Genomic DNA, 258347 nt, shown 5'->3' with positions numbered 1-258347 from the left:
GCACAGAGCACAAAGCCTTGGCCAGCTGCCTGCCTTCTTGCTTACTGCCTTGTTCTGGGTCTCAGCATGCTCACAGGTACAGTGGCAGAAGCAAGACCAAGGGCTTAGGATTCTCTTTATTAGTGCAGTGTCGTCTTCCGTGGGCCTTTTCCAGGGTTTGCTCTGTTATCCTGAGGAAGGTAGGTCCCCTGATGCTGCCAGATGTTTTTTCAGACCTTCATTCCTTCTAGATGTTTCCTGCTATTACTGGCATGATGCCCTCTGCAGGATTTTACACTCAGACTTTAGACATCTCCAAGCAGAAAGCGACAGTTAATATCTGTGTGATTATTTCCAGCCGAGGTGGCTCCAATACTTAGGCTCTGTGTAACCAAGGTCTCTGGGGGTGTGTCCAGCTTTCCTGCCTGGCGCTCCTGGTGGGGTGGAGGTGAGGAGGCTGCTCTCCAGGAGAAGCTGGAGGCGGCCCACTGTGCCAGGCACTACCCAGGGCGTGGCTGAGCCGAATGACACACAGCACCGACCTCTCTTCCTGGATCCAAAGCGATGGGACAGAGCTCAGATCTCTGCAAGGACACTGTTAGCTACCCTCTAATGAGCACTTTGACAGCTTCCCACTGCCCTTAGGGTAACATCCAAACTCATTGATGTGGTGTCTTGGTTTGGGTTCTCTTAGAGAAAGCTCAAAGTGCAAATGGTTTGTTTGGGAGGCCATCCTGGGAGACAGAGCCAGCAGATGAGGAAGTGATTCGGAGGAATGAACAAGAGTTAGTAAAGGGTGTGTCATCTAGCTTGTTCCATCGTGAGTGAGTAGAACTCAGTCCCGCTGTGGGATTCTAGGAACAATGTAGAATGCACACTTCAGAAATATCCCCTCAACAGCATCCCAACTCCTGGCATCACTGAGGGGAGGCTGAGAACTGCTGAGGGGGGTGGCCAGGGGGTCTGAGTTCTCTGTCACTTCCAGCCGGTCACACGCATGAGGTCGAGTTGGAGAAAGCCCTAAGGCAGAGAGGTGTGAGTCCCTGCAGTGTGCCTGGAAATGGGGAGGGCCCAGGAGACCAGGCAGCTGGGAAGGCACCAACAGCACCTGCCCAGCTCGCTTGTACAGCTTCCCACACGAGCGGGCCTCTGGCTGCTTCTCCAGCCTCAACCCAGGAAGAGGGTGTACGTGAAGGGGATTTGTGTTTGGGGAGATGATGTTTCCCTCAGGAGGAGTTAGGCGTCGTTATGTGGAGAAGCTGATACGTGGTAAGCAGGAAGGTCACCATCGCGGCAGACCAAGGGTGTTCACGGGGACAGCTGGTTAGTCAGCAGATCTCTAGGACAATACCCATAGCTGCTGCTTGTGAGTGCTTAGTATGCACCGTGCGCCGCGCTAAAGGCTCTCCTGCATTCCTCAGTCCATCTTCACAATAGCCTCGTGAACTAGAATACATTATTCTCTTTCTGCAGGTAAGGAAATAATTTTTGGAGAAGTTAAGTGACTCGTCTGAGGCCACATGCCTGTAAATGGTAAAGACAAGATGTAAACCCTGCTTTTCTGACTTTGCAGCCTGGTCTTTTTTTTTTTTTTTTTAATTTTTTTTTGTGGGGATGTATTATATTTTAATCTCAAACAGTCCTCCTATTTTTTCCATGCCACTAATTTGTTGAAGAGATTGTGGAATCAGTTGTCCCATGGAATGTCTTGTGGATTTGGGGTCTGTCTGATTGGTTCCTCCTGATATCATTCACCTTGTTTCTTCAGCCACTGGATTTTCTGTAAATTGGGAGTGGGCCCAAAGGCTTCTTAGATGCAGATTTAATCATTTAGTAACACCCCTTCCAGCTGGCGCTGTATGCATCATGCCGTGTCACATGGGGAGGCTGAACTCGAAAATTGGTCAGTGGGGCAGGGGGTGACAGTCTATCCCTCCACTGTAAGGCTGCACCTTTCCCCCTTACAGTCAGCGAGTAAGCTGTAGGGTAATACTTCCAAAGCCTGTGCTCTTAACCATAATGCAACAGAACTATCTCAGCATCAGCGTTTCAAATTAGATGTGGGTCATACGAAATCCTACTCCTATCCAGGTGCCCAGCCCAAACTGAGAGGATCTCAGATTTCCGATAGCCTTTCTTTTACAAGGAAGTGAAAAAAAGACAGGCTGGGTGTGCCCCCTTCACGTTTCCCTAGACCTGGCCATGGTAGAGGCTTTATGACCTAATCTGTCAGGTTTCATGTGGAGATAACAATTAGGCTCTTGCTGGCTGCAGAGGTTGAGCAAGGAGGAGGCCGAGACAGGAGATGTTGGCATAGAGCTCATTACCTGAGGACACCAGCCCACGCCTCCCGCCTTCCTTCCTACCCAGTGGTAGGCACCGCCCCTCCTTTCCTGCACTTACCCAGATTCATTCCAGATGCCGCTGGGCTCCTCTTTGTCTCTCATGCCAGCTGCCACCGCAGGTCCCAAACAAGCAAAGAAACTGCCAGCTTCCACCTCCAATTATGTCAAATGGGCCTATTATGCAATCAGATCTGGTGGAGCCCCAAAATAGACCCCAAAGTACCAAGTGATTTAATGACATTCCCACGCACTCTGTTCTCATGAACCCTGTGCCTGGCCTGGTGAGCTGCTCTATGTCATCCAGGTGTGTCGTGGGGTCTGGAACTATGCAGGGACAGCCCAGGGCTAAATTGCTGTCGCTGCTCCCTGGGGAGCCCTAAGACAGGCTCCTCCAGCAGTGCCTATCATTGTCCCTGCACCATCACTACATGTCCTTGACATCTGGGGCTAGGGAAAAAGTGCATGGCCCCCCCATTCCCAAAAGGTCTCTCCCAAGATGAGACCAATAATAACAATTGTGGTTTGCCCTAAGGGCAAGTGCAGAGGATTGGAGCATATGAATGCTGGCTGGGCCAACCCACCTGGAAGAGACTTCTAACATCCCTCCCCTCCCATCCCCAAATCTTGCCAGGTCAGCAAGGGGCATATGGAAATACTTCTAAGGCAGAAAAGTAGTTGCTGAGACTTTTGGTCAAATTTCTGGTCTTATTTTGTTCCTAAAGGGCAGGCCAAGTTCTGCATAAATAAGACAAGTTGTAAAGAAATATTTTAAGGCCAAATGAGAGTGCAGTGTGAATAGTGAAAAACTGGCATAGGCTGCCCCGTGGTCAGGGTAGCAGGGAAGATCCAGGAAGACTGCGTTAGTATTTGGAGGGAAGCAAGACCATGAAGTCAGACGCTGAGCCAAGGGAGTGGCCAGCACAGGGAAATAGTGGGGTTAGGATGTGTGGCAATCTAGAGACAGGGCTGGAGTGACAGAAAGAGTAGTCCCTATTTTTGGAGAACATTTAGCTGTCAATTCTTTTCAAATGTTTTATAAAACTTCCAATATTACAGGGGGCCGAATTCCTTCAAAGTGTATCCCTATTCAAAAACCTAACGTTTACCTTTGTGAATATCCATGATTATAAGGATTATCATCTGCTTTTGGTTATTTACAATAATAATAACAAATAATATACCATAAGTTCCAACTACAGAACTTTAGAGTGCATAACTTTTGTTTAAATCCTTTAACAATGCAATGATGGCGTTTCCATCATTATCCCCATTTTAACAATAGGAAATAGAAGCCGAGAGAGATTAAGTTATTTGCCCAGAGTCACATGTATTCACTAGGATATGAATTCCAGCACTCTGACTAGTCAAGAACCTTCACTCCATCTGTGCCTTATTGTGTAGTATTAGTATGTCATAAGTTCCTAAAGGGTGGCGATTACACCCTACTCTTATCTGTATACCATTTCTCACCCCACCCGCCACATAATTAATGCAGCATCTTCCATATTGGGCCCTTGTAAATATTTATTGGAAGAATGGATGTCTCACTCTTGCTTCCCCTCTCTTCTGCCCTGTACTTGGGGAAAGAACTCTAGGAAGAATGACATACAGAAAAAAAAATCCTTAAATTCTCATTAAGCTCCTAATGAGTTTTATTATAGGAACAAATAAAGAGCAGACAAGCAGTGACCATTTTGGTCTTGCAGCTGTTGATCTATAATTGCCTTTATAGGCACGTACGTTGTAAAGACTCAAGTGAAACCTTTTGAGTCCTTCCCTTTGAAGAAAATCTTCTTGGAAGCAGAAGCTGCAAGTGAGCTGGAGTTATTGTACTATGTTTTTCTTCTTTCTTTTCTTTTATTCTCTTTCTCTTTCTTTTTCTTTCTCTCTTTTAACAAACTTCCCACTTCATGGAAAATTGTATCATGTTTTTGAACATCCATGATGAGTTGCCACAACAGAAGATGCATGACTCAATAGTGTTGCAACTATGAAATTGAGTGAAAAACCTCCACATAACCAGAAAGACTATTAAACTCTGATTCATGATCCCTTCGTGTAAAGCAATACCTGGCTTAGCCTGATTCCAGTAGAACAAAAGAGCTCAGGACATCCCTTGGGATGGGGTTTGGCCTATGGGCAGTGAGGTCCTTTGCTTGGGAAGCTCTCATTTTGAGTCATTTGGGCCCTGACTGCCTCTGCGGAGCCCACAGCTGTTTCTTTTTGTTATTTTTCCTTCTCCAGGATAGCTCCGAGCAAGGTGACCAACACAGCATGGGGTAAAGGAATGAACCTGGGCACCAAGAAGCCTGCATTCTGGTGCTAGCTCTTTCTCCACCTAGTAATAATAGTTCCTAATTTTTTCACCTCTTGCCAGATACGAGGCATTGTACCACATACTCCACATGACCTAAATTAGAGGCAGTAGACTGAGTGATTGAGAGCTTGGACTCGGGAGCCAACTGTCTATTTTGAATCGTGATTCTGTTACTTTCTAGCTCTGTAACTATGTGTCTCTATGTCTCAGTTTATGGATTGCAAAAGAGGAAATAAGTGTTCTTACTTCATAGGGTTGTTATGAGGATAAAGTGAGTTAGTATGTGTGAACCATTTAGAAGAGTGACTGGCATGATAGGTGTTTCTAAGTTCATTAATAACATGTAATAATAATAGTAGAAATAAAGCCTCACAACTCTATTAAGTAGGCAGCTTTCACTTCTATTTCAAGGATGAGAAAATAGTGGTTTGAAGCAGTTTCTAAGCTACTAAGATATGGATTCTGGATTCAAAACCATGATCTTACCCACAACACCTCCCTGGGCTGCAGTTTCCTCAGTTGTAAACTAAGGGGGACAAGGTGGGCTCTGGGGTCCCTTTCAAACCCTAATATCCTGCAAACTCACTGCCTTCTATCCCTGCCCTCTCCATAACATATGCAATTTATCTCTTTCCAAGGGCTTTTCCATTTCCAACTTCAGATGTACTCAGATCTCCTTCAGTCTAAAAATTCTTCATTGTCCTTTCTGTTTGTGCCAGCTTCAGTATTCCTCTTCTGTCTACAAAGCCCAAGTTATTGGTAAGAAGTCCACTCCCACTAACCTCCCATCCTCTCCCTCCACTACTCAGGGAGCAGTGTTTTTCTCACCTCCACTACTCAGCTAGTAGTCCCCTCCTGAAGGTCAGTGATGACTTCCTTCTACCCAAATCCATTTACCTTTTTTGAGTTTTTCTCTGACTCAGAAGAAGAACTCTGCAGTATGTAACATGTCAAAATGTAATGATCTATAATAACCTGCCAGGTCTCTCTCCTCCAGAACCCCTCTACAGTTGGCAGTTCTCTTTCTCTCTCCCTCTCAAAAGCATTCTTTTTGATGGCTATGCATTATTTCAGGATGGATACACAGAATTATTCCTCCCTATGGATGGACACTAAGGTTGTTTTCAATTCTTTGATTGCAAACAATGCAGCACTGAGCCTCCCCTAATACATTTCTTGTGCATAGGTATGAGTATTTTTCTAGGGTTAATAACCAAGATGGATTTTCATCTTTTAGCTCAGCCTCTCTCACATCAAGACTAAGGCATGCTCCTAGGTAGGGAAGCTATTAGGAGATCTTACTTTAGTTTATGATTCACCAGGAGCTAATTTTGCTGCTGTGGTGCCCCACTTCTGACCATGGTAACTCATTTGAGCACCTGCTTTTGATTGTTCCCTTTTCTGTCTCAGTGATTTACCCTGATTTTCCCCATGTCTGGGTCTCAGACCCTTGTATCCATACCTGTGAGGTACCCGATACCTACCTGTTGGAGACTCTGCCAATACTGCTCCTCTCTCCTCCCCCAGCACACTGACCTGGAGAGCCTCACCAGCTCTCGGCCCTTTGACTTGTGGGATGCTGATCCCACCTGTCCTTTTCCCTTATTCTAGTGTCCTGGTTCCATTAGAGTCCATGTCTCCCAGCTCCACCTGTGAGATTAGCTCCCTAAAATGACCCTCCTGCCCTATTGCAAAGTTCTGTCTGGATTCAGCCACTTCTTGGCCTGGTGGCTGCCTAAGCTCACACACTGTTACTGGGTTCCACACTGTCACACGGTACTGATTATCTTCCATGTCTAACTATATCTGGGTTTTTCCCTCATGAATAAAACTTCCTTTCTTTCTCTTTTCCCCATTCCTTGATGTTCTTGAAGGATGGGTCTTTGCCCTGCTGTTCTTCCTATGTTTTCCCTTCTCTGATATTCACCTACTCTTACTTACCTTAATAGATTCAAGTACAGTTTATTTCTGAATCTGCATATCCAGCTTTCACCCTTCCCTGCACTCCATTACTGCATTTCCAGTTCTCTCCATAACATCTCCCTTTGGATGTTTCCTATTCATTTCAATATGTCTAAACCCAACAGAACCATCTGCTATCATCCCACCCCATCTGTTCCCTTGCCAGCTTTCCCTATCTCTGCAAATGATGACACATTTTCCTAATAACCCAGACTAGGAATCTTGGAATTATATCTGATTTATTTCTTTCTTCACCTCTTATATATGATCCATCACTGAAGCCTGCTGACTTTTTCTCCTTTAAAAATAATATAGTGGGTGACTTCTGGTTGAAAAGTGGATTGCGTACATGCATTTATCTCTCCTCCTTTCTGAAACATAACTAAGGTGGTGGTAAAGGTGTGTTTTTAAAGGCAAAAATCTATGCAAGAAAGGGAGAGGAGAAAAGCACAAGTTGGAAAGTAGACGGATGGGCAATAATTGATTTAGCAAACCTGAAAAAGCTAAACTGTAAACTAAGAGCAAAAAGATCTTAGGAGCATCTCAATTTTTACATCTCTGAAGAACTCAGTGGCCCAGAAATTGGAGCCACTGGGCACATTAGAAGTGGGGGCAAAGGAAGAGCTAAAGAAAAGGATCATTTGAAAATCTTTTGTCAGCCACTTAGAACCCTAGGTGCCTTTCCCCAGTCCTCCCCACTCCAGAAAAAGACTAGAGGCTTATTCTCTGGAACAGAGGGTTTCTGACCTGGGATACCAGTAACTGTGGCCGGTGGGTGCTGTACTGAATATGAGGTGATGAATTAAAGTTTATGTAGTGCATGTGAGACCTTTGGTTCTCTTTCTCTGTTAACCCCCAGAGCTCAAGCTTCTCTGGGGCAGGAACTGGAGGATAGAAAATGTCTGGGAGCTCTGGCCAGCTCAAGAGAAAAGACCTAGCAATACTGATACCAGAGATTCCCCAGTGATATGGCCTGGCCACCTCATCTTCTAAGGAGGCCTGCAATCAACAAGCCCCATTCACTTTTAAATGTGGGCAGAGAAGGAGCACCAGACTTTTGAGGAAAGCTTTTGATATGAAAGACAGAAACTAAAGCAATAACTTGAAAGAAACAGAGACTATGTAGTTAGAAGGAAACTGAGAAAAAATCCCAACCTTCTATCAATATTCTCCTCAGAGATCTAGGAGAATGTTTTGCACCCATGAAACAAGAATACAGATACTATGCAAAAAAAAAAAAAAAATCAGAGAACAAAACAGCTTTTGGAAAGTAGGGATATAAAAGAGATTTGTAAAGACTCAATAGAAATTTTAGAAAATAAATTTCTGATAAAACAAAACAAAAGAAGATGGATAATGGGGAACAATAGACATTCCAGAGAGAGAGAGAGAGAGCGCACGCGCACGCACAGCAAAGACAGAGGGGAGGAAAGTTATCAAAGAAATAATTTGTGAAAATCTCCCAGAACTGAAGGACCTGAGTTGCCAGACTGAAGGGATCTGCTGAGTGCCATGATGGATTAAAATTACTCCAGTCCTTGTGAACTTTCAGAGCACATGGGACAAGGAGAAGATTTCTAAATCTTTCAGAGAGAAAACTCAAGTTTCAAACAAGGGCTAAGAATCAAGAGGAGACAGAACTTCTCTACAGACAATGGAGCAATGTATTAATATTAAATATTCTGAAGCCATATGATTTCTAATCTAAAATCTTATACCTACTCAAACTAGCATAAATTAGTATGACAGTTCAATGAAGACCTTTGCAGTCATGCTATATCTCAAAAAATCTACCTCATGCATACCCTTTTTAAAGAAGATAAGGGTAGATAAAGCCTACCAACATAAGAGAGTAAATGAAGAAGGGTGAAGAACTGGATCCCACATAAAGGCAATCCAACATAGGATATAGACAAAAGAAATCCTGAGGATAAAGGTGAAAGGAAAACCCAAGATAACAATTGTGCACCAAGCGTGGAGCAGTCAGTCCATACTGGAGCAAATCAGAAGGCTCAAGAAGAGAATTCTTCAAGATGAAGTTGGTAGCTACTTTTCTCCTCTTCTCTGTTCTCCTTTCCCTCTTTCTTTTCCTCCTCTTCTTGTACTATAGTGTGGTTCCTTAAAAATTTTTTGCCATGAACTATTTTCCCTTTATTTATTCCAAAAGCACTACCTGATCACTGTAGTAAATCAAACAAAATATTAATAATAGCTAACACCAATTATTTAGTGCTTGCTAAGTGTCAGACCCCCTTAAGTGCATCATGTGCCTTATCTCAGTCTTCATCCTAGTGCTGTGCTGTAGGAACTATTATGATCTCCATTCACAGGCGAGAGAATGGGGCATATGGAGGTTAAGCAACTGGCCTAGGGACACATATGAGAAGTGGTAGAGCTGGCATTGGAACCTAGTCTGACTCCAGAGCCCTGATCTTAACCACTGTGCTATGTATTAAAGGAAAAGTTAAATTCTCTCCATTGCCTCAAATCTACGAGTCACTCCTTGAAAACAGTTCAGTGTGCATCTTGCTGCATTTTTTATGTTCGTATGAATACATGAACATATATATGAGGTTCTTTTCCTTTTGTAAAGAAATTGAACCATATTAAGTTTTCATTTTACTTCAGCTAACGTTTATTGGAGATACATTTTTTGCTAGGCACTGTGCTGGAGATTGGGATGGAATAAAAGTTATGTAGCTCCTGATTATAAGGGTCTTCTGGATTAGTAAATTGAATATCCTGGTTTATTGATAGTTATTATCACAAAAACACTGTTTTTTCAAAGACTTAGAGTACAATAAATATATTCAATGTTAAATTACAGTAAAACTAAGCTTTCCTTTGATTCAAATACCACTTTACAGTCTTGAAATGCCTTTGCCTTTTTAGTATGAACGTCAGCTATCCTTGAATAATATAGCAAAAATTTCTGTTATTTGAATTTTCAGGTGTTTGGATTCTAGGGAAGAAAGTCTACACTATGCTTTTAATCTGCCTCTCTGCCAACCTCTTCTTTTAAATGCTATCCTCCCTCATGCTGTGCAATTTAATAACTACATGTTCTTGGTCCCAGGCCAGATACCATGTAAATTAAAAAAGAAAAACCCGAGATAATGTTGTCTAGATGACACATATGTTGGTGGTCTAACTCTTGGACTCATGACAAACTTTATGGTCTATTTAGCAGAGATTTTTGCTTCATCACTTCACCCCCGTAAGGATACAATGGCAATAACTCAAAAAGAAAGCCTGTTTAGTCAAAGACAAATTGTTGTCTCAAGATGGTGCTTGTTTGCTGGGTGTAGAAGTAAAGGAGAAAGTAGGGAGTTCTTGCAATTGATTTGTCTTGAGAACTGCTAAGTTTTTTCTCACCTGTTGGTCAAGCTCAGTTAGAGACAGAGCTTGAGTTGTAGCTATTTTTTTACTAGGATTTGGAAGTTGCTTCTGTGGAATTATTTGTATTGAAAGTAACTAGCCACCTGTAGATCTGAGTATATTTCCTCATTTGTAATCTTCACCTTTTATAGCTTTCCTATGGTTTCAATTTTTTTTTGATAACGGGAGAAAAATTATTGATGTGAAGCTGTATGAGAGAGTAAGACAACAGATCAGTCTCTAGTTCCTTATCTGTAGAATGCAGTATTCTGTTGCAGGTGGTAGTGGGCTATGTGAGGTCAGAGAATATATATCAAATTCCCCAAACAAGAGCTGAAATATGATCTCTTCAGCGTGACTGATGATCCGGGGTCTGGGAGCATTATTTCCTGGCTATGATCACATTCCAGAGGCTGCTGCTGAGCAACTGTGATTGCAGTCTGCAAATGATTTGTGAAGAGCAGTATCTGGGCAGGCTAGTGTTACAGCAATTTGTTCTACTTCTTTTTCTTTTCGGATCAACTTGATTGAGGTATAATTTATGAATAACAAAATGCATACATTTTAAGTGTACATTTCAACAAGTTTAGACAAATGTATATATTGTTGGTGAAACTGTAAAATAGTACAACGACTTTGGAAACCATTTGACAGTTTCTTGAAAAGTTAAACATACACTCAACAAATGACTCAGCAAGTATACTTTTAGGACGTCATAAAAAAACATATGGAGGATTCAGGACTTAGGTGCAGATATTCCGACCTTAAAGCCTGTGCTTTCTATACCATGTCACACTACATTTTTCCTAAATATTTGCCAACCATTCCTTCTGGGACTATTATTTTGCCTGGGAGTTTGTTTATAATTCTGCTGTGATGGAAATCTTTTTGTGGAAAGGTAGGAGGCAGAATATTTTACTGGAAAGTGCACTGGATTAAAACTCATGAGTCTTGAATTCAAGTCCTAGTTTGGCCACTAGATGGCTGTGTGACCCTGAGCCATCTTCTTAACCTCTCTGCCCTTAGATTCTGTTAAACAAGGGGTCAAACTGGATGTTTAGGCTGTTTTATAGTTCTCAAACTCTTAGGTAAATACCTTTCTATTAAGGAAAACCATGCAGGTGCCACTGAAAACCTTTCCGAAAAAAAAGCTCCAGTTCTGAGTGCTTGAATTTAATAAAGTCAAAGTTAGCCTCAGAATCCTGATCTGGCTGATCAAAACTTTGTGTCTCTGTTTCAGTCATCTAGTACCATCTAGTACTATGTAATCTAAAAGTAGTGGCTTATAGCTGAGTAATACTCTGTGGTATGCATATACCACATTTTATTATTAATCCACTCGTATTGATGGACACTTGGGTTGTTTCCACATCTTTGCTAGAAAATGTCAGAAAAACTCTTCTAGATATTGGCCTAGGCAAAGAATTTATGAAGAAAACCCCAAAGGCAATCATAGCAACAACAAAAAATTAACAAAAGAGAGTCTTCTTCATCAGCAACTTAAATGCACATGCACACTCAAGGCTGTACCTTTTCTGGATCATTAGAGAGTGTGTCATCTGGGAGCCACTATTTGGCTGTCATAGGTTTTTTTAATTTTGTATTTGGTTCTTCATAAAGGCTTGCATTCTCCAATTTTGCTATGGGCCCCAACAAACTGCTCTTTTACACCAAGCCTATCTCTTTTTCACTTCTTTCTGCTGTCTGCCTGGCCCCTGAGGGCATTTATGTTTGCATCCTTGACATAGTTCAATACTCCCAAATTATAGGTAAGGGAAACAAGGTCCAAAGAGGTGAGGTGATTGATTTTTCTAAACAAACAAACAAACAAACAAAATTTAAAAACAATACAATTACTGCTTTCTCATTTAGTATCCGTTTTTGTCCTTTCAACAGCCCAGTGGTAGAGTTTATAAATGAGAAAGTAAATATTTTGGGTGTTAAAAAACATCTAGCCTGGATCTCCTGGCTCCCCCCGCAGTACACATTTCGATGCAGCACATGGGGTTGGCTCGAAGTGTAAGGGAGCGAGCATTTGCTCTTTCTCATGTTAGGCCAGCATTTTCGTAGGATTCTGTGGTATCATCTTAACTCTCCCTAGACTTAGCCTTAGGTACAGAGCAGATTTCATTTCCTGTCCTTGAAAAGCCCTAAGCAAATAAGTTGTTTACAGAGCCCCACGAATCACTTAATTTGTTATCCTAATGCAAATAATAAAAGCCAATGTGAAGCTCAAGTGAACAGTATTCCTTTGTGAAAACACTGCAGGGTGGTCTTTCATCTTGCATTGGGACTTCTACAGAGCAAGAGCCAAGTCATTTATTTGCTCAGTATCTAGAACAAAAAGAAGAAAAGTAGCAGGTGCTCAATAAATAGTTGAAGGCATGAATGGATTTTTAGGGACACCATAAGTGAGCCTTCTTTACTTCCTCCATGAATTAGTAGTTAAATACTCGATATGCAGTCTGGCCTCCTCCTCTGCCTGGCTCTGTCATCTGATGCAAACCATTTTAACCTCCCTGAGCCTCACTTTTCTCATCTCTAAAATGAGAAATTTAGATAAGATAATCCCTTAAGCTTCGCCCCTGTCCTTTACTATAGTGAAGATATGAATTGCCCTCTCCTCTTCCTATCCATTCGGGGCCCCAGAGGACACAGAATGACTTATCACTCACAGTGAAGGTGAGACACAGGAAAGGCAGAACCTTGAATGGGGAAAAGGGTGTGAAAAAGGCCAAGGACCTGGAAGGTAGTGAGAGAGGTGGAGAGTGTGAGGACAAGGGAAGACAGGAATCTTCTGAGGGGAGGTTAGCTCACAGGTTCTCCTCAAGAAACTGGGGCCAAGGTCCTGTACCAAGTGGAGAGCTTGCAGACATACTGAATAGACTGGAGATGTCGTCCTGTGGACTTGACACAGTCAGGAATTTTTTACTGGATTAGAAGTAAAGACTGTCTGAACATGCTCTAGGATTGAGTGTGTGTGCTTAACTGACAGGAAGACTATTTTGTTTTAGGTTTAACCACTCCTCCCTTTACAATAAAGAACACAGTGGCAGGGTTACAGCTGAAAAAGAAATGTCATGTGTCAGAGTAAAACCAGCCACAGATCTGGAAGGGTCTACGTCCATCACACTGCTTCTGATATCACGGCCACTCGATGCTCTCTAGCTCCACCATCAATCACAACAAAGCAGATTTCACGACTATTTGCAACTAGCATTGAGCCATTCTTGGATTTATTAACTCACTGCACCTCCCAGCAGTGTTATGAATAATTTGTGCTGCACTTAGCACACAGAGGAAAGAATGCAACAGTTCATTTTCTATCAGCCAAACCGAAGAGCGACTTTTTGGCCAGTCAGCTATTATTTGATCAATTGATCCCTCAGTTAGCCATGCACATGGGTTAAAAGGTAGTTGATGGTGAAATCAAATTGGAATGCTTCATGAATCAAGGCATTCACATTGATGAAAAACATTCATTTTGCAAATTGTAAGACTTTTATAAATTACTGCTGTGCAAACGGGTACCTTAAAAATGATGCAATGGGTTCTTTCCTAATTCTTAACTTTTCTGTATTTTAATTTTGTAAGTAATGTGCCTTTTAAGGGAAATGGTGCTTTATTTACATTGCTGGGCATGAAACTTTCTTGGTTTATCTGTAATAGTAGAATCCTGTTCTAGTATTTTATCCATATAAGAAAAAAGACAGTGGAAGAACAATGATTAAAGGAAAAACAACCAATGATATCTGCTTATCAATTTGCCATTTTTTTATAGACACAGGTCTTGAAACTCAATGGCAAATATGATTCCCTAATTTGGGAAGAGAGAACAAATGCTATTACTTATCTCTGTCTTTTGTGAAAACTAAGGCTCTTCCCCAGGATGAGATGGAAAGTTAACTCTAGTGAAAAGAGCAGTGGATCAGGAATGAGCCTGGATTCAGGCTAGAAATTGACCATAAGCTAATGCACAATCTTGGGCACTCCTCTGGGTTTAGGTTTTCTCAGATATAAGGGGAGAGGCAGATTCAGACAAGGTCTAAGATCCTTTCCCACTCTGACATTTATAGTACCTTTTCAATGATGACACCAACCTTTCCCAACACTCAAAGCTGTGAGTCTGAGAGTAGACAGCTCGTGTGTGTGTGTGTGTGTGTGTGTGTGTGTGTGTGTGTGTGTGTGTAACCCACCCTGCCTTGACTGTGGGCCGTACTTACTGATTCACTTCTAACAAATAGAATGTAATGGCAATGGTGGGATATCTTTTCCGAGATCAGTTTACAAAAAGACTGTGGCTTCCATCTTGCTCACCCTCTCTTGCTCACTGGCTCTGAGAAAAGCCAACTAGCATGTTGTTAGGTGCCCTTGGAGAAACGCATGCATGTGACATGGAACTAATGTCTCTCTTCAATGGCCAGCAAGGACCTGAGGCCTGCCAACAATCACATGAGTGAACTTGGAGGCAGGTCCTCTGAGCTGCACCTCGATCCCTGCCCATAAAGTCTCTGATGTGATAAATGTATGTTGTTTTAAGCTGCAAGGTTTTGGAGTAATTTGTCATGCATCATTAGTTAACTAATATACTCATCAAAGGCTTTGCCTTCTAACATACAAGCTTGTTTCATTACCATGACTGAGATTTCGTTCTCCATCTGCAAATGGAGTTTGTTTGGAGGCTGGGGACAGTGTTAGAAAGGGAAAAATCATCTTTCTCCCCCGAAATTTTTAAAGAGAATAGTAATAGCTCACTTCTGTTGAGCACTTTCTATGTGTTAAGTACTATGTGCTAATACCCATGGCAATTCTTTGAGGATCAGTGTAATAACACTGATTATCCTCATTTTACAAATGTGGAAATTGAGACTTATGAAGAACTTTTTTCACACTGAGGGCATATGCTAGCTCATTACAGGGAGGAACTCTGATAATTACAGCTGAGAGTTCGAAATGGGTAGGCTACTGCAAACAGTCATGTTGCCCCTCTAGGGTGCTCAGGCAAAGACTTGATGGCTACTCCTCTGGGACAGTTTGGAGGAGATTTAAACATTGGGCAGGGCTGGAATCGGTGTTCACTGAGGACCTTTCCCACTGAGACTTTGTGATTCTGGACATTGATCTGAATACATTACTAGTAATACATTTTATTTAACCCAGTATATCCAAAACAGTCTCCTTTCCATATTTAATGAGTATGAAGCTAGTAATAAAATAGCTTACATTCTTTTTTTTCATATTAAGTCTTCAAAGGCAGGTGTGTTTGACCCGGCACATCTCAATTTGTACTAGTCACATTTCAGTAGCCACAGGTGGCCAGTGGCTAATGTCTAGGACAGTGTGGTTTTAGAGCCTCTGGACTCTCTGAATTTATTCCTCCAGGATAAAGCAATAAAGTTCACAATATTTTGAAAATTCTTTCAGGGTGTTCTTAGAACAGCACATGAAGCCCATCCCTGGAGCTCAGGTTGGGTGTATGCCTACATGACGAGTGCGTTGCGCACCCTCTGGGGAATGGTCATGCTTGAAGGTGCAGACCCGGGGAGGTGGGGGGGGAGGGGATGGAGGTATGACTACATGATGAGTGCCAGGCGCACTGTCTGGAGAATGAGAATGGACGCGCTTGGGACTCTGACTCGGGGGGATGGGCAGGACAAGGACAATGTATATGACCTGAACTTATGTACCCCCATGATGAGCTGAAACAAAAAAAAAAAAAAAAAGAATTCTTGCTCTTAAGATCCTTCAAGCTTTAAAAGGATATGGTGCTTCTGTCCTCAGCAAACAGTGATGAAGTAGCCTTTGCGTCTGTAGTATACACGTGGGGCATACTGGCCAATCAGAGCCCTGATGTGCAGGGCTTCTGCTCTTCCTGCCTCTGGGTTCTTGTCACCAGCATCCCCACACCATTACTCCCTGTACTTGCCCTGCTTTTACTTCACCTCCAGTTGCTACAGAGGTGGAGGAGAAAAGAAGAGAAAACATTAGAATTAATAGAGACTTCTTGTTTTAGGCTGCTAGATTAACTGGCATGGCCTGTACTAGGTGTTCTTTGTATTTGTGACAGGAGTTTACGGATAAGTAAGAAAGAGGATTTGTACTCAAATATCAGAAACATTCTAATGCTTTGCTGGTTATACTGTGCACACTTTTATCTCCTGCATTGTCCTTTTCCAAATCATTTGTCCTCTGGTGGATCTTGACAAGGCGCCTGCACAAAATTAACAGGCATGCAAAGCTTGGATGAGCAAAATTGATTTGTCTATAATCTGTGAAGAGATCAGGATGTGGTTGAAGTGATTTTAATTTCAGAGCCCAAGTCACTAGTCTGTCTTTTTGTCAGGCAATTAGTCCCGCTGACTGGGCAAGAATGCCGCGATGCGCCGTGCCAGGGGAAGCAGGCAAATGGAAACAGCAAATCCTTTTCTGCTTCCTTGGAGTGTTCCTCATGCCAGGCTTCTTTTGTCTCTCTAGTTTATTTTGGGTAAAATTCCCTGCTCGGCACCAGGCTCCATGACTTCCCTCGGGCACAGTGCTGTGACAACATGATATAGGCACATAGGTGGCCAAAAGGACAGGACTGGGGGCCAGATCTGTGTGTGGGAAGTTCTGGAAAAGGACCTGGAGGGAGGTGAACAGGAGAGGAACTCCTAACAGTAGTTACTGCTTCTGGACTATCTGGCAGTGTGTTAAGATCTTCACACATGATACTGCATTTTAATTTTCTCAACAATCCCAAATGATGATTATTAATACCCTCATTTTGCTGATGATGAAATTGAGAGGCAGAGAGAGGTTAGTAATTTGCCAAAGTCACATCTCTAAGAACCGCAGAGTCAGGGTTAAAACGTGATGCTCTTAGTCCATGAACTATGGGGCACTCAGCAGCCCACAAATGCCACTGCCCTGGACTCTGGGGAGGGACGAGGTGTGGATAAAAAGGCAGGGTAATTAGGAACCTTAACGAAGTGCTTCTACCCACTCAGCAGGGACTCTGTCTTGCTCTGGTAAGTATCCTCCACACCCAGCTGAATCTGGCTCACTGAAGGCACAACATAGGCGTGTAGACGGTTCTACTCTATTTGTTCAGTGACTGGAACTCATTACCACATCCGACTCTCACAATGACCATGAGAGGTAACAAGGAAAGGTATTATCATCTTTCTTTATAATTACTTTACCTGATTTAAAGGAACATCTCACATTCCCGAAGCTCATTTAAATAAGTTTCTACATTGTTTTAATCACCAGGGCAACAACTTATCTATAAAGATTGCAGGCTCCTGGAAGCAGGGACCACTTTTTATACATTTTTTATCCACCTCCCACAGCTCGGATAGACATTTCTACGATCACAGAAAGTTCTCTTGGACAGTGCAGCTCTACAGGCAAGCAGGGGTCAGCTGGTAACAATCTAACACAATACCCTACTTCAAAGCCAGAAGTGGAATTTAATGATTTTTGAATAAATAAGTGAATGAATACCACAATGGAAGTATTTTCTTAATGTAGACTGAGCTAATTATGGTGATCAGTCATAGGTTGAATTAGTGTTTTCCACAGCAGCTGACTCCATTTTTCAAAATGAATCATCAAAAAGAGCAAAATAATTCATTTCTTAAAGATGTCAAAATGCAATATTAAATGTCATGTTAAGTAATGGCAAGGTGCTGGAGTGAGCTAGTCAGTGATTAGTATTATCTAACAGTCATTTAAAAACAAAGCCAGTGCAGTGTTTATACCAATATGGCATTTAAATAGTCAAAACTAACTCTACTTAGATAATGAATTGATTCATATTTACTAATAACACATTTCATTTACTTTGTACCCATTTTCATGAAGCTTAAACTGTATTGTGGTTATTATTTTAGGTAATATCATGTCATCTATTTATGCCAAGAGACTGGCATTGCCTTTTAAATATGACAGAGAAGTCAAAGGCTCAACACATTAAGGTTTTTATTTACCATGATACCCAACCAGCAAGTAGAATCTTCTGAGTCCACTTTACTTGCCTTGTGCTGGTCTCACCTATAATTTTAGGGATGCTTGAATAAAAAAAGGAATAGTAAAACAGATGCCACACAAGCTTGGCTTCTTGTACTAAATTTCCCATAAAGTGCAGAGTATCTTAAATTGCTGGATGCCCCAACCAGTCAATTAGGGAAGGAGTATGTTTTGTTAGTTCAGCATTTTGGTATTTTATGGGAACATGGCAGAGGCTGTGGTACATTTAACTCTGTTCAGTCCTGACTTTAAGCAATCTCATCTATGAGAATGGCTGTCTTTAACTAAGACTGAGCTAACAGAGTTTGGGTAGGGGGTGCATATTGCCAGTGTAAAGCCACCGATTCATTCATTTATTGGCTGTCTACAAGTGCACTGGGAACACAGTGATGAATGCTACACAGCCCCTGCTTTCGCGGAGTTCATAGTCTATTGGAGGCTCAACAAGCAGACCCACAGTTCCCACTGAGGGTGATCTTTAATGGCACTGCTAACAGAGCCAGGTCATTCAGCCTAGGGAATAAGAAAAGACTTCCCAGGAATAAAGTAATAAATAATATCATGAAGCCTAGATAAATGTTATTCAGGTGACGAGAGAGGGAAAGAGAGTACAAGAAAGAGAGTAAAGCTTGTTTGGGACTATGGCAAGAAGTACAGTGTCACCAAAGCATAGAGATTCCAGGGGGCCACAGAAGGTAGTGTGGTAGAAGAAGTCTCTAGAGTTGTGCTGTCCAATATGATAGCTGATAGCCACATTTGGCTATTTAAAGTTAATTTTAAGTGAATTAAAATTAAATAAAATTAGAAATGTAGTCCCCTCAATTGCACTAGACATATTTAAAGTGCTCAATAGCCGCTTGTGGCTACTGTATCAGACAGTACAGATATGGAATATTTTCATCATCACAGAAAGTTCTATTGTACATTGCTGCTCTAGAGGCTGGCAGAGGCCAATTGGTGATGAGCTTTGAATGACATGCCAAGGTGTTTGGACCTTATTTTGAGGACAATGAGATGCCACTGAAGCATTTTATACAGGGGAGTAGAGTGATCAAATTTATAAGTAAATAAAGTCACTCTGTAGGGCACAAAAGAGGTTACAGAGAGACAAGGCTAGGAATTAGAGAGACCAGTAAAGAGAATATTGTGTTAATCAGGGCAAGAGCTGGTGGGGACCTGGACTAGGTAGTTTAGGAGTGTATAGATTCAAGAAATATTAAGAAATAGAATCAACAGGACATATTCAAAAATATGGACCAGTGTCTAAACAGATGTGGAGGGTAAGGAGACATTGAGGTTGATCCCTGGCTTGGGCAGCTAGTGAATGCAGGTACCAGTAACCTAGACAGGGAACAAAGGAGAGAAATATGTCTGGGTAGGAGTGGTGATAAATTCAACTTTGTTTTTGCTATATTTGAGGTGTACAAGGAGGCATCCATGTGAGCTGCGGAAGGCATTTGAATAGCCAGTTCTGAAGCACAAGAGACAAGTCTGGGCTAGAGATAAAGATTTTAAAGTCATCACCATGTGGATAATAGCTGAAGCCATGGGAGTGGATGAGCTCCCTGAGGGAGAAGGTGTGGAGTGAGATGCTAAGAAGGCTGAGGACTGAACCCAGAGAATACTGATGGTGATGAGACCAGCCTAGGAAGAGGAGCACAGGGAAGCAGCAGCTGGTGAGGAAGAAAGACAACCAGGAGACAGTAATAGGATCCAAGCAAAGAAACTATTTGGGGAAAAAGGAGTGGTCATCATGTCAAATGCTTCAGAGAGCACAATAAGGTAAGGCTTCAAAAGTGTCAATATGATTTTGCAACATGATTTTGTAAGGTCATTGGTGACTCTCGAGAAAACACCTCCAGGGGAATGATGGGGACAGAAAGTGCATTGCAGTGGGTTGAAGAGTGAATGGGAGTTGAAGAAGAAGTGATAGAAAAATTTAACAACTCTTTCAAGAAACTTGGTGGTGAAGGATTTTAGAGATGGCTGCTGTCTTCTTTCTATCCACTGAGACATTTTGAAATGTCTCCCTCACATTAGACATATTTGTAAGCTGTCTTATGCTCTGTGCTACTCTAAGCCCATCGAAAGTACAGATGGGTCTTCTATATCTTTACATCTTCACTGTTTCTGGTCTAGGTCTTGCATGTAGAAAATGCTCTGTGGATATTTATTTAATGAATTTCCAGCTTTTAAATGTTCAGGCTCTTGTTGGACTTAAACAAATATAAAGTGTATATTTTTTCACGTGTTTTCCCTCTTAGACAACTTTCTCTGGTTGAATGAAAAGATCTCAGTTCCACTTGAGAAAAGATGGTCTGTTCATGATTTAATAGAATCTCATATTTCCAGGAAATTTCTTGAGTTGGGGGGATTTAAAAAAACAGAAGAAATATAGGACAAATATGTTTTAATAAAAAAATTTTATTATGATTATTTACATCAACTCCTGGATAAGCATATAAATGTAAACTTTTATTGTTGGCATGATTCCACATATGATTTATCCAAATTCAGAGTTAATACTGTCATCTGAGTGTACAAGTAGTGAGAAAAGTTTGTTATATTCACAGAATATACATACGCGTGCATTCGACGTGTGTCCCTCTCTAGGCCAGTGGTATAGACACTGTCCCATTGGCTCTGCTTCTGCCTCGCAGGTGTGCACTGGCATCAGTCACGTCCTCCACATGCTCCTCACTCTTCTTTTCCTTGAGACTGTTGATGAATCTGAGGGTAATTTCATCCCACTCTTCAGGCAGCAGCATCAGCAGAAACCCAATGCAGATGATGATGGTAGCAGCCAGGCGGACCACGTTGAATATCACCTCCTGCTTCAGGAGATCCACAGCTAGGAAAGAAACAGCAAGTCAGTTGCAGCCTACAACTGTGTCTAAGTTTCTCTGGAAACAAGTGGCCAAAGTCATTGTTACTTCTAGAGATTCCCGAAAGTCTTCTTTATTCTTTCGAGCTGGTGTTTCCTTTGTCCATTCCACTGTCTATGCTTACTTTCCAAATTCCTTCTCTCTAAATCATATGTATCCTTCAAGGTTCAGTTCAAATCCCATGTCATGTGACTTAATTACCTCTCCAGTTTTCTCTCTTAATACTTTTCTTCTGCTTCCCTTTACCGTTCTCCAGTTTCCATTGCACCCCTGAAGATTTTTCAAATGAGCCAAACTTGTTCATGTCTATGTCTTTGTACAGTCTGTTCTTTTTAAAAGTTTAATAATATAAAATTAACCATTTTAAAGTGAATTTAGTGGCATTTAGTACATTCACAATATTGTGCAACTACCACCTCTCTCTGGTTCCAAAACATCTCCATCATTTCAAAATAAAATCCCCTGCCTATTAAGCAGTTATTCCCTAGCCCCTCACCCCTACTCCCCAGCCCTTGCCAGCCACCAATCTGCTTTATTTTTCTGGTATGGATTCACTTATTTCATATAAATGGAATATTTCACGTTCTGTATATTTCATATAAATGGAATCACACAATATGTGACCTTTTGTAACTGGCTTCTTTCACTTAGCATGATTTTTTTTTTTTTTTTTTTTTTTTTTTTTTTTTTTTTTTTTTGGAGACAGAGTGTCGCTTTGTTGCCCGGGCTAGAGTGAGTGCCGTGGCGTCAGCCTAGCTCACAGCAACCTCAGACTCCTGGGCTCAAGCGATCCTTCTGCCTCAGCCTCCCAAGTAGCTGGGACTACAGGTATGTGCCACCATGCCCGGGTAATTCTTTCTATATATATATTTTTAGTTGTCCAGATAATTTATGTCTATTTTTAGTAGAGACGGAGTCTCACTCAGGCTGGTCTTGAACTCCTGACCTTGAGCGATCCACCCACCTCGGCCTCCCAGAGGGCTAGGATTACAGGCGTGAGCCACTGCGCCTGGCCTAGCATGATGTTTTTGAGGTTCATTAATGTTGTAGCATATGTCAGCACTTTGTTCCTTTTCATGGCTGAATAATACTCCGTTGTATGTTTCACAATTTCTTTCTCCATTCATCTGCTGATAGACACTTGGGTGTTTCCACTTTTTGGCTATTGTAAGTGGTGCTGCTATGAACATTCATGTACAGGATATATTTGAATCCCTGTTTTTAATTTTTTTGAGTATACACACAAGAGTGGAATTGTTGGCCATATACATGCTGTTCTTTTTGCATGGGATTCCCTTCCCTCCTCATATTCCACTTTATCCAGCTAAACCCTCCCTTAGATATCTCTGTTTAGTCTTCTTGCAGGATGCCTCTTGGATGTCCCTCCCCTGTGTTCTCACAGCATTCAGTACATACCTCTATCAAAGCAATTCTCCCTCTACGTCGTAATTACTCAATCCCTTTTGTCTCCCTCTCTGTCCTACATGGTGCTGAGGGCAGGAATTGTGCCTTATTCAGGATCTATCACCAGTGTTAGCACAGTGCTAACTGCTCAGAAATCTTTGTTGAATGAATGAATCCATGGATGAATGAATGAACTCCTTGCCAACTCCACTCCTTTCTGATATTCCTTTCCTCTGAATATCTTATAGCCCCTGGAGTCTGTCTCACACAATTTGGCATTTAATAATAAATTGCTTTGTAGAGTTCCCAGTTGCTTCATGTAGGTTGGTCTTCTTTTCCAGATTCAGTTGTAACAACAATGTAATTTTTTTTCTTGTCTTTTTTATAGCCCTGATCACATAATACATACTCAATAAACATTTGCCAATTGTCCTGGAGGAAAGAAATGTGGCTACTCAAGACTTGAAATCATAGAATTTTAAAGTTAGGAGGACTGTACAGTTATCCAGATAACCCATTGTCTTTACTTGTTTCACCGGCAGGTTCCACTGGAAAAATTGTCCTGGAAAAATAGCTTCTCCTCTTGTCCCTGCAGTGAGTCAAATTGCTTTTTTCTCCGATCTGTTCCAGAGGGACATCTGCTCTGCCCCCAGAAGCAGCCTCTGAAACTCCCATGGATAGTCTGATGGGGAGCCAACACCCTGTTCATCTCCTACACTTTCATTAGTGACGTGTACTTGAAAGTCCTATGCCGGGATGCCTTTTGTTTCCATAGGACTTCCTCTAAAAATACCACGAAATTAGGTTGTCAGGGAGATTACATGAAACCCAAATGATACATTTGGTGTTTAATTCTAAAAGCACATCCAAGTAAAAACAGTGTTTCTGTAGCTGCAAATTTTAAATCTGCTGCATACTTATTCTGTTGTCTGCCACCTTCATGATATTTAAAAACATCTTTCCAGGCAAGGGACATAATTCACTATTGCTGGAAGGAGCAACTCAGGGCATCAAACAAACATGAGCGGGAGACCTATGGGGGTCAGAATCTGCAATGTCAAGTCACATCAGTACCTGCATTTCCAGGAACGCTGAGCACTGTCCCAATGGAGATTAGGATTGGGTATGTCAGCACCACACCGACGTTCACCAGGATGTTGAAGGCTGTAAAACAAAGGACCACATACAGGATGAAGGGGAATTGATACGCTGGGCTCTTTTCTTCTTACTGAGAATCAGTGTCTTTGCTAAACGTGACTTCTAAACTGTCTGCACCGTCGGTCAGTTAATCCTCTGAGTTTAGAGATGGAAGCATGTGTATCTTGCCTGAATCAGTCATATTCTTCGTTCTTCCCCTGCCACCCTGGTTGCCAATGGGCTGGCAAAGGTGTATGAATGCAAAGAGGTGAAATAATCAATTCACTACTCTGCTTATCAGCACTATAAAGGTTAGGGCCAGCCAGAGGTTAAAAGCTGGTGATGGACTGAAGTTTGGTGTTTTATCTCTTTATTCCTTTGTTATTTTATGCCATATTCCTGGACATTAAAAGGCTCTTAGTATTACTGCCTAAAGGAAGGTTTATTCAATGATGGCTTAGGCTGTTTTATCCCCTCTCTCTCAAGGTGAGCATCATATGGGCAATCAAGGCTGGGTTCAATGTAATTCACTGAATTCCAGGGACTATTTCCACATCCTGATTGCTGCACAGGGAACCAGAGGGCAGGGCCACAGAACCAACTGCAGGTGTGGCTTGACACTCTTTAATTAATCCTTTTGAACCTCTTTAGTTAAATATAAAGTTAGTTAAAATAATCATTTATCCTCTTCAAAAATTATCAAAAATACATGTTTTCAAAGAGGAAAAACATTTATAAAATTACAGAGCATTATTTTAATGGTGTTCAACAAAATGTTTCAGACATTAGAAAGATGAATATTAATAACTATAAAAGATCCTCAATTTAGAGAAGATCTCTATGAAAATGACTCAAATATTTTTCCCATATCTCTACAGAACCAAAGAAAGTTCTGGAACCATTCCAGTTAGGATGATATATATTCTTCCACTGTCTTAAATTGTTATAAATTGTCTTAAACATATATTCTTCCATTGTAATTAAACCCACCAGAGTAACTTGTACTTGGTAGTCAGAGACAATGGGTTTGACTTTCATAAGTCCTGGGCTACTTTATACTGTTCATAGAGTGATAATGGCCATCAAAGCACAGGACCTTCCTGAGTTAATAACTGCTCCTCCTTCTTGGCAAAGCTGAAGTATGAATGAATATTCCAGCACCTTGACTCTCTCTGCAGACTCAAGGAGTCAAGTGTGGCAAGTTCTAATAAATCAGGAATTTATTAAATACAGCACAGGCTCTGCTGGACTCCTCAGCTGTCATTTTATTGGTTGAACCAGATATTTTAGCAGCCTGAGTGAAAGTATTGGTATTTTGGGAGAGCTGAGCCCTTCTCACTCAACAAGAGCCAGGTAGCTTCACTGAAACGTGTTGTCTGTTCACCTTTAGTTCTTTAGCTGGAACACTTACATTCTCTTTTGACAACCTCTGGAAAGGAATATTATGATTCAATGTGTTATCCATACCAGGAGGCCCAGCCTGAGTTTAAGTGCAATTTGGACATGTCAGGTGAGTGGATGAGGCCAACCTGCATTTGGGTTAAGGGGCTGCCTGGGAGATAGGTCAACCTGAGAGAAGGAGTGAGGCAAGGTGAACCTAAGCAAATAGAAAGCCAAAGGTACAGGAGATGTGGGGTCTCAGAGCAAAGACTGGTGTATGTCTCCCAGTCCTGTCTCCCACTTCAACCCCAACTAGACCATATCTGATTCCTGAGGAGAAGAGATGAATGGAAATAAAAGCTTAGGAATGGGAGCACTGAAGGTTGTAAAATGCTGTGGTGTGTAACAGTCAGGAGAAAGGCTGTCTCCTTGATTTGTCATGGTACAGCATCAGCACAGTGAGCTCTGCAGGGCACTGGGGTGGGCCTGGCCAGGCGGCTGCAGTGCTGGTGGCGTGTGAAGACCACGCCGCTTGGTGGGGGACACCAGTGTCCAGCCTGCATGGGTGGCACCCAGCCTCAGCAGGCTTGCTTAGGAGCATGCGTTAGACATGCCGAGGAATAGACGCTGGCGGAGGGCTACCTTGCAGGAAGGTGGAAATCATGTGTGCGTGGGGGGACCAAGAGTCCGTGCAATTTTGGGTTATGCTTATTCCCAGTTAGGTTGTTTTTGGCCAGAAAATAATCTAAGAACTTTTTATGAGAATGTTTTGGTCTTATGGAAACACTGCTATTGATTTCTGCTAAACTTAGCAGAGGTTATGAGAGGTGATAACCATACATTTTGGCCTTGAAAAGTAGAACTCAAGGGACCAACAATTCGTGTCTAATCCTTCTCTTGAGTGTTTCCTGTCTGTTAAAGAAGATCTCCCTTTAAGGGTCTGGGCCAGAGTAGAAAAAGATGACCCAATCAATACCCTTGTGGGAATAAAAATAAAGACATCTTTCTCCCAGGAATTGCAGTGCTGCTACTATTTCAATTTATATCACCTTGGGAGAGAACATCACTTGGGTGTTGGCAGATGTCCTGCAGGTCGAGTGTGGTGGAAAAACGTGGAGCCAGCAGAAGGGGCTGACCTTAGCTATGTGGAAAGAGGAGCAGAGTGAAAATTATTTCATTCTGCGTAAACAGACACCAAATCATTGGGTTGTTTCTGTGTTTTGACTGCTTGGTGAGGGAAGAGCAGGCGTGTTATTTTTCAGGCTCCTCTTATATCAAGTGACAGCAGCAGCATAGCTTGAAAGCGAGAGCCTGGAGTTCAGGCGAAGCAGATGGCCTTGAAGTTACAGGGCGCTGGGAGGGAAGACATTCAAAGGACTCCAGGTGACTTTTTTCCTGGCACTGACTAGGCACAGTCTGCTTAGCCAGGACCACCAGGCCCAGTTCATGCTACCTTCTTTTTTCATCTACTGAGGGCTTCCTATCCCAAATCCACTGTGCATACTCAGCTAGAGTGAGCTGTCTAATAGGCATATATGAGCCTTAAAAATTATTAAGTGGATTTTAAATCCCAACACTTCAACATGGCTTTCCAGGCCCTTCATGATCTGCTTCCCTCTTAAAAATCATCTCCTTTCTTCCTTCCCTTTCTCTTGAACCCGTTGTTCCCACCATTGAGAACCATTCTGAGTTCCTTCAATGCACCATCCACTCTCTCGCCTCTGCCTGGCACACCATGGCACACATGGAACATAATAGCATCATACAGCACATCAGGAGGAACGGATGAGGCTGCTTGAAGGCCAGTGGGGACCTGAGCCTCCAGCTGCACACCTTAACCTGCCAGAGGCACCTAGTTGGACAGCTCTAATCTAATCAACCAATAGCCTGCAAAGAACCTGCTAAACATCGAATGACATTAACCAATGTAATTTTGGGAAATAGAGCACAGAGGTACCCAAGGGAATAATCCTACTATGATAATCTCAGTATCCAAAGTAAGGTCGAATGCCACAGGGAATGGAAGGAAGCATATGAGGCCACTTACCCAGCCACAGCCCTGCCATCCCACAGAGACAGCCCCACGGCAGAGCTGCAAAAGAAGACCAGTGCTCCACTTTGGTGAAATACAAGATGACTGGGGTGAAGGAGATGAAGATCAAATTGAAGAAGCCCAAGGTTGAGACAAAGTGTGCGGCTTCGCCAAAGTTGGCACTTCCAAGAAACATTTTAAACAAAACCTGGAATGAGAAAGAAACTCTTCAACCACACAGTCAGAGGCTCTGCTGGAGCAGAAAGGCGGATTCTGTTGATTTACACTGTGAACTAACCAGCTCAGGGTTTATTCTCCATTTCTTCCTGTTCTGACTCTTCATGGCACTGAATGGGCTGTTGATATAAGGAATTAAAATACCCTATAGCCTTCACATGAAATAGCAAATGCCATGAAATGAACTCCTTATGGTGTTGAAAACTGCTGGGGTATTGTACACTGTGGTAAGTGCCACCATCAGAGATGGGTATGGAGTGAATGATAAATAAGACTACAGACAAGCTCAGAAAAATCTTCCAGGATTGACATGCCATCAGTCCTTCCCTTCAAGCATGGGATTCATTTCATCCTTATTTTGACAGATACTGAAAACTAAATTGGACAGAGAGACCCTGTCATTATGTTGTTGAAAGAAATAATAATGATATCTTAGATTTATAAGCAATTTTCTTTCTGAGCTTAAAATGTCTTCACAAACATTGTATTTATTTCCTACATTTGAAAACAAATTTTTTCTGGATTATAAACCCATGTACAGAGGAAGATGGCAAGTAGAGGCAAGTGGCTAACCTAAAAACAGAACAGGTTGGGGATAAAGCCAGGTCTACAGTCCATATTTCTTAGCTCCTTAACCCCTCTTCTCCATATACGAATCCTTTAACAAACAATGTAGAATGGAGCAGATCTTTTCTGCCTGGAATTATGGTGCAGATATGATTTTGTGCATGTCAGCAAATATTACCACTGTCAGAATGAACACATTTTGTAACCTGGTTAGGAGAATTCTCTCTGTAAGAATTCTCTCTGTAGCCATAGTGGTCATATAGCAATCCCAGGTACTGCTTTTAATTTCAACTGAATTTAGTATTTTTTTCTCTTAAAAGACTTAAGAGAACTTGAGCATGAGCTAGTCTTTGGTCACATCAGACATCCTGGTGGAATCTCAGTTGGGGAGCAAGTTAGACACTAATGGCCATTGAGTGAACACTTGTCAAGCTTGTCACACAGAATCAGTGGGCCAAGAAATGTCAATGTGGAAATAGACTTCCTGCCCTCTGAGCCATAGTGTTAGTGAATAATCAGAATAGGCATCCAGGAGGGATGAAAAGGGTATTTCCTGTCTTTCAGAGAGTGTTTTCTCATTGAAACACCACGAGAGGTGAAATCAGAACAGTTATTTAATACATCCAGAAAGTTGGCTTTTAAAAGTAGAGCTTTGGGGAATAACCTTTTAGATCTGCTCTCTTAGTCCTTGCTTCTGAAGTTAGGTGCAATGACTCTGAATAGAATTTTCACTGATGACAGGGAACTCCAGTGGAGAAAGAATGGTGAGTATACACAGCAGACTCAGAGTATCCATCAGAGAGAAAAAGAGGTTCTTCATTTTGCTAGTAACACGAGCTCCTGTGGCATGGGGTTAATATGTAGCAAACAGCGAGCTCTCAAGTGACAGCCTGTTCATTATTTCTAACACCTCTTTGGAGTTAAAATCATGACCATAGATAGTTAAGTTAAAGAAACATAAAAGGAGGAGAAGCCTTTCTAACATTCCTGCTATAACTGCCTGGTAATTGGGGTCTGGGTCATAGCACATAGGTTTAGGAGTTGGCTACTCCACAGTTTAAATCTTGGCTCTCTCCCTTCCTGGCTGTATGACCTTGGGAGAGTTACTTAACCTTTCAAAGTCTCAGTTTCCTCATCTGGAAAGTGGGATTAAGTATTTATGTCTCATAAGGTTGTGTTAACATAGGCAAAATTTTCTGGCAGGTTCCTAGCACATAGCAAGTACTCAATAAATGGTACTTACTAATACATATATATTTTTTTATCTTCCAGTATTTTTTTTTTGAACCAAGGTTTTCATTGTACTTCCTTACTTTATTACTTAAGTTGAAGCTATAAGGGACAGTTGAGTAAAAGAAAGTGCATAACATACCTTATATAATGCAGATGTAGAGGCTGAGCCCACTGCAAATGCCACTCCTATGATCGAATCAGCGTGGAAATTATCTGCATACGCCATCATGACGATGCCAGTAATGGCCATTATTGCAGCAACTATCTGTCGAATGGAATGCAAAGAAATAGAAAAAAAATTGATGCTTCTGTATCTCAGAGCAAGCAATTCAAGACTTCATGAAAGTTGTTAAGTACCTCTTTAAACCTCATTACCCCTTGGACATTGCTGTACAAATGCAGGAAGGCTCCGTATTAGAAATGAATCAGTATGCTCATGAGACATACAGGCATAGAATATAAAAAAGCTGCTCACATTCTAACTAAGGGCCAGTGGTTTTATTTTTTACTGACTTTTTTAAGGCTAGTAATTTTGGTTTAATTTTTAACTGAATTTTCTAGAGTTTAACATCCATATTGGTGAAATAAATTTAATAGGAAGTCACTGCTAAGCATTTTCATTTGTTCTATATTCTTTTTCTCCAAACAATTGAACATACATTTTAATAAGGTCCTTGGATCAATGTATATTTTTGAAAATGTCCACATAACTGGAACTTGATTAAGGAGAAATAATATCAATACAGCTAAGAGGCAAAATTTAGGCCAAGGGGAAAAAGAAAGGGCATAACCTCTCACAGTGATTCACGCAAGAGCAAGCTAAGTCTATGCTGTCACTTGGAATGTCCAAGTGGAAGCCGGTTCTTCCTTTTGTTTACATGCAAATTAATTCCATTTTTTAAGGAAAACCACAAAATGATAATTTAATTATTCTAGAGCATTAACTGCATAAAGCAAAATTTTCATAATTCAGCTGAAGTTTTAATGGTTTACTGTAAATTGATATGATCCTTGGTATATTCAGAGCAGTAGTCCACTCTCAAATGAAATGCACATTTTCATCTGTTTCCTTAATTGTCTTGAACTGGTTCTACTGAAAAACATTTCAAAGCTGCAGCAAACAGTAAAATAACAACCTTGGAATAGGGAACAATATGTATATTATTTGCTTGTGAAACAGTCTCACTGATTTTAAAATCAAGATAAAAATTTGTGAGAAATTTAAACCCACATGGTGATTAATTTTGCTAAGCTTCAGTTCTGAGTATTCCTAAGTAAATAAATTCCTCTGTAGATAGCTTTTTCACATATGTGACTTTCTTGGACTTTTTGAACATTATCAGTAAATTATTTATCATAACAAAATGGAGATCTTTAACATGTAACTGTAGACTCGCTTGAGTCCAGTGCAAAATATGGTCCCAATGATACAGAATTCAGATGCTGCTTAAGTAAGTCTTTTGTTAATGACCACCAAAAGCAAGTGCCTGGCTGGTTTCAGAGTAGCTCCAGACTAAAGGGTCCTTTATGAAAAACAGCAGGAATACTTGAGAACAGACACCAACATGTCAGCAGTGAAAAACCATCTTCATAAAACGTTATCCAGGAAGCTGCTTGATGGGAGGTGTTTTTCTTGCTGGGTGAATATCATATTCTCTGAAGCTGCCGGGCATGTGTTCTAGTTAGACTCTACCTCAAACTATAGGGAATAGAATTTAATACACACACCATGAGATGTCAAGGAAATTTTTCTAAACAAGAAGTAATAGACTCATAAATAAACATGGTGAGGGGGTTATCTAGACCTGGAAATTCTGTAAGGGTTATCATTTTCCTTGATTTGGGGATTTATATTTCAGCTAGGAATTTGCAGAGATTCTTTGGGTGATCTGATTTCAGAGAAATAAAAAGGCATATTAGATGCTGGCATTTTCTGATTCGTTTTTGTGTTTAAATAATGTTCATGGGTTAAACTGTTCATGTACACAAATAGATTTCCCTCATAAGACTGAACTTGTAAAATAATAAATTTGAATTAACATTTGTTTTCTTTTGGCCAAACATCAGCTGTATTTTCTTGGTTAAATAAACAGGTGGTTACTTCAAGACAAGGTTAACAGAGCACAGTGTAAATCCTAATGAACTTTAAAACAATGTGCTGTTTCATACTTAAAGTTATGGAAAGTATTCTACAATATATAACATATGGGTTTAGGCAATTATGAAAACAAACAGCTCATTAAAGAACCCAGAAGCAAAAACCAAAAACATTGTCTGGAAAATGACGAACATTAAATACAATTATCCCCAGGATATGACCACAGGTGGGAACACTTCTGAGACAGCCATTAGTAAATATACATATGCATAAAATTTCTATGATAAATTTTCTCAAGATAGGCATTTGATATGGCTGAAGATTACATAATTTCACAGCAATTCAAAATTATAATCATAGTGAGCCTCTTAAAAGTCTCCATTACTTGTTATATTCAAGTGCTTGTGAAAATATTAGCCTGGCCCACTTAAATTGACATATCTATTACACCAGTGTCTCTTTCAATTGCCTTCCCATAGAGAAGCATTTTTCTCTTTAGGGGGCAGACAATACTGTTACGTTCTGAAGGCATGAAAATCTGAATATTTGAGATGCTAGAAAAATTCTTCTTCATGGTATGAGCAATGATTTATAGGTTATATAGTAGGTTCTTGGTGGGGGGATAAATAAGTTAAATTATTTGCCACATTTTTATTTAAATTTCTCAACTACCTGATAGAAAAAATTCTCTGTGGCCGTATTTTAAGAATTTTTCAATATATTTCTTATTTACACAGTTGGAACTAAAGGAAGGGATCTCAGTGAATTTCAAAAATCCAAGAAAATGTTAGGTGCAAGGCCTATGTACAGTGGCCCTTTGGATGATCCCAGAGTAGCTCTGCTGGGCAACATTGGCTTAACTTTAGAGGGTGCATACTCTTTAAATGTCCAGAGAACACACAACTCAAGCACAGATCTGAGTCATTTGCACCTTCAGAATTAATCGGTCGTCAGAGAAGGACTGATAGTCTGTCTCCTTCTTAATAGAAAAAACACTCTTTATGGGCTCAGCATCCTGGAAATGTGTCTGCAGGAAGCCAGAGCCTAAAATAATATGTCAAAAATGTTCATACGTGCTCATTCACAGGATGACAACCACAAAAATGCTTTTGGGCCACATTAGCATCCATATGAGGAACTCTTCTGCCGAAAATGCTCCATCTAGTGGTGCCAGCTTCTTGGCTTCTGGAAAATGTGGCTTTCCTGACAAAATGTATTCCAGTTCCAGCCTCTTCACCAAACCAGAAGTGTCTAAATAAAGTGGGAAAGCTAGCATTATCATTATCTGAATCTGGTTTGGGTGAGAATGTTAGTAACCACAGTGACCATAAAACTGCCAATACCTCCGTTTTTAACTTTCTAAACCTCTCTGTCCTCACATCATGTTGTGCCCACCTGGGGTGAGTACCTCCAGGGCTAGGATTTATTTAGCCCATTATCTCAGCAGGCCAGCTGGGTGGCATGGCCTCCGGAGCCAGCTGCCTTCCTCTGCGGGCTCAGGCCCCAAGAGGGCTCCCTGTATCCACTTTCGGGCCAGAGGAGGACTGTGAGGCCATTTGAGCCTGTTCCTCAAGCCCAAAGGGAGCTTGACAGGTAGATATTTGGTGATCTTGCTATGCAAAATACCACCTGTGACCCTACATGAAAGCTAGGTTTCTTTTACCTTTCAAAGAATTAGTTTGTAGAGATAAAGGCTAGAGGAGTATCTGGCTTTTGAATGTTTTTGTTTTCTTCTATCTTCACTTTTTCCTCTTTGGGCGCAGGCCCTTAAAATCACATGGGTTGGGTCCCTCTCTGCATCTCTATGAGGGTTTCCTAGCCTCATCCTATTCACTACGTTTCCCACTCACAGATGGTTTCCATGATTATTATTCACATAGCAATACTAGTTCTTTTAGAGTCCACGGCATTGAAATGAATTGTTAATTGCTTCTCTTCCTATAGTGTTCCCTGAAGATACTAAAGGTCTAAATGAGTGATCATAACCCAAACATGTTTCCTTACTTTGCCCTGAAGTTAATTCTGTATTTGAAGCTGAGCATGAAGCAGCCTCATTGGTTCACAATGGACCCTTGAATCTCAAACCTACAGCAGCCCCTAAAATGCAGGTCTCAAACTACACTGCTGGCAGTGACTATGCTCAAGTTGAAGACTAAAGATCACCAACTGAGTTTGGGACGTACATTAACAATTTGACCAATGAGAACTGCATTAACTCTTCTTCTCTCTATGAGTGGATTTATATAGGGTCCCTTTTCAAGGAACCATGGCTATACAAAATCTTTAAACTTTTGCACGTTATATATAAGGTTCTGTGAAGAACTGTCTCTGTGACTCAAATCCAATTAAATTGAACAAGAGCTGAAATGTCAGAAATAAAAGAGGGGTGGCAATCTATAACTGTCCAGATGGAGTGTGTGTGTGTGTGTGTGACAGTAGCAAACCCAAGGGGTGCTGGGTCTCTAACTCCCCTTCCCCTTATTCACATCTATTTTTATTGAATTAAATCCATTTGAAAATGATCTCAAAGGGAAACCTGGATGGGAAAGAGGGAAAGAAATTCCAGGAAGAAAGAGACAAGGATGTATGTGGAGCGCAGACACATGGACTGCACTTTGTTGAAGGGGTTATGGATTCCTTATAGGCAGAAAATCTGAGAGCTATCACAGCCCAGATCTCTCCTCTCTTGGCTCTATTCATAAGTCATTGTCCTGCCAAGAGGAGGATGAGAGGGATGAGTTCCACTGTCTGTCCTCCACTGCCTCCCCCAGGAAGCATGGAGGTTCTAGGTGGAGAATTCTGAGCTGCACATGAATGAACAGTACCCAAAGGCAAGATGGAAACAAAAGCTCGTCTTGAATCTTATCTTACTATGCAATGTCAGCACAAATCAGTAGTAGCTCGGCTCCAGTCTCCTGTTTCAGAGCACTCATGGGCCCAATTTGAATTCAAAGAAGTACAGGTTATCCAATGAAAGATTTAGTTTAACTGACACACTCCGGTCAGCCCTTGGTAAATCTCGGAAAGTCTCTGCAACAGCTGCAGTTTGGGAAGCTGATGGCAAGTGGACGCAGATATAGCAGGAAAATATGTGGCTGCCAAGCGGAAGGAACACAAATTCATTCCATAATCTGCTAAGAAAAGTGGGGTCTGCTGAACCATTCACCAACCACCAATTTTCTCCACATCGCCAAGGAAATTTAAACATGAAAGAAAAGTTTGAATAATACTACAAAAAGTAAGAGAGGGATAAGACATGAAAGAAAAATTTCTAATAATTGAATCTGGCATCTACTTTTCACTGGAGTGAAACAGACACCAACAATGGAGAAGAAAAGTCCCAGGAAGTGATGCATTTCCTTTGGGAAGAGCTTTCTTTTATTAAGGTGGTTTCTCTGGTTCCCATTACCTTAAGACCTCTATCTAAACATGAAAGGATCTCAAAGATGGGAAAACACCCATCTTCAAAGCTGCAAGAGCTAGATTATCACTTTCCAACATTTTTGTAATTAAAAGTATTATCTTTTAAAGAAGTTTGTTAATTTCCGTGGGATGATCATATATCAGCTGTAAGTAATTGCTCAAGAAAGGGCTTTTTTTTTTTTTTACAGTATTTTTCTTTTTTTTAATCATCCACCCCAAAATGTCAGGTGAAAGGGATTTTTAGCACACCAAAGATTACCAGTAAGTGGGTTGAAATGACTTCACACTAGAAAATTAAATGTATAAAAGATTACCTTTCCATCTATAACTCAGTATTCAAAGGAAACAAAATATTAACAAGTTATTCGTAATACATAATTCACTTTATGTGAGCATGACTAATTCTGGCCCTCTGGTGGTCCAGATAAACCCATATTTACTGATGTTATAACTTAAAGCGTCCTTCATTCTGTTCATGGTGTTATTTTGACATGAAAAAAGAGAAGTAGGGAAGGCCATAGCTTTTCATCTTAAATGTGATCCTTCCTGGGGCCAAGCAAATGAGAATTATAATCCAACAAACATCTGTTTCTAAGCTACTGAAACTTTAGCATGAGCCAGAAATATAAATGTTAATCTGATGACTGAAAGCTTCCCTTTAACTTTTATTTTTTAAAGAGTAGCCTAGTGGGGTGATATCAGGAGGGGCTGTGCCTTAGATTATTTACTGACGTAGGCAATAAGGGTCGTGTTTATGCTGTCAGTGCTCTGTTTGCCCTCCTCTAATTTCTCAAATGACCTAATTATACATGTTCTCAGTATGTCTCAGGAGGAAAAGAATTGCTGATGCTGTTAAAAGGCAAAATGCTGAATATGTTTTGGTGCGTCTCACATTCCAGGGCCTGACAATGGGCATCACTGAAATTACACTTTAACATTCTTCTGGAACATGGCGTTAACTGCTTCCTAACGTTCCACCGTCTGAAGCGAAACCCACTCTGTCGCTTATAAAGAAAAATGTCTGACTTTGACCAGCATGCTGGACGCTAATGCTTACTATTTTGCCATCTATGATGTCTTAAATTCTGTATATATTTATTAACAAGTACTTATTGGCCATTTAACATTCCTTCTACCAGGTCTTATTACTTACAGATGCTGTCCTTGTCTCCTGAGGCTGCTGCAACGAATTACCCCAAACCTGGTGACTCAGAACGACAGAAATATATTCTCTCACAGTTCTGGAGGCCAGAAGTTGAGAATCCAGCAGGGAATTGTGGCATCTCTAGGGGAGGATAGATGCCTTGCCTCTTCCAGCTTCTGGTGGCTGCCCTGGCATTCCTGGCTTGTAGCCGTATCTCTCCAATCTCTCTCTCTGTGGTCACACTGCCTCCTCCTCTTTCTTCTGTGTGTCTAGTCTGCGTGAGTCTCTCAGGAGGACACTTGTCGGTGGATTTAGAGCCCACCAGATAATCCAAGATGGTCTCCTCTGCTCAAGATCCTTAAGTTAATATCACCTGCAGAGACTCTTTTTATAAATAAGGTCACATTCACAGGTTTGGGGGATTAGGATGTGGGCAGATCTCTTTGGGAGCTACCATCCAACCCGCTGCAGCTGCCAAATTTAAAATGGCAATGGTTAGTAGCCTCTGGGCAGATTTTTTAAATTTGTGATTTAAATATAAGTTGCACAGCCGGGTTTTTTTTCCTCTAAAAGGCCTCAAATAAACATTGTATCTTTTTTAATGTAACCTCTTGCATCTGTGAGGTCCATGGTTAAATGCATTCAATTACTCTAATACAATTGTTTTCTCATAAATCTAATAGTGAAGGTATTGATTTACTTTTGGTATTCATATGCCACTGAAAGAACAAAAAAGCTCCTAAATCTCTTCTCTCTCCCTCTCAAGAGCCTCCAGGTCCTCATGGGTGGTCCATGGTGGTGAAAAATAATGGAGAAAAAGATCTCACAAGCATTAATTCATTTATTACATACTCAAATATCTATCAAGCCCCTACCTGGTGCCCTGAATTATTCTAGGCGTTGGAAATAGAGGCCGGGCTGGCTTCAGAGGGTATGACCTATGGATGTATAGGACCCATGCTTAGACTCACACTTGGTTTAATGCTCTGTTGTTGCCATCTTGACATTATTAATAATTTTTTAACAGATGCCCTGCATTTTCATTTTGCACTGGGCCCCACAAATTATGTAGCCCATCCTGAATGGAGCAGTGAACACTACGAAAAAGGTCCCTGCTCTCAAGGACTTGTCAGGGTTCCTGATGGTGGATAGCCAGTGACAGTGCTCCAGGTATAAACACATGATGCTGAGCCCTTTGGGGGCAAATCTGAGATTAGCCGGTGGAGAATGTGGTATCGCATTTGGTATATTTTAATGGTATCATGCACTAACTCACGCAGTTTCTGATCTTGTCTTTTATCAAAGCTTTCTACTTACTGTTCATATCAAGCTTCAGTTCTCAATTTCTGAGCAGCATTTCCCAAGATACAATCAGAATTTTCTAATTGGCTCTTTTTTTTTTTATAGAAAAGCTTTCAGGGTTAATGACCATCATAAACTCACTCTCTAATATAGACATTAATTTCAGCATTTTGGAGAGGGGCAAAGACCTTGGAATCATTGCCAATAGGAACAAAATTTTGATAGAAAAAATGTTTCAAACTCAATTGTGGACATAGCTTTCAGAGAAAAGTAAGTTGTGTAATGTTGCTATTAATACATTGGGAAAAGGCTATTCATTTGTACCTCCTTCTAAAGAATTATTGTCTCAATATTTTCATCACAGTGGAATGCCAGATCATATGAATGAGATCTGGTTCCTTAAATCGTCATGGCTTCCGAGCAATCTGTTTCTAACATAGAACAAGCACATTCATACAATTTTTTTTTAAATCCATGTTAATCCTGAAAGGAATAAACTCAGAACTGAAGTGGTTGGTGGAAGTTTAATGCAGTTCAATTAAGGATCTGTACCCAAAAGAACAAGTTGTTGCTTTTAGTTCCATTTCCAGATTAGTCACACTAGATATATAGCCACTTTTAACAGCATTGTGCCATTACCAGTGACTTTAATTACTGTTTGGTAATCCTATCTACTTACACCAAATATTAATTAAATCCATCTGGTGGGGGGCACGTGGGGGGTTGTCTCAACATATGTTGATTGAAAAAGGCAAATCATAATCTTTATTGTGGCTAATTTTCTCAAACCCTTCTTTCCTGAGGACAGAAGGAGTTGATCACACCATTAATTCTAAAAATTAATTCTAAAAAAAGAACTTATTTTCTCTGTCTGCTTTAATGCCTCTTGTTGGAATCAGCTCACTAACCAGGGGAAACAATCTCTTTATCCTTTCACGATGTTGTAACTGCCTGGGCTTCCTAATGCATCTTCAGATTTCAATTTGTACTCAGAACCAGTGGGAAAAGTTTTACAGAAACTCCATGAAACAAAGCAGCCCTCCTGACACCAAGGATTTATGATTAAGGGAGGCACCGTGCATTGAATCAAGTGTACCATTACCCTTACTCCCATGAACCTGTCTTTCAGCACAATCCACGACAGCAAGAAGACAAAGGCTTTGTTACAACAGAACAGAGCAGAGACATCCGTGGCCGTCAGCTTCTTTAAAGCCAGTAAATATAGATAATTAGTCAAAGTCCATAGAATAGAAAAGGGAGCAGTTCTTTTAAGAAAGAGCTTCAATGTCAGACCATCTTCACCAAAAATCCGACTACATTCCCTAGGAAAGAAAAAAGAAGTTAATATCCAGGTACTAATGGTGACACATCTTGTCTAACTCATCACAGCCATTTTTCAGGCAGGAGCACAAACTCTCAAGACCCACCATTCATCTGTGGAATATATTGAACTCAGTCCTGCCACCTACAGGCTTCAGGGAGTGCATGGAGTTCCTTGGAAATGAGCCCATATCTCCCCAGGCACAGAGCTAGGCCCTCTTCTACCTAGATATTCTCTTGAGATTGCAAGGGCAGCCATTCTGCTGTTCTGAACACTCTCAGAGGAGCCTGAAGAAATACGGAAATGGGTAATTGCTGAAATGAATAGCTATCAGAAGAGGGAGAAGATTCTTTCCCAATAGGCAAACGAAAGGTGGCTGCTACTGCATGAACAGACTACAGATAACTCACAGAATCTTATGGGACAGGTACCCTCTTATACCTGTGAAGCCACAACCATCTTGGGATTTTCTTATTTCTAGGACACTATTTCCTCTTTCTAATATATCTGCCCAATTGTCTAATTCCTTTTTGTGCTAGCATTTTGAAGGCAGAAGAATGAAGACCACCTCTGTGATAACCCCCAAATAGTAAAAACTAAATAGGAAACGCGAGTTGTATTTATATATAAACATTTGGCAATTTTGGAGGAATTATCTGAATTCGGTGTGTAAAAATGCTGACTTCAGTTAAATCTTTGATTTATTTGATTTCCAATTAAATTGATTTTAATAAAAATGTTCAAGCTAATGATAAGTACAGGCAATAGTGAAAGTGATACAATGACAGTGCCGGTATGACTGTGGCCTGAAAACAGACTCACCACTGGGATAATTTAACTTTCTTTTTTTCACTCAGTTGTGCATGAACATTCAAGCATTTACTGGGCAACTATCATGTGCTGGGCATTGTATTTTCAGAAGTAGTATAAATATTCTTGTTCAAAGCACCAAGTTATTAATATTTGCCCATGTTTATAATGTTTACAATGAATCTATTTACATGACTCTAAGTAGTATTAGTACTACTTTCTCTTCCAGTTTTTACTGGAGAGAAATCATTGTGCCTCAAAGTATTGCAAATCAAAGTAAATTCTAGTCAATGTCTGTCTCACACGTATGAAGTAACTTACCCCACAGAAGGCCCACATACAATAAGGAAGTGATAAAGGCTTTAGACACAGGGAGCATGGCCTTACATATCAGCTCCCATAGCAAATGTTGCCTTCCAATAGCTGTGAAAGCTGGGAGTTTTAGGTCAGTGACTCTAGGAAGGTTAAAGACAAGTATTGCACACATAGAAACTTGTACAGAGATTTGTTTACTTTCATGCAGGAGACAATCCAAAAGGAAGGCTTTTCATAAAATGAAAATGAGATTTCTCAAAAGTAAATTTTAGCTTGAAAGAGACAAAACTTCAATGAAGGGATTAAATAACCTAAAGCCTTCTGCAGAGTAAACAGAAATTACACTTGCTCACACACACACACACACACACACACACACACACGGGAAAATGAACAGTCTCTCTACAAGCCCCACAGCCGTCAGGATATTCTGAATCAGGGCCACACATAGACTGAGTGGCAGTTTTCAGCGTAGCCTGGGCACAGAGTTTGTGTTCTGTCCTTACAAAGGGATCTGCTTTGCGAGAAAGTTGCCACGTAGAGCTATAGTTTAGAGTTGTGGGTTTCAGCCTTTCATCTGCAACCACTGAATGCCTTTTAAAATATGTACACATTTATTAAGAACCACAACAAACCTCATTTCTCATTAAAGGATTTCTTTTTCTTATCTCTGGCCCTGGCCAGTGATGTTCTTCCTGCCGAGAGAGCCCACCATCAAGCTGGGTGAAGGCTCTCAAGCAAAGACTGTGGATGCAGGCAAGAGGACACTCCAGTCCCACAGGGAGGACCAGTGGATGCAGAGGGACAGGGAGCGTGAGACCGTTCTCACCTGGCTCGTCCTGTCCCCCAGGTGTCTGTGGCCTCCTTGTTCCTCTTTCTTTTCCCTTCTCCTCTCACTGCCAACTTTCTCCCCTTTGTCACTACTGTTCCAGGAATTAAAAATGCTCTCCATTCAAATGCCAGGTCGCCTGTGTAAAACCCTATGCTATTTAAGCATTAAGTGCTAAGAAATGTGAAAACTGAAAAAAAAAAAAGAATTTTTATGGAGAGGCAAATAATAGTGGGTTTCTCTTTCGGTTGATGAGATCAGAATTTCTGGACAAGAGGCATTAGCAGGTGGCAAAGCTTGAAATGAAGCTTAGAAGTTGAGGAACACTAATAATTAATTATGCTCGTCATTATAATAGCAGCTACTCATTACTGAAACATTTCTGTATGTCAAATAGCATCATAAGCACTTTCAAAGGTGCCTGACATAGGCAAATATATCTTTGGCTCTAATTTCATGCTTTCTAGAGATTTTTTTCCCCTAAAAATACACCCTTGTTAATACTATGGTATATAATTTTTTCTTCCTAAATTTCAAATTCACCTGAGGCCATTGAATTCTCCTGGTAGTATATAAATGGAATTTTTAAATCATCAAAAACTACTTTCAAACAGACAACCCTTACTATTTAGATTTGATACTTTGTTGAAAATTCTTTTGATGTTAGTGATAAGAGAAAAACTGAAAATGCTTTCATACCATTCAAGGGAAAATAGTCAGAGGCTCTGGCACTATGGGACAAATCCTGTTTCCTGTCTTATACACTACCTATTTTTCCCTTGTTCAGCCGTGAGAGCTTTGGGAGTAATGTCTTGGCAGATGGTGTTAATGAGTCTGCAGGGAAAAAAAAAGATCAAGGATCTAAGAATTTTCTGACAATTTTTACCTCTCACATGGAGAGGGCCACTGGAGAATATTCCCTTCAAAGATAGTGTTTTCTGCTTGACAATAAAACCTCTTTGATTCTATTTTAGAAATGGTCAACTTTACTCTGCCCACACTAATAGGTGGAGGTGTTCTGTCAAATCATAGATTTTGCAAAGTTCAGAGTTAGTCTGACATGAGAGATGTGGAAAAGGTGAAGCTTATTCCCAAAAGAACATTTCTGCTATCAGCAGCCTCTTATTATCAACCAGTTATCTTAAATCAAAATGATTTGTCTTGCTTTGAAGTATTCTTATACTAAATTTTATACTGTTTTTAATCAATATGTGTGTCTAAACTATGTAAGTATTCAAGTAGAACATACACACTATATGGGTCCATGCAGGTATTTTCAAACAGGGACAATTTTGGTCTGATAATCATGTTCCCCAGCAATCACTTATTAAATACTGTCATTTAAAAAAAAAACTTGTGCCCCAAGATCATGTCTATTTTGATGGGAATCGAATACAAAATATCTTTATCAATCACAAATAGATATAGGCCTTTCTCCTTTCCCCCAAACCAGAAAACATTTATTCTTTTGGCTCCTTTTTTGTTTCTTTAATTATCATGAGTTTTCATGGACATATATAGAAAATTAACGCATGGTCTGATGTTAATCTTCCCAACCACTTCCAAGTTGGTAATAGAAAATGGAAGTTGAAGATAAACCCTTCACAGTCTGTTAAGATTTTTAACAACAATCTTATAATGACCCAATTATAATAGTCATTCTTCTTTTCATTAGGTACAGGGGCAAGAAAGGAAGATTCTTTTGGCTCCTGCAAGACAAATTTATTCTGCTGAGGAGCAATAAGCTGGTGTGGGGAACTGTCGCTCTCTCATCTGCCCTCCTCTGAGGTCCCTCACTACTGCTTTTTCTTGGTGATCATAGCAGCTGTCCTGGAAGTCATTCCTTAGTGTTGGGCTTTTTCTTTTCGAGGAGCTGTTCACTAACAAAGGTACTTTGACCCCCATGCTGCGTTTGCCTTTCATGAGTGCTGTGCAAGGCTGTGTGACATTAGCCCACTTGGCTTCCTGAGCTCTCTAAGAGGGCACTGTAGAAGAGAGGTTTAGCACAGATCAGCCACTAGAACCGTGGGACTCCCAGGTAAGCCCAACCACCACTGTCCATAGCTAGTGAAGACACAATTAAGGTGTCATGTGCTTCTGGCCAGCAAACTTTCCCAGGGCCAAAGCTCCCATGGCATGAAATCAGGTCATTTCATCTGCTTAAGCAACAGGGTCAGGAATGTTGAACAAGTGTTTATATAACCATTATTCTGATTAATACAGCTTTTTTTCCCCCTGGGTCTGAGACACTAGAATGTTCTTTTGAAACATGACTTTCAGAAACAAATAGATCTGGATTTAAATCTGGGTTCCATTATTTATAAGTGTCTGACCTTGGATGGGTCATTTAATTTTTCTGAAACTCTGCTTGTGTTAAATTGGGGATAACACCTCCTTAAAAGGTGGATGTTGCCACCAAAGATGATGAAATAAGATCAGATATGCAAAAGCATCAGTACAGGGGAGACACAGTGTTTTTAAGGGAGAGCTGACTCTGCTTTTTAGTTTTTGTTACCTGCTTTTCCTTGCTCCCCCAAAGAACTCAACTTATTATATACCCAAGATATAAAAATATACATAGCTGCATAATACCTATTTTCAAACATCTCCTGTTGACCATTTAACATGAAACCTACCTGAATTTTTTCATTGGAGATTGCTTTTCTTGAGCAGTGGCCAGATGACCAGAGTAATAGACTGGGAAAAACATAATGTTCCAGTTTGTTGAAAACCAAGTCATGAAAAATGGGCAATAGAAGTTCTTATAAGTAATTTTTACAATCTGTGTGGTTCCAACCCAAGACGATGATACTGACAAGATGATTAAGAGTCCCCAGATGGCCTTCAGAACCATGGCCGTGCAGGACAGGCAGCGAGCCTTGATTCTGTTTTCTTGGCTGCTGTTCTCAGAATGAGTCTGTGTCCCATCGTCCGCTGAAAACAGGAAAGGAATACAAATGTGTGGAAATCAGGTTATAAAACAGCAATCAAATGTGTCAGCTCCTTAAAAAAGATAGATGAAACCAAAGAGGCGGACAGTAGAACCACCAGTGTTTTTCTTTTCTACCGTTATTTGAAGGATTGATAACTCCGGCTCGTTTTTCTCTCTGGCATCTCTGTTCTTCAAAGTACAGTGTGTATCTCATGAACTTGGTGGATGCTATGCTGTTCTCTAGTGTGCGCTATCCCCTTCCTCGTAAGAGCATTACACATCTCAGCTCCCAAAGACTTTGGCCTTGGCTGTGTGACCTGCTTTCTCCAATCAAACATGAACAGATGTCAGGTATGTCACCTCCCAGCAGAAGCTTTAAGAGGCATCCCACCGCCCCACCAGCTCTCTTGCTCTTCCCCCCATCACTAAAATGTAAAATCCCGAATAGAAGCTGTTCTCTCTGTCTGTGTAGCAGAATGGGCGGAACCTAGCCAAAGCTGTTCTGTATCCACCAACATGAAAAGTGAATGAGAAATAAGTATTTGTTTTTATATTCCACTGAGATTTTTTTTAAAAACTTGCAGCAAAGATGATTATTAAATTGAATAGCAATATGTCCCAAGAACAGAGCAAGTCCTGATTACACAAAGCCATTTTCTACTTCACAACAAATTACTATTTAATGTATCTCTGGGAGCACAGTAAGTTCTCCTTTGTACTTTTACATTTAATAAGAAGATTTAATAGCATTTTCTTTTCACATCAAAATAGCCAAAGCTCTCTGAAAGCAACATTCATAGAGGCCTTCTCCCCTGTTGGAAAAAATAAGTTTGACATAATGAATTCATGTACCTATTAGGAAGTTAAAGAGGGGTAGAGGTCACCCTGAGTCTCCAAACTGATCCCAGACAGTAGACTCCTTGGGGAAGGAGGCAGAGTTGGTTGCAAGATTCTCTTGTCTCTCCAGGCATCTCCCTTAAGCACAAGGTCTATTCTAGGGTTTAAGAAAGTGGTGAAGCCCACAGATTACAAATGGTAGTGGATGGGGCTTCTCACTGTACTTCTCTAGAACATTCTGGCCCTCCTGCTGAAATGTGTTCCTACTGCTTCATGGGCCAGGCATGACTGCCCCATTGCTAAAAACCTTTATCTAGTTAAGGCTTTCTGATGTAATCATTTGGGGGAAGGAGGAGCAGGCCTTGAAAGTAAATTCTTCACTAGGTAATATAAACCAAATAACTATGAACATAGCAATTACTATATGACTTGTAAGTCATAGAAACAATACGGAATTCTCAGGGCCTAGGGCTCTGGAAGATCAAAACTGGAATTCTTTTATTCATCTATTCAACAAACTCTTATGGAGACTCTACTGGGAGCTAGTTAGCTAGTTGGGTCTCAGGGGTTCAAAGATGAAAGATTGAGCTCATGATCTAGTGGAAAGCCAGCAAACACATTCAATACAGTGTGGGAAGGGCCAACTCCAACAGATGCAGGGCCATGTGAAGCAGAGAAGTACTTGTTAAGGGTTGGGGTGGGAAATGCTCAGAAGAAACTTCGGTGATGCAGTGACATTGAGATGAGTCTGGGAGTGTGACTGAGCCAGCTCCCTCCACTATGTACAGATGACACCTGCTCTTGATAACAGTTCGGCAAATTTCCTCTGTGCCATGTGCCTTACACAGAGAATAGCGGGGGGAAAATTAGGATAAATAAGAGGAGACAATGAGGGACTCCTGTGTTGAGAGGCTGGGAAAAGAACACAAGCTGTCCTATTAAGAGGTATTATCGTTCCTACTTCACAGATGAAAAAGTGAGACTCATGTTAAGGGTTGTCCAAGGTCGAACCCAACCCAAGTCAGTATGACCCCACCAGGGGTCCAAACTTTATTCTGAATACTCGTATGTCACAGCTTTCAGCCTTTAGCTCTCCATTCAAGCACTGGAAGTTTCAGAAATGGTTTGGAGAAAAAGTTTTCTTCTTGGCAGAAATGGTAGTCTTGTGTGAGAATTAAGTAGTGATACTTAAGAGAAAGGTATATTCTACTACATTTCAAATCGTATTATTTCCAAGGACTATCTCACAAATGAGGAAGAATTTTACAAAGATTTTAAGTATCCCCTTGAGGTGATATCTGCCTTTATTGTCACTTTCTTTGAAGATTACATCTATGTCACTATCATATCATGGACAGTGCTCTTGATGATATTAATACCAATAATCACCTAAATACCTTTATAGTATCATAGTATTGACCTCATTCTTTGTTAGCTTGGCTAATTTTGCTGATTTTTTAATTTTACAAAGCATAGAAAGATTGGATATCCAGAGCTCTTATTTTTCTGATCATTTTAAACATGATTTTCTATAGTCCTGCTTAGATTTATAGTTTTGTATATATAGATCATTTAAATTACGTTATCAGAAATTCCATCCATTTCTATGAAATTTTATTAGAGTTATGCAAATTCATGGTATAGGCCACTGAAGTTTGGAAACGTGAGTTTAAGTCCTAGCTCTGCCATTGTATGGCTCTGAGAACATGTTGTATTCCAGTCTTAGCTTCTTTTTCTATCAAACAATGATAATATCTATGTCATGGGATTCATTTTGAGATTAAGTACCATAATATCCATGAAAGCATAGTGATCTGCTTTTCAGATTTTTCTCCTGTTCTCTCTTCTCTTTGGTGCACTGGGATATCCCCAAGAGCTTCTAATAATCACAGAAAGAGTAAATCATGTTCCAACTGATCTTTAATGGTACGGTCTTTGAAATTTGTAATTTATATATGATAGGGCACATTTTTATTAACAAGCATATTTAATTAATTGGAATATTCTGTTTCACAAATGGGATAATATGAATATCACTGTAATTCATTAAAGCCAATTAAAAACTTTCTGAAGATTTATGAAGATTTTCCTCACTTTTTTTTAAAAAAAGAGTTTTAGCTTTGAGGTTCATATAGTTGCTAAGAGACCATGTCAAAATATTATTTTTGAAAAATACCTTTTCTTATATTAAAAAAATCTGTTCTAAAATTAGTAGGACACTAGACGAGGCTTTCACAACTCCTCTAACCCATTGTTTATCCCCTGCCGCTAATTGAATCCTCTGAGCTGCCATTTTCCTTCTTTTTTTTAAAGTCAGTTTTCTCAAAGTTCTGGGATTGGTTTGTTGTTGTGTTGTTTTATTACCTAGTGATTTTAAATGGCATATTTTGTTGTTTTTGTTGTTGTTACTGTTCTTAAGGATAAGAGAGATTTTATTATGTTGCCAGCCAAGCTGAAGGACAAAGGGTAAGGGAGATACTGAAAATACAGGCAGGAGAGATGCCGAGGAGGTGGTCATGGACACAGGTAGAGAAGCTAACACCTGAAGGTAGAAAGACACACAAGCCCAAAGCGACCCCACGATGATGGTACTTGGTAAACAAAAGTACAGAGAAATTCTGAGGGAGAGAGGAAAGTGTTTGTTAGCAAACAATTGTCTTGCTCTTTTTGGAAAGGTGTAAGTATGGTCACGTGATGAGAGGAGGTGAATATGAGTTGAGGCTGGAGAGTATTCTCTGGGGAAGGCAACACGATGTCCACCACCAATAAGTGAAAGTATTGGGCAGCAGCCCAGTGGACCCACCTGCAATTAAAAATGATAAATTTGCTGGGAAACTCATGGTCATAGTTGCGAGATTTATCAGTTTAGCAATTTCTGTAACCTAGGAGTTGGTGAGTGGTCACGTGGATGTGAGGAAAGGCTAAAGGTCTCGATTGATCAGAAAATGCTGCCGAGGGAGGCCAGTGCAGTCCCCTGCAAGAAGTGTGACACTGGGAAAACTAAAAGGGCTCCAGGAACTGGGAGTCCTGATGAGGACAAAAGCAGGCTCTGTGATGTTACTGGGGTTTCTCTTCTTTTCAGAATGGGCACAGTGTGCTGTGACTGAATCCCAGGGCTGAGATATTATAAAAGATGCTGGGTTTTGCATTTTGAAGATGAGAAAACTAGCTACCTTGTAAACTTCATTAGAAGTCATTGTCCAACCATGTGTTAAGTTCTTCAACAGGTTTTGGTGTTTGGTTTCTCTGCTACACTGTATACCACTATTATTATAGATTGTAGCTATACATTTCCGTTCTTCCTTCGCCTCCCACTTGATAAAACTTCCCCACATCCACGCATAAGAATCTATGCAATATCTCTGCATTCTGTGCCAATGGTGAGATCTTTCATGGCTGGTTAGAAGGTTACCAAAACATACTGAAGCTCCCACATACCTGATCTGTTCTGTCTCTCAACTCTATGTCCACAAACTCCTGAGGATCCTCGGCTCTGAAGTTCAAGAATAGGAGCAGAGGAATCTTCTGTGACAGACAGAGGGGACAGTTGTCTACTGATGCCACTGTGTGAACTGGGGCAGTTGGCTCCTGGTTTACATCGCGTGACTGATGATCTGGAGGTACCTGGAAGACAGAGTTCATACTGGTTTCAGAACTTCTTGGAGGACAAATTGGAAGCAGATTTTAAATGCCTTGGCAGTAAAATATATGGCAGCAACAATTGCAGTCCTGATGAGCTCATTACAAATTCTATAAAGGGGCTCCTAAAATGAAAATGCTATGTTGGCAAGGTCTGTGTCTCTGAGATAAAGAGTCTTTTTAGATAAAATCATTAACAAAGAAATGAACATTAGAAGACAGTATTTGGGTTGCTACTTGTGCCCTGAATCAAAATTGTTAACACAGCCAAATATTATAGTTTAAGGCAAGGAAAACAGTGTTATGTTATGCATGCTTCCACCCGTTTCTTTTCAAGGCTGACTGTCAAATTCCTAACTGGGAAGATTGCCAATAGTGTTTCCTATCAAATCGACTGTACACTTTTCCACCAGATTGATCACTAAAATCCAATTTTGTTATGTCTCCCCAATCACCACTAGCCTCTCTGCAGTGTTATAGATGAAAACCAAGCCTCCAGGACAAGGACCCCACAGACCAAGCCCCCTCCTATTCTGATTAACGGTCCATGAACCCCCAAGGCTTCGTGGGCCTGCAACCAGTGCCGTCCACAGGGCGCTGTGCTCAGAAGGGCCCGTTCCAGCACCCCCCATCCTTTGTCAACATTGAGAGATTAACATGGGTACATCACTATTAACTAAACTCCAAACCTCATTTGGATTTCACTGGTTTTATATGTGGTGTTCTTTTTCTATTTCAGGACTGCATTCAGGAGATCGCATTACATTCATTCATCATGCCTCCTCATCCACCGAGGGCCTGCGACAGTTTGTCAGTCTTTCCTTGTTTTTAATGACCTTGACATTTCTGAGGAGTGTGTTGAAGTATTTTGTATTCATGGGATTTCCCTCAATCCAGGGTTGCCAGATGTTTTCTCTCATGGCTATATTGGGCTCACGGGTTGGAAAGAACACCACAGAGAGGAAGTATCCTTATCATATACTGGCAGTCATTACATGCTACTAATAGGACTTATTACAGGTGACATTAACTACGACCACCTGACCAGGGTAGTGTTCGCCAGGTGTCTCCACTGTCTTTATTTTTCCCCTTCCCATACTCTATCTTTTGGTAGCCTGTCGCTAAGTCCAGTTCACACTCTGGAGTGAGGGATGAGGTGCTAAGCTTCAGCTTCTGAAAGGAGTGTCTACACATATTATTTGGAATTCTTCTGTAAAGAAAATCTGTCTCTTTTCCTTCCTTTGTTTATTCAACAATTTATTTATTTATTAATATATTTATGGACTCATGAATATTTATTTCACACTTTGGCTTAGGATCAAGCCTGCATTGTTTATTCTTTTGCTCAACTTATTCTAGCTTTGGCTATGGAGAGATCTTTCAGATTGGCTTCTGAGTTCCTTTAACATGTCCCTATTTTCTTTTGTTTTTGAGCTCTTCCTTATTTTCTGGCATTATAAAATGCTCTAGGCTCATCTTTTATTTTCCCTGCCCCATTCCTAGAATCAATCATTTCTCCAGGTATTCCTATTTCCTTAGAGAAGAGTATTTAGAAACTAATATCTGGCTGTGGGTAAGCTCACTGTTATTGGCCCTCTCAGTTGTCAGAGCTAGAAAATATGTGCATGTTAACTCATGTATATACGTATAGCCATAATTATTTGTATACATCCTACACTCTTTTTATGGTTTCTAAGAACAAGTAAAATGTTGTATACATAGTGTGACCTCAGACCATGTTTGTTGACTCTGATGTGGATTGACTGGGGTGATTATAGAGTACCAAAATCAACCTGGACATTATCTCCAAAACAGGTACGCTTCTTTGACCACTCAGAGCATTTGTGCTTTACTCTTCCTTGTGAGTTATGAGTTTCTTTATTCTCACTGATACACCGTGGAAAACAGAGGCTCTCATTCCCTCTGGGTCATGGAGGCTTTGTCTTGATGTGGTATTTCTGAGACGATAGAAAGGAGGTCGAAATGTCAAATGAAAACTAAAATCTTGGAATATCAATGGCATCCTGGCTTTAATTTAACATTGAATCCATCATGTTATGTACTAGGTGAGTAATCACTTGAGGCAATCAAATCAGAACCTCGAAAAACAGTGGTGTCCAGTAAAAAAGAAAACTTTAGTTCCTGAACCATTAAGAACCAACATGAACCAAGAATCTCCAGCAAGAACCAAGCAGAACAGTGCAACCTTAGGTGAAAGGGTTAGTTCCATAGTCAAGGCTTCTCCATCCATGACAAGAGCTTGTCTTATTTGTATTTAGTTTTTTCTTCTTAATCTTGGAAAAATAAGTAGAGGCATATAAAAATATATTTATCTGTACCATCTACTATTAAGTGTCTTAAATTGAGCTAATTAAAACTTATTATTTAATCTTGAATTTAAAAAATGTACAGCTACTCAAGAAGTCAACAGAAGCATCACGTACTGATTACTATGCTTAAATTAATGCTATGTTAATATTATTATTATAAAAGTGTCAAAATACATAAAGTTCTTATTTTACATATTCAGAATGTTTACTGTACTTTGCACAACTATGTTTCTAATTGAATCGTTCAAGTTCAGTAAAAAGAGGCTATCTGAAATTCAGTGAGCTCCCGATTATTCATGCTCTTCAAAAGGGGCTGATGTTCAGATACTCCAGGAATCTTTTTAAATTTATCTTTCAAATGTTTTTTAAAATTTATTTTTACATAGATGTGCCTCCTCATCTTTTCTTAGGTTAATGTCAGGGTTCATTTAGTGATCACTCGGCAAGTGTAGGAGCAAAGGAGGAAGTCTAGAAATAGGTTGGGTAGCAAGTGGAGACGGGATCACGATAAAATATTGTCCATAGTTCCCTAAATAGTTGGTAACTTGTGTGTAGTAAGCAAATGTTGAATTTGCAAACCGCACCAGTGATTTATCTTGCTTCCTCATTCTCGCTGAAATATTATGTCCTGGCTTCTGTCCTTCCTGTTCCTTATGCAATGTACCTCAAAGCCCATTGCCTGCCACCAGCTGCCTCCCACCAGTCAGTTTGTGGAAGAGACCCGAGGATAGTTCAGCCACAAGAGATAATGCAATCACCATCCTAAAAAGGCAAACTTTAAACTTCAGAGCCAGGCCTAGAGGCACATTCAGGCCGTGAAGTAGTTATCTCCCATTGTGGAAATGAAGACACTATCTCATTCTCTGTGGTCTTGTACCATTCAATCTAATGCCAGCCCTGACAAAAATAAATATGCAGAATGTTGTCTGGGATGCAGTCAAAGATCATAAATAAATTGTATCTATTTTCTATTTTCTATGCCACAGTGAGTGCCTGAGTGGAAGCAGGGATTGCAAATTCAGTTAGTGAGCAGTGTTTAGACTTTAATAGGTATTGAGAGTAAGCTGAATTAGGAGTGATGGACTGGAAGTCTCTTATTAGTCACACCAGATGGTCCCTTTATCCCTCTTAGTGACATGTGTTCACCTGACCCGTAGCAATAGGACCATCTTGGGCCATTTTTCTTACTTGTGCAGGCAAGAGAATATGATTTCTTTACCTGCATTGGTTGGGCTCTGCATGCTCCCAAATTTAATTTGATTCAACAAGTAGTTATCGGGCACCTATTATGGGGCAGGTACTGTGTCAGAAGCAGAGTTGGACAAATGACGACTATGTAGACCACACCTGCATGGAGCTCTCAACTTAGTATAAGTCAGACATGTAACCAACTAACCATAATTTAACGTGAACTGGGGAGCAAGAAGAAAGGCAGTAAGTGCTTCATTCAGAAGCCTGAAGCAGGGAAGGCTTTATGAGAGGTTACATTGAAGGTGGCTTTGAAGGATGAACAGGACTTAATCAGGCAGAGGTTTTGGCTGAGGAATAGGCAATACAGCCAGAGGACACTGTAGGAACAAATACTCAGAGGTATGCTGAAATCTGAGTACAAGAGAGCATTGGAAATCCCATTCTTCTACCCTTGCCTGTTACTTGAAAAGGAACTGTCTAATCGATATTCAGACAGCATAGAATGGTTAAGAGCCCAGGCTGTCTAAATCTGGGAGACCTGGTAGGACTATGGGCTCTGCCGTGTACACTGCACAACATGGAGCCAGAAGGTGGGCACGTAATCTCTCAGCCTCAGTTTTCTCCTCTGTTAAACTCACCTCTGAGGAATGTTGTGTGGATTAAATGGCCTAGAGGAAAGGCTCAATAAATGCAGACTATTATAACTAATGATAAGCAAGTAAACAAAAATGGCTGTTAGTGGTACTTTATTAATTAGAACACTTGGCGTCATATACTAGATGGAGAGTTTTTAGGAGCTTAGCAACCTAAAGGGACAGGATGGCCAAGATGTCCCTAAACCTCAGGAACAACTGGAACCAGGGGTCTGGTGCAGCCAGACATCTCTCTCATCTCTCCGTCTCTCACTACTGGGTGCCGGCTTCATTTCTTCTCACTGGTCTGCTGCTTGCTTTTCTCTGCAGAAAATCTGTTTGTTCTGAGCTCCTAAATTTTTAATCTTACAGCTTTAAGCTTCTGAGAGAAATCTAGTTGCCCAGAGTAAAAAACTCTGAGGAAGGGACTTGTGCACTATACTGACGCCTTGTCTAATTTCTGTGACCAGGGGCGGGAACCTTGCAACAGGCTACAGCTCTCAGGAAAGGATAGGTAGAGATGGGCAGATGGTGCCTCGGGTGTTCACTCTAGGAACTTCAGAGCAAAAAGGGAGAAGAACTACATCCACTGACTAAAGCAGCTGCTTCAACAGATTGAGTGTAAGGTGTATGCTTTCCAGATAACCACTTGAAAAGCCAAGCTGAAACAGATTAACTAGGAAAAGGTCTTCAGACAGCACTGTGGGTGAGAAGCAAAGAGGCAGGTAAGTCTCCATGAGCGCAAGTATAAGATCACTTGGGAAACACAGACAGATCAAACTCCCAGCTATAGTCCAAACAAGGGCCCTACCATTGCCTTTTTTTTTTCTTTTTTATTTCAGCATATTATGGGGATACAAATGTTTAGGTTACGTATATTGCCCTTGCCCCACCCGATTCAGAGCTTCAAGTGTGTCTATCCCCCAGATGGTGTGCACCGCACTCACTAGGTGTGTAGATACCCATCCCCTCCTCCCCCTCCCATCTGCCTGACACCCGATGAATGTTATTACTATATGTGCATTTAAGTGTTTAAGTGTTGATCAATTAAAACCAATTTGATGGTGAGTACGTGTGGTGCTTGTTTTTCCATTCTTGGGATCAAACAACCCTATCAAAAAGTGGGCAAAGGACATGAACAAAAACTTTTCAAAAGAAGACAGAATAATGGCTAATAAACTTATGAAAAGATACTCAACATCTGTAATCATCAGGGAAATGCAAATCAAAACCACAATGAGATATCACTTATCTCCAGTGAGAATGGCCTTTATCAAAAAGTCCCAAAACAATAAATGTTGGTGTGGATGTGGAGAGACAGGAACACTCATACACTGCTGGTGGGACTGCAAACTAGTGCAACCTCTATGGAAAGCAATATGGAGATACCTCAAAGAGATACAAGTAGAACCACCATTGACTTTCATCTCCTATGTGCACAAAAGGTCAATGAAGCATTTGGCTTTACTAAGTACTAAAACACTGAAAACTGAGCTAGTGACTTCATCCCTATTTGCCCCCAAATTATGAAGTAAACAGCACATGTAGATCTGGTGCCCAAAACTAAAGACAGTGATAATGGATATACAGAAGGCAACTAATACAACCCAGGGGACAGGTATGTGTGTGTTGGGCGGGGTGAGTAGTTGCTCTATGACAAGAGGCAGCATAGTATCCTAGAAAGACTCTCCTGAAAAGTAGAACACCAATTGCCCGTGTCACCTCTGGTTAATAACTTGACCTCTCTTTGTGCACATTATTTCCAGTTTGAAATGAAAGGATTAGACAAAGTGATTTCCTAAATCCCTATAGCTTTCTCTTCTTTCACTTGAAGATTTTTCAAAAAGTACCTACAAATCATGTTTAACCATAAAAAAAACTTTATCTATTTTCAACTAATTTTTATAGCCATTTCTATTAGTCAATGTTGCAGAAGGAAGAGATGGAAAACTCAAATTAGGATAATTTACAAAAAGGTAGTCAAGGTAGATGGCCGTAGGGCAGCAGTTCTCTAATCCCCCACCCCAGCATCACGTGGGAATTTGTTAGACATGCAAAGTCTCAGCACCCACCTCACACCTAGTAAATCGGAAATTCTTCAGTGGGGTAACTTATGGTCTAAGGAGCCCACCAGGTGATTCCAATGTAAGTGAAAATTTGGGAAACATTCTATGTGATAAATCACAGGGGGTAGCACAGTACTCAGATTTAACCATAGGGCTTACTATACCTAGGCTGAAGAAACGGGGAATGGAGTGACTAGAAGAATCTGGAAGAAAAGAGTTGCCTGACTTGGGCTATAACCTTTAATTAAGGCAGGCACCCAGCCCAGGGACTCTGAGAATAGTCCTTTCCTTCGATATCCTGCAGGAACTCAATATACCAAACCCAGGAGACAAGACAGCCTTTCTTTAGTCTTTATAGGTCTAGCTCCCAGAGAAAGTCAGGTGGAGAAGGTGGAAAGAGGATCTGGAAAAACAAAGAAAAGGAAACCCACTATACCGTGTTCCTACAACAATATTATAATCACAAAGTCAGGTTAAGTCACATGCTCTCCTAAGTCCCTACTAGTTTGAAGCTTCTTTGATTAATGATTCTTCCCTTCAAGCTCTAGCAAACCATCTATTACATATTAACCATAAAACTAGCTTTGACTGTTTTCAATTAATCTTTTATAGGTGTGTTTCTTTTAAAGATCCATGACCTTCCCCATGACTAACTAAGATGTTTTAAACACTGAAGACAGAAATGTAATCCTGGATTTTTGACTTGGTGTTTGTTGGAAGCCATAATTATTGCTCTGGCATTTTTTTCTTACAAAAAGAGATAAGATATCAATAACTCAATGGAAGATTATATGAAAAGCTATATTTCAGCCTATTTTTTTTACTCACATTCCATTGAATTACAATGGCAACAAATATTCCCTTCTGGTAAGATTATTTATTGTCATCAGTTTTAGTAGGGTTTGTATAGACATCCACATGGAATTTGCCTAAGGGTTACTCTCGCTCTCTTCTTAGGCAAACACGTAGCCTTAGAATTACTGAAAGGGGGTCTGCGTGGTGGATGGTCAGTGCACAAGCAATTGAAACTTTCCATTTCCAATCTGGGTCACTTTACTCTCTAAAATCTGAAACCCCTCAGCACAGTTCCATTTTACTTATCAAGTACTATTTAGTCTTTGTAATTATGAAAACTCTTCATTCATTTTATAAGTAAATATCTTTTAAAATAACCTGGCTGTTGGTTATATTATTATCTGTATTTTTATACATTTCATATTAAAAATGTTTTTTTCAAGACTTGCTAATTATCTTCTTACAAGTGATAATTAAATATCCATTACCTAGAAGCTAGATTTTCAAAATGTAAATCTGAATTATTTGGGTGCTTTCATATGCATATTAATTAAGGTGATTTTAAAAAATCTTTTAATTGATAATTCATTTTTTATTTTTCTAAAATCTGTACATGAAAGACAGGACTACTAATAATAATATTTGTGCTATAAACCTCTCATCCCTAAAACAGTGTTAATTTATTCTATCTAGTATACAATTTATCTTCTATACCTATAATTGACTTTAAAATTAAAGAGTATATCACTGCTACCTGTTTTTACTATGTAAAAATAAAAATGCCTACCATTCATTTAACACCTACTATGTGTCAAAAGCTTTATGTATATGATCTCCAGGCCTCACAATAATACTACTGGGTGGATTTTATTAATACTATCTCCATTTTACAGATGAGGAAAATGAATCCCCAATAGCCCAAGTAAGGATTAAAGCTCAAGTGTGTCTAGTTCCAGAGCCCATATTCTCTCTGGTGTGGCTCATTGCTTTTCCATCTCAGCTAATCAGCTTTATTGAGCTCCTTCTGTATGCAAGAGGGTAACAATCTTGTTGGGAAGATAAGACGATATATATTCCCAAGAATACCTAAAAATATTAGGGGAAGTAATTCATTGGTACAGAAAATAAGGATGACTACTGTTCAGAAAGTGGAGAGACCAGCTTCCAACAAAGGAACACGTGGATTTGTCTTTTAATAATTGTGGAGAGCAAATGAGGTGTTTTGTAGAGGGGTGATGGCCTGAAAGCAGAGTTTCAGGAAGGCAAAACTGGCAAGAGAGGGAAAGACACACAGCACAGAGAGAACCTGGAGGGAGGGTGCCTATTTGGAAGTTGTAGGATTGAATACATATGCTTCATGGAAAGCTAGGCTGTCCGTTTTAGAAATGTGCATTGCAGTGGGACCCTTCTTTTCCCTGACTAGGATCCAGACATTCACATAGTAATGGTAGAAGGAACAGTAATAATATTAATAATAATGATATTAAGAACTTTAGTAATGCACATGACAGTACCTTGTGCGTGTCAGTCATTCATAGTTATTCTTCCCAGTCATGACCTTGTACAATGCAACTATAGAGCCCCTTACCTTGGGCCTGTGTATGCCAGAGGAGCTCCACTTTTGCTCAGGCAACTCTTACACTTTTCAAGCACATATACTGGATTTATATTCTAAAGGAGGATTTGGTGCCGAGATGCATTTTCTCTGGCTCCCTACTCCCGATGATGAAATATCACCCTTAATACTAGTATGTTTAGATCATTTCTGGTCCTATATCTTCCTCCAGTATCAAGATTTATCTCCTCAGTGCTGCTCAAGGATGACCTCTGTCTTCAATTATAGCTCTAAACACACCCATGTTTTATTGCCTAAAGTCGTTTTTCTAATTCCAGCTACTTCTCATCTTGTCCAGACCTAGAATCGGTCTACCCAGCGCTGTTACTCCCTACACCCTCTGACATCCGCAGAATTAGATTGTGGGGTAACCTTGATGATTTCTGCTGAACAGTCATAGAAATCTGAAATGGATTTTTAAGTATTCCCAAGGTACTTTAGAAAAGAATTTGAATCTATTTTGCTGATCCTAGATATGAATCAGCATAAACACCACAAAATTGCCTTTCAAATGCTTTTTTGGTGATAGTCCTGGTCTTAAATAATTTCCCAGATAATAGAAAGTGCTTTTCATTGCAAAAGAACAAACAGTAATTTTAAAAATCTCTCAGCCCAGTTGTCAACTCCCTAAATGTTTTTAATGTGCATACTTGGCCCTCTGTCCTGTGTTTAGCCGCCTGGCACCCAATCCCCCTCCTGTTTAGAAGGAGCCCCCCTCCCCCATTGTACGAGGCTTAGTGAGGAACAGTGTCCCCCAACCCACAAAGGAAGCTCTTCCTGCCCCTGGCAATAGGTGTAGGCAGGACTTGGTTTCAGCTGATCGGATGCTCCATCCACACCGCGAATACCCTGGGGGGTGGTTAAAACCTCACAAGTAGCAGTAGCAACAGGGTGTTGGGCACTGATGGCAACAGCAGAGCCTGGCCAGATTGTTGCAGCTGCTTGGCTCTGCAGGGCCCTCAGTTGATGTATTTTTCCCAAGGTTCTGTGATCCTGTCCTCCCAAAGCCAGCCAGTAAATGTTTGCTCAGCAGCCCTAAAGGATTTCTGTGGCTTGCAACCAAGAGCCCATCTGATCCCGACTCTCCCGGGCCTTCACATGCACCCACCCCTGCAGCCCTGTCCTCACCTTGTCTGTTCCCTTTCTCTACGATGTCTTCACTCACTAGTTCTCTTTGTATTGCAGTCATCTCTGTGGGTGACAGTCTCTGCTCTTAGGGAGGGACCCCTTGAGAGCATTTAGGAAGATTTTCTGGATCTCTTCCCAGCTTGCCCGTAAGGACCCAATGGCAGACATCTTTAAGGGGGTGTAGCCGGCTGTTCCCACCAATTCCCACTGATGAGAAGTGGGAAGTCCCTGCCCCAAGAGGGTGAGCTGATCCCCAGGTGAGGGTGCAGAGGGAGGATCGCTCAGATGCACCAACACCACTTCTCCCCCACATCACCCAGCCACTCTGATCCCAACAGCAAATGCAGATGCATTTCCATACAGTGAAAAGGCCTGTCTTGATGGCTCTAAAATAGTCACTTTAACCCAAGAAGACCAAAAGAAATTCAGGATTCACTTTAAAACATTTCTCAACGAGATCAGTTCACAAAATTGAATCAAACTGTTAATATATAAGAAAATGCTATGCTGTATGAGGAGAGCCAATGTTATCTCCGTCTGATATAAGTCTATAGTTCAGCTACTCCTAGAGTATTAAGCAAAGTTCTAGATGTCGTACCTTTGAATAAACACTTCTTTCTTTTAGGTAGTAAGATGCTGGCATTAAGATTATATGACTACTTTGCTTTTTAAAATACCATATATATATTTTCCTAAAACACACACAAATTAACTTAATGGTATTTTTAAAATCACATTTTAGATGCAGTGGGAGTGCTTATGCTTGAAATAATATCTTGTTCAAATAAGCGACTGATCCTAATTTGTTTTCTAATTCTGGATTTTCGTATATTGAGCTTGGTTCCTTAAAGAACCCTGTTTGCCTTTCATTAAGCTTTCACATCAGTTTTCTTCTATCTGAGCCTTTGTCCCTTCTCCCCCAAAGTCCTGATTTCCTTGTAACTTGAACCAGGTTATTCACCCACACACAGGTGTACACAACTGGTACAAAAATCCTATGCACCTTGTAACATCACTACTGCCCTGCAACCTTGCTAAATATTCCCTACTGACTATAGAAGCCCTCTGCTTACAAATTCCTCCATAGAAGGCTCTCCTGGAACACATTCTCTTCCAAATAGCCCTGGTGAGTTTCTTGATTGATAGATTTTGACAAAGCATTAATAAGGGAGCCTCATAATTTATTATAGTTCAAAACTGGATTCAGGATAAACCAAAAGACCTATGGCTACTGGCCTAGTTCTGTGATGACTCGTTAATTAATACATTATTGATGCCTATTGTGTGCCTAGCAATGCCTAGCCCTCTGCTAAGTGCAGGAAAGAGCAAGAAGACACGGCGCTTGCCCTCATTTTCTCATGGTTCAGGAGGGGAAAAGCCAATTCCACAAGATATTTCTATACAGAGTATACAGAGTGCTAAACGCCAGGTGGGTGGACAAGCAAGCCTTTACTCTGGGAGCCAACTCATCGCACAGCCCCTCGCCAGTGCTAATGGCCCACAAGTATCCTCTCCTTTGGGAACTGGGCTTTTAAACCATAAGCCTCGGATGAGTTCACAAAATATTTATACCTTGTTCATTAGCAGAAAGAAATCAATGGGCAGAGGAGCATGCCAGAGTACAGCTAATGCTGTTAGCATACACATTTGTCACCCAAGGGAGGAGTGCCAGTCAGACTGGCAGAGACGGCTGCTTAGGCAGCTCTGCTGTGAATTAAGCCACAATTTAAATAAAGCTGTTTGCAAGTTTCTTCCTCTAGGAATATGGGAAAAGCTAACAACCAGCATCAGGTCATTTTCACAACTGTTATGAGTATCCACACCTACCAGGTGGGTGCACTGAAATGGTCCTTGAATCTAAACCCACAATGATTAGTCCCAGCTCCACACTCATACAAGCCCCTTCCTCACCCAAATCCTACTCTCCCTTCAAAGTCCAGAGCAAGGCCTAACACCAACAATCTGGGCCTGATGTCCATTTCTGATGCACTCACTGTCATTTGAACAGATTTCAGTAGGAAAATGGAATGATCAAATTTGGGTTTTTAGACAATTGCTCTGAAATGCAGAGAATGGACTGAGAAGAAGTAAAACTGGGGGTGGAATGACTTGAGACCACTGGAGTAGTCTTGAGGAGAGATTATAGTGGCCTTGAAGAGGTGGCAGCAGTGAGGTCAAAGGGAGGTAGATTTGGAAGATACTGGAGAGACGGAATAGACACACTTGGCAAATGATTGAATGTGGGTGGAGAAATGAGGGTAAAGGAGGGGTCAGGGATAAGTGTCAGTTTCTGTCCAGGACAACTGAATTGTTAGAACACCATTCACGGAGCTAAAAGGAAGACCTGGTTTGGGGGAAGGGTGATGAATGCAGTCTCAGACAGATTGAGTTCAAGTGTACGAAACTCATCCCAGGGGAGCTGGCCAGTGGGCAGTGGACACACAGGTCTGGAGTTCAGAAGACAGGTTTGGGCTGGAGACACAGATTTCAGAGTCATCAGTATACAGACAAGTCACTGAAGCCCAGGGAGCGGTTATGAGTTGAATTGTCCCTCCTTTCCTCCATCTCCTCCCCGAAAGTCACATGTGGAAGTCCTAACCCCCAGTACCTGAGAATGTGACCTTATTTGGGGATAGCAAATTTACACAGGTAATCAAATTATTAATAAATGAAGGTTAAGATGGGTCCTAATCTCTTTCTCTCTCTCTCTCTCTCTCACACACACACACACACATGCACGCATACAGAGAACACCATGTGAAGATGAAGGCAGAGATCAAGTTGATATTTTTATAAGCCAAAGATGCCAAAGATTGCCAAAAAAAAAAAAAGGAAAGAAAGAAAGAAAGAGAGAGAGAGAGAGAGAGAGAGAGAGAGAGAGAGAGAGAGAGAGAAAGAAAGAAAGAAAGAAAGAAAGAAAGAAAGAAAGAAAGAAAGAAAGAAAGAAAGAAAGAAAGAAAGAAAGAAAGAAAGAAAGAAAGAAAGAAAGAAAGAAAGAAAGAAAGAAAGAAAGAAAAGCCCCACTAGAAGCGAGGGGAGAAGTATGAAACAGATCCCCTCTCACAGGCCTTGGAAAAAAGCAACTCTGCCGACACCTTGATCTTGGGCTTCTAGCCTTCAGAACTGGAGACAACAAATTTCTGTTGCTTAATCCAGCAAGTGTGTGGTGCTTTGTCACAGCAGTCCTAGCAAACTGCTAATACAGCAAGGGATAAGATCACCCAGAGGGAAAACGTTGATTAAGAAATATTGATAACTAGCGCTCAGAGTCAAGAAAGCCAACAAGTAGAGGTGTATGAACCTGTAAAACAACTAGCCCAAAAGGTGGGGAAAACCCCAGGAAATGTAACAATATGGAAGCCAAAGGAAGAAAATGGGAGAAGATGGTCATGGTACAAAGTGTGACTTTGGTGACATGACAGTCACTGTTGACTTTGGAAAGAGCAGTGTTGGTGGAGTGGCAGGGGCACAAATCAGACTGGCATTTATCAAGAAACACGTGGGAGATGAGCAAGCACATAGACAAATGCAAACAGAAAGGAAGTACTTTTTCATATAGATATTCTGAAAACACAGACATTGTGTTAATTTAAGGAGTAGATGAACCATCCCAAATCTGTTATGTGGGAGGTGGGGATGGACACATATGCAGATGGATGGATGGATGGATGGGTGGATGGTAGTTTAATTAGAAGAAAAATCATCCTTTATTCACAGTGCAAAAGATTCATAAAAATCAGACATGGCTTTGTGATTTAATAGGAGAAAGTGTGAAACTTTCTTTAAGCTCCTTGAAATCTTTCTACCCAGAATTCAGGGAAACTGATTTGGCATGTTTATCACTTCCCTACTACCATAGTTGTTGCAAATGTTCAATTAAAATCTCCACTGTAAGGGTCATTTCTTGGCTAAAGATGAGGAAAAAATGATATTTTCTGTTTCTTTGGTAAACAAAGGAGAATAAATTACCTCCTGGGAGCACCATCTTCAGCCATGTGAGGAAAATTACAGCAGCTATGCAAGTGTTAGAATGCTTAATGTGCTGCTACTGACTAGTTGAGCACAATATATTTAAAATTTCTCTTGTGGAGGCAGCTCTTGCAGTTTGTTATGCATGCTCTCCTCTCGAAATCCTAAATTTATCTGATGGAGTGAAAGATAATTCTTTCGATGTTCACACTGTCTGGAAGATAACAAATTTACTACAAGGGCTCTGTATCAAGTAAAGTTTCTGCTGGCATGACCTTCCAAACATTCCTTGACTCCATCTCCTCTTGCTGTCCTTACCCCTCCACTTCCCCACATTAGGCTCTTGCTGGCTCTTTCTTGGATAAGTCACCTCCACATGCTTCTCACCACCAGGACTGCAGAGAGGAGCTGCCATGTAAGGATAGAAGTTATCCAATATCATAGAGAAACTGGGAAAAACCTGACCTACACATCTATAGCCCAGAGGCTAATTTTCCTTGACGCTGTTTGTTTTGGTTACAGGAGATCTGGCAACTCTTACTCATTCATTCATAAACATTTACTGAGGGGTCTTCTATGTTCCAGACATTGAATTAGGCTATGTGGACCTACCAAGAGGCTGAAGACCAAGTTCATGCCTCAGTTCACAGTACACTGGGACAAGGAGGCTGGAAGACAGGCCAATTAAAAGCCAACATGGAAAGTGCTAATATAAGGACAAATTCTGGGATTCAAAGAAATGAGGATCCGCAGGACCCTGAGCCTAGAAGATATAAGAAATTGTAAGACCCCAGAAGCAAGAACAACACTTATGGGGCAACTACTTCTTGGGAAACTAGTCAGAACCAGCAGGAAAACAGCCTGCTGACTGTTTGTGGTCTGTGGAGCCAACTGTACCATCTGGACTCAACACTGGCGAAGCTGAGCCATAAGGAAGTGTAATTTGGGCTGTGAGACAGCCTGTGGTTTTTCAGCTTTGAAAACCCTGTAACCATCTCCTTTCCTCAAAGCCCCATCCCACAGATCTTAACCCTCAGTTTCTCTCAGCTCAGTGTTCAGTTTGTCTCAGAAACTTTATTTTTCTTTATTAATATGGGAACCAAAGGTTGTAGGAGCATAGAATACCATGTCTGCATCTCCAACATCAATGCTCAGCATGGGAAGCCTGGAGTGGAAGATCTTTCTGCAGAGAGGAAATGGAGAGTCTGGCTATGAGTTCACTCAGTATCCAACAAATATTTACTGGGTATGTTTACTGAATATTAATACTTGCTATGTGCCAGGCATGGTGATAGGTGCCAAACAGACCCATATTGATAAAACAGACATGGTCTCAGTCCTTGTGAAGCTTACAGTTAGTAAACAAACATATGGATATAGCAAAAGTAAGCAATTACATCAACCAGCAATTACACATTGCAACTATGAAGAAAGCAAGAGGCAGAAGCGATAGAGAGTAGCACAGTGGTGTCTAGTCAGATAAGAGTCCAGGGATGTCTCTCTGAGAAGATTACAGGTAAACTGGGATTTTAAGGGTGGGGAGGAGATGACAGATAGGCAAAAACAGAGGGAAGAGTGATTCAGGAAGCAGGAACAGCATGTGCAAAGGCCCTGAGGCGGGAAAGAGTTTGGTGTGCTATAGGAACTAAATGCAGGCCAGTATAGGTGGAATACCACAGACAAAGGAGGAAAGAGCATAAGATAAGGTTAAAAAGGCAACAGAAAAGTCACATCAATTTTAAGGTGAGATATCCAGACACAGATTATTTACTAGGCAGTTGGAGAAAGCTGACAAGAGTCTGTGTGAAGAAGACAGGATTGGTTATACGAAGTTGGGTGCATTAGCATAAAAGAGGCAATGGAAAGCAGGACAAGAAACAAACTATCTAAACCTGTGATCAGTAGAGAAGACACCCAGAGGGTCCAGGGAGGACTGGGGAACAGTCCTGGGGAAGGTTGTTATTAGAGGGTGGGAGAAACTGAGGCCAGCACACAAAACGGAGGAGCAAAGGCAGAAGCAGAGTCGTAGAGGTGAGAGAATCCAAGAGAAGAGAGTTGCGATAAAGACGTACCAGTTAACCATTCTGAAGACTGCTAAGAGGTCAAGAAGACTGACGGTGAATGAAATGCCCATTGGCTCTGGCAATAAGGACATCACAGGTGACTTGTGAAAGCAGTTTCAGTGGAGACGAGGTGAAGGAAGTAAAGGAATCAGAATGAAGGCAGAGGTTTGAGAAACTGAAAGGTAGATCCCCTCGGAACCGAGTGAAGTTAGTCAAGATATGTGGAATAGCTCCAGCTATGAGGAAGTAACTTGTCCTCCCTCCCGCTGCTAACAAATTCAGACTGGACAAACCACATGAGACAATTGTTCCCAGGCACTGGCCAACAGGCAGCACAAGAGTGAAATCCCAAGAAGATCTTACACGGTCAGCCCCATGATCTCCAGCTTCTGCTTGGGGACAACGTCCGCACTGTGATGCGGAAAGCTGGAGTCTGAGGTCCCACTGAGTAGAGGAGGCAGAGATTAAAGTTTGGGGCAGGTGAAGGAGCTAGAATTTGTGGGGCAGTCAGAGAGGTGGGAGCTGTGACTGCCAAGGCTGTTAACAAACAAGTCTCATGCCTGCCTTTTTCTCCAGCCTGGCTGCTGACCCCTTCTCCCCCTCTAGCCCCTGGGCCTACATTCTGTGAACTCAAATTCAAGCTTCAAGACTTAGTTCAACTGTCACCCACCTGTAGGGGCATTGCTTAACCATTTGCTCTTCTCTAGGCATACTGCACTTTCCTAATCACACCATATTGTATTCTAATTTCTGATTTATTTATTTTTCTCCCAGGTGGTGAGCTTCTTAATAGTCAGGTCTGTGTCATGGCTGTTTCTATATCTCTAGTCTTGGCAATTTCTATATCTCTGGTCTTGGCAATTTCTGTATCTCTAGGCTTGGCAATTAGTAGCTTTTCATGAGTATTTGTTAAATTCCCTGATCCTTGGAGAGAAACTAAAAGTAACATTTAATTATTCTCTACTGTGTTCAATAAATTTAATGTGTATATGTCTTATCATCTCCAGCCACACGTGCTCAAGAAATATTTTTTAAGTGACCAAATGAATAAATGAACAGAATTAGAAATGCCATAATTAAGGACAAGGACCAATTTCCACTTGTTTGAATCTCTTATGCCTGTATGAAAGGATGTTGGGCACACACTAAACATTCAATAAATACTTGTGAAATTGGGTGATTAGCAGGAAAGTCAATAGACTCCAGGTGCATCAATAATTGTCTCATATTTGCATCTTTGAGATGTGAATGTGGAAGGAGAACTGCACTGACAGTGACCTTTAGATCTCTCATGAGCACACTGCATGCTGTTATCTCTGAGAGTCTATCACATTTCAGATCTGGGGAGCAAGGACTGGGTTGCTTTGGAGTCCCTGCTTCTGTCTCATGGGAGAGTTGAAAGCAGCTGCTCACTATCTTGGGCAGTTGCCTGTGTTTCCCTCTCCTGGAAGGAGACCATTGATAAACATGCTGAGTTGGTATGATTAGCAGGTGCCTGGAACAGATTTAGCTTTCAAGGCTTTCTGGCAAATCTTAATAGACTAATTATAATATACAATTTATTGTGTGACTCTATCAGGGGTTTAGATCAAGGTGAAATATCTGAGGCTTGATATTGATAAAGGAGAAGTTTTTTTGATGGCAAAAGGAAAACCCTGTTATACATTCCCCTGAGAAGATGGCAGTCTGTGTCCCTCGCTCCATCCCCTTCCCTTCCCAACAATGAACCACTTACAAGCCCCAGAATCTCCATTTCCTCCTGTAGTTGCAGTTGCTCTAATGATACTTTCTGATCTCTCCGTAACTTGAGATGGCATTCACTAAGAGGTATTTCTAAGGCAGCAATAGTCAGAGCAAACTTTTTTCCACCTGAGGTTTAGCACAAATTCTTACCTTTCCAAGAAGCTACTGACAGCATAGCTTCCAAGGAGTTTTGAAGGTACAGCTTGACTTTCTGCACAGTCTCCTTAGAGCATAATTTCTTCACCACAGTACAATTGAAAGAGCCCAGGAGTCAGGCAACCTAGGATAGAATGTCAGCTCTGCCTCTAACTAGTGTTGTGCTCCTGAGCAAGCTATCTTTCCTCTCCAAGCCTCAGTTTCTTCATTGGCAAGGAGGAGGATAATATCTACCTAGTAAGGTTGTTGTAAGGATTAGATGATATAATGTATCTCCTTGTTATTGCTGTATTTTATTTGAAGAATATTATAGCACCTGGACTGGTGCCTTTCGCCTAGAAGGCTCTCAAAAATACTGATTGAATTTTACTTAAACTCAAGGCATATACCATAGGCAGTCTCTGACTTATAAACTGGAGTTTTTCCAACTCTAAATGCATTTCCCCACATAAACAAAGTTATAAATCGTGGTTTGACTGCAGATTGGTAGTAAAATCCCATTCAATGCATAATATTGCTAAATTAATATACATTTGCAGTGAGGAAGCACATAAAATAAACAAGTCACTAAGAAAAATAAGAAAACATTGAATAAAAACAGTTTTATATTTATCTTGAAAGTTAGTGGTTGAGGAAAGCAAATTAAATTTAAGGAGGAGGAAGAAGTCATAGATAATTATTGGATGGGATCCTCAGAGGAACTTTTGTGTATTTCCCCAGAATTCTTGGTGTTGATGCCTTGTATATCTATTCTGTTCACTTTCCCATCAAACTCTAGGACTGTCTTCTTTGATACAGGTATCCCATTGGCATCACTCTTTCGTTTATCAATGATGGCAAACATTTCTTTAAGCTCATAAATGGTGGAGTTTCATGAATAAAGTTGTTATTTCTCAAGGAATAAGAAACTGACAAAAAGGATAAATGAACAATAGAGAGATTTTTATAATAACTAAGAACTTAAGTTAAAAAGTTGAAAAAGAACGGAAAGTAAACGGACTTAAAAATAGGTGTGTGCATGTGTGTGTGTGTGTGCATGTGACAGTTCTACCTTAGGCACTCATCTAATAAAGAGATGAGCTGTCACAGCAGAGAAAAATGGCAGGTGAGTTCTCTCTCTCTCTCTCCTCTCTCTCTGAAGGGGAAAATGGGAGTGGTGGGTGTGAGATTTCAGACCAGAGAGCTCCCAATAGACAATATGTAAGGGAAAGCTGTGTGATCTGGTGGTAATCTTGGGAAGTCACTTACACTTTCTAGATTTGGGTGTCCCCATCCATAAAATGAGAAGGTAGGACTAGAACCTCTATGGGAAATTCCAATTTAAAATCTTTAAATTTTATGAGGCCCTTGTGACTTCATACCAGCTGGTACTCTGTTTCCAGCTAAGTGCGAGTTAAAATCATAGACTTTGCTTGTTAAGCACAATATGGTTCTTCACCTTTACTTCCTTTAAAATGTATTTCCCCCAAGCATCACCATGACAATTGAGAACACTTCATCTAAGAAAGTGTTTCTCAGAATAATATGTAGGCACAGGGCAGAGCATTTTTCAGGAAATATCAATGCATTTGGAACCTTTCTTGGAACAAAAGAGCTAAGAGAGAATCTCCTCGCCCCACACACACACAAATCCTTATGCAAAAGGGAAAGTTGAGCCTGGCAGCTGAGTTGTGCAACACTCCTTTCCAAATGAATAGCTGTTACAAACATTATCACCATGGAAAGGCAAAAGGTCTCAGGCACCTGCAAAGGACTTCCCCCACAGATCATTCATAAGGAAACTCCTTTCTGGTCTCCCATAAGCAAGAACATGCACATTGTAACTTTGGGTCTGCAGGCTAAGATTAGCTCGGAAAACTAAAGTCTGTTTGATTCCACAATAATAATGTTGATTACAGGTTTACCTTCCCAGGTGCAGAATGGACACAAGACAAGATCAAACATCCCAGGAACATCTACCCAGGAATATCTACATAATTCATGCTTCCTTCACTCCTTTTTTTCTCTTCTAACATTCACTTTTATCTTATGGACAATGTAGATTTCCATAAGAATGGAAATCACAAGAATGTAATCATTTATCTCACCCCCCCTTTTTTTCTGTAAGCCTCCCCTTAAATGCTGAAGTTCTCAAATTCCCCTGGAAAAACAATCACAGATTTGTCTGTGGCTTGTGTTTTTACTAGGCATGTCCTCAAACTTTGGCCTAATAAACCTCCATTGATTGAGACCTTTGCTTCAGTTACTTATTTTGAGTTGTGAGTATAAAAACTGTTCATATTTTGCAGTGTTAACTGGTGCCTTAAGAAGTATATTTTCAAGAGAAAATTCAATAGGTTACATGATAAATTTTTTAAACTTATGTACGAAGAAGGGCTTTTACCAAAGGACATAGTTTTAAAAATCCATTGCACACATTGTGAAATTGATCATCTTTACAAAAAAGTATTATGAGGCCTTTTAGAACTCAGTTATGCATTTAGAGGGATTTAGGATGGACTTTGGAGGTTTGCCTGAAAAGAAAGTTATACCAGAAATTAGGATACCCAGGGCTTAGTGGATGGTTTAAGCACTAATTGAGCATCTGATCCTGGATGTTTCTTTTGTCATTATGTCTCTTGATTTTCTACATGTGAAGTTGGAAATTTCCTCATATCAAGCCCTTATTGTTATTCTCTTATTCTCTTATGTTTTTTATTGTGATAAACTTTACATAACATAAAGTTTATCATTTTAATTATTTATAAGTGTATACTTCAGTGGCATTAAGTACATATTGCTGTTCAACCATAACCATCATCCAACTCCAGAATTTTTTCATCTTCTTAGACTGAAATTCCATACCTATTATCTTATTTTAATAGCAATTATCCTGATCCACTTAGAGCATCAATCAATAGGTCTCATAATATATACAATCTTAGTGTGGTGTTTAGAGTATAATTTTGCAGAATTGTGCAGGGGAAATTGAATTTTAAGACTGGCTAGCTTGATGTCAAATGTGCTATAAGGCTTACATATCAAGTTGTGATGATTAAAAGCCCCCTTAGTTTACACTCAAAGGTGTGAATGTTTGAAGTCTGTGATATACATATTCCCCTTGTGAAAAGCACACCAAGAGGGTTCTTGACTCTTTCAGTGAAAAACACCAAGAATTCCCTAAGAAGACTGACGAAGTTCAATGTCTCCTGAAGATCAATCTTCTAGGGAAGTGGATGAATGAGGTTGGCTGGTTGGGTCTCTCCATTGTATCTTGGGATCTTCTCCAGGCTCCATCTCTTAACTGTCTACTGTCTCTATTATTGGCTATTCATTTTGGATCCCATTCTTTCCCTGTCTCTCCTTGCCTATATATCCCAGGTCCTTCTACCCCTCAATCAAAACCCCACCCTCATCTTGGATAAGGATTGAGTTTCCTTTTGCTCAGCCCCTCACCATGTGGGTCAGCCTCCCTCACCCTCCTGTTGGCTGTAGCTGACAGAGTCTCAGCTGCTCTTATCCATCTTTCAAGTCCCCCTTCCTCCCAACCAGAGCCACAGACAGTGCATTGCACATTTTGAAAACGTGGATTTCTATGTTTTGCAAAAATGAAGTCAATATTAAATCAGATAGTTTGACTGAGGCTTAGCTTTCTAATGATGATTTATAGATTAAACTGCCATGCTGGGAAACGCATATTGGAAATCTGAGCTCATTTTAACTGCACTTATTATTAAAAAGAAAAAGAAATCTGACACAGCTACCTAATCAGAGATACCTTTATGTACATGTTACACATTGGTTTATACATTCACTCAATAGACATTTACTCAATAACCCACATATGCTAAGCACTATCTTAGGTGCTGGGAAAATAGGTATGAATAAGAATGGCCTTGCCCTCACAGAGTTTGAAGTCTTTAGGAAATATAGACCAGAAAATGGACAATTACAATAGCGTGGATAAACACTATGATAGAAAAGGTAGAGTGGGGTCTCTTAGAGCCATGGCAGAGACATCTAACCAACTTGGAGCTCAGATAAGCTTTCCTATGAAAGTGATATCTATACAGGAACTCAGAAGAGGAGTTAGCCAAACAATGTAATAGGCAACCCGGGAAACCCTGCATGCCATTTATGGATCACGATAGTTTAGTTTTTAGTTTTGTTTCTCAGAAACTAAATGTTTCTGTTATTCAAAGAAGAAAATAAACTATTACCTTATGTGTAGGCAACAGACAAGATTTTGAAGATGCCAACTAAGTACAGTAGAGTTTGCTTATCCTTGGGTCTGTCTTATGATGAGATTTATATTCCTTTTGCATTCCAGTAATAAAATCATATCAAGTGAGATCCAAAAGAAGATTTTAAAAATAGCCCTAAGTGTTTCTATCTGACATTATAATTTATTAGTAGTACATGAGTAGAACAAATTGATCACATGACCAAGATTTTAGAACAAAATGTTAAAAGACCTCGTACCTTTGACTTAAAGAATCCAGTCATGAATAGTGTATCATCAATGCCTTTATTTTTCACAAGTCACAAATGGAAAGATGCATGTTCTCTGGTTGAGACTATTTACTTGGGGTCCAGGGATATCTGGGAACTTCATGAGGTCCCCAAATACTGTGAAATTACATTAAAAATTATGTGTATGTTCACATAACTGGGGAGGTGTTCCATAATTTTAATTATATACTCAACAAGGAATCCTTATCCCCCAAAAATCCAAGAATCAGCACTCCATAATATGCAGCAAGTGCTAAAAGGACTATTAGAATTGGATGGAACTTTAGAAATTCTCTAGTTCAAAATATCAGAAAATGAATTATTCACTTGTAGATTAGGAAATGGAGGTATAGTTAATCATATTCAAACTGACTATATTCTCAAAGCAAGAACATCAAAATGTGGTCATAAAAATTTTGGTTAACATAAAGCTAACTTAAGGGAGAAAGTCAAAACAGTAAGAATTGATAATCAGTAGAGTGGTGTTCCTAAGGAGGTGTGTAGAGTTTTCCTCTTTGAAAAATTTCTTTAGAAAAATGTGAGGTTTTCAATTGCAAAGATGTGGAAACAACCCAAATGCCCATCAATCCACAAATGGATTGGTAAACTGTGGTATATGTATACCATGGAGTATTACTCAGCTATAAGAAATAATGGTGATACGACATCTCTTTGGTTCTCCTGGAGAGAGTTGAAACCCATTATATTAAGTGATGTATCCAAAGAATGGAAAAATAAGCATCACATGTACTCACCAGAAAATTGGTTTCCCTGATCATCACCTAAATGCACATCGGGGAAGGGTACCAATTAGATATCAGACTGAGACGGGGGGTGGGGGGAGGGGATGGGTGTATGCCTACATGATGAGTGCGTTGTGCACCGTCTGGGGAATGGTCATGCTTGAGGGTGCTGACTCGGGGAGGTGGGGGGTGGGGGGAGGGGTTGGAGGTATGACTACAGGGTGAGTGCCAGGCGCACTGTCTGGTGAATGGACACGCTTGAGGCTCTGACTTGGGGGGATGGGCAGGACATGGACAATGTATATAACCTGAACTTATGTACCCCCATGATGAGCTGAAATTAAAAAAAAAAAAAAAAAGACAGAAAAAAAAAAAGAAAAATGTGAGGTTTTAACCATAGCTCTGTATGTGGGTTCCTGGCTAAAGAGAATAGACAATATGATACTACAGTCCTCAAATGCTCCTAATTTTTCTCTTTCCTAGACTACAGTAATGCTCCAACAAATGAAATTCATAAGTCCATCCAAGGGCAGTTGCAACATACAGTTTTGTATGTAAAATTTACAATTGGAAAAAGTGTGTTTAATTTCCAGCCTTGCCAACTATAAGTAATGGACAACTTCAGGTCCTATAACTTGTTTTAAGATGGGCATACCAAGACACAACCAGAAAGAAATAGAACTCCCAAACAGACCAATAACAAACAGTGAGATCAAAACAGTAATAAGAACCCTCCCAATAAAAAAAAGCCCTGGACCAGATGTATTCACAGACAAATTCTATCATACCTACAAAGAAGACCTGGTATGCATAATACAGAAATTATTCCATAGTATTGAAAAGGAAGGAATCCTCCCCAACTCATTCTATGAAGCCAGTATCACCTTGATACTAAAGCCATGAAAGGACACAACACAAAAAGAAAACTACAGACCAATATCCCTTATGAACACAGATGCAAAAATCCCCAATAAAATACTAGCAAACCAAATTCAACAGCATATCAAAAAAATAATCCACCAGGACCAAGTGGGCTTCATCTCAGAAATGCAAGGATGGTTCAACATATGTAAATCAATAAATGTGATTCACCACAGAAACAAAAGCAAAAACAAAGACCATATAATCATGCAAATACATGCAGAAAAGCATTCAACAAAATCCAGCACCCTTTCATGGTAAAAACTGTCAACAAACTAGGCATCAAAGGAACATATCTCAGAATTATAAAAGCCATATATGACAAACTCATCATACTGAGTGGGGAAAAGTTGAGAGCATTCCCCTTAAGAACTGGAATAAGAAAAGGATGCCTACTGTCAATACTTCTATTCAACATAGAATTGGAAGTCCTAGCCAGAGAAATCAGGCAAGAGAAGAATATTATTAAGGGTACCCAAATTGGGAAAAAAAGAGGTCAAACTATCACTCTTTGTGACAATATGATCTTGTATCTATAAAACCCCAACTATTCCACCAAGAGTCTCCTGAAATTGATAAATAAATTCAGCAAAGTCTCAGGATACAAAATCAATGTACATAAATCAGTAGCATTTCTATTTACCAATAGCAGTCATGCCAAGAGTCAAATCAAAGACTCACTACCCTTCACAATAGCTACAAAGAAAATAAAATACCTAGGAAAATACTTAACCAAGGAGATGAAAGTTCTCTACAAGGAGAACTATGAAATTCTGAGGAAAGAAATCTCAGAGTATACAAACAAATGGAAAAACATATCATGCTCATGTTTAGGCAGAATCAACATTGTTAAAATGTCCATACTACCCAAAGTGATTTACAAATTCAAAGCAATCCCCATCAAATTACCCAAGTCATTCTTCACAGATCTAGAAAAAAGAATTCTACACTTCATTTGGAACCAGAAAAGAGCCCAAATAGCCCAAGCAATCTTAAGTTAAAAGAACAAATCTGGTGGCATCACATTACCAGACTTCAAACTATACTACAAGTAACCACAACAGCATGGTACTGGTACAAAAATAGAGACATAGACCAATGGAACAGAACAAAGAACCCAGATATAAAGCCATCTATCTATAACCAACTGATCTTTGACAAAGCAGATAACAACGTACACTGGGGAAAAGAAGCCTTATTTAATAAACAGTGCTGGGAAAATTCGATAGTCACATGCAGAAGAATAAAATAGGACCCCTACTTCTCACCACTCACAAAAATTAATTTGAGGTGGATAAAAGACTTAGTTAGACCTAAGGCATGAAACCATATGAATTCTAGAGCAAAAGGCAAAAAAACTCTTCTAGATATTGGCCTAGGCAAAGAATTTATTACTAAGACCCCAGTGGCAATCATGGTAACAACAAAAATAAATAAATGAGATTGTATTAAACTAAACAGATTCTGTACAGCTAAGGAAACAATCAACAGAGCAAATGGACAACCTACAGAATGAGAGAAAATATTCACAAGCTACACATCTGATAAAGGACTAATAACAAGAATTTACAAAGAACTCAAGCAAATAAGTAAGAAAAAAACAAACAACCCTATTAAAAAGTGGACAAAAGACATGAACAGATGCTTCTCAAAAGAAGAAAGATAAATGGCCAAGAAACACATGAAAAAATACTCAGTGTCACTAATCATCAGGGAAATGCAAATTAAAACCACAATGAAATAATCACCTTACCCTACTCAGAATGGCTTTTATTAAAAAGTCCAAAAACAATAGATGCTGGTGTGGATGCAAAGTGGAAGGAATGCTTTACACTGTTGGTGGGACTTCAAAGTAGTACAACCTGTATGGAAAATAGTAAGGAGATTCCTCAAAGAAATAAAAGTAAACCTACCATTCGATCCAACAATCCTACTACTGGGTACTTACCCAAAGGAAAAGAAGTAATTTTATCAAAAAGACACCTGCACTCAAATGTTTATTGCAGCACAATTCACAATTGAAAAGATGTGGAATCAACACAAGTGCCCATCAATCCATGAATGGATTAATAAAATTTGGTATATGTACACCATGGAATACTACTAGCAATGAAGACTTACTTAATACCTTTTGCAACAATTTGGATGGAACTGGAGACCATTATCGTAAGTGAAGGATCTAAAGAATGGAAAAACAAACACCACATGTACTCACTATTAAATTGGAACTAACCAATGAGCACACAAGTGCACAGAGGGAAGTAAAACTAAGAAGAAATTAACCAGGAGGGAAAAGAGGAGGAGGGAATAAACCAACCTAATGGGTATTATGAATACTACTTGGGTGATGGGCACACTTATAGCCAGGACTCAAGTATTACAAAAGCAATCCATGTAATCTAAACATAATATTTTGAAATAAAAAAAAATTGTCACTAAAAAATAAAATCACACTGATACTGAGGTTTTTATCCTTGCATATATAAAAAAAGATGGGCATAAAACCCTATTATTTGGGATGCAAGTATTTTACATTTTGTGATCATTTGGACATAGTCTAGACTGGAGTTTAGCTTTGTAGTCTCAGAAATGAGTCTGGCAAATACCTTTAGAGTAGAGAAATGAGATTGAGGAAGAATGCTTAAACTTCACAAGCATTCATCTCTGTGTTAAATAGCAGTGGTTAATATGCCATCTAGCAATAACATTTATTTCTTAGACCAGATCCAAGAAAAATTTTGTTAGCTAACTTTTATGTAATTTTACCTACTTTAAATAATACAACTGCTTTTTTAAAAAGAGGCATTATTTAGTTAAAACTTCACATAGCTTCGCTGAGTTTTTTGCCTGATTGGCTTGTTTTATTGTTATTCATCACAAAAATCCAAATAAAATATACAGTCTCTCAGATTAACTCAAGGAATAATATAACAGAAACTACCTTACTACTCATTCTTGAATACAATATTCATAAAGCCACTCACATTAAAAGTAATTCTGAATTATTCCCTTGCTAAATAAAGATGTTATCAATTTACAAACCTGGTGTTTAAACTTATAAAAGATAGTGTTGTTGAAAAGAGAGAATTCTAATCCCTTTCCTTTTTTAAAAAAATACCTTTATTGTATTAGTTTATAAGATTTAATGTTAATCAGTCCACATCTCTGAGTCAAAAAGACTGACAGTTTTATCTTAATGCTGTCGTTTCCCCCTTCAGTCTTTAAAATTCGACTCAACCTCAGGTCACTGGGAATGTTCCTTAGGCTGATAAGGATCTCAACTCAACTATGTAGAAAAACATATGTTTTATTCAATTCTTTTGTATTCCTTTATTCCTTCGAATACTCATATAGAATTCTTACTTTGTATCTTTTCCTTATCTGCATACATGGTTGGAATACAGCAGCTAAATATATAACTGAAATATTAGAGAAGTCAAAAGACACAGAGACCTCTTGAGTGCAATAGTAAGAGAGTTCAGTCTCCAAATAAACTAACTGATACCTAAATAATTCAAATCCAAACAACCTTAAAAAACTTTTTGCTTTTGGGGAATCTGACAAATTTCCCTAAAGTAATTTTCATCTCCAAGCTACCAATTATATAAGTAAAAATCATATTCTAGCAACAGGTCATTTCAGCTATATTTCATAGATTTCCTCTGAGAATAAACACAGAGATGGTAACAGTGAGCACATGGAACATAAACCCAGCCTCACAAAGGGCAAGAGCCCAGTAAAACAGCATTTACCGTCGGATTCAGGTGAGTTTCGTTCAGAGACACCATAGGATGTTAAAGGCACCACTCTTGCAGAATGTTTCTTCATCTTTTGAAATGGCTCGCCTGTTCTCAATGCCTCCTCTGACTTCGTTTTGAGTCTCCTGTTCTCCAGCAGACACTCTCCTAGAGCTGATGTCTAGACGCTGTTCTGGAGATGCTGCTGAAAGCTACAAGTACTAATTTGCTGTTTCCCTGGGAAACCATTTGCCACACATTTAAACAACGTTTGACCTCCACTAAAATTTTTTCTTTTAATAAACTGTTAGGCACAGTGAAAAACTATGAGAAATGAAAGGAGAAATCAAGACCTTTTTCCACTTAAAATGCAGCAGAATTGCTAGACTGAAGCATTCCATTTCTAAAGATACACACACACACACACACACACAAATATGTAAATGTAACTAAGGCACAGTATTTCCATGGTGCAACCAGAAGGAAGAAAATGCAATAAAATCTTCCAGAAAAATGTTCGGTGCACAATTCACATTGGAAGACTGATGCCAGGGTATACACTCTGACTTGATGAAGGGTGATTTATTTGTACCATATAGAAACTTCAAGATTTAAATGATTCCATAAAATAGAAAAGAAACTGAGTTTTCTCATTTAATGATCACAGACATTATCACTATATGTGCATCAATTTACTCCAGATCAACACACAAATAGATCTGCATAGCTGCTATGCATGTGGACACCCAAGTCGGGAACCCCGGCAGCCAGGCAGTGGGGACAGAGCTCATGAGCATCAGTAAGGGGTTATAGCCATAGAAGATGAGAAGTCCCTGGGAGAGCTTATAGGAGACAAAGAAAAGCAGGCTCTGACAGAGCCCTGAGGAATACTAGCTTTTTTTTTTAGTAGACCATATTTTTTACAGCAGCTTTAGGTTCACAGCAAAATTGAGCAGAAGGTACAGAGATTTCGCTTGTACTCCCTGCCCCTACACATGTGGAGCCTCCCCCATTATCAACATCCCCCACCAGTGCAGCCTATTTATTACAGCTGATGAACCTACTCTGACACATTGTAGTCCATAGTTTACACTATAGCCCATAGTATACATAGTTTACATATAGTCGATAGTATAGTCCATATGGTCCAGAGTATACTCACTCTGGGTGTTGTACATTCTATGGGTTTTTGAGAGATGTATAATGACATGTATCCACCATTATAATATCATCCAGAGTAGTTTTTATTTTATTTTTCATTTCAGCATATTATGGGGGTACAAATGTTTAGGTTACATATATTGCCCTTGCCACCCTCCGCCAAGTCAGAGCTTCAAGTGTGTCCATCCCCCAGACAGTGCACATCACACTCATTATGTATGTATACACCCATCCCCCCCTCCCCCTTCCCATCTGCCCAACGCCCAATGAATGTTATTACTATATGTACACTTAGGTGTTGATCAGTTAAAACCAATTTGATGGTGAGTACATGTGGTGCCTGTTTTTCCGTTCTTGGGTTACTTCACTTAGTAGAATGGGTTCCAGCTCTATCCGGGATAATACAAGAGGTGCTATATCACCATTGTTTCTTGTAGCTGAATAGTACTCCATGGTGTACATGTATCACATTTTATTAATCCACTCATGTATTGATGGGCACTTGGGTTGTTTCCACATCTTTGCAATTGTGAATTGTGCTGCTATAAACATTCGAGTGCAGATGTCTTTTTTATAGACTGTCTTTTGTTCATTTGGGTAGATGCCCAGTAATGGGATTGCTGGATCAAATGGAAGATCTACTTGTATCTCTTTGAGATATCTCCATATTGCTTTCAACAGAGGTTGCACTAGTTTGCAGTCCCACCAGCAGTGTATGAGTGTTCCTGTCTCTCTGCATCCACGCCAACATTTATTGTTTTGAGACTTTTTCGTAAAGGCTATTCTCACTGGGGATAAGTGATATCTCATTGTGGTTTTGATTTGCATTTCCCTGATGATTAGAGATGTTGAGCATTTTTTCATATGTTTGCTGGACATTATTCTGTCTTCTTTTGAAAAGTTTCTGTTCATGTCCTTTGCCCGCTTCTTGATAGGGTTGTCTGATTTTTTCTTGCTGATTTTCCTGAGTTCTAAATAGATTCTAGTTATCAGCCCTTTATTGGATGTGTAGCATGAGAATATTTTCTTCCATTCTGTAGGTTGTCTGTTTGCTCCTAGTAGTTTTACTGCCCTAAAAAGTCCTCTGTGCCTCTGCCTATTCATTCATCCTTCCTTCTTCAACCCCTGGCAACAACTAATCGTTTTTACTGTCTCCAAAGTTTTGCCTTTTCTAGAATGTGATATAGTTGGACTAATACAGTATTCATCCTTTTCAGAATGGCTTCCTTCACTGAGTAATATGCATTTTAGTTTCCTCTATGTTGTGCCATAACTTGATAGCTCATTTTATTTAGCACTGAATAATATTCCATTGTCTGGATGTTCCACAGTTTATTTATCCATTCACCTATTAGAAAGCATCTTGATTCCTTCCAAGTTTTGGCAGTTATGAATAAAGCTCCTGTGACCATCTGTGTGCAGGTTTTTGTGTGGACATAAGTTTTCAACTCCTTTGAGTGAACACCAAGGAGAGAGATTGCTGGATCATATGGTAAGAGTATGTTTGGTCTTGTAGGAAACTGTCAAAGTATCTTACAAAGGTGCTATACTATTTTGCATTCCCATTGCAGTGAACGAGAGTTCCTGTTGCTCCACATCCCCACCAGCATTTGTTGTTGTCAGTGTTCTGGATTTTGGTCATTCTAACAGGTGTGTAGTGGTATCTCGTTGTTTCAATCAGTAGTTCCCTGACAACATATGATGTGGAAGAGTACTAACTTAAAAAAAACCTTTTTATTTTGAAATAATTTTACACTTACATAAAAGTTGCAAAACCTATACAGAGACTTCCCATGTACCCTTACCCCTGCATCTTGTTACATATATAGATTTGTGTAACCACCACCACAATCAGAATACAGAACAGTTTCATCACCCTCAGAAAACTCTCTCATGGTTTCCCATTTTAGTCAATAACCACCCTCCACTACCCCCAGACCCTGGCAACCACCAGTCTGTTCACCATCACTATATGTCATTTTGAGAATGTTACAGAAATGGAATCATACGGTATATAACATTTTGAGGTTGGCTTTCTTCACTCAGCATAACGTCCTTGAGATGCATCCACGTTGTTGTGTGTATCAGTAGTTCCTTTCTGTTGCTGAGCAGTGTTCCATATATGAATCTACCACTAACTTTAAGGGACAAAGAGCAGAAAAGAAGCCCACATAAGAGAATGAGAAATATCGGCCCAAAGAAGGGGAAGCAGGAGAGCTGGAGCCCAGACGTAGAAGAAGGGTGTGCTTAAGCAGCATAGGATGCTTGGCTGTGTCAAAGCTGCTGAGTGAGATAAGGACCAAGAATTTAGCAGAACAATCACAACCAACAATGTACTGAGCAGCCACCCTGTCCTAGGAATGTGCTAGGTTCTGGGGACAAAATGGGAAGCAAAACCAGACATGGTCCCTGCTCTCATTGAGCCTACAGAGACAAATGAAATTGCCCAAATATCTAATAAAGCATAGACGGAGATAAGTGTGGTTCAAGGCAAGAAAATGATGCTATGAGGATGTATAGCAGAAGGACATGGCCTTATCTAGGGTTCATTTCTTCCTTCCTTTATTCTTTTATTCATTATACAAAATTTGAGTGTTTAGTATGTGCCAGCTCTTCCAGGTTACGGGGATACATTACTAAACAAATGTGGGTAAGGTTCCTATCCTTGTGGTACTTACATTTGAGGGTATGGGAGTGACATTTGAGCTGAGAGATATGAATGCCAAGGAGTGTAGTGGGTGGAGGATGGCTACCCCACAGAAAGGGAAGCATGTACAAAGGTCCTGTGGCAGATGGCTGCAGCACCATTCATTGGAAAAACAGAAATCTCCCATGTGGCTGGAATGCAGTCAGTGAGTGGGGATTTCACAGGTGTGAGATAAAAGTAGAAAGGCAGGCAGGGGCCAGACACTTCTTTAGGCTACGGCATGAGATTTGGAGGTTTTTTCCCCTCTAAGTATAATTTAAAGCAGGAAAGTCTGCTGGTCTTATTTGTAGTTTTAAAAGATTACTGGGGTAACTGTGTGGAGAATGGACAGGACGGAGGGGAGAGCTCAGGTAAGAGGTGGACTCGGATAGAGTGGTGAATTGGACACGAAGACAAGTAGCTAGAGCTGAAACAACTTTGGAGACAGACCTGACAAGATTTGGTGATGGATTATCCAATCCAAGCCAAGATGTCTGGTTTTTGCAACTGGGTGGATATTGGTGTCCTTTACTGGACAACAGAGAAAGAATAAATATGGGGGGAAGGGAGGACCCACTGCAGTATGGAGAGGGGTGGGAGGGAGACTAAGTGGCTCATTTCAGATGTGTTAAGCTTGAGAAATACACAAGACATCCAAGAGCGGATGTCAGAAAGGCTGTTGGATTGCACAGTCTGATAACACTGGGCTGGAGAAAGATGGGAATCGTCGGCTGAGAGATGTTTTGCAGTCACAGGTTTCGGTGCAATCAGCTAATGCAAGGAACTCCAAGAGAAACTAGCACTGAGCTCTGAGACCTCCAACATTTAGAGATGAGGTTGATTTGGAGCCAGGAAAGGAGGTAGATACTTAATAAATAAGCATCTGTGAAACTGAAAATCAGGAAGGCCTCAAGGATGGTAGCTTAACATGCCAAACTTGAAATGCCACAAGAAATTATTTTCCAGGAATTACAAACGTATTCTTGGAAGCTAATGAGCTGTTTTGATTTCTGAGAACAAATTTAAATAAGTCTAAGAAATTGCATCAAACAATTTATGCCAGTGTATGTAATTACGCCAACACATATGGCACCTCAAAACTACTCACTACTTCAACAGCATGGGAAAATGTTAGCAGAGCAAGGGAAAAATGGAGCCTTAACTCACAGATTCCTGGCTACCCCCGGTGAAGTAAAACAGCTTTTACTTTCATGTAAGATCTTACTGTTAATTTGTTGGAGTATGTTGTACATGTCTTTAACAGATGCTTCAAGAAAATTACCCAGAGGTGCCACAGCAAACCTCAGTGGTTGCTTCATAGTCACCAAATTAGATAGCTGAGACACTAAGAGAGCAGAGGAACCAGGAGGAGTTAAGCATGGTTTAATTCCCTGCAGAAACCCATCCAAGCTTAAACAATGGGCGCTGCCTCCTCTGGGTGGAAATGGGAACAGGAACTGTTTTTAGTACACTGGATTTACTTGCTAAACATGTAGATCTAACTAAAATGTTTTGAAACTTACTTTCTACTCTTTATTGTGAAGGCTACACTGAACGTACCATGCTTAGCAGCTCTTTGTGGGATTTATAGCACATTTGTAGCACACTTGTAGATTGCTTTAACAACCTATAAAGAATGCTAATGTACCCAACTTGGTGTTATCCTGCCATTAATCTGTGAGGCAGTTACTATTATCTTTGCTTACCAGATGAAGAAACCAAAGTTCAAAAGAGTTGATAAGAGCAATATGTCACATGGGCAACTCCTTTCCAAACATTCTAATGATTGTTTTATTCCAGAATCATGTGTTAAGCACTTGCTATGGGTCAAGCATTGTGCTAGGATCTAGAAATTTAAAAAATAACTTATATAACAATTTCTGCTCCAAGTTTACTGATATTAATATTTATTAGTGGAGTTGCTAGATAAAATCCCATGCAATATGCATGATAGAGTTAAGCTATAAATTATTTGTTGCTTATCTGATTCAAATTTAACTGAGCATCCTGGTTTTTTATTTGCAAATCTGGCAACCCTATTAGTTATTGGAGACTTTTTATGAACCACCTAGGCCAACAGAGCACTCCTTGTTATTTTTACATTATAAAAAGTGACTCCAAATGTTTTATTTTTGAGAAAAATTGTATCTGGCAACAAAATGCAAAACACAAACTAGTATTTATTAACCATAGCATAACCAGACAATTGCAAGGCTCTAGCCAAGGAGAGCTTCATCTTTGAATTCATTACACATAAAAGTTCTCTGTAGCTTATATTAATACAAAGAGCCTTTGCATACACTATCTCGTTGGATCTTAGACAGAGCAAGTGGTATTAACTCCAATTTACAGATGAGGAAACTAAGACTGAGAGAAGCCAAGTGACTTGCTTGTGAGTGAACAGTAAATCATGGGGCTGAAACTAGTCAACAACTTTCGAACAGTTTGAGTACATCTTTTCCTATAGGATGCTGGATGCTAATAACAATAATAATGCTAACATAGAATCCTAAAATTGAGCTCTTCCTTCCTCAGTTTTAGATGAGGCTATAAAGGCAGAGAACAATACAAAGGGTATCAAGTGTCCCTCAGATCCTAAAGTCAGGACACATCACCTAACCCTACCTGTAAAAGAGATCTCCCTGGAGGGAGCTGTGCCGTGGCCCCTCACCCCTGTGATGGTGGAGGGGGTGCTTCTCCTTCACTTATGAAGGGGAAACACTGAGGTCACTTAGGGTGCTTGGCATGTGCCCACCACTAGGGTCTGGGGCTCACAAGCACTGTGGCCTGAGTCCCCCAAGAGAAATCCAAATGTGGAATTTTGTGGCTGGAGATGTCCCTGTGTGACAGCAGAGTATGAAGACCAGCACCAGGAGAAAGTAACCTTTCTTCCAATGACCAAGGTATGTGCTGGGGACCAGTCATGGAGCTGGCCTGGCATAAGGGATCTTGTCCTCAATGACTGCCAAAAGGGGTGATGTGACCCAACAGAGGGTGGGCACGAGAGATCCAGTGACTGAGGATTTGAGGATCATAATTATCCACGTATGTAGCAGAGGCAAATTCTGGGAACTCTTTGCAGTACCTTATATACATTAACTCTTGTTAATTGTCATCACAACCCTGTTAACTAACTACTATGATTATCCCACTGTATAGAAAAGAAAACTCAAGTGCATATGTAGGTGAAATTACCTGCCCGGGTTCACACAGCTGATGGATGGAGCTGGGATATAAACTGAGGAAGTCCAACTCCAGAGACAGGCTCTTAAGCTCTACTCATGCTACCAGGTCTTTATTTTATTTAACCCTCAAATAATCCTATTGTTGTCCTGTGGTTATTTTTAGCTGGGTCAATAAGCTATGAGGTGAAAGGTTCTCAGCAAACTATTGATATTGTTGTAAAGACAAAGAAATCAAGTTTTTCTTTTCTTGATTTTGCACCACCACATGCTGAGGAAGGAAAAGTGATATAGATGTTTTATTCTGAGTTATGGAACCATTAAGGACATACGCTCCATCCTCTACTCCCCAAAGCTCTAAAGATCATTTCATAAATAGCAGAAATGATGGACAGAACACAAAACAGTGTAAAGTATGCTGTGGAAATACTGAACCTGGTGCGTAGTCTTTGGCTAAAAGCTTCTAGTATTCAGTAACTGGTAGGAGGTAGGTAGTAAGAAATGAAAAGACAAATGAAGAAAGTTTGACCTTAACTGGCATAATGCAATTTTTAATTTATAAAAAGCCCGTAATTTTATGCATTTTATATGGAAACACATGCAAATGTGTAAATACATAAAACGGGATCCTTCCTGAGGATGGCTTTGGCTAGGACTGGTGCACTAAAAGCAGGCTCAATCTTCCAAGTTGACTGATGGAGGTACTAAAAGTCACCTCTGAAAGGAATTACCACCATTAGACTATACCATTTAACATATTCTAAACTACTATTTTAATAGAATTTAATATATACATTTATTATAAATACTTTCTGAAGAGACTAGGACATGAAGCCTGCTGGTGCTGTGTTTTCCAGAACCAAGTGGGACTAAAGCAAGAGTCAGCCTTTCTGTTACCAGAAAGGCTACTGCAAAGAAAGGCAGATGGCTGGAGGGAGCAGATGCTACTCTCATCTGTCCCCAACCCCTTCTTCTGGATGACAGCCATGGTTTTCTCATGAGGAACCACCTCTGTTCTACTCTTCAGTCTGTATGGTTTAGGTGAAGCTGGACACCCCTCCTGTGCTCCTGAGTCAGGATGGGCACAAGCCCCGTGCTGACCAATCAGGCTATTCCATGCCTCAGTCACACAAGACTCAAGTCAAACCAACAGAGCTGGCCCCAGGACTTTTGCCAGAACCTTATGGGAAAGATACTCTTTAATTGTTGGGGCTGTAAAGTTGGTAGAATGCCAGCCTGAAGTTGTTGGGGTCATCTTTGCCACACACAAAAAAATGGATAGAGACAAAGTCCTCATCATTTGGCACTCGTATCAAGCCTTAACCGAAGTCAGACATCTCCAGGCTTTTCAGTTTCATGAGCCAGTAAATTCTGGGTTTTGTTTGTTTCTGAACCCAGTTTGAGTTAGGGGTCTCCTACTTGTAAATGAAGGCATCAGGACCATTACAATGGCCCTAAGCAAGGGAGGCTGATAACTTTTGACCTAATCAGCTATTGCCTGCAGTTAGAAAACAATTTGAAAAATAACCTCATTCGCTGTATGAGAAGATTAAGTCAATTACACAGAGTGTGACCTGACAAGAGGTAATGAGAGGTGACCCCTAATTACCACATTGCTGTTTTCTGCCCCAAATCTATCCTGGCTCATTAATGACCCAAGCTATCCCAGCTCTCATTTTTCTCTTGTGAAACTGTTTTCTCGTCTTCTTATATCCATGTGTATAAATTTAAAAGACCTAAAATTCCTTGAGAAGTTCCCATCCTCCCCACCCTCATGTTAATAGAGACTTCTATAATGCTTGAGATCAGTTTGGATCTGTAAAATTTTGTGTTGGTTCCTAATGCTCAGTTTATGGTTCACCAAAACACAAGTGCCTTGTTCTCCTTAGTCCAATAATGAACATATTTATTTATTTCATCAGTGCCACATAAAACTTTGAAATATGATTTAATAATTAAGCTTTCATAATTCCACATTAAAATAATTCCAGGAATATTTTTGATTTCTTAGTGAGGGGCCCAATAATTTATTAGGTGATGTGGCAGAGGACAAAATATTCACCCCAAGTTTTTCCACAAACAACAATTGTCTAAGTCTGGAAGTCTACTAGTACATGTCTACTAATCATGAATCTACTAGTGCATCTGACTACCACTATTTCTACCAGCAAAACTCCTGCCTTAGAAACCTTGGCCTCCCTGGTGTTCTGGAGAAATGAAGGGAAGACACGGGCAGACCTGTCCAGGATAACCTTAAGCAACTATTTTTAGCTCATGGTACCCATCAGCATCACGGGCATGTGGGGCATCATCTCAAGTTCAGTTCAAAGAAATAAACTTTTCCTTAAAACTCACAAATGCTGGTCCCCTTTTCTATGTTAAAATCTTCTCTCTCCTCTCAATACAACTACTTCCTTTGAATATAACAACTTACATCTTGTAATAAATTACTTGGTCCCTAATCTAAACAGGCAGGCACAAGAGCGGAGGGAAGGCTAGAGTTTGTTTCCAAGGGTCTCTGTTGGTTTCCTTATCATCTGATATGTACTGTAAACATTTCAGGCAGATCTGTGTGGTCCCCAAAGCTTGACCTTATGGTGTTCCCAACATCTTGGCAACCAAAATTCTGTAAATTTCACTGAATAAGGGAAAGGTAAAGAATCCATCTCTATCCATCTAATTCCTAACCACAAAAAGTACCAAGCAAAAAAGAAACAAAATTCTTTCAGACCTTAGAAAGGAAAAAAAAAAAATGTAAGAAAACTTCAAGCTGAGAAAATACATGGACACATGGGGCTTGAACCAATTGCAGACAGGCATTTTCTGCCTCTTAAATTGTGACTCAGAGTAACTCCCTCATTTTATGTGAGTACAAGTACCCCACACCCAACAAATTCCAATGACACCTTTTTACATGTTCCAAATACTACTTCAGAACATTGAAAAGTATATTTTACTTGCCGCTTATTCAAGGGAGGTATTATCTCAATCTTATTGATGAAAAAACTGAGACTCAGAGAAGTCAAGTAGAACAACTAAGGTTATAGAGCAAGTATAATCACACAGGGCCCTGGTCTATCATCTTGGATAATACGTTTCCAATAAGTGTGGTTCACACAGATTATCTCTATCAAAAGAGCATCTAGAAAAGATAAATATTTTTTATATTCAGTCCTTAAAAAGAGCCAATCAAGATGAGAAAGGAATCAGCTGAAGTTTTATAAATGATATTACCCTAAAATAGAACTCACATTGATCTGATTGGAGACATACAGCTGATATATCATGAAATTTGTGCAATGATAGAAAATAGAAGTTTATGTGAGCTTTAAATTAATTGATAAATGGCGGCTGACTCTGTAGCTCAATATAATGGTTTTCTGGCCTTTTTAATAATTCATTTTTTCTTGCTAGAAAACATTATCACACAAAAGTGAAAATCAATACAGTGTTATAAAGAAACAGATGTTCTGTAAAAATATTATGCTTAGAGAGGAAGCAAAGATAATCTTTTATAAAATATAAACCTTTTTCTATTCAATATGAGAAGCACCTGCTGCATCTTAATTATTTACTCAGGGGAAAGATGATCATAGACACACTAACTTTAAAAATACAGAGTATTTAAAAATAAGTTGATAACTGAGTGATAACACTCTATCTTAGTTTCACTGAAAGTTTTATCAAAACCAACAAGGATGGCCCCAGAATTAGACGCCAGAGACTGGGACCACCAGGTGAGTCTAATCTCTCTAGGCCTTAGTTTCCTCCTCTTTAAGATGAGAGTGTTAGACTGGATGACTCCAGCCAGCAAAAAAATAATGATGAAACAAAACACCCCCCAAAATAACAAAGGAGGAAATCTAGATACATTTTCTTGCTGAAGATTTATAATTAGCCAATTATAATCATGACCTATTTTAAGAAAACTCAATACTGAAGCCTCCAAACTCACAAAATGGATAAACCAAGAAATAATTATAAATATTAAAAAATGATTTATGCTGTGATTCTTTTAAATGTCAATATTCTATAGTATAATTAGAACATGATTTCATTAGAGAAAAAGAAAAAAAATCATCTGCAGAGTTTTAGTACTATAACAATTACATGGAACAAGATATTTCATATTAATATCCAACAATTTATCTTTGTTTTCATGGACATATTTGTAAGGCTGGTGGCACGTACCCCTCCCCTCCCTAATGGAAAAAAGAAGTCCCTCCTATCCCTCAATACCCGCCCCAAAGCTGAAACAAAGAAATTCCTCACTCCTAGCACCGACATCTCCTGGCCAAAGAAACTCCCATCCCCCAGTCCTAAGAACCTATATAAACCCACTCAGACTTCTGGGTGGTGGGGCTTCCCTGGTCCCACTCCGTGGGTCCCCTGAGGCTCGCCCGGGTCCCTCTCTCTCAGGGACTCGTTACCCCCACCCGGGAGCGCTCCAATAAAGCCTCTTTACTTATCCCTTTCTACTCTGCTCCTCTTTCTTTCTCTGGCGCCGGCTACTTCAAAGAAACCTTACAATATTTATAAAATAAGCAACACTTACCTGTCTAGATTCACTAAGGAATAGTGCAGTCTTACTAGATGTGGGTATAAGTAACTTCTAGGCTTATGAGTCTGTTTTCCTGAGAGCCATTGTTTGGGAATTATTAAAGATTATTTTACTTGGACATAACATCGGGGATTGCACAATCAACTCTAATCTATGAACACAAATACTCATTGCATTAACACAAACACAGTCTCTATTTCTGGAATGTGTGCATATCTGCAATGCTTGACCTTAGAGCTTCATTAGAGTTTAATTGCCTTATTTCATTTTTTTAGTTTGTCCCATAGTTGCCCATTAATAAATAAAATAGCAATGAGGCCACTTTCTAAGGTGAGATGGGGAGGGGATTTTTTTAACCTTATCTAGACAAACTCCTTATTAACTTTGGTTGAAATCACCATTTCTTTCTGTGCTTAACTCTCAGCATTGCTAGTGAAGGTGTCTGCAGTGAAGGCTGAGTGCTGGCAAAAAAGACACCCACCTTAAGGGGTGATTTCATAAAGACAACAAATTAACTCATGCTTATGTGATCATTTTCTTTCCCGCAAGATTATAGCTATTTGGCATATGAAAGATCATCATAGTAATGGTGATCACCATATTTCATGAGATATAGATTTTTTTCACAGTTTAACACCTTCAAAATCAAAATTTGACTTAGAGCTAATGGTGTCTTACAATCGTCATTAGCCACATGGTGGTGGTGGTGGTGGTGGTGTCATTGCCTTTGAATGTTTGAACTTCATTGTAATTCCTAGTGGCATTACTAGACAACTTCAATCCCTTGAGGCTCCTGAACCGTCTCCTAAGCTCCTCTGTGTATTACCTTGTAAAATCCAGTTTTAGAAAGAACCCCGCTCAGTTAGTTGAGCCAGGACCTCCATCCTCCACATCTTGTCACCTCAGTATGCAATCGGTTCTTCATCCTCCACCAGCCCCCAGGGGACCACACTGGCCTGTCCTCAGCAAGAACTCTGTTAGGTCAGTTTAGCCAGAATTCCCGGCCCCCACACCCAATGTTTCCTCTTAGTAATTTTCCATCCACTGACCCCCGTCCTGCCCCTTGACTAGAAATTCCCACCTGCCCATATTGTATATGTAATTGAGTCCAGTTCTATATGGAGGTCTCTTTTCTCTTATTGCAATAGCTCCTAAATAAAGTCTGGTTTTAATACTGTAACTGTTGTCCAGCTTTGGCTTTTCTTTGACAATACCTTCTGGCACGATATAAAAAAAACAACAACATCATATATTGCACTACAGGTGTTAAAAACTTATAAAAAAAATTCTGGAGACAATGATGGAGCATTATTTGAAAGGATAATATATCACTTTCACTCCTGATGGCACAGAGGATATTATAACATGGAAAATATGGACCTCGAAAACTGAATTGATGAGTGATTTGAATGATTTAGTCATTTAACTTCTCATATATTAACAAGAGAGATAGTCAATTAAAAACAAAATAATAAGAAAAAAACAAGAGAGATAGCTGGTGACACTTAATATATAAATTAGACTGAAAGAGCTAATTTATAGCTCTTTCAATAAACATTAAATAAAAATTAAAAACAACATAAAAACAACATGTGCCATAATTTATTGCCATTTTTTCCTTAGAGCTACATAAAACATTAGTGTGCCTTAAAATCCTAGATTAGATGACATGCAGTGGGTTTCAGTCGTATGCCACATGCAGTGAATTAGTACTAGCTGCTTAAAGAACAAGCTTGAGAGGTGTTTTGAGATCACATCCAAGCTCAGTGAAAAGGGGGAGATCAGAGAGAGACGTCTGTAGTGAAAACTGGGAGAGGGAAGGGGGTCCCCTGCCACTTTGCTTCTAGTTTAGCCTCTCCCTTAAACTTGTTCCTCCTCCTTTTCTTAAGTCTTCAATTAAAATATAAATATGGATGGTTTATGAACCTTTCTTTAAAAGGAGGTGAGAAACAGAGCTTTTAAAAAGTGTGAACAAATCTTATTTGTTTTTTTCTGAAAAATAAAATGCAAGCTTTATTCGAGCTCTTCAGCAATGCCCTGTACGGTCTGACCTCCGACTGCATAAGCATTCTCCCTCACACCAGCTGTCAGATAAAATCAGGTAAAATATTGCATGGGACAGACTTATATGAGAAATGATTTATTGTTTATTGAAATTCAAATTTAGCGAGGGGCCCTGTACTTTCATTCGCTAAATCTGGCAGCCCAATCACTCACTCACTCTGCCCCAATTACCCTCTCTGTCCTCCTTCCCTGTCTGCACCCACGGTGTCCCGTCCCCCTCTTTGCCTGTCTAGCTCCTCCTCATCCTGCTGGTCGCTGCTGAAGGTCACCCTTCAGAGACACTTTCCTGATTCCTTAACCTAAATCAGCTTCTCTGTCGAAATTTCTCACAGCTTTTCCTTTCTTTCACAGCACAGCACATTATCACAATTTGTCATTACTTCCTTTATTTGTGTGCTAATGCGATTAGCATCCGTATTAGCTTCCTCTTGCTGCTGTAACAAATTACCAAAACTTAGTGGTTTAAAAAAACACAGATTTACTATCTTGCACTTCTGGTGGTTAGACATCTAAAATTGGTTGGCAGGGCTGTGTTCCTTCTGGAAGCTCCAGGGGAGAATTGTTTCCAGGCCTTTTCCAGCTTCTAGAATGCATTCTTTGGCTCGTGGCTGCATGTCACTCCTGCTTTTGTCCTCACGTCTCCTCCTCTGAGTCTGACCCCCAGCCTCCCTCTTATAAGGAACTTCGTGATGACCATGGACCCACCAGGTAATCCACAATAGTCTCCACCTTAAGATCCTTCATTTAGTCACATCGTCAAAGTCCTTTTGCCATGTAAGGTAATGTAGTTACAGGTTTGGGGGATGCAAACAGGGACATCTTTGCAGGGTCACTATTCTCTTGCCACAGCACATCATAGACTGTAGAAATGGATGTCTATGTCCTCACTGTGTTCCCAGTGGCTGGCATATGACAGGCGCTAGGTAAAGGTTGGAGAAATGAATGAATATGTCTTCTTTGTTGCCCTGCTTAGAAGCAAATAGCCACATGCCTGCACAATTTACCTAATAGAACTGATGACTCTGAATACTTAGTTTAGAGATTTGATGTTCCAAAGGTGTTTCCTGAGGCAGATGGGTAAGAAATACTGTATGCGCCACAGCAGCCTCAGATGTGCACACAATGTTTCTATGCCTTTCTCCATCTCTCTTTCCTTTCAGCAGCACTGGGTATATTTGACCTTTCCTTCGGTCTTTCAACACTCACCTACCTTAGCTTCCGGGACACCATAGCTTCCCGGATTTCCTCCTACCTCTGAGAGTTGCTTCTTAGTTTGCTTTCCTGGTGTGACTCCTCGCCTTTCCATTCATGCTGGTGTGCCCCTTCTTGTCTCTAACCACACCCCCTCCCCTAAGCGATCTCATCCAGGCCTATGGCTTTAACATTGTCTACAGGCTGATGAGTCCAAATTGTCTCCGGCTGTGACATTCCCATAGCTCCAAAAATCACATATCCAGCTTCCTACTTGTTACCCTTACTGCAATGTTTAACATTATCTCAAACGTAAAATGTCCCAAACTTTTCATTCCCCTTACTCCCAAATACGTTTCTCCCCTCAGACACCCACATCTCAGCAAATAGCACCATCATCTGCCAGTTAACATTCTTCTGCCCCCGCCCGCACCTGCCTCTAACTCATTAGCAAGTTCTGTTGATTAGCAAGTTCTGTGCCAAAACTGCACCTCAGATACATCTACGTCCCACCACCTCTGTGCCCATCACCTAATCCATCCCTCCGTATTCCCTGGCCTGGCCCACCGTAACCACCTGCTAACAGGTCTCTCTGCCTCCAGCTCTTCCCCCCACCTATACTTCACTCTCCTCACAGCAGCCAGAGTGTGGTCTTTTTAAAATGTCTGTCAGATCCTGCCATTCCTTGTTAGATCCTTTCAATGGCTTCCCCTGAACTTAAATGCAGACTCCTTTCTTTGGCTTACGAAGCCCTCCATGGTCTGTCCCCTGACACCCCCAGGTCAGTTTCATAAGAATCCTCTCACTCACTGGCCCTGTGCAGTGTTCTCAAACCCGCCAGGCTTGTCTATGTGTCAGAGCCTTAGCATATGCTGTTCCCTGTGCCTGAACTCTTCCCCAGCTCCTCACACGGCTGGGAGCTCGCAGTCCTTCAGGTATCAGACCAAATATCACCTCTCCAGAGAGGCCTCCCCTAAACCCCCCTATCTAAAGGAGCTACCCGCTCAGTCACATTCTGTGACATTACCCCATTTCTTTCCTTTAGGCTCATATCACTATCCAAACTCATCTTCCTCATGTATGTGTTTACTTGTGCAGTGCTCTCTCTCCCACCAGGACATAAGCTCTTGAAGACGGGGAGCCTGTCAGTTTTGCTCACCACTGTCAGGACCTAATACACGATAGGTGCTCAAAAAATGTCGGTTGACTGACTGATTAAATAAACAAGTGGTCTGATAAGACTAAGTGCCAGAGCTTGCCAAATATATCAGCAGCAGATTGTTTTACTTTGGCAGTGGCCTTCCAGGGCATCTCCAGTGAGGTATTCTGACTACCAAGTATTCTGAGAAATGAGCTGTCCTGGGGAGTGGAGTGGGACAGTGGTGGAGATGAACTGCCACCAGCCTCGTGAAGCCCAGCCAGTGCTCCTGGCACTAGCAATGTCTGCTGTTGTCCCCTTCCTCAGCAGTGCTGGTGACAGGCGAGGTACAGTGGCTGCCACAAATACCGAGAGTCCTGGGTTTCCCAAGAACCCCCTCTGAAGAGCAGCCCCACCATGCAGGCAGCAAGAGAACTGGGACTGGCCCTCGAACATGAGGAGAGCGGTGCCCCTCCACCAAGTTCAAGGGAGGGCTGGCTCGGGGGCACTGGTGTGGCACTTTCCAGACCAGTCGTTCGAGCTCCATGGCTGTGACTTGAGAAAATGTCTCTGTGTGTGAGCTGGGAGCTCTGTTTACATACAGTTCTGTAGTTCTGAGAGTCCAGGCCCCTGAACCAGGAGGACCAGAGGTGAGTGAAACACTAAGGGAGGAAAAGTCCACCCTCCTCTGTCAAACAGGACCCTCACCAGCGGCAGGGCAGTTGGCGGGGGTGCACGGGACTGCTCAGCCAAACTGCAGCGACAGCAGCCAAGAGCAGTGAAGCCTGGGCTCTGGGGCAGGCTTCCTCTACCTGGGAATAATAAACACAACCGCCTCGCTCTTCCATGTAAGCGTCCTGGGTTCCTAGAGGATCCCCAAGAAGGAAGCTCCAAGAGGCAAGAAAAGACATTCTGGCAACAGGCAGGAGTGGGTCTCTGACTATCTAACATGAATCTTAAATGGGATGTGATCTAACTTCATATCCCAAATGGGTAAAATCAAATACATAAGTTAAATGTGGAAAAATTTGGAAATCACAGTCTGATTTTCCAAAAGCTTTCTATAAGCTTGATTATGAACTCCATGGAGCCGATATTTTAATGACTGTCAGTAAACAAGAAATAATGATAAGAAGCCCCATGGACAGGCATGCTGGTATTCTGGGCTCTTCCCTGGCTCATCCAGTTCCCCAGCGTTATTTAAGTCAGGCACCTGCTCGTGGTAGCTAACATCCAACCTTGATGTGTCCTCATTCCTTCCCAGGACGAATCCAAAAATCAGCACTTTTGGAAGCACATTTCTTCTCCTATTTAGATCAGTGGTTCCCAACAGGGGGTAATTTTGCCTCTCAGGAGACAGTTAGCTGTGTTTGGAGATGGTTTTTGGTTGTCACGACTGTGTGGGGCGGGGTGCTGCTAGCATCTAGCAGGTAGAGGCCAGGGATGCTGCTGAACGTCCTACAATGCACAGGGTAATAACCCCCCCACAGAGAATTCTCTTGCACAAAATGTCAGTAGTGCTGACTTTGAGCAATCCTGATTTACACTATAATTTACTCAAATCTTTGCTGTAGCTTTGTAATTGTGAGAAGAAAAGGTGAAATAATTTGTGACATTGAACCAAAGCTGATAGTTCATCTTGCAAACAATTGTAATCCAGAACAGTTTAAGGACTAATTTCCTTTTTTATTTAGTGCTGATGCCATGTCATGGAGCTTTCTGCTGGACTGTTTTCCTCCAGGCACTTCCCCTCCATGGAGTAACGCCTTAGAGCACAGGCAATCCCTGCAGACTGTTAGAAGCCGTTTCCTTCAATATATTAAACTCAAGTACATATTCCATTGGAATTTCAGTATCACAAAAGTCACAAGGCCCTTTACAAGGATTATTTTGAAGGCCTTTGATGGTTACTATTAAATAAATTATATGTTCAGTGTACTGGAGAAGAAATAAAAGTATAATCCCTGCCCCATAGTGTTAGCAATATTCTGCAAGGACCAATAAAATGAGGCATGAAAGACTACTTCAGTGTAACAAGAACACTGAAGGTCTCACTGGGGAAAAAATGCACGAGGGAGACTGTTGTGAAGAGAAGACCCAGGCAAAACCAAGGCTGTTCTCATTGCTGAAGAGCCGAGTGCCTAGGGAGCGATGGGGTTTGTGGCATCACTTACTTTGCACCTGAGGTTAATGTGGCTAGAATCACTGGTTGGCAGGAGGAAGGGGGGCTCAGGCACTGCCATCCAAGCTGTTGACTCTGCCCAACCTCGTAGTAAAGGCAGTTGATTGCCGGAAACACAAAATTATTTAGCTTCCTAATCAAGAATGGCCACAGTACTAAAAATGTTGGTCTGAAGTAATATATTCCAGGGAGCAGGTGATGTTTGCTGCCACTGTGCAGAAGGGAGGCCCTGCAGGGGTGGCCACCTTATCAGGGCTGGGGTCTCTCTTGGTTAGCGTATGAGTCTGCTAGAACTGCTGTATCAAAGCACCCAAATGAAGTGGCTTAAACAACAGAAATGTATTGTCTTAATACATTTGGATTCCTCCTTGGAAGGAATGAGGACACATCAAGGTTGGATGTTAGCTACCATGAGCAGATGCTTGACTTAAATAATGCTGGGGAACTGGAAGAACCAGGGAAGAGCCCAGAATACCAGCACGCCTGTCCATGTATCTTCTTACACAGTTCTGGAAGCCTGAAGTTCAAGATCAAGGTGTTGGTACAGTTAGTTCTTTCTGAGGGCTGTGAAGAAGAATCTGTTCCACGCTTCTCCCTTAGCTTCTCGTGGTTTGTTGGCAGCCCTTGATTGTAGAAGCATCACCCTAATTTCTGCCTGCATTTTCACATGGTGTTCTACTTGTGTTGCATATCTGTGTCCAAATTTTCCTTTTATAAGGATACTGGTTATATTGGGTTAGGCACCTACTCTTCTCCATTAGGATGGCCTCATATTAACTAATTGCATCGGCAACAACTCTGCTGCCAATATGGTCACATTCTGAGGTACTGAGAGTTAGGACTTCAACCTTCAATGTAGGAGTATTTGGGAGACATAATTCCACCTATAATAGGAAGCTGATGAAGAAGGGAAGGACATGGGCTTCTAGCACCCCAGCTTATTGAGAGTTGCTCATGATGCCTGAATGCCCCCAAAGCAGACAATATTTTAAGGTGTATCGTAGCCCTCGATTCTGTACTCCATGGTGGCCCCTACTGCTGAAGCAATGGCAAGTGAAATTCTTTGGAATTTCACTTGAGCCATTCTGAAAATATCTCTCGCCACTGTCTACAGTCACCCTGTCAATTGAGTGTGTTCTTTACCTTGTACCTTAAGGGTTGAGCTGACCCTGAATCACCACCCTACTCCGGTCTTCCTTTTTGAAAAAATAAAATGAAATGAACAATAACCAAATTATAAATAGTCTCCTTCTAGAAATGCATGTCATTCAACTAGTAGTCCAGTATTCTGTCTGGGGATGTGGGAGGTGTTATGCTGAGGACCGTGGAGAGAACAAGATAGACAAGGTGTCTGTCTTCATCAAGCTTACTGTGGGTAGCCTGCTGAAAAATACAGCAACAAGACATCAGGATGTTTATACCCAAGGGGTCTAAGATACCTGGATTAGGGCTTCAGTGTCCTCAAGCTGTGGAATCCAACTCCACCCCTTCCAGCAGTGCTGTGTCACACAGTGGTGAGGAGGGGCGGGCAGTCACAGCTGCAGTGGGGTGTGCACGCGTCTCTCTAAGGGGTGCCTTGTGAAGCTTGTACGTGTCCAGCGTGACACCGCAGCTCCATGCTTGCCCCCCCTTCACCTTCTAGGCTTTGTAGTGCCACCTCACACAAAGCTGTGTTCCTGCCAATGCCTGTACCTCAGGCTCCCACGACACCTATGGACTCACCTTCTACACCAGCAGTTCTCACCTCGGGCTTGGGCATCGCAACCAATTATCAAGTGTTATTTCTCATTTTTCACTCCTAAAAAAGTGCCAACATTTACAAACCGTAGGCTAGGGTGGTTTTATCTTTAATACCTCTCCTCTCACTCATCTGTATCACAGTATGTGCGATCCCCTGATCTCATAGTCCATGAGAGCATCCTTGAGGAATAAAGGCAGAGGCATTGCTTCCTGCTGCTGCCAGGATCATTTTCCTAAGGCATAAGGCTGGTCCTGTCATGCCCTGCTCAAGAGTCCCCGGGAGCTTGCCTTTGCCCTTGCCCCCAGGCCCAATGCTGCATGTCTTAGCACGGATCGCCCAGGCTCCGCTTCCCTGCCCTACCTGCTCTTCCAACCTCGTCTTCTACTTCTACCACTCCCCTTCCCGTCTTGCATTCTAGCCACATGGGACTACTGGTTTCTCTCTCTCTCTCTCTCACACACACACACATTTCTGTGCCTCTATGATTATTGTTCTTTCTGCTTGATATCCCTTGCCCCGATGACATAGGCCAAATCCTCAAAGAAGTATTTAGCCTCCCTTATGTGTGCTTCTGTGACATTCTTCATGTAAATGACTTAGCACAATTGCCGCTAACATCATGGCTGTATTTATTTGTGCATCTTGTCTTTGTTATTAGATAATATGGTCCGTAAGGGATATACATGTCTGTCCCCTCCAGCCTGGAGCACAGGCACTTACACATGGCAGATCATTAATTAAGGTTAGGTTTAGACCAGACACCAAAGCTGCCAATGAATTGGAAAACACAAGCGTAAGCCTCATCTGGACCCCTTTGACTCCGATGGCTTTTGTTTGCCTCACTTGATTCTCCCTCTGCTCAGGGCTTTTAATAGGAGCTAGCTTCTCAGTGCAAGATTGGCCTCTCTTTTTCCCCTTTTGGAGGATAAAGGGGGAAAAGGCATGAGACTCCCACTGAGGCTTCTAAGTCATTCTTCCTGGGCTTTGATCTTCTTAGGATGTTGTCTGTGCTAGAATGTGTTGAACAGTTGCCAGCACTGATCCCTCTGATACATTAACATAAGCTTTAAATCACAACTGAAGGCCATGCCATGCTATGAATTGGTTCTTTCTTTCATGAACTTTCTATATTACCCCAACACATGGCCATTAGTGATTTTTTTTTTCTTTTTTGTGTGATATAATTTACCCTACCATTTCAGACTAAGGGTTGCTAGAAAGACAGTCACAATATCATGCATGCATCATTTCCCCAAAAATATAGGGCCTATGCTGGCCCTGGCCCTCCCCACTGTGCCACTGATCACATTACACATGAGAGTCCCTGCAGCTGTGGAGAGCTCAGTGTACTGCTTGGGGCTGGATGGTTCTTCTTCACGCAGACTGCAGCCCCAACTCAGAAATCAAGCCCTGACTATGATTTACTTAGCACACTAATACTGGTGGATGATTCATTATTCTGGGGAATTTGAGGTTTTTAAGCATTCTGAAATAATTAGATAAAGACACCTAGGGTTAGGAAGGTGCCTAAAGAGAAATATTTCAGTTCAGTATTTGTCACTAATTTACTACACACAGCATAGTGGTATGAACTTGGTAAGTTACTGTGTCATTTTGAGGAAGTTACTTAACCTCTCTGAGTCTCAGTTATTGTACCTGTTCACAGAATTGCTATGAGAATGTGAATAAAACATGTCAACAGTGTGCCTGACACATAGTAAATGCCCAATAAGTAGCTATTATGATTGTAATTATGGAAACCCAGGCAAGTTGCTTTTCTCTTTGGTAACTTCATTTTTCTTCTTCAAAAGAGAGAAGATAGTTGTGATTTACTGTCATTTGGTAAGAGTGTTTGGTGACTTAATATCCATTAAATATACACTAAGAGTCTCAGATAAAAGCCTCTCTATGAAGGGAAAATTTATGCTATTTTTCAGAGAAGCAGTTAGCTATGATATAATATGAAATATTTGATTTCCTAATACTTTATTAATAAAAGTGGTGCCAAATATGTAAGCTTTCTAAATGTTCCACTTCATTACTTTAAGTGCCTTTTTATCAAATGGAAACATCTGTGTTGAAACAACTTTGATTCAGTGCTTGTCACAGTGACAGTGGTATTTGCCGGATCTACAATAAATTTCTTTCCATGTTTGCATATATTTGAGATTCTCAACATTTAATTAGAGAGGGAAGATGCTCCTTTACTAAAAATAAAATAACAGACATAAAACGAGGAGCCTTTATCTGTCAGGTTCCAAGCAGCTTTCTGATTGCTCTTTATTTTTAAACACAAGGTTACATCATGGATTCCCAATTCAAACACCAATTCCTAAACTGAGATCCTGTTTAAGACCGGATATGGCTCTGGTTGCCAAGGTTCTTTGGAGAAAGGCTAACAGTCATGAAGCCTGACTCGGTAGGCAATGCTCTATAGACACAGGGACGTCACCTTTCCTGACTACCCCAGCCTCAAATGCAAAGACAGGCCAAAAAATCCCAGAACAGCATCTAGCACATGATAGATACTCAATATATACTTCCAGTGAATGAATAAACTCATTTCTACCCCTTTTTTCCACATTAGAACACTTAGGACTATAGATTTAGAAGTAGGGTCTTTGTGTAGGAAGATGTTGGCCAGGCCTAGAGAGGAAGAAGAGGAGATGAGGGGCAGAGGGTCCACAGTCACCCTCAGGAAGAAAGGAGACACGGATGGCTGAGCTCCCGGATTCATCATCCAGGGAAGCCAAAAGACTAGGGAGCGGGGACTTAAACCATAAGAACCCAGGAAGATTCCTTTGGCTTTCTACCTTCCCTAGTGTGGAGCTGTTCCCCTGCTATAATTAGTAGAAAAATTCACAGTGAAGAAGAGCAGTGTGCCTGGCTTCCAAGACAGCAAAGATGACGATTGGAGGCTTCTCATTCTCTGGTTGGTCATGGGTGAAAAGGAATCGCGAAGGACAGAGGGGGTGGTGGCAGCAATTAAAGAGAGGAAAGCAGGCTGTCCCCAGAGCCCGCACCAAGGAAGAAAAGAATACATGCAGATATCCCAGGCCAGGGAAATGTCCCTGAGGTCTAAGCAGTCACAGTGTATAATTTCCTACACTGACATACATTTGTGCCTCCCAGAGACCTCAAAGGGAGCAGCTGGTATTAAATAACCACAGTGGCTAATGCTTATGTAGTGCTTTCCTCATGCCAGGCACTGTTTGTAGGATAGTTACTATTAGTATTCCCACTTCGCAGATGAGGAAACCAAGGCACAGAGCAGTCATTAGGTATCTCATCCAAGGTCACATAGCTGGTAAATGGCAGAGTCAGGATTTGATCGTAGGTGATCTAGTCCCAGAGCCCAGACATTTAACCACACATTAATTCTTCTTCTGTGAAGAGTATATAGCTGAGGGTACACCTCAGTTTTAACCATCATTGTTTTTAAAAAGTCAAGCAAAATAAACGATTCAAGGACAAACTACAATTAATGTCTTCAGTTAATAAATTTTACCTCTTCAAAATAAAAATAAAGTGTTTTGGTGATATAATCATTTTTTAAAATGTACTTTCAGGACAAAGCAGATCTACTATAAAAATTAAAAAGTAATTCCAAGAAGCCTGCCAAAGAAGCATGAAGTGCAGAGCTAGTTAGTTGTGAGCACAGCTTGGCAAATTAGTACCTGTTGATTCAATTCCAAATCACCAAGAGACAGGTCCACATGATACGTGAGGAGCTCTGTGTCTCCACTCAGCTATGCTGACATGCAAATGCTTGGAAGATACGTGTTGGCTTGACTTGCCTATTTAGTTATGAGAGGTTACCAGATATGTTTTGGGCATCCTTGAAAAATGAGACCCAATGAGAGGGAACAGGCATGGCTAAACAGGGCAGATGAAACATAATTTGAAAGGTTTTTTTTTGGCTGGGAAACATTTGCAGGCCACTATCTTCAGGCAAGCATGTGTACGCTCATAGAACTGATCCAAACTGTTGCAGTAGTATACAAACAAAACAACAAAAAGTAGTATCTGGAGTAGATTCAAAAGCATCACAATTAGCCAACAAGCTTTGGCTCTTGAGGGGCTCCTGCTGGATCTACATTTACAGTTCACAGCTGTTCTGACACCTGCACCAATCATGCTTCCAGAAGCAATCCGTCAGCAGCTGCACTGCCTAGCTAGTTTGGTAGCCGGCCTCTAACACGGCCCTCAGTGATTCTGCCTCCTGTGTCCTTGTGTGGTCCCCTCCCCACAACCCACGTCGTACTAGGGTTGGTCTATATGACCAATAGAATATGGTAGAAATGATGGCATGGCACTTCTGTGGTTAGCTTATAAAAGACACTGTCTTTGTGGCTCGTGCTTTTTAGCAGAGCATTTGCTCTGGGGAAAGCCAGCTGCTATATTGTGAGCCGCTCTGAGGAGAAGCCCGTGTGGCAGGAAACTAAAGCCTCCTGCCCACATGAGTAAGTTTAGAAGCAGATCCTCCAGCCCAGTCAAGCCTTCAAACATTTTGACTGCAACGTCCTGAGAGACCTGGAGCCAGAACCACCCAAGTAAGCCGCTCCCAGATTCCCAACTCTCAGAAACTGTGTGAAATCACAAATGTTTGTTGTGGTTAATTTGGAATAATTTGTTACGTTTCAATAGAGTACTAATGCATTCTCTTAGCTGACGATACTTGCCAGTTTAGACTGTTCAGTTTCTTCTGCACCATAGAGGGACTCAGACAGTAGTTTCACCCCAAATTATATCGGACAGACCAATCCTGTCACCGTGTGAACAGAGTTACAGGATATTGGAGCAACCCCTTCAGGACTTTCGTTTTACAGACTCAAGTCTGCAGAGCCAAATGACTTACCCACGTCACGCAGTCAAGGTCAGAATCCCTTCCTTTCAGGCACCTCCAAACCCATTAAGAGCTTCTGGGCACACAGTTAGTCATTGGGGTCACAGCCCAGGGACAGCACTGAGCAGAAACTGAGAAGCTCTTTCATCCTTGATGGTCTTATTACTGCCTATGAGGCACCACTCCCGTGCATCCCTCATGCCTGACGGATCATGCTATTAAGCTTTTAGAGTTCTCAGGACGTATTTTATTACAGTATTTTTTCAGCTCAACCTAGGAAGGTCAGTCGTATAACCCAACATTATTGACTGTTGGTTCCACTTCCACCTTTTATGGACCTTTGGCCTTGGCAATGAAATGATCTTAAGTCATAAATATCTGTAGCAATAATAAATCAGTAAGAATCAATTCCAACTTGAGTGAGGACATCAAGCTGGTAGCCACTGTGCATGAAGGGATATGAAAGCTACAGATCCAGAGGGCAATGTGCCCTACATGATGGTATAATAAGGGCCCTAAACTCTAGAGCTGTGATTCCCAAATTTTACTGAGCATCAGTGTCCCCTGGAAGGTTTGTTAAAACAGTTCGCTTGTCCCCACTCTCAAAGCTTTTGATTCAGTATATCTGAAGTAGTCTCTAATAATCTACATTTCTAACAGATTCCCAGATAATAATGATCACACGCTGGAAACCACTCCTCTGAGGTTTAGATTTAGGGTCACAAACCCAAGGATGTTCAGCAGCCAGGCAGTGATGTAAAGAACTGGGTGTAACGTTAGAGAGTGGTGAGACTTGTGGCCATGTGCAAAGTGTTATCTACGACACAATGCTGCACATAGAGTAGAACACTTGATAAACCCTAATGGAAATATTAATGGATGTAAACTAATAAAAGAGTGAGGATGATTCAGTGCTGCCCATCACCTACTGAGACATTTACTAATCTATTGATGGCCATGCAGCAACTACAGGTAGATGTACAGGAATACACATTTAGCTCAGCCTGAGCTTCAACAAGCACACTGCCTGTTGTTTCTCAATTGCTAAGGAATGACTATGTGCAAAGGTATTATCTTCTCTTTCACCATGGGAGACACACGTTTAATAGCTAGCATAGGAGCCAACACGGGGCAGCCCAACTCTGAACACAGATCACGCAGAACACAGAGTGAAAACCAGGCTTCCCTCCATGAGTGGCAATAAATGTGTCAGCTATTAGGAGATGCTTCCATGAAAACCAGACTTTCTGCTCTCCAGGCTTGTCCTATTGACCTGAAAGAATTAGGCCACAGTGAAAGATGAGACCCCAGGTTTGAAAACAGTCCACCCAAGCAATGAGGGTGAGAAGCGACGTCAGCTTCCCAAGAAGGCGGATGGCAGGGGCCGTGTGCTCCTCTTTCCCCAGTGGGCTGGTTTAACAACATGCTTCTGCTTCAGAGTGGGGCTGAATCATGCTAGGGACTTTCTTTGATTTTCTCCTTTCCACTCCTTTGTCATCATCCACTCCTTACACTTTTAAACACACACACACACACACACACACACACACACACACACACACACACATGTACCACCTTAAAGGCCAAGAACAAGCAGAAGTTTACAGAGACAAAGACACTTGCCAGAGTGGAAAACATCCCAGTCCTCAACTCAGGTCTTCCAACAACCTACCCAAACTCAGCTCATCATCCCCAGGGTCTGGTTAACATGCACCACAACTTCACATTTTAAATAACAGTAACAATAGCTAACATTTATTGTGCTAGGCATATATTAATAATTACAGGCCAAGTGTGTATATCACTTTATTTAAACATCTTCATTTAATCCTCTGGACAATCCTGTAAGACAAGCACCATAATTATCTCAGTTTTACGTATGAGGAAACTGAAGCTCAGTGATGTTAAATAACTTGTTCAAGGTCACCTGAACAGGACGTGGCAGAGCCAGGATTCAAAATTGATTTCTCTAATCCAAGAACCAAAGTGACTGAATATACTAAACATTTCTTTATAGACTGTCATAGAAAGGTCCTTTGTTACATGTACAGACAGAAACTGAGGCACGAAGAAGTTAACCAGTTTCCTCAATATCACAGAATCTAGACCCAGAACTTGAATTTGGGTGTTCCCAGGGTTCTAAATAATCAAATAAATTCTATCCAGTTTTATTTTCCTCACTGAGCACAATACCATGCCGGCTTCACTCTAGATATGACCATACATCAATGACCTTTAGGCTTCTAGGACCTAAGGTGGCCTTCAGCCTCCAGCCAGCACAAAGCCAGGGCCCTCAGTCCTATAGCCACAGGGAAATGAACCCCATCAGCAACCTGAATGAGCTGGAAAGTGAATTCTTCCCCAGTTCGGTCAACACCTCGATTGCAGCCTTGGGCGACCCTGAACAGAGGACCCAGTTAAGCTGTGCCCAGACCCTCACCCACAGCAACTGTGTTATTTTAAGCTATTCAGTTTGTGATGATTTGTTACACAGCAATAGAAAAACTGATACTCAAACAATAAAACAGGGATGATGGCCAAAAAGAGGAATGCCTAATTTTTTTTTCAACTGACAGTAGTTACTCAAAGAAACATGAGGCAGGCAAGAAAGTTATGAAGGTACTTTTAAAATGCTTCATTTAATTTGACTTACTAAGCATTCTGGGGACCTAGTATGTGCATGGCACACTTAGAGGAGACTGGACTTGCTAAAGGATACAAGGATACCCGTGACAGTCTTTGCCCCTTCAGGGAGACAGAGAATACAAACAAGGAACTGAAACGTGAAAAGTTCTACAAAGGCTGAATGCATGTTCCTAGGAAATCCTTAGTAAATCTCTTACACTTGGATCCTTAGCTTAGGACCTTTCCAGGGGAATTCAACTTAAGAGAAAAGAGAAATAAAACATCCCATGGCTTCAGGCACGTGGTGTTTGGCTGCATTTTTTAGCTCAGTGGCCTGCTTTGCGCATAGAACATATCTAGAATATTCTCTGAGGTGAGCTGAATTACAGCATCATGATCACCCCCTGAGGCCACATACTTCTTCCTAAGTGTTCCAATACCCATTTGCCCATCACCCCCTGCCACCACCGTGCAGCTGTGCCAGCCCAGCCAGGCCACCATGGATTTACATTTCACTGCAAAATTCCACTTTGCCCTAGGCAGGGTGCCCTGTAGCCCAGCTTTCACACCCAAATTTAAAAATTGAAAAATCTAAAATTATAACAGTAACAATGATCTCAACCAGAATTATAATATTAATAGGAACATGGCCAGGTGAGGTGGCTCACGCCTATAATCCTAGCACTCTGGGTGGCCGAGGTGGGAGGATCGCTTGAGGTCAGGAGTTTGAGACCAGCCTGAGCAAGAGTGAGACCCCATCTCTACTAAAAATAGAAAGAAATTATATGGACAACTAAAAATATATACAGAAAAAATTAGCTGGGCATGGTGGCTCGCACCTGTAGTCCCAACTACTTGGGAGACTGAGGCAGGAGAACCACGTGAGTCCAGGAGTCTGAGGTTGCTTTGAGCTAGGCTGATGCCATGGCATTCACTCTAGCCTGGGCAACAAAGTGAGACTCTGTCTCAAAAAAAAAAAAAAAAATAGGAACAGCGATATAACACTCTATCCCCAAACTGTGCCATGATGACATATATCATGATTTATGTGCTTTCTAATGGTTTGTTATGGAGGAAAAATTCAGTTTCCTGGCACTTTTCCCTACTAAACTCACAAAAATATGCCATGGGCCCCTGTGAAGCATGTTAAACCAGGACAATATTAACATTACTGCTATAAATTATAAAATAACTCTCTTAAAAAGTGAAAGTCTTTCCTAGTATCATACATTTTGCATTCATTTATGCCTACAATCTATTGAAGATAACTTGTATGCGTTTTAGAACCAGAAAATAAGGAGAAAAAAATTAATGAATAACATATGTCTTTATTTTGATCCTTATCCAGCATGGAGAGAGATCTGGAAGGTCTCTCTTTTTTTCATTTTCTTTTTTTTTTTTTTTTTTGCTTAGAGTTAGAATAACAGTTGAGTTAGGACAGAAAAGTGGGCCACCGGCAAAGGCTGAATCCTTTCATGCAAAACAGAATTTTTTGCCAGACTGCTCCCTCCCACCAAATAGTTTTCACAATTTCACTGTACTAATTTAAAATTTTCCTTAAGAAAAAAGTAAACTAAAATTTGCTATAAATAGTTCTTTAAGAAAGGGCAGTAAAGTGTTTCAAATCTGAGTCAGCAACTTATTGCATGAATCCTGGCATTAATTATATGAAGATTATGAATCACAAATTTTAATTATTATTACATGAATTATAGGATGAATATGAATCATATTTCAATATGTCACTTTACTATATAAGACAAACCAATTAGGAAACATGAACAATACAACTAGATAGGAGGATTGCAGTGGTAACAATAAAATTAGAGTAAGGCTCTACAGTGTCTGTAATGCTGGCAAGCATGAGTATTGAACAGTGTGGAGTCAGGGTTAGTGGAATGGTTATGACCACAGTTTTGAAATCAGGAAGTTGCAAGTGTGATTCGCAGCTCCAAAGCTGTGAGCTGTGGAGCTATGTGACTTTGAGCAAGTTATTTCACCTCTGCAAGCCTTATTTTCCAAATCTGTAAAGTGGAGCTAGCAATACCTTTCATGGGGTCAGGGTATGAGATAAATACACAAAACAAGATGGAGAAATATTTATTCACCAGGATTTCAGGAAATCTAAGGAATGTAGACTAGCTTGATGGGCTGCTTCTACTCCTCTTCCACCCTCATTTCCAAGAAAAGCAGTTGAAAAGTTGAGCAACACTTCACAAAGAAAGTCTACTGTGGGGAAGTCAAGAGGGATGAAGGCAGGCTTGAAGGAGGAGTGGCGTTAGAAACACTTTTTAAGGAAAACATACAAGAATATCTTTGTGACTTGGAGCTGGTCAAATATTTCTCAGAGAGGTCACAGAGAAAAATAACCATAAAGCAAAAAATTGATACTTAGATTTCATCAAAATTAAGAACTTCTGCTCATTAAGGGATACCATTAAGAAAATTAATGGGTAAGCCACAGACTGGGAAAAACACATCTAACAAAGAACTGTTATCAAGGATTTAATAAAGAACTCAGTGAACAACCTTCAAAAATTGGCAAAAAGTTTGAATAGACACTTCATAAAACAAGATATATAAATGCCCAATTAACCCATACAAATCTACTGCACATCATCAGTCATCAGAGAAATTCAAATTAAAACTACAATAAGATACCATTACAGCACCCACCAGAATAGCTAAAATAAAAAAGATGGATGACATCAAATGCTGGCAAAGTTACAGAGCAATTGGAGCTCTCATACATATTGGTAGGAATATAAAATACCACAAACCCTTTGGCAAAAGGTTTGGCAGTTTTTAAAATAAAATTGAACATATGCCTACCCTGTGATCTAGCAATTCTACTCTATGGTATCTACACCAGCCCCAAAATGAAATCATATATTCACAAAAAGACTTGTACAAGAATTGTTACAGTAGCTTTACTTTTAATGGCTAAAACTGGGCATTGTGCATGCATCCATCGCCAGGAGAATGGAGGAGTAAACTGTGGTACAATGGAATATTACTGAGCAATAAAAAGAAAACAATTTCTAATGAATTGACAGTGTGGGTGAATCTCAGCAACATGCTGAGAAAAAGCAGCCAGAACACACAGTGTATGATACGGACTGTGGAAGGTCTGCGATTTTACCCTATTTGCAAGCTAAACAGTTAGCCTGCCACCTTTTTATGGATGCTGGTAGAAGACATGAGACTCCCGGGTCAGAGACAAATGACTTTATTACTTACAGGTGTAGCAGTAGCCAGAGTAGCAGAAATTTTTGAGCTGCTTTTCCAAGTCCAGTTACTACAGGATGACATGAAGAGGGCAGGTGACACTTGTACAGGCAGTGAAGAGGATCCCTAAGCTTACCAAGGCTACATCTTCTCTAGTGCTCTTTGCTCTCAAAGGAGATACTATCTCTGTATTCCAAAGCCACTAGCTATACATCTTTGAAAAGAGAGCTTGGAAAAAAGGCCATACATGCCTCTGCTAGCAAGATGTGCAGAAATGTGAGCAATCCATGGAGAACTGTATCCCAACACTGTATAATTCCACTTATATGAAATTCTAGAGGCAGCAAAGTCATTTATGGTAGGAAAAAAATAGAACAGTGTTTTCCTTTGGTAGTAATAGGGAGAGGCTGTGGTGGCAGGAAACTTTCTGATAGGCTTTGGGTTATATAGATGTACACATTTGTCAAAACTCAGTGAGCATAGACTTAAGATTGCATTTTAAATAAATTTTACATCATAAGAAAAAACTGTAAACAAATATTGAACCCTAGTTAATCATATGCATGCCAAGATATTCAGAGAAGAAGCATACTGTCTGCAATTTACTTTGGAAAGCACCAAAAGTAAGCTGGATTAATGGATTGATAAGTGGATGAACTGATGTGTACCTATGCATAAAACAAGTATAGTAAAATGTTAATGGTAGAATCTAGATGCTGCATATGTAGGTGTTCTATGTAAAAATTCTTTCAACTTGCTGTTTGAAAATGTTTATGATTAAAGTATTGAAGAAATAAAGTCTATAGCAATAAGATGAAAACATATAAGAATATGAAAAGATGGCCTTTCCAAAACTATAAAAGGAAACAAACTGATAGAGATGACTACATAATGATTTTTTAACTTGTATATAGGCAAGATGCCACCTCCCCCCCACATACATACATGCACAAAATGAAAGGATAAATTACACACTGTGGAAAATATTTATAATATATCAGATGGTTGAGTTGTTAAAATTGAGTTCTCAGAAATCAAAAAGGAAAAGATTAATACAGATAGAAAAATGGGCAAAGGTCATGAACAAGCAATTTATAATAAAAGAATACAAAATTAATAATGTATTACAAACAAAATGTGCAGCATCACTAGTAATCAAAGAGATGCAAACTAAAATATCAATAAGATGCCACTTTTGACTACTTACTTGGCAAAGAAATTTTAAATGATCATACCCAGTGTTGGCATGGATAAAAGGCTGATTTAACCAGCCAGACTGCATGAGTTTATATCCTAGCTCCTTCACTTAACAAGTTGAGAGACTTTGGGTAGGGTATTTAACCTCTCTGTCTCAATGTCCTCATCTGTAATATTGGAAAAATAATAGTATCTATTAAGTTAATGCATACATTTCAATGGCATATTGAGCACAGAAAATAGATCAATCATCCAAATTCTTCACCCCATTCCTCTCAAAAAAACTCAGTATGTAGATTATTGGGCAGTTCAGAGCCTAGTGCCAATAATGTCTTAATCTTGAACTCAATCACTGTGGGAAGGTCTCTATTCTATGGTGGAAAAAAAATCTCAGGTATTCTTTAGATAAATATATAGCTAACTCATAAAAAGATTATCTGGTTTTCTATAGAAAGCATATAGCTAACTTATTTTTTGAGGAGTCTAAACGTAAAACTGCTGTATTATTATTTTCCCCAGAGCTAAAACATTTGCTAGAACAAGCAGAAAGGAATCCACGTCTTCCAGATACCTTCACAAAGTCACATTTCAATTTTTATTTCTTTTTTCTTTAATAAACAAGATAGAGCAAAAATAATCAAAATTATTTCAGCAAAAGTTATTTTTCTACAATTGTGGCAAGTTAAAAAATATGTATAATGAAATAGAAGGAGAAGACATTTCAAAAGCTGGTTTTTTAAAGTTCTAAATTTAGTAACATCTCAGAGCGGGAGCAATCCTGGGAGAGTTTCCAGGACCACCTTTTCCCCTCCAATCACAGCAGCTCTGGAATCGTCCATGCCTGTGTCTAAAGGTCACTTCTTCCTACACACCTAGGGCTGGATATATACACCTGCCTGGGAACCTGAGCATCAACTCCCAGTTAGAATCACAGACATCTTCTCCCTTCCCTGAAAATGCCTGGACATTTTAAAAACACTGCTTTCAATTTCCCCTTTTTCTATCCTTTAGTGACAAATTTCCTGTCTCTTTTGATTTTTAAAACTAGTCCACTCCAGTTAAAAAAAAAAAAAAAATCAGTCTAATTCACCACCACTCCCACTGCAGTCGTAGACTAAACTAGGGGCCCACAAGGCTTCCAGCAGGAAGGGGGCTCTGGGCTGCTTCTGAAGTTCCTCCTCTCCTACCCATCCAAGCCCAGATCCTCCAGGTTGGGGTAGGAGGTAAACAGATGAGGCAGAATCTTCTTATACAGGGGTGGCCAGTTGACGGTGGAAGTTGTCTCCGATCCCTGTTCCGGTTCACTTTAGTACTATGTGATGCTGGTGGGATGCTTGCGTGGCTTCCCAGAGTGGTGTTCCTTTCCCTTCTAGGTCCCTTCACTTCTGCCTCCTTATAACTCCCCCCGTCCATTATTCTCTGTCCTCCTAGGGGGGGCCACGAGAATCACAGCTCCTCCCCTCCACACTCTCCCAGTGCCTTGGCGATCTGAATGGGATGGAGGGTGGTGCGGCCATCTTCTGCCCAGCATCCCACGCCTCTGCTGCACAGGCTGTCCCTGTGGGCCTCTCTAGACCAGAAGCCAGCGTCAGTCTCTGCCTTCACATCCCCCTCTCCAGCCAGCCAGCTGCTCCTAAAGAGCTCTTCCTGGCCTCTCTCCTGGCAGGGACACTCAGGTGGGTCTGTAGATTGAGTAAAACACCACATGCCAGTCTTCCCTTCTAGAAGGCAGCCTCAGTCGTGAAGAGCGAGTCTCCACGAGTCCCTTCACCTCACTTGGCTCTGAGGGAGAGAATGTTCCCTCTGTTTTCTCTCTCAGGAGTCTCTCCAGGGGCAGAGGGTTTAGAGGCAGATTCTGTAGCTCCTTAGCTGCCTGGGGAGGGTCCAGCCCCAGTCATGGGTGACTCACAGCATAATTAGCACTTTTTATTTTGAGCTTTAGGCCTTAACTGTAAATCAGAACACTACAAAAAGTCCCATTTTATACTACATATGACATGCATATTTCTTCCAGAAATTTGGGTAAAAGAGTATAAGTGGGTCAGTATACATTCTTTATCTAAGTCAGACGAACCAGATACTAAAATGCTATACAAGAGGTGGGTTAGTTATATCTTTATGGCAAGTAAGGGTAAGCAGTATTATTATTAACTCTGAACAGAGATAAAAATATTGAATCAGACAGACCCTTAGGCCTCCCACCCCTGGTGGCATCAATTGCTGTATTTGTGCTACCCGGCTGATTCAAAAGTCAGGATCATGTAGGAGATTAAGTGCAGTCAGGTACGGCCTCAAAGAAAAGGAAGGGCTTTCACTTGACCTGACCATTAGACATTAGATCCCCAAATTTATTTTGGTGTCTTTGGTGGGATTTGAAGAAGAGTACGGAGAATGCCCTTTGGTTAGAAATGACCAATTATAGTAAATCTGTGGCTTCAGGCATCATTGACAGCAATGGGTGCTTTTTCCTCAAGTAGCACAATTATTACCTTTTTCAGTACTAAGACTTATTCTTCCTTTATTTTATTTGGATTGAATCTTTCCCGAGCAATCATATTTACAGTCCTTAAACAGAGTATACTAATTACATCACACTCTCCTTAATTATTCAAGGTCATCATTACAAATCTGATTTGGTGTTTAAGGATTAATACAGTGACACACTCTAAAGTCATTTGACATGAGCAGGCAGGCTCTTTGGCCCATACACTAAACAACCCCCAAATTCGCTGCTTTTGGAATTATTTTTTTGTTAGAGACTTTTCTGAAATCTTCCTTATGAGCAGTCATGTAACTCTTCGCACTGCTAGGCGCTGTCCATGAGAAAGTCTTTGTAATCCGATGCTTATGGTCTTTGGGCTTAGGAACAGATAACCACGTTCATTTGAACTGCATGAAAACTAAGAATAAATAAGTTATGCAAGTGGGTCTGAGACAATCTCCAAGAAACAAAGTGTATGATCTTCAATATATGTGACACCAAGATTTGCTACTCAGGGACCATTTGCAGTTATTTCATGGTTCTTGGCTGTGCTTGGAATGAGTGACATTACCAGATACCTGAGTTCCAAATAAGTAATGTTTAACCATAGTTTCTCAGTAGAAACTATGAGGAGGCACTAATTCTCAGATCATTGAATCATTATTTCAATGAAGATCTATCAAGAGATGAAAACAGATTTCAAAATCTTTGAAAAATGCCTTAATGTTACTAAGGAGTCAGTTACTTACTTACCTGGCCCATATCTTAAAATTAATTTCTAAAGCTATTTATACTATGCAGGCTGTCCCTGGAGCCGCACTTTAAAGGATGCTATTTCCAGCATGAGCTTAGTTGTTCAGGCAGTATCCTGGGGTTTTCAGTTCAAAAAATCAAATTAGTGCAGCTGGGCCAATTACCAAAAGCCATTAGAAGTCTTCGGTTCCCTTTTTAACAGCTCCCTCCTCTCCTGCACTCTTCCTGCCTTGGAACCACTGATGTTCAGCATGAGAGCCTTTTTTTCTGAATTGCTTTTGGCACAGGCTGCAGGCAGGCAAGCATGCGGTGAGAAGCTCATCCAGAATCAAAGTTATATGACAACATTGATCTTGGCTCCAAAAGTTAAAAGAAGAGTTCCACTTTAGCACAAGACCCTTTCTTCTGACCCATGTCAAGGATACTCACTTATTTGTCAGGGCTTTGGATAACCTCATTTCAATGTTAAATGTGGATCTAAAAAAAAAATGATCACTAAAGTTTTAGCAATATATTTTTAGATTGATTAGCAATTACTTTCTGTTTTTTTGTTATAACTGAATTATGTCTCCCCCCCTCAAATTTTTTAACTTATAAGTACTTTTTTATTAATTTTTTTTTATTTCAGAATATTACAGGGGTACAAATGTTTTGGTTACATGGATTGCTTTTGTACTGCTTGAGTCAAAGTTATAAGTGTGCCCATCACCCAGATAGTATACATTGTACCGCTTAGGTACAATTTCACCCATCCCCTCCCCTGCCCACCTGCATGATTTCTGTTGAGTTTTACTTCTATCTGTGCACATGAGTGCTGATCAGTTAGTTCCAATTTAATAGTGAGTATATGTGGTGTTTGTTTTTCCATTCTTTAGATATTTCACTTAGGAAAATGGTCTCCAGTTCCATCCAGATTATTGCAAAAGGTATTAGTTTTTTATGGCTGAGTAGTACTCCATGGTATATATATGCCACATTTTATTAATCCATTCATGAATTGATGGGCATTTGGGTTGATTCCACATCTTTGTGATTGTGAATTGTGCTATACTAAGCATTCAAGTGCAGGTGTCTTTTTGATAAAAGGAATTTTTTTCCTTTGGGTAAATACCCAGTAGTGGGATTGCTAGGTCAAATGGTGAGTTTACTTTGAGGAATCTCCATACTATTATCCGTAGAGGTTGTACTAATTTGCATTCCCACCAACAGTATATAAGTTATCCTATCTCTTCACATCCATGCTAGCGTCTACTGTTTTGGAACTTTTTCATAAAAGCCATTCTCACTGAGGTTAGGTAATATCTCATTGTGGTTTTGATTTGCATTTCTTTGATGACTAGCGACACTGAGCATTTTTTCATATGTTTATTGGCCATTAGTCTATCTTCTTTTGAGAAGCTTCTGTTCATGTCTTTTGCCCAATTTTTAATGGGGCTGTTTGATTTATTTTCTTGCTGATTTGCTTGAGTTCTTTGTAGTTTCTGCTTATTAGCCCTTTATTGGATGTATAGCATGAGAACATTTTCTCCCATTCTGTAGGTTGCCTATTTGCTCTATAGATTGTTTCTCTGGCTGTGCTGAAGCTTTATAATTTAATCAAGTCCTATTTATTTATATTTGTTATTGCTATAATTGCCCTTGGGGTCTTATTCATAAATTCTTTCCCCATGTCTATATCTAGAAGAGTTTTTCCAGCATTTTCTTCTAGAATGCTTCTTCTTCTTCTTTTTTTTTTTTTTTTTTTTTTGAGACAGAGTCTCACTGTGTTGCCTGGGCTAGAGTGCCATGGCATCAGCTTAGCTCACAGCAACCTCAAACTCCTGGGCTCAAGCAATCCTCCTGCCTCAGCCTCCCAATCATCTGGGACTACAGGCATGCACCACCATGCCCAGCTATTTTTTTCTGTATATATTTTTAGTTGTCCATATAATTTCTTTCTAGTTTTAGTAGAGATGGGCTCTCGCTCTTGCTCAGGCTGGTCTTGAACTCCTGAGCTCAAACGATCCACCCGCCTTGGCCTCCCAGAGTGCTAGGATTACAGGCATGAGCCACCGCACCTGGCCTCTTCTAGAATTTTTATGATTTGATGTCTTAGATTTAAGTCTATTATCCATGTTGAATTAATTTTTGTGAGTGGTGAGAGATATAGATCCTGTTTCAGTCTTCTACATGTGGCTGTCCAATTTTCCCAGCACCATTTATCGAATAGGGATTCTTTTCACCAGTGTATATTGCCGTCTACTTTGTCTAGGGTGGCCATTATATTTTTTAAGAAGACTGAAAATGGGGCCCCAATCCCTTCTGGCTTGTAAAGTCTGAGTTGAAATGTCTGCAGCTAGCTTGATGGGTTTTCTTTTGTAAGTTACCTGAGGTTTTGCCTTACAGCTTGCAGGAGTTCCTCCTTTGTGTTAACTTTGGCCACTCTAAAGACTATGTGTCGTGGTGATTGCATCTTTGTGATGAATTTCCTGGGTGTCCTTTGAGCTTCTTGTACCTGGATATCTAAATTTCTAGCAAAAGCAGGAACGGTTTTCTTTATTATTCCCTCAAATAATTTTTCCAACCCTTGTGTGATTTCTTTTTCACCCTCAGGGATGCCTATAATTCTTATGTTTGGCTTCTTTACATAATCCCGTATTTCTTATAGGCATTGTTCCTTCCTCTTAATTCTCTGTTCTTTCCTTTTGACTGACTTGTTTAATTTGAAGGTGTTGTCTTCAAGCTCTGAGAGTCTTTCTTCTGCCTGGTCTAGTCTATTCTTAAGAATTTCCACTGTGTTTTGCATTTCCTTGAATGAATTTTTCATTTCCAGAAGTTCTATTTGATTTTTTTAATTAATTTGATTTCTTTAGTGAATTTTTTATTCATTTCCTGAATATGTTTATGGTTTCTTTGTGTCGTTTTTCAATTTTCTTCTATTTCATTGAGCTTACTTATAATCCATATTTGGCATTCTTTATCTGTTATTTCAATACTCTGATTTTGGTTGGTATCTATTGCTAAAGAGCTGGTATTCCCTTTGGGGGGTGACCTTTTGCTCTGATTCTTCATACTTCCAGAGTTCTTCCACTGATTCCTTCTCATCTAGAGCAGCTGTTGCCTCTGATTTTTTGATTTTCTTTTGTTTACATAATATCATGCCCAGTTTAATCTCTGAGATAGTAGATGATGCTTGTGGGTGGGAATCAAACACACACTGTATGACTGAGTCAGAAAATGCTGTAAAGGGCATGCAAATTGATCTCCCTGTCAGTAGCCAGAAGGAACAAGCTGCAATGTTGCTTTAGGGTCCTGTGACTGGCTCTAGTCCCTCAGGAGAAGCACTTGAATGCCCCAGGTGGTGGGTGAGGTCCTGGAAGCTCAGGTGAGTCCTAATTCTCTGCCACAGCAGAGATGGTTGGGGGAGTGCAGCTGGGTGGGTCTGGGTTGAGTGAGCTTGCCATCAGGCTCCAGAAAAGCTGGCAAGGTATCTCTTTCAACAGGTGTCAAAGGTCTGCTCCCAGCTTCTGGGCAAAGCTGCCAGGGAGGGGCCAAAGTGGTCCCACCCAACCAGACAGTCTCCTTGTGGAGGTGGGGCCATCTGAGATTCACTATTTGGCAGTCTGGGACAGCCTTCACTGTTCTCTGCCTTCCCCCACCTCAAGGTTTTCCCTCCCAGCATCTGCTCACAAATCTTCCCTCCCTTCCCCCAAGCAACACGATCAGGATGTGGGGGTATAGGATCTGGCCTGCATATCTGTCTCCAGGTCCCCAAAGATCAATCCCTGACCATGCCATGGAGTAACATGCTGGTCCCAAGTTGCCCACAAGGTGCCCAAGCAGGTGCAATGTCCCTCTGCCTCAGGGCATGTGCTGCACTGATGGAGTCACCAGGCAAGCAGTACCAAGGAGAGCTGGCAGACAGGGAGCTCACAGTCTGAGCACCCCTCAGTACTCTGCAGGACCCCAAGAGGAAAGGTCTGAGCCTCACTCTCTGTGAAAGCCTCCGTGTTGTGGCTCAATTGTCTCTCTCAGCAGCTGTGGCTCAGGGAGGGGAAGGTGAGAAAAAGAGTCTAGATGGAGGAAAGCTAGCACTCTGGTCATGCCTGTCCCTCCTTCCAGGAGGCTGCTTGCCCAGAATGGCCAGGCGCTGGAGTCACGCAGGTCACCTGGGACCTACTGTATCCCTGTGGCTCCTGCAGTCCAGGCTGGAGTTGGAAAATATCTTTGTGGGAACAAGTAAGATGAAACCTTAAGGTTTGAAGCCCACTGAGGGGTATAAAGGTGCATGGTGGGTAGTGAAGCAATATGGTGCCTGCTGTCCCAGTTCAGATCTGTGGGGCAGGAAGCATCCCAGGGGTCTGGGAGCCTGGTGCCCTGTCCACAAGAAGCTCCCAGCTTCACTGGCAGCAGCAGCTTCTGGTCTCATGTGGACAGAAGGTCTCTCTAGCAGCTTGGGAATCCACCATCCATCCGAGATGGGTGTGGGGGAGAAACAAACCACTCCACTTACCCTTCTCCCTGGACTCCAAGGCTCTCAGGGGTTGATCTCTGCCGATACTTTGCTTCTTCCTGTTCTGCTCTACAGCTTCTTCCCATGGAGTCTCTGGTAAGTTCTGGCATGTTTCTGTCAGAATTATACCTGATCTATGTTTGTTTGCTTATTTGGTTTTTTCTTTTTCATTGAAAACTTTTCCTTCTTTCTGAGACAATCTGGCAGCTGGTGTCCCTGGTCCACCATCTTCCCTCAAATTCATATGTTGAAGTCCTAACTCCCAGTACGTCAGAACGTGATTGCATTTAGAGAGGTTTTTAAAGAGGTAATTAAGTCAAAATGAGGTAATTAGGGTGGACCCTAATTCAATATAACTAGTATCCTTAGAAGAAAAGGAGGTTAGGACAGACAGAGGGAAGACAATGTGAAAACACAGTCCAAAGACGTCCAGACATCTACAAGCCAAGAAGAGAGGCATTAGGAGAAACCAAACCTGCTGACACCTTGATCTTGGACTTGCAGCCTCCATAACTGTGAGAAAATAAATTTCTGTTGTTTAAGCCACCCAGTCTGTGGTACTTTGTTATGGCAGCCCTAGCAGACTAATACAAGTTTTCACTAGTTAAAAATCCACATTATAAACCAAAAAGGTACAAGAAAACTCATAACCACATATAGCAACCATGGTACCAAGGGTAGTATTTGAGTTACAATCTGAGAGTATCTTCTTGCTCTGTAACTGGACCTGTTTAGATATCTGTTATGCGTAGAATTTGGAGACACCCATGACTGTTAAATAGGGTGTTGTTTGTCCTATCCCAAACATGAATCATCTTCCTCTGAACACTTTTCTCATCTTCTAGAGCTGATGAGCTCTTTTGAATTCCAGGTTCTGTGTCCTTAGTGGCTCCTCACAGTCTCTGTGTTAGTAGAGCTGACATTCTCTCTCCCCAATATCAGCTAATTAGCTTCTCTCCCCACCATCTCTTATATCCCTTCAGCTAAAAGGAGAGACTTTCCTGCAAGACATACACACAGGCAGATGCTGCTTTTCAATCCCTTGTGGTTTCTCTCCTTTACTGGCTTTAACTTAGTCTACCAAGAATTAATCGGCTATTAGTGATAGAGTCCTTCTTTATTTACAAAAGTAAAACAATTTATCAATATACTAAAATGTGATTTATGAAGAATAAAAACAAGAGAACCCCAATTTGAGAAAAAAATGTTTTAAACAATATATGAAAACTGAACCAGCTATGAATCAGATTAAAATTGTGGCACTGGAAGACGAATTATCACACTGCAAGACTATAGAATATTCAATATGGGCTTGCTTCGACAGAGTTCTCAACTCCAGGTGCAATTAGAGTTTCCTTAGGAATGTTTAGAGAATTCTAATAGATCTCATTCATGGACATCCTAAGTTAATTAGTGTGGGGTTAGACATATTTCTTGGTATTTAAAAAGTATATTAGGAATTTGAGGATGGGTCATTAACAAGGGAGGAAGAGAGAGAGAGAGAGAGACAGAGACAGAGAGATCATGAGAGAGAGAGATTGAGAGATGGATGGAGAAAAAAGGCATTGGTTTATTTTTTCTTCCTAACTACTATGTACAGACATTCAGGACCCAGCGTTTCCTTTGCAAACAAAATTTGAAATAAATTAGGTTTGATTGTAGCTAAAAGCATCATATTAAGACCTTGGAAAAACAACCCAAATTGTTGTATTGCAGAATGGATGTTATCTTTAACTACGGCATTGCTATGAGAAAGCTTTATAAATTGCAGGGTACGATGGGTTATTTTGATGAGATTATGGGTTCTTTATATTGCTTACTCAGACAAGGATGATAACAGAACACAACCATGTATGTTTATAGTGTCTGTTGAAAGAGACCTTAAAGACAATCGGGATGAAATTAATGATGATTGCATCTCCGAAACATGTTTTCTTCACAATGACGTGGGTATGACCTCTTAATATGACCAACTATATTTCGATGTCAAGGTGAGTAAGATCCCATCTAGATGTAACCAGTGATCTATTCTCTAACTGCAGCCTAATTTTCCCTGCTATTCTTCCTACTGGATAATACTTATTTGTTGATCTTGTTGAGTTCCTCAAGTGACAAATACTTAAAAATTCAAGCATGATTGTGAGTTATTACAAAGAGCTCTGCATTATTTACCATTGTAAATTAATTTTAATTTTTTTCATTCACATTTTGCAACAAGAAAAACCTGGTTAAAATAGTGCTGTGGCAATGTGATGTTTAGTATCAGGGAAAGTAACCATGCACAGGGAATTTGGCAGATGTGATGTTAAAGTTACTGTGTACCTATTGTTTGTTTGTCAACTACAACAAGGAATCTCTTTACAAAGATACTAAATGAAAACACACCATTAAGAAAACCAGTTTGTCTCTGTGCTTTCTTTCTCTACCGGAATATACAGTAAGTGCTTCAAGTTCAGCATTCTTCAAAATGAACTAATTTCCCTTCAGTCTAAAATCTGACGGCTCTTCCTACGTTCTTGACCTCAGTTAACAGCATCATCCTCCAACCAAATTAGAAAGCCCCCACCACCATGGACTCCTCTCCCTATGTGCAGGCCACTCCCCCTGTTCTGCCAATTTGACCTCTTCATTTCCTCTGGGGTCTGTCCCACCTTTTAGCCACTGCCACTGGCTTACCTCAGGTCAACATCATTACGTACCTGGGGAGTTCCCAGAGTCTCCCTAGGGAGTGCTAACCATCTCACCTGCTCAGATGCTTTTAGGAATGAGGCAGCTATTACAACAACAATAACAACAACAACAACACAGCAGTAAGAACAGAAAACTCCCTGCCCCTGGTCTCACTGTCCCCCTCAACCCTAGAATCCATATTTTATAATGTTAACAGAAGTATCTTTTGAAAATAAAAATTGAATATATCATTCCTTTGCTTAAGATCTTTCGGTGGCTACCTATTACTTTAAAGATACAGCCTAAATTTCTAAGCATTCTAACCACTTCACCCCTGCCCAAACCAGATGATTCCATTTTCTTCTCCCCAAACAAACCATGCTCTCTCCCACCTCTAAATCTTTGCACACTCTACTCTCTCTTTCTAGAATATTCTTTCCCACTCCCTGTATCTAACCCTAAACTCCTTCTCTACCTAAACTTTTAAGCCTACAATCACATATTGTCACCTGGCCAAGCCAGCACTTCTTAGAATGAGTTAGTTGCTCTTTCCTGTCAACAGCCCTGACATTTCGTATAAATCTCCTTTGTAAGTTGTTCATTTGGCAGTAATTATTGAGCACATACTGTGTGCTACGTGCTAGGGGTACAGCAGCAAATACAAAAGGTAAGGTCAGTGTTCTCATATGCTAATGAGGAGATACAGTTACTAAATAAGCCAAAAGAGCAGTATCTGTAGTGATGTAAGGACAGAAATCCAACTGAGATAGATTGAGGAGAGAACAGAGGAGAAAGCGGAGACAACTTAGCACATTTTGATGTTTTTATTATTTTCATGCCTTTCTTGTCCTCCAGACTGTGACCTACAAAACAGCAATGACATCTTATTTATTGATGTAAGTGAGGGCACAGTACAGTGTCTGACTTGTAGTAAGTAATCAATAAATGTTGGATAAAGGAAGAAAGGAAGGAAAGGAAGGAGGGAAGGAGGAAGGAAAAGAAAAGATGAAACCTCATACCCAGTTTCTGACACACCAGCTTTTGGGTAACAGTAAACAGAAGGCAAAAAGCAGAAATGCTAAAGTTAGCACATCACATACTGTAACTATGATGGATTGAAATCTAACTTATTTTTATACATTGAAGGTCAAAGGGAACTCCAAAACCAAGGGTGGGAGTTCAGGGGTAGTTAAGGATTTTATAGATGTTACAGAGTCAGATCCACAGCTGGTATCAGGGCACATATAATGGTGGACATGCTATTTAGGAAAGTTAAGAACACAAGTACTGATTATAACACTAGAGTGTGAATAAATCAACAGAGAAATGGAAGCTTATGTTGCCTATGCAAAAGTAATATTAATTGCAGTCATTTATGTGAACTGCTGACTATTTATGTTTATCTTGTAGCACAACAATAAATTTTATTCATATAACATTACATTTCAAAGATTACATTTGTTTATTGCCTTATCCAACTAATATTTATTTAGTGACTGCCATATTAAAGACATTCAGATGGATTCCGTTAGAGATATGCAAATGCTCAGAGAATAGGCCCCTTCCCTTAAGGAGTTACACTCTAATAAAGGAGACAAGATCCTTGTATAATATGATATCAAATGTGATGGATTCTTTATGAGATAAACGATGCCATAGGAGTGGAGGGCCTTACAAAGGAGGTCCCCCTAGAGATCAGTCTTGAAGGATGTGACAGGGTTTGGTCAGATTAAGAGGGTGGGAAGAAAGGGTATTATAGAGTGAACGAAGCTCACGTGTGGAACAGTATGGTATGTGTCCAGGATGCTATGAAGAATACAGTCTGACAGAAAAGTATATATATGCACAGGGGTGAAATAGGAGGTAAGACTGGAAAACTAGATTGGGATGAGATCATGATGGCCAAGCAAAGAATCATACTCATTTCCTTATAAATTTCCAGAAAACATCCAACAGATTACATTTGGAATTATCTATACTGTGTTTTCTTAGTCCCAATCATAGCCTCTAGGACAAGAAAGCTCCAACATGGAAGGATTCCTAAGGTATAGCTCTTACCTAGTAAATCCATTTAGTTCTCACTTGGTAACTGCCATCCAGTCCTTTGGTCCCAACATCAAATTGTTACCAACTTGTGCTATATATGCATGGTAGGACCACTTAAAAATTCTCATACATTTATTTCCTATATCTGAATGTCTATTGATTTTTAATTTATAATCATTTTACCTTCCAAAAAAAGGTTTTGAGACAGATTCTCACTTATTGTTGGAAAACAAGGTTTGTCTGTCAGTGAGTCATTTTGGTTCACCGCTTAATCTGACAAAGTTCCCTGCTCTGAGGCGTTAAATTACATTCACTGCCTGTTTCAAGAGATTCCCTGGCACCCTCTCGTGGTGAGGGATCAGAGTTTCTCTTTGCTCATACCTGAACACCAACAAGGAGATAAGAATTTAACTGAAAAACCTTCACTTGTAATTTAAAAAGCTAAGTAACTGTCCTGTAGGACACTTAAATTACTCATTTTTCATATTATTTTTGTGCAAATCTCTACCTACAGGTGGAGCCAGTGTTTTAGGAAGTCACTGAAATATGGACAAGTCTGTTGAGAGAAATGCTTCCAGAAAGACCCGTTGTCTATCCAACCGTATCACACAAGTTTTGCTAAGTACCTACTTAAGTACTCTAAACATGAAAAAAATAAGAAAATCCTATGTTCCATTATTACATGGACTATTTTATTCATAAAAATTTTTTCAAGAATGAATATGAGAACCAGTTCTGATTCTCTGAGAACAGACCCTTCACAGGAAATAAATACAGGTGGTTCTACAGCACTATCTGTTTCTATTCAGTTCTATTTAAAAATATTTATACTTATCTGAAAAGAGCTCAATTTATCAGATGAATGGGGCCTTAAACCCAGGTTTTCATAAAGGCAATGTTTTCCAACAATGCAATATCATTTTTTCCCCCAACACTTCTTTCTCAATCTGTGAAGTTCTATGCCCACTCAGCAGAGTTGCATAGAATCCAAATAAGAATCTCTGCACAGACCAGACATACATCTTTTCCCAAGAACTTTAAATCTGTATATTTATAATGCTTGGACTCAGAGTCAAACATTAGAAATGAAAAAATTTTAACCAGCTCAACTGTTTCATTTTTTACAATCCTTTTTTTTATAACTGTAGATTATAATAGATTTAGAAAAGTAAACTAACTAAAGATGTAAAATTCAATTATTTATAACACAGTGAACAGCATGTAACCACTTCCCAGGTCAAGAGATAGAACATTGAAAGCATCAAAGAAGACCCCTTCATGCCCTCTCCAAATGTAACCGCCTCCTTAGTTTTCTTTATAGTCTGGCCACCACAGAATGCATCTCTAAACTCTATTAACTAGTTTTACCTCATTGTTTTTTGAACTTTATATAAATGGGATCATATAGCATTTTTTTGTGTGCCTTGCTTTTTTCATTCTACATAATGTTTGTGAGACTCATTTTATGTAGCTCTGGTGTATTCATTTCCATTGCTGAATAGTGTTCCATTGTATTAATATACCAAAGTTAACTATTAAAAATACTTGGGAGTTTGATTGAGATTTCACAGAATCTATCAATCAGCTTGGGGAGAATCGACATCTTTACACTATTGAATTTTCTAATCTATGAACATAGTATAGATCTCTATTTAATTCCGTCCTGTTTAATTTCTCTCAACAATATTTTATAGCTTTTTTTTGTATAGAGGTCTTACACATAATTTGCTAGATTTATTCTTAGCTATTTGATTTCTGATGCTATTACAGATGGTATTTAAATTTTTTTATTTTCTATTTGTTACTGATATGTAGAATTGCAAATACCTAATTTTGTATTTCTAATATAGCAGCCTTGATAAACTCTCATAATAATTTAAAATTCCTCTGTAAGGTTCTTTTGAACTTTCTAGATAAAAAAATAATATTGATACTATGCGGAAATAATGAAGATTTAATTTTTCCCTTTACAATCCTTATACTTTTTATTTGCTTTTCTTTTCTCACTGCACTGGCTAGGATCTCTAGTACAATGTGAATAGAAGTGGGAATAGAGACATTCTTGCCTAATTCTCAATCTCAGGGTAGCGAGAAAGCTTTAAACTTTTCACTATTATAATACTATGATGATTGCTGCAGGTGTTTTTGTGTAAAGTATTTAACAGATTATGAATGTGTCATTGCTTTTTTTTTCTTTGAGAAAGGGTCTCACCTGGTCACTCAGGTGACAGAGTATAGTGGCATGATCATAGCTCACTGTGATACTCCCACCTCAGCCTCCTGAGTAGCTAGGACCATAGGCATGTACCACCATGTCCAGCTAATTTTTAAATTTTTCTAAAGATGGAGTCTTTCTATGTTGTTCAGGCTCATCTCAAACTCCTGGCCTCAAGTGATCCTCCTGCTTGCACCTCCCAAAGTGCTAGAGTTACAGGTATGATCCACCATGCCTTGCCTCATTTTCTACTTCAATAAGTGGTTGGTTTTATTTTAAAAAATGAGTGGATATTGAATTTTAGCAAATAAACTAAATTGGTAGGCAAAAGACTTCTCTTAGTACTTCCACACTTTCAAAACTATAAAGCCTAGACAACTTTACTGGAAAGTTTTACCAAACCTTTAAGAAACAGGTACTCCCTGTCTTAAACGAGCTGTTCAAGAAACTAGATGTTGAGGATTTTTGCATCTATGTTCACCAGAGATATTGGCCTATAGTTTTCTTTTTTTGTTATGTCTTTGTTTTTGGTATCAGGGTAATATAGGCCTCATAGAATGAGTTTGGGAGTATTCCCTCTTCCTTGATTTCTTGGAATAGTTTAAGTAGGATTGGTATTAGTTCTTCTTTGAATGCTTGGTAGAATTCACCAGTGAAGCTGAATTCTTAATTCTTTTCACTACATTCTTATATATACATACATACATACACATATATACACACAAGTGTGTATGTGTGTATATATACAGACACACACAGTTACAAATGGAGAACCATACTGTATAGATACTTTGTGAGCTATTTTATGTCTGTTAAGGTAGGATAAAGTGGTTAAGTGGTCAGTGGTTAAGACATGAGATCTGAAACAACATTGCTGCATCCAAATCCAAGTTTCACCATTTACTAGCTACGTGGTCTTAGGTAAGGTCCTCAAATTCTTTGTGCTTCAGTTCTTCACATGTAAAACGGGGATAATAATCATAGCACTTGTCTCATAGAGATTATTATGAGCATCATCTGAATTAATATAAACAAACTGCTTAGAACAGCACCTAGCATCTTGTTAGCATTATATAAGTGCCTGCTATCTTCTGTTATTGCTTTCCCCTGTCATGACTGCAGCATAAGGATCCCTCATGATTTATTTAGCTTGTACCCTAGTAATGGGCACTTAGATTATTTTCAATATTCTCTATTATAAACTCACTGTGATAAAGATTGTTGTTAGGTCACATTCATGATTCTATTCTCCCTTATGATGAATTCATAGAACTGTAATTGCTATTTTTAAGAATAGGCATATTTTTAAAGGTTCTTATTGCTTTTTTGCTCAAATCACAGAAAAAGTTTTGTTTTTGCTTTTTAATTCATTTATCAACTCACTACTGTACAACAAAGTTTGAAAACACATCATTTTAGAAAATGTCTTCCAAAGTTTTCCAAGATACATTCTCATTGAGGTTCAAGTAGGTAATAGAATTGGAACACAGTAGGTTATGTTTCAAAGAGCTATCCTGAGAAAGGATCTCATTTCAGGACCTCAGAGCATGAACATGTTACTTTTATAAATGAGTCCTAGAAGGATAACAGAAGATTCCAACCAAAAATACAAGGGAGAATGTGCTGTTTCATTAAGCATGTCTTTAAGCTGTATTAATTAAATCTGGAAAATCAATGAACTGATTAATGAAAATTGTCTTTCAGGCATTTATAGATCTTTTAAGTCATATGTTAATCTGCCTTCTGTGGACATAGATTGTATAGACATTTTATGAAAGGAAAATGTTTAATAGCATACAGAGTGCCTAGAATTATAAATTTTATATAAAAGGATGTTGTTTCCAACCATGAATACTTAGCTTCCTGATAGAACAAAAAGGTGCACTTGATTCATAAGAACAAAAAATGGAGGATTTGGGGATAATTTTTTTCATGTTATAAGACCAAAATCCTTAATGGTGGTGTTTAGGAAGGTGACAAATATGTCATGAAGAGGACTTCAAGCTTTTATCTTAACACTTTTTCACATTAGACCCTATTATCCAATGTGAATAGTGGATGCTCAAGAAAACTCGAGTCAGCAAGTAAATACAACCAAGCCCAAGAATCTCTAATGTGCAAGAATTTCTGGTCACCAAGAAAAGCGTGGCTCATGAAACCAGGCCAGACATTCTCATGTATTTTTTAACAGAGTCTCAATGGTAAACAGCTTGAGTCATTCTTCTTACAAATAAAAATTTTCCATAGAATAAATTTAATCATACCAAAAGAGAAATCATCTCAGGGAAGCCATTTACCCCAAGAAAACTACAGCAAAACAAAAAGGCAGGCTTATGTGGGGGAAAGAATTGAAGAAATTCTATTTCCTTATAGTCAATGAATCACCTAATAGTTTCCCTAACAAGCTGATCTACTTTATGGACACATAGATCCAGGGAACCAGAAAAATGAGATCCAAAGAATTTTATTCATTTAAAAAACTCTTTAAAAGGAATTACAGATGCTTCTAAAACATAATCTAAACCCCAAGGTTAACTCTGGTCTTTGAGTCCAGAGTTTAATGGGATTTTTATATAAAATTAAAGGTCTAATTGCACAGAATAACTAACTTATTACAGTAATTTTCCCCTTATCCATGGGGGATATATTCCAAGACTACCAGTGGATGCCTGAAACTACAGATATATACTACCCTATATATACTATGTTTTCTCCTATACATTAATATGTCACTTAATGACAGAGATATGTTCTGAAAAATGCATCATTAGGTGATTTTGTCTTTGCGTGAACATCACAGAGTATACCTACACAAACCTTAGGTATAGCCTACTGCACACCTAGGGTATATGGTATAGACTATTGCTGCTCCTAGGCTACAAACCTGTAGAGCACGTTACTGTACAGAATACTGTAGGCAATTATAACACAGTGGTAAATATCTGTGTATCTAAACATATCTAAACATAGAAAAAAGTACAGTAAAAGTATGGCTTAAAAGATTTAAAAAAAATGGTACAACTGTATAGGGCACTTACCAAGAATGGAGCTTGTAGGACTGAAAGTTGTTTTGGGTGAGTCAGTGAGTGATGAATGAATGTGAAGGCCTAGGACATTACTGTACACTACTATACATGTTATTAACACTGTATACCTAGGCTATACTAAATTTATAACAAATTTTCTTTCCTCAATAATAAATTAACCTTAACTTAGTATAACTATTTTACTTTATAAACTTTAATTTTTTTAATTTTGACCCTTTTGAAATAACAGCTTAAACCACACATTGTACAGCTGTACTATTTTCTGTTTTTATATCCTTATTCTATAAGCTTTTTTCTATTTTTAATTTTTTTAACTTTAAAAATTTTTTTTGTCAAAAAATTAAGACATAAACACACACATTAGCCTGGACCTACACAGGGTCAGGGTCATCAATATCACTGACTTCCACCTCCACATCTTGTTCCACTGGAAGATCTTCGGGGGCAGTAACACACATAGAGCTGTCAACTCCTGTGATAACAATGCCTTCTTCTGGAATGCATCCTGAAGGACCTGCCTGAGGCTGCTTTACAGTTAACTTTTTTTAATGAGTAGGAGTATACTATAAAATAATGATGAAAAGTATACTATACTAAAAACATAAACCAGTCATTTATTATTATTATCAAACTCTATAATACATAATTGTATGTGCTATACTTTTATACAACTGGCAGCACTGTAGGTTTGTTTATACCAGCATCACCACGAGCATATGAATAATGCATTGTGCTACTGAGGCATTACATGATAGAAATTTTCAGCTCCATTATAATATTATGGGGCCACCATCATATATGCAGTCCATTGTTGACCAAAATGCCATTATGTGGCACATGACTGGGCATACATACCTATGATAAAGTTTAATTTATAAATTAGGCACAGTAAGAGATTAGCAACAATAGTAATAAAATAGAGCAATTATAACAATATGCTATAGTTATGTGAATGTGATCTCTGTTTATTACTCAAAATATCTTATTGTGCTATACTCATCTATTTTTGGACCTCGGTTAACTGTAGGTAACCAAAACCACATAATACAAAAAACTAAAGATAAGGGGTGGGGAGACGACTGTATATCTTCAAAATTCCAGGAATGTGAAAAAGATTAAATATGCAACAGGAATGTGAAGGAACCCACCTTGAAAGACAAAGCTGTGTCAATGGGCTTGATCGGAGGGCGGCCTATTTGGAAAACAAGGTGCTTCATTAAAACCTGTTATCAAACCTGAACCTATTCTATTCATTTTATTTCCTCCTTCTCTAAATAATATTCTGTTACCAGTTGTGACTTGATATGTCCTGACATATGACAGGTCTTCATGTGAAAATTCCATGTAACTTTCTGGCATCTTTAATTTAGTTGAATAAAAGATCTCATTCTACAAGTTGGTAATGACAGTTTATCAAAATGTTTTCTCTGTGACTTTGTTATAGAGTGCCTATTAACCAGAAACAGTGAAAAATATGTCAACTCCTCATCTAATTTAAACATCTAAAACTAACAGAGATTTCAAAACTAATTTGTTCTAGGCCAGCAAATTACAGCACCAGCAAAACACTTTCTCTTTTCAAAGTGCTTTTCCATTATTAATCATTTTATCTGCACAGTATGCCAATGAGCTGGTTCAGTCTAACCCTCATTCTATGCATGAGTGAGTACCTTTGGGAATATGAGAAGACAGCAATCTGCCATAGACTATAAAATGCAGGCAGTGGACAGTGGCCACAACCCATGAGGATAATTTTCTGGGTCCTAATCCTACACCTTCTGTGGGTTGTTGGGAATACATTGTCTTTATTTTTAAAAATACACGCACACACATAATATCTTTTGTTCCTTTGGGTAGATGCCTAGCAGTGGGATTGCTGGATCAAATGCACTCGAATGTTTATGGCAGCATAATTCAGTATTGCAAGGATGTGGAAAAACCCTTCAATCCATGAGTGGATTAATAAAATGTGGTATATGTATACTATGGGATACTACTCAATCACAAAAAACAATGGTGATCTAGCATCTCTTATGTTATCCTGGATAGAGCTTGAGCCCATCCTTCGAAGTGAGGTATCACAAAAATGGAAAAATAAGCACCACATGCACTCAGCATCAAATTGGTACTAACTGATCAACACTAAAGTGCTCACATGGTAGTAATATTCATTGGGTTTCGGTCAGGTCAGGGGGTGGGGGTGGATAAACTCACAGCTAATGGATATGGTGCACATCGTATGGGGGAAGGGCACGCTTCTAGCCCTGGCTTGGGTGAAGCAAAGTCATTGCTTGTAACCAAAATGTTTGTGCCCCCATAATATCCTGAAATAAAAAAAATACACACACACATATGCTTTATATCAAGCTACGGTTTCTATTTATTTTTCACAAAGAGATATAAAACGAACCACCAGCTGTTCTGTTGAGGCAGATGGCACCGCAGAGCAACAAGAAAACTAGAACTCTGGAGTCAAGCAGAATAATTCAAATCCTGGTTTGGCCACCTTCCAGCTATATAAACCTCTCTGAGTATCACTTTCCTCATCTGTAAAATGGAGTAACAGCATCATCTTCACAGAGAAGTAATGAGATAACAGAGCAAGTGTGAGCATAGTAACTGGCACGTGGTAGATGCTGGGATATCTGCTTCCTCCTTCCTTCCTCATCTCATTAGAAAATACGGTAGGTGGCAAATTACATTAAATTAGTGTCCTTTACCACTTGCCCTGAACAAATGACAGTTTGCAAGTTTGCAGTGCATGGCTTTCACGCAGCATAGGGAAGGGAGAAGTTAGACTGTGATTCTCAAACAAGCTGCTCACAAGTGGCCAACGGACAAAGGTGAGCAATCTCCTTGTCCTTCCCCTCATCTACTCTGTCCAAAGGGCCAACAGTGGTGGCAGTTGCACACAGGCAAGCCGTGGAAGAGATGAGCCATTACGGACAGGGCTGAGCCAGTATCAGGTCATCGGGTGAACCTGGGTGCAGCAACTCCCTCCTTAAATGCTTCTCTTTCCCTTGGACGGTAAACTTAGCAGAAGCAAGCTATTCTCACACTCTTTTTTACTTATTAGCATTAGGCTGAAAAACTACTCAGGAAATTCTTTGCCATTTATTCTAAAGATAATCATTCTAAGAAAGTGAAACCATCAAGATATCTTTTCAAACCACTTTAAACGATTTCGATATCCTTTTGTTATACCTCACCAGTTTGAAAGTGCCTTAAAGGGCTCACCCTTTTCTTCAAAAGGACAGGCTGTGTCCCATTCTCTAGAAAAGGGACCACTGGTATAATGCAGTAAACCACAGGACACCCCCCACCACTACCACCCAAAGGCCCTTAGGGTTCCCTGCTGGAATTTTCCACTGCTGTCATCTCAGATCCAAAAACTAGAACCTTGACCCAGAAGTATTTCTGCTCACCTTTTCTACAGCAAAGAACTATTTCTCTGGGCAGGACTTACAACCAGAGAGTTCAAAACCATTTTATTTTGGTGTGAAGAAATGTAGAGATCCAAAATTTAATTGCATGACCTTGAATAAGTGTTCTAACTTCTCAGAGCTGCAAAGGGGTTAGTAGCAAGTTTGGCATCTTGACCACCACGCCATGGTTTCCTATGTGTAAATGGCTGGTGTGTTGGATGCCTCTGGACTAGGAGCTAAAACACCTGGGCTCTAGTCCTGGTTCCAATAACACTTGTGTGGGATCTGGACTTGTATGGCCTCAGCTATTTATATATTAATAGTAAGAGTCAACAGCTAGATAGTGATTCTTGCCTTTATACAGACTGATCAAAGCTGGACTGTCTCCTCAGAAAAATGCTCATAGTTGCAAAGACTGGCAAAAAATGTCAGGGGGTGCTCCAGCCCCTTCAAGGACTCTATGGGTACTGTTCTTAAATACCCTGACAAGATACGATATGATACACCCACTCAAAAAAGGGTGTCTTCTGTCCCACTGGCCCCTGTTGCTCTGGTTGCAGAAGACAAAGAACAGTGGGTTAAGGGGAGAGAAGCATGAGAAGGCCAAGGTGAGATGCAATCAATAGATCAGTAGCTAAAATATACTCTCCCTGTACATAAACTTAGGCCTCTGTGCAAAGAAAGAGCTCAGGTCTGTGGCCCTGTGTGCATTTACATAGGAAGGCAGCCAAATATCTTATTTATGGTTGATGTTACGTGCATGAGAGAGAGAGAGCGAGCTTGCCCTGTAATCGCTCCTTTCCTAGGAATACTCAGGCAAAAGCTCACTCTGCACACGAATTGCCCATCAGGGCTTCTTGCAGCAGGGTGGAAGTCAGAGGTGCTCCTTAGCCAGTGCCTCCTTCCCAGTCAGAACTGGACAGCAGTGGCCTCTGTGTTAGCAATAGAATGTCACCAAGAGTACCTCAGAACCCACAGAATTAGGATAAAGAATAACGTATAGTTCTGTGTTGGCTACCAATCAGGCAATATTATACCTAGCTCATAAAATTGTTCTGAGAATTAAATGAATTAATATATGTAATAAACTTTGAGCAGTGTCTGGCACAAAGATAGTGCTAATACATGTTAGCTAGTAGTGTCAAAAAACTAATTTACAATGAAAACAATAAAACTGCTGGAATGCAACCCAGCAGTAGGTTTTGAATCAAACCTACTATATATGGAATCAAAAAGATATTCCTTTACTGAATAATTGAACAAAAAGGTCATGAGCTAAAAGATATGATAAATCTTTCATTTATTTAGAGCAATAAGAAATACTGACTCTGATGCATGTACAGTTATTATTAATATTATAAAATCTGGCACTAATTACATACTATTAATACAAGTGCTGGTTCTCTCTTTGACCCCACCCCACCTGTTCTCTGTCCTTCTCTGCTCTGCTCGGCATCCCAGAAAGCCGACCCCTGCTGTCTCTTACCTTGTGGGCTCCCTCACTCTCTGGCTCCTGCCTGGGTCTGGACAATGGAAGACACCAGCAAGAGCTGGATGCAGCTGCTTTCCCTCATGGCCACTGTTCCTGGTGAGCAGCTCCTCTTCCACCGACCCAGCTCTTTCAGGGTTCGGGTAATATCATTCCTTCCCTCTGCCCCTTCAGGCCAAGAGGTTTCAATAGTTTTCCGCTGTGATTAGACTCTATATATTTCATCGTCCCTTGCTGGTTCCCTTAACCCTGTCCACACCTCTACATATAGTTAGTCCATAACACTCTCTTTAGTTAAAGCCCTTGACTGTCATCTGTTTCCTACTGGGACACTAACTGACACACTGTCTCATTTTCTTATCAAGATGTTTCCTCAAAGTCAGTCTTTTCTCCCCAGCCAGAGGTTAGTAGAATTGCCTTTAACTTCTCCCACTTCAAATACAAAGAACAACGTACTTGGGGCACAAAAATACAGCTGACATGCCTGGTGCTCCAACCATTCCTGCATTTCCCTCAGATGAAGGCACCTTTAACTAAAGAAATCATCTCTCAAACTTGATGTGCCTGTTGCTGTGAATCTTTGGGCTTCTGTGGCCAAGCTGTTCTAGAGTAGATTGAACTAACCATTTTCGACTATAATGTCAGCCTCAACAGAGTGCTGAATCATCTGTGAACTCTGCCACAATAATTGGTTACTAATAATAACTATATTTGCATGTTATAGATATTATGTTTATATCTATCCATCTAAATAATTTTAGGGCAGATTCAAGTTTTCGCTGATAAATAATATCATCATCCTGGCTTAAATTCTAATCTTCTCTTTAAAGTAAAAAAAATAAAGGAGTGTAATTACCAATAGGGCATCAGGAATTTTAAAGTTAAAAGCCAAAAATCTAATTTAAAAGCTGGGCTTGTTCATGAGAGTGTCATTTTTTCATTTAATGCATGTTTATTGAAGTCTACCATGTGGCAGCCTGTGTCAAGCACAGAGGATACAGCAGTAAACAAGACAGAAATGGTCTCTACCTTCAGGGATCTTGCAGTATAACTAAGTTCATGAATATGAGGAATGTTGTGAGGAAGAAATTCAGATGCTACTTTAGCATAAGACAGGGGACCAAACTTACCCTGGGTAGTCAAAGAAGGCTTCTTTGAGGAAGCAAAGTTTAAGCTGAGCCCTGAAAGAGTGGCATTGTCTAGATGAGTGGAGGAGGTAGAGTGGGTGAGAGAAAAATGGAACAGCATACGTGAGGACCAAGAGAAAGGAAAGAAGATCATGTGTTCAAGGAGCTGAAATAGGCCAGTGTCGCTATAGTAGGAAGAGTACAAGAGGAGGCTGGAGCAGTGGGCCAGATAATGCAGGACTTTGTAACCAAGTTAAGAGTGTGAAGTTTATCTTAAAGCCGTCAGGAAGCTATTAAGAGGCTTCAAGAAGAATCATTACCAGGTTTGAAAATATCTCTCTGGCTGCAGCAGAAAGATAGATCAAGGAGGGCAAGAATGGATGTGGGGAGACTGGTTTGGAGGCTGGTGCATTTAGTTCAGGCAAAAGATGACACTAGTTTGAACCAAGAGAGTGGAGATGATGGAGAGAAATAGTTGGATTCAAAAAGTATTGAGAAAAAGAATCAGTAATATTTTGAAATGGGGAAGAAGAAAGGAGAAGCAGTTTCAATAATTCTCAGTTATTTGGCTCAGGTAGTTGGATGATAAGGATGCCAATTCCTGAGATAAGGGAATGAAGGATAAAGCCAGAGCTGGAGGCATAGGAACGTTGTCCATTGGGTTTAGATGGAGAAAAAATGGTTAAGAACCACTGAGTCAAACTACAAGTTGAATCATATGAAATTGCCAATATTAGACCATTTTTTGATGTATAATTATGGAAATTTATTTTGGTCCAACCTAATAGCAATAATACTGATACAAAAGCCTCTGTCTCTTCCAGAGTTAGCATAATGTTTAAAGAACCACTGTTTGATTATGGAGCTTCATAAGCCTTTCCCCAAAACTAGGTAAGGGAGGCCGGGTGTGGTGGCTCATGCCTGTAATCCTAGCACTCTGGGAGGCCAAGGCAGGAGGACCGCTTGAAGTCAGGAGTTCGAGACTAATAAGAGCGAGACCACATTTCTACTAAAAATAGAAATAAAAAATTAGCCGGGCATGGTGGCTTGTGCCTGTAGTCCCAGCTACTTGGGAGCTGAGGCAGGAGGATCACTTGAATCCAAGAGTTTGAGGTTGCTGTGAGCTAGGCTGACACCATGGCACTCACTCTAGCCCGGGCAACAAAGTAAGACTCTGTCTCAAAAAAAAAAAGACTAGGTAAGGAATGTCTATAATCATAGTCAACAAGAAACCACAGAAAGGGTGTCCGAGCCACATGAACACACATATACCAGGAAGCCAAATCAAGATATGAAAAGGCACAGACTCATCAAACCCAAGTGAAGAAAATTAAGCTGTATGCAGCATTGCCATGAGATCAAATAAATCCAATGTACCCCAGAGCTATTTCAGAACTACTGGAAAACACTTATCCAATTAACTTACAGCCTGCAGTGAAGTCAGAGTTTAAAAACTGGTTCACACTTATTTACCATAATACCAGGAAAAGCAGGCAAGAAATGTACTGTGTCTGCTTCTAATTTTAAACACGAATCCAGGTTTCTCACTCTGTAAATGACTTAGAGAAACAGGTACATAGCACGGCATATGGAGGTTCCATCCTGGATCTTGGATCACTGTCAATTGTCTCTACTACATATTGCAAGGCCACAGCTCTTCTTTTACATATGGAGTGCAAAAAGCCCCACAAAGGACAAGAAGGTCTATTAACCAGGGTCTAGCATTCTTCATTGCACTGAGATGAATATGCCACCTCCTCAGGCTGTGTCCTCTGCTACTGAATCCCAAGGTTCTGAGCCTATTTTATCTTGAAGCCAAATCACAACTGTAGCAGGGGGTGGCCTCAGTTGCCTACACAATGTGAGGTTGCTTTCACTGCACACAGCTTTATCCTGAAGGTCATTGCAAATGAGTGAGTCACTTCACTTTGCTTCTGCCTGGTGTTAGCACATCACTCATGATTAACAGGGAAATATGCTGCTAGTGAAAGGTAAAATTGTATATTTACAAGACTCAAATCTAATACATTTGCTACTAGCTCAAGTTAATGTTAGCCTAGAGCTTTTCAAGGTATTGATATTAACAAGTTGATTTCTCACACACAGTATTTTCCATGTGAAGTCTCATTACCAGGGTTATTTCAATGTGGTGGTTTTCTTCACTCCCTAAAACCCTAGAGGGAAATTTATACCCCATATTTAATTACCTTATTTGCTTACTTTTATTTCTAAAGTGCTTTAACAAATAGATGGAGGTTTTTTCTAAAGTAGAAAAGGAATATTTTTGAATTTACATAACATTTGTTAGTTTCTCTCACACAAACAATGCATATTTATATTCCATAATTTAAAAAGAGCTTTTAAATGCCTGCCAAAAGTAAAAGAAGTTATTTATAATCCACTTAATGAGTGATTTAAAAAAATTTTATAGACCTGTCTGAAGCTAGTTGGTTGTAGTTGGTTAGAGCAGTAATCCCCACCTTTGGGGAGTTTCAATACCCTGCTGTTCTTGGTTTGATTTTATATTTCACCCCACCTCCACCTTCTCAGAAATGGCATATATGCATCGTCATAGGAGCAATCTAAGCCAGAAACTTAAAAAATATACTGAATTCCTCCTTTTCCTTCATCCAACCGTCTTCCCAGATTCAATCGAGTCACCAAATTCTGCTCATTCTCCTCCTTAAATATCTTTCCAATCTCTCCACTCTGCTCCATCCTCACAGCTGCTCCCTTGGTATAAGCTTTATCATCTGTCACCTGAACAACTGCCAGGGCCTCTCAACTCATTGCCCTGCTTTGTTATTTTCCCACTTCAAGCAATCCCATACAGTACAGCCAGAACAATCATTCTAAAACACAGTTCTGGTCATTTCCTTTCCATTAAAACCCTTCATGGCTCTCCCTTGCCTGTAGAATGAAGTTCAATGCCTTTAGTGTGACGCGTAAGACCCTCCGTCTGGTGGTTCTTCCTCTCTCTCCAGCTTTATTTCCCCTTCCCCATCCCGCCCCCCACATCCCCCTACCCCCACGTCTAAGCACCAGCCGTGACCAATTACTTGCAGGTTCCTGAATATGCGCTATACTGGGCCACAGCTTTAAACCATCCTACATTTTATTCTCTCTGCAGAGGAATTTCCTCTGCCAACACCAAACTGGGTAAACACTGTATCTCCATTTTTGCGTGTATCACACTGTACAATGATTCTGTTTCCATAGCTCCCTCCCTCTGTAAAACACAAGAAGGGCAGGGAGGTTTCCCTTTTCATTTTACCTTTGCCAGTGCATCCAACCTATGGTATGTGCTCAAAGAATGGTTGGAAGAGGTGTTAAATGGAATTTGCTCAATTTTTAAAAAATTAAATTAATGAACATTATTTTGCCATAAGAATACAGAAAATTCCTTCAGATTCATAAAGAAATTGTAAAATGTCATCCAACCTTTATTGAACTGTTGTAGCCCTGCCTCTCTCATCCCCTGGGGTCTCTTTTTCTCTGCTCAAAAGTCGCAGAAAATCTCCGATTCCCAGCCGTAAGATATTTCTGCAAATAATGGCTAGGCAAAAATGTGTCACCCAAAGAATAAAAAATTTCACATACACCTAAAAGAGGGACAGTAGCAGCCTCTTTATACGTGACATGATATTCATTGACGGAAACTTAGCATTTGAGAGGAAAAATGGCTACTCAGAATCAAGGAGTAAATGGCAATCTTCATGACAAAACCAATTTTTTAATTATTATTTTTTGACCCACTTCAAAAGAAAGGGTTCCTCCAAAATTTTTTAAGTCATAGACCTGACAATAATGCACCCATACTTTAAGCCAGAAATTGAGAGAGTTTTACATCAAAATATAATAAAAAATAAAAAGTCCAAGGCCTGAGTAATGTTCTAATTTACTGTTCATTCTTTTTTTTTTTTTTTTTTCTCAGAGACAGGGTCTCACCATTGTCCAGGCACCATTGCCCAGGCTCTGTTGCCCAGGCTGTGGAGTGCAGTGGCACCATCATAGCTCACTGCAACCTCTAATTCCTGAGCTCAAGTGATCCTCCTGCCTCAACCTCCTGAATAGCTGGAACTATAGGCGTGTGCCACCATGCCCAGCCCTGCTCACTCTTTTAAGACATTTAGCCAGACTAGCTAAAATGTGCTTCTCCAAGGAGAGTCTTAACAATATACTTTAAACTCAGGAACTCTGTGAATCCAGTCCCTTTACAGAACAAAACCATTTTATTTGTTGACTTTGCCTACAAGTGAAAGCACACAGCCTCTGTTTAGTTTAATTAACCATGGATATAAATTGCCCTCAAGTGTTTATTTTTCTTGGCTCTTTGTAAATAAGATCACCAAGAAAGAATACAAAGGTCATTGCCTGCCTGTGTGCATTCATTTATTCAGCAAACACCTGAACCTTGCTAGGCCTTGAGGATACTCAAATGAATAATTCACAGCTCTTTCCTTCAAGAGGTTACCAGCTCAGGGGGATGTAACACTAATCAGGTAATTGTAAAACCACATGGGAGATTAGTGATAGAGACATGCACAGGGTTTGGTGTAAACCCAGAAAAGGAGTATCTAACCCACAGGTGGCTTAGCAGAAGGACAGACACTTATTTTGGACTTAAGGGACCAAGAATAAGCATGTTAGAAGTAAATTTGTAGTGAAACACAAAGAGTGGGAAGATGAGAGAATTTACAGCTACAAATCTCAGTTCTTTCAACAGAGGAGGATTCTAGCTCATCTGCTGGGAGAGAGGAGTCAAGGATTGAGTAGAGGGATCTCTTCAAAGGAGTAAAAGTGTGGAATCATTTTTGAGAGGAATAGGAAAGGGAGGTGATTAAAGATAAGAAAACTATTGAAGGGTGGCTTTGAGGGTGCAGTTAGGGGACTGAATCTCTAGATGAGCCACTCTGCAGGGTTGTAGAGGAGGAAAAGGCAAATGTCAGCACAGTTACAAGTTGAGCTTTTATAGACCCATAATGCAGAAGAATGCAAGAGGAATGAAGGGGGCTAGCAATAAATTGGTTCAGATGGCTAGCCACAGGCTGGATAGGAAAGGAAGGTTACTGAGGCTTGTAGGATAGCCGGTGTGATCATCCACCCATTTGCACAGTACTATCCTGGTGTAATTATGACAGCATCCGTTTTCACCTGCTAAAGAATTTCTAGTGGACAATAAATTACATGGTTCCCTAATGATGACCTGGGAAATGAGTCTCTACGAGATCAAAGGGATAGGGTGTTGTAGCCAAAGAGTGGGGTGAAAGAGTTATGATTTAAGAAGAAGGGGTTCCTGATCTTTGAACTTAAGGTAGCCCAGAAAATATGGAGCTAACTGGTTGGATGAATCATTTTCATGGCCATTGAAATGAGCATCTGGCACTTAGTAGATGTTCCATAAATGTTGGACAGTATTGCAGGAGTTGGAGTGGGAAGGGAAAGTAGGAATCAGGTCCCAATGTTATAGACTATAGGGGAGTTGGCCAGAGGGGAGAGAGAGAAGTAAAGAGGAGTTCAAGATGGCATAGATGTGTGCCTAGATGCAATGTAAAAATGTACTTTTAAAAGAGGGAGGAAGAACAATGATCAGACAGCATCAGGGACAAGTAGTTTGTTGTGTATGGAAGCATAAGAAGACTCTACAGTGAGAGCTGCAGAAGTGGTGTTGTCTTCAGGAGAGAGGAATGATGAGGACCACTGTGGAGGCCTTCCATGCCCCAAGCATCTTCTGAGAGTAGCAAAGGTCCCTTTGGGGAGAGGCCATGGATTCTGTCTTAATATAAGTAAATCCTACTGAGGTCAAAAAAGGTCCAGAAACCAAACTTCAACTTTAACAGGAAGTTTCAGGGTACCAGGTAATCTCTCATGTATTTTTTTTTTGTCTTGTATAACCTATACCTTGAAGGGATGGTATAATAAAATAAAGCCTATTCACTGCCTTTTTTTGGGCTAAAGTATAAATTATGTTACTTTATGTCATTATTAGCAATTATTAGAAATTCCACTTCCCATATATGTATCTTTTTAAAATATTTTAACTGATATATAATAATTGTACATATTTATGTGATATGGTGTGATATTTTGATAAATATATATAATGTGTGATGATCAAATTGGGGTAATTAACAGATCTATCACCTCAAATATGTATTATTCTTTGTGCAGACCCGGGGAGGTGGGGGGGGAGGTGATCGAGGTATGAATACATGGTGAGTGCCAGGCGCACTGTCTGTAGAGTGGGAGCGGACGCGCTTGGGACTCTGACTCGGGGGGATGGGCGGGACAGGGACAATGTATATGACCTGAACTTATGTACCCCCATGATGAGCTGAAATAAAAAAAAAAAAAAAAAAAAAAAAAAGAACATTCAAAATCCTTTCTTCTAGCTTATATACAACAAATTGTTGAAACTATAGTTACCCTACAGTGCTACAGAAAACTAAGACTTATTCTGCTGGTCTAGCTGTAATTTTGCATCTGTTAACCAATTTCTCCCCGTTCCCCTAACCCGTTAGCCTTCCCAGCCTCTAGTAACCACTATTCTACTCTCTACTTCTATGAGATTAACTTTTTTAACTTCTATATATGAGTGAGAACATGCAATATTTATCTTTCTTTGCCTTGCTTATTTCACTTAACATAATGGCCTCCATGTTGCCTAGTATTCCATTGTGTGTGTGCGCGCACACATGTGTGTATGTGTGTCACATTTCCTTTATCCATTCATCTATATATGGACACTTAGGTTGGTTCTATATCTTGGCTATTGTTAATACAGCTGGAATAAACGTGGGAGTGAAAATATCTCTTCAACATACTGATTTCATTCCCTTTGGGTAAATACCCAGTACTGACATTGCTGGATCCTATGATAATTCTTCTGTTAGTTTTTTGAGGACTTCCATACTGTTTTCCATATGGCTGTACTAATTTACATTTCCACCAACAACATTGGTGTTTCTCCTTTTCCATGTCTTTGTCAGCATTTTTTATTTTCTGTCTTTTTGATGATAGGCATTCTAACTGGTGTGAAATGACATCTTATTGTGATTTTGATTTGCATTTCCCTGATGATTGTGATATTGAGCATTTTTTCAAATACTTGTTGGCCGTTTGTATCTTCTCTTTTGAGAAATGTCTACTCAGATCATTTGCCCATTTTAAAATCAGATTATTTGGACTTTTTTGCAGTTGAGTTGTTTGAGTTCCTTGCATATTCTGATAGTAATCCCTTGTTGAATGAATAGCTTGCAGATATTTTCTCCCATTCTGCAGGTTGTCTCTTCACTCTGTTGATTGTACCCTTCACTGTGAAGAAGCTTTTTACTTTGATATAATCTCATTTGTCTATTTTTGCTTTTGTTGCTTATGTTTTTAAGGTTTTATTTATAAAATCTTTGCCCAGACCAATGTCCTAAAGAATTTCCCCTGGTTTTTTTTTTGTTTGTTTGTTTGTTTGTTTGTTTTGTAGCTTCATAGTTTCAGGTCTTACATTTAAGTCTTTAATTCATTTTGAGTTGATTTTTTGTATATGGTGAGAGATAGGGGTCTAGCTTCATCCTTCTGAATATGGATATCCAGTTTTCCCAGCATGATTTATTGAAGAGACTGTCCATTTGAAGAGATTGTATGTTCTTGGTGCCTTTGTTGAAAATGAGTTGGCTGTAAACACATGGAGTTATTTCTGGGTTATCTATTTTATTCCATTGACCTACATGTCTATTTTTATACCAGTACCATGCTGATTTGGTTCCTATAGCTCTGTGGTATATTTTGATGTCAGATAGCATGGTGCTTCTAGCTTTGCTCTTTTTGCTCAGGATTCCTATGTCTATTCAGGGTATCTTGTGGTTCCATACGAATTTTAGGAGTGTTTTTTATATTTCTGTGAAAAATGTCATTGGTATTTTGATAGAGATTGGCCATATATGTATCTTCAACAGCAATTTTTCCTGTCTTTAGGGGAGAGAACTGTAGCTTGTCTCAACATGTCTCTTCCCTGTTGTGTGGAACATAGAGCAAACCAAAACCTCTGGGCAAATCTCAATAAGTATCAACTCATAAATTGTTTTGGATTACCTGAAAATACACAGCACACTAAATATTCTCAAAAATTTTACTCTTTAAAATTACAAATTAAATGATCATCACCAGATACAAAGATGGTAAAGCTTGGAATATTTCAACTCAACTGAGAGAATCTCATCAAATTCAGTATTTGGGGGAATAATTTGAAAATGTCTGGGTTTCTCCGACCTTAAATTATTGCTTGGGATGGGGTAGAAGCCAAACAATAGGAGAATTCTGGGCTATTCATTAAAGGGGAAAATGGGAAGACTGTAAAATAGAGCTACCAGAAAAGGAGTTAGAGAAAAGTTAATTCTCAAACTCACCCCAATGAAACAGGTTCCAAATCCCTTGCATGCCACCCCTACCTAGTTACTGGGATGCTTGGGATACACAGCATTGACCAAACAGTAGAAGTCTCTTGATTAGCAATGTCCTGTTCATCCAGTACTGATTTAAATATTCCCATCTTTTCAAGTGCTGATTTGGATGGTGGTCCTCAGATTCAGAATTTTGAAGGTTCATCTCATTAGCTGTCTACTGTGTTGTTATGATTTTTCTTTGGGTCAATCAAGTATCAATATCAAACAAGATAATAGAAAGATTATAACTGAGGTCATCAACTGTGTAAAAATAAGGAAGGTGACTTTTATTTTGGTTTGTTCTTGTGAGAAACTGTTTTGTGTGAATAATCTAAACTTAATAAAAACATCACTGTCTGAGCTTGGGGCACCTCTGAAAAACGGTAGCAATACAGTGTGCATTATTTTATTTCTCCCTGTTTCATTATTTAGATCCACATCCTTCTGCAGCGATGGGGACTTATGTTTATCTCATAAGTCTGTCAAGAAACACTGCAGCTGCAATGATGGGTTCAGTTAACAAATACAAATAAGAGACCAATGCCCTTTTAAAAAGATTTTAATTTCAGATCAAATTATCATATTACATGGTGGAAGATACATGGCTTTTCAGAATGCAGCTTATGTTAGGGGGAGTGGTGACAGTTACAGGTGGAGATTCTAAGTGAAAGTACTATATTTAAGTTAAAGGGGGAAATATCTCTTGGGATGGGGACATTTTCTCTCTTAGATTCATAGAAGAGGAGACTTGACAAGACGAAAGGGATCATTTGGTACAACATCCTCATTTTATTGAGGAAAGGATGACAACCCAGAGGTTTTGGTTTGCTCAAAGACCCACAGCAGAGTCCCTGGTAGACCCTGAAAAGAAGACTCCCCTGAGGTGGGATCAATGCTCTACTTTTCCCAGCCTCTTCTTCAATAAATGGATATCAAGTCATGCCTTCATGTTTGAAGATAACATGGATCAGAGGTTTCCACTAAATTCTGCATAATTATCATGAATACCTATCATTTATTGACCCCCATACATTATTTCCTAGAGTACTCTGATTCCTTTTGTGGAATCACCTCTCTCCTGCTGGGAGAAGTCTTGGTGTAAGGGTCATACAGACACCTGTCCTTCCCCTGTGGAAGCTAAAGCAGCCTGGAGTTTCTTTTGCCAGAGGCTTTTTCCCCACTGAACAGCAGCCAGAGTCAGCCAGGGTTGTTTTCACTGGTTCCAGCAGCAGACCCAGACAAGACTGTCAGCTGGTCAGTTCCTGCTCCTGAGACTTCGCACCTGTCTCTCCTAAGTCTGTGTTTTGAGCAATGCCTTTAATCCAGAGATTTCCTTATATCTCTGCAATAAAGTCTCACTTATTTTAAGTTAAAGTAAAAGTTGACTCCTGTTGCTTACAATATGAAACCTCTTGGAGGAAAAGAATGCAGAAGTCTGAGGGATAGCGAGATTTTAACTAATTCTGAAATTAGATATATACATTAAAGGTATTCCTGTAATTAAACATTCCCTATTGTGGCAAAAGCCGAGAAAAGCTACAAGTCTGTTGGGACTTGCGTATATGCAGATGATGAAGTCATGATGTCATGCCAGTATTATCTTGGGGTTAAAATCATTGAACCTAGAGCCTTTTAGAATAAAGTCTCAATTCCAAGATAAAATTTAAGATGAATTAGAAGAAACACACAAAATCTGGCTAAGCCAGGGTTAGAGTAAAATTTAAGAGGTAACAGTAAAATCAACGTGAAAGACCTTGTTCATATCTAGATATTTATTTTTTAAAGTTTTCTCCATATTTATTTAAATTTGGTATTTAGTAGTTTCACAATGTTAAATTTTCCTATTTTGAGTTTTATTTTTTGAAAAATAACAGAGAGTGAACAAAGCGGTAAAATGGAGAAGAAAAATCTATCTCAGGCAAAAAAAAAAAAAAAAATTACCTCTATAGCTTCATCTGTACTATGCCCATGATTGAAGCATGATTGCCTCCTCATGGTGGCATACTCTAATTTTAGGTTTCATTTCTCTGATGAATACATCCTTTGAAAGACTGAACTTACAACCCAAAGTATAAAAAGCAAGGGCAGTAAAATCATGATTTGTATGTGAATTTTAGAAAAAAATTGCATTGCATGTTATATGATAGGAAAATCCTTTGAGTTCCAAAATGCTGTGGGAGGGAAAGTTCTGGTTGATGCTAATTAAGATGAGATAAATGTTCAATCATGTTGCCCTACGTGCACATTCATCATTCTAAGATTTACAAATCAATACGTTGAACTAACAACTCTTTAACACCAGAAGGTAAGCCCTTCAATTGTAGGAACCAGGCAGATGGCACTACAAATAGAGTTAAAGAGCTTCAGTTGGAGCAACAGGCAGGACCTACTGTGAAAGATTCCACAAGTTGGGGTAAGAAAAACTCAGACTGAGCTAAACTGAGCTGTGGGAATGGAATAAAAAATACTCTTAATTGGAAGGAAAATCTATCCACCAAAATGGTCATCCAGAATATCATATATCAAACTGTTCATACAAGCAGATAGAAGCCAACATGAATTTCTAACACTTTAAAACCCTTTTCCAAGACTGCATGGAAGATAAAAGATTTTACTTCAAATCACATTGCCTTTTGAAAACAAACCATCTGTTGTTTATATAAAATGTGCTCAAGTTTTTGAAGAAAAGGATATGAAGTGAGCTTCAGAAATAAAGGTGACAGGAAGGGCAGTGATTCATGTATAAATATGTAAATATGAAAAATAACAGCCTCTAGATTCCTAGAACATAGCTAATTTATCACTAGCAGTTGCTAACACCAGGAGCTGCTTTGGCTTTGCTACCATTTAGCTTGGGCCTTGGTCCAACTGCCGTATTATAGGCTTGTGTAGGCAAGTCAGAAATACTAGCTCTTCAGCCTACTGATGTGGAAAGTATGTACTTTGAAAATGTAAGTTTTATATTCAGAACTCAAGACAGAAATTTGACTGTGGATTTCTTGAAATATATGTCTGCTACAAGGAGTGTCAATTTTCTTAAAAAAAACCCAAGCAAAACCAAAAACTGGCCATAACTTCTAAAATCAGCTTATATACCCAAAGCCAACTAGAAAGATGTTTAATCAACCAATAAGTTTTTATATATCCAGGAAAACATTTTTTTTTTTTTTTGCAGCACAAAAGACACAAAGAAAACAAGACTGTAAAAGACATGTTGGTTGAAAAAAATAAACATCTTACATTTCAAGAGTGACATGTATTGAAAATACTGGTACTTTTTTCATTGGCATATAGATAACACTAAAGAAAAAATTTTCATTTTATAATACAAATACTGAATTTTAAACATTTTAAACCTTTTCATTATGGAAAATTTCAAATATATATGAAAGTATAGAGAATAGTATAATGAACTTCCAAGTGCCCTTCAACCAGCTTTAGTGATTATCAATTCATGGTCGAGGAATGATAGAACCTAAGAATATGGACAGCAAGCGCAATATGTTATACAGGACAATACTTTCAATTTATTTTCCAAAATAACTGTTGAGTGTTACTCTATTCCATGTAGAATATAGGATACCACCTGTATTTTTAAACATAGCTACTATTTTCAAAATATAAACATATTTTTGCTATTTTTAGAATGAAAAAATAGGTTGAAGGGACCTTATAAATCATCTATCCAACCATATCCCCACTTAACTCAAGACCCCTTACCCAAGATCCCAATATAGTATAAGGAAAGTTTTCCTAGAAATAATACGAATCATGAAAAATTATGAAAAGCTGCCTTACAAAGTAGCAGGTGCCCTATTCACGGAAAGATTAAGGTATAGGCTGGAATTCAGTAAACACTTTACATCACTTCAGTTCACAACACATGGTACAGTGGAAAGAGTGTGCGTTTGGAAGACACACAGACCTGAGTTTGAATCCTGGCTTTGCTACTTGGTAGTGTGCTTCCTTTCTGAGCTTCAACCCTTTCATTATAGGGCTACTATTGGTACCCAATAAAGTAACATAACCAAAATGTCTAGCATATTGTGCATACTTCATAGACATCTTTCCTTCATCTCCCTTTCTTCCCAAAATAAGTTGCTCATAATGACAGAAAAAACATACACAGAAAGATATAAAAGCATTTTACTGAAGAAGTCACACATATATATATATAATTTTTCAGTCATTGCCTTATTATGGAATAATATATTAAATTGGGAGAGTTTTTCCCGATGGCTAGACTTTTCTCTGTGCAATCCACATGTAAGGAGGATTGGGGAATATAGTGTGTTCATATTAGTATATTAAGCTGGGACAACTCAGGGAAAATCACTCCAGAGATTTATAGCAATAAGTACTAAATCAACTTTTCTCTTTTAGTCACATTCTTATGTTATAGAGAAAATATCATATTTGAAAAAAAGAAAAAGCTTTTAATAGAAAGGAAGAGAACCCAATTAAAAGGAAATAGAAAAAATCCTAAAGTAGATAAAATTCTTAATTACTGCTTTTGTCACTAGCTTAACACCCAGGTCTAGTTGGACAATATTTTATGTTAGTGACTTCTAGGTGGCTTCATTGCCTATGCAGCTATGAAACTTCAGTGTAAAATAAATCCCCATGTAGCCTGTACCTGTGATCAGCATCTCTCTGGGGAATGGCTGGCTCTGTCTGACTTCCAATACTCACCCTCAGTGTGGGAGATTTTTAACAGCTACATGAGGTATCATTATTTTTCTATATGGAACCAATGTATTTTTTAAAAAGACTCCTTCCTAGAAAAACCTGCCACAGGACAAGTACTGACATCTGTGACATGTACATATAACATGTCGAGGCATTTGAGAGTCTCTCTGGGTTTTATTTCTCATCTATGATGCATAGAGCTTTGGTGACTTAGTTGCAGATTTTTTTTTCCTTCTTGAATATTGCACTCTGCTTCCCTCTTTCCACAGATATCCAATAGCATCAAAGTAAAGATGATTCTATTTTAAAAGCCTAAATATTAAAGTTATTTATTGAGGGCGTTTCAGTTAGCCTATCCCACATAACAAATCAGCCCCAAACTTGTTGGCTTTAACAACAATGCTTTATTATGTCTTATGAGTCTACATGTTGGCCAGGCTACTCCTCTGCTGGATTCATTTGAGCTCACTCATGCAGCTGCATTCAGCTGAAGAGTTGGCAGGGCCAGAAGGTTCCAGATGGCCTCTCTTATGTCTAGCAGTTGATGCCTGCTGTCAGCTAGGGTGTCTCAGTTCCCCTCTACCTAACAACTCATTCTCCAGTACACTAGACTAGCTTTCTTACATGACTGTCTCAAGGCAGTACCTGTGTCCTAAGTGGTCTAAAGAAAATGTGCAATAGCCCTTAATATCTAGTCTTAGAAGTTGCATAATGTTATTGCCATTGCATTCTAGTGGTCAAAACAAGTCAAAAGGTCACACCATCTTCAAGGGACGGGAAATAGACTACCTCTTAGTGAGAGAAGTGGCAGTTACAATGCAAGAAGGCTTGGAGAGGAAATGTTACAGGCATCTTTCAAAACAATCTATCACAGAAGGTTTTAAAGTGTCTTGCCTTCTCAGAACTAAGCTTATCCTCTCTAAAACCTAAGCACAATGCAATGCCTCTGGCTGTGGTCTCCTAAGAGTCAGAACCCAAGCCTTTTCTTAGAATTGCAACATGTCTCTCAGTGTTCCGGCTGCATTAATAATCCTTCTACCCCACCTGCAAATAGAAATTTGAAGAAGAAAAAAAGGTTGTCTTTTTACAGTACCATTTCTTCCCCCAAATGGGAAGCATAATGTGGAAAAAAATTCAGCAACTTACAATACCAGAAGCTGATGTGTTTGGAGGATCCATGCAGTAAAATCTTCAAGGTTCACCTGTAGAGAACTTAATTGTAATAGAACAGTGGCCATTAGTGTACCCCTACATGTCACAGAGCAGCCTCTTCATACATTGAACAGGCCCTGACAAAAGCCAAGAGGCAGCTGAACAGCAACAAGTGGGTGGCTCATGCCTGGACTAGTACTCAGAAAACTTGAGTGACCTCTGACCTCTATTATTGCTACGAGTTGTTATCTGACCACAGACCTGACCTTTGCATCTCTCTCCACATGGCAATATTGCAATTGCCCATGAATATGCAGAAAGCATTTTAGATGTCTTTGATAAGATAATGATTTCCCAAAATTTTGGCTGCTTCTAACAATGAGGCATTTTAAGAGATTGGAATGCAAATGAAAACTTGCCCTAAGTTTTAAAAATTTTATCTGGAAAAATAAAACCATTAAGTTGCATAGAGTTATGGAAGCTGAAATTTGGTTTCATAGTCATTATACCAAATAATAATGAGAAACACTGTTTAGAGGTTTTTTTCCTATAAATCAATGATTAATATCTTCCTTCTTAAAAGATTTTATGGAAGATAGTTCAAATTGTCAGATGCTTACTCACTGTTTTTGCTAGATTCACATTTTGCTCTAATAAAAAATACAGGAAAATGACATTCACTCTCAACACACCCAGAGAAGAAGGAGGAGAAGGAGGAGAAGGAAGGGAACAAGAGGAGGAGACAGATCTCATAGCTGAGGCACCCCTAAAGGAATAATTTCTCCTAATAGCCAAAGCAGTATGTGCTTCTATTGACTGTCTGGTTGTCAATCTTCTAAACTGGTTACAGTTAGTGATTAAAAATACCAAGGATGATATATCACAGCTGTAAATCTCTTTTCTTCCATCTACCTCCTATTCCTCACCTGCCTTAGTTTATTTTCTGCTCCTTTTCTGGGGTTCACTGATGACACATATTTATTACTTTGAAAGGATATAAGCTCTGCCATCGTCTTTTGACTTTTGTGTTGAATGGTGACACTTTAAAAAATGTATACTTTCCAGAACTGTGAACAGGTAACTGGAAAGAAGTTAATAGCAAGGTTGCAACAATGGTAAAACGACCCATTTAGCTTTCAAGGGTTAAATGCATAAGCTGTGGACAGCAGTACTCACCAAAGACTCCAATTTTAGAATATTCAAGTCCAGACCTCAGATTCTGACATATTATCCTTTCTCTTAACACTCCTGTAGTATCATAATGCACATCTTATTACTGTAAGCCATGCTACATTGGGCTTTCTCAAAGAGTGATGAAATGCTAACAGCTCCAGCAGAATGCAGCAGAACAACTGGAACAAAATCACAGATGAGCAGAAGCTTGGCTCTCACTGCCTCCAAGGGCAGAACAGTTGAATTAATCTTTCCCAAATGCAGCTAATTGGATCTTCAACTCCAAAGTAAATAGAGATAAGGCTTATTAGATTACAATATTCATGAATGGGGAAGGTTTAGCAAGTACCAGTGGTGGCTGGAAAAATAAAGTTCTATTAGGGCAAAGATTTAAACATGCTGAAACTTTGAGCAAAGAAAAAAATATATAGCTAATTTTCACATAAAAATTTTTTTGAGACGTGTTCAAACTATGTCTGCAAATGAAGGTTCAGTAACCTATGAAGTTAATTTCCCACGCGAGAAATGCTTGTACATTCCTACTCCAGAGATCATTAGGATTCATTTGACTCCTATAGGGTACCACCTCGCCTGCACTCATTTACTGATGCCACAAATTTTTGTTAAGTATTTATATGGCCCACATTCATGTCAATATCACAGGGAGTGTAAATCCAGACAGAAAGCAAAAGGACCTGTCCCAGGAAGAGAAGTTGCCAATATTATGACTGCTAAGACAGCCTTTTCTCCAAGCAAGTCCACCTGACTCCAAACCCTTCTCTACCCTCATGAAATTCCTAGACCCTGAATACCTGGACCTACATCTCCCATCTGCTTCTTTCTCCATTTGATTCAACCAAATGAACTTTTGTTTATTTCTCAAAATCATTGAATGTCTGCCTAATTCCACTAGATTTACCATTTCAAATTTATTGGTATACATAGATATCCTTTATTTCATAAATGCTTGAATTTTCATATATATACAGCCACACATACACAGATATTTTAAGGCTGCTTTCAATGGTGGGATTCAAGAGAAATCTAGGAGTTGTGTTCTGGACAGCGATTCTCCAGACTAGATGCAAAGAAATAACTTTCACTCTCTCTTTGCAACTAATAAAAATATTACAAAGTTTCTTTTGTTATCAGTTCACTAATGGTGGCTATGCTTTTTTATGTGTGTAACATTGTCACTCTTCTTATTCAAAGACTGTCCTGGGAACATTCATGGCTTATGCATGCTACCAAGAAGTAGGGCTTCTGACATCCAAGAATTAGGACTTACAAGATAGTCTTGGGACAGAGAGTCCTAAGAGTGCCTCCAGGTGCTAAAAGGAATCATTTAGACTCTCAGGTGTTGTAAAATCTCCATGAAACACTCCACCACCATTCACCAGAAGGTCCATTTGAGATACTCCATTCCAGGATTCTTAGGAATGAAGTAGGCAGAGGGACCCCCAGCACATCAAGGTTCAGCATGTGTTAATTACTTTTCTCTCACCTTTCCCTTGACCACTGGAAGGGCTCTTTGAGTGATAATAGTGAAACAATACACCATTGGTTTAGTAAATTACTTATTCCTAACCATACAATTCCTAAGTGTAATTGGAAAGTGCATAGTTTCCACAAGCAACAAGAACAGGTACTATCAAATGCGTGCTTTTTTTTTTTTTGCTTGTAAGCAAAAACCAGAATACAAAGATACTCCCTTCTTGGATCTAACTGCCCTTATGGGGACAGAATGGGCCTGGCAGGGATGCTTGAGGAGTGAGATTTAGGAGGAGACAGTGTTGGGTCTCAGTTCAGGCCTGGGCTTGAAACCTGCCCATGCCATTTATTACATTCCTTCTCCTCACTGGGGTTCCTCATCTATAAATCACAAGTAATAATTCCTACCTGACAAGTTCAATGTGAGGAGAAAAAATAATCAATACCAGGCACCTAGCACAGAGCTGACACTCAGCAAACAGTAGCTATTGTTATTTTTAATTTAAAGTGCAAGACAATGATAACCTAACCCTTGGGAGACTACCATATCTATCTGGAATAATGTATAAAAAGTCAGAACTCTATTTTTAAGAGACTAAAAAAGGAACAAACCTATGACCACTAGTCATATACTTCATTTTCCAAGTACTCACTGACATATTTTAAGCCATTTTATTTTGGGACTGTGGGCAAGTTAATTCTTTTTCTATTTTTCCAATAGCCTACATATTTTGTCTGCAAATAGGCTGAAAGTCTTAAGCTGCTTAAACTTTACCCACAGGAAATTCTCAAGGAATGCTTGCTGGAAGAATGGCAAAGTTTAGTAATTCTAGTGTTTTGTTTGTTTGTTTGGGGTGTGTATGTATGTGTGGTGTGTGCATGGTTGGTTGATTGGTTGTTTTTGTCTTCAAAGGCTTTCTGCATGTCAAAATGACTCAAGGGATAACTATTCTGCAAGCACCATATATTAACCAGAAATACCAGGATTGGGAAAATGTGTTTTAAAAAAAGACAGGCGGGCTAGACAAATGGGGTAAGAAGTGAAGATGGGAGTGAGAGTCTGTTTCTGAGGGCTCTGCAGCGACTCTGTTTGGGCAGTCTGGCCATTCACTTGCCCTCTCCTGCCCACACAGAGAAAGGATCCTGGAAGAAGTCCTAAGCATAGAAGCTTTTGAGATAGTCCACTTTTCTAAATGAACTGAGATTTTAAAAAAATACACACTATCCATTCTGTTAGGATACTCAGAGTCTTGGGGAATAAAACAAAAAGGAAATAAGGTTATGAGCAATAATGTTCCCTAAAATATTTGTCTTGCTCTTTTGAAGGTTATCTTAGAGCAAAGGGCCTGGATGTTATGCTACCCACACATAAAAAGACTTGAGACATAAAACCGAGAGCCTTAGAGGACAAATGCTTGCTGTGCTGGGCAGTGTTGGACACTAGGCCATCAGGAATCCACTAAAGAAAGTCAGTGCCTTCTTCCTCAGCGACAAATTCAATGAAAATGTGAAGTTTCTACTGGTTTAGTCCACCTTTCCAATAAGCAGAACCAAAAGATTGGACTTTGTCTTACGTACATCACTAAGGCTGCTTCTAATTTGACTAACTTTAAAAAAAAAAAAAAAAACATTTTCACATGAAATATTTCAAATAGGTTAAAAAAATAAAGAAAATGTAAACAGGTGGAAAACCATACAATGCTCATGGATCGTAAGAATCAACATTGTTAAAATGTCTATACTACCCAAAATGATCTACAGATTCAATGGAATCCCTATTAAATTACCAACATCATTTTTCACAGACATAGAAAAAATAATTTTACGCTTTGTATGGAACCAGAGAAGACCCCGTTTATCAAAAGCAATTTTAGGCAATAAGAACAAAATGGGAGGTATTAGTTTACCAGACTTCAAACTATACTGCAAGGCTATGGTTATTAAATCAGCTTGGTATTGGCACAAGAACAGAGACACAGACTAGTGGAACAGAACTGAGAATCCAGATATAAAACCATCCTCATATAGCCATCTAATCTTTGACAAAGCAGATGAAAACATACACTGGGGAAAAGATTCCTTATTCAATAAATGGCGCTGGGAAAACTGGACAGCCACATGTAGAAGACTGAAACAAGACCCACACCTTCCACCTCTCACCAAAATCAAATCACGGTGGATAATAGACTTAAACCTAAGGTGTGAAACTATTAGAATTCTAGAAGAAAATGTGGGAAAAACTCTTATAGACATTGGGCTAGGCAAAGAATTTATGAAGAAAACCCCAAAGGCAATCACAGCAACAACAAAAATAAATAAATGGGACCTGATTAAATTAAAAAAGCTTCTGCACAGCCAAAGAAACTGTCACAAGAGCAAACAGACAACCTACAGAATGAGAAAAAATTTTCCCATGTTACACATCCGATAAAGGGCTGATAACTAGTATCTATTTAGAACTCAGGAAAATCAGCAAGAAAAAAAATCTAACAACCCTATCAAAAAGTGGGCAAAGGACATGAATAAAAATTTTTCAAAAGAAGACAGAGTATGGCCAACAAACATATGAAAAAATGCTCAACATCTCTAATCATCAGGGAAATGCAAATCAAAACCACAATGAGATATCACTTATCGCCAGTGAGAATGGCCTTTATCAAAAAGTCCCAAAACAATAAATGTTGGGGTGGATGCTGAGAGATAGGAACACTCATACGCTGCTGGTGGGACTGCAAACTAGTGCAACCTCTGTGGAAAGCAATATGGAGATACCTTAAACAGATACAAGTAGACCTACCATTTGATCCAGCAATCCCATTATTGGGCATCTACCCAAAAGAACAAAGGACATTCTATTAAAAAGACATCTGCACTTGAACGTTTATAGCAGCACAATTCACAATTGCAAAGACATAGAAACAACCGAAGTGCCCATCAATACATGAGTGGATTAATAAAATGTGGTATATGTATACCATGGAGTACTACTCAGCTATAAGAAACCTAAACTTTTGTACCCCCATAATATGCTGAAATAAAAATAAAAGAAAGAAAAAGAAAAAAACAGACAAAGAACATGCCCTTGAGGTACTTCCATTCCCATGAAGGGTGGAGGGAAGTCAATGGACAAGTAATCAAATTCAATATATAATATTTCAGGTGGTGATACACGCCCAGAAGAAAAAGAAGTCAGGGTGTGGGATGAGCAGTGTCACGGGTGGGATGGTTCTCATTGCACAGGTTCTTATTTCACGCAGGGTCAATGAGGCCTCATTGATATGGTGGCGTTCAGCAGAGATCTAAGGAAGTGCAGGAGAGTGTCTCGGAGATCTTTGCTGGGGAAAAGCAGCCTAGACGGCGGAAGTGGCGCGGATGAGCGGTGTGCGCAGCATTGCGCACGCCATGCTGTAGGAATACCTGCAGGCCACTCTTCTTTGGTGCCTTTGGGTAAATTCAAGAAGAGGCCCACTTCCGGTTCCGGGCAGACCCACCGCCATTTACCGGCCACCAGGCCGGGAGTCTGCCCTCTGCCGGCCACCACCCTCTCCCACCCAGGGTTCACCCCAAGTACTCGGCTGCAGCCAAGGCCGCCGCTCGGCGCTCCGCGGGCCGCGCTCCAAGGCGCCTTCGCGTTCTTCAGGCTCCCCCGCACCTGCGCTGTCCGTCATGGCCGAGCACTCTCAGGTTCGCCAAAACTACCACCCCGACTGTGAGGCCGCCATCGACAGCCCGATCAACGTGGAGCTCCGCGCCTCCTCCGTGCACCTCTCCATGGCCTTCTACTTCGACAGCGACGACGTGGCCCTGAAGCACTTCTGCCGCTACTTCCTGCGCCAGTCGCACAAGGAGAGGGAGCACGCCGAGAAGCTGATGGGCCTGCAGAACCTGCGCGGCGGCCGCGTCTGCCTTCACGACATCGGGAAGCCCGACCGCGACGGCTGGGAGGGCGCGCAGCCGGCCATGGAGTTCGCCTTCCACCTGGAGAAGAGCGTCAACCAGAGCCTCCTGGAGCTGCACCAGCTGGCCGCCGAGAAGGGCGACACGCAGCTCTGCGACTTCCTGGAGAACCACTACCTGCACGAGCGGGTCAAGGCCATCAAGGAGCTGGGGGGCCACCTCAGCAACCTGTGCAAGATGGGGGCCCCTGGCGGAGTGCCTCTTTGACAAGCTCACCCAGGGCAGCAGTGGCGACGGCGACAAGGAGAACTGATCTGGGACTGTCCCCACAGCTATGGGTGCCTTCCTAGGTAAGGCCACCAGCCAGCGTGCACATTGCCCTTTCAGAACGTTCACTTAAGTTGTTTTCCTTTCAGTTTTACCGTTGCTTCCAATGAAGTTATCTGGTTCTTAAAGCAATAAATTAATTAATTAATTAATTAATTAATTAAATGGTACAATGAGCCCTCGTGTGCCCATCACTCAGCTTCAACAATTAGTAACCCATGGCTAATTGCTCTATCTACATCCCTTCCTACTTCCCTGCCCCTGGATTATTTTGAAGGAAGTCTCACTTCATTATATCACTGCATCCATAAATCTTTCAGCATATATCTTTAAAAGATTAGAATTCTATTTTTTTACCTAACCACAATAATATTATGTCACCTAAAACCATTTATGGTGATTCCTTGACGTTATTAAATACTCAACTACCTTTTGCATGATTGTATACAAGTTAATTGTACACAACCTGACAGATACACAGAAAAACATCAGATGCTGTAAGTAGAGACCCAAAATCTCTGAAAATTTTTAGTTAGATTTAAATTATTGATACAAAAGAGTATCTAGCCTAAGCTTCAAGAACAAAAGTCTATTTCAGTAAAGAAAGCGATCCACTTTCAGGAGCATTTGCTTTCCCCAGCGTACTTAAACAGTACATTTAATCCATCCACTTAACTAAAAATGATGGAGTGCCTGCACATGGAAAACTGAAAGCATTTTATTTTTAGGTTCAAGTTGTAGAACTCCATACCTGACCAAGAAAACATCATAGGAATCTAAAGAAGCCAGCTTGACTAAGCCAGTAGTTGGCTAATTTGTCAGTTTATTACAGAAAAACTACCTGAGTTTTTCACTGACAAGTGAGAAAAATCAGGAATATAAACTATTGCAGGCCAAAGTACTGAATGCTGAGATTGCGTTTATGGTACATTAACAGTTGTGTGTGTTGGTTCAATTTTATCACGTGTAAGTTCATACATTTACCACCACAGTCAAGATACAGAACAGTCCCATCATGAGGATTCTTTCCCCACCCCTTTATAGCCACAGTGGGTTTTTTAAAGGTATGATTCATGGATCATCTACATCAAAATCATCTGGGGGAGGGGCTGGGAGTTGATTATAAATTCCAGGGCCACATTCAAGAACAGCTGAGTCATGAGTCAGAGATGCCAAAGGCTGGGTCTAGGAATCTGTATTTTAACAAGCTGCCAAAGAAACTTTTATTTATACAGTACTGAGTTTTAAGAATCTTTGTCATATTTCAGTGTTCTGCTTATGGTATATATTTTACTTAAAACTAGGCCTAAAGATATCCAGAACTTTCAAATTAAGGTACAATTAGAAATGTTGCATCTGAATATAATGAATCTAGTCCAAGCTCAAATGGAAAGGCTATTTTGGTTTCGGGGGAGAAAAGCAGTGTGTATAGTTGCATATGGAGACAACTAAAATTGTAAAGTTTATACTGTAAATCCTAAAATATGCAATATCATGCAAACCTCTTTGCTAGTTCCTACCTGGGCACTGTACTATGTACTTTACAAACACGAGGTATTTAACTGTCATTGTAATTCTGCTGTGGCTCTGAGGGTTCACATTTTACAGATGAAGAGACAGGCTCAGAGAAAAACTTGTCCAGCAGATACAGAGCTGGTAAGCAGCTGACCGTGGACTCAAATACACCAACAGGTGTGCCTGACATCAATATTCACGCTCTTTCCATGACTTATATATAAAACACAGGACAGCTGAGTTAGGTTGACAGGAATACTTTTCAGATTTCCTATTTTTGTGATTGAAATTTTACCTTCATTAAATTTTACTGCTATTGTTGTCATCCTTTTGGTTTGGGGATAGGAACATGATAGCATAGGGCAGCACCACGCAAAATATCTATTATCAGACTGCGACTTACGTATAAAAATTGGGAGTAACCATTTAGAAACATTCATAGCAATTTGACATCACTGTGGCATCCAAGTGAGTGATTAGGGAACTTGTCTCACGGAACAGAGCAAAAGCCAGTTCAGAATGCCAAGTGCTCAGGATGAGTTCTGCGTGGCTCAAGTCACGTACTGGTCATATGTAGTAGGACCACATATTGCTTGGTGATAGATTAGAAAAAATACTGGGTTCTTCCCTACAGATAGTTTGAAAAGCACTGGGTTTTACAGTTGAAAAATTTAAAGGTGTAATAGATGTACTTTGCCTCCCATCTGCCCATGATACAGTGCAGACACAAGCTGACCAGCCTCCCAGAAGCTGCCCAAGCCTTAAAGAGCCCACAGCTGTCTCCCTGGGTGACTTACCAAGGCTTCCTCAGATTACTATGACCATGACACCAACTATTAATATATTCTGCAAATTAGTACAACCCCTGTGGAAAGTAATTTGGAGATACCTCAAAGAGCTAAAAATAGAAATACCATATGATCCAGCCATCCCACTACTAGGCATCTATCCAAAGGAAAAAAAGACATTCTATAATAAAGACATCTGCACTCAAATGTTTATAGCAGCACAATTCACAATCACAAAGATGTGGAAACAACCCAAGTGCCCATCAATACATGAGTGGATCAATAAAATGTGGTATATGTATGCCATGGAATTCTACTCAACTACAAAAAACAATGGTGATCTAGTACCTTTTATATTACCCTGGATAGAGATTGAGCCCATCCTTCAAAGTGAGGTATCACAAGGATGGAAAAACATGCACCACATGTACTCGCCATCAAATTGGTACTAACTGACCAACACTAAGGTGCTCACATGGTAGTAATACTCACTGGGTGCCAGTTGGGGGATGGGTGAACCCACAACTAATGGAAACAGAACACACTGTAAGGAGGAGGGACACACTTGCTGCCCTGGCTTGGACGGGGCAAACAGCAACACATGTAACCAAAATGTTTGTACCCCCATAATATCCTGAATAAATTAAAAAAATACATTCTACAGTGTGTTCTTTCACCAATGTCAATTGTCAACACGTCTAATTATCTCACAATACTTAGGGGGCGGGAAGGGAAGGAGAATCTGAGAGAGGAGGAATCGGAACACAATGCTCACTCCCAGGTACCTCCCACATGACTTGCAGTGGGCGCGCCTATTTGAACTCTGATGTTAATTTATAGGTAGTTTTCTTTGTTGTGATGGTTGGTCCCTCGCAAAGGTCCCTTTGGACTAATGTTATTATCAGTCCACAAGCCTTTAGATTTGGAATCTGACATCCCTCAACTCACCTGCCCAGCCTCTGTCTTTTCTTGCTGAGCGTGTGTTATTTAGCGCATCAGCAATATCATCACAGCAGCTACAATGTACTGAAAACCTATGTGACAAACACAGAGCAGGTGGCTTTATGCACGTTATTTCATTTAACTCATAAAAACTACGCAAAGTACATGTAATTATCCCCATTTTTCATAAAAAGGAACTAAAGCTTAAGAAGGTTATTTTCTCCAGGTGGTGTGGCTAACGAGAAGCAGGGCAAAAATTTTATTTCAAATCCTGTGTTCTTAACCACTTCAGGTAAATAAATAGTCAACATTACTAAATATCTCCATGTAGTTAGTAGTAAATATCTCTACTTTAAGGATGAGAAAAGTATTGCACAGAGAGGGTAAGATATCCAGTAATGAGTTCTCCTGATTTGCAGTGATGACCTGCAGACTTGCACTTATTTAGAGACTGTATTTTTCCTTTTGTTACTGCTATCCACAAATGTCCCACTATGCTGTTTTAAAGTCATTATTTGTACTGTATAAATGAAGATTTACTTGAGCTGAATATCTCAGAAAAGGCAACAGCAGAACATATTATTTCACTTAAAATTATGAATGTTTGAAGATCTGGACTGTTTTTATTTTGGTTAATATTTGATTTAGGTTCCATGTAGATTAAGGCAAAATGAGGCTGTATACAAAGAATGAAAACTTAACTACATCACAAGGAATAGGATAAAAACAGAAGGATATTAGTTCTCAAAAATGATGGTAAATATGTTAAAATTCTATGTTCACAATGAAAAATATCACTTAGCACTTACAAGGGCATTGGCAGTTTTTTGAGGCATAGAATTTGGCCTTCACTAAATTTTTAGTAAGTCAATATGGAATACTGAATCCAAATACTGAGATTCTAAGAATAAGCCCTTGAAGACATTTTCTCTGTGTGTGTGTGTGTGTGTGTGTGTGTGTGTGTGTGTGTGTATCTGTATTTTTTCCTCACAACCAAGAAATCCATTGTTTCTTTCCAAATACTTAGGTAGAGAAAGCAAGATTGCCAATTAGACCTTCCTATTCTAGGCTCCCGGGACAGTTCATCTCTCTCCTCCGATGGCTCTCAGTCTTTCTGATGGAGCCAAAGTACTTATTGAAAGGGTGTATGACCCATAGGACACATTTCACACACAGGCTGTGTGGGAGCAACATGGCTGGTTTATTCACCTGGGTGCGAGTGGGCTGAGTCCGAAAGCAGAGTCAGCACAGAAGGGGATTTAGTGAGGGTTTTTATAAACGGGGATAGATGACCCCCTCCCACCTGCCCTGTTCAGTTCTTTGTTTCTGGGCCAAACTGGCAGGTAAAGAATTGCTTCCTGCTACGTGCAGTTCGAGTATGGCAGAGGATGGTAAGCAGAACAGCTGTTAATAAAAAATTCTTCTTCAAACAACCAACTCCTATGACTCCTTTGCCCCAGTCACATCCATTCTTCTGCTCTGGCGTCCTCCTTATCAGGAGAGCTAGGGAGGGATAGCCTTAATCTCTATCAGGGAGGGAGGGGGAAGGAATTCTGGCTGCAGCTGTCTGTTAGATCTACCAAGTCCAGGGACTCTCCAGACTTCTGCGGCTATTGTTTTACAAGCCTAAATTTTACATTAACCGCATTCTGTTCTATACATACTTTTCAGGTTCCCACCTGGAACAAACCTAACACTTAATGCAATCCCTAGAAAGTCACTCTAGAAAGAGGGATTACATTTGCTGGGAGTAGAGAGGTGGAGAGGTTCTAAGAGAATTTTTAAATTTTAAAGTTTCTGGTTTTATTGCTCTGATTTCTAATCTTTTTTTCATGACAATTCACTGACCTAAGAGTTCACTTGAACTTGTAACTTGAACTTGTTCTCCCCAAAGTGGACTCCTCAACCTTACTAACACCCCCTCCAATCTCCCCGGCTCTAGCTCCAGCTGTCTGGAAGAAAGTGGCTTGAGTCCAGCAGTCAGCTCTGCCAGGAGGACACTTGATATGGAGAAGGAAAGCCCTGCTTCTTGTAGGGACCCCAAAATGGCCTTCACTCCTCAGGGTCTGGAACAGCCATTTCCTCTTTTCTTTAGGAAACACTGACACCTCAGGAAAGCACACAGGAGCCTGCCGTGGCTACAGGGGAACAGGTGTGTGACCACCCTGGGGCAGCAAGTAAAAGCAGCATGGCAAGGGGTAGTCATATGACCAGGGAATCTCTCTACCTAACTCTTGCATTGCCACTGACACTCTCTTCACGTCTCCCTTCAGATGTCAGGACCCCAGGGGATTTGCATTAGCATTGAGGACTGCAGGGGAGAGAAGAGAGATTTCGCTTCAGTCTTGGAGCCACATGTTCATGGTGGGGCAGTGCCTGTGGCCCTCATTATGTTTTGCACTATTTCTGGTATATGCTGATAGCCTCTGATGAACTGCTGGTTTCTGCAAAGGTAGTGCATACAGTCTTCTTGGGACAGTGTTCAGCTGCACCCAACCCCCACACTATCACTAGGACTGTCCTGAAGGAGCAGCCCCATCCCCCTCTGGCTGCCCAGTGGTGTAGACCCCTCCTCCTGGATGGATTATTTCCCAACACTTGGCCCAACAGCATCTGGGCAGCCCCATGGTTCCTGGCTCTCTACCAACTTCCATGAGTCTTGACAGGGACCCATAGGTCCTCAGAGGTATTCTTCTGTTAGTATATCCTTTAAGGGCTGAGGACATGGGTACGGGATGTATGGGGTAGGGGTTGCCCCTTCTTTTTCCCATGGTCTTTTCAAGCCCTGTTGGCACGAGCTACGCCATTGGGCCTTCAGACATCTCTAGACAAGGTGCAAGGACCCAGTGCTCTCTTTCCCACATGCCCTTAAACTTCAGTGAAACTACATTAAACACCACCACCTCCACCTTCCACCAAGAATTCTCTCACACACCACCATGAGGGCAGCACGAAGAAGGTACTGTGAGGTCTTCAGCTCAGCGAGCATCCAGCCAGCTGCCCTATTTCCTGGCTACCTAACACCTTTGTGACCCTCCATCTGTCGCTCTCACTTAGGGTGGAGGGGAGAGAATAGCTCCTATCTCCCGTGAATGCTGCCTCCCTCCAGGATAGCCTCCTTTCATTTGGCCTTTTTCTTACATTGTCTGGGGTGGAAAGTTCCTGTGCCACTTCCAGTGTAATTGATGTCTCTGGTGGACTTGAAAGGAAACTGTCTGTCCCCACATGTGGCCAGCTCTGTGGATTTAGAATGTCTGTGACAAAGATTCCCTTTCTCTCTCAAGTTTAGTGAAGTTACCAGGAGAACAGGAAAAGCCTCTCTAAACATCCTTTACACAGGGATAAGGTCCTTTACAATTATTAAACCAATAACTTTTAATGTTCCTAACATAGATGTTGGTCCCCTTACATCCTTCTTCCTGTGAAGTTTATTGCCCAAGGGTAGAAGAGAACCATACTTAGGACTACTTTAACAAGAACACAAGTTTTGCCGAGGATCCAGATTTACTAAATTCCTCCAGTTCCCTTTTAGCTTCATGGGTGCATGACCAGTACATGCAGTCTCCTGAAATTCGCAATAAGTCTTAAAAAAGGGGCCCTGCATTTTCATCTTGCATCAGGCCTCGTGAATAACGTAGCCATTCTGCTCCTGATAGCATATTCCACCTACCACTGGCCTCATGGCCTCCAGGTAAAACAAAGATAAGAAGCAGTGGAAGAAAAAGAAAAGAAAAGTCAACTTTTTTCTGGTCAGAGAAAACCAGGAGGTGGGGCACTACATAAGCAACCTGACTGGTCAGCGGTGTGTGTCCTGATTTCCCCTTGGTCCCCCTTCTCTGGACTGAAGCCCAGAGATGGGGAGGAGTGTTAAATAGGTATGGAGGAGCCAGATGGAAGGGGGACTTCAACTCCCAGTCCTAATCGGAAATCTGGCAAGAGACTCAGGCTGCCCTTTCTCAAAGGGGGCTCAAGCCCAGCTATGTAAACTTTGTGGTGTGGTGTGGGCAGAAGTGGAAGGCCTCTGGTGGGCCCCACTCAGCGGCCCTCCAATCCACCCTGGACCCACTACTGGGCTTACTGCATTGGCAGGCATCCTGGCAGAGGCTAGATGTGGCCAAGACCCACACAGGATTCCCATCAGTGAGGCTTTCCAGCCAGGCCCTAATCCAGGAGCCCCAGCCACCAGAATCTGAATGACTGACAGGGCGGGTCTGAGGACCCTGGTACTCTGCTTCACGTGAGATGGGACTCCTCCTGCCATAACCAGAGACCATGTCAGAGAGGAAGGAGCAGAGATAAGAGAGGCCAGCACGATCTAAAGGGCAAATTTTAATTGCTAGTCCAATCAGTTTCATGTGGAGGTGGCAACTATTTCTTTCTCACTCCCTTGTAGGTGGTGGGAGTTTGTAAGGAAGACAAGATTGATTATAAACAAAACTAATGGAATTACATTTCCCCTGCACATCTAAGCTCATAACCCTGCTACATTTTATGTTGTCCCAAGTGCTGCATTGAAATTTTAATTATGCATTACAAAAAATACAAAGATGGCACGTGTAAGTAAAATCCACACATATAATCCCCAATCTGCAGTTTAATAATTCCAGATTCCTCCTTACCAAACTTTACACTTCACATTTTACTGCAGTTTTATGTAAACTGCTTTTACATGCATTGTCTTATTTTACCTCCCAGCAATCCTGCACGGCAGGCAGGAAGGATACCATGGTCCACATTTTGCAGGGGACTCAAGGATATTAAATGGCTTGTCCAAGGTCATAGGGCCTTTAAGAGGCAGTACTAGTCTCGGAAGCCAGGACAGACTCCATGTGCTCTTTCTACCATGTGGGGGAGGGGAGGTAAAGAAGAGAAAGTTTAATAAATGTTGCTGAGGCAATTGGCTATTTATATAGAAAAAAAAATTTCATTCCTAAGTCACCATATTAAAACCAGATTTCCATATGGATAAAATGCAAAGGAGAATTTTGATGGGGAAGAAAATAAGTAGAATACCATTATGGTCTGTGTGGGAGATGATTTTTTAAATAAGACCCTGAAAACACAGTCATAATAGGAAAACAAATTGGTAAATTCAATTAAATTGAAATTTATAACTTCTATACCTCAAAATTGCCATAAATAATGTAAAAGTCATGTTAGGAGACTATATTTGCAATGCACACAACTAATATTGAATACTACCAACCAGTGAGGAACAGAAACAAAACAAAGCAAAACAACAATTTAAAAATGGGCAAAGGTGTGAGTAGGCAGTACATAGAAGAGAAAATAAACCTATGAAAAGATAATTCAACTTACTACTAATTTGGGAAGTAAAGTTCCAATAAGGAATGAGATTCCATTTTACAAACATTAGACTTGTAAAACCTGAAAAGCCTGAGATTACTCGGTAGTACATATTGGCATACCACTTTGGAGAGCAGTTTTGCTCAGTCTAGTAAAGTTGTTAAGCTGATCAGTACTTTTTGAATACTCAAAGGAGACATTCTGCAGGTCTCTCAAGTTCTCTCTCTATATAGTTCTCTTCTCTCTGGTGCTCTACCCCTTGACATCTAGCCATATTGGTTTCCCCAGATTCTTAGCTCTATCTCCTCAGCTCAGGGAATCTGTTAGACTCTGCATGAATTCCCTGTTTGCACTGCAGACAGGAAACTCTCTCCAGGCAATAAGCTGGGGTGATTGTGGCTCATTTGTTTCTTTCAAAGATCACTGGCCTCCATTGCCTGAAATCCAATGTCTTAAAAACTTCCTTATTACTTCATCTTGGTTGGAAGCAGATATCCTCCCCCACCACTCTTGATGTATGTATGTCTGTGAGTTCCCTTGACAAAAGAAACTGGTTACTTTCTAGAATATTCTAAGATGATTGTATAAATCCTACAAAGCTGTAAAATGACTCAGAGATAGCTAAAGATTGATAATAGCTACAACAAGGAAAAATTTAAAAAAACATTATAAAAGCCTAGATAATGAAGATATAGAACACAAATTATTTACAAAGTTAAATTTCAGAAAGATTAAGTTACTATAATAATTTCTGATGTGCACTGATTTGTGAAATATTAAAGCTCTCCACTGTACATTAAAATATCTATTTTGTACAGGTTTTTATAGATTTATTACCACATAAATAATCCTCACACTCATAGAGACATGGAGTTAATAATGTAGACTTTTTAAAAATAGAAGAGAAAATAACTACCATCAGCACATATTCTTAACCAGAGACTAAAAGGAATTTCCCCTTAAAGAAGGCACAAAATTGATTTAAGATCAGCACAGAAGATCTTGTGAAGGGAACTATTTCAGCAGGAGAGGACAACATTGCCTGCCCGTGGTGAATGTGAATACCTACTAACACTTAAGTGTTCTTGATTATAAGCAACAGAAACCTTCTCGTGCTACTTAAGAAGAAACTGACTTTGTTAAAAGGGTATTGGGAGGCTCACAGAATTGATGTGAAGGCTGTAGTGCCTACCTAGAAAAGTAGGCTTTCCTAATTTGGGAGATTAGATCCACAGCTAAGGCTTGCCAGAGGAACAACCCGGTTGGTGGGTCACAGCTGGCAAATCCCCTACTACCAGTGAAATAAATTCAAGCCAGTGTTACTTCTTTATATCACTCAATCAAGTTTCAAAGTCTTAGGCAAGAGCATCAGGTGGCCAAATCTAATTCATGTGTCTGCATCCCTGCTGATGGGGTTCAGAGAGAACATGAGACCCTGCCTCCTCTAAGACTCTCCCAGCGATGGATTGATTCCCTGAACAAAGAGAATGGATTCAGATGCTGAGCAGCAAATAACACAACAAAGTCCTACTGTATCTGTCTTTTGGGAACTTTCATTTTTATTCTGTTTGGAAAAATTGTCCACAACTTGAGCATGGGGCAAAGGGTTTACTGAGAACCCTTTCTGTGTAGTGTTAGGTGTTATCTAGCAGGACTGCCCAAGGATTATTTGATTTTCTAGAGATATGCACACCTTTGTCTTGCTACTTGCTATTGGTAGGGGTATTTTACAACTCTGGACAGGTAGACATTAACTGTAGAACACAGAGTGATGCAAATTGCTATGGTTTGAAAGTCCCTGCCAAAATTCATGTTGAAATTTAATTGCCACCGTGACAGTATTGTGACAATATTAAGAGGTGGGACCCTTTAAGAGGCAATTAGGTCACAGTGGCTTCACCTTAATGAATGGATTAATTACATTATTGCAGGAGTAGGTTAGTTATCTAGGGAGTGGGTTCCTGATGAAAGGATGAGTTCAGCCCTTCCCTTTCTTTCTCTTGCATGCTTCCTCACCATGTGATGCCTTCTGCCATATTATAATATGATGCAGCAAGAAGGCCTTCACCAGATTGTGGTCCCTTGATCTTGGACTTCCCAGCCTTTAGAACCGTGAGCTGAATAAACTCCTTTTCTTTTCTTTGTAAATTACCCAGTCTGTGGTATTCTGTCATAGCACCAGAAAACAGACTAAGACACAAATGATTCTAGTCTCACAGCAATGCAAATGAATTAGTTCAGTAATACAAATAATTTTTATCTAAAAGAAAAGAGAATCACAACATTGTAGTTTTATTGTCTTGAAGAATGTTAAACATTTTTAAATCTAAATTATTAATCTTATTAAAACATCCCTTTCAGTGAATATAAACATTTCAGTTTTCTTAGTTCTCTTTGAACTAGACTTCTCACCTTGCTAGTTCTATCATTAATGAGTTATATAAGTTTTTGACATGCATTCACTTTATATGTATAGGAGTCTTATTTTTAACTTTTTGAAATTTATCCTTTGAAAATGCTTTCTCCCAATATCAAAAGGTACCTTCATGTTCTAACTTTCTCTTTCTCATTTGTAGACAAAAAATAGAGAGAAAGAAATTTGTTCTCTTCAGTATAACCAAATACATACTAGAGAATATTTTTTAACTCACTAAAAAAAATCTAAGGTAAAAAGAATAGCAAATATTCAGAAGCAGTTTGATAGAGTGATTAAGAGTACAAATTCTAGAGCCAGAATCACTGCATTTACTGGCTTTGTAACTTAAGGTTGCAAGTTATTCAACCCTTCTCTGCATCAGTTTCCTCTTTTTTAAATTTCTGATAATATCTACTGGGCTGTATGAGGATTAAATGACTTGGTACCCAGAAAGCACTTAGACTGGTGCCTGAACCACAGAAAGCAGTATACAAGTATAGTTTACATAATTAATGTTTGTTTACAACATAAAGATTTATAATCCTTTAATAGTCAATAGTGCCACTTTCCAAACACACAGCTTATCTGCCATTCCACGCTATGGTAGCTTATATTTTCCAAAGATAGACCTAGTGATATTTCACATCCTATTCACTACTTTAGAATGTAAGCCTGGCACACCCTTATCAAGAGGTGGTATCTAATTACCCTACCATTGAACCTGAGCAGGCCTTAATGACTTGCTTGCCCAACAGAATGTGGCAGAAGTGACATTCTACAATTTAGAGATTGGGTCATAAGAAGCATTGCAACTTCCATCTGTATCTCTTGAACACTTGCTGTTGGTGATCTCCCTTTTGCAATCCAGCCTCCATTTCCTGAGAAGCCCAAGCCACAGTTCCCAGTCCATACCCAACCTCAACTGTTAGCCATGAGATTGAGTCATTTTGTATTTCCACCCTCCAGTTGAGCTTGAACCTGCATGAGAGATCCGAAGCAAGGGCCTCTCAGCTGAACCCAGCAACACACAGAACCCTGAGACATCCTAGTAAATTGTTATTTTAAGCTCTTAGGCTTTGGGATGGTTTTTATGCACCAATGGCCAACTAAAACACATACCCTTTTAGTCTCCTGCCGTGGGTTCTAAGTACAAAAGCCATTTTAGTTTTATCTGATCTGTAAGTTGATCTACCTAAATATTACGTTACAAACAAAACCAAACTTAAATTCTAGTGTTTTAAACCATCAAGTTCTCTTTGACATGATCTGGGGAAGATATATGTTCACGGCTCCTTTATCGTAATTTTCAGCATAAATATTTAAAAATAATGAAATGCCTTTCAAGTGTGTCCTGACTTAAGCTCTTCCCTTTCTTCAGAAATTCTAAATTTTGTTTTTACCAAAGTAGCCATAACTGCTACTGATTTCCAAGACTTTTAAAACCTTACATGAGTAAAAACAGAAAAAATAATACAATTTAATAGTTACAAGTAGTTTTATGCCCCTTTAGGAAAGCGCAAACACTTGATTTCTTTTGTGACAGATAAACCCTTGATTTAGAGCAAGAAAAGCCAATGGACCTTTGGTTATGAAAAGTACTGCAAAGAGTCCTTTCTAAAAACATGGATGTTTAAGGCTGCTACTTTAAAGAGCTGAGTGTTCTGTACAACAGTGTAAAGTTGTGTCTTATGGGAAAGCAGATTTGTAGCTTTGTAGATAACGGTTTTCTTATTTCAAAATATTAAGAGGGTACAAATGTTTTCATTATATGGATAGCTTTTATAATGCTTCAGTTGGGGCTTTTAGTGTGCTCATCAACTGAATAGTGTTCATTGTACTCTAAAAGTAAGTTTTTAAGTTTTTATCCCTCCCCGCTTCTTGATTTCCAGTGACCTTTACATCTCTTTGTGCCTATGTATGCCCATTCGTTAGCTCCCAATTAGTAGAGAGTACATATGGTATTTGCTTTTCCATTCTTGAGAGACTGCAAATTAGTACAACTTCTGTGGAAAACAGTATGGAGATTCCTCAAAGAAAGAAATGTAGACTAAACATTTGACCCAGAAATCCCACTACTGGATATCTACCCAAAGGAAAAGAAATCATTTTGTCAAAAAGACACCCACACTTGAATGTTTATTGCAGCACAATTCACAGTTGCAAAGATGTGGAATCAACCTAAGTGCCCAATTCATGAGTGGATTAAGAAATGTGATTTTATACACATACACACACACACCATGAAGTACTACTCAGCCATACAAAGGAATGAAATAATGTCTTTTGCAGCAACTTGGATGGAACTAGAGACCATTCATTACCTTAAGCTAAGTATCTCAGGAATGGATAGTGTTATTTTTAAAGCAGCAATTTTCAAACTTGAAACCACTTTTAAAAGAAAAAATTATTGGAAATCCTTAGCACTCTTTTAAATTATTATAAAATCATTTAAATATGTATGAACATAACAGAAATATGCATTGAATGCCTACTATGTCCCAGGCATTGTTCTAGGCATTGCTGACAGGCTATGTCCCTGAACTCAGGGAGTGTATAATCTGGTAGAATTGTGATTATAAATCAACCAGACCACTTATTTTCTATACATGGTATTGGTCAAAATAGAAAAATCCAGATCTTAGGAAATGTACTGAAGCTGCACTATTATAATCTGATATCTTTGGAAGGCTAAAAGGCAAGCAAGACACATGTGTAGATAGGGGTAGAGATTCCCTGGAAGGGAACAGAAGCTCATGCTGTCAATTGTCCTGGAAAAGGGCTAAACCAGGGTATAGAAATGGGGATTTAGAAGGCAGGCCTTATAGGTAAGGTAAAGATATCCTCTCTCCAGGTTTCTGTCAGTCAGATCCAACCTATGAGGCAAAAGGTGCCCACAAAGTCCATTCTGCATTGGGAACCACAGACACAAGCATTTTAAGAACCCATAAAAAGGTTTGAAAACTGGGGAAAATCATTGGCTCCAAAATATGAAAACCATTAAATAATATTAATAGATGTTTAACTAAATGACTACAAAATTTAACATTATGTCAACAGCATTGTTGAAATTAGTATTCATTAAACTGTCGTTATATTTGAAAATAATTAATGGGTCAGATTATCTCATTTTGCAAGAATTCTCAAATATACACAACAATTGCCAAGAAATCATTGCCAATCATAAATTGAGTTGCCAAGTAATTTCCAAAGTAAGCTTATAAAAATCCATTTATATAATCAATATTAAATTAATATGGGATATGGGTATGTGTTAATGTGATTGATTGGAAGTGAAGTATGGCCTCTAAAAGTTTGAGAACTTACAGGCAACAAAGGACTTAAATGCTGAGCAAAGGTCTGGTTTCCCAGACCCTCTTAGCAATTATAAGTGTGCTTCCCTGGCCATACTGAAGCAGGCCGGTGGTAGTCAGGAGGGATACCAGTGAGGGGACATCAGGGTCACCCTAAACCCATATAGTGCCTCTGTGTGATTTAGAAGAAGGTGACCCTTTCCAGGTAGAAAGCCTCAGCCAGGGCAAAGAACTTCATGAGTTGAGAATACACCCAATTTCGGCGCCTATGTGCCTCCTGGGTTAGATGCCCTTATTCAGGATATAACACGCACAGGCACTCAAGGGAGCAATGAAGAATATTTCGTAAACATGTTTGAGCCTGTGTAGTAATTGTTGGCTACCCTGTGTCTCTACTTCCCTCCCACAGTCCTGAAACCTTAGTCAAGTATTCATGGAAAGCTTTGGCCTGGTCACTGCTCTGCTGTAGGAAGTGGAGGGGAAAGACATGTTCCACACTTGGGACAAAAAGAAGACCAAGATTCCCTTCTCTTAGGGCAGACTGGTTTCAGTAAAGGTAGTTGTGTGTAGTAGAGTAGGAATATGGTAAGGATCATTGTCAGCCAAGGCTGGATGGGCCAGAGCCTAAGAGCATGCAAGCCCATTCCTGAGCACAATATAGCATGCTCTAGAAGAGCAGTCCCCAACCTTTTTGGCACCAGGGACCGGTTTCATGGAAGACAATTTTTCCACATGTGCACAACCTTTCCTAATAAGCCATTTTGATTCTCTGCATCACTACCTTGTTAAAAAGACCCAGTACCCCCTCTGGGCTTCCACTGGCAAGAACAGCCACAGGCCCAACTCACCCATGAGGCTGGGCACCCATCCTTTTCAAAACATGATTGCTTTGAGCTCAGCTACAAGACCTAACGTGCATGTTTTCCTTGAAACTGCCTCTATACAAAACTAGGTGAATTTATTATCTGAAGAATACATGCCAGAATGTTAAACACTCTTCCAAAGGAATACAAAATTGGGTTCTGAATCTGTGCAGATGCAATCAGCCCAAACCTCAAAAAATAATTGCACAATTTCAGTGTCACAAATCCATCCTGTTACCTATTTCTTTTAACATTTAATGAATGGAAACCTGCCTTTCTCATTTGGGAAGGTGACTTCATAGATTCTAGTTAAGAACTGTCATCTCTGAACAGAGGCTGAACAGGTCCACAAAGGCATTCAACCTGAAAAAAATTCAGTGTCAGAAGGCCCACATCATCACCTGCTACAGGGCCCCTTTGCAAAGTATGGAAAAGTGGACAAAGGACACCTCATACAATGCTGCCCGGGTGCTCAGGGATTCTGTAACGGTCCTTTACTTCACCTTTTGAAAGAGATGAAAATGAATGTTCTGCCTATTTCTTTATAAGGCCTGATGTAATATAAATATTTTACATGGATTTTGACCACAGTTTCCCATAGCCTGAGGGTGAAACTTTTTTTTAAAAAGAACAGTCATATTTTCAATATTTTACTGAAGCTTTGCATTAATCCTTTGAAAACACCATCTGCCTCCTTTGCCAAAGACCCCAGTTCTGAATTTAGAAGAGAAAGTACAACAAAAACCCCACAGAAACAAAAATTAAACTGTGTAAAAACACTAACCCAGAGATAAGTTCTGTATACAGTAGAGCAGAGTCCCAGGTGATTCATTTGGAACAGTGAAATGGAAGCCAGCTCTCTGCTGAGTGGAGAGCCTATTAAATGCTGCTCATTGGTGGCATGGAAGTGCACTTCAGAGGGCCATTCACATGGAAAGGCATCAAGGTCACGAGGCTCTTCCCATCTGACAAGTGGTAGCAGCGCCAGGGTGAGTGTTACTAAATGACAGGGCATCTGTCTGAGTTATTACTGTGGAATGTGGTAGTTTGCCAAGTTGTGGCATTTGGGGCTGTTTCGTGTATATGCCATGGGGGTGGGGGAGTTGCTGGGCATGGTTTGTTTTGCTTTTATAATTAAAAAGCCAGAAATACTATATATATTATACTTAGTCATCATCATTGAAATAAGGGTCATATTACCTCAATGACCAAGGCTCCCAGAAAAACAAAGCATAAAATCAAGCATTCTGAGGGGTGGTGAAAAAAAGAAAAGGGCAGGGCTTAAGCTCTTGGGTTGTTTCCCACCTTTGTGGTCTCTCTTTTCCTTGGAAGCTAGCCAAGGACCCAGAACTGCAGAGCTGGGGTTTCTCTGGCCCAGGGGTAGGCTAGTGGGAAAGAAGGTTTGCATATATATGATTTACAAGGACTGTTGAGTCAAATCTCATAAGAACCATTCTCCATGGCCAGCAAATGAATATGGGTCCTGGTACATTTTATCCCAATCAATGCTTGGAACTTTCAGGGCAATTGATTTTATATATATATATGTATGTATATTATATATATATAATATATATATTGATTTTATATATATATAAAATATATATATATTAAAAGTCACAGTATAGAATAGTAAAATCTGGTGCTGTCTCTATCTTGGTGCATTTAAAACCATGGGAAGAATTTATACTCAAAACTCTTTATTTTGGCTTGCATATTATTTCAAGGGATAAGATTTCTTCACTTCAAATATCTTAATGTGAAAAACTGAGGCACTAATATTTCACATGCTCAAAACTTCACTGGCCAATTTTAAATTTCAAATCAGGCCTTCCCCCATGGAGTTCCCACAGGAACTCCATGTTTTATAACCAATTTCAGGGTTATTTCAGGGCCTGAATGTTTTCTTAGCATAGATGGACTCTTTTGGAGAGTATAATTTTACCTTATATTCTTCCAATGACTTTTCTTCTACCTCTAGTTCCTCCAAGTCCATTAAGTCAGATCTTTTTCCTTGCTCTGCACTTATTAACTATACGTTTACCTACCTGGAAATCTCACCTCATCCACTTCACTTCCATTTATGTTCATACCTCATTGCTCCATTTAATGACTCTAATACCTCGTTTCTAATGTGCAGTGTCAAAGTCCTCTGCCTTCCATCCATAAGTGGGGCTGATAATATGTTTCATAGCTTACAGGTTACTTCAGACCAAATGTGCTGGGAAGGTGTAATGAAATTGCATAAATACTACAGTAACGTGCATGGAGAAACTAGTAGGTGATATTTTCTGTCAACATAGAAAGGAAGGTTAAAACTTAGTTCCATACACATAGAATCTGCTACAGATTGTTTTCCTGGAGTTACAAGTTGTCACTTTATAAAATTGTCCAAAATTTTTTTTAAAGTAGCTACATTTTTTCTAGATAAGAGTATCTATGCTTCACAGGATGTTTCGTAATTAATTTCACTTTGCATAGCATGTGTTATCTTTGGCTTTATAATCCCTTTTCTAATCCCTGTTCTCTATGCACAACTACACATAGAAATAGCAAAAACCTATCTGTAAAGCAACATCAAAGAAACACACTTGAGGCTTATATAACATGCTGTACTACACGTGCTCTTAGCCACTTTTTCACTATCAGGAAGCAAAATACCATGAACAATGACTTAGCAGGAGGTGGGAAATTTTTCTCAAATTGTCTCTCCTGGATCAAGGAAAAAAATGTAATGGTTAAGGTAAAACTCAGGGAACAACTTCTATAATAAAAACCATATATCGAAACCAGACAATTTGCTGCTTCCCTGAAGTCAATTATGTGTGCTAAATAGCATCCACTAGTTTTTATTGAGCACTTACCATGTGCTAAACACATACTATACATATACATCATACATAACTCACCCACTCTACAAAGAATTTACTACCGGACTCATCCTATGGATGAGGCAAAAGGCATCATCTTGCTGAAGTCTTATAGTTAGTATGGCACAAAGCCAGTAAACTGTAGAGTCTTACAGTTAGTATGGAACATTCACAGTTGAGAGAAATGTAAAGAAACATAAAAATGCAGTATTAAATCATAACTGCATAAAATTAACTGTAGTACTACTGTAATAATTTTGTAGTCACTTCCTCTTGCTATTGTGGTGAGCTTAAATGTTGAGAGTACCCTCTTAAAACACCGTGTGACTGACCCTAATCATCTCCACGTGAGCAGTTTGTCTCTCCAGTAAATTTTGTATCATAGTAAAAAGTAATATCTCACAGTTCTCACATATCTTTCATCGTGTTTAGTGAAATACTGTAAACTTGGAATAACACCATGGGACTCATATAATTGTAATGTCATGACTATTCTCTGCTTCTTGGGTGCATTTCCAGCATCACTAGTGGCACTTCATATGGGCTAATTGTTTCATTTTAATTCACCCTTTAAGCTTGGACTTCCTTTAAATTTCCAATTTCATTCATCATTCTGGCCACTCTAGGACAAAAAGTCTCTTTGGGTGTGTTCTGTAAATGTTATGACTTCAGTACCCTGTAAATAATATATAAATAAAACTACTTAAAATTATGTGCTTTGTATGTCCAGATAAAACATACTTCTGGAAAAAATTATCTTTTGAGCATTCAACTATCATACATACTAGCATTCGAGATTAATGAAAAGACCAGAAATTTTGAAGATGCTGGCAGAATTTGGAGAATGGTATTTTAAATTCCTGCCCTGCCACTTATTAGTTATATAACCTTGAATGAGTTACATCATCTCTGGAAACCAAATTTCCCTCATCTGGTAATTAAAGATAAAACAAGCTCCCTTCCTCAAAAATTTGTTACAAGAATTGAAATGAGCTGATGTATGCATATTACAAATCTTGGTACTTTGTATGTGTTCAATAAATGTTAGTGGCTAATGTTTTCACTAAATGTAATCACATCCTTCCCCAGTCAGTTTGTACATACAGATAAAACAGAATATTTGCTAGGTTTGGATCAATGAAAACAATAGAAAAATCTTGGTAAAGTTTCGTGTTTTGTCTATGACTTTCATTATGTGCGAAGTCCTCAAGTTTCTCTTAGGTAGGCTAAAAGAAGCTCAAAAGACTTCATTCTTTTAGGGACCACAGAGCCCCCGGTGTGTATAAACAAGGGAAAAGGATTCAAAAGCTTGCCACCTAACATCCAACCGGCCATAGAGAGGTCATCAGAATTTCTGGCCAACTTTACATGTTCAAATGATTTAGCCTATCTGGCCGTGTGGTGATCTAACATAATAAAAAATCCTAAATCAGCCACGATACAGTATTATACCGTCAACACTATCATCTACAGGAAAGTCAACCAGAAATCCAATGAACTAGAAGCCACTAGATGGAAAAGACCAAATCTCATCCCTTTGAAAAAATAACACAAAGAAATGTGAGGTTGATTTCCAAATAGACTTAAATAAATGAAATACCATAACTTATTGTTGACTATAGTCACTTTGTTGTGCTATCAAATATTGTTCATTCTATCTAACTATCTAATCATATTTTTGAACCCACTAACCATCCTTGCTTTATTTCCCCCTCCCCACTACCCATCCCAGCCTCTGGTAACCATCATTCTACTCTCTGTCTCCGTGAGATCAACTGTTTTAATATTTAGCTCCCACATATGAATGAAAGAAAGTGATATATAAATTATAGTATAAAATATTTCTGTAGTGAACTTATGATATTAGTAAATCGATAATCAAAATCTTTAACTTTCTATTTCTACAGAGTAAGAACTCTTCTTCTATCCCTGTATTGAAGGTTTTTATTAAATATATCTGATAAATAGTCATCATTTATTTTTATCAGTTCATGGAACTTTGCTTGATCACCTCAGCTATAGATAGAATAAACTGCTGCTAATTCTGATCTATGAATTAACATTTTTATATGACGTTTTTACAGTCATAATCAGAAATTATTAGAATTGTTATCAGGTAAGATGAAGATAATGTATTTCAATCTATGCAACTTGTTTCAAATTGACATGCATGTAACATGCCAAAACTCATAAACAAAAGCATTAAAAGCAGAGTAGATAATGAAAGGAACTTCTCAGGCAGCAAAAAAACAACCAACTGAATTTTGGGTCTTACCCCTTAAATTTTGTCTTTGATTTCTTGTGTAAATAGTGTCATTCTAACGTACTATATGTGAACAATGAAACAAGTAGGCACAGCTGGCTCCTGGCCATAGTGGATAGAAGGAAACCAAGGGAGCAGTTAATCATCAAGCTGAGGGGCTCAAATGTGCATACACACACACACACACACACACACACACACACAGGCTCTCAATGAATATTTTCTGATGTTGAAGTATTCAGTTTCACTGGGAATCTCACACGACAGGTGACATGAATTAAAATATTAGCAATTTTATGAACAGTAACAGGTGGATGTGATCTTTCCACAGCTAAAATATTTAAGCACATTAATTTGCACTTGCACAAATCATCTAAAACTTTCTAATTTCTTGGCTTTTTCCAACACAGAAGGGCTTTCAGAAGCATGCCCCAAAATGTACACAAAATATCTTACTATAATCTCTCAGCGACTTCCAGGATTCATGAAACTCTTTTTAAAAGGCACCCTCAGTAACCTTGACATTCAGAAGATCTGTGAATCCTATCCAGAGTCCAGCAGCCCTGTGTTCTGCCACTTCTGCTTGTGGAGGATAAATACTTGCTGCCTGCTGGGCAATTTGCAGGCAGGACTCATTCGTGTTTCCTCTGCCCCAGGTAATCTATTATTCTGTTTTTAGCATTTCCAATGTAGGCAGAGCAGCTAGATTCCTCCTGGGAAGTGGCAGTGGGATTATTCACGGGACATAGAATGAGATAGGACATCTGAATCAAAAGGGAAAGGGACTTTAAAATGTCCTCCTCCCTACCTGGCCCATTAAAATATATTGTCACTTACTAGCTGTATGTTCTTGTGCCAGTCACCTAATCTCTTTGGACTTCAGTGTCTTTACCTGTAAAATGATAGAATTGAAACTCTAAGGTACCTTCCAGCTCAAAACACTGAAAAGTAGCTGGAGGGTATTTTATGCCAATAAAACTTACGTAGAGCTATTGAGGAAGAAGAGTCTATGATGAAAAACGCATTTAAAAATGCACAGAAAAGACCAGTTGCCTTATAAAAATGGAAGCCAAGACAGAAAAATATGTATATGTAAACCCCAAACATAACATATTCAACACTGGGTGGTAAGTAGAATTATTGGTCTCAATTTGTCATTCACCTGTAGTAGTTCTATATAACCTTGCCATATCCTGATAGTAGTCCTTGATCTTGGACTTGGCCATGTAACTCACTTTGACCAATAGGATGTCAGTGAAAGTAACACAAAGCAGAGATTTAAAATGTGCTTGTGCATTTGGGTTGCTCTCCTGAGTTCCTGTCATTGCCAGAGGGGAAATATACCACAGACAGTCACTACCCATCAGCCTGAACCCCAGAAGAGACCCACGGAGCGGTCCGGAAGCAGGCCTACCGCCTGAAGCCAAGCCCAGCTGAGCTCAGGTGAACACCAAATAGCCCACAGACCCACAGGAACACACAAAAAAGTATTTTGTGTTATAAGCCGTTGAGATTTAGGGGTTGTATACATAACATTATTACAGCAAAAGCTGCCTAATACACTCTGCAAGGAAATAACATATGGAAAAGGAAGAAAATGCCTAGAGGTCCTGAGAAGCTAAACATGTATTTATGTAGGTATCACAGACCTAGAATGAAGTGTACTCAACGTCGTCACAAGTGTGTCAAAACGACGGTGATAGCGATTTGAAAACCATACACAGATGACAACAGAATCCTCCACACGCAATTAAAAATGGACATAATTAATGATCATAGCTTGATGACAAAATTAGGCCTTTACTGGGTAGGAAGTAAAACTATGAAAAAATCTAAACAATCCTGAAACTTCATTTAAAACATTTGTTTTCTCAAACTACCACATATTGTCTTTTCACATTATTTCAGTGAGAGAATGCTGCAGATGTATGTCATAAGCCATGATGCTGTCACGCATGCACCTGCTGAAGAGACACTATTTCAGTATTTCTCCTAGGATCCAGAAGCTACTAAATCTGAAACAATCAACTTTATAGTAAATGTGCACATATGCATTCTGTAAGTAAATGATAAATGTTGCCATCTGATTTTTATGCTGGTCTCTCGATTAGAGCCAGGGTCAGGTCCTGCTCAGCCAACTTTAGGACTTGTATAGTAAATGCAGCAAAGTCTTAGTTTTAATAGCTTAGTTTTGTTTAACGGACTAGACAGAGAGGACAAGAAAATAAATGAGGCAGAGAGGATAAGCTCCAAAAACTCAGTCAATTTCAGAGCACCATTTATACTCGTAAGAATGAAGTATCTGTTATTTTATATATCACGTATGTAGCCAATTTAAAACAAAGTTTGTAAAAGTTTGCAATAATCTATAAATTGCTTATGCTGTAATGTTAATTTAAAAGGCAGCGTATAGATTGGTACCTATAGTAAGAACACAATAATGTAAAAAGTAAAGGCTCTAGAAAACCAGGTTTGGAATAGTCTCAGAATCATTAACATATTGCCTTTGAGTGATGGAATACTGGCATGATTAAATTTTTTATTTCTATTTTAATGCATTTTTCCATCATTTTCATATTGAATATGTACTACTCAAATAAAATATTACTTGAAATTACTTTTCCTAAATGACAACTTTGTTGTTTCAAAATGTGGTTTTCCTTTTTTGGTATACATCCTTTGCTCTATCTCCTTCCACATTCTTATCAAAAAATGGGGAAAGTAAATTAATATTGCAATAAAGTTTGGTGTTTATATCTAACCTTCAAAAGTTTTGTAATTAGCAACATAAATGTTTGGTTCCACAGCTAAAATTAGAGCTGCAATTTTTTTTAAAGCATAGTGCTAACCAGAGAAATGAAATATTATAATCTCTACAAAAAGAGTTGACAGTGCCTTACAGCATAGTCATTAAAAATGAAGGTGCCATCTTATTACTGTAAAACCAGGGAAATTTTCACATTACAAAGGACATGAAGATATTGTGTCCCAAAGACACACCAATCGTATCCCCAAATTTGTAATTATTTTCAGCTAAATAGACTGGCCTAACTCAAAAGTTATATCTAAATAAATTGTAAGTATTGTAATCTCAAAAAAGTAAAAAATTGCATGCTCCATATCCCAGAGAGCTTCTAAGACTTTATTTAATAGAATATCATGATCTGTATTTCTTCAAAGACAAGTAGAATATAGAAATGTGGAATGATTTTTCTAAGGTCACTCAGAGTAAAATATAATTGTGCTAGACACTTCTGATTTATGAATATTTCCTGGGTGTACCATTAGAAGCTTGAAAATATGTCACCACTGGGCTGTATAAAGAAAATGTTTACTTTTTTAAAATCAAAATTCCCACATTGCAAAAGTAATTTTATATAAACCAATATTTAGTGTTTTCGTTTCCAAAGCAAATACTTGAAAAAAATAAAACTACTTCCCACTTGGCTTTGTGGGTAATTGCTACTAATAACTATTGTTAAGCAGTTTGCAAAAATATGACATGCTATTTCATTGCCTGATAATAATGAGCTTAGCAGAATAAAGCATAAATAATTCTAAGCGATTGTTTTTTGGCTTCAGAAAATAACACACACTTTTAATAATTGATAATTTTGTGCATTAAAAATCTATAAACATTCATTAAAATTAGTACTTTTATGTCATGAATAATATAAGCATACCTTTAAAAGCATGGAAGATAGATTATTGGCACTGTGTAAAATTAACAATGGAAGACTACTACATCTCACTTCAAAGAATAACCTAAATTTCTAAGAAAGTTCAGGAACAATCTTGGGAATTTGCTGAATGTATAAATTCTCTTATCATATCCAAGGGCCAAGAAACAGCAAAAGAATGACTCCCTATCTATTCCAACACACACACACACACACCAGTTACATCATAACTACTAAGATCACCCATTAAGTGATTTTTTTTTAAAGCAGTGGCTCCACTATACATTTTTTCCTACTTCATCAAGAGAAAATTCCTTAACTTGCCCCAGGTTGTCTATGAGATAGGGCAACAGAAATTTCACTAGGATTAGTGGAAAGAAAGATACACTGTGGAGAAGACTCCAGTGAGTAATATGGGATGTAGTTAATTAATACCAAAGAGCCATGCTGACATTGCAGGTTTTAATATTACAAAGGAGGCCAAACAACTAGCACCCTAACAGTTCGGGGGCTTTATTAGAGAGAAACAGCTTTTCTCCCTCCACAAAAAGGAATTTTTCCCAAGCACATTCTCTGCCCATTTCACTAACTTCACCCCTGAGAAAGAGGAGTGACAAATGGGATTAGTAAATGTGGAGCGAATGGAGTAAATGAAAAAGGATGCTCCATTAGCTCTGCCCTTCCTTCTTTATCGTGAGAGCGCACGTTCTCTCTGCTCCTCCACGCCCAGCGCCTTCTCTGGGCATCCATCCTCCTTGAGGGGATTCTGCCCAGCCTGGTGCTGCCTGGTGAGGCTGGATAGTTCTACCTAACGTTCCCCTGTTAGCAACCCCCGAGACCAACAGAGCCCAGGCCATTGCCTTTCTCCTGCCTCCTGGCAGGAAACAGGTAATATTCGGTCCTGTGTTTATGTTGTTGTATATCTCAGCTTGCTCAGAAACCAAGCCTCTTTGAGTATCAATTTTAGGGTGCTTTTGTTCCAACGGTGCTGTAGCAAAACACTATTGTTAATCTCAAGAAAAGAGCTTTCATTCATTATTGACTGATTCGAAAAAACTCCAAGCCAAATCTACTGCCTGATTTATAAGGAAACCATCAATTATCACATCACAATTCTGGCCATATCGCTCCACCACTTATACTATTATTTATTAATGTTTTTCTTTTTAAGGCTCACTGTTTTTACTTTAAAATATCATGCCAAAAGGAAACATCATCACCACTGTGAAAGGGAAATTGACACCAAAAACGTACACAGTACCTAGTATATGCCAGGCACCATTATAAGTGCTTTATAAATATTAATTCTCTTAACTCCCACAACAATCATGTTAGGTAGGCACTATTATTGCTGTCATTTTGTACATGAGAAAACAGGCATGAGGAGATTAGGAAATTTACTCAAAAGCAGCTGATGAGGCCAGGCTAGAATCTGCCCCACCTGTCCTGGCTCCACAGTCAGCTCTGACCCACCACAAACACAGAAAGTGACCGCAATGACAAAGGCAGACAAAAGAAATGAAGGCTATCACATTATGAAGATGAAAATGAAATGCAAAGCATAATACCAATTGATTAACAAAAATTCACACCTGGAAATTTTATTTTCTTTGCAAAAGAAATAACTGTTCATGATCAGTTGATAATAAAATGAAATACAAAGAATAATAGCCAGTTAACTTATAAAAATCTACTCCTGAAAATTCTTCCTCACGTAAGACATTAACTGTTGATGATAAGTCAATAATCAGTAGCTTTAAGTAGCTTTATTTTAAGACTAATTAGAGGGAAATGACCTGAAGGGAAAGAGGGTTTTAATCCCTTTTTGCTCCTCTTTTTCTATGTCCTAAGCAGAAATCTACAGGAGGTGGAATAGCCCCAAATCGCTCTGAATTTACATAATGACACTTTTTTTCCCACCACATTCTTCAGTGTTTTTATTGGTAGTGATTTTTCCCCTCCATTCCCACTCCACCTCTCTCCCCACAGGAAGCTGCCTTTGAGTGATTCATGTGGTCAGCAGGAAGTGAATTACTGTTCTTCGCTCTGCCACTTTAGTGTCATCCAAGCAATAGCACACTGTCAAGGACCTGATGGGCTATTCTTCTCATAGAGTATGCACGTGAGAGACAGTGTCAGCATAGCCCCTGCCCCCATTTCCTTTGCCTCCTGGTCACACGGCTAGCACACATTTCCCAGCTTCCCTTGCAGCTGGATGGAGTCACGTGACTGACTTCACCAGCAGCGTGACTAGAGGTGATTCATGGCACTTTCAGTCCTGGCCTCTAAATAAGTCCTGAGAGATCCCGCATGCCCTCTTTTTCTCTTTCCAGTGGCTGGAAGAAGCAGACTCAGGAACCTAGAACCTAAAGCCCCAAATAGAAGGACTCTGAGTCTCTGTGGAACAGAAGACCCTCCGCCATCAAAGCTCACATTGGACTATGATGTGAGGTGAGAAATCACCTTTTAGTTTAACTCACTTAGATTTTGAGGTAATCTATTAGTTAGTTTATTCTAATTAATATAATACATTAAAACAAATGCTTAACTCTTAATATTTGAAAACTGTTCATCTATGTATCCCTTAAAATTACCACTCTTTGGTAAACACTGTTATAGGAGACACCGCCCCTACCTGCAGTTTGATTAGTCTTTCCTTACAGTAGAAAATGTGCTTCCAGAAGCTGACAAAATTAATCAAAAGCTGCATTATACCAAGTCATCTTCTAGCTAACTCTGCTCTATAACTTAATGGGTTTTCTCTTTCTGCCAATCCTTCACTGAAAGTGGCACATTAAATAAGCAGGACTCATGAGGTTTGATCATAAAACTTGTATTTTTCCACTATCTCCTTAAGCCTAGTCAGGTCCTTCCCTTAACCCTGACTTTTATCGTCATGCCTAGATAAAAGGACAATCTACTGTCATTTGAAATCACAACTGTAGTCTCAATTCAGTATTGAAATACGACTAGTTGGATGTAGTCATGGGTGGATCAGTCATCATTCAAAGTTAAGACTTCTCCCTGCCACGTGCCATTCCTCCATCCAAGCGCTGCCAAAAGCTGCTCCCCCATCTTAGGGAAGGAGGGAATGGTTAACACTCATTAAATTACTTCTCCCCCATTTACCAGCTGCTATTTCTGACCTGTGTCCCGCCCAGGGATGAAGCTATGAGGGAAGAGGTAAAAGGGCAGGAAAATCCTTTCCTTACTTGATAGGTACTGCAGTGAGATAGCGCTGTCCTTTCCAGCACTGGTGGAAGCTGACATTTTCTATTGTGGGTTTCTCTTTGGGTTCTCACAGTTTTACTTTTTGTTTGTTTACAATAGTTTGGGAAGGCTGATGGAGATTATGAGGCAGAGAGCTTCTCAAAATTATCTCTAATATCACCACTGACTATCCCCAATTTTAACCTCTGCTCTCACTTGTCTTAGAATCAACACCTGATACCTTTCACTCGGGATCATGTGAGCCCATCCTTCCTGCAACAAAGCATCTAGTGCCTGACAGCTTTAAGATTGTCCATAGTAAGTAGTTTTTCCAGTAGGAAAAACTATAGCCCCATCTTTGACCTTTATCAGAGTGTGCTGATGGCTTAGGCAGTATTTCAGAGACCACTGTACCAAAGAGCCAGGCCTTCACTTGGGGTTGAGAACTCTGAATTGCCTAAGACTAGGCTCAAAGAAAAAGGCTCCTTCCACCCCACAGAGAAACGAGAGTGACCATTCAGGCTGCACACCTGGAAGGTGTGGCCCCATCTTATCGTTGATGCTTTGCATAGATTTGCATAGTATTAGGCAGTTCTAATACTGTCAGGTGACAAACTGACTTCTCAAGAGAAACTTCTCTCCCAAATCCCCGTTTTTAACACAATAAAAAATCCCAGATATAGTTCCCAGAAACATCCTAACTTCAAAGTAGAGGGCAGAGTGGGTAGCAGAGGCCTCTCTGGAAGGGCTAAGCCAGAGAGGGGACTCAGCAAAGTTTGGGGATCTGGAATTGCAGCCGAAGCAGCAGCTTCTCTGAATTTAAGTTTGTATTACTTTCCCTTGAATTGGATAATTTTCCCTTATTTCTCATCATAAGTGAGCACTGTAGTATAGAAACATGAGGAAAGGTAGAGTGGAAAGAGAAAAGATTTCAGAGTGTGGGCTCATGCTCAGGTTCTCTATTTACTAGCTGTCTGACTTGGGCAAGTTACATAATCATTCTGAGCTTCAGCTGTCTCAGTTCTAGAATAAGAACAATAGTCTTGCAGGATCATTATGAGAATTAAATAAAATATATACAAAGAGGCCTAAAGCAATCAATGCCTGGCACTTAACAATGAACAAACTCCCCCCCACCAGGGGCCCTGACAGACACAGAAGGAAGACATGAAGTACTCTGCAGGTGCCTTTGGTTTATAAAGCGCTTTGAACTTTTAAAGCACTGTCACAGCTGTTTTGTTACTTTGTTTTTTCTGGGAAAAAAAAGAGAAAAGGATGATGTGAAGACAAGAAATACAAAAAGAAGGAACTCTGGAAGAAGGAGAGGACATCACATAACCAAAAGGAAAGCCTGCTGGGCCATCAGACAGGGGCTGTGGCAGGTAAAGGTTTTCACAGGACAGGTGACGGGCAGCGAATGAGACTTAAGTCTGCAGTAAATGTTCTTCAACTAAAATAACAAGTCAAGTACCTGAGTTTGTCGTGAATTTGACCTAGAAATTAGTTTTTGATAAGAAAAAAGTCTTCCTGTTGCAACTGCCTGCAAATGGAGCCACAGTGGTGCTTGGCCTTGCTAATCACTGCTGTGTATTCCCCAGTGGGACCCTAAGGGACACAGCGGAGCCAGACTATCTGTGAAAACCTCCTAAATATAGCCTCTGTGGTATCAGTTTTGCTGGACCCTTTTACATCTCAACAGCCAAAGCAAGTACAAATCTGCACTACAGATAAGACAGGGGCCCAGCTGGAACCCAAACTGTGCCTCTCCCCATCCCTCCTCCCTTTTGGAGTCTACTTCCGTGGGGATATTCGGTATCCACCAAGATGCAAATCATGCCAAAGGAAGAGTGTGTCAGCCCCCACCCTCCTGGCCTGCTCGCACCACCCCTCTGGCCTTTGACTAAGTCCTTGGAAAAGGGTGGCTTAGGGAGCTATTTCACAAAATACATTCATACGTATCTGAGAGACCTTGGCCACTGCAGGCAGCCAAGCTTTGGGATGATATGCCAAAGGGAGACAAGGAGTGAGGGAAAGGAGCTGTCCCACATCCCTGGAGAAGACAGTGTGGCATTTCACCCAGTGGTCAAGTGTCTTGGGGCCCAGTGGATTTGGATTAGAATCCAAGTTCTGCCATTTTCTAAGTGTATGACTTGGGGCAAGTTTGTTAACCTCAGCAGCATCATCTATAAAATGGTCACAAAAATAGAAGCATCTCTTAGTCTTTCTGAGGCTCAAACTAGACCCACGTAAAAGCAGTGCCTCCTGGCTTTTCTCCCGTCATGGCAGTTACAGAAAACAACATGTGTACAGTGTAACTCTGTGACATAATGAAGCCGTTTGATCCTAAGCGTCACAGCACAGGAGGTTCTGGGACCACAGGCCCTGCCTTTCTCCCTAAGGGCTGGGGGAGAATAATAACAACAGTGGTGGCAAACAGCATCTGTGTCAGGACTCCTACGTGCCAGGTGCTGTCCTAAGTGCTTTGCTTGGTTAATTCATTTGATTCCCAAAGCAATCCTATGAAATAGGAGGATTATTATTATCCCTATTTCACAGATAAGGAAACTAAAGGCACAGAAAGGCTCAGTAATTTGCCTGAGATTACACAGCCTGCGAGTGTCAGGGCCAGGGCCAAGCCAGGCAGTTAGACCCAGAATCCTCACTCCCCACCATTCTGTAATAGAGACCCCTGATAACCATGGCCCAGCTCCAACCAGATATGGCACCCCACTGGGGTGCTCCGAAGTGCAGCACTTTCATACGGCATCTAATGAACGTTAATATTTATAAACAGCAGCTCAATCAAGTGTGCAGATGGATGTCCCAACAAGATCCACAGTATCAGTGGGTTTGACAGAGCAGAATGGTCCAGGGCAGCGGTACCGGCCCAGAGACTATAAGGTAGGGAGGAGGAAGGAGGTTGGAACTGGTAAATTCCCCATGGTGGTAAATGCTCTGGGGTTGTATCAATGTCCAGTAAATCATTGTAGGACACTTTGGGGACTAGAAGTCTAGCACTAGTGGTAAGAAATAGATCCACTCTGTTTTTAACTGTAGTCATTAACTGTTACGGTTACCCCTAAACTAGCCTGGCCAGGAGCAGCTCAGGGTGCAGCGGTAAGTATCTGCTGAACTTTACAAGTAATAAAGATGTACTACCTAGGGCTATTCAGAGCCAATGGAATACACCAGTTTCTCTGCCCTAAGTTTAAGTAAGAATAAGAGAATTCATGGTGGCAAGGCTGAAGACCTAGCCCAAACTGAGCACATTTACTGCATACCAACTCCATGCAAGACTCTGTTTTTAACAGTAAAGTAGAATCTTTCCTCTCTATAGAAAATACAAAAAAAAATTCTGTTTGCAAACTCAATCCTTCTACTTCCCTTAAGTCAAAGAACTCATTCCTAACAGTAGTTTTCTCTCTCTCTCCTTTTTGCTAACACTACCAATTCTCAGTGCATTAAATCAAATGTTATTTGATGAGATAATAGTTGCTGCTCTGACACAGGGAAGAAAAGTTGCTGCAATTTGTGCCACAACTCTTTAAGTAAGTGTTTTTCAAATGTATAAAGGTGGTTTCAGGTCAGCTGGAAGCACTGGTTGTCATGTCTAAACATCTGGACCGCTGGTGTGCAGGTGGACTAGGGGAAGAATGTGATGGAGTGAACATAAATTAAATGAGACTGTATTTTCTTTCATGGAACCCTTTGAGATGCTTGCCATGGAAACTGAAAATTCCCTGTGTTACCAAAAAAAAAAAAAAAATGTGATTTAGGAGTGCTTTGCCAGATAACATCTCACTGACAATTTAGAACAGGGGTCGACAAACTACAGCTTGTGGGCCAAATCCAGTCAACCTCCTGTTTTTGTAAATAAAATTTCACTGAACACAGCCACAGTCATTGAATCATGTATGGTCTTTAACTGTTTTTGCTACACTACAACTGCAGAGTTGACTAGTTTCAAAAGAAACCAAATGGCCAGCAAAGCCAAAAATATTTACTATCTGGCCCTCTACAGAAAGTTTGCCAACCCCTTGTTTAGAATAATACCAAGTCACAGATGCCAACATCTCAGTAGCAATTTAGAACAAAACCAAAATTCATTTCACCAACCCACTCCTAAGATATCTGAATTTAAGTAGAGCCATTAAGTGTTTTTAAGCATTTGCATATTTACTCCTTGACTTGTCAACATGATGCCTATCAAAGAGGAGCACATTTTGCCAAAAAGTGGTAATAAAGGAAGTAGAAGATGTGAGTCTTGACCTGATATCGGCAAACTGGCATCTGACTCATGCACAGAAAATAGTATTTGTGGTTCTTATTGCATTTCCCACCATAAGTGAGTGTCTTACCTGTACCCTTAGCTTCAAGGGCTGGGACAAACTCTAAAACATTAAGATGCCTACGTAAGAAATATAACTGAGAAATCAATCCCTCAGTTCTTGAGATGTGACCCCTTTTGTTTCTCCCTTTGGTGCTTTCCAGCGGTGGTCTTGTCAGGTTGGCCCACACAGCTCCCTGGCCAGACAGCATTTGCTTAGTGATGGGTGGCTGCCCCCTGCAGGACCCCCCCCCCCTTAACTACCCAGGCCTCACACCCTCTTCTTTCATCATCCCAAACTCCCCCTAAACACTATGTCTCCAAGGATGCTTGACTAGCAGAAATGAGCAATGTTATCATTCTTTTCAGCAGTCATTTTTCTTACATTCCTCCTCACAAGCACATATAAAAAGGAAATTTAAAAGTAAAAAAGAAGATAATGGGAAAAAGTCATTGTGTAGTAAAGAAAAAGGTTGTTGGAAAAGGAGAAAGCATCATGCTGGACTGCCCCAAAGGCAAACACCTGTCAATAAAGATGCAATAAAAAGTCACACTGTCCAAAGACAAGGAAGTAAAAATTTGGTGGTCTGGCCTAATGCAGGGCATTTTAGTTTTACCTGGTCACTTTGTTCTATCAAGACGCATATTGTCTCACTGGTAGTCCAGAGAGAGAATTACAGTGATGGTGTCAGATCTCTCTCTTCATAGTTATTGGGTCCCACGTGTGTAAATTCCTATTTCCACAAACTTCATAGCACACTGTAGTGTCTTTGTTTTCCTTCTGTTTGAATAGAGTCAAATGGCTACACTGCAGAAAAGGCAATTGTCTACTGATAGTTATTAGGCAAAACCAGATTAAATACCACAACTCAGGCACCTAGTGAGGTTCCACACCCCACTTTTCCAGCCCTCCCAGGCAGAAAATGAATCTCCCTGTATTCCAGATTTCCACTATTCAGACACCTTAGCCCAGGGCCTACCTGATTTGGAGTCCATCACTCCAATCCCTGAACAAATCATCTGTTTACTTCCTCACAACCAGAAAACATAACATCTGTTAACATTTAGTAGATACCAATTTCTTGTATTGAGTTTTTTGGTGTAGTAAAAATAAAAAATATGGTAGGGTATATTTTATGGACATTGAATCCTAAATATTCATAGACTGGGAGGCAGGACTAGGATACAAATGAGGCAAGTCAGGTGCCTAGAGCACAGTATTGAATATTGAATCACTCTCATGGTCGTATAAGTACAGAGTCAGCAATCTCTGACCAATGGGACGGGAGTTTGTGGATAAACACTTCACCCTTCCATCCCTCAAGTGCATGCTTTTACTTACAGTCTGCAGATTACACAGAAGGGGGCATGATTGCATTCCAGTTGCCCACAGAAGTGAGTACTTGATGATAAACCTTTCATTTGCCTTTCCCCTCCTCCTTTATTTCATTCTTTTGAAACTCTTACCCCAGCTCCACGGAATCACCTCTCAACTACCACTTGCTTTATGGGAAAACCCAGGCTATGAGAGTTAGTGTCAAGATTGGCTACAGGAACCATATGCTCAGAATGGGACTCTGGAACTAGTGACTCAGCAGTGATCAGTATCAGATTCCCCTGTAGTGGATGGAAATGAGGTACAGGTGAAAGGTGAATCACTGGTTTCTGCACTTGAACAGTATGAGGGAATGGGAATTACATGAATTGTAGGGTTGGCTACCTTTTATCTTTTAGTTAACTGAAACCACAGGGCAAACTGTGTCAAAAATTAGGTTCAAGATTTATTATTCAAAAAACAGAGCTACAGAAGTCTCTCACAGATCTCTTATGTCTAACCCAAGGCCCTGATAGGATAAGAGTGGGCCCTTGAGTCCTAGATGTAGAAAGACCTGAGAATCTTGAACACCTGGAATCCTTTGAATTCCCTACCCTGGAGCAAGCAGCACCCTCCCTCTTGCTAGAGAACAGCCTCCTCTCTGGAGCCCCTGCAAGGACTTCACCTGAGGCAGGTGCTTCATGTGATAAGACTTACCCACTTAAAGAGCTGCCATACTTTCCCTTATCACCTCCATAATAGGCTGCACCACAGCCTGAGGAAGGAAGTAAATTCTCTGCTCTAGCAGGAATGAGGATACATGCTGATAGAATTGCAAGGCCTGCTAATGTGTGCTGCTAGGAACCTGCAGCGTGGAGAATTCATGTGATAATGTATCTTCAGGTTTTTAGTCTAGGAGGCAGAAAATACAGCTGAGATAGGGGAGAATTTATTGATGTCTCATGATTTGGGAGCTTAATATTCTGGCAAGACCACCTGAGACTGGCCCAAAATGTAGCTGGGACAGCCCCTTAAAGATTGAACAGGACAGTAGTCTACAGTAAATGAGGTAGAGATTTTGGAATCAGCAGAGTATTGAGGCAGGAGTCAGAAGGCTCTCAGGGGCGAGAATGTTAGAATAGGTTTAAGTGAGGCTGGAGAACTCCCCACCTGAATGTATTCCCCAGAATGGCCAGGGACATTCCCTTGATTAAGACAACAGGGAGGGCACAGGTGAGAGGCATATCAGACCCACTGAGAAGCCAGGCAATGGCTGTCCTCTGTAGGTTAGAATTGACAGTAGGAGATAGTGCTATAGAAATGGGCTCCTGATTTCAACATCAATATATCTGTAGAATTGATGACATTTAGACATGGCAGAGGCCAGAGGGATAACACTTAATCATCAGAGACAAGGTGGAAGTAATTGCCTTCATGGCATCAAGGCTGGAGGAACAATGGGGGCTCTGTCTCCAATAACTAGAATACATAGGTCTGAAACCAACAGGTAGAAGTAGGATTGGGCCCTGCCTTCATTCCCCTCAGTGACCCACATGCTGGATGTGTGCTTCCTCTCTCTACAACCTTAGGATCTGTCTTGTGAATCTTTTGGTTCACAGAGAGGAGGAGCTTCTACCACAGGATGCAGTGGGGACCTTGAACTTGAAGCTCTAACAACCAGGTAATCATATAGATTCCTCATTCCAATAGACCATCAGGCAAATAAAGGACCACTGTAAAGGTGGGAGCCATTGACCCTGATTACAACAGAGATCTAGGATGGGTGCTACACAATAGGGGCAGAAAGGAGAGTGTCTGGACATTAGGGAATTCACTGGAGTGTTTCCTGGTACTTCAGTGCCCTGTGGTCACATTAAATGGGAAATCGCAGCAATTATGGCCCAACAGGTGTTAAAAATAAAAATAAGCAAAGGTTCAGACCCCTAAGGGATGAAGATCTGGGTCACTGACCACGCAAGCAACTTAGAACTCCTTAAACACAGTGTAAGCATGAATGAACCCCAGAATGGGTTCAGAAGAGTGTGATGATGAATATGAATTACAGCCTCAGGACCAGTTGCAGCATGAGGACTGCAGCTTGTTCCAATGACCCTGCTGTTTTACACTTGTCATCAGATTGCAGCAATTCTGCTGATAACCTGATAAAGAAACTTTTACCAAAAACCTATGGCAAGCATCACATTAAATGGTAAAGCTTTAGAAACATTCCCTTTAAATTCTGCTTCAAGACAAGGATCCCTGCTATTAAGATAGTAATTGATATCCTGCAGACATCTTAACCAATACATTAAGTCAAAAAAATTTTTTGAGAGGAATAAGAATTGGAAAAGAAGGTACAAAATTGCCCTTGATTGTACACGATGATTGTAAATACAGAAAATCCAAGAAATTCTGTAAATAAATTACCAGAATGGATAAAATGATTGACCACGTTGTGAAATACAAGGTCCATATTCTAAAACCAAGAACACTCCTTTATACCCATAATATTAGATTCAAAAATAAAATTTAAAGAAAATTTCATCACAATGATGTATGTAAAGATACCATATATGAAGAAAATTACAAAATTTTATGGGAAAATTAGGATACATGAATAAACCAAGAGATATACAATGTTCAAGGATGAGGAGAATCTCCTAATTAATCCATGGATCAAATGCAATTTAAACAAAAATTTTAACAAAATTTTTCATGAAATTGGACAAGCTGATTCTATAATTCATGTGGAAGAGCAAAAGGCCAAGAATAGCAGAGATAATTTTAGAAAACAAGATAGGGGAACTAACCCTACTTAATATCAAAGCTTCTTATAAGTCTACAGTAATTAGTACTGTGTGGTATTGGTAGAGGAATTAGAAAACTGTCTGATGCATTTAGGAATAACATTAATCGGGTGTTGGGCAGATGTGGGGAGGGGAGGAGATGGGTGTATACATACATAATGAGTGCGATGTGCACCGTCTAGGAGATGGACGCGCTTGAAGCTCTGATTGGGGGGGAGGGGAAGAAGGAGCAAGGGCAACATACGTAACCTAAACTTTAGTACCCCAATACATGTACTCACCAGAAAATTGGTTTCCCTGGTCATCACCTAAATGCACATCGGGGAAGGATACCAACTGGATATCAGACTGAGACGGGGGGGCGGGGGATGGGTGTATGCCTATATGATGAGTGCATTGCGCACCGTCTGGGGAATGGTCATGCTTGAAGGTGCTGACTCGGGGAGAGGGGAGGGGGGAGGGGATGGAGGTATGACTACATGGTGAGTGCCAGGCGCACTGTCTGGAGAATGGACACGCCTGAGGCTCTGACTCAGGGGGATGGGCGGGACACGGACCATGTATATAACCTGAGCTTTTGTACCCCCATGAAGAGCTGAAATAAAATAAAAATAAAATAAAATAAAGCCATTGCAACTCTTACAAACCAAAGAAAGAAAGAAAGAAAGAAAGAAAGAAAGAAAGAAAGAAAGAAAGAAAGAAAGAAAGAAAGAAAGAAAGAAAGAAAGAAAGAAAGAAAGAAATTCTGGCTCCATTGCTCCTCAGCTGTTATGTTTACATTTTGCTTAATTTTTCTGTGCCTCATTTTCTCATCAATAAAATGGGAATAATAAATAAAAAAAGAAAACTGTCTGGTGGCATAGATGACTCAGATATAGACCCATGCCTATATAAAAACCTAATACATGACAGGGTTGGAATTGCAAACACCTGGGAGAATAGATGGATGAATAATTCAACTGGGACCACTGGTTATCTTTGTGGGAAACATAATAAATTTGGATACGTATATCCTACCATGGACAAAAATTAATTTCAGGTATATTAAAAACCTTATGAAAAACAAAACTGAAATGTTTAGAAGAAAATATAGATTTTCTTATGAACTTTTGCTAGGGAAGGATTTCTGTAAACAGACACACACCCCCACACACAGAAATCATAAAAGAAAAAAAGACTAGCATGGTATTCAGCCCGAATAGAAACATCTTTCAATGTATGCTTATTATTATTGATTACTTGTATCTTCACATCATCAGTGCCACTTTGTTCTAAATAAATGTGGATAATAAAAAGGAGGTTGAAAAGAGTTTTTAGAGCAGGAGTTGAGAGGAAAATATGAGACTGGGTAAATAAGAGAATAATAGTATACTAAGAGTTCAAATTCTCCATAGCACAGAAAGCAAGCCATAACGGAAGACAAATTACTTCCAAGCTAATGCAAGACACATTTCTCACCAATGATCAGAGACTCAAATGCTGTATACATCTCAGTAATTAATGTTTTCTTCTGAGCGTCAATTAATTTTTTCTTCAGAGTATCTATAATGCAGCAAACTAAGTTATTTCATATATTTTTTCCATTTGAAAGTATTTGCCAAGTGAGTGTCAACAGAGAAGAGAGAAAACTTCCTTTCTGGTAACCTATAAACTTCTCGAGTTTTAGAGTATGAAATGAGTAAGCCCCTGAGGATTATATTTTTAGTGTCAGATCTCATGACAAGGCACTGGCTTCTATAAGGATCAGCAATTTCACAAATTTAAATTGATTGAAGTAATAAGAATACCTGGCAAAGATGCAAATCTAAAATAGAGAAAGGACTGAGATTTCTAGTCATACAGCTAATGCCTTGGAAGTACGTGTTAACAAAAAGAGAAAGCTTGCTACCCTGTAAAGCTTATAAAGCACCTTATTCTTTAATGTGACCTAAATTTTTCAGCTTGATTTACTTTATCCGTTATTAGTACTATTTCATTTTTTGTACTTCTCCTACTTCATATATTTAAGACTTAATTCACTCCTGACTCTTGATTGCCCTTGTTGCCTGATCAGTCATTTTCCCGTTTTGCTCCTTGTGCAAGTCAAAGGCTTCGGAAACAATGCTATTTCAGCCACAGCTTCACAGTCACATATGCAACTTCTTCCTGCGCTTTTGGATTTTCATGATAGTACATCAAATTATACTAGAATCCGCATTCTAAATGTGGCTCTTTTGGCAAATAGCTATTACAGTGTAGTGTAGAAATTCACTTTGCAGCCAAGTCTACCACTAGGCAAAAGCAAATTTTAAATTATCAGTAGGTTTCCAGTGATCAAATAAAAGGTGTGCTCAGCCACTATGTTAACTGCAACAGCAGGTACTAAGGGCATTCTGCAAAATAAAGCAAGATATTAAGGAGCCTAGAGGAACAAACTCAGTAGGGAAGTTCACTTAGTAACTTGTCCATTCAAGTGAAGTTTGTCTGAGAACAACCATGTGCACCTCAAGTATAGTCAATTCTTTGTCTTTCACCAGGGTTGAGAAAGAAGGTTGGTTAAATCAAATATTCTGGTCAACTACAATATTAGAAAAATTAATTTGTAGAAGGAAATTTCTAGCAAGCTGAAAGCCTGGTTCTGGTCTAAGTATCCAGAGATGCCTGGAAATTGACCTTCATTTCACCTGGTGCTGAAGTTATCAGTCAGAAACGTGCTGGAATAGTTCTGCATCAATTCCACGGTCCCGGTGGGGAGGCCAGCATACAGGAAATCCGGAACAGCAGGCAGAGGCTGGGAGCAGAGCCAGGACTGAGGCGCTCAAGGAGGAGCACGGTCTCAGGCACTGACCCTGCCTTTGCACACCCCTGAGCGTGAGTGCCTCCTTGCATTTTGCACTTTAGGCCCTTGACTTCCCTTGCCCTAGTCCTGGCCCTCACCTGGAGAATGTGAACAGGCAAACAAAACCCGAGTCTGTACCCAGTGACATCCTCACACTACGCTGATGCTTCTCTGACAGCTCAGCCCTCGTGGAAAGTTTGGAGATCTGGGAAGCCTTAACCTTTGTCTTGGAGCATGCTGTATTGTCTGATACGTGTAGTTACCTGCCTGGGGGTAAATTTCTGTATCTTTTGCTTTATATCCTTGATCCTCTAACTGTGTCTCTTGGCACCTTTCCATCAATTACATCATTGTCCTGCAGTATCACCTATGCAACACTTAACTCTAAAATAAGATTCAAAATCAAAATACAGAAAGAAAATCAAGGTCAGCATTGTGAACAGCAGTGATTGTCCTGCAGGTGTAAGGAGTTAGCAGACAACTGGAAACCTGTGGAAACAAGTCTAGGTAAACTAGGTTATTCTCTGCATTCACTTAGCATTCGGGTTATTACCCATTTGAAAGTTTCTTAAATAAGTTTTTCTCTCTTTTTTTTGCCTCTTATATACTAAAAAATAAAAAAGAAATCAACATGTTACTAGGAGCAAATAAAAATGGGTAATGCAAATACCAGCAAAGAAACAATATTGTTGTTCATATGCAAAGAGCAATGTAGTTCTTCTGCCTAAGGACAGCTGACCTGAATGTCTAAGGAGTCTTCTAGGGTTCTGGCTATCTACTGCTGAATAACTTACCCTAAAATTCTGTGGCTTACAACACCCCTAGATGTCCTCCTACTTTGAGGTCAATTTTTTTCTCCACCACTTATGCAGTTGTCTCCTATGTCAAATTTCTAAAGTCTGGAGTGCCTCAGTTTCTTTGTTCGGGGCCTAGTCTCTCCTGTATTACAAGTTCAACCCCTAAGTGTTCCCATGCATCAAAAAATCCATATAATGATATACTCCAAGTTAGTATCTCTAGTCTGAACTTCTATTAGAAACTTTAGGCTCGTGTTTCTCGCTGCCCATTCAATGGCCAAAGAGATCTCCCTGTCCCCCTGTTTAATCAGAGATTACTCATTACTCTTTTTTTTTTTTTTTTTTGTAGAGACAGAGTCTCACTCCGTTGCCCAGGCTAGAGTGCAGTGGCATCATCATAGCTCACTATAACCTCGAATTCCTGGGCTCAAGTGATCCTCCTGCCTCAGCCTTCTGAGTAGCTGGGACTGACTACAGGTGCACACCACCATGCCTGGCTAATTTTTTAATTTTTTGTAGAGACAGGGTCTCACTATGTTGTCCAGGCTGGTCTCGAACTCCTGGCCTCAAGCGATCCTCCCACCTCGGCCTACCAAAGTGCTGGATTATAGGCATGAGCCACTGTGCCAGTCCCCCTCCCCCATTTAAAAACACCCACAGCCACCACTGCACTTAGAGCACAAGTGCACTTCTCACCACATCCCAGCCCTATGTGAGTTGGCCCCAGCTACATTCCCCAGTCATTTGGTTGGATTCTTCCCCTAACTCACTGTGCTCCTGCCTTCCTGGCCCCTCCCTTTTCCCCTCTGCCTGGAACATTCTTGTTTACCTGCCTCAGCCTCACTCTCAGGCCCCAGCTTAAATGACACCTCGTCACAATCTTGTGACCACCTACCCTATCCACATAGCCTCGCAACATCTCTCATTAGCTCATTTATTGTTTACTTCTCATTGTCTGTATTTCCCTCTAGAAAACAAATTCCATGAATTCAGGGTTAGTTTTATTATATGGTGTATTTGGATCTTGCTCCCAGGAAGTGGCATATATTTAAGTGATGCAAAGGCCCTGAGGGTCCCTGCTGTCTTGCATATTGTGATATCTCCAATGCCTGACACAGGTCCTGACACCTAGTTAGTGCCCTATTAATATTTTCAGTGTAATAACAAATGAACTGATGACTCTGGACCTATGATTTTTAAAGTCTTGGGAATTGTGGGCAGCTTACAAGCTTACATTACATCTTTCTGCTCTCAATAGATACATGTTTATCACATAAAAACTCAAAGTATATTGTTCAAAGTGTGACAGATGATGACTTTATTTTAGTTTTAAAAATCAGGTTAGTTTTGTAATCATTTCAAATGTCACTTGATTAAATTATATGCAAAATTTTAAATGCATGCATGAAAAATATAAGAAAATAAATCAGCCACAATCTCACCTTTCAGATGGATAATGTATTAAACATATCATTTACTATTTTGTTTTACTTTTTGAAATTTTTTTTCCACGCTGTAGACATTTCTCAGTATGGAATTTCAGCTAATTTTATATAATTTTTCCCCAGAATCAGAAAATAAATTCTAATAATTGGCAATAATTTGGGAAATCCTGGAGGACCATTTTGATGCTTTTAGATCTTTACTAGTCTACTGGAATAAATAGTGTCACTTAAAAGATATGTAACCAGTTAATCAACAAAACATTACCCTTAGAATCCAGAAATCTGTTTGCATATATCACAAAAGTTTGATAAATAGGTCAGAAGCTTCAATCACTAGAGTTAAAAGTTAACATATATCCTTCACTCATTCAATGAATTGAATGCTTACAGAGCATCTACAGTGTAGACGCTAGACTCTGGCAACACAGCAGTGACAAAAGTTGCTACCATCCCAGAACTTGGTCTAGTCAGAGGACAATAGGTAGGCAGTAGATGGTAGGTAGGTAGGTAAGTAGGAAGATGATAGAGAGAGAGACAGATAATTAATAAATGGATGATAGATAAATAGATGTATGTTTGATGATGACAAATGCTTTGGAGAAAAACATGGCCTGCCATAATTTTGAAGGATGATGAACAGCTTGTAGTTTTAATTTTTCATTGGAGTTATCAAGGAAGGCCTCGCTGAGACCTGAAAGAGGTGAGGGAGCCAGACACAGGGATATCTGGGGGAAAAGTGTTCCAGGCAGAGGAAACACCTATTGCAAAGGTTCTGAACTGGGAAGGAGTCTTGTTTGTTTTAGAAAGAGTACAAGGTCGGTGTGGCTGGAGCTGGGTGAGCAAGGCAGGAAGTAGTAGATTATGTGGTCATGGAGGTATCAGGTTATTCAGGGCCTTAGAGGCTATTGTAAGGATTATGGATTTTACATTGAGTGGAACAGAAATCTCTGGGAGGAATAGGGGCTTGCGGCTGATATCATCTCGCTTAATGTTAAAAGGAACCCTCTGCCTACTATTCAAGGAATAGACTGAGGGTTAAGGGCAAGAGGAGGAAGAAGAGTCAGGAGGGTCCAGCTATTTTACAGGACAGAAAAAAAGACTTGGACCAGGGGGACAAGAAGGTCAGATCCGGGATATATTTTGATGGTAGCACTTATAGTGGCGGAGGATTTGGAGGTGGGGTATGTATGGACCACACCAGCGTTTTAGGCCTGAGCCACTGAAAGGATGGATTTGCCATTTACAGACAAAAAGAAGACAATGGGAGCAGGAACTTTTGGGGGAATATTTGGACCATCCAAGCAAAAAAAGTTTTTTTTAAACAACAAAAATATTTAAGAAATGTCTGGGAAATAATCGTTTGGCTACATTAAAAGGGAGGGGGGGGAAACAAAGTGACTAATGAACAAAAGTGGGGGACTTAAATGCTGGTACAACTAATACACAGGGTAACTTGAGTCTGTTCAAATACTGGATGTATTTCTTTTAAAGGGTCTCTAAGCAGCCATCAGAGAGATTTGACACTCCCTATCTACCTCTACAGAATAGCCTCGTAGAACAGATCAATTTACCAAGCAATAAAATACAGTTCTACAAGCTTTAGAACATGTTCAGTAACAAGAAAGTAATTACTGATTTTTCTCTCGAGAAAGTTATTTTCTATCCTCATCAAATATTTCCCCAGATATCTATAAAGACAGAAGACAAGAGGACACAGAATTCTGCAGCAAGTACTAACCAGTTGTCCACTGACAGCCATTGAGCGAAAACTTCAGAGTTAGATGTGAAATCCCCACAACAGGGCTCGACAGAAGCCAACACTTGGTGATTTTTAGTTAACTACCTTGTTTAATTATAAGGCAGTCCTTCCCTCTACACCTTATCTTTTTAAAAAAATGGCAAATAAACAATTTATTTAGCAGGCACTTGGATATATTATTTTTCTAAATGCATGAATGAGGTCCGTAAAGCATGAACCTCAGCTGAAGACATTACTAGGCTTTCAACTAATAACCTGCATCTGTATTTGTTTTGGTCATGAAGGTGCTCTAGGATGAGTACCAAACCCCTCTCATAATCTCTTCTCCCAGGTTTCTTCTCATACAACTTCTATAAAAGGGACACATAGAAGTAAGTACCGAGTCAGGCAAAAATTAATATAGCCGCTCACCACCACCAAAGCAGGTGCTTTCCAACAAGCTGCAGCTGAGATCACAGGGAACCCATGAGATCAGTGGTCCTCAACTTTAGATGCACATTTGAATCTAAATAAAAAATTTTATATAAAAAAAAATACCCATGTCCCAGACCCAATGCCAGAGGTTTTGATTTAATTAGTATGGGAAGAGGGTGGGCATTATTTTTAAAGCTCCCCAAGTGATAGTAATGTACACCCAGGACTGAAATCATCACGTTAAAAAAAGCTATGAGCACAGCCTGTTTTGCAAGGAATTTCAACACCAACAGAAAGAGGGGATTTGAAATAATAATACTTGGTAATTTCATAGACACGCTGGGCCAAATTCTCATGTGATAGAAAAATTCAGGGAGGGGGATTAGAAAACGCAAGCAATAGGCATGTTCAAATTTTAAAGAGATAAAACGATCGTCTCTTTATGGCAGTATTATGCCTATCTTTCCCACACATCCCTCCAGAATCCTTCCAAATTAATTTTCTCTTAAATCCCATATAAGCAGTCGATGCTCCCTGCCAAATTCTTAAATATCCACAAAAAATCCATTGTGTCACAGGCTGTTGCCTGGAACCATTCCTTGTCTCAGCAGCCAGCTCCTTCCACACATGGCTGGTGACCCAGAGAGCTGGGTATGAGCTGGGGGACTGTTCTACAGCAAACTCCGGCAACCCAAGGTGTGTGGGGGGCTGGGATTCAGCATTTCCACCTTATAAAGCAATGGTGAGCAGAGCTCCATGAGAATATCTTGAAAATGGAGCAATATTATGCAACAACAATAACAACAATTTCTCTGTAGCCCAAACTCACCCACAGGAGACTTTTCAGCTGTTACACAACTGATGGCTTTTAAACAGCCAGCCTCGTGATGTCCCATATAGGGAAATACACAATCTTCAATAGGCTTTCAATGCCCTCAGAATTAGATTTCTGGGCACCTATTATGCACATACTTATCAGCTTCTGCAGTGGATACAAACTATAATACTTGGGCCTGGTTCTCAGTTGTGACTTTGTCAAAGGAGGGATGAACACACAAAGGCTTTGACATCCAAGCTCCCAATGAGCTACACAGACAAATGATGTTAGAGTCGTTCAGAACAGACCACCAGGGGCAGAAGCCATTAAATGAAAATTAGGCCAGATCTTAAAATGTAGTTAGGATTTGGTGGAAGGAGCAGATAACCAGGCAGCAGGGATTCCTGTGAGCAGAAGTGCTCCAGCAGGAGCAGAGAGAGCCTATAGGTCGGGGGCAGCGGGGGGTGGGCAGCTGTGTAGCTCTGTGGCTCAAAGCTGAAGTAGCTCCCCCTAGAAGTGACTCTCCACATGTGTGCTGCTGTCACATTTTATTAATGGGAAAAATATAGCTTTGCTACCACTGAGGAAAGCCATTGTTCCCTTAGTGACAGAATACAAGCTGAGAGAGTTGTACAAAGCAGTACAAAGCAGGTCTAAAACTCGCCGTGACCAACAGGGCAGGCCAAGTCTGCAAGAAAGATGGTGTCACTCTGGAACCAGAAAGAAGGTTTTCTCTGAAGTACACAGGAGAGGATGGCCCTGGTGCCAGGCTCAGCCTGCAGCCCAGTGCCGAAGAAAGGCCAAGAGGATGAGGAGGCCAAGCTACCTGTGGCCGCTTTGATGGGTGCAAGAGGGGTTGTGTGGTGGTGGCGATCCCTGGCTGTTTTTGTGTGATTCCGAGTCTTTTAATCCCTTCAGGCAGGCAGTAAAAACATTCTAGTATTTCAAAGAATGCTGTGAATATAAAAATGAAAAAAAATTGAGAATCTCCAGTTAGGGAAGTTGGGTTGTATTTTGTAACAGTGACACTGGGGAGTGACTGATGGCTTTCTAAAAGGAGAATGACTTTATGGAAAAAACGTGGCAGGAAGAATTATCTTGCAGTGAAATGCAAATTAGAATGAAAGGAGGAGAGCGTGTATAAGCAAGGATAAGTTTATTTCAATTCTCCTAGAGGTTCCATTTTGAAAAGTAGGAAAAAGGCATATAATTTTCTACTTTTCAAAGAAATTTCAAATACCTTGTCTTCTACTTACAAAAAGAGTAATGGAAGTAAAAACTAGTAAATACTGCCCCCAAAGAAGCTGTTTATATAATATTATTCCACCTTTACTTATTTTTCCTTTGTTCCAACTTCATAACATTTCAGCTGTGTGGCTTTGGTCAAATTGCTCTACCTCTATATACCTTACTTTCATGATCTATAAAATAAAGAAAATATGGCTGTAATGTCACTTCATTGAGTCATTCTGAGGATTTAATGAAATAATGTATATAAACCACCTCTTCCTGAAAATATGTAAAGAAATTTTTTGCTTGGACCTCCATAGCTTTGGGGAAAATACTTCATACAGCCCTAGAAATGACTTAAAATATGCCCCAAATATGTGGGTTACAATCCAATTTTGTGTTTTACTATGGAAATCCTAAGAGATATCTCTAGGAAAACCTGCAGTCTATCATGAGAAAGATTGAAAACTTAAGGAACTAAGTGACTGGAAACTCACTTAAGAAGCCAATACATTAAAACCACACTGTTGAATGAGCCAATGTGGCTCTTGATGGCTTTGCTCAGACCTTAGTCACCACCTGTCTTCAGTGGGAAAATGGCACCTGCCTGGTATCCTTTGTAAAATACCAACGTCATCCATGAGGAGAGGGGCTAACGCAACAAAGGTGACAGAAGCAGACAGTAGCTGGTGGTGTTGCAAGACAAAGAATCACACATTCTTTTATACCTTCTATGTGACCCCAAAACTGAAAACCCAAGGCCGATTCATCAGAGATTCCCCTAACTGAATACAATGCCCATTTGTGCACAGACTACATGTGGAGTTGGTTCAATAGCTCTTGTATAGAGAGCACCAGCCACCTATTCTAGGCACTAGGGGTGCAAAAATGGAATAAAAACCATCCTGCTCTGTAACTTCCAGTGGGACATTGCACACGTGTTCTGTCAGAATTTATCATCTTCCCTCCCAACTCTGACTTCTTCACTGCATTGTTCATGTTCCTGTTTCTGTGCCATTACCATACACCAATCACTCCAGCCAGCGCTGGGAGATGACTTTGATTCCTCCCGTTCATCTCCTTACTTCTTACAGATGTCAAGTTCTGCCCCTCTCCTTCACAGCATCTCTAGTATCTCTCTCTCCCACCCCGTGAGGATACAGCAAGAAGGCAGCCGCCCGCAAGCCAGGAAGAGGACCCTCACCACACACTGAATTGCTGGCGCCTTCATCTTGGACTTCTCAGCTCCAGAACTGTGAGAAATAAATGGCAATGTTTAAGCCACGGAGTTATGGTATTTAGCTGTAGCAGTCCGAGCTAAGATGCCGGGACTTGCAGTTACATGGCACAGCCTCCCGGGACAGAGGAGGGAGGGGAAGGGCAGAGAGCGGAGGGGCAGACTGAAGCCATCAGGCGCAGATAGCTTGGAAGAGACAAGCAGGGTTTGAAGCACGGCAGCAGTCAGCTTCACAAACCACCACGGTAAATAATCCATCCTGTGTTACTGTCTTCTGTGAAATTCTCAGGCAGCAAGTGGGAATATTACCATGTAATCATTTCACTTTATTTCAGTAATTTAAAGAGTGAAAACCTTGGAGCTTTTTTCTCCTCCAGAGACCAGAGTACACTTGTGGGCCCAATAACATCTCTGCAAAAGAGAAGAAACATTAACTATATCTTTATATTACCCAGGCAGAAGAATGCATTCTAATAAGCAATTGAGTGAAAAACCCTACTGTGAGTGAATTTAGTTTTCCAGAGAAATACAGGAAACAGTCATGAATGTTTTATTAAAATGCTTCCTAATCATAAATGTATATCTGTGTCTTCACAAATACGTGTTTTAACACCACAACTCTCCAAGCCAGCAAACAACTCCGTAAAATTGCCTTTAATCCCTCACAAATGACTCAAGAGTACCACTGAGGCTTTAGCACACATTATTTAGCAAACTTGTGAATCTACAAGCCAGGAGATGTTGAAAACCACAGCAACCAGGGGTGAGACTGGCAAGGCGGCCAGGTCTGAAGGACAACACTAGGAGGGGTGTACAACCTCCCTGAGCTCTGAATCCCCCTCCCTCCCAGCCACCCCACTACACCTGACCCTGCCCTAACCACACCTCTCTCTTCTGTAGACTCAGTATAGGAACTTGCAGCCGAATGGGCTTCAAGAGTTTACCTGGTCTAGTTTCTTGCTTTCGGACAAATTATCAACAATTCATACATGAGGAAAATAAGACCCGGAGACATTAATTGGCTTGTCCAAAGTCACAGAGCTAATAAACAGAAGAAGAATATGTAGGACGAACATGTCTGGAGATCTAATGTACAACATGAGGACTATAGTTAATAAAATTGTATTGTAGTTGGGATTTCTGTTAAATAGGTAGATTTTACCTGCTCTTGTCACAAAAAAATAACTGTGTGAGATGATAGATATATTAATTTGCTTCACTATAGTAACCATTTTGCTGTCTATATGTATCCCATACCGTCATGTTGTAAACCTCAAATACACACAATAAAATGTATTAAAAACATAAAAGAAAGAACTAGAACTATAGTCCTGGTCCTCCTAAGCACAGTGCTTTTACTGACTCCGAATTTTGCATGGTCTGGTTCTACAAATGGGATGAAGGAAAAGGGATTCCCTTTACATCTTTGATAACAATATTTATGGCCATTGAAAATAGAATACTGAAACTGAAATTAGTCTATAAAATTACACTCACTGATAAAGAAATTTCACATTTTAGCAAATTTATCCTTCAGAAAACATGGTGAGATAGTTCAGGTATTGTTTTCTGTCAGCACAGCCAACAAAGACCCAGGGTCCTTTTATTCTTTCCAAGTCTTCATAATCGTTAAGAGAATTTGTTCATTTATTTAATAAAAAATACTATAAGAACATGAGAGCAGGTGTCCATTGAACAACATTTATTATGCAGACAAAAACCACAAATGCATAAAGAAGAAAAAGTACCAAAGTCTTCTACTTAGAGCTAACAAAAGCATGACATATAAAGCTTATTGTTACTTTGTTGTCATCATCATCATCTAAGTCAAGGCAATCCCACTAGACACAGACAGCATTCTCAGATCCTTTCATGGTCCCTAATGGGTTTACTTCAACCCTAACTCTACCTCTGCACATCCTTGGGTATTAAATGATGCTTGTCAAGGACTATCCCTGCTAGATAATTCTGTTATTTTCATTCTCCTGTGAATATCCATACAGATTTCCCAGGCCTTGCACCCCCAGAGGATCTGAGTCAGTGATCTGGGATGGAGCCCAGGCCTCAGTATGTTGTAAAAGCTCCCCTGGTGAATCTGATGCATGGAAACACATGGGCTGGGCTTCATCCCAGAATGACTGACTCAGAATCTCTGGGGTTCAAGGTCTGGGAGATCTTTATTTTGAAAAAGCTCCCCTGGGTGACTCAGATACAAACTAAAAAGTGAGAAATCCTCTCCTCAATTGACAGGCATAAATCTCTCCACACTCTCAGGAGACTACACTGGAGCAACAATCTATGTTAAATGAATATTTGAATGCAGACTCCAGCCATGCCCACAGCTAACCTCCAATTGGCTTTCCAATTTGGCTAAATGCTAAATTTGCTCCTTAGGGTAGCTGTTGAGTGTATTTAAATATACCACAGAGATTGCATGCACAACTCTGATGCATCTCTTTTCATATATTCACAAATCACTTTTATGAACACTAGCTTCACACCAAATAATAAAAATGCACATTAAACAAGAACACAAACCAAGCAACAGCCTCAATTTGAAAAAGCGTTTAATTTTACCACAAGAACATTTTTTGTTCCCTTTCTTTTCATATGTTAAAATAAATCTGAATCTATTTACAAAATCTTGTGCTGAATTAAGTGAAACATAAAAGAAACAACACTCATTATTAGAAGTCTATAAATTAAAATAATAACAGAGGCAGACTTGGAACTCCATTTAAGATGAGAGCAACCTGACATTTCAAGAGGAAACACTTTCCCAGAGAACAAGTCACCAAGCATGACATCTTAAAACTCCAGAGTACAAAATGTCAACATCGAAAGGACTGAGTGGTAAAAATTGAGAACGAGTGGGGCCTGAGAAGTAAAATCTGTTTCAAACAAAACAAACTACTGCCAGATTTTGCACTTCACTGAATAGCTGCAGCACATCAGTGTGCTCATTTTTAGTTCCTTCACTACAGACTCATTTCCTCTATTTTGTACAAGTCCTAACAGTGAGCTACAAAAATGTCATAAATTATGGAGCGCAAGTAGTGCAAAATCCTACACTCACTGAGTGGTCCAAAGTGGTCATCATGCATTCGTCAGTTTTAAATGCAAAAAAAAATCATGCTTTTTGCGTATAAAGTAAAATGATGACAGTTGCAAAACATCCCAGTAGAGCTGGTCCCTCATCTCTGCTGCCAATGAAAGGAGGCAGGACATTAGGGGGGAAGACATTATGCTGGGTATTAGAAAGGACACTGGTATAACCAAACTATTGCTTGATTAATGGAAAGTCCCAATTCAGTGGAAGAGCAACATCATATTTACTCCAACTAAAATTAGATCAAATCTTTCTTGTCCAGCACGTCAGTACAGAAATCTGCCTCCCGAAGAACCAAAATAGAATGGTTGAAATGTGAACAGACCAATACAGAAGTTGCTCTTTGCTGCGGAAACTTTTCTGAAAACAGAACCATTATTATTCACTGTGCCCACAGGGCAACACGTGCTTGGGGAAAAAGGCCCACTCCATCTCCCTCAGATGCTGTAATCATATTGTTCCTCCTTATTAAAGATCAACTTATTTAAAAGGCCACAAAGTCCAGGTAAGTCTTACAGGATTGTTTCTAGTTAGTCCCTATAGTTCACAAGCCACAGTGAAGCCATATTAACCACAATGACTTCCCGACAATGTGAAGTCAGATAAACTAATGGATGGGGAATAGAGTTAGAATTCAGGCATAACAGAGAAGTGTGCACACACTGATAGTTTCTAGCTCTCCCAACCCCCAAGACTTTCGCAACGCTCCTATAAAGCAGCAAATGACTGATTTGCATTTCACACCCTCTCCCTTCTTTTGTGCTCCCTCATTGTCAGCAGAATAATACTCAAAATATGACTGACAAGAAAGAGAAAGAGGAGCAAAAAGATGCTGTAATATTTCTGTCATGTAATTATCTGCTAGAGACTCAAGCATCGGCTGGAGAGAAATGGCCCCTTTCCAATTTCTACTGCTGTTGACACCTTGGAGTCCTGGAGGACAAGCCAAATTTGACATGCCTAAAACCTCATTTACCACTGATCATTCCAGAACACCTCCCCTTCCAGCCACCCTGGTCTGTCACGGTTCCCATCATTCTGGCATTAATACCTTAGAGTGCCCCTTGGCTCCTTCTTATCCTGACATCAAGCCACATCTAGTCTCCAGGTGATTTCAGCCCCTTCTTCCTTCAGAGTCTCTCAGATTGCTCCTTTCTTTTTATCTCCATTGTTTAGGCTGAGAGTTAAAGAATGAGCAGGAATTTTCCAAGCAAACATGTTTGGAAAATATTCCAAGGAATAGAGCAGTCTGCATCAAGATGCAGGTTGTGAGGGTATGCCGTGCTAGGAAGGACTAGTGACCTGATATTGTTGAACTCCAAAGTGGCAAGAAAGGTGAGAAGGGGGCTCTAGCAAAAAGGACCTTAGATCCCTCAATGAGAAGCCTGAACTTTTGCCAGCAGCCAGTGTTTTGAAGACTTCAATAATTTGACTAACACCTTATCAACATACCACCCATATTGCTCTTATTTGCTTAATAGCTTTTTCTGTGAATTGACTTATTTTTCCATATTAATCAATTTATTTAACATTGAAATTTTAACTCTTAAACATTTTATCATGAAAACTTTCAAGTATCTACAGCAGAGACAATAGTATAATAAATCTACATGTACTCAGCATGGCAAATATCAGCCCATGTCTAATCTTGTTTCCTCTACACTCCTCTAAGCACTGCCACCACCTCCAGCAGCACACGCACAGCACACTCCCACTAAATCACCTTCAGCAGATCATAGACCCTGTATCTTTTCATTTATACATACATGTGTACCTCTAAAGGAGAATAACTTTTTCTTAATACAAATACAATACCATCATCACACCTAAAACAATTAACAATAATTCCTAAATATCATCTAACACGTAAGACATTAAAACTTCATGTCACTTTTATATATAAAAAACTGAAATAATTTGCCATAATTCTTTTGAAAAAATAATGTTATTAAAATTATGGCATGATATGCTTGTAATTGGAACACTTAGCTTAAGGCCTGTTCTCCTTATTAAAAATGGAGATTAGAAGGTGTCAGATATACTAGTCTTACACATACACTTCCTCATTGTCAAAAGCAGAAGGATTGAAAGGGAATTTTAAAAGGAACAAATTTCTCACTGTGTAATTTAAGATTATTTAACGCCATGTCTGTGTACCACTTAAATCATGTTTCGTTTAACTAGAAATATTTGTCTCACACGTCAGGAGACACTGTTACAAGGAACAGGGAATCATCCAAGAATTCTGGACTTGATGGAGTTCATGATTTGGGGAAATCATTCTGGCAGCAGCAAGAACAGAAGGGAGCTATGGTGGAGGAGCAGATAGCCTCTTACCGTATCCCACAGCTTATCACGTTGCCTCACTACTTCCTGAGAGCTTGTTTGGCCCTAATGGGTTAATTCTATTAGTGCTCTGACGGGGAAGCACACATGCTCACATACTCGTGACCAAGAACAGACCTCCTCCATTGGAAAGGTTGTTTGCTTTGACCAATGTCACAGCTCCTGGGGGAAGGGATGCACATGGGTGCAGGGAAGGAAGGGAACACAATGCAGCCAACCAGCTGAATCAAACCTTACAGTCAATGAGGTGATCGATACCACAGCCAGGTGGCCTTCACATCCACACCATCATCTCTTGAGTCTTCATTGTTACCCAAGCTACCCACCCCCACCCCTGCTACTTCCCCAAAGCCAGTCTTCCCTGGAAGGGGCTTTATTGCCAGGCCCCGGAGCCTCCTTGCTCATAAGCACTCTCTTCTGTGCATAAACCATCAAGCCTTCAAGAAATGCCAAAATATAACATTTTTCAGAATATTTCTCACCTCCCCCAAACCACGGTCAAATACTTTCTTCCAGGGCTCCCCTTTCATACAGAGAATACTTCACATTCTTTGACATGTTTTTCTGTTTTATACTTACCATCTTTTGCTGTATCCTATGTCTACAACTTGAATACAAGTCCCTGTGTTTTCATAGTGTTTCAGTAGTTAATCAGTTCTTTCCATGAGCAAAGTACTAGGCTTAACGCCAATGCCACCAAGACAGCTAAGACAAAATCTGTGTCCTTGGCAATACACAGGCCAATGGGAGAAATACATGAATAAACAAAGGGATATAATGCATATTCCATAACAGAGGTTCCATGAGCTCAGGTGGAGTAAGAACCCACTCTTCCTGGGCATGTTCTGGGACGGTGGGGAGGACAGAAATGAGACTCCAAGAGCAAGTGGGAGTTCACTAGGTGAGCAGAGAAGAAAGAAAATATCCCCAAGAGTAAACCCAAGAGTTCCCCAAACTTAGCTTGTTCCCAAAATATTCTGTGTGCTCAATGTATCTTCTAGCCAGGGGTGGCAATATGTATGCCTAAGAGTTTCAACAAAAACTTTGATCAAAACTCATAAAGGAAAAGGAAGGAGTCAAAAGAAAACAGAATCAAACTAATTTTTTTTACATCTTTATGAGCTCTTGCTGTGTGAAATATAATTTAATACTGTCTCTGCCTTCAAGGTCCAATGTTTGTTTAAATGCAGTCTAGCTGAGGAGCTATATAAATATAAAAGCAAGGAAAGTTAAAGATTTGACAGTTCAATCTCACAACAGGAAAAAAGACATAAGTAGCACATGATCAGGTGCCAAAGTAAAGGCAAACATGAGAATTTTTTTTCCAAAAAAAATGGAAGATCACTTTACATTGTGGGTCAGGGGAATCTTTATGGAGATTATAGATGTACACAGAGAAGTACAGAATATATGCTTAGTGAAAGGCAGAAAAATACAGGACTAGTTCAGGGATTAGTAAATAAATCTGGCTGGCATAGAGAATTTGGGTGGGCATAATACGAACAAAAGAACTAGAGAAATAGATAGGGATCACTTTTGAGGATGCCACTTGTAACCACATGTAAAAGCAGTAACTACTTGTTGAGCACCTATTACCATGAAGATACCCAAAAGTTATGTAAACTAATTCTCAGATAAGGACACAGGGGATTTAGAGAGGTCCAGTCATTCATTTAAGGTCATTCTCAAGATATCTAGATGCAAAAGACAGATGTGGCTCTTGACCTCTGGGGCTTACAATCTGGCATCCACGGAGCTACTAAGTGAATGAGCTGAATTCAAACTCTGGGCCCCAAAGCCCAGGCTCATCATTCACCAACACTTCTCTGTTCCTGTTTAGCACCAAGATAGATCAAATGGTAGAAAACCTCACTCCCTCTTCCCTTCATATCCTTTAGGTGATCTTTACATAATAGTGATGGCAGTGATTCTTCTCCCAGCCTGCATCAGAAACACCTGCTTGGCTTTTCAAAAATGCACTTGCCTATGACCCAGCTCCAGAGACCTGAATTAAAGCCCATCTGTATTTTTTAAACATTCCACAGGAGATCCTGATGCACAGCCAGAGTTAAGAACTTGATAGATACTCCATAGTCAAAAACATGCCCCAAACTTCTTACCTAAGATTTAAATGAAATCTACACATGCACATTTTAGTTTTCTACAGGCAGCCCAGATGAGTGATCTAATAATGATGCTAATAATAATAATAACATTAATGCCTTTTATTGAGTGCCTACTCTGCCCCCACGCACTGTGCTAAAAATGTTTTACATATGTTTCTGATTTACTTCTCACAAAATCCAAAAAGGAAAGAACTTTTAATATTCATATTTCTAAAGTCATGAAGCTAGACAGAAGAGCTGGAATTCAATCCCAAGAGTACATTGGTGCAAAATCAATGATCTTCATAGCCACTTCACTGTACTGCCTCCCAAAACTGAGGATAATCATTAATTCACTGAATATTTGATTGAGCACCATCTAATGCCAGGCATTGCTGTGCCCTCAGTCACATACAGCATAAATCAATATTCACACACTGCAAAGTAACAGCATATTTACTTGAGCTCCAGTAGATCAAATTCATCACAGAGACCGTACCAAATAGGCTAAAAATAGAATGAACAACAAGCTTTGTTACCCAGCAACTTAATAAAGTAAGGATTTCACTATCAGAAAAATTGGGTTTTCTAGAGAGGGAAAAAAATACGAGCTCTAGTTATAGAAACACTTATACGAGGCTTCTAGGAAATGAGCTTTGACTTTGATTCCCAAGGGTCTAAGCTCTCAAAATCTGAGTCCCTCTCATCCTCATTCATTTCAGGGAGCTGAAGGTTAACCATCAGATCACTTAATCATTATTAATTTCAAAACAGAGACCCTATGTTCATGATTGAAGACCATGTAAGTATCTTTTGGTATCAATATTTCTCAATGCATTGCTATATAATACTCAAATATCCCAAAAGAATGAATGTTTTGTAAAAGAGAAAATCATATGTTCCTTTCTTTCCTGTCCATTTTAAGCCTGTGGTTATCAATCTTTTGAGGGCCATGGGTACCACTGAGAATCGAAAGAACCTGATGAAACTGCTCAGAAAATTGCACATCAGTTCCATGAACATATCTTTAGATTAAGAATCTCTCATCTAATGAACTGCTTAATTTATTCCTTTTTCATTTAATTTTTAAAAACGAAAGCTTACTCTTTCAGACACTGGTGGCAGTAGAGTAAGCTCCATGTCCCCATGGAGCTCATCTACAATGTAGCGATTTTAGTTATCACCAGGCTTTACAAAGAGAAATATATGAGAAGCCATATCATCAATTACCAGCAACATGTACACTATGAATACCTAGCTATATAAAGCCTGGCTAATACCTGGACACCAGTCAGAACACAGGTCTGAGCAGCAGATCAAGGGACATTTGAGCCCCAGGTAATGGGAGATGATCCCAGAAAGGAAGCAGGTTGTGGTCTGGAATCTGGAAATACATAGTGAAGACCACGCAAAAGGCACTGTGGTTCATTGGCAGGTCTCTAGTCCCTAGGAAGACTTGGGCTGGGGATTAAGACAAAGCACCAATCCTGGGTGTATGAGGCAGAAAAAAAAATAGGGGTTGATGCAGTGGGTAACTGGAAACACAACTTTGTCTTAGAGAGCCCGACCCACCCACTGATGTTGGAGTATGGAAGGGGCTTGGTCACGTGGAAACAAGCAAGACCCTGCATTTGGAATGAGCACAAGATCAGAACCAGACCTCTGACAAGCTAATAGGATACTGAATCTGGGAGCCACTGGCCTACTTGCTCTCAGTTCCATCCAATCCCAGTGCCCTAAAGGTAGAGAACTGGAGCTGGGGACCATGGTGAGGTGTAGTCCTGCAGATGAAGGTCAAATGCTTAAATTCAGTCAGGAGATTCTAAATCTTTAGGGACTAGAAGCCAAGAAGATTTTTGCAAGTAGTAACTACATTGCACAAGATATCTTCTATTATACCGAAAGCCTGGTATATGAGTCTACCCAAACACGGAGGATGGAAAGCTAGGATAAAAGATCAGCTAAATACTTAAAAATATTTTTCTGCTGAATTCCAGGCATTGTGATATTTAGAAATTAAACCAGGGAGATCTTTGAAACACTAAGTTATTGCTATGCCCCATCAGATGTTGGCAGTAATAATGATCTATTTTCTGGTTAAAGCAAATTCTTCACAATAGGTAATTCTATATACTGAATTATTTCTCTCATCCCTCTCTCTATAACAGAAATGCTGGGCTATATATGGTTTATACTGAGAGTGTGGGAAAGAGTAGAAAAATAATCAATTTTTTAAAGGTAATAAATACTCAACAGTAGACAAATGACATGGCTGATGGCTCACCTAGGCCATTAGAAAAGAAACCACAAAATATTTTTTGCCTTCACATTTTCATGCATGCCCTCATATATCAGTTCGTAGCAGTTAAATGAGGAAATTTTTCATTTCTCCCTTGCGAGGGCATTCTGAAATGATGCAGAAAGTCAAGCCAGCTAAACCTAAAAGGAGCAGGATTAAAAAGGAGGTATCCTGGAGTGCTGTACATATTCCATTTGCCTCTTTAGACCCATCCTGCAACCTTCTCCACCCTGTTCTGTGCCCTATAGCCTGAGCCACAGGAGCTCCCACAATGGGACCCCTTGCTTTTGGCTTCCATGATGTTCACCACCTGCAGGAGATGGAAGGGAGAGAGGAGAATGACATGGAGATATCTGTACCCCAAATACCCCCCTGAAAGGTCATGGCAAACTGCAGACACTCTCTACTCAACACAGGTGCTGTCAGGCAGCCCTCTCCACACAACCACCTCTCTTTCCCCAGGGTTTGGGAATTTCCCCCTCCCCTTGCACTCTCACAGCCCATTACTACCAGCCCAAAGACTTCCATTTCTTTTGGCTTTCCTACACCCTTCCCAACCCTCTTCTATTACCCATTCTAAGTGTGTATCTGTTCCCGCCAGGACCCTAACTGAATATTGTCATTTCAGAGCCACCTCTCCAGTGGGTGGGTGTTGGAGGGTAATGTGACTTCCACTGGAAGTTCTGTTTGGATTGATGTCAGAAGGTTTTAGTCCTAGTCCTGGGACAGGGTTTGTTATTTCTACTTGGCCGAGCACCCAAAAGGCAGGGTCAGATCTCCCCCTTCCCTAAATCAGCTCAACAAGCTGAGAGTGTCTGGGTATTGTGAGGAGCAAAAACATCATCTCACCTAAACTACCACAAACTCCCCAAAACACAGCAACCAAGAGAAAGATCTAAAAGGCTGGAGTAGAAAGGTTTTGAAGCATGACTTATCCCCCTTTGGGCTTTTTCCTAATGTATTCAAAACATTTCTCATAATTTTGCAATGAAAAATATTAAAAATGAATTTGCACTTTTTATTTGTCAGATTCCCAAAAGAGTGAGAATATGATATTCCCGCAGCACACTCAAAACCCCCAAACAATTTGAAATGTTCTGCAGGCTGTTATAACCTCCTGGTATCTTCTTTTAAATTCTGTTTGTGTTTTTGGTCTTCGTCAAGTAGTCAGAGAATTTCAACTATTATTGAAGACAGGAATAGGCAGGAATAATTCATTTTAAAAGGTAAATGGTTACCCATTAAGCATAAATATTAATACAAGTGATTTAAAATGTTTTAAAATCCATGGATCTTACTAATGTCACACCTGAGAAACTTGAAAAGGCCCAGCTAAAGACATTTATCCAGAAATGTCAGAAATGCATGTGGTTTACTTGCAATGGGGGTGAAACTAAAGATGCTCAAACTCCAACTGCTCATCGCTACAGCCAGTAGTGGCTTAAAGGAGGAGGAGAAAGAGCTGAGCCATGGGAGGATGTGAATTTTATGATTTTAATTGCTTTTTACTCTCCCTAGAGGAGAGCGTGAGTTGGGGAGGGAAGCAGGCTGGGTTCAAATTCTAGCCCTGACACCGGGTAGCTGTGTCCATGGGCCAGGTAACCTCTCTGAGCCTCAATTTTCTCCTCTGTAACATGGTGATAATGACACCCACTCCACAGAGTGGCTGTTGAGTTTTAATGAAATCAGATATGCTTTTGCTTTGTGAAGTATAAAATGCATATCATTGTCAAATAGAGGTTGTAGCATTCTTCATCCTGAATCCTCTATGTGCTATGAAAGTTAAGATGCCTGCAATTTCTTTCAATGTGTTTGTTTTAAGTCTCATAAATATTTAATCCTTATCCAGTCCTCAAGGAGTACTCTGCAAACAGTTCCGCCTTACCTTGGTTCCCACTATGACTGTACATAGTACGTATTTGGGTATAACTTTCTATTAAAAGCCACGGAAAGTTAATGTTAAGTTATAGCATAAGCTGAGGTTCCTGTTCCTGATTTTCTTCCCTAATAAGTTTTCATGTGCCAGATGCTGCGTGTGCTGGGGTTTCACATGCACGAGCTTTATACAGAGTGTAAAACTTTAAAGAAGATAGAACTCTAAACAAGTATATTCTACACTTAGCCTCTATTTTCCATCCTTTATCAAGTAACCAAACCAGGTTGGGAGAGGTACCTAAGTCCAAAGTCACAGGGCATATCCTGTTCTCTTCTTCCTGCTTTTTTCCTGGGAGAATAGCCCAAAGTCATACTGGGACAGCCACCATGAAATTATGTTCTCTCAGCAAATATAATCAGAATGTAACAGAAGTCAAGACAAGTCATAAGGCCATTGAAGACAGCTTTATTAAAGACTGCACAGGCACTGAGAGAGGAATTAACATCTGGAGTGAAAGCCAATTGCATCACCATCAAAATAAGCACCTGAAGAGAAGTGGGTGACATGTCCAAACCAGAACACTCATCTGAATCATTCTGAACTACTCTCTAGGATGAAGGTCCCACCAATTCCAAACCCCTTTCTCCATTCCATGCTTCATGAACCTAATGAGATTCCTTTCACATGGGCACATTTTCATGTTGCCTGAATATTGGGCCAAGTGTGTAGGGGCAGCAGATTATGCAGTCCTGCAAAAACAACAGACAGCCCCCCGCCATATGCCTCTGAGTGAAACTCCAGTTGTCCTTCATGAGATTCCAGCCCAAGTCACAGGACAGTTTTCATTGTATTTTAGCATACGGTGTAAAATTATTGAGATCAAAACGCATTCCTGAAAGTCTTTAGTGGAATTTTCCTAAAATTCACTTGATAACACAGCTTACAGATTAGATCCACTACTAATATACATAAGGTCACATGCTAAGACTTTAGTAGCCATGAATTTTTCTTGAATTAATATAACTGATGGGAAATGATAGTTGGAAAAATCTCAAACGAATTCATGAGTTATTAAAATGATTTTACCCAATGCTTTCAGAGCTCAGAAATGTATCAGAGTGAGATAAAATGTGTCAGGAAGCTATAGAGAGTGGGTGGCAGCACATACTCCAGGCCCCAGTCTAAACCCTCCTTAGTCTCTAAAATGACCCTTTCACAGAGCAGAGAGGATATGGACACCCAGCTTGTGCTAGGAAAGGAAGAGATCATTCCCCAGCCAGTGCAACTCAAAGTACGCTCTGCAGACTGAGCCTGGCCAGGAACTGTTACCAGTCTATGACATATACAGAAATTGAGAGTATGCATTGAGAAATCTTTATAGCTAGTTGACACTATTATGATATTTCAGTGCATAATCATTTCTCTAATATTTTATTTTTATTGATTTTGTCAGACTTTTGACCTACAACAAGTTGGGAATTTAAAGATACAAACTAAGCCAGGTATGGTGGCACATGCCTATAGTCCCAGCTAGGTGTGAGGATCACTTTGTCCAGGAGTTCAAGTCCAGCCTGGATAACATAACAAGACCTCATCTCTAAAAATATATAAATAAATAAATAAAAAAATACACAAACTAGTCCAGTAAAGAACCAGACAGGTTGAGAAGTGCCACCCTAGACCCTTGTTCATAGTTTTGGCTGCTCATTGGAACCTCTTTAGGTAACTTTAAAAAGTACTGATGCTAAGGTCTCAAACCCAGAGAATCTGTTTTAATTGCTATGAGATGCAGCCTGGGCACTGGGTTTTGTTTGTTTGTTTTTTTAATTCCCAGGTGTTTCTAATATGCAGTGAAATATTTGAGAACCACTTTCCCCATACTGATAGAGGATTTTGGGATGCACTTAGGGGCTAGTGAACTGGGAACACACACAAAAGTTATTCTTTATCTTCTGTTACTTTGAAAATTGGAAAAATCTTTTATTATTTCAAATTAAGTTATAATTGTGTGTTTCATTATAACTAGGGTGAAATGGACCAGGATGCTATGATATGTGGTCCTGTGCAGTACCATTTTTAATGTAAACTTTTTATTTCAATATAACATGCACACAAAACAGTGACAAGCCTTAAGTGTACAGCTTGATGACATGTTTCCTAAAGTAAACACATATGTGTAACCAACATTCAGAGCAAAAATCAGATGATGCACAATATTATTTGCCCCCATGTTGTGACATCTAAAATAGCTTCCCACTGAGAGGAAATAAAGATAATGTACTCTGCCAGTATGAATATGCCATTTATCTTGGTTTATAGTAAATCTAGCTCGAGTTGGAAGATTTAAAAAAATAGAAATAGAAACTACAATAACTCTTTCTGGTAAAGATGGTAGATTGAACACACACATCTGTATTTGCTTATTCAGGAAATTCCACTTAAATAACAATAAATGAGCTTTTTTAAAAGTATAAATCCACAAGAATGGGAGAATCAGGAGAGAAGATAACTATAAAATTTTACAAGCTAAGAGGTAGTAAATGACTTGTCAGACTTGAGAACATTGAAACCTAAGCTGAGGGTAGAGAAAATGAAAATTAGTTCAATTTACAATGCAGAATTTTCCAAAGCCTTGGGAATTGTGGCACCAGTTACTACTATAGGAGGGGCAGCAGTGAGGCTCAAATCAGCAGTCTTTTTTATGTCTAGTAATGCCCACCTTCATTCAGCATTTGACTATGCCTCCCTTCACTCTGGCAAAGGCTAGAGGTTTAGTCTCTGGAGAGGCTCAAACAGAAGTCTACAGCGACATCAGGCATGGATGAAGACTAGGGTACCACATGAAATTATGAAAGAATTAAGTGAACCTATATATACTGCTCACAGAGACACCCAGGCTTCGTCACCACTTGACTCTGAAAATGCCAGTGGTCAGCGAAAAAATTAGAAAAGCCTTCTATAACCTAAGGGAACAGATCTAAAGAAAATGATACTCAAATATCCCAATTAAAAAGCCCAGCTATTTGACAATAAAGTCATAATAGACAAGCCCCTGTTGGGAGACAATTCTCCATCGGTCTCTCTCTTATTTCTACACATCACGTGCAGGCACTGACAGCTTTTTGTTCCAGACTACTTTTTCGAGAGCACGTATAGCAAACAGGTTTCAAAGATAGAGATAAAGTCTCCTTCAAGAACAGAAGGCCGGTTTATTTGCTAACATCTCCCTCCAGGGCAAAAGTTGGATAGGTTTGTTTGTAGGCTATTATAAATGATTGGGATTTTCTAAGCTCAGGACTTCTCAACTGTGATGAAAACCTACTACATACTGAAGATCCATCTTGGTTGCTCCATGTTGTCCCTGTGGAACTTGGGAAGCAAAGGGAACCAATGTGAACATGAAGTTCATGCTGCTTACAAGACTGTGAGTAATAAAGTCCTTTGAACCTGACCCAGGAGTCTTGTGTTTTCTGCTAGCATCTATGAAACTGTAGCATGCTAATTGGTTAGCTTGAAAGTAGGGTAAAATCCCAGACCCTTGGTGATTCTTGACCACCCCAACTACTCTCGTAGATTCCAGTTTTTGAGTCCTGCCATCTAGAATATAAGCAGATGGACAAAAATCATAAAACACCCAAGAATATTAGCTAATAATGAATTTTTTAAAAAGAACTTGGAGGAAACAGCCCATTCAGGGTAAGGAAACTTAAAAGTTATATAGTACTGATATCTTCAGAGAGATAAGAGAAGCTATTACATCCCTAAAACAAGAACAAAATGCCATATTTTAAAAAGAAATATTCAGAAAAAAAGATAGTTATTAAAACTTTAAGTGAAAAACTTTAATAGAAGAGTTTTAAAATAAAGTCCAGAAAATCTTCTACAAAGTACAACACATAGGCAAAAACATGGAAAACAGTAAAAAAGGTTAGAACTAGGGTACTTCATTATATCATAACCCATTACGTCAGAAAAGCCACCTTTCAATTTCCCATTACATAAGAGAATAAATTTCCTTATTGCTTGAGCCAATATAAGTTGAATTTTCTTTACTTGCAGTCAAAAGTATTCTAGCTGATTGCTAAGCAAAGAATACACTCACACCTGGGAGCCAATGTACTTTGGTAAAGGATAAATTGGTTCATGGTCTGGAGCAGAAGATAAAAATGGATGCAGTGCCTTTATGAAATAAAATCCTCTCCCCAAACTTTCTCATTTGCCATAATTTTGATACAAATATTGAAGATACCAGAAGCTATGCTATTTTCCTTCAGCAAACAACTGGGTATTTCACAGTGCTTCCAAATCCTGATTTTCTGTGTGGTATATATGAATGATATTGAAGAAGAAAGCCTATTCTATGAGCCATTTAGGAAACATAAAAAGTTGCAATGCCAAGCAAAACTGTACTTGGGAGAAAAGTAGGTTGTACTGCTTTGATGATGAATGTAACACATCAGTGTAAGTCACTACCTTGAACATCAGCATGTAGTGGCAACAGAAATATTGCCAATAATCCTTCAAGAAACCTATTCTACTATCTTGAAAGTCAACTTCATCAGAGACAGGGTCCAAATTATCACCTTCTCAAGAATTTTTTTTGTTGAAAAAAGTGAACAGAATGTGGAGTTCTCCTTGACTACCTGGAAACTTCTGTGCTTCTAGAAATCATGACTTGAAATCTTTGAATGACATTTGGAAAGAAAATGTGTATCATCTTTGAGAAGAAAAGGGAAGCCCACTCATAGACCAATTCAGTGAAGAGAAACTCATTCATGGCTTTGCTTACTCTATAGATATGAGCATGACAAAGTTTTTTTCATTTAAAGCTTTACAGCCACCATTATAATGCAGCTGAAAACCACAAGTTCTTCTGGAAATGCAGCTCCTCAGGAAAATAAGGATCCAGAGTGACAATGTATCATAAAATGTCTCTATAAACAAACAATCTAAAGGTACTTAGATATATTGCAGGATGTGTTTGAAGGCAACTTATTCTTGGATGACCTTAAAATTGACACATCCATTCATCATCCTTTCCTTGCTGACAAAGACAGCTTGGATGGTGCAGACCTTGCCTCAAAGATGATCTCATTGACTTGAGTATGAATGAAATTATGTGACATAAATTCAACTTGAAGAGTCTTTAGGAAATCTGGTGTTTCCTGATACAAGTTCACCCTCTTCCTGTAAAATAAGCTATGAGATCTCTAATTTCATTTGCTACCTCATATCCTTATGAGTCAAAGTTTTTAGAAAGTATTAAAATTTCCATCACATTGAAGTCAACTGGATGCCAAAGATGAGCTGCACATTGCCATGTGTAAGACCACTCCAAATTTTTAGCTTCTTATTCAATCCAAGCCACAAGAGCTTTCTCACTGAAATTTACTTTTGAATAAAGCTAAAGTTCATATTTATGTTAGTTGACAAATTTAAATTATTCCCATGTTTCCTTACATTACCATTAAATTTTGAGCATGTTATCATGAAATAAAAACACAGATAGAATTCAGTGGGATTATCACTTTTATACCTGTACCTGTGAAGTCAATTTCCAGTGTAATAAACTGCATGAAAATACTTGGTGTATATGTGCATTTGGGAGGAAAGTGGGTAATTCATAGCTTTATTTAGATTTTCAAAGATTACTGTGTCTCTTAAAATGTTAAAAAGTAGAAATGCTAAAATCCACTGTTCTACACTATAAAACAGTCTCTAAGATGGGTATGCAATTACAATGTCAAGTCATAGACCAATTCTAATGTGACTTGAATCCTTTGTCACCTTGAAAAACTAGTAGTCAAATTTTTAAATGTGATCTGATCCAAGCTCCAAAGTATCTGCCAGGAAGTTGCTATAAAATTGAAATGATCTTTTCAAGCTCAATGTATTAAAAGCCTACCTGAGAGACATGACAAGTGAACACAATATGGTATCCTGGATTGGGTCCTGGAACAGAAAGAGAGCCTTAATGGAAAAACTGGTGAAATCCAAATAAAGTCTGGAATTTAATTAATAATAATATAACAATGTTATTTTCTTATTTTTAACAAATTTACCATGGTAATGTAAAGTGTTAACAACTGGGTAAACCTAATAAGGGGTATACAGGACCTCTCTGTATTATCATTGCAACTTTTCTATAAATCTAAAAATATTCCAAATAAAAAGTTTATTTTTGTCCTAGAATTCAGATTGCAAGATAAATAAATAATAAAAAATGAAAAGTTTATTTTTTGAAAAAAATCTACTTGAAATTTTTAACAAGGCTTAATCATTCATTCAACAAATATTCAGGGAGTGCACAGGCACTGTTCTTTGTGCTGGGCATCCAGTGCTGAGCAACACAACCCATCCCACCCTTAGGAGCCTAGTGGGCAGGAAAGCACTAAACAATCACAAAAATGAACATAAATGCAATTGCAGCTTGTAGTAAGTGGCATAAAGGAAAAGTACATGAGGTCATAGAGATGCAGAGCAGGAAATGCCTTTCTGAAGTGGAGACACTTAATATGAGACCTGAGGGATGACAAGGAGCCAGACAGGTAAGAGCATCCAGAAGAGGGAAGAGCTTGCTCATCAGCCCAGAGGAATGAAAGGGTCTGGAGCAGGCGCCAGTAAGACCAAAGCATAATGAGGGCATGGAAGTGTCATGCCTGCTGAAGAGCCAGACCATGTAGGACCTTGTAGGCTGGGTTTTACAGTTTTCCAGAGACATACAGTAAACCACTGAAGATTTTAACCAGAAGGCATGATACAGTGAGAGCTTTTGAAAGACCAGCATGGCTGCTACGTGGATGTGGCCCAGAAAGAGACAAGACAAGCAGCTCCTGTACATAATGGTAGTAAAATTCAATGGAAATCAAGCAGGTGGGAGGGGGAAGGAAGGAATGGATTAATTCACACCTTACGGGTACAATGCACACTATCTGGGTGATGGACAGACACACTTACAGCTTTGACTCAAACTGTACAAAACTAATTCATGTAACCAAAATGTTTGTACTCCCATAATATTCTGAAGTAAAAATAAATAAAGACAAGCACCTCCATCCACAGGTGCTCATAATTTTTAAAGTTCTCAACTTCTAAACATCTAAATAATACTGTCATTTTAGATGTGTATATCACTCCTTTAGACCCTGTAACCATAACTCCAGCAGGGAAGATGGTGCTCCAAATGGCTCCCAACTCACTCAGTCTGGATCTTTCCTCTAGAATGCCTAAATTTAAACATGAGTGTCAACAAAAACACAAGATAGATGCCAAAGGCACATGACTTGGAGTTTAGTAAGGTATCAGCAGCAAAAACCTGCAGACTCTAACACCCTTAGGAATCTCAGCTTTCACAAGGCATAAATAATTCTTAGCATGCCTGGTTTTCAGGGCCGTAAAACCATTATTGACACCTCACTAGTGCTATCTTGGCATCAGCCCAGGTCTTAATATAGCAAATCCCACCCAAACTGCATAATAGTGTAATTTTCAATCCCTGTTTCAAATATACAATGTTAAGCATCATCCTCAATGACTGTACACTGAGTCTGAAGGACATGGTGTGTTGCCCTATCTGACCTAGAAAAAGAAGTATGTCTTTCAAATTTGATATAACCAGTGGCACTTTAATAAAGCTTATTAAGCAATCTGCAGTGCTGGTTGGGCACTCTTAAACAGAACTCTCAAGGACTTATACTCTAAACAGACACCTGGATTTTCTCAGTTTGTAGGATTATACAGTAGATATAACCTCACTAAATACTACCTAGATCTGCTCTAAGGGCTTTCAGGACCAGAAGAAAGAACAGATTGGCTCTTGATTGAGGCCTATGATTTTATATAAAAAAATGTCATGCAAGGCTCTGTGAACCAAATAGCCATTAAGTTGATGTCCAACCAATTGCTCCTTTTCTCTGGAAAATCCCTCTTCTCCCACAGTCCATAGAGTAACAGGAGAGAGCCTCTGGCAACCATGATTGGATAACTTAACTCTGCCGCAAACAACCACAGCCAATAGGATCAAGAGTGTGTATACGACATAAATTGGGCCAAAGTGTCCCTTTCCCTAGGAATCTGGATTTAGAAGTAAGAGATTCTTCCTCAATCTGTCTGCTCTCTTGAATAGAGGACACTTAAACACTGGAACTGCTGGCAGTGGCTATTTTTGACCATTTGGACAAGGAAATAGAGAAAGCCAGCCTGCAGCAAGAGACAAGAATGGAGAACATGTGCCAGAAAAAAAGAGATGAGAGACAAAGAAAGAAGGCTTTCTGCTTTTCCTGCAACCCTCCAAGACCTGCTTCCAGCTTACACCAGTTTATCCCTGCCTTTAAAACCCATGAGAGATCCCTCAGTATCCTTTCAATAACTTCCATTTTGCTTAAGCCGGTGCAAGTGGAATCCTATGACTAGAAACCAAACAAAACACCACTAACACTCCAGGTCTCTTCATTTTGTTTAGTCTCAAATAATGTAGAACCAGCTTGCCCAAATTATTTAAGCCAAGATCTCTGAAAGGAGAGAGAATCCAATCCTAGCCGCTCCAAGCAGATAAATGAAAAATGCTTATCCTAAAATGTTAGGTAGAAAAAAAGCAGGGCACAAAAATCATATGTATATCAGAATTATGACTACACTATCATTTATAACTGTCAATAAATCAAGAAGTGATATCTCATTGTGGTTTTGATTTGCATTTCCCTGATGATTAGAGATGTTGAAGTGAAGTCATATATGCGATAGGAAAATTGGAAAGAAATTAACTAAAATAAAAGTAGTTGCATTAGGGTGACAAGATTATTTTCCTTTTCCTTTTCCTTTATCTTCTTCTGTGTCTGGAAGTAGTTAAATGCTTTATAACTTTAAAAAGTATAACTCTGAAGACTATGTAGAAATATGCAAATGTGTTTATAACATAATTACATATTTTTAAAAATAGAACATGAAATAGCCTGTCTGTTATGTTTGCTGCTATGTAATAGCCAAAAACAGAAGTGTCCCTTTAATGCTCCACATGTGAAAGGAACAATGCTACTTCCAATAGACTGTTCCCAAATTAACACTCAGCCTTCACTTCCTCCCTACCCTTTTGCTGTCCCTATCCCATCTTCACCTCATCCCACCCCAAGCTACCCATCTTCAGCTGGGATTCTACCCTTCCCTTTCCCTACTCTCCTCTCCACCCTCACTGCCTTTGGGGGCCTGGGTACCTGCATCTCCAGACAGGTAGACCCATCTTGGCACTCACTCATGCTCTAGATCTGCCTCTTCTTTTTTTAGATTAGCCCATTTGGAATAAACTCATCACAAATGGCCTCCAGCTCATTTTAAATGAACTATCCCTAGAGGCAATTCAGATAGGACTACCCCCTTTGGTTACAGCATCAGGCAAGGCAGAAATGGTTAAAGAGTATGAATAGAAGGCAACATTCAAAAATAAAAACCACTGTGAACTTGGATAATTTGTAAATTGTCTTTAACATTGTTGTAACATATTTTTTAATAACAAAAATTCAAAATACAATATTGAATATGAAGGAAAAAATATGTGGTAAACCATTTTACTTACAAGGAAAATGTGAGCAAGCCTCTTTGACATCATAAAACTGATTCTGTTAGTTTCCTCATAGCTATATAATCATAACAGCTTCCATACATTGAATAGGACATTAGGCCAGACACTCAATATACATTATCTTACATAATCCTCCCAACTACCTGTGAAGCAACTATTATCATTACCTCTATATGGGAACAAAATTGTTTATCTGAGAAGTTAAGTTACTTATGCAAGTTTAAAAGGCTGGGAAGTTAGCACAGCAGTTATATAGACCCAGGTCTTGTTACCAAAGCTTGTGGTCTTTACATTAGACCTCATGGCCTCAAATCAGATCTTAGATAAGCTTTCCAAAGAAACTATACCTGAAACTTAATGTTATGCCCAAGTGTTAGCTAGTAGTAGTGGTATTTTATAATACAAATATCCAGTTTATATGAAAATTTATATTTTAAATGCAAAATATACATCAGAATAAACATTATAAAAACTACTGACATCAATACATATGCAATGATATTTGGCATCAACTGAATATGTTGATATGTTCTTATATATTCTAATTCAAAACTATATTGCAAAATATTTCTCAATACTACATATCAATGGTACTTATTTGTAGCTGTTTACAAAACACTATCTATCATACATAAAGAGGTATAAATCTTACTTTCAGGATATAAACAGAATATGAACAGGGATAAATATTTGTTGCATTTATTTTACTAGTAAGAGACAATTTCATAACTTACTCCAGTTAGAGTGCTTAAGAGTTATAGCATTAATACCGAACCAAGAAGACTGATATGGTTTGGATGTTTGGCCCCTCCAAATCCCATGTTGAAATTTGATCCTCACTGTTGGAAGTGGGGCCTGGTGGGAGGTGTTTGGGTCATAGGGGCAGATCCCTCATAAATGGCTTTGTGCCCTCCCTGCGATGAGTGAGTTTTAGCTTTATTAGTTCACTGGGGAGCTGGTTATTTAAAAGTGTCTGGCACCACCTCCTCTCTTTCTTTGCTCCTTCTCCCACCATGTGACAAACTGGCTACCCCTTTGCCTTCTGCCTTGATTGGAAGCTCTCTGAAACCCTCACCAGAGGCAGATGCTGGCGTGATGTTTCTTGTACAGCCTGCAGAATCGTGAACCAAATAAGCCACTTTTCTTTATAAATTACCTAGCCTCAGGTATTCCCTTTATAGCAGCACAAACCAATGGTAACCACTTCAAAAGAGAAAGGGGAGAAGTCACATTTTCTTTCTTATGATTATAATAACTTTATACTACTCCATACTTTTTAAAATTCATTTTCCCCCATTCAAGCACAGAAAACCTTAAGAAGGAAATAAGGAAATGCAAATGCACAAGTTACAACCAGGGAGGTAAAATGATCATAAAATACCATTTAGTGTATTTTCATCCTATAATTAGGTATTTATTCCTTGCTGGTATTTTTTTTCTTTTTATCCAATCGCTACCATCATGTACTCCTTCTTTTTCTGTGTGAAAATAATTAACTCTCCAATTTCTTCAAAGGGAACTAAAATCATTCATTCATTAGTACAATAAACTTTATTGAGCACCACAAGGTACCGATTTGCCAAAGATGAAATAAATAAATAAAGATAAGTCCCTTGCCCTCCCCAAGCTCTGTGGGTGAGACAGTTTTGTGCAAAGCAAACAGCCCAAAATAGTGTGCTAAATGCTGGAGCAGAGGTGAATACACAGTGTTACAGGAGCGCAGGGGGAGGATTAACCAGCCTGGGGCAACTGGGAAGCTTTACAGAGGACAGCACATTGAAACCGTGCCTCTAAAGATAAATAGGAGCTTTCCACAGAGTGATGAAGGAGACACAGTGAGAGGGAGCATTTGGGCCAAAGCATAATAAGGCACCAAGACGCAAAAGAGCATTGGCACAATAATGCCACTGAAACAACGAGCTGCTTGAGGAGACTATGACCAGGCTGTGTGGAGACCATATGGGATATGAGATTTAAAAGAAACACTGGATTAAGAATCCAACAATTGGAGCTTTCATATATGGAAGACTATACATGCATTAAAATTAAGTTATTAAAATTATATAGACCAATGAGAGAAATGTTTAATACAAAATAAAAACCAGTCACATGTGTCTCTGGGCATAAAAAAGACTGAAAGGATATACATCCAACTGTTAACACTAATCAACTCTGGATTGTGGAATTATGAGTAATTTTGTTTTAATCTCTGTTTGTTTCTCTGCCTTCCAGATTTTCTGCATTAAGCATGCATTAGTTTGGCAGTTGGGGGGTTGGGGGAGATGTGTGCTGAAAAAGAACAATATAAACTGGGCTCAGATTGTGGCATGCTAAGGAGTTTGGATTTTATTCCACAGAAAATAAAAAATCATTCCAGGTATTTGATCAGGGATGTGAGATGCACGGATTTGCACTTTGAGGAAATAAATGTTGTTAAAGTGTGGATGCTGGATTGGAGGGACTTCAGGCTGAGAGAAGGATGTGATAGGTAGAAGGTAGGGATGGAAAGCACCTACTTGGGGTAGAATAGATAGGACTTGTTATCTGATTATAGGGCAAGGGGAAAGGGCAGAGGTTGAGGGTAACTCCAGGTTTCCAGCTTGGGCGATTGGTTGGATATAGATATTGGAAGCTGAAAAGCATAATAAGAAGGAAAAGGCACATTTTAAGGACAGAGCGATGAATTTGGTTTTATATGTGACATGCCTGGAGGACATTTAGGTAGGAATGCTAGTAGGGAGTTTGAAATACAGATCTAGGTTCAGAAAAAGTAGAAATACAGACACAAAGACACAAAGAAGATGGTAAAGCCATGGGATTAAACGAGTTGGCTCAGTGAAAGCAGAAAGTGAGAAGGCATAGCTGAGGCTGGAACCTTGGGAAATGCTAAGTCATGGCAGCCATCTGAGCACTCAGTGAACCCAAACAGCCAGAAATGGGTAGAGTTTGTTTTGGAGTGGGATGGTTAGAGCTGGTATTAGAGCAAGGGGGAAAAGTTTTACTACAATATGCAGCTACCAGTAGAAAACAATCATAGAACCTGGTCACTAATGGAGTATAGAAGAAACAAAAAGCCAACAGGTACAAAGGCACAGAACAAAGAGAGACAAGTGGTCACTATCTGAGATCAAAGGTGGGTGAGGAGAGGCACAGTAAATGTGCTAGTTTATTGAGTGAGATACATCCTGGAGGTGGGACTTTTTTTAATGCTGTCAAAACTGACTTACTACATGGCTATTCTGAGACAGTGATTTTAACCCGCTATTTTAAAAACAAGGAAACTGATATCCACAAAGAGGTGTCCCAGGTCTCAGAGGAAGTTGCTGGCAGGTTTAAGACTGTATCAATTTCCAAACTACTAGGGTTTAATTCACTATACATCAACACACTGCCTCCTTGTACAAACACAAAAAATAAGGCTCACTCCCAAAATATCAATACTGGACTACAATAAAACATAAATGAATTTATTCTTTCACTTGACTTACGGAAATGAGTAAGTGCTTGTAGCATACAATCCTTGCTCTGACTACCACCTGCTATATCTAGTCTTGAATCCTACTGAGACCTCCAAGCCATTGAACCTACCACCTTTTCACTGTTCCTAATTATCTTGATGTCTGTCCTCTCTTCTCTGCTTACCAAGTTTAAATTCCATGGTCAATTGTTATAATAATGCCTTCCTTGTATACAACTCCCTTGCCCCTATTAACTTTTCGTACCCTTTGGATAATCTGCAACTCTGGTTAAATCCTTCTCTTCACTTGCTCCATGCCTTCACTGTGTCGATAAATAAAACAACCTACTGACTGGCCTTATTTTGAATGTGTGACCAGAAGCTTTAAATGGACCCTTAAGGCTTCCAAACAACCTTAGTGCACTTCCCCAGTCCATTCAATCCCCCTATTTGTTTTAACTATTCACACCTTCTCTCTTCTCCAGCCCCTACTACCTCCTCCCCCATCCTCACTCTCAGCTGAGACGTCGCTTCCTATTTGGAGAAAATGAAAGCAGCCAGAAGAGAATTTCAACAGACTTTCACCATCTCAGTTATCCACCTTCCAGAACCTGCCCCATACACTTTGGCCTGTATCCATGTTCCTATCTAAAGCAATGTCTCTTCTCTTCTGCCCTGGATTCCATACCCTATCTCTTCAACTTCATTAATTTTTCTTTCTCTATTGAATCATTCTCATTTGTAGATAAATATGTTATTTCTCCCATCTTTAAAGAAAAAAACTTTCTTGACCGTATTGCCTCCATTTCCTTTGCTCTCCTTTGCACAGAAATCCTTATAGAGTCATCTGTACTCACAGTTTCCAGTTCCTCCCTCTAATTCTCTCTTACACATTCTAATACATCTTATCCTCCCTTACCTGCTCTTGTCAATATTCTTGTCAAGTTTACCAATGGTCCTCAGTTGTCAAATTCAGTGGTCAGTTATCAGTCTTCATTTTACTTGAACTTTCAACAGCAATGGACTCAGCTAACCACTTCCCCTTGAAACTCTTTCTTCCCTGGATTCCAGGGTATCATATGTTCCTGGCTTTTCTCCTACCTCCCTCGGAGCTCCTTCTTATTTTCCTTCAGTGGTTTCTCCTCTTCTCCCAACCTCTTAATGTCAGAGTGTCTCAGGGTTTAGTTCTTCTTCTTCTTCTCTTCTCTATTCACTCTTTGGAGATCCAGTCTTAGGCTTTAAATGCCATCCAAATGCTGGAAAATCCCTAATTTATGTCTCCGATCAGAGCTCCAATCTTACTCTACATCTCCAAGTACTTCTAACATTTCCAAAATGTTATCCTTATCCCCTGACTCTCCCCAGCTCCAAACTTCTCTACCTTGAATCCTTTCATACTTCAGCTAACGGCAACTCAAACTTGGTCAAACTAGAAAAGATGGAGTCATCTTTTACTCTTCTCTTTCTTAAAGATACCATATCCAATCCATCAGGAAATCCTGTTGGTTCTAATTTCAAAATCTGACCATCTTTCCCAACATGTACTGTTATTACTCTGGTTCAAGCCGCCATCATCTCTTACCTAGGTTATTGCAATAACATACTAATTAGTTGTTTCCACCCCTGCCTCAATAGAGCAGTCAGATTGATCTTTTTGAAAGGTAAGTCAAGTCACATCACTATTCTTTCAAATCCCCACAAAGGTGCCCCGTTTCATTCAGAACACAAGCTGAAGGACCTACAGTGACCTATAAGATCCTACTTCGTGTGAGCTCCTGGATCTTCAGTGATGTCATCTCCAACCATTCTCCCAGTTGTCACGCCACTTCCACTATGCAGGCCCCTTTGCTATTTCTGTAGCATACCAGGTGTACTTGATTCCAGAGCTTTGCACTGGCTGTTCACACTGCCTGGAATGCCTTCCTCCCAGTGTCCCAGTGTTAGTGTGTGGCTAACTCCCTCACATCCCCCAAGTCTTTGCTCAATTGTTCCTTCCTCAATGAGGCCTTCCCTGACCACTCTATTTAAAATTGTGACAATCACTTCCCCCCAGAACAGTCTATCCCTTTTTTTTGGTCTTGTAATTTTTCAAAAAGCATTTATCATCTTGAAATATACCAAATTTATTTATTTGTTTATTGCATATTGTCTTGTTTCTTCTCACTAGAACTTAAGCTCTAAAAAGGAAAATACGTTTGTCTGTCTTGTTCTCTGATATATTTCTGGCACATAGGAGGTGCTCAATTAATACTTGTTGAGTGAATTAATCTATGTCCCCTATCTAAGTAATGGAGGCTAGCCACTATGCTTTAATCATCTTTGTACCCTGATTTGTTATATATATTTCTGCTTAATAACTGTTCATTAAATTGAATAGGATAAATAAAATAAATAGCCCAGTGACCCATAACAGTAAGTTCATTTCTCTGAATTCTATTATATTTCCTTTTTACATAAGCCTGGCTACTAGAATTTTCTAGATAAGGTACAAGTATGGCAGCAGGATGCATTAACACAAGGCTGATCTTTGACACATTTTCCCGGAGGTGAGTCTCCATCTACTTAAAATGGCACAGATATCAAGAGATCATCCCATCCTTAAGGCTTTATATGTAACCAGTCAGGAAACGAAAAAGTCACATTGCCTTCACATGGATATTCATCATTGTATCTTTTTCTTAAATATATTTCTCCAGACTTCTTTCAAGCTTTTGCCCATCCCTAGTAACAGCTAAATCAATTGACCATATTGTACTGGTTTGCTTCAATGTGTTTGTTTACTATTTGAAGCCTGCATTAGGACAGGATTATTTCATGGTGCTTGGTTCTTTGGCCCTCCTCCAGCTTTCTCCTCTCCCAATCTCTCACTGTGCAAAATGGCAATCTCTCTCTACCTCTGGAAGCATGAACATCCTGAGAGTAGCATGACTATCACATAATTCTCTGTTCTTGTGAGATTCTCTGCCTTCATTGTCCAAACTCTTTGGCCTGAAGTTAGGCAAATGTACATCACCAATAACCATGCCAAATGCATCTTTATCCTTTTAAGCCTCCAGTTACAGCCTTGGCCAATGCTATTCCCTTTTTTTTTTTTTTGTCGTGTTATTGTATTGCAAATGAAGCATGTGCAGCTATTTGAGCAAGTAAAAAATACAATATGAACATGTCCTTATCTAAAATGTCACTTTTTCAGTATTCTTTTTGGTTTGCTCTTTATTAGCCAAAGTTCCATTGTCATAAAAATTATAATAATAAACCACCTTGAGTCTTGTAATTTCACAGACAGCTTCAACATTCTCTAAGCGACCAAAATCCCTTGGTTCCTAATTAAAATATTCAAAGGTGAAACACAAGTAATTTCCACAAGGTATATTAGTGCCTTCACTTAAGTTTCTAGGGTTAAAAAAGAAATCCTTTGCCAATAGGAAAAAAGAAGTTTTGAGTCTTTAATACAAAGATTTTAAAGAGCATTTCAACAGTGTATTATTTTCTTTCCAGAAAATTCTAACACTATATAATTACTTTTGTATGGAAAAATGAATAATGTAGGCCTCTAATGTTAAAAACAGCTAGACCAAAACCATCCAAATCAGATAGGCCTTTCCTGAAACCAAATGACATATTAAACTAGAAAATATCTGTGTGAGAACAGCCCATGGAACAAAGCTCTTAAATTATTATTCAATAGAGAGTGAACATGGTAGAGGGGAAAGTTACATGAAAAATAAAGTGTTTTCTCATCTATGTGCCAGAATTTGTGTGAGTCCCCTGCTTCGCACAAACGTTGATTGCACCCTGAAATGTCACAGAAAAATACCAATCAGAAATGCATCTAGGAGCTTCCAAGGCTTCTGGTAAAAATAACAGCAAAAACATCAATTAAGCTCCATCTATGGCGACAGAAATGCATTGATAAAGAAAAAGCAAAATCCCACCTGCATGGAAATTAAACCGCAGCTAGCTATTTCCAACCCCCTACCCCCCAATTCAGAGAAAAAATGAGCTTCACTTCAGTCGCTGGCACAACTAATCCCAGCAAATACAGCTAGTGGGTTTGTGTGTTGGGGGAGGAGGACTACGGGCAGCGCACACCTCACCGCCCTCCCCACCAAAACTGGTCCAGAAACATGAAAGCATCCGCACCGCATGACCTCGCTTAGCCAGAAGAAAGCGGGTATGGAACAGAACAGCCTCCCCGGGCTCTGGGCTCCGAGGTGGCCACGACGTGAGGCGGGGGCGGGTGGACCTTTCGCGCCTCACCCTCCCACCCACCCCTCGTCCTTTGCGCGGGTCTCTGGCTCCAATTGCTGGGACTCGGAGACCTGAGCAGGTTCTTTTCTCTGCCCAGGATGGAGAACCTCCCAACGTTTTAACAGGAGTAATTCCCGCGCTGGCAACGTCTCAACAGCCTCGAGTGAACAAGATGACCCAGCCAGCGCTGGGACCCACCACTGGGTCGGCGGCCCCCGCCAGCCCCACCCCCGAGGCTTCCCAGCTTGCGTCCCCGGCGCCCCAAACGCAGCCTGGCACTCAGCAGGGGCTTTGGGGGCGTGTAGCCCCTAGGGCTGACTTTCCGCTAAGTGAACAGCCATGTTAGCCTTCTCCAGGCGTAGATCAGCCAGGGGTGAGCCGGCCGTCAGGAGCGCTCACACGGTCCCCTCCGCACCTCCGCCCCCAAGGCTGCGACTGTTTCCAAACTCCTGGGCGCAACCGGCAGGGGCCCTCTAGCCCTCTCTCGGTTCTGCACCGAGGACGGCGGACACACTTTTTGCCCCAGTGGTCCCCCAGGCCGGGAGGGTAGCGTGGCCAGCGCGGGCAGGGCTGCAGGTGTCCGGCCCGCCCGCGGCACCCCTGCGCGCCCACCTCCCACCAGCGCCCCGCGCAGGGCAGCCCCGCGGCGTCTTACTTTTCTGGCTGGAGTAACCCGGGTAATAGCCATAGTAGCCGGTGATCCTCAGGATCCGGTCCTCGATAGTGGCCACCCCGTTGGGGGCCGCCTTGACATCCATAGAGAGCGCGGGGCGGCGGCCCCGAGCGCGGCGGGGCGGAGAGCGCAGCGCGGGGCCCGGGAGCCGGTGCAGGCGCCGCCGCCGCCGCCGCCGCCGGTGCCGATGTTGCAGCTCGTGCTCCCGCGCCCGGGCTCTGACTCCACCGCCCCGCGCAGCGCGGGCTCCGCATCACAGCGGCGGCGGCGGCGGCGGCGGCGACCGAGCGGCCCCCTCTCGGGCCGGCCTCTCCGTCAGCCTGGCAGCTCTCCCGCCCGCCGCCCGGCGCACTGCCGCCCCAACAGCGCCCCCCCACCTCCGACGCCCACCGCGGCCGGGGGCGGGTGTGCGCGCCCCACCTGGCCGCAGACTGTCATCATTAACCCTTGCGAGCTCCCTCAACCCCACCTGACGGAGGGGATATTGGGCCCGGGGTGGGGGGGGAGGAGAAGAGAAGGTGAGGGTGGCCAGGGGCTCGGGGAGGCGCGATAGGGGTGGGAGAAACCCTTGTGGAACTAAGGGCTGTTTGTTAATGCGAAAGGTGCACACTGTCGCTCGGGGAAACGACACTTTGGGGGCGCCTCTGGGCTTGCTCCACCACGCTTGGCGTCTACACCACCTTGAGTCTGCTGATCTGCACGCGTTCTTGGGCGTTAATCAGTTCTTACAACTTGCCTAGACGACTGGAAATCTTTTTCTTTCTTTCTTTCTTCTTTCTTTTTCAAGAAATGAAAAGAAATGAGTCCGCAGTGATATGTGGAATGATTACTCAGGTTTTACAGACACAAAGACTTTAAGAGTTCAAGCCTTCGAGTCTGACCATCGTAGGTACCCTCCATCCTCCCAGTGAAAACGTGAAAGACTTGGGAGACTCGGATGTGCACAGTACGTTTATTTTGCTAATTCCAAGTGCCCTGAGGAGAAATGATTGTCTCCTTTATTGCCAAAAGTATCAGGAAGGAACTGCAAACATCTGGGTGGGTGAAAGTTTTAGCTGCAATCTGGAAACTTTCTATTTGAACAGAACGTCCTTGAAGCTGTGTGCTCAGAGTGAACGCCCTCCCCTCAGGTGCGGCTCTTCTGCTTTGGCCAGAGACCCACTGAGTTAGGGTCAGTGAGCAGTGGAGATGATTCCCCTATTCTTAGTTTGCAGTCACGGCCTCCTGAAGAAAAAAAAATCTTCAAAGTTTCATCTCAGAAAGGAAGGTTGGGGTGGTTAGTGGTGAGGGGGTAGGCTTGCCCGCTTAGAGGTCATTGGGTCCACCTTCCATGCAGAGCGGGTTTCTCTGACAGATTTCACATTTCTAAAGCTTAGGGGGAAAAAAGAGAGAAACATAAGTCGACTTCAATGCCCCCCTCAGAAAGCTCCAAAGCACCTGTGTTACCACTCTTCCTCCAGGGATTTTCCACATTGTGTGTATGTGTGGGCCCTTAAGAGGGAAGAAATATGCAAACTTTTTTTAAAAAAGGTAAATTAGATTTAAGCATATGAAAATGCAGTATTAAATTTCACAATGTGTTGAGGTTTTTCATCCAGACACAAAGCTTAGCACAGGATCTTGAGAATGGAGTGAATCTGAGATGATTGTGGCTGGAAGGAGAGTTCATAAAGAAACCAATTTCCTCCCACACCTGCTTTCTAGGCTGGGAAAGACAGAAGGGTGGAAGGAGCTAAAAGGTCAAAAGGAACTAAAAGGAAAAAGTAACACTAGTGCAATGATGGGGAGCTAACCATTTTAAAGCAAGTGTGAAAGGATTATGCCTTTACACTCCCCCCAAAGTAATTTTCAGCACACTTTTGTTAGTTTTATTATTTCTGTGGCAAACCTTATATAAAATGCATACATTGCACACAATAAAATGTGTTGGTGGCATTAATTTAAAGTGTCCCTTTTGTTCAAAGTTTCTATAAAACATAAATTTCGCATATTACATCTATTATGTATTTAATAACATTCATTATAATCCATAGCACATTAGTATATGCATTCAGTAGGAGAGAAATTAGAAAACAATTCAAGTAAAAACCTTCCAGTGTAATAGGAATATGTATACGCAAAGACTTCAAAGACAAGTGGTTTTGTCCCATTAATGTTTATAACATCTTACCATAATTAATGTATTTAATTTCTAATTTTTACTTACTGCTTAAGTTGTTGCCTTCTTCCTAGTTTTGCTTTGTTTTTAGAAATTTCCAGAGAAGTAGATGGATCCGGATCTGATCATTTATACAAACAGCACACATTCAGCATAAATTTAAATCCTGTATGTAAGTAAACATATCCACAAGTCTATGTTTCTAAAATAAAATTAAAATTAAAAATTCTCAAACTGACCTGAAAATAAATTTTAAAATAGCAGAGTATTTACGAATATCTCTATAATCATCTGTAATAGGATGACTGAAACAGCAAATGCCAGCAGATGCTATAATCTAGGACATACTTTTTTTTTTAATGGAGGGAACTAAAATCCTACAACTATAAATTGATAAACAGTTAAAGGTAAATTTCTGCTAGTAATAGTACTCTTTGGCATAAATGGTAAAACTTTTTTAACCTTTCAAATTTCATTTTAGACACTGTTAAAACTTTACAGAAATTATTTTGAAGTGAAAATTTTTTAAAACATTTTTATTAATGTGTTTCAATGCTCAGTCTACCAGTTTTCACAAACCCAAATACAAAAATTCAAACACGCTTGAAGTTCTGACTCAGGGGGATGGGCGGGACATGGGCAGTATATGTGCCCTGAACTTTTGTACCCCCATGATGATAAGCTGAAATAAAAAAAAAATTAAATTAAAAAAAATTCAAATTTATAAAATATGCATTGTAGTATGCCTCAAACCTATTCTGAAAGAATGAGAAGATATAATTTGAAAAATGAAGATTGATTCACAAAATGGTTCATTTGATTCACAAAATGATTCATCATGGTAGTTCTTCACATAGCTAGTTTCCCTAGTATTTATAAATCATAACTCCATTTTTAAAAATTTGGTTTGTGTGAAACTTTTCAGGAATATTTTTAGTGCATTAAGCACATGACATCTGTCTGTGATTCCAAGTGAGTTTTGTTATCTGAGCCATATTTATTTTGACCAACTGATAGAGTCAGTCTTATTGAGTATATAAAAACTAGCTATTTATATTGTGAAAAACAAAACCAAATCATTTGTAAAATAGTTTATGTGATGATCATTTACAGTCCTTGTGTCTGATGCATAATATTACTAAGTAATAACATTAACAATGAAATATGATCACTAGTTATAAATTCTATTCAAAACTATACAGTCTGTCATAAAATCATTTTAAAATACCACATCAGCCTTTACACTTTGGGAGGGTTATAAAAGAAGATCCATGGAATCTAGTCTTCCTTATTCTGATTAGCAGCTAAGCATCAGAAAAGCTGGGCTTTAGTCCTCTTTCTATGGTATGAACAAGTCACTTAATCTTTCAGTCCACCTGTTAAAAGTTACCACTGGGAAGAGGCTGAAAGAAGGGAAATAATCTTTTTTGTTTTCCTCTGGGAAATTAATACAGTGTACCTACCTCCTTGGACTAAGAGTAACTTGGCTGCTTGGAGAGCCAAGAATGTTTAAGCTTTTATACCCAAGAGGCAACATGACTTTGTACAAACATCAGTACTGTTTACAAAGAGTTGACTCCAAGTAGTTTACACAGTCTTAGTGTTTAAAAGCATCTGGCTTAGAGCCAACCAGGTGATAAGAAATGGCACCTGGGAGGGAAAAATCGTGGTCTTAATATTCCATTTTCAGGAAAGTTGTTTTGAGTATTTAACTACCAAGTCATCAGCTGCCCCATTTGGAATGCTGACACAGCCTTTCGATTGCAATCCTAGGCAATGGCAGGCATTGTTAATTTACCTTTCAGCTGGAAGTCGTTAGGGACCCAGCACTCTGACGTCTGTCTGGGAAGTCAGGGGAGGGTCCACTCTTCATTGACCTCAGTTGCCAGGCTCTCTCCCAGGACTATGTTTGAGGCTAAACTTTGGAAATGCATTGAAATCCTTGGAGAAAGTCTTAAGTAATTTCAAGAAATATATTCAAATTTTAAAATTGGTCTATGACCTCTCTCTGTCTCTGTCCCTCTGTTTCTGTGTGTGTGTCTGTGTGTCTGTCTGTCTCTCTGTTTTGCTCATCTCTGTCACTCCCTCTCCTGCTCCTTCCCTCTCTCCTTCAGCAGTATAGCACAGTGGTTTAGAGCATTGCCAAGGGTCATATCTGACCTCACCATTTTCTAGATGTATGACCTTGGGTAAGTCTTTTGAACTCTCTATGACTCAATTTTCTCATCTTTAAAATAAAAAAAATATTATACCCATTGTACCTACTTCATGAAACTATTGGGAAGAATAAATGAGTTAATTTTCATAGAGAAAACATTGGCATATGATTAGCAAACATTGGCATATAACATTGGCATATGATAAGCATCATAAGTATTAGCTATCATGGCTACTTTGTTCTGTGCATACAGGGAGCCCTCTGAGCTTCAGTTTCTTCCTCTGTAAAATGGGCTCATATTCTCTACTTCATAGTATTGCTACGATGGTTAAGTGAGATAACATACAAAACTATCTTACCAGGTCCTGGCACATAGTGATTACTAAATAAATATTAATTCCCTTCTCCCAGCCCCACCCCTGCTCCATCCATTATTTATTAAGCTTCATTTGCACTATTAGGAATTTCACCATGGCAGTTGCTTTCATAGATCTCCTTTAGTTCTTTCAGCCGTGACAACAATCACACGAGGCAGGTTTCGTGTGCCAATGCAATAGAGGAGCTTCAGAAGTGAAGTGCTTCGCAGAAAGAGAAGCTGCTTGTCCTTTGAGGAGGTGTGAGGACAGGAAAAGTTTGCTTCAGACTAGGAAAGGGACAAAGGCTGGTGGTCTCCAAGTGTGAGAGGGACTCAGGTCCTGCTTGGTGACAATGTCCTAGGGAAGTGGAGGCCTCTGAGGCATCACAATGTGATGCCCTGAGGTAGGTTGGGCCATTAGCCCCTGGGCTTCCCAGCCTCATCAAAGACTCTGGTGCCTCCCAGCTTGTCCACAAGCAGCAGAGCCTCCAGCCTCAGAAGGATCCCATGTGGGCTTGACAAATGTACACCTCAGCAGTGCCCAGTGAACCGAAGGCCAGAGCACCTCCTTAATGCTAGAGCTTAGCCAAAGATCTCCCCTGACTGCATAACCCTGCAGCAGGGGGGCCCAACAAGACTGAGACTGCATCCCCCACGATTTTCATGGGGAATGGGGACTCAGAGTAAGATTTACAGTAATTTAAAACAAATACAGTTTATTAGACCTTTTTGAACAGCCGTGTTGGTGGTTACATTTTACATTCAAACCTGCTACATATTCATTTTATAAATAAGCCTTTCTGTAATTTAAATGTCTAAACATGCCATAGATGCCGCAACCTCAAACCAGCTGCATGTTGTCACACAAGACTTGCTTCAACATTAACTGCTAAAAATGCCAACCCTGCTGTGGTAGTCACTGGGACTGTTTGCCAAATATTTGTGGTTCTTCCCCATTTTAGGCATACCACAGGATTGCACTTCCTGCCCCCTTGTGGTTGTGAGGAGGTTATGTGACTGATTCTGGTTGTGAACAAAAAAGGACAATTAACATCCTTGCCAGAGCTAACACGAGACACCAGAGGTCTTTCTTTCCCTCTGTCATTGTGACAGTCAACATTCAAGATGACTTTGATACATAAAAAGTGAAATCACAGAAAAAACTAACATCAAAAGGAGTTTGAATTCCTTCCATAAACACAACATTTACTTTTCAGATCTTATTCTCTTTAGCCTTTGTTTTCCAAAGATGTATTATGTGTAAGTATCACTAGTTCCTGAAACAATTTATCAATAAAGTATATGAAGACAAATAAATTGTTGGAAAGAAACATTATGAGTGGCACAGAAAATCAGAGAGAATAGAAAATCTAAAATTCATTAGAATGCATCAATAAGACAGTCTAGAATATATGTTCAGTATATTCACATCTTAAATGATAGGTATTGCCAAAAGCAATTTCAGAAACGACTTTGCCTTTAATTTGCAGGAAATCTATTCACAAGATTTTATTTCATCGTTATTTTCAGTGTCCATGATTCCCATCAATAGAACTTGCTCTTCAAATACCCTGAAATAATACAGAGGTCCTTAAGTAGACATTTGTCTTTTTGTTCTTTTTTGACTACCCATATGATGCTAGAGAAGACTCCTAATTTGTCAGAAAAAGCATACCTCTCAAGAGAGATGCTAAAAAGGTTGTACCAAATACGTTTTATGCTCCAGTTCATTTTCTTATGCCTCATCTTTGCAGTGACCAAATCTGCATGGATTCCCATTGACCTGACACACAACAGTCAGATAATACCTCACTCATGCTGATGCTGGGCACCTCTAGCCTCCTGCCCCAGGGTTTCTCTGTTGATGTGAAGACATAAACGTGCATCTGCTTGGCTCAAGTGTGTGCAGCCTGAAAGTTCAGGGGACAGACGTAGCACTTGGCAAACCTGTGATAATGGGAGGTACGAGCTGGGGTATAAATTCTTCTCCATTTTATTCTGAACGGACTACCGTGAGAAGCTGTCAGTTATACAGCCTCTTGCCCACAAGATCGATTAATCCATCAGACTGGTCAGTCTTAATGCCAAATTATGGCATTAAGTAACATGCTCTCAGATATATAGATACACACACACACACACACACACACACACGTATACTAGTACATAAACCCCTGTCTGTCTCAGGCTCTATTTCCTGGAGAACCCAGGTTAAGACATTAATTTTCCCAGTCTCCCAGCTTGGTCACTGGCACATATCCCAGCTTCACCAATCACATCACCCACGTCAGATTTTAAATCGGAAGCTAAGTGGAGAAGCCACGGGCCACGCTGGCAATGAACAGGAGCAGCTTTCGAATGTCCATGTCAGTCGTATGGGCTGTGCAAACATCAAGTGAATATTTCCATTGTGGAAATTACAGATTCACCTCTCCCTTGTTATCCACAAATCTATAACAGAACTTGGTATGCCCCCAGGACTATCAAACAGCATCATCCTGGGAAGAGCCAATTGCATTGTAGGTTTCCATCACAGCATTATTGATAATAATTAAATAATGGAATCAACCCAAATGTCCAAGAAATATGAAAAAAGTTTAGTAAATCACAGTGTATTCCTTGGATAGAATATTCTGTAGGTGTTAAAATTATGGTTATTGTTATGAAGACTATGGAGCAATGAGAAAAATCCTATGTTATAATATTAAGTGGTGAAAAAATTTCAGAATTCCAGATTGTATATGAGCATCCACTGCAATTACATATTTTTTAGTGCAGGGAAAAAAAGATTGTTAAGATATTCAAAATTCAAAAAGTGGTCATGAGAGTAGTGGGAGTATGAGTAATCTTCCATTTTCCAAATATTCTGAAATGTATTAATAACTTACTGATATTACAACGAGTGCGTGCACGCACACACACACACACACACACACACACACACACACACCCTAAAATCCATTCCCAGCTCTTTATTCTCCAGTGGGACCTGTTTTATATGCAATGTGCTGGAGTGTGCCGCCTGACTGCACATTAATCTTTTCAGTAATTGCAATTATCTCCCTTCCACAGAATGTGATGAAGTCTGACTAAAGGTCTCTAATTCTTCTGTCTCTCCATGTTCTCATAAATAATAAAACAGGGCTCCATGACAACGAGTACATAAAAAGTTTTGTAAAATCTCAAAGTAGTCCTAAAATCTTTAGATTCTTAAGCTAATAAAATGCTCTAGGTACACAGTTGTCTGGACATAAGTATTACTTGCTTCTCTGCAGTAGAGCCAAGTGATGAGAACATTGATGCTTGGATAGTTCTTACAGATGCTTCTCATCTGACTAGTGCTACTGGTCCTTCAGCTATTTCTAAAGGAATTTCCTCTGGGAAGACTTCTCTGATTACCCCATCCCCCTTCCTTGAGGGGCCAGGTATTTGCTCCAACAGAGCTCTTTCCCTGCTGTGTGGACTGCATAATTAAGTTCCTCAAAGGTAGGGGCTGCATTTTGTTCACCATTGTATGACCAGTGCTTCTCAGAGTGCCTGGCACATACCAGGCAATCAACACATGTCAAGAGCTGAAGAAATCATTGTAATAAACAAACGCTTTCATTAGCAGTTTTGGACCACTTTCTCAAAGTAGGGGTAAACACAGACATTCAAGACTGGTTGACTTGTCGCAGGATCAGAAATGTAACAACTTGCCCAGTGCAAAGTTTATAAATGAGGAAACTGAAGCTAGAGAGCCTAAGTCAATGGTTCTGGAGCCCCTCAGTGAGTCTGTGACAGCCCTTTGCACTCTCAGTGGATCATCCTTTCCCCAACACGGCGCAACGCCACCTTCTCCTATGCAGCTTTCTGACTGCTCCTTATGTGTAATCAGATCAAATCTATCCATGTCCCAGCCTTTCCCTCCTCCCTTGCCAATCAGATAATGTGCTTCTCTTCCTTCCCTGACCAGAAAGAAGGGGAAGAAAGGATGTACATGATTTGATTGGGAAAGGCTCGGCAGACAGAAGGAATGCCCATCAAGGGCTCTGATAAATTATATTGAAACCCAAGATGTCTATTTTCCAAATTTATATTTCTGGCATAATCAGTACCTGGTTACTTATCCAATTTGGCATCCAGTACAGTTGAACTGTTACTCCTTATCTTTTGGGGGAGAGGGTGGAAGTGGGAATGGTTTGTGTTTTCTTTAGATGTGAGTAAATAGAATCATACATTTTCTTATTATGGGGGTTGATATTTTCAACATTTACTGTCATAATAACATGGGCTCAAAACTTTGACAAATCTTTTGAGGATCATAATTAATTAGGAGGTTTGAATCTCCTCCTTTATGTGTAATCTTCTACTGTAATGTTCAGGAGACTTGTTTCTTCACTAATTTAGATAAAGACATCATCAGCTGGGCTTACGGAAGGTGATGAGCACACGTTACTCTTCTTTTTTTTTTTCCTGTAACTCCCTTCCTTCCTCCTGCTCTGCTCTGAAGTCCACTAGGACTTGCTTCTACTGCTGTAATGTCAAAATTGCGCTGCTACTGTCTAGCTTCTACTGCATACCACACAACTCCAAACCTCAGTGGCTTAAAGGAGCAACCATTCATTACTTCTAATGACCTATTGGTCAGCTAGGTGGTGCTACTGAGCTGGGCATGTTGACTAATCTTGGCTGGGCTGACTCAGGCATTTGTGGTCACCAGGTGGATCAGGTGGGGACTGAATAGTCTAAGACGCCATCTCTCACACGTCTGCTGGATGAGGAGGCAAGGATAACTGGGCCACATATGTCATGATCCAGCAGGCTAATCCAGGCTTGTTTGTGACAGCAGCAAAGTTCCAAGAGTGAGAGTCAAGCATGCAAGACCTTTTGAGGCCTGAACTCAGAACTCACTTCTGCCATATTCTATCAGCCAAAGTAAGTTACAAGGCTAGCCCAAATTGATGGGGTAGCGAAATAGATTCTGCCTCTTGATGGGATTGCTGCAAAGAACTATGGCCAGTTTTGGAATCTACCACATCCAGCCAGTGTAAATTGATTCCAGTATTGTTAAGCAGACTGATCAAAGACTTGATGAGAATGTCCTTTCTGCAGAATGTGTCCTTTAATAGAATTCCTGATTCTAGATTAGCAAATAATTCTTCCAATTGTAGGTTAACAGAAGCAATGTGGAAGTAACTTCACTAAGCAAAATCTGCCAGTAAAATGTTACCTGCAACAGTAAGATTTGGTCTGAATAGAAACTGTAGCCTTTTGTATGACATGTAGTTCCAAACCTTCTGACTCCGAAATCGGGAGTAAGAGGTGAGACGCCCACACATGCTGGGTCTGCATACTGATGGTATAATCAGGCATAGAGCAGAGAAGTGCAGTGAGTTTGACTCAGCAGGGCTGTTCACACAACTGAGGTAAACAGTGGGAGCCTGGGAAGTTGGGACATTCACTGCACTTGCCCTTTTTGAGGGCATTTATCACACCATAGGAAAGATCTGATTGACTTCCGTCCCCTGCTATATTCCCAGTTTCTTAGAAACATGAATAAATCTTTTAAATCTATACCTTTTGTACATAATACAGAATCTGTTGAAGAAAAGGAGAGAATGAGGGAGTTATTTCTGTGACTCAGAAAAAGACTAACCAAATACAACCACATTTACATTTTTAAAATGTCTATTTGCAATCAAATACACAAAGACTGCACCATATGAAAAATTATAGAATTAACTAGGTAAAAATAAGTTACTTCTTACAAAAACACAAAACGCTACTATTCAGCTTAAATCAGAAGGAGGAAGTTGGTTATGTTCAAGTTATAACCCAGAGGAGAAAAGACTGAGAAATGCATATTTTTGCTTAGTAAGTGAAGGAAAACCCTTAGATTTTCAATAACTTTCATCTAAAATTTTAATTTACAATTACACACGTAAGAGTATATATCCAAACATTAGCTTCCTGACTATTCTTTAGCACAACTTCTCAAGAAGTTTTTTATATCATTAAATACTATAATTATTTATACTCACTCTCATTCCAAAGAGCAATTGAAGTGGCTTATAAAGATACTGAATTGTAATATTTAAAATAATAATAATAGGCAACTAAGGAACTGGGAAGAAAGTAAAATTAAAAATAGAAGCCCAAAAATGAAGCCAGAATGAGGTTTGCAAATGCAACGAGGGCCAGTACACTTTGCTAGAAGCAGCAATAGTTTGGCCTGAGTCTTCCTAGACAACAACCAAAGAGGAACTTGTGATCTCTAAAACTGCTTGTCATGGTCAGAGGCCCAGAGCAAAGTCAGGAGAAGTGCAAATTATTACTGGCATGAACTCTGAGGGTAAGTTTTCCCAGGAATGTTCCTAAAGAGGATTCCTTGTAACTCTCTAAGATATAGCCTGAAGAACACACACAGGAAGGTACAAAAACCTGGAGCCTGATCAAACAATGTTAAAACACTATCAAGTAAAATCATATTGACAGTGCACTTCAAATACAGCACCCTGTCATTCTTAACTCATTTAAAACCAAAGTTTGGAGAGTAGCAGGCTACCTATCCTTTGGGAAAATGTTTGTAAATACTGATTCTCTCAAATGAAAAACTGGTAAATACCACCAAATCCTGTAGATAGTTCCCAAAAGGTCTTTTTCTTTCCATTTTCAACACCTCTCCCCACAGTCAAATGACCCTTGTTTTAGCCTGGATTACCACACAGACTTCTAACTGTGCCCTATTCTAATAGTTTTCCTAACCATAGCCAATCTGCTTTCTCTAAAACTAAGCTCTACTGAAAATACCTGAATGGCTCAGCAGGGCCCTAGCACGAAACCTACCTCCTTAATCACGGAATACAGACTTTGGCCTCAGGCTATGTCTCCAGTCTCAACTCTGCGACTGTTCCCCTCATTCCAGCATTCAGAATGAACTTCTTTGAGATCTGTGAAAGATCCATGCTCTCTCTCATCTCTGGATTCTTAAACATGCTATTCCTGCTATCTGGAATGCTCTTCCCATTGTCTCTATTCCCCCTGCCTTTGTCTGGGATCTTCACATCTTCACCTAGAAGCTGCCTCTTCAAGAAAGCCCTCCTTATTTGTCTCCCTCTCCAGCCTGTAAATACCACAAGGACAGATCCTGTGTCTGTTTCTGCTCACATTTGTGCTCCCAGTGCCTAGCAGAGAGCCAGAGACAGAGGTCGTATTGAATAGATATTTCCATAATGAATTGCTCAATTCATACCACTTATCACAGACAAATCCTTGGAGCCAAATATTTTGTGTTACTCCTTAAAGGCAGATCCATTTACCTTCTTTAACAAGCAAGAAGTCTAAAGATATTTTTGATGTTGTCTTATGAATAAACCAGCTCTCTGGCCCAGACTGGAGAACATACCATTGCTGCCACCTCCATCCAGGCAGGGCCAAGATTTTCCTAAGAAAACAAGTCATGATACACTTCTGAACAAGAACATATGGGCAATTGCGGTCCCAACATTTTATGCCCTTAGGACATGATCATAATTTTAGTGTGGGAAACACATTAAAGTAGGTGCTACCAAATGTTATATTCCAAGTTTTGCAAGATATTCAGCATTGTACCTTTCAAGAAAGTATTTTGAGTGTTAGGATCTTATCCCATCATGCAACAGTAGGAAGAGTCAAGAGACCTAGATTCTATCTGACTTTATCACTAACTTCCTGATCTTGGGGGTCATGATTCCTTTCCCTAGAGCTGCACAACTTCATCCTTCTGCCCTGAGCCTGCCTCTGCCCAGGGTCTAAACAATCAAGCCTGACCCCTGGGAGCCTCCAAGAACTGCCACAAATGCAACAGGGCTCCCTGCTGTCGTGTCCACGCCAGCCTGAGGACGTCACTGTCATCTGTCCAGCCATACACTTCAGCCAAGCCAACCAGATGCTCCTGGTTGTTTCTCATCTCTAGACTTTGCAGCTCCTTTTGCCTGGAAGATTCACATTGCCCTGACTCCTCCCAACACTACCATCTTTCTCTGCCAGGAGAATCTCTTTCAAATCTCATTCAAGTATGTCCATCATTAAAACCTTTCATGAGTCCGCTGGTAGCATTAGAATCATTCTCCTTTGTGCCCTGTTGGGTCTGGTACCTACCTCTCTCACAGTACCTATGGCACTCTATTGTGCTTGGTATTCACATGTTTATCTTCCCTGCTGGACAGTAAGCTCTAGAAGGCAAGGATTGAGCCTGTATTCCTCTTTCTATCTCCATTACCAAACACTATGTCTAGCATAAAATAAATGGTTTCCTCATCTGTAAAATGGGAAAAAAACCACAACTTACTTCCTAGAATTGTTGTGAGGATAAAATGAGATGGTGCACTTAAAGTAATTTGCATGGTGCATGTAGTAAGAATTCAATAAATGTAAAATAGTATTATCATATGAAAGTGGGATATAATGTATTGGTGGAACAAGGACTGAGGGCTTCTGCTTACTTTAAGGGGCATATTCCAGTGGTCCCAGCTGTATAAAGGTGGAATGTGCTGCCTCAAGAAGCCATAAAATCCCTATCAGGGAGAATACCCAGTCTAGTCTGGAGAGTTACCTGCAGTTCATACTTTAAATGGGTAAATAGATGGTTGGTCCCAGATTGAAGTTAATATTTCCCTCTATTTGGAGATTCACAGACATCATATCCAGTCTTTATGAAACAGTAGGTTTCATGGCCAAGCTGTTATAGGCAGAGAGGCCATCTTCCCTATGCTCTGGAAAAATGCTACAATCTAGATTCATAAGGCCTAGACTTATTTTGTCAAAGAGAAGTCAGTGGAATTAAGCAAATTCTCTTCCTCCACAAATCATGCTAAAGAGGTCAAGTTTCTACCCTCTTTTGCCCCTGGGTAGTAAGAGTCTAGGTTTGAATCAGAGGTGAATGATTGCAATAAAACATGAGTTTAAGGATATGATAGATCGAATTATTGGCCCAAACTCTTCACGTCTCCCTGTCGCCATGATTTCTGCCATGTAATACTGCAGTTCCACCCAAGAAAGGCTGGATGTTCTCCACACACCCTTCCTTCGACTTTGGGCCTGGCCATGTGACTTGATATGGCTAATGGTACCATAGGAGCAGGAGCTCGTGCTGTGGGGCGTAGCTTCTTGCTCCTCTGTCCTCGGGAGAAAAGGGGAGAGGAGGAGATAGAAACAGCAGCAGTGAGCCCACTCATTCAAGAAGAATGAGAGACGTGGAGCAGACCTAGACCTGAAGCTTGAAACAGAGTCCAGCGTAGATGAGGCAACCCCACATGTGACGACAGATGTGGGAGAAATAAATGCTTATTGTATCTCTGGGAGATTTGCTTCTTATACAACATTATTGTGGCAAGAGCCACTTGATTCAAGATGGAAGCTGGACTGCATCAGTGTAACATCTGCGGAATGTTCCTAGCACATTACCACAGTCTTCAGGTGATGAAGACTCCCTGAGGTGGTCCCCCTTCAATAGGCTGATCATGCAAAGGTTACACTCCTTGAGTGAAGTTAACCTTAAAATACCACTGTGATTATAGCATTTAACCTCTACAAATAAAGTACTGTCATCATTTTAGGATTTCTAACCTCTAGAATTGGGAAGGACTTAATTTAGGTGAGGAAGGATGGATTGGCATCTAAAAATAAGAAATAGAAAGAAGTAAACTTTTAACTATATGATCAACTATATAATTTAAGAAGATAATTTAGATATAAGTTTTAATAAGCTTTCTCTATTTTTACTGAATCCCCACCCTATGGAATTCTGATTAAATTGTCCTAGGGTGGGACCTCATCATTGGTATTTTTTAAATCTTCTCTGGTGATTCTAAGGTACAGCCAGAGTTGAGATGGCAGAGATGAAAATCAGGTTTGTATTAAGTGCATCATTTTCTTTCCTAGATCTCACTGAAGTACTATTAACAATATAGTTTCATTTCAGGTGTTTAGCTTTTAGGTGCATCTACTTTCTAATGAATATCCCTGTCTAAATTTTTGTACAGTATTTGGTTGTCTGTGTTATTTACAAGCTCCAACTAATTTTAAACTTTAAAAATCACAAATGCAAGGAGAGAAGAAACTTCTCCAGCTGACAGATCAGGTGATAGAGTTAATAATAGTATTGGATAAAAATAAGTTCCAAATTACAGCCCCAGGTTCCCTTATTATTTAAGCTGCTTTTCTAAATTTTCTAAGTTTAGCAACCACCATAGCACTTCCTTGGCCTTTTGATGATGTTGACAGATCCTAAACACTTTTGTATCAAAGCACTGCCTATACCTTTTCTAGGCTTGTCTTATTTTCAGCAATCCAGTTAAACAAAGCTGAAGGTAACCAGAGCATCTGTTCTTCTTCAACAGATTCTGGCTTTTAATCACCTATGAAATCACCTTTAACCATAGCACAAAATCAACCAGTAGAGTATGTTAGTTGTAGGATAAAAAATAAATAAATGCAATCCCACTCCCTCTGGTGGTATAATCTCCAAATATCCACTGAGTGTGTAATTCGGTTAAAATGAACAAAGCAAATTGGGACCTCTTTGGTATTTAGTTTCCTTTTCACCCAGGAGATACTGCTACTGACCCATCTCTCCAAAGGGAATAGTTTATGAGTTTTGTAAAAATGCATGACAAAAGAAGCAGCTACTTCTCTTCATAGTTCCTAATGTCTTACATACCTTATGCCAATGTATACAAAGAGAATCTCTCTAAAACAAGTCTAAGTACCCATATTTACCTTTGCAAATCAGAAATTAAGTTCTTAAAGTTTTAAGATTTTGTACAGAGATGTTATTATGAATATATTATTATGCTATTATTATAGATGGTACTATGACTATGTTATTATGACTATATATTATGACTATATTATTATGATGTTATGATTAGCATAAAGCAAAAAATAATAATAACTGTGCCCTATGCCATTGACTCCCCAGGTTCATGGGAACAATTATTAAATGATTGATCAAGTTATACCAAAACACAGAAGGTATGAACTTCAATGTTGGAAAACTCTCATCCCTGTATGCTGTGGTAAAGATATCATAATCAGTAGGAATACCAAACAAAGATTTTTCAGAAGATGCAATCACATCTAAGAATATATAGTTTCAAAAAGAGCTCATTAGATATATACATTGCTTTTCATTGCTTTGCAACATTTCTTTGCCATAAGAAGATATTTCATTTCTACAACATACACAGGCACAGAAGCCTACGTACAGAACTAGAGTATCCTGCCCCCAAACACAACGTACAATTCTTTTCTGTTGGTATGAAAGCCAGTATTGTGCAGTACTTAAAGTACAGGCTGTGAAGCCAGCCTGGCCAGCTCAGCTAATCACTAGCTGTGTCACCATGCACAAGTGAGATCACCCCACCATGCCTTTGTAGTACAGGTAATGAAAGCTCTCGCTCATGGAGTTTTTGTGAGGGATAAATAAGTTTGTGTATGGAAGATGCTTAGAACAGTGTCTGGCACAGGATAAGTGGTGTGCAAGTATTGTTGATGTTGGACTGAATAACGGAACTATAAATAGGTGCAGGCTCATCTTCAGTCATACTAGACTTTTCTCAGTCGTTTAAATACAACCCATTTTCTCCAGCCTTAGGATCCTTTCACACCCTTTCCTTCTTCCCCATAGTGCCCATTACTGTAGCCACTAGGCACATGTGAGGCTATTTAACTATATATGAATTAAAATTAAATGACACTTAGAATCAATTCATCAGTTTTACTGGCCACATTTAAAGCGCTCAGTCACCATATGTGCCTGGTGGCTATGGGGGGGGATGGAACTGACATAGAACTTTTACATCATGGCAGAATGTTCTATCAGACAGCCCTAGGCTAAACTGGACTTCCTCCTACTGTTTATCCCTTTAATTCCTATGCAGTCTTCATACAGCTGCATAAACATCACTTCTTCAATGAATCCTTCCCTGACCCCAAGCCATTATTAAGACCCTCTATAAATCCTCCCATAGCACACAGGAGTTTTCTTCAGAACACTCGTTATAAATACGTTTAACAAATTATTTTCCCACTAGGCTGTGAGGACTTTGAAAAAAGAGATCATGTAGGCACATAGTAAACACCCAATAAATATTGTTGACTGAATGACTATGAGAGGAAATTTACAAAATCACTTGCTATTTTAATAGCTGGTATCCGTCATGTGCTTGCTGTGTGCCAGGTACAATTCTGAACACGTTACATGTTTGAACTCATTTCAGTCTAGTAACTCCATGTGGTAGGCGCTCGTATTAGTTATCTATTGCTACATAACAAATGACAAACATACTAGCTTAAAACAACACACATTTATCTCTGGGGATCAGAGGTCTAGGCGTAGCTTAGCTGAGTTTTCCGTTTAGGCCTCACAGGCTGTGATCAAGGTGACAGAAGGGCTGAGTTCTCTCATTCAGAGGCTCAACTGGGGAAGCATCTGCTTCCAAGCTCACTCAGGTTGCCGGCAGAATTCATTTCCAGAATCAGTTGGAGAAGGTAACATCCTAAATAGGCTCTGCCTCCATCCTAAACTTAAGTAGGAATTTTTAAAAAGTCAACATCGTAATGTAACTCAGAGGTAGGGGGTAAAATTTTATTCCTGGGGGCTTCTTCTACATAGCAGGAAGCACACAGGAAGAAGAGAATTAATATATTTTTCCACATTCCCCTTCCCTTTATCAAAACTGATAAAGGAGTTCATCTGAAGAATTTGACCCTCACTGTCTTGAGAGAAAAACAATGTGCTTTCAAAGTTCCTGCTAATTCTCAGAGGCCTGTCCATAAGGTTATGTATCTTAGCTGAGTTCTTCACTGAGCTTTTAGCCACACAGAAGCAGGTCAGGGAACTAGTTTGGAACAGGGAAAGGAGATGTGAAAAGCTAAGTTAAAATTAACTAGGCCCAGTAAAGAAAGAGTAAATCCAGTGTTGCAGGTCCATCTAGGAAGTGAGGAGAGGGAAAGAGAGCCCCCCTAACAAGGTGGGGAGCCAGAAGAACATTCCATGGGATAAATGGTCGAGACACTTAAGAATGGCACTATTCTTAAGAAGTCCCCTGCTCTTCCATTTTCAATGTTACTCTGATCCATGCTGTGTTACACTTTCCCTCTGTTACCCAAAACCATTGCTAAAAAGTCAGTACACTCAGCAGCCTTCCATTAGGGAATCTGTGAGAAATTTAAGAATGAGGCAGTAAAGGAAATGATAATGTCCTTGAGGGAGCCACACTGCAGAGCAGGTTTACGTGGAAGGGAGGCCCACGGTCTTGTCATTTTGAGCAGAAACCCAGGGAGTGCCAAGGGAGATGGTTAAGGGCCAAGTAGCAACCAAGTGGAACTGCCACCTCTTTCAAGTACAGCAGTGGAAGGTGACCCCAAAGGGAGGGAGGCAGACCCTTGGGCTCCATTCAGGCTCCCTCTGCTTTACACTGTAGTGTCGTTACCAAGTCAACTGTTCACAGGTGATACCGACTGTTCTCTGCGACTGTCCCACTGAACCTGATGAATGCGGTACTATTCCATTAATTTGGGACTTGTGCTGTCTGCTAAGATTAAAAATTGGGAAACATAGCCCCTCATTGCCCTCTGACAGAGCAGCCTCTCCATGAGTGGCGAACGTGACTTTGAAGTGTGTCACTTTGAAGGATGAGCATACTTTCATCTCAATGGGAAGTTACGTAAGAATCAGAGAACTGCAAGCTTGGGTCCCTTTTCTCTCCTGCTGTCAAGGAAACCACTGCTTACAAAGCCCCAGCAATGGGATCTGTCCAGGAAAGTGTCAGAGGCAAGGTAAGGATTAGCAAAGCTGCTGTCAGCCTGTGCACAGCCCTTCTAGGCGTTGTTCTCCAGAGGGAGCCTCAACACATTACCCTCCCCGGAGCAATGCAATGTCATGTCTAACTCTGCAAAGTTTGCAGTTTTCTGTTTCTTGGGTGTCAACTGGCAGCAACACACACACACACCCCAATCTACTCAAGATAATTTTCCAGCAGTAAACCATAGCAGGCATCTTCTTGATTGCCCCACAGAGATGCCGATGGCACAGATTCCCTGGACCCAGGAGATATAGTAGCCTCTGGCATCTCCATTAAACTCTCTAAAATGTCTCCCATGGAATTTGTCATTGTGGAAGCCTTACTCTGCTTCATTAACTCCACTGAACACTGTAAACATTATTACATTTCTTTTTTTTTTATTTTTTTTATTTCAGCATATTATGGAGGTACAAAAGTTTAGGTTATGTATATTGCCCTTGCCCCCCTCTCTCACCCCCAAATCAGAGCTTCAAGTGTGTCCATCCCCTAGACGGTGCGCATTGCACTCATTATGCATGTATATACCCATCCCCTCCCCCCCACATCTGCCCGACACCGGATTAATGTTATTTCTAAATGTGCTCTTAGGTGATGATCAGTGAAACCAATTTGATGGTGAGTACATGTGGTGCTTATTTTTCCATTCTTGGGATACTTCACTTAGTAGAACGGGTTCCAGCTCTACATTTCTAATTTTTTTTTTTTTTTTGAGACAGAGTCTCGCTCTGTTGCCCGGGCTAGAGTGAGTGCTGTGGCGTCAGCCTAGCTCACAGCAACCTCACACTCCTGGGCTTAAGCGATCCCACTGCCTCAGCCTCCCGAGTAGCTGAGACTACAGGCATGCGCCACCATGCCCGGCTAATTTTTTTCTATTTATATTTTTAGTTGGCCAGATAATTTCTATTTTTTTTTTTTTTTTAGTAGAGACGGGGTCTCGCTCAGGCTAATCTCGAACTCCTGACCTCAAGCGATCCACCCGCCTCGGCCTCCCAGAGGGCTAGGATTACAGGCGTGAGCCACCGCGCCCGGCCTCTACATTTCTTTTTATACTTACTTAAGACAGAGTCTAAGCCAAGATGGACCTTGGAGGAAAGGAGATTTGGGTTCTTCCTGGAGTTCAGACCAAAACTATTAAGGAACATGGTAAAAGCCACAGATCTTAAATATTTCCCCTTAATACAGGAAAGACAGGTATTTAGAGGCATTTCATAAAGCCCACAGCCCCCTTTCAGCCAGCACTTGATACCTGCTGTGTCTCTGATGGGGCAGTGAAGAGGACTCCTGTCCTGCAGTCCCTTCCACGTTGGGAGCATAGTAGCAAAAGACAGACCCTGGGATCAGAAAGACCAGTTTCATTGTCTACTGTCTGAGAGTCTGGGCTTCCTTTGCAAAAAGGTAATAGCAATATGCTCTACTTCATACTTTTGTTTTAAGAATTAAATGAAATAATGAATGTAAAACACTTAGCACAATATCTGGTGCATAATACATGCTCAATGAATACTAGATGTCACCATTACATTATTGTTGTCCTCACCACTATCATCATTTGAAGTGGTACAATCTATTTAAAAGAGACTTTGGGAAACCAGGGAGCCATAATAGAGAAATTAGACCATTTGTACTTTGTTCCAAATTAGGGGGAAAAAAACAAGAAAGTCACTTCATTCTTGTTTTGAACTTATTTTACTTTATCAAATACAATATAGTGCTCATTATGTGACAGTTACTACTCTGAATGTAGAACTTATCACATCAAAAATAACCTAATTTTAAAGCATCACTAATTTGATAACATCTATATTATAAAACATTGCAAAAATTATTTTAAAGCCAAATATAAACAATTTGGAGAATGCATATGCTTTATACATTCAAAGAATAATAACTGAATGTATGCCATGAGCCAGCCTTGATGCTAGTCCCTGGGATGACAGTGTTGAACAAGACAGACAAGTTACCTGCCCCAATTTACATTTTGTTGAGGTGTTTGACATAATCACCCTGATTTTTTTCTCCATTGAATTTCACTCTAGACCAAACTGAAGATAGTTCGACCATTTATTGAGCAGCCAGTTTTAGATCTGCCCTAGATAAACTACTTCATGTCCTGGGGCAATTCGTCAGTGACTCCCAGAAACGATAGTTAACATGGGTAACCAGGAAAGAGCATTGACACTGCCATGTGACACAGCAGCAAGTTGGGCTCAGCTTCCTAAGCCAGTGCCAGGATCAGCCAGAGGAGAGCAATAGGGAGGTGTGAGCTGTTGTGGCTGACTCTCACTGAGGTGGGCAGCAGGGACACTTGAAGTGCTCCCTGTAGCACAGCTTCAAGCCATGTGACCCAGCTGCTCAGGGGCACAGCACAGGGGAAGTTGGCCAGCGGCGATCACCACTGACTGATTCATGTTCAGCAAAAGCACCGGTCAGGCGAGGAGGCTCAGGGGCAGAACAGCTCATCGCAAGGCAGGCTCTGCCACCACGGCAAGTCACAGGACACCCTCAGGTTTATCCAGCATGGAAGGGCCTTTTGGCCATAGTAATACCACTCAAACTGTGCTGACGAGGACATATCGGTAGAATAAATACAAAAGACATGTGACTATAGACACATGAATATATTCATGCATATATTACATGTAGTTATCTTAAAATAAATTATGTTATAAATTTTTAACTATCTTTTATTAAAATGAATGCCTTTGTTATAAAGAATATATCTTACTCTGGTTATTAACACTATTCTTAATTTGCTATTGCAAGGTCTATATTATTGCCTTCCTCATTCATTCATTCATTCATTTGACAAGTGTTCACTGAGCCACTACAGGTGTCAGACTCCAGGCATGCAGTGGTGAGAAAAACAGACAAAAGTCCTACCCTTGTAAAGCTCACAATATAGTGAGCTGGGTGATAATTTACATTACTATTCCACAAATATTCACTCCCTGCCTCCTCTCACTGTGAGTGTAGTATCCTTCTTTGCCTCCAATGATACGGACTTGGATGTGTGACTTGCTTTAACCAAAAGAATGTTAACAGATGTGAACAGAGGCCTTCTCCATGCTTGCCTCTTGCACATCTGCCCTTAGTCATGAGAACAACATGCTTTGGGTAGCCACTGGTCCAAGGAGGATGAGAAAACATGTAGAGTGGATATGGCCCCACACACATCCTGGAGACAGACAAGCTCAGGTGACCAATAGCCTAAAGCAAAGCTGTCCAGTCAATGCCAGCCTAGATGCAGCGAATCAGCCAAACTGCAGGCTGACCAGCAGACCCACAAGTGCTGAGAATAAGTGTTTGTTACTGTAAGCTTCCGAGTTTGGGGATAGTGTATTTTATACAACCATGATTGTGGCAATAACTCTCTATACAGAACAAAACAAAGCAAGAACATTTTGAAAGTTTGATTTTCTATGAAAGAAAAATTATATCTCAGTGGAGACATTTTGGAGAACGTCAAGTTTCTTACCCTTTCTCTATGCTTGTAGCCCCTCTCCCCAGGCCATATCTGCACAGGGGCTTCTTCTATTAATATCCCTTTTTCTGGATGTGAATAGAAAGGAAACTAGTCCTCCCTGAAAAACACAACCTGTTTTTCTCAATGCACTCACCACTGTATGCCCAGTTTTATGGATTCATACTTAAAGAAAGCTGTGAAGAAAATGGAGAAGATGTAGAAAAAGAAATGAAAAATGTTTTCAAAAGTTTTGTAAATAAGGCATGAAACTGTGGGAAAGCAAAGTGCTAGGCCTACAACTGAGTGTCTGTAGATACTGTTGATTGATGTTAGAAGAGAAAATGGAGGATATGAATGTAAAATATATTGACAAACTTATTTTTCTTCTGCATTCAGGAGCAGACAAAAATAAGCAAGTTCTTTGTAGCAGGACAGTTTCAGGTTAGATATAGAGGGAAAGAATAACAGTTGAAACAGACTTCTAGAAAAGACTGGGCATCTCCTCTCCTAAACTTGTTTAAGGGGAAGAAAAGCAAAGGATATTATGCCCTGATCAGAGTCAGAGGGATGGACGAAATCACTGATTCCTGAGTATTTCCAGATTGAGGATTTCTTTGATGTGAAAAATCCCACAGACTACATCCCCTCATGGCTCCTGCAAGTATCAAAAAATGTTTTTAAAAACTCACTGGATCTAATGGCAAAACTGAAATTACCTTTACCTCACTAAGATCTTCTTTTTTAAAAATAATAAATATTCATTCAACAAAATTTCACTAAACATTTACTATGTGCCTGGCATGTTTTATGCAGTTACAAAACTGCAGAAAACTAGTCACATCACCTGCCCTCATGCAGTTTACATTCTATCACAAATTTGGCTAACTCAGCTTAGGAAGAATAATATAAGTACTGTAAATGTGAATGACTGCTTAAGACTCTGGGTCTGTAGTTCTTAGACTATTATATAAAAGTTCTATGAATTTATGATTTCTCATACATATTATAATAAAGGCAAATAATCTCCAGAGTTTTGAAAAGAATTCCAAGAGTTTTTAAAAAATAAGAATATGAGTATGGGACTCATCTTTCAAAAATCCATGTGTTTATTTCTGACTCAATAACATTACAAGATTTTCAGATAAAGTAAGTTTTGGAGGTGTTTTTCATGTTCTTGGCCAAGGTGTTTGGAGGTGTTTTTCACGTCTTTCATCTCTTCACTTTTAATCAATGAGGAAAGCGATCAGGAAAATATGGCTTGAACAGCTCATTGCAATTCCATAATGCCATATTGCAGGGAGGATCTGAGATTAAGTGTGTGTCCTGGACTTCTCACTTTGTAAAGAACTCTGTCTAGACACATTATCCAGATGACACTTCTGGTCTCACAAGAAAGAGTGTCCTCAATATCCTTTCCACACTGCCTCCCAAAGGACTCCAGGAGCAACAGTCTGGCTGCACCGCAGGAGTCGGCATGCAGAGGGTATGGCTGTCTTTTGACCAAGTCCATTAACACATTACAGGCAGCTAAAAGCTGTGCCGAAAATAATTCCAGAACCACTTGGCAGGAGAGAAACCTGCCTGGCAGATGTTAGAGGAACAATTCATTTAAAGTTTACAAGGCCTATTACGGTTATCAATACCCAATCAATCCCTCAAGTGAGGAATTAGGCATGGATTATAATTATTAGTTTTGCATCTGAGAAACAAAATGACTTGGATTAGCACCTTGACATTAGAGGTTGTATCCATGAATGACATTTTTCAGAAGAGTCATGAAACCAGTCATATTCACCAGTGAATACCATGCATGGCACCAGGATCTCCAGATCATCTTCCTTTCTCCACAAATAACAAAAAGTTCTCCCTGTGCACACCTCTAAGGTTTCAGCAGCATGCAAACCTAAGGGGACAAATATAGCTTTCTAAAACTTGATGTGTAAAAAAAAATCTGTGGGTATTTTTTTATAGGTTATATTTAGTTTATACTACCCTATTTCCTGCTTAAAAGAAAGCAAAACACTCAAAGGCTAGAACCGGGCATTTTTGAGGATAGCAAAAATAGTTATGGCTCTAAATTCTTTCTATCAGTTGGGAATCCCAGCTTAGATCTCTGCCACCTGCTTATGGAAAATTTCTAGAAGTTCTGTTGAAGGACAGCAGAGAGGAAACCACAATTTCTTTCCTCTCCTGAAGCCACCTTGGCAGGCTATATAAGCAGTGAACTCCCTCTCATTCCCCTGTTGGCAAGCCCTCACAGGCTTCATGAAGCCATGGGTCTGTATAGTTATCCATGGAAGAATGACAGCAGCTAACAGACAGTGAGAATGTGTTATCTATCAGGAGTTATATACATTATCTTATTTTAACTTGACAATTATTCTTTGAAGTAGATTTGATTCCCATTTCTCATATTGTTAAATTAAGGCTTAGAGAGACTAAGCATCTTTTCCAAGGTCACATAACTAGTAACTGAAAAAGGAAGGATTCAAATCCAGTTCTACCCATCTCCTGAGCCCGTGCTCTCTACCATTATGCCTGGGTGCTTCCCGGGAAGCCATTGAACTTGTTTCAGAAGCTTGATCTCCTCTGCAAAACTAGAAGACAGCTCGTGGGAAACTCAATTCAAGCCGTCTACATCCAAATTCCTGCCTCATAATTCATGCCCATCATCTAGCATTCATTAGAGCCCTCAGCTCTTGGTAGCTTCTTCCTTCTAAAAAGGATGAGACTATGTTGTCCTTAGCCAATATGTCCATATGTGCTCTTCCCTGGACAATAGGACCCTAATAGCCATCCCAGAAAGGGAGGGAGGCTTTAACATTTCAGTTCCAGAAAACTTGCTTTATAAGTACCTTGTTACTCTCTGCTCTTTAAAGAGAAAGATGGAGTTTTTGACTTAATGAGACCCTCTTCTTCGTAACAATAAAACAAACCAACCCCTCAAAGTATGTGCTGAGTGAATTTGAATTTAAGTACATCACAGTTCAAACCTTTTCCCAAACCAAAACAATAACACTGGGATGGTTTTTATTTTGTATTAAAATTCAAAAGTATTCTGGTTTAATTTTAAATTCAGATAACTAAACACTAACTGTATCCTATACCTACCACCTTAAATACAGTTGAAACATGTCCCCACATTAACTTGCCAAAGTTACATTAGCCAACTCATAGAAAATAATGGGTAGAGATGGACCCCATCAAATCCCTTATACAATTATACTTCTATTAAACAAGATAAAATAAATTTAAAATTATAAAACCCTGTGTTTAGCATTAGTTTATGAATTTACGTAAGTGATATTCAAGGTACTATATAATGATATTATAGCAAGCAATATGAAATTGAGGAAAAGGAGCCTTAAAACAATTCATGACTTTTGGAACAAATAATTTCATGTCCAAAAGAAAGAAGACAATTGTACAAATAGTCCCTCTGCAGTTCTATTTAAATAGCAAAAATATAAAAACTCAAGTGCTCAACAAGTGAAGAAATGGCTTCACAAGTTATTATATATTTAAACATTATAACATTTAAAAGAGAGACATTTAGCTTCTATTAGTGCCTAGTTATGTAAAATAACATTAACTGAAAAAAGGCAAAACAAAAACAATAACAAAAAGCTATGTAAAATATATATAGCTGCTCAACTTTGCACTGGCAAATAAAAGACTTTGAGAGTTTCAGGGATAGATAGACTTACCTGGCATCACCAATTAGAGAAAAAGTGTCTTACATAACTTAAGGAGCCCACGATTTGTCTTCTCTTCAACATCTATTCTACCTAAGCAGATAAGCCTTTTCATATACTTCACCGCCAAGTCAAACTGAAAGTATGCATCGAGGGCCTAATTTGTGCAATGTGCTGAACACAAGTTGAAGCTGAAGAGCTGCAGATGTCAGCAAGGGCGGATACCTGAGTACACAAATGATGTCACCTGGCAGTACAACCTTGGTTGGGGTAACTGTTCAGGATCTGGTCCTTGGCATTTCAGTGCATCAACTCACTCCTGTCCAGGTACACAGAAGTGGCCAAATTCTCAAGGATGGACTCCTACTAGCCAAGCACATGACACGCCAACCTGTGATCCCAGAAGTCCAATGCATTGTTTTAATGATGATATTCTTGACTGACCTGCTTCTGCCTCCTATTTAGGACCCACTTCCAGACATCCAGGTATCTTAGAAGGCAAGCAGTAAGTAGGTTTCTCAGTGAACTTGGACTCAAAGCTAGAGAAGGAAATCCTGAAGAGAGTTTCATACTCTTTGTGATCCCCTCTACCTGGTGTTCTACCACTAGTGTACAACCAATCACACTGAGTGGAACTTACTAATTTATACAGTTGTCTTCCTATGAACTTCCTATATACTCTTAAAGAGCAGGAGCCATGCTTTGGATGCACAATAAATGTGTGTTGAATTAAAATTGTTAAATTGGACTTTCTTTATCCCAAAATGAGTCAGAACACCAGTGCTTGTCAGATCCAGGGTGCATATCTCCCTTAGAAAGTACAGAGTAAATCCTTCTGGCTATGGAGTGGAGAAAAAAATGGAAGACAAGTAGAGGTTCCAGTAGACCAATCAAGGAGTTAATCAGTAATTTAGGCAAGAAAAAATTGTGTATTGATAGATAATTTTTGTATATTCATATAATGAAAAACTATGTAATAGTGAAAAAGAAATAACTATTAATCTATGCAACAACATGGATGAATTGCATACTATTATGAAGTCAGATCCTAGAAACATACATCATGAGTCCATGTGATAGGGGTCAGAATAATGGTTTCCTAACTTGGAGGGAACATGAGACAACCCTCTAGAATGCTAGAAATGTTCGGTATCTTGATCTAGGAAGTGCCCATAGGGATGTATATGTACATGCACTTAAAATGTGGGCTCTTTATTGCATTGTGATTCTGTAAGCTCTTTATTTTATGTTAAAAAAAAAGTTTTAAAATAGTGTTGGTGGGCTGGCTTACGGTATGGCAGTAGACATTGGCAGGAGTGAACAGATACTGAAAAAATATTTAAAGGTAAAGTTGCTAAGAAATGAGCTAGTGCCCGTAAAGTATTTAGCACAGTGCCAGGAGTATAGTAAAACTCAGCAAATGTTTATTATGATTATTATTGTTGCCTAAAAAGGTTGGCAAGTGGATTAAACTAAATAATGTATGTAAAGCACTTAGATCCCTGTATGGGATATACTAAATTCTCAATGAATGGTAACTTTAACTTTTTAAGTGATTAGACTGTAAGCTTTTTCCACATTCATTCTGCCTTTCCAGATCCTGCTCTTCTTGCAATTATCTGGAAGATCACCTGTACCCTACTAAGATATTCACAGAAAATTCATTTCATCCCATTATGGGTTTTATTAATTTAACTAAATGTGCCACCATAGCCACCTACATATTGACCCCCAAGGGATCCTAAGGAATCCCTTGTCATATACCTCACCAGAAGTACTGAAGATAAAACTGTATGAAGTTGACATATGCACACTTTTACTCTCTTTCTGGTTGCTACTTTGTCACTTCAGGATTGTTAGCACCATTTCTTGCAATAGTGTGTCAAGAGACTCCCTGATAGGGTTAAAGCTCCTTAGCAATGTGTGGGAGAGGACATCCTAGCACCATCTGCCAGGGCCTGCAATTCTATTAAACTGTCAGCATGATAAATGACAAAGAGAAGCCATTGGGGAGAAAATCTACAGTGAAGCACTTTGGTCATAAAACAAGAAGAACCAAAAAGGATTTAGGACAAGTACACAAACCATCCTTTATAATAAAATTTCCCTTGCAAGGAGAGAACAAAGAGACCGAACTATAAACTCCGGGGTTTAAGCAGAAAGCAGTGATACAATCAATCATCTCTCAGCCCTGATGTGTGGCTCACAGATCAGTGATGCAGGACCCAGCAGTTCCATCTCTGCTTCCAACCAGGCCTCTCGGGGCTCGGTGAAAACGCACCTTGGTCACTTTGTCAAAGGGATGGTATTTAGATAGCTGGCTACTCTGTGCACCGCTTTTGCTTACAAATACGTAAATAAAAAGACATCTCTGAAATGGAAAATAATTTGGTTACTGCTCTTCAACTACAAATTATCTCCAGAGAGCAGTCACCAAATGCATTGCTGCCTTGCTTCTAAATTTAGCCCCCATAAATGACATCATCCATAAACAGAGCATAGGCAATCGGTTTCTGAATATTTGGGTTTTGGAATGAGTTCCAATGAGTCTCATTTAGGAGTTTCCAGGTAAAAATGTCATTATTAAAAATTTTGTTGATTCTGGATACAAACAGATGACTCCTGTGTACTAAGAAGTTAAAATGGCTTTGAATATATTTTCTCCAGGCAGCAATGCAACTGGCAGCAGCAGAATCATGAATAGTCTCTATGCATTTCCACAAGCATCCCTGGAGACTGACTGTCCTAAACAGAAACTTCATAAGCACTCAATAATAACAAGTAGCATTTATATAGTCTTGGGTTTTCCTAACACTTTAACCAAGACTAGTAAAGCAAGGTTAGTGGTGGCAGAACAAAAATACAATGATCTTAATAGCAAAATTAGGCATATCAGAGTCATCATACAGTTGCATCTCTGCATTTTCTGTTTGTATTCTGTGCTTGAGGAAGGAAGTGCTTGAATGTAGCAGGTTAAAACACATGTGTTCATTGTACATGTTAGGTTTAGGACATGCAATGATTTAGGTATTGGCATGATTTATTGCCTTGGAAACAGAAAGTTGATAACTATGTTAACCAGTTGGGTACGTGGGTGTTTCAATCAGATCATTACTTGGGCAAAAACCAGAAGAAAACAGAGATGCAGGAAACAGACCTACAAAAACCCTGTCTCTTCTAATATATAGGCATATGATGCAATTATTCATCCATTTCAAGTGAGGCAACAAGCACTTAAAATATTTGACACTTGTTCCAGCTACTCAATTTGCATGTCAACATTTCTCTTATATTAAAGGAAAGAGAAATGAGGTCAGCAACTTTAGTAAAAGCCCTGTAGCTTTTTGCCAACTTATCAATATGGAAATAAATATCCAGTTATTTAATACATTTCCCCACATGTTGCCTTATTGATTTGGTTAATCTTTGTTATGGGTTTGCTTAATAGGTTTTCTAGGAATATCTTTCACTATTTCTGTAAATCAGAATTTATGACTTAAACCCAGCTTGGAGGGGCACTGGCGGAGTCCAGCACAGCTGCAGGCTCGTGCCTCCAGAGTGAACTTTGCTCCTATCTTGCTCCTGGTTGCTGTCAAAACACTTCTCTGCTGCTCTGAAGCTCTCAAAATTCATAAACCCAGTGTTCACAGAAGTCTGTGGTGATTCGTGGGGACACAGCCCATGCAGGATGAGAGACAGTGCTGCATAGAATGAGAAACAGTGGGCTATAGCCTGGTTTTGGTCAAAGCACTCGCATTTACCAGCTCTGGCATTTTGTGGAAATTATAATCCTAGTTGTCCTTTTCTGACTGTCCACCTGACATCACCAGGTACTACACTGAGCATACTCATCATCTCATCTAATCCACTGCAAAAATCTCTATGGCCAGCATTATGTCCTCAGTTCTTCAGATAAGAAGTCCAAGGTTCAGAGAAGGTGGTAACTTGCCCCACGTCCCGAGAGAGAAAGGATCAGGGCTAATCTGAGTGTTAATCTGGCTCATGCCCACCACACACTGTCCCAGGTGTTTCACCCTTGACATTGCATAATGGCACCTTCCATAATAGCTTACTTCACAGAGATGCTTCAAGAAACCAATAAGGACATGATATGTGAAACTCTTTGGGAACTACAAAGTGCTACACAAATGCACAAGTTTTGTATAATTCCAAAATCTTCTGGCTTCAAATTACCACACATCCATCTGAAACTAGTTTAAGCAAAAAGCCTGTAATTGGCTCATGAAACAAGCAAATCCAAGTCTGAATGGATTATAGCTGAACTTGAGGGCTCGGCTAAAGCTGTTAGGGTTGTCCATCCCCCACCTCTGGCCTCCACCTTCTTCTGCTTTAGCTACATTCTCACCTACTTTTCCTCCTTGATGGCAGGACTTTTGACCTTTTCTCCCAGTAGAAAAAGGAGGACATCCTTCTGGGTGCTCCAACGAATATCTATATAGAGCACCCTTGACATAAGCAACTCCATCTTAGACAAAGACTCCATCTTACACTTTAAAAGGCATCATGCCAACAGGGACCAGATGTTCACCTAATTGATACAGGATACACCCAACAGATAAGGGCGTAACCCTTTATTATCAGTCCTCACCAGAGGACTCAGGGGCCATAAAAGTGCGAGACTTCACCAGCTGGACACAGCTGTCTCAATAGACTTCCTCTTGCTGCCCCTTGTGATCAGCACCCAGCATCTGCCACCAAAGGCTCTGCTCAAATCAAGGACTTTTCCCTGCCCAAATCAAGGACTCTGCCTTGCAAGACATTGATGACCATGGGATCAGTCCAGGACACTCTCCTTGTCCACATCACTCTCCTTGAACTAGTTCATTAATCCCTTTTTCTATCCCCTTTTCTCTTGATGTTGAATATTACTTTGCTCGATATGGGAATTTTAATCTATAACATTTATATATTGATTAAGCATACCATATGTATGGCTTGCAATATTGACTGACTTGTGGACTGGCTTGCACCTGTGTGCCCATGGCTCTGACTAGCCAGTGAATGGGTCATACTGCAGAGAACTGCCTCCTTGGGAACTT

General features: G+C 40.0%; 1 protein-coding gene across 2 annotated transcripts; it reads right to left on the bottom strand.

The window, feature by feature from the left end:
* Positions 1 to 20387: 20387 nt before the first annotated feature.
* Positions 20388 to 227992, bottom strand: SLC35F4 (solute carrier family 35 member F4). 2 transcript variants are annotated; one of them, XM_045554878.1, is made up of 8 exons: positions 227612 to 227992; positions 47316 to 47501; positions 42745 to 43042; positions 37936 to 38155; positions 29006 to 29131; positions 26845 to 27037; positions 23355 to 23444; positions 20388 to 20842 (listed from the first exon to the last, which is right to left on the bottom strand). In XM_045554878.1, the coding sequence occupies exons 1-8, from the start codon at positions 227712 to 227714 to the stop codon at positions 20601 to 20603; spliced, it is 1458 nt and encodes a 485-aa protein (XP_045410834.1). In that variant the 5' UTR covers positions 227715 to 227992; the 3' UTR covers positions 20388 to 20600. The 2 variants fall into 2 exon arrangements, with proteins under 2 accessions (XP_045410834.1, XP_045410842.1); XM_045554886.1 differs by lacking the exons at positions 37936 to 38155; positions 47316 to 47501; positions 227612 to 227992 and having other exon boundaries at positions 42745 to 42780.
* Positions 227993 to 258347: the final 30355 nt, after the last annotated feature.

Source organism: Lemur catta, chromosome 1, assembly GCF_020740605.2.
Source record: "Lemur catta isolate mLemCat1 chromosome 1, mLemCat1.pri, whole genome shotgun sequence".
In the NCBI taxonomy this organism is placed as follows: Eukaryota; Metazoa; Chordata; class Mammalia; order Primates; family Lemuridae; genus Lemur; species Lemur catta.
Note: the sequence above shows the minus strand (reverse complement) of the source record. Positions and strands in the feature narration are given on the sequence as shown.

Coding starts and splice junctions, on each gene's coding strand:
- SLC35F4 (XM_045554878.1), bottom strand. CDS start 227,714: ATGGATGTCAAGGCGGCCCCCAACGGGGTGGCCACTATCGAGGACCGG. Junction 38,156..42,744: donor TCTCCAATGAAAAAATTCAG/GTAGGTTTCATG, acceptor TTTCTTTCCTAG/GGAATGTAGTCGGATTTTTG. Junction 20,843..23,354: donor CAGCGTTCCTGGAAATGCAG/GTACTGATGTGA, acceptor TTTCTTTCCTAG/CTGTGGATCTCCTGAAGCAG.